Source organism: Muntiacus reevesi, chromosome 10 (assembly GCF_963930625.1).
Source record: "Muntiacus reevesi chromosome 10, mMunRee1.1, whole genome shotgun sequence".
NCBI classification, from domain to species: Eukaryota; Metazoa; Chordata; class Mammalia; order Artiodactyla; family Cervidae; genus Muntiacus; species Muntiacus reevesi.
Window position 1 is genome coordinate 3,206,675 of NC_089258.1, and position 276,691 is coordinate 3,483,365.

Here is a 276,691-nt window from a genome sequence, read left to right on the forward strand (position 1 = left end):
TCGAGGGGGCGCGACGCTCACCTACCCGCCGCGCACGCGCGATGTCCTTCTTTCCGCACAAAGGCTGCGGGAGGAGGGGTCGGCGCAAGCGCTCTGAGCTTCTTAGAAAATAGGGTCATTATCTCGCCTCCTGGCGCAGGCCAGGTAGAGAAACGCATGCGCCATGAGGACGTGCGAGACTTATTTCACGCGGTGATGACGTAATGACAGGAGGAGGTGGCCCAGGAACGGAAGCCGGGAGGGAACCAGGGCGGAAGGGGACTAGGGCCAGGCTTGTGTTCGGTTCCTTGGCGGGGCTGGGGTTCCGATGTGGTCCCCGGAACGGGAGGCCGAGGCCCCGGCTGGGGGAGACCCGGCGGGCCTACTGCCCCCCGAGTGGGAGGAGGATGAGGAGCGCATGTCCTTCCTGTTCTCCGCCTTCAAGAGGAGTCGCGAGGTGAACAGCACCGACTGGGACAGCAAGATGGGCTTCTGGGCGCCGTTGGTGCTGAGCCACAGCCGCCGCCAGGGGGTGGTGCGCCTGCGTCTGCGGGACTTGCAGGAGGCCTTTCAACGCAAGGGCAGCGTCCCGCTGGGGCTGGCCACCGTGCTGCAGGACCTGCTGCGGTGAGGGCGGGCCCGGCCGGGGGGCGGGGCGGCTCCCCGCGGGCAGCGACCCAGGCCGTTCTCCCGGGCGCACCGCGCCCAGTCTGGCTTCCAGGAGCCGTGTGTGTTTGCTCAGTGGGCGCAGGAGGCCAGGTTAGGGGTGTTTGGAGGGAATGGGAGGTGGGGTGTGAAGGAAATTGAGGGGCCAGGATAGCCTGATTAGATGCGATCCAGACGGTAGGAGGAGAAGCCAGCCTGGCGGAGGTGACAGTGATCTGGACTGGAATCTCGTTATGTAGGGGCTTCCAAATTTGAATAACCCCACAGCAGAAGGTCTGCGAGACAGGATTTATCGAACTAAGGAAGGGCGGAGCTAAGAAGAAAGTAGTGGTGGGGGAGAGGTGTGTAGGGGCCTTACCAACAGCCCCCCGGCACAGGTATTGTGTCTGGCCTGTCTTGGCTTGTCCTTGGCACAGGCTGTTTAGAGCGGAGGTCATGACTGAGTATCTTGGTGATCCGAGAAGGTCCTGTAGGTGCTACGTGTGCGACAGGTGCAGGGTTTTACTAGGTTCCTGAGGCTGGTAGCGTGAACATCTAACAGATGTACAGCACTTTGCTGTGTGCAGGTATTTTTGCGTACATCATTTCATCTGGCTCCTCAGCAGTCCCGCGGTGACAGAATTACCTCTCGGACAGAAGAAGCTGAGTCTGAGAGAGGTGGAGCAACTTACAGATGGTTACACAGATGGTTAGATGGCAGGCTGGACCTGGGGTCTTCTGAGTCTTAAGCATTTGCACTCATGTTGTATATGTCATATCCTGAGTGGCCTCTAGCACAGTGACTTCGTGGGAGACTGAAGAAAGTCAACTTTGATGTGTTGCTTTTAGCTCAACCCTCTTGCCAATTAAGAGATCTTCCTCCCTCCCAGTCCCCTTCCCTTGACTGACATTGATGGGGCAAGCCGTTTCTGGAGCTTCTTTCTAGGACAGTTTCCATTCATGCACCACATGGGGCACAGAGTAGACAGTAGCTGAAAAAGTCAGTGAGGGACAGAAAGACTCTGAGCTTCCTTATTACAACAGGACCATCCTCTCCCACTTCCTACCCAGAGACCTGTAGTACCTCTATTTCTCCTCTCCTGACTGCTGGTACCCCATTGATGCCTCCTAATGTTTGACAGGATCTGGGACCTGAAGAATTTCGGAGGGAGACATATTTCCATAGAAGCAGCATAGCAGAGTAGTTAACAGCTTTGATTGAAGGCCACATGGCCTGGGTGCAAATCCTGGCTCTACCATATGCTAAATTATATGACCGAGGGAAAAATATGTACCTCTCCATAAGCCTCAGTTTGACCAGTTATAAAACGTGATTGTACTTAGATTTATTTTGTGTATTTGAAGAAATACTCCTTAGCACCCCTTAGCATAGTGACTGGCCCATGGGAAGCATTCAGTAAATTTAGCTACTTATTACTAGGACTGTGAAATGCTTCTCCACCCAAGCTTAGGACTAGCAGAAAACCCTTTCTCTGAACTGCTTTGTCTTCATCCTCGTATCTTGCCCTTGACACTAATCTATTATTATTTTGAGCTCCGTTCGTCGAGAGAAGTCTCAACACAGGCCCTATGGCCTCCTGTGTCTCTGGAGCCTTATCAGAGAGCTTGCATTTTGGAACCAAATTATAGCTTAGCTTTGGCCTCTGTCATCTTCTCAGTCCCTCAATTTTCTCTTGCCAAAAATTGCTGTGAGGCTTGGAGCTGAAGTGTAAACAGCGTTGCTCACAGTAGCTGACATGAATGTGCCTGGTAAATGGTGCTTATGAAGATGACGATCACATTCCTCTTTGGGCTGAGGAGGGAGGTGGGGCCATTGCAGTAAAGCCTACCACCTGCCCTTTTCTTTCTTCACCGGCAGTCGAGGGGAGCTGCAGCGGGAGTCCGACTTCATGGCCAGTGTAGACAGCAGCTGGATCTCCTGGGGGGTCGGAGTCTTCCTGCTGAAGCCCCTCAAGTGGACTCTTTCCAACATGCTAGGGGATCATAAGGTTCCTGCCGAGGAGGTGCTCGTGGCTGTGGAGCTTCTTAAGGTGGGTGATTAGGAGTGAGAGGTCTGGGTGTCATCTGGGGTGATGACTGGACCCTCCACGTTTCTTGGGTGGCTTGGGTGAATCATTAGAAAAAGAACGGAGATCGGGTTGACAGAGCTGATAACTGAGTTTATCTGACCTTCCTTTTGCTCTACTTTGTAGCAAGAAGTTTTTGGTTGGACTTGTACATTTCAAGGCTGAGCCTCTACTTAGAAATTGTCAGTTACACACAGCTGAGTAATTTCTATATTTGTAGGGATTAATGATAAACTAAAGTTGAGAAAACTTGGTTGCCATTTCCTCTTTCAGCTTTGCCCTCCTCTAAATCAGTAGACTGGGCTTCCCTGGTGGCTTGGTGGTAAAGAACTCGCCTGCCAGTGCAGGAGATACGGGTTCGATCCCAGGATGGGGAAGATCCCCTGGAGACAGAGAGGGCAAACCACTCCAGTATTCTTGCCTGGGAAATCCCATGGACAGAGGAGCCTGGGTCAAAAAAAAGTCCATGGGTTCCTACAGCCCATGGGTTAAAAAAGAGTTGGACACTACTGAGTGACTAAACAGCAACAACAGATCAGCAGACTCGGCCCAGATGTCCTTCCTTGTCACTCACTCACCACTATCAAAGAAACCACCAGGCTCCTTTCCGTTTGTGCTCTTCTGGTCATTCAGCTTCCTCCTGGCCTACCTTCTTTCCGAAGCCCAGAGCATGCAGCTGATGCTTGACTGCTTCTCTCATCTACACCCTCGGCTCCTGTGCATCTCTCTCGGGCCATACCGGGAACATCAGCAAATCAGTCAGCCCTTAGATCAGCCCCATGGTCCTTCATTTCCAACAGAAAAAATTGCTCTATCACCAGGAGTGGGGCCCTTTCAAGGTCCCCAGCTTTAGGAGGGCCCTCGGAGCCACTCTGCTGCCTCGTGTTCTTGTCACCCCCACCCCACGCGCTTCATGTTCGCTGCAGACACTGCACTGAGAACAGAATCCCCTTAGTTGCGCCTTCAGCTGTCTGTCTTCCCGCTCCCAATTTGACCTCCTCTCTGCCCTGCTTCCTCCCCTTCCTCAGAGGGGGAAGTGTCCTTCCTCTGTCCCCTGTGTGCTCAAGTCTGTCCCTGCCCTTCATGGCATCAGTGACCCTCCCGATCTGTGTATTCCTTCCCCCTCTGTCATGCTGTCCTTCTTCAGCCTGTAAACCCACCCCAGCCTTCCCATCTCAGGATGACTCCTTGTGGGACCTGGGGCCCTGACTAGTCACTGCTCTATCTCCTTCTCAGACACGCTTTGCTGTCCCCACATCTTTACTTCCCCACACACTTCTTTTAAGATTATTTTTGTTTTATTTTTGACTGTGCTGGATCTTCGTGGCTACGAGAGGGCTCTATCTAGTTGCAGGCAGCAGGGGCTCTTCTCTAGTTCTGGTGCACGGGCTTTGAGTTGTGGTGGCTTCTCCTGCTGTGGAGCACAGACCCCATGCACGTGGGCTCAGTAGTGGTGGCACGGGCATGGTTGTTCCATGGCGTGTGAGACCTTCTCTGATGAGGGATGGAAGCCATGTCCCCTGCGGTGCAAGGCAGATTCTCAATCCCTGAACGCCCAGGGAAGCCCTCCACCTACTCTTTAACCCAGGGCAGACCTGTGTCACCCCCACCGCTCCCCCTGACTGTGGTGGGCAAGGTTACAGTAACCTTAAGTGTGTATATGTGAGTGTGTGTGTGTGTGTTTATAAAGTTGACTGAACACAGTGTCTATAAAGTAGACTTGCAGACTGTGGTTATTTTTAAAACTCATCAAGCCCAACCTTCTCTGGTGGCTCAGTGGTAAAGAATCTACTTGCAATGCAGGAGACCCGGGTTCGTTCCCTGGGTTGAGAAGACCCCCTGGAGAAGAGAATGGCTACCCACTCCAGTATTCTTGCCTGGATAACCCCATGGACAGAGGAGCCTAGTGGATTGCAGTCCATGGGTTGCAAAGAATCGGACACAACTGAGTGACTACCATTTGAATGACATAATCACTTGAAGTCCGGCCTCAGAGCCCAGGAGGCTTCCACATAGCTGGGGCCAGGTCACAGCCCCCAACCCCCAGCCCATGAGAAGCTCCAGTTTTTCCTAACCTCGATAGACAGCCCTCCTCCTTGCCACCTCAGCCTGGGGATCAAGTCTCCAAAACCTTCCTGCTCTCCGTGTCCCTGGCGATTTTTGACTAAGCAGCATGATTTCCTTCAGGAAAACACCTCTTCCCCCTCTGCACTGCACTCCCTCCCAGCCTCCAGGGCTCAGCCAGGGACAGACAGAAACTGCTTGGTGGTTGGAGTTGTTCTGGGCCAGCTCTGTCCCTCCCTGTGGCCTTTTACCTCAGGTGTGCTCCATCCTGGAGCAAAGGGATGTCCATCCATTTATCCTCACAGATGTGGTTTTGGACTCAGTGTTTTGAGAGCGAAGGCAGAGATGTGGGTAGATGGGAGTGGAATCACCGAAATCTAAGAACCAACAATTTTTGACAGCAAAGTAGTTTAATCCTCTTTAGGTAGATAAATAAATCTGGCTCTTCAGGGGCATGGACTGTTAAGTTAAATCTATACTCAGCTTACATCACTGCACAGAACACTTTGACTCTTAATCTCATTCGATGACATCTGCTATCAAATATATGGTGACTTCAGATACAGGGTTTTCTCCTGGGAAGGAGACTTGTTTTCATGTGTAAAAATAAAGGGTCTTATCTGGATATTTTTATAAAACAAAGAAAGCCTGTTTCTGAGGTAAATTGACTTTCCCAAGTCTAAACGCAGAAAGCAGTCAGCAAGTTTTAATCTTATTTGAAAAAAATACAAAACGGTAAAAATTGCCCATAGATTTTGTGATTTGAAGAAATTGTACAAATAAAGTTTCCTTTCTGTTCATCCCATCTCCACCTCTTTGGGTACATTCCCTTCCCAGTTCTGTTTGCAGAAGCACACATCCCTTCTTATTGTCCTTATTATGTTACTTTCCATTTTATCTTCTTGTTAGCATTTAGTACTTCCTGAAAATCTTATTTACTTGTATTTTATCTTTCTCCCCCACCAGAAGGGAGAAGTTTCATGGGCCCTGGGAACAGTGCCTGGTACATAGTAGAGAGTCAGTAAATATTTCAATATGCACATACGTAATTTGTTGTTGTTCGGTCACTCCATCATGTCTGACTCTTGGTGACCCCGTAGACTGTGGCCCACCAGGCTCCTCTGTCTGTGGGATTCTCCAGGCAAAAATACTGGAGTGGGTGGCCATTTCCAGGGGATCTTCCCAACACAGGGATGGAACCTGTGTCTTCTGCATTGGCAGGTGGATTCTTCTCCACTGAACCACCAGGGAAGCCCATATACATACATATGTATATACATTTTTTCTAGAAATGTTACCTTATTTTACCTATTAGTCTACAATCAGCTTTTTTCCCCCCACCTTAATATATCATGAGCACCCTTCTAGGTCCCTACATGATACAGATCTAGTTCATTCTTTTGGATGGCTGCATAATAATCTATGGACACGCCACAATTTATCCAATAGTTACTACACAAATGGATATTTATGTCATTCCAGTTTCTCTCTGTTACAAAGAAATACTTCTTCGACAGCCTTGTGCCTACATGTATGCTTTTCACTTTTCTTTTCTAGAAGTGTATATGCACATTTTAAGTTTTAACAGAAATTACCAAACTACTTTTCAAAAGTTTGTACTAATTTATACTTTCATGAAGATTATATTAACATACCCAGTCTCCTCACATCCTTGCTGGCACTGGATAACATCAGTCTTTTAAATTTTGTCAGTTTGATGAATAAAAATACTTCCTTTTTGGAATTTGAGCATCTTTTCCCCTATCCACTGGCTATTTACATATTCTCTTCCGTGAATTGCCTCTTTATAGCCTTTACCTGTTTTTATTTTGGATTCTTTGTCTTTTATTATTGGTAGGAGTTTTCTATCTATTAAGGATAATAAATGTGTGTGTGTGTGTATATGCTTAGTCACTCAGTCACGTTCAACTCTTTGCAACCCCATGGACTGTAGTCTGCATGGGAGACCCAGGTTTGAACCCTGGGTTGGGAAGATCCCCTGCAGGAAGGCATGGCAACTCACTCCACTTTCTTGCCTAGAGAATCCCACGGACAGAGGAGCCTGGCTGACTACAGTCCATCCATGGGATTGCAAAGAACTGGACATGACAGAGCAAATACACTTTCATATATATATATATATATATATATATATATATATATATATATATGTACATACATATACATACATATATAAGATATATTTAGTGTTAAGAATTTAATGTTGTCTCTCAGCTTCTTTACTTTGGATGTCTTTTACCATGTAAAAGTTTTTATATTTCTATAGATGTTTCAATTTTCCTTTTCAGCTACTGAATTTTTTCTCTTGCTTAGAAAGACATAACCCTCTACTTCAAAGGTTAATAAGATTTTTTTAAAGCATTTTCTTCAAGTATTTTATGCTTTCATTTCCTCAATTTAAATGTTAATAATGTAGTAGGTATTTTTGTATAGGTGGTAAGGAAGACTTAGACCTTCATGCTGCTGCTCGTGACTGTTCCTCTTCCTGAGATGACCTTCCCACCATTACCTAATGACTTACCTATGGGATTCTGCTCAACAACCATTTTTTTCTGAGCAATTGCTGAATTCCTGGGTAGTCCTTCTCCGTATTTTCATAGCATCCTGTGCATACTTCAGTACATATTTCTTATTTGCAGAAGACCAAAGAGTAATTTCCACGAAGGAGGAAGACAGTGGCATTGTTTCTTAGAACCTGTATTTCGTAGACTTCTCATCTAAGTCTAAAAATGCCTAAGTTTTCACAAAAATCCCATCCCATTCTTCCGTCTTGAGGCTCTTTCTAGACTCAGTACTATTCTGGTTTGCAGGATTGCCATTTGCCACAAAAGTGGAGAGACCAGGACTGGGAGGGAGTTAGGACATCATCTCCGTTCACCTTCTACAGCTTGCTAAGGGCCAGTGAGGCTGACTGGTCCAGGATCACACAGGCTGGCCTGACCACCAGCCTTGGCTCTTCATCCGTGGCCAGGCCACCACACCACACTGCCTCATTCTCCCCTTGGGGGACCATAGGCAAGGGAGATGCAGGAACATGGAGTCCCAAATGGAAGGGCAAGCCCGGAATTGGCTCCCAACATATCATGTACCTCACTTCACCCATGTTCACCAGACATTCCTCTGAGGTTTAAAAAAGGAATCCTTTTTCCCTTTCCGAAGCTGAGGACAGGTTGGGTGCGCCCCTGCCCTTACCTCGCGTGATCATGGATGTGAAGCACGGGCTCCAGGCGCTCAGGCTTCTGGGGGCAGCGATCCTCCCCACAGGCACTTTGCACTTCCCCTGCAGGAGAAGGCTGAGGAGGTGTACCGTCTGTATCAGAGCTCCCCGCTCTCCTCACACCCCGTGGTGGCCCTGTCGGAGCTCAGCACCCTGTGTGCCGGCTCCTGCCCGGATGAGAGGACCTTCTACTTGGTGTTGCTGCAGCTGCAGAAGGAGAAGCGGGTCACGGTCCTGGAGCAGAATGGGGAGAAGGTACGGGAACGCGTCCCTCTCCCCTCACCCCCCGAGACCTTGTCCCCTGTGTGCTGACATCGCCGCCAGCACCCCTGCCCAGCGCTTTCTCAGCAGGTGGGGTCAGAGCAGCAGTAATCTGTCCCTGTCCCTTCAGATCGTGAAGTTTGCCCGAGGCCCCCACGCCAAGGTCTCGCCTGTCAATGACGTGGATGTGGGGGTCTACCAGCTGATGCAGAGTGAACAGCTGCTGTCCCGCAAGGTGGAGTCCTTGTCCCAGGAAGCCGAGAGGTAACTCCCCCTAAGCTGAGTGCCCCCGACCCCACCCTGGCCGACCCTCAGAGCCGGCAAAGCACTGGCGACCATGGGCTCTTTAAAAAGAAGAATTAAGGGTATGTTTTGCTGATTAGAAAAGTACTAACAGTGCAACAGTTACAGAAAGCACCAATTATCACAAAGGAGCACAAAATGAATTCTTCCCCCTACAAGTGCAGCTGTTAGCACTGTGTTTATGTTCTTCCAAGCCATCATCCATTTAACCAGTGTTTACTGAGCCAAGCCTTGTCTTGGGGATACGTTGAGTTGGCCGAAGAGTTCATTCGGGTTTTTTTGTAAGACCTTACAGAAAAACCCGAATGAACTCTTTAGCCAGCCCAGTAGTAGTGAATGTGCCAGGTATATACATCCTCTGGGGGTCTTGGTGAGGGACCTCTGCCCTTCCCCTCCAATGACCATGCAAGATATCTCTGCTGAAGACGCATAAGCACTTCCCCGAAAAGTAGGATATATAGACGCGGAATCAGAATGTGCTTGTTCACACCCTGTTACAGCGGGAGAATCCCCACCTTGTGGGAATGCCAAGGTCATTGGAGGTGTTAGGAAGTCACTCCCTGCCTGCTGGCTTTCCAGGTGGTGCTAGTGGTAAAGAATCTGCCTACCAATGCAGGAGACATAAGAGACTCGGGTTTGATCCCTGGGTCGGGAAGATCCCCTGACGGGGGAGCGTGGCAACCCATTCCAGTGTTCTTGCCTGGGAAAATCCCATGGACAGAGGAGCCGGGCGGGTTATAGTCTGTGCGGTCACAAAGAATCAGACACGACTGAAGCAACTTAGCACACCCTACCTGCTGGCCCCCAGGATGGCAGTCTCTTTAAGGCACCTTGTCGACCTGTTTCCCCTCTCTATGAATTGAAATAACTTTTCCTTGGTCGTTTGCCTTCCCCACATGCAGACCCCCCCCTCCCAGCTCATAACCTGCTGCAGGGGGTTGGCCGTGGGCAGTTGGGCATCGTTTTTCTGGCCACTGGATGAAATGAATTTGCTCTTCAGATTTGAAAAGTACCTTCACCAAAAGTGCTACTTGTGGGGACACTTGAGGATCCTGCCACCCCCCTCCTATGGCCTCATCATCTTCAGCTGTCCCTTTGTTTATAGGTATAAAGAAGAAGCCCGCCGGGCATGCCGAGCAGGGAAGAAGCAGCTGGTGAGTTTTCTCTCCCCACTCCCCACCCCCAGCTGTGAGGAGCCCAGTTCAGAGAGCAGCCTTCTTGAGGCTAGAGCAGAACGTCTGGGTGGCCCAGGCATCATGATGGCTTGCTTTACAAACCTGGGGTGGGCCTTACCTTCTGGGAAGGGGTCTCTTCCTTGGGCCCTTTGACCTACCTGGTTTGGCCTTGACCATGTCTCCATGCCCCACCAGGCCCTGAGGTCTCTCAAGGCCAAGCAGCGGACAGAGAAGCGCATCGAGGCCCTGCATGCCAAGCTGGACACAGTTCAAGGCATCCTGGACCGGATCTATGCCTCGCAGACAGATCAGATGGTAGCCACCACCCCTCCGCCCCAGTGCTTGGCCAGTTCTGTGCAGTGTCCGCCCCTCCTCCCTTCCACTGAGGCTTTGCTGTTTGGAGAAGGCTGGGGTTCTTTCAGGACATGGTTGGGACTGCCTTTGCCCTTCCTGTTGGGAAGTTTTGGGCTCAGTTGACATGGGGTGAATTGTGCATGGGTAAGGAGAAAAAAACTCAAAGCTGTCTTCTGGAGACGGAACAGTGTGGTCTGTATTTTGCCCAGTGCTCTTCATCTGCACTGACCACTGCCTTCTCTTTAGGTTTTCAATGCCTATCAGGCCGGGGTGGGAGCACTGAAACTCTCCATGAAGGATGTCACAGTGGAGAAGGCGGAGAGCCTTGTGGATCAGATCCAGGAGGTATGTGGATTGGGCAGGGCACGTCCCTACACTGGACACTTCTGAGGACAGAAATGACTTTGTTGTATTGATACTTATTTCTTTCCCCAACTGCTGGCCTTGTGAGCTTGAGGAAGCTTTCCCTGATTCCCAGATGGGGCAGCAGTACTTTGTAACCCTAAGCATTGAAACCCAGAGACGGAGATCCCCAGAGACGCATTCAGAGTTCACGGCCTGGCGCTTTTCTCTTGCAGCTCTGTGACACCCAGGATGAAGTTTCCCAGACACTGGCTGGCGGGGTAACCAATGGCCTAGGTGAGTTGACAAGATGACTCTGTCGTCTTTCCTCTCTAAGCAGACTTCGCCTCCCTGTGCGGGGATAGATAGGTCTGGCCAGGATCTGTTCTCCTAGAGCAGGCAGAGCCTCTCCGCCGTCTCCAGGGCTGCTTCGCAGGAGTAATGGGAAGGAATTGGCCTTTCCTCCTTGACAGGCTGTTGACCAGCCCCTCGGCACTCCAGGGCCCCTTACTCCCTGGGTGTCTTCCAAGGGCAAGGAGAAGCAGTGTCAGTTCCTTGGTGTAAACAAAACACACCTCCTCAATGACTTAGCTCTGTGTGTGGACAAAGAGTAACTGCTCGAAGGTACCTCCTACCTCCCAGCTCACACGACTGATTTACTGATTGACTGGCTGTGCTGAGTCTTTGTTGCTGCACGCGGGCTCTGTCTAGTTGCAGGGTTCGGGCTCCTCCTGTGGGGCGTCTCCTGTCCCGGAGCACGGGCTCTCTGCAATGCGGGCTCAGTAGTTGAGGCGCGTGGGCTTCGTTGCCCACGGCCTGTGGGATCTTCCTGGACGAGGGATTGAACCTGTGTTCCCTACATTGGTAGGCAGACTCTTAACCACTTGACCACCAGGGAAGCCCAGCACACAGTTTCTTTTAATAATCCTTCAAGAAGACCTGGGCATCTTCTGTAAAGCTGAGCTGGGTTTGCTGTCCACAGTCCTTGATCATTAATGCATTTCCTCCCTGGACTGCTGTCTGTCCTTACTTCGTCTTTTCTCTCCAGACTTTGACAGTGAGGAACTGGAGAAGGAGTTGGACATCCTGCTTCAGGACACCACCAAAGAACCTTCGAATCTGCCTGACAACCCCCAGGAGACGTTTTATATCAACAGTGTGCCTAACACTAGGATCTCAGATGCCGAACTTGAAGCTGAACTTGAGAAATTATCCTTATCGGAGGGAGGTAGGGAGCTGTGTTTCCAGGGTGGCTGGTGGGCTTGTGACCCTCAGGCTCAAGGTTAATGAGTCCCAGCACTCTTGCTGCATCTGCCAGGGTAAAATGGGGGAAGGGGGTCCTGGGCTCCTTATTTATATTAAGACTCAGTCCTTTAAACACTGAGGTGCTTTCATCTCAGAGATCTGCCATAGAGTTCAGCCATTTCTTCTCCCTGCAGATTTGGTCCCAAGCAGGAAATCTCCAAAAAGACAATTGGAACCGACTCTCTAAAGCCATTGTAGGACCCTCAAGTGAAGAACCCTCACGTCAGAGAGAGACCAGGCTTGCGTGTATGTGTGTGTGTGTACATAGTTATTTAAACGAGAAACTCGGAATGTGTTGGGAAGAGGAGGAAGGACAACCGCTGCTGCATCTGGATGCCACCACTTACCATGGGACAGATAGAGTTTCTGGAAGCGTGCACCCAAGGTGTGCTGCCAGCCGGGGTCACGGCCCTGCCTTCTCAGCTTTCTAGTGCCACAGTTTATACGGTTCTGTGTGTGCCCTGTCGTCTCTCATAGCCTGCAGTCCTGCCACGGGCTCAGTTAGGTTTGTCTTCCCCCACCAGCTTCATTCTGGCCAGTGAAGGCGAAAGATTTTGTGCAGCTTTGCCAAATCAGAGTCTGTCCTCATGGCCCCTCCCCACCCCCCACCGTGTTTAGAGGAGTTTATTCTGTCTGTTGGTCCGTTACACAGCTCTCAGCCCCTCTCTGTTCCCTCTGGTAATGAGAAGGAGGAGAATCAAACAGCTGCCACTTAAAGGAGAAATGCACAGTGTAAAACAAGGGGGGAAACGCCAATTCCTTCCCATTACTCCTGTGGAGAAGCCTGGGAGAGAGGGGAGTGGGGAAGAGCCCTGCCTGCACTGGGGCTCCCTGGGGTCCGTTGTCAGATTCTCCAGGTGTTCAGAAAGAGAGGTCACCCCCAAGTGGCTCAGAGTCGTGACAGTTGGAGGGGGGTATCCTGGGGTTGATGGACACAGCTGCCTCTTCCATCTTATGCAAAAGAACATCTGCTAACTGGAGAAAGGGTTACTCTGGGTCTTTTGAACTTGAGAGAAGCCCAGGTGACTATAGGGCCCCAGGAATCTGAACCCCATCTGCTTTCTTAAAAAGGTATCTTTGCCTTGCCCCCATGGTGAATAACTTAAATATAACTTTAACACAAATCAGAAGATTCCACACAACAACTCACCTCCCCTTTGTGAGCCTGGCAGAGAAACACAGTTTCTTTGTTTGAATTTCAGAAGCATCTTATGTTGTGGCCCAATGCTCAGGGCAGGGCATCTGAGCCAGGATGTGCAATAGAAGCAGAAGACAGTGGCCTTGGCCACGTCAGCCCTGTGCTTCCCCGGTCCTGCTCTGCACCCAGCCCCGCCTCCTGGAGGCCCATCTTCCTACTTCCTTTGACAAATAGGGGAGGATGGTGGGGGGACAGGCAGGAGAGGGTCTGCATGTGCTGGCAGCAGGGAGAAGACAGAACACCAGCCACACCGCTGCCCTGCACGCAGTCCCAGACGCCTGCCTGGCCCCTGGCCCTGCCGCTCCCGCTGGGGTGGCGGAGAGCAAGGGGAGGCATCTGCTCCAGGCCAGGAGCACGATCACTGTTCCATAAATTCCTCTCCCACTCGGCCTTGGGAAACTGATATGTTGGGGGTAAAAAGAAACAATCACTATTTTTTCTTTTTTTATCTGGTAAATAATTAAAAGAAAAAGCCCAAGCGCTTTGTCTTCCTCTCTTATTTTTTTCTCCTTTGAACTATGTATTTTGTATTGGGGTATATGGGCTTCCTTGGTGGCTCAGTTGGTAACAAATTTGCCTACAATGTAGGAGACCCAGGTCTCCTCCCTGGGTGGGGAAGTTCTGGAGAAGGGAATGGCTACCCACTCCAGTATTCTTGACTGGAGAATCGCATGGACAGAGGAGCCTGGCAGCCTCCAGTCCTTGGGGGCACAAGAGTCAGACACAGCTTAGCAACTCCACCACCACCACCATACTGGATTAACAGTGTGATAGTTTCAGCTGAACGGCAAAGGGACTCAGCCTTAGACATACAAGTATCCCTTCTCCCCCAAACTCCCCTCTGATCCAGGCTGCCGCATAACATTTAGCAGTGTTCCATGTGCTATACAGAAGGTAGGTCTTTGTTGGTTATGCACTTTAAATATAGCAGTATGTACCTGTCCATCCCAAACTCCCTGGCTATCCCTTCCACCCCTCACTCCCAAGCCCCGGCAACCATAAATTCACGATGTCTGTCCTTTAGGTTGTCCAAGTGCCTTGTTCTGCTCCCCATCCTCCCCTCCAGCATACACACACTGGCGCCACAGGAGGTGACTGGCTCCCTAGCAGGTTTCCTGTGTTGCTGTGAAAGTGGTCAGCCTACCCTGTCGCTCTCTCAGGCCGACACTATTATTCAACGACCTCCTTTATTGAAGAGTGTGCCATCATTTTCCATACGCTCTTCTTTTCCCAGCTCACTCCTCTGCCTGTGTGACCATATTTTAGCCTGGCACCAGTGTTTATTGAGCACAGGTTACAACTATGGGGTTTGCCATCCTTGCGGGGAGACAGGCTTTGAACCTGAGAGCAGAGCTGGAACAGATGGAAGTTCTGCCGCAGCAGCAGGTACGTCGGCAGATGAGCCAGACAGGAAAAGGAGTAGAGACCTGGAGCAGCCTGGAGCAGAGACCGCTGGAACAAAATAGAGTGAAGATTGCTGGGTGGAAAAGATCCCCAGGAGGAGGAGAGTGGCGACCCACTCCAGTATTCTCGTCTGAGAAATCTTGGACAGAGGAGCCTGGTGGGCTACCGTCCACAGGCCCGCAGAGTAGGACACAGCTGATACACTGCACACACACTGAAGATGGGCCAGGTTCTCTGGCGTGGAGGTGGAGTAGGGAACCCACTCCACCTCCCCAAAAAGTTAAGTGCCCAGACTATGAACCTCTTATCCATTCTCCTGTTACTTTCTCCTGTTGACCTGAGCTGCTGAGGCGTCCTGGTTTCAATGTTTCAGCCTGGTTCTTCACTATGGGACAGGAAATTAAAAGAAGAGGTTTGAGTCTGGGCTGGATCAGACTGAAGACAGAAAGCCACCCTCTGGTGGTGACTGCATTTTCAGCATGGGATCCCCATGGGGGGTCTGGGTCTGGCCTCAGGATTCTCCTCTTGGAGCTGACTCAGTTTACTAAGGGGATTGGTGAGTTTCCCTCTGTGTGGAGATTCATCTCTGGAGATGAATCAGGTTCAGACACTGCCCTGTGGGGTCCAGACACACAGCACTGACTTAAGGGCTCAGGGAGGCTTCATTTAAAGAGACTACAGCCAGGTTCTCATTTCCCTTGACTACTTCCTGGGGCTTTTAGAATCTCGTCAAGTAATCTACAAGTTTTGGAATATCATCTATCCGTGATTCCACTGAGATCACGTTGAGAAAATGTAATGAATCAGGTGGGAACTGGTCCTGCCTGGGCATCAGGAAATCTGTTTCCAGTTCTCACCTTGTTTGTGAGCGCTCAGTCATTCAGTCGTGTCTGACTCTTTTGCGACCCTATGGATTGTAGCCCACCCGGCACCTCTGTCCATGGGATTCTGCCCCCAGGCAAGAATACTGGAGTGGGTTGTCATTTCCACCTTAGCCACTGACTAGTAGCTTTGGAAACCGGCCTCTCACTTCTTATCTGTAAAGAGGAGCAGACAAGGTGACTCTGGAAATTCTGACTCTCTTAAGGTCTCTTTGGGTGGTCTGCTTCTCCCTTCTCTTGAATCCTTGCTGTCTTGTGGTGGGCACTGGGGAAGTGCCACAGAAAATGCCTGGGAAAGTGGCTAGGGAGTCCCTGGTCCCTGCCAGCTGGGGACATTGATGTGTGTAGAGGGCGTTGGGTGGGGGTGGGGGGGGTTGCTGGGAAGAAAGGGGCGGGGTGCAGCCTCAGAACCTTCTGGGCCTCCCAGAAAGCAGCTCTTGGCCAGAGGCCTGCGGCTGGGTGGGCTCTGAGGTTGGTCACCCAGTCGTGGGAGGGCCCAGGAAGAGTGAAGCTTATGTGATAGTAACTGTTGCCTGAAGGGTGGAGAGAGGATCCAAGGTTGAGTAGACCCCAAGAAAGTGATCAGGATGTTCTGGTTCAATCTGCTGGAAAGTCATCAAGGCCATTGGAAAAGAGCCATTTAGAAGGATGTGGCCACTGGCAGAGCTGCTGACGCAAAAGGAATCCAAACGCAACTTGGCCTTGGGGTTGATGGGGGAGTTTGGCAACCCTCTTTTCTTTTGAAGTATTTTACTGTTTTCTCTACCAGCGTCTCATTTTGACTCAAGTTGCAGCTACTCTTTGGGAGAAGTGGGGTTCCTTTTATCCTCCTACATAGAAACAATAGGCACCCGATACCCAAGGATGAGACTCTGAAGGAGCCTCAGCAATTGGAGGCGAAATCATGTTTTCATAGACAAGGACATGGAAGCTTAGGCGACTGGCCCAAAGCATAGAGTTCACAGGGGAATTCAGGACTGCTAACTTCCAGGCTATTCTCTGTGTTACACTAGGCTCTTTCTAAGGCCGACTGTCCAAACCACATCACTCCAAAGTACTTTCTGTGGTTGGTGCTGGGTACATGGGTGGTTGGTGGTCAGTTGTGTCCGTGCTTTGAGCTGGCAGATCAGCTTCTTCTGGCTGTCAGCACTGTGATTACACAGACTTCTGCGGGTAGAAAACCGCCTCCTAACTGGCTGACTGGCTTCCAATTTTGAGGAAAACCAAGGACAGTCTTCACATGGTTCCTTTGCTGATAGGCAAACTTGAATCTTTTTTATTTGTATTTTGTAGCAAGCACATCAACGGTGCAGAAAAATTACAGCTCTGGGCTACACACCAGTTCCTGAAGGAGCCAGACTCAGGGCCCTCATGAGATAACCAGGGGGTGATTAGATGACACCAACCATTCCCCAAGGGACCCCCAAAGCATGTCATGAACTCCTGCTGCTCTTTAGTCACTCAGTCATATCCAACTCTTTTGCGACACTGTGGTCTATAGCCCGCCAGGCTCCTCTGTCCATGGGATTTTCTAGGCAAGAATACTGGAGTGGGTTGCCATTTCCTCTTCCAAGGGATCTTCCCAAGCCAGGGATTGAACCCATGATTCCTGCGACTCCTGCATTGGCAGGCAGATTCTTTACCACCTCATACTGCAGCATGGATCACACCTCAGCTAGTAGATTCCCACTGCTCTGCATGTGTGATGAATGTCGGCTGGCTTACTGGGTGATCACATGACAGGCTAACCTAGAATAATAGAAACATATTTAGATTATACATGTTGGAAGAGAACTCAGGCAGGCAAAATATTGTGCTACAGTTCTAAACCCAGGAAAGTTAAAAATGAACAAATCCAGGTTTGTGTGCCTGTGATATATGAACTAACAAAGCAGGAAAGAAGAAAATTTAATTTTATGTATTTATTGATGGCTGTGCTGGGTCTTCATTGCTGCATGCGGGTTTTCTCTGGTTGCAGCGGTTGAGGGCTCCTCTGTAGTTGCAGTGTGTGGGCTTCTCGTGTTGGTTCTCTTGTTGCAGAGCACAGCTCTTAAGCAAAGGCTCTGTAGTTGTGGGGCATGAGCTTAGCTGCTCCATAGCATGTGGGATTTTCCTGGACAAGGGATCGAACCCATGTCCCTGCATTGGCAGGTTGATTCTTAACCATTGGACCACCCGGACAGTCCAACAAGGAAGTTTTAGACTGGGCCCCTGCTTTCCAGGAACTTAGAGTCAGAGGAAGTGTGTCTTAGTTTAGGCTGCTATAACAAACGCCACAGATTGAGTGACTACACACAGTGGCAATTTATTTCTTATAGTTCTGGAGTCTGGAAGTTGGATATCAGAGTACCAGCGTGGTCTGGTTCTGGTGAGGATCATCTCTCTTCTCGGTTGCAAATGGCCCCATCTCACATACTTACATGGTGGATGACAAGGGCGATCAATGTCTGGCATCTCCTTATAAAGGTACTAATTCCATTCACGAGGGCTCCACATTTAGGGCCTGATTACAGCTCCCAAAAGTCTTACCTCCTAATGCCATTACATTGGGGGTTAGGATTTCAACATATGAACTTTGGGGAGACACAAATGTTCAGCCTATGGTAAAGGGTAATTCCAAGATATTAGAATTCCAAGATATTAGAATGAAGGATTAGTACAGCACTAGGCATCTGCAGGGCAGTGGGTGGCTGAGTCAGTAAGAAAATCCCCAATCTTGGACTCTGGCTTTATAATGCAATCACAGTCATTTTTTTCTGTTCTAGTCCCAACAAGGGCAAGAATTGTGATTCTGATCACCCTACCAGATTTATGAAGCGCACATACATGACATGACATGCTGTTTCTAGTAAATTGCAGTTTTTCTGCAAGTTTTCTATGAAGAATTCTCTTTGATTATAGGAGAGGACTGGAAAAAAAAACTTCCAGAAACCCGAACCGAATTTGTTTTTGTTTAACAGGAGAATCAGAGCTTCTGGAAGTGGGGCCCTTTCTAGAATGGGCCCAAATCTCAGCTGTCTTTACCAATTTCCAGGATTAGAAGCGAGCTGTAGGCACTGTCCTGGTCACTAATGAGAGGATGACGGGGGAAGAGGTGAGCTTCCTTGGCACCCTGTTCTAATGCTCGGTCACTGATTCTGCCTGCCGACAGGGTTCTCTGCCGTCAGGCTTTCCCAGACCCCTCCCTCGTCCCAAAGATAATATTTCTTCTGGTCCTCCCGGGCCATGGTGGGAAGAGGTAATCTTTCCAGATGAAAAAAAAAAGAAGGCTTAAAAGTCGGGGTTCTTGCTCAGAGTCGCACTTGTCCAGTCTCAACTCGGTTGGCTACTGCTGAGGCTGGGAAGGGGCTGGGACTTGGGAAGACCGGGAGAGGCGCGGAGGGGCGGGACTGGGGGGGCACTCGGAGAGGGGGTCACAGAGGGACAGGAACTCCGGGAGGCGGCACCGAGGGGTAGGGACTCGGGGAGGGGGCGGGGACTCGGGGAGGGGGCGCGGAGGGGCGGGGACTCGGGGAGGGGGCCGGAGGGGCGGGGACTGCGCGCAGTTCGCTCTCGGCTACAGCAGCTCTAGCGCCTCCGGCACTTCTGGGACTCAGGCGGGACAGACCGCCTTCAGCTCGGGGTCCCGGGGCCGCCGGGGAAGAAGGTGAGAGCGGCTCCTGCGCCCTGTGCTTCGGGGGAAGTGGGCGGGTGGGTGCCGGGCTGCAGGGCTCTGGAGCGGGGTGGGCATCTTTACCAACGCTGGATACCAGGCGCGGGGAATCCTCGCCAGTCAGGAGTCTCCGGAGTCGGATCTCGGGCGTAGGGTCCCGGGGGGAAGGCGACCGAGGAGAACGGAAAGTCAAATAAGATTGGATCCCTGCTCCCCCTGTCGGCTCCCTGCCTGTCCCAGATATCGCTTCCCTCTCCAACCGTTTCTTGCGCCCGCATCTTTGATGCGCCCGCATCTTTGATGCTCCCACATTGTTCCGCGGCGCAGTCTGGGCCCTTACTTACTGGCGCCTACCGCCCTCCACGTTGGGAGGAGACCTAGAGTCACGCACCATGACTTCCCCGCTCCCTTCTCCGTGTAAATTCCGGGATGCCTTGTTCTTTTCGCTGTGCAGGGACCTTCTCCCACAGCAGGATTCTGCCTGGGGCACCTCTTCTGCGCGGGGAGAAGGACCCCGCAGGAAGCCGGGCGGGGTGGGGGAAGGACCTGGCTGATATTAGGGAGGGGGCTGGTGCATCTCAGAAGATGAGATGGCTGGCTGGCATCACCGAAGCAGTGGACAAAAACTTGGCAAACTTCGGGAGATGGTGAGGGACAGGGAGGCCTGGCGTGCTGCAGTCCATGGGGTCACAAAGTGTCGGAAATGATTGAGAGACTGAACACATCCTGGTTCCTCCATCCTGACCTCACGACCTGACCCTTGTCCCTCATCTCAGCCCTGCGGAAACCTCTAGAACTCCTAGCCAGGAGGCCTTCATGGAGGTACCAGAGGTGACAGATGCCCTGGTCCAGAGGGCAGACGCAGGGGTGAGGCAGGCCGGCTATGCGGCATTGGCATTAGTGCAGAGCTCCTCTGACTTCTCCCCTGTTCGCTGCTGGGAGCCGTCGTGGTGTGCACTGGTATCTCGCATTTGTACCACCTCCATGCACTCCAGGGTCACCAGTGTCCTCCATTTCTCCTGGTGGCTCTGCTGGTGACGCCTTGGAAAGTGGCAACCCAGCAGCCAGCAGCTAGCCCTTTGGGGACTTACGTGACATCTCAGTGGCCTTTGGCATCATGTGCGTCACCTCCTCCACCTTGCACTTGGGCCTCAGCAAGTCAGCCCCTTCCACTATCAGCAGCATGGGGCCTCCCAGGGTTGTTCTAGTGGCCACTGCGGGGACCTGGCTGTCTTCAGTTTTCCTGTCCTTTATCCCTCTCTGACATCAGGCAAATGGGGCAGGTGACACAGGACAGAGTCCAGCCCAGCGGTGCAGAGCTCCCTATCTGGGTTCAAAGACGCACCACTCAGCCTTAGCTGCATCTCTGCAGTGGCCTGCCTGACGGTGGTTGTAGTGGCAGCAATGACGGTGGTGATGGAGAAAGGATGATGAGGAGAGTGAATGTAAAGGTGGAACCCTCTCAGGCTAGGCATGATAGTCAGAATTTTGGAGGGAATCAACCTCAGAGACCAGAGTTCCAGGATGAGGCTTAGAAGGGGAGTCACTTTCGTAAGATCACCCTGTTAGTGAGGGACAGAGAAGAAACCAGGAATCTAGCGCCACGATTCATATTCCTGTTGGCAGTCATTTAGACTAAAGGCAGCCCCAGCGTCCCAAGGTCTATCCCTGGTCAGTGGCACCCTGTCCACATAGGTAGGGGCTGCAGAAACCAGTCTTGAAGCCTACTTGGTTAAGCCATAAATTTTGTTGGTTTTTTTTGGCCACACTATGCAGCACACAAGATCTTAGTTCCCTGATCACAGACCAGGGATGGAACCCACGCCTCCTGCATTGGGAGCAGAGTCTTAACCACTGGACTGCCAGGGAAGTCCCAAGCTATTATTTTTAACTTGTTTGTTGGCACATAATTTAGTTGGCAGATTAACCAGTTTGTCTTCTGGGGGACTTGTGGAAATGAATCAAATAGCAGATAAGTTTTGAGGTGGTGAGATAAGAGGACCATAGCACATGTGGATGCTAAGGCAGTAGGCTTGGAGTGGGCACTGGTGGGCTTAGGAGACCTGAGAGGTGGGTGGAAGTTACATTTTGGAGGCATGCTCTGCATAGGGAGTAACTCCTTAATGCCAAGTGGGGAATAGGCTGAGGGCCCTCAGAGCCAGGCTCTGTGTGGATAGCAGGGGCCCAAGCTCAGCCAGGACCCAAGGTCACTAGGTTAACATTGTAACATCCTTCCTCTCCTTCATAGAGTGGAGGTTGAACAAGCAGAATGGAGTAGCCTTTTCTGATTTTTGGTCTACAGATTGTAATTGGGTGGTAGAGCGATGTCACCATCTAAGGTTGGCAGCTGGATCTGTGATTCTGTGGCCCTGGCCCCTGGTCTGTGGCTAGAGGAGATCAGGAGAACCTGTGATCTGGTTCTTTTGGAACTAGAGCACCCGGAATGCCTCACCTATATGCAGGGGGCCCCATCTCCACCAGTCTTATATCATTTAAGTGTTTTACATGGGTTATCTCATTATGGATTAATTCATCATCGATTAACTCAGTGAGGCCAGCACTCTTAGCCCCATTTCACAGATGAAGAAGCTAAGATGGCAGTAATACTGCAGTGGGTTGCCATGCCCTCCCCAAGGGATCTTCCTGACCCAGGGATCTTCCTGATCAAACCTGTGTCTTCTGCGTCTCCTGCATTGCAGGGGGATTCTTTACCACTGAGTCACCAGAGAAGCCCGGGCTTAGTACAGCATAAGCCAATTCAACATGTGTTAGCTCTCAGACTTACAAGGGCATTGTTGCCCTCCAGACTGGTCCATCCAGGGACCCTCTGAGTTCACTGTGGAACCCTCCTCTCTTGCTAGTGGGCGACTGTGTGGGACGTTCTAAGATATGGGTAAAGCAGGGTTTGCATTTTGTTTTAGATAGTGTCTGTATCTGGATGAACCATCACATGCTTTTCTATACCTCTCTGAGTCTGTGCCCTCTGCAGTGTGCTACTGAGAGACATTAGATTAAAAATAAACATTAAGATCCTCATAGTCAAATATTGACTAATAAATAATGTAAAGACATTTTAAAGGATTAAGCAAATAAGAGTCTAAATTTTCATTAGAAATTCTTCATTTCACCGAATTCTCTTAGGACAGAACATCTATAGTCTTGCAAATTCACTTCTAAGTGTTGGCTAGGGTAGATCATGTGATCATCCTTTAAAAGATATTATACATTTTTCCTGTTTTCTCTTTCTATATATATACATATATATTTGGCTGCACCACACAGTATATGGGATCTTCATTCCTGACCAGGGATCCAACCCACATCCCCTGCATTGGAAGCATGAAGTCTTAACTGCTGGAAATCAGGGAAGTCTCTTTTCCTGTCTTTTTTTCCTTTTTTTAGTCTTCATATCTTTGTTAGGGCAAAAGAGATGCAGTTTTTCTTTTGGTAACTTTTCAGTTCAGTTCAGTCGCTCAGTTGTGTCTGACTCTTTGCAACCCCATGGACTGCAGCATGCCAGGCTTCCTTGGCCATCACCAACTCCTGGAGCTTGCTCAAACTCATGTCCATCGAGTCAGTGATGCCATCCAACCATCTCATCCTCTGTCGTTTTCTTCTCTTCCTGCCCCCAGTCCCTCCCAGCATCAGGGTCTTTTCAGTGAGTCAGTTCTTCTCGTCAGGTGGTCAGAGTATTGGAGTTTCAGCTTCAGCATCAGTCCTTCCAGTGAACACCCAGGACTGATCTCCTTGCAGTCCAAGGGACTCTCAAGAGTCTTCTCCAACACCACAGTTCAAAAGCATCAATTATTCAGTGCTCAGCCTTCTTCACAGTTCAACTCTCACATCCATACATGACCACTGGAAAAACCATAGCCTTGACTAGATGGACCTTTGTTAGCAAAGTAATGTCTCTGCTTTTTAATATGCTATCTAGGTTGGTTATAACTTTCCTTCCAAGGAGTAAGCGTCTTTTAATTTCATGGCTGCAATCACCATCTGCAGTGATTTTTGAGCCCAAAAAAATAAAGTCTGACACTATTTCCACTGTTTCCCCATCTATTTCCCATGAAGTGATGGACCAGATGCCATGATCTTAGTTTTCTGAATGTTGAGCTTTAAGCCAACTTTTTCACTCTCCTCTTTCACTTTCATCAAGAGGTTTTTTTAGTTTCCCTTCACTTTCTGCCACAAGGGTGGTGTCGTCTGCATATCTGAGGTTATTGATATTTCTCCCAGCAATCTTGATTCCAGCTTGTGCTTCTTCCAGCCCAGCATTCACATGATGTACTCTGCATATAAGTTAAATAAGCAGGGTGACAACGTACAGTCTTGACGTACTCCTTTTCCTATTTGGAACCAGTCTGTTGCTCCATGTCCAGTTCTAACTGTTGCTTCCTGACCTGCATACAGGTTTCTCAGGAGGCAGGTCAGGTGTCGCCTCTATCTCCTCCCTCCCCCTTCTCTTCTCTCCCCAACTCTGTGAATCTCTCTGTGTGTTCTGGGCTGTGGAGAACACTTAGGGAACTGATTACTGGCTGGATCTGTCTCTCTCCTTTTGATTCCCACTTTTATCCTCCTGACCACCTCTGTCTCCTTCCTCCCTCTTCTCTTCTCTGTGTAACACTGTGAACATCTCTGAGGGGTCCAGACTGTGGAGAGCACATAGGGAAGTGATTACTGGCTATCTTGCTCTCTCCTCTTTTGATTCCCCCTCTTCTCCTCCTGGTCACCTCCATCTCCATCCTCCCTCTTCTCTTCTCCATGTAACTCTGTGTACCTCTCCAGGTGTACCTCTCACTGTGGAGAAACTTTTCATCTTTAACCTAGATGTTTTATCATTGGTGCTGTATAGATGGAGAAGTCTTGAGGCTACTGTAAGAATAAGACTGAAAACCAGAGGCAGGAGGCTTAAGTCCAAATCCTGAGAACACCAGAGAACTCCTGACTCCAGGGAACATTAATCAATAAGAGCTCATCAAACGCCTCCATACCTACACTGAAACCAAGCACCACCCAAGGGCCAACAAGTTCCAGAGTAAGACATACCACGCAAATTCTCCAGCAACATAACCCTGAGCCTCAATATACAGGCTGCCCAAAGTCACACCAAACCCACTGACATCTCAAAACTCATTACTGGACACTTCATTGCACTCCAGAGAGAAGACATCCAGCTCCACCCACCAGAACACCAACACAAGCTTCCCTAACCAGAAAACCTTGACAAGTCACCCGTCCAACCCCACCCACAGTGAGGAACCTCCACAATAAAGAGGAACCACAAATGGCCAGAATATGGAAAGGCCACCGCAAACACAGCAATATAAACAAGATGAAAGGGCAGAGAAATACCAAGCAGGTAAAGGAACAGAATAAATGCCAACCAAACCAAACAAAAGAGAAAGAGATAGGGAATCTACCTGATAAAGAATTCCAAATAATGATAGGGAAAATGATCCAAAATCTTGAAAACAAATTGGAGTTACAGATAAATAGCCTGGAGACAAGGATTGAGAAGATGCAAGAAAGGTTTAACAAGGACCTAGAAGAAATAAAAAAAGAGTCAATATATAATGAATAATGCAATAAATGAGATCAAAAACACTCTGGAGGGAATCAACAGTAGAATAATGGGGGCAGAAGATAGGATAAGTGAGGTAGAAGGTAGAATGGTAGAAATAAATGAAACAGAGAGGAGAAAAGAAAAATGAATTAAAAGAAATGAGGACAACCTCAGAGACCTCTGGGACAATGTTAAACACTCCAACATTCAAATCATAGGAGTCCCAGAAGAAAAAGACAAAGAGAAAGACCATGAGAAAATACCTGAGGAGATAATAGTTGAAAACTTCCCAAAAATGGGGGAGGAAATAATCACCCAAGTCCAAGAAACCCAGAGTCCCAAACAGGATAAACTCAAGGCAAAACACCCCAAGACACATATTAATCAAATTAACAAAGATCAAACACAAAGAACAAATATTAAAAGCAGCAAGGGAAAAACAACAAATAACCCACAAGAGGATTCCCATAAGGATAACAGCTGATCTTTCAATAGAAACTCTTCAGGCCAGGAGGGAATGGCAGGACATACTTAACGTGATGAAAGAAAATAACCTACAGCTCAGATTACTGTACCCAGGAAGGATCTCATTCAAATATGAAGGAGAAATCAAAAGCTTTACAGACAAGCAAAAGCTGAGAGAATTCAGCACCGCCAAACCAGCTCTTCAACAAATGCTAAAGGATCTTCTCTAGACAGGAAACACAGAAAGGGTGTATAAACTCGAACCCAAAACAATAAAGTAAATGGCAATGGGATCATACTTATCAATAATTACTTAAATGTCAATGGGTTGAATGCCCCAACCAAAAGACAAAGACTGGCGGAATGGATAAAAAAAAGACCCCTATATATGTTGTCTACAAGAGACCCACCTTGAAACAAGGGACACATACAGACTGAAAGTGAAGGGCTGGAAAAAGATATTCCATGCAAATAGAGACCAAAAGAAAGCAGGAGTAACAATACTCATATCAGATAAAATATGATTTTATTTATATATGTTTTATATGTATAAAACATATATAAATATATATTTATATATATATAAAAACATATATAAAATGTTTTTTATTATCAAATAAAAAACAAAGGCTGTGAAAAGAGACAAAGAAGGACACTACATAATGATCAAAGGATCAATCCAAGAAGAATATATAACAGTCATAAACATATATGCACCCAACATAGGAGCACCGCAATATGTAAGACAAATGCTAACAAGTATGAAAGGGGAAATTAACAATAACACAGTAATAGTGGGAGATTTTAATAACCTACTCACACCTGTGGATAGATCAACTAAACAGAAAATTAACAAGGAAATACAAACTTTAAAAGATATAATATACCAGTTAGACCTAATTGATATCTATAGGACATTTCACCCTAAAACAATGAATTTCACCTTTTTCTCAAGTGCACATGGAAACTTCTCCAGGATAGATCACATCCTGGGCCATAAATCTAGCCTTGGTAAATTAAAGAAAAAAATTGAAATCATTCCAAGCATCTTTTCTAACCACAACACAGTAAGATTAGATCTCAATTACAGGAGAAAAACTATTAAAAATTCCAATATATGGAGGCTGAACAACACGCTGCTGAATAACCAACAAATCACAGAAGAAATAAAAAAAGAAATCAAAATATGCATAGAAATGAATGAAAATAAAAACACAACAACCCAAAACCGTGGGACACTATAAAAGCAGTGCTAAGGGTAAGGTTCATAACAGTACAGGCATACCTCAAAAAACAAGAAAAAAGTCAAATAAATAACCTAACTCTACACCTAAAGCAACTAGAAAAGGAAGAAATGAAGAACCCCAGGGTTAATAGAAGAAAAGAAATCTTTAAAATTAGGGCAGAAATAAATGCAAAAGAAACAAAAGGGACCATAACAAAAATCAACAAAGCCAAAAGCTGGTTCTTTGAGAAGATAAATAAAATTGACAAACCATTAGCCAGACTCATTAAGAAACAAAGGGAGAAAAATCAAATCAATAAAATTAGAAATGAAAATGGAGAGATCACAACAGACAACCCAGAAATACAAAGGATCATAAGAGACTACTATCAGCAACTATATGCCAATAAAATGGACAACTGGGAAGCAATGGACAAATTCTTAGAAAAGTAAAACTTTCCAAAACTGAACTAGGAAGAAATAGAAAATCTTAACAAACCCATCACAAGCATGGAAATTGAAACTGTAAGCAGAAATCTTCCAGCAAACAAAAGCCCAGGACCAGATGGCTTCACAGCTGAATTCTACAAAAAATTTAGAGAAGAGTTAACACCTATCCTACTCAAACTCTTCCAGAAAATTGCAGAAGAAGGTAAACTTCCAAACTCATTCTATGAGGCCACCATCATCCTAATACCAAAACCTGACTAAGATGCCACAAAAAAAGAAAACTACAGGCCAGTATCATGGATGGACATAGATGCAAAAATCCTTAACAAAACTCTAGCAAACAGAATCCAGCAACATATTAAAAAGATCATACATCATGGCCAAGTGGGCTTTATCCCAGGGATGCAAGGGTTCTTCAATATCCACAAATCAATCAATGTAATACACCATATTAACAAATTGAAAAATAAAAACCATATGATTATCTCAATAGATGCAGAGAAAGCCTGTGATAAAATTCAACATTCATTTATAAATGGATAAAAACCTTTTCTGGATAAAAACCCTCCAGAAAGAAGGAATATAAGGAAAATACCTCAACACAATAAAAGCTATATTTGACAAACCCACAGCAAACATTATCCTCAATGGTGAAAAACTGAAAGCATTTCCTCTAAAGTCAGGAACAAGAGAAGGGTGCCCACTCTCACCACTACTATTCAACATAGTTTTGGAAGTTTTGGCCACAGCAATCGGAGTAGAAAAAGAAATAAAAGGAATCCAGATGGGAAAAGAAGTAAAACTCTTTCTGTTTGCAGATGACATGATCCTCTACATAGAAAACCCTAAAGACTCTACCAGAAAATTACTAGAGCTGATCAATGAATATAGTAAAGTTGCAGGATATAAAATCAACACACAGAAATCCCTTGCATTCCTATGCACTAACAATGAGAAAATAGAAAGAGAAATTAAGGAAACAATTCCATTCACCATTGCAACGAAAAGAATAAAATACTTAGGAATATATCTACCTAAGGAAACAAAAGACCTATATATAGAAAACTATAAAACACTGGTGAAAAAATCAAAGAGGACACAAATAGCTGGAGATATATACCGTGTTCATGGATCAGAAGAATCAATATAGTGAAAATGAGTATATTACCCCAAAGCAATCTATAGATTCAAAGCAATCCTCTCAAGCTACCAATGGTATTTTTCACAGAACTAGAACAAATAATTTCATAATTTGTATGGAAATACAAAAAACCTCAAGTAGCCAAAGCAATCTTGAGAAAGAAGAATGGAACTGGAGGAATCAATCTGCCTGACTTCAGGCTCTACTACAAAGCCACAGCCTTCAAGACAGTATGGTACTGGCACAAAGACAGAAATATAGATCAATGGAACAAAATAGAAAGCCCAGAGATAAATCCACGCACCTATGGACAACTTATCTTTGACAAAGGAGGCAAGAATATAGAATGGAGAAAAGACAATCTTTTTAACTAGTGGTGCTGGGAAAACTGGTCAACCACTTGTAAAAGAATGAAACTAGAACACTTTCTAACACCATACACAAAAATAAACTCAAAATGGATTAAAGATCTAAACATAAGACCAGAAACTATAAAACTCCTAGAGGAGAACATAGGCAAAACACTCTCCAACATATATCACAGCAGGATCCTCTATGACCCACCTCCCAGAATATTGGAAATAAAAGCAAAAATAAACAAATGGGACCTAATTAAAATTAAAAGCTTCTGCACGACAAAGGAAACTATAAGCAAGGTGAAAAGACAGCCTTCATAATGGGAAAAAAATAATAGCAAACAAGGCAACTGACAAAGAATTAATCTCAAAAATATACAAGTAACTCCTGCATCTCAATTCCAGAAAAATAAACGACATAATAAAAAAATGGGCCAAAGAACTAAACAGACATTTCTCCAAAGAAGACATACAAATGGCTAACAAACACATGAAAAGATGTTCAACATCACTCATTCTCAGAGAAATGCAAATCAAAACCTCAATGAGGTACCATTTCATGCCAGTCAGAATGGCTGCTATCCAAAAGTCTACAAGCAATAAATGCTGGAGAGGGTGTAGAGAAAAGGGAACCCTCTTACACTGTTGGTGGGAATGCAAACTAGTATAGCCACTATGGAGGACAGTGTGGAGATTACTTAAAAAACTGAAAATAGAACTGCCATATGACCCAGCAATCCCACTACTGGGCATACACACTGAGGAAACCATATCTGAAAGAGTCACGTGCACCGCACTGTTTATAATAGCCAGGACATGGAAGCAACCTAGATGCCCATCAGCAGACAAGTGGATAAGGAAGCTGTGGTACATGTACACCATGGAATATTACTCAGCCATTAAAAAGAATTCATTTGAATCAGTTCTAATGAGGTGGATGAAACTGGAGCCCATTATACAGAGTGAGGTAAGCCAGAAAGATAAACACCAATATAGTATACTAATGCATGTATATGGAATTTAAAAAGATGGTAATGATAACCCTATATGCAAAACAGAAAAAGAGACAGATGTATAGAACCGACTTTTGGACTCTGTGGGAGAAGGCGAGGGTGGGATGATATGGGAGAATGGCATTGAAACATGTATATTATCATATGTGAAATGAATCGCCAGTCCAGGTTCGATGCATGAAACAGGGTGCTCGGGGCTGGTGCACTGGGATGATCCAGAGGGATGGGATGGGGAGGGAGGTGAGAGGGGGGTTCAGGATGGGGAGCACATGTACACCCGTGGTGGATTTATGTCAATGTATGGCAAAACCAATACAATATACTAAAGTAATTAGCCTCCAATTAAAATAAATTTATATTAAAAAAATAAATAAAGATATTCTAGCTGTGCATTGAACATCACCCCCTGCCCATCATTATTATTGTTGGCTTTAGTTTGGCTTGAAAAAATAAATGTTTTATTATGGAAAATGTCTACCACACACAATAGGAAGGAGAATAGTGTACCCATTGCCAGTTTCAATAACGATCAGCATTTTGCCAATCTTGTCTCACTTATAATTCCTCAGTTCTCCCCCACCCCAATGTATTTTACAGCAAATCTGAGACATCATGCCATTTTATTCATGAACACTTTAGTATGAAGAAACATATTAAAAAGCATAACTTCACTAGCAATAAACACACTGGAAAAGCAAGAACAATCCTTCATATCATCTAGTACCCAAACTGTATTCTGATTTCTCTGACTTTATCAAACATGTCCAATAGTTATTTGGTTTGTTTCAATCTGATGTACAAAGGCCAATCTCTTGAATTTTGTTGGCATGTCTTTTCTTACCTATAGTAGTTTTTTTTTGTTTGTTTGTGTTTGTTTTTCATGTTTTAGAGTTGGACACGATTTAGTGACTAAAAAACAACAATTTATAATGTAATTGTCCTAAATATTTTTCTCTACATACATTTAGAACATATTGGAAAGTGCTTCAACTGTCAAACATAATGTAGAAGATACAGAGAAGAAAAGTCTATCCTGTTACTTACATGTTTGCTTAGTATTCTTTCTTCCTTCCTGGTATTCCAAAATTCTTCCTTTCATTGTTACCTTTTTGTGCAGAGAACTTCTTTTAGCCATTCTTTCAGGCTTGGTCTCCTGGCAACAAATTCTCTTAATCTTCCTTCATCTGAGAGTGTGTTGATATCTTCTTTATTCCTGAAGTATGTTTTCATTAGATATATGACTCTGGATTCACTGTTTTTTCTTTCAGCATTTGAAAAAAAGATCTTCTTTATATTTTCTGGTTTCTGGCAAGAAATCCACCGCCATTCAAATAATTTTCTCCCTTAGGTAAGATAAGGTTATTTTTCTGGCTGTTTTTTAAAAAGTCCTTTGTTTTTAGTTTTCAAGTATTTAATAATGATGTGTCTTGGCTTGGATTTCTGTGGTTTTGTTCTGTTTTTTACTTTTTGAATCTGTTGGTTTACGTCTCTTTTCAAATCTGGGAAGTTTTCAGTTGTCATTTCTCCAAGTACTTTTTCAGCCTTACCCATTCCTCCTACGTTTCTTGGACTCTGACGACACAAGTGTTAATCTTCTTCCTATAGTTCCAAACCCCGTGGTCTCTGTTCATTTTTGTGTTCAGTCTCTTTTCTCGCGTGTTGTTCAGCTTAGGCCTATCGTCTTATCTTCTGGTTCACAGAGTCTTTCCTTTTCTTCTATTCTGCTACCGAGCTTTTTCTTTTGGTTACTGTAGCTTTCAGTTCTAAACTTTCCTTTTGGTTCTTCTTGATGTCTTCTGTGTCTTTGCTGAGACTATTTTTTCCCCCTTTGTTTTTCAAATGTGTTCCTAGTTGTGTGTTGAAGCATTTCTGTCATGGTTGCTCCAAAATCTCAGATAGTTTAACATTTCTGACATCTCAATGCAAATTTGAGTCTATTGACTGCCTTTTTTTCATTGAGTTTGAGATCTTCTTAATTCTTGGTACCACAAGTTATTTTTTAATTGAATCCTGGGCATCTTGGGTATTATGAGATTCTGAATCTTTTTTTTTTAATATCTTAACTAATTAATTTTTGGCTGTGCTAGATCTTTGTTGCTGCACCTGGGCTTTATCTAGCTGCATTGAGTGGGGGCGACTACTCTTCACTGCGATTGTATGGGTTTCTAGTTGCAGTGGCTTCTCCTGTTGCAGAGCGTGGGCTCTAGGTGCGAGCACCTCAGTAGTTATGGCACACAGGCTTAGTTGCCCTGCCACATGTAGGATGTTCCCCGACTAGGGGTTAAACCCGTGTCCCTTGCATTTTCAGACACCCTTAACCACTGAACCACCAGGGAAGTCCCCTGGGTCTTTTTAACTTCTGTTTTACCTTTCTTTGCCAGCACTCCAGAATGGGGATGAGGGGCATTGCATTGTTACTGCCAGGTGAGGGTTAAAGTCCAGGTCTCCCATTTAGCCTCCTTTGATACTAAGGTGTGTGCTCCTCATCACTGATGGCTGAAGGTGGGCGTTTGACTTCCCATGAGGCCTCCATGGATGCTTTCCTGGCTGGAATGGGTGGATGCGCTGCTGTTCCCCACACGGCCTCCGCTGACACCATGGGGAGTGCGGTTGCCTCTTGATCTCTGGGTGGCAGGGAAAGTCCTACCGCTCACTAGGTGTCCTCTGACAGTGCTCCGGGGGAGGGTGCCTTTTTACTGCTGGGTGGGGGTGGGAGTCGTGTTCTCTGGTGGTCTCTATTGACACTGCAGGCAGGGCCCAGGGCTCCTTACTGCCTGGAGGTCATGAAAGTCCCAGCTCCCTACTTGACTTTCTTTGACATCCTCTTGGTGGGAAGGTCGTGACACTTTATTACAACCTGGTGAGGCTGACAATCTAGGCTCCAACGTGGCCTTAGCTGGTGTGAGTGGGGCTGGTGTTTGGCTGAGGTTGAGAACTTATTATCTCAGAGTGCTCTGTCTGACTTGCCTGCACATTTGGCTAGAGAGAAAACACCCCCTTCCGTAGGGTGAGTTTTGTTGTTGTTTTTGTGTGCCTGTTTCGTTCTGTGTCCATTGGTACGCCCAGGCTGCTGGCTTCTTCAAGCTCCAAGTCTAAAAATTTGAGATGTAAAGAAACCCAGGAAATGTAGCTCTTTGTTGTTCCTTGGAACCAGAGGTCTGTAGCTGGTCTTCTTTCTTTTCTCCCCCTTTTATGTTTGTTTTATATATAATGTCTAGGGATTTTAATTATATTTAGTGGAAGGAATTGGCAAAGTGTGTTTACTCCATCTTCCTGGAAGTCCTGATTTTCTTCTTATATACATCAAATGGATGCTCCAACAGGCTATGTATAAAGCCAAACATTCTTATGTGCTGTCTCTAAACAACTCTTATTGATCCTCAAATACTGTGACTCCATTCTCGTTAATATTATAATACTGTTTACTAACTTAGTCAAATGCTCCTATATCTGCCCACTAAAAATTTTAAGTTTCACTACCTAATGTATTAGATTCTCTAATACACATGTTAAAACTATGTAAACAATACAAAGACTTTCAATAACAAGCATAAACTGGATATTCTTAAACTTCATCTTAAACAGGGAGAGAACCGTTTGTTAGTTCATTCTAAAGGAGGTTAATATTGTCTCAGTTTGCTTAGAGTAAGGAGATGGGAAATTGGGATGTAGATTCCAGTGCTGCAGGTGACCCCAGTGGCAAGGGAAGGGGTGCTGGATTATAATTTAAGGTTACTATGGTAGTAGGGAACTCTAGATTCATCCCTTCAGGTGGGACTGCTTGCAACTCCATATCCCCTGCATGCAATCCTTTCATCATCATCCAATCATACCTCTTGTTTCAGGTAAAGCTCAGGTACACACCTAACATGCCTCTCTGATTGATTGGATTCATCTAGTTTATTTAATGCCTGACTTCTGTGTCTAGTTATTGACCACAGCATCAATTCTAATGACATTCTAAAGATGGAAAATCTTAACCAGGTGATGTTCAGGAAAATGGATGTGACAGGCTAGATCTGGATTAGAGCAAGTTCCAACTCTGCCTGTGGTAGCTGGTTCCTTGGCTAAACCTCAGGTTGAAAGTGAAAATGTTAAGTTGCTCAGTCATGTCTGGCTCTGCGACTGCATGGACTGTAGCCCACCAGACTCCTCTCTGCATGGAATTTTCCAGGCAAGAATACTGCAATGGGTTGGCATTCCCTTCTCCAGGGGATCTTCCCAATCCAGGGATCGAACCCAGGTCTCCTGCACTGCAGGTGGATTCTTTACCATCTGAGCCACCAGGTTATTCCTCTGAACAATCTCCAACTGAATGGGCCACTGTCAAGATTCAGCTTATGCCGTGTATGTGGCAGACTTTGTGTAAACAGTGGTTGTCTTCATTTTCACGTCTTTATTCTGCGTCACAGGTTGTTTTCAGCTCTCTCGACTCCACTGCTTGCTACTTGTGTGATGAACGTGATCGCCTCTTTTCTATCTTTCCGGGCCTCTGACTGTTCACACTCCTGCCACTCTGCTGGTTTTTCCATTGTGACATGAAAATCAGACTTTCTTTGATTTCCTTGAGAACGTGCAGTAGTTACTAACTGAAATGTCTTCTCTTTTTTTCCAAGAGAACTTTCCAAAATACCCTTAATCCACTTTTTCTTATGAAGCTTTTTTAACCGTTTGTTTTTGCTGTAGAAAATTTGCATACCCTGCTGCTTTTTGTTCTGTTTGTCTCTGACTGGGAACCATTCAGCGCTCACCTGGTATTTTTACCCCAATCCTGTAGGTAGATGCACTTTGATTCCCTTTCCCATTTATTTTGGCATCTCTTGGTAACCTCCACTCACAAGTGGAGGCCTTTGTGCTAATTCTTTTTTTTCTTTTCAGCCTCCAACTTATCTGAAGAGTGTGTAGTGGAAACTGCATTCACGGGCAGCCTCCTCTGAGAGCCTTGTTTGAGTCTCTCTGAATGTGTTGAAATCCTCTGTCACGGACCAACTCTAAAGAGGTAGGGGTGTAGCGTGTATCATGGGGTTTTGGTTGGTTCCTTCATTGTGGGGGAGAGATGCCCACTTTATTGAGAAGGTTAGTCCTTTTTTTCTTTCTTTTTTTTATTTTTGGCTGTGCTGGGTCTTTGTTGCTGTGTGGGTTTTTCTGTAATTGTGGAGAGAGGTGCTACTCTCTAATTATGGCATCAAGACAAAAGCAAGTGCAAAGAGAACTCAAGGAAGTGAGTCATGGGCTTCTTACTCAGGAGCACAGGCTCTGGAGCACAGGCTGGCAGTTGTGGTGCATGGGCATGGCTGCCCCACGGTATGTGGGATCTTCCAGGATCAGGGATAGAACCCAGGTGTCTGGCATTACAGGCGGGTTCTTTACGACTGAGCCACCAGGAAACACTGAGCCTTTCTTTTCTAAGTTAGCATGCATATTCCTTCTGGGTCATGTGTGCAAAGTGGGCGTGCCTCCCAGCCTCACACTTTCCATCACGGACGCCTGGTCGGATAAATGGGACCGTTGTTGTCCCCTCAGTGTTCTCTCAGGCCGGCCTGATTCCGCTTCAGTTAAGCCAGTGTGGAGTGTGGCTGGGGCTGGTGGAGTCAGAGTTCAAATGGGTGTCCCTGTTCCTCCTGCTGCATTTTTGCCCTCCACGCCCCAGGCACTGAATGCCCCTCCAGGTCTAAGACTGGGGCAGGGGACCTGTCAGGCCTTCAGCATCTCCTCTTAACAACCAGGCCCCCAAAGGATACTCATGACTCACCTTTTTGAGTTCTCTTTGCACTTCGTGGTGTCTTTATTTTATATCCTTTTTATTCTTTTAAAAAATTTTTATTTATTTTTAGTTACACTGGGTCTTCATTGCTGCGCACTGGTTTTTCTGCAGTTGTGTCAAGTGGGGCTACTGTTTGTTGTGGTCTGGGGGCTTTTTGTTGCAGTGGCTGTTTTATTGTGGAGCAGAGGTTCTAGGCCACAGGTTTGAGAGTTGTGGCCCACTGGCTTAGTCACCCCAAGGCATGTGAATCTTCCTGGACCTGAGATCAAAACCGCATCCCCTGCATTGGCAGGCAAATTCTTAACCACTGGACAACCAGGGAAGTCCTGATCCTTTTTATTCTTGAAAAACTATCTGGAAAGATAGTTTTTGTAAATATAATATATCCCAATAGTTTTTGTAAATGTAATATATAAAAAGGTATAATCCCACCATCTTTTTAAAGAAATACTTGGGGAAAAACTGCATGAGAGCAAAATGCATCTTTGTTTTTCTTCATTGTCCTGGTCCCAACTTCTCCCAGCCGACCTTTTAAGAGTCAGCCTCCCTGTGACCTTTCTTGTATCCTACTGCAGGGCCCGCTCAGACTGTCCCATCCCTGTACTAAAACCTGGGTTTTCAATAACTCAGGGTCCTGCTTGTTTCAGGATGATCAAAGGCTTACATTTCAGCACCTTCCAGGGAAGATGAGAATTTCAGCCCTGGTCTCCTTGATTATAATAAGCCCATCTCATGGCTGTCTGATGACAAGAATTTCAAGCCCTATTTAAGGCGAGTGCTGGAGTTACTTTTAGATGTAGCAAGTTCTGCAAATCACCATTCTAGTGGTTACCCCGCCCTGTTATCCACAGGCTAGTACACCTTGTCAGTGATGCTGTGCTGTGAATTGGACCTCTTTGCAGCTCCCATCGATAAGGGCCAAAGGGCGATGAAATTCTTGGTGTCCAGAAACTTCCTATTTATCCCTCTTTTACGTCCCTAGGGAGGGGATCAATGAACTGGAAAACCTGGTATCCCCATGACCTGGCATGTAGGAACCACTCCAAAGGATTTCCAGAATTTCATTGATCCTAGAAGACAGTGTAGGGTTTCCCAGGTGACTCAGTGCTAAAGAATCCGCCTGCCAATGCAGGAAACTCAGGACACACGGGTTCGATCCCTGGGTGGGGAACATCCCAGCTCAGGTGACCTGTGGTCTCAGGGGCAAAAAGAGTCAAGAAAGAACTCGCCTCTGCTGTTGAGGTGATGCCTCCGCCGGGCCGCGCGGTGGCGCTGCAGCTCCGCGAGGCCCGGGTGGTTCTGGGGTTCAGGGGCGCGCAGGCTTCTGGGGACGCTAGAGCTGCGGCGGCGACGCGCGGGGCTGCCGCGGTGAGTGCGGCGGGCGGACCTGGGGGCAGGTCTCCCCGATCGCTCACGGTCAGACTCGTGCTCCTTCCGGGCCTCTTGCTTCCGGCCGGGAAGGATCAATAGCCCCCGCGGATCCGGCCCGAGGCAGCAGGGCGCGGACCTGGAGACGGCGAGAGCGACCCCATCGGGGGCCAGGCGACCCCTCCCTGCCCCACCAAGGCCCTGCCGGGGACCCTGGGCACGACCCTTACCCTCCTCGGAGCCCGGCCGGTCTCCGATCAGAGGAGAGACCGTGTCCTCGGTCGTGGGAGGGCCCGGGTTCTGCGCTCTGATCCCGGCGGTGTCGGTTGCTCCGTAGGCTCTCCCACCTGTCACCCTGGCCCTTCTCTGCTTGGACGGCGTCTTCCTCTCCGCAGCCGAGAATGACTTTGTGCAGCGCATCCAGGAGGAGCTGGACCGCTTCCTGCTACAGAAGCAACTGTCAAAGTAAGCCGGAGTGAGGGTGGCGCCCGCTCTGCCGCTGGGAAGGGCAGTGTTCGCCCCTAGCCTCCTTGCTCCTTTCTGTCCAGTGGTGCATCTAAAGTAACTGGGCTCGCAGCTGGCTCTGATCCTGGCCTTTAGGTTTATTAATCTGCGGTCAGGCCTCTCCCCACTGCATCTTTCCGGGTAACAGCTAGCATCACCTGAGATGGAACAGCCCGCCCCTGGAAGGAGGATGGTGCCAGTAGGTCCCCGTCATACCCTCTATGGGCAGGTCCACTGCGGTCAGCCTGGGACCCCAGGGGGCAGAGCGAGCCTAGGTTCAAGCCACCATTAAACCAGGAGTGGACTCCCTGGGGGTCAGGCCTGGGGGCTGCTCCTGGAGCTCCTGCTCTGCTCTCCTTCCCATCCCTCCCCAGGGTCCTCCTCTTTCCCCCACTCTCCAGTCGGCTCCGGTACCTGATCCACAGGACAGCAGAGAATTTTGACCTTTTGAGCAGCTTCTCTGTTGGAGAGGGCTGGAGGAGGAGGACAGTCATCTGTCACCTGGACATCAGGTGTGTATCTGCTGCTTGGGAGGCCCCTCGTTGGTTCTCCCCAGGGGTGGTCTGGTGAGCTGGTCAGCCTCTGGGAGGGAACCAGGGCTGGGCGACCTCCTCTCTCTCCAGCCTCAGTTGCTTACAGGCAGTGCTGCCTTCTGCTCAGCAGGGGAGCAGAGGTGCATTGTTGGTGGAGGTCCTTTAGCAAATTCAGTTTCTGCACGTTGGGCCAAAAGAGAGAGAGCTGTTTAAACAGTGGGGATGTACACTCAGCATTGCCCTCAGGGAGCTTGGGCCCTGCAGAGGCCATGGAACGTGAGAGCTCATCTAGCAGTTCGCTCACCTGTCTCCCTGTACATCTCGAAGGATCTTATCATAATGTCTATAATCCTAGCCTTTAAAGTTACATATTTTTCTCTCTTTTTTTTAATCTGTTTTAAACTTTTTGTGTTTGGGTGCAGCCAATTAACAATGTTGTGGTAGTTTCAGGTGGACAGCAAAGGGACTCAAACCACACATGTACATGTATCCATTCTCCCCTAAACTCCCCTCCCATCCAGGCTAACACATAACCGTGAGTAAAGTGTCGCATGCTATACAGTAGGTCCTTGTTGGTTACCCATTTCAAATACAGCAGTGTGTACATGTCCATTCCAAGCTTCCTAACTATCCCTTCCCCTCATCCCATTGTGTGTGTGTGTGTGCTAAGTCCCTTCAGTCATCTCGGACCCCATCCGATTATCAGTCATTCAAAAGAATGAAATAATGCCACGTGCAGCGACATGGATGGACCTAGAGATTATCATCCCTGTTACTGCAAATGGCACTGTTTCATTGTTTTGAATGGGTGATAATGGGAGGGGGTCGCAAAGAGTGGGACATGATCTGTCTGTAATATAGGAGAATTGCCTTGAGTCAGGAAGATCCCCTGGAGTAGGAAACAGTAACCCACTCCAGTATTCTTGCCTGGAAAATCCCATTGACAGAGGAGCCTGGTGGGCCACAGTCCATGGGGTCGTAAAGAGTCAGTCACAGCTGAGCTACTAACACACACACAGATTGCCCTACAGAGTGAAGTAAGTCAGAGAAGGAGAAATATCATATGATATCCCTTATATGTGGAATCTAAAAAGAAATGATACAAATGAACTTACTTACAAAACAGACTCACAGACTTAAAGTCACACACTTTTCTAATAACACAGTTTCTGAATGCTAGCTGCTCACCACACCCTGTAGCAAGTGGACTCAGCTGTCTCATAGTAGGTTTGTAACACTGGAGGAAGAGTTGACAGCTTTGTGCTCGTTCAGGGCATCCAGCCTCCCCTCTGATGGCCTCATTAAGTTGTTTTCCAGGGTCACTGTGGCTTTGGTTTTTGCCTGAGACTGACTCAAGAGCCTCAGGCCTGAATGGCAGAAAACTCCAATAAATCATTCTCCTCGGGGCTCAAGCACCCCTCTGATCAGTGCCTGCTCCTGCTCCAGGTTACCCAGTTCAGACGGATTCTCTGGCTCCTGCCGCCCTCCTGCCTCACACCCTAGCAAGTACCGAGGTCCTCGGCCCACCGCAAGCCAGGGAGCAGCTGCTGGTCCCCGAGGGGCGAGGGCCGGCCGGTGGCATCGTGGACGCAAGCCGGACCAGGCCTTGTATGTGCCCCGGGTGCTGCGCCGGCAGGAAGAAGGAGCGCCGCCCCCTCCTGCAGAACTTCAGGGAGATGCTCCAGCTGGCAGGCTCTCAGAAGAACCAGGAGATACTGGTGCTGGGAAGCCCACTGCCGATCAGGAACTTCCCGTCTCGGTGACTCAGGCAACAGAGGACCAAAAAGGCCCTGGTCAAGGCTGTGAAAAAGAGTCACTGCCGGACCCATTGGCTGCTGAACCCTCAGGGCCTGAGAGCCACGCAGGGACGGGAGACAGGCCGGAGTCAGTCGCACAGCCGGAGGCCGGGCTGCAGCTGGACTTGGAGGAGGGAAATGGGACTGAGCTGGAGCGGAGCCTGGCAGCGGAGGAGGAAGTGAAAGAGGAAGAGGCGGAAGAGGAGGGGCCAGGCAGCTGCTCCGAGGCTGACTTCAGTGAACTGCTGCAGGAGGTGATGAGGCTCTGAAGCCCAGAAAAGGGAGGGTGGAAGTGAGGTGGGTGTGGTCAAGGGTGGATGGGGCGGAGGGTCAAGGTGTATCGGGGTGCTGCGGGTGTTGCGTGATAGCGGTCCCTTAGGAGACCAGTACTCAGAGGGGAGGAGGCTCAGGATCTGAGGTTGGGGTGTGGATTGGATCCCCCCTCAACCAGGTTATTTGGCTTTTCTAAGTTTCAGTTTCTTCCTCTGAAAACTTAGCAGGTGCTAATACACACTTCCCTAGGGAACACAGTGCTTCAGAATGCACTGCAGACGCTGGTCATGAAAATTACTCTTCTGCCTGAAACTTTGTCTTACAAATCTCTTGTCCTTGGAACCGAGTGTCTGCACCTGAGCATGGCTGCAGTGTCAGTCCGGAGGGCAGGCAGCTTGTATCACTATTTTACAGATGAAGGACAGACACCAGAAAGCCTTGCTCATCATCACATCATTAATGAGAAAAGGAAAGATCCTGGGCCTGCCTAGCTCCACCTCTTACTGACAGCAACTTGGGGCAGAATTACTTAATTTTTTGGCTTAGTTTGCCCATCTGTAAAGTGGGCCTACAGAATAGAGTTCTGGGGATTCTGTGAAACACAATGTGTGTTAGTGTCAGTCACCCAGCGGGGACTTCCCTAAAACTCACGCTTCTCCATCTCGTGGCCCAGTCTGTCATTCTGCTATCTTTCCAGGATTCCTGTCTGGGCTGCTCACCTCTGTGTCAACAGAACAGAAGCCTATGGGACTCTTGGTGTGGGGTTTTGAGAGCATTCACTCAGAGCCCGGTGTATCTGAGCTCCCCTCACTAAAGGATCTGATCTCTCCCAGATAACGAACAACCTGACCGAGAAGGAGATTCAGGTAGAGAAGATCCACGTGGACACATCATCCTTTGTAGACGAGCTGCCTGGAGAGAAGGATTTTGCACACGTGGTGGAGATCTATGACTTTGAGCCGGTGCTCAAGACTGAGGACCTGCTGGCTACCTTCTCTGAGTTCCAGTGAGTGCCGGAGAGGCTTCGGGTCGGGGAGGGAGTGGAGAGAGTGCTTGCTTTCTGGAGAGGAGCTAGGACGCTGCTTTGTGTGGAGGATGCTTGCCTGCCCCTCCTTCAGTGCCTCGAAAGAAAGGCGGAAAGTAGGTGTGGTTGCTCTGGATGCCATGTTCCTGGGCAATTCAGCTTGCTGGCCGTGACTGTGTAGAGGAGGGAGAGAGCTGACTTTTCGGTTGTGGATGCTTTTTGGAGGCCCAAGACCTGGTCCTGTTGGCACAGGCAGCGGACCTCCAGCCTGGCCTCTGCACGCCCACATGCCAGCCACGACCCTGTGGGGCTACTGCCTCCCCCTGCTTCACGGCCAGCCACCCAGTTGGAGAGTTAACAGATGGAGGGCCACCTCCACAAAGGAGCTCTTTGGGGGATGAACGGGGCTTGAGCAGCTCTGGGGCAGAGTCTGGTGGAGAGGGGAGAAAAAGTGAAAAAAAGACTTCTCCCATCTCCCCAGATTCCTTGGATCCAAATCCAGTCTTTTCTCCTTTCTTTTTTTATTCTCCATGCTCCGGTCCCTGTTCTCTTTTCCTGCTTAGACCTTAAACACATCCCTTTCATCAGGATCCCTGTCCGACTGCTTCCTGAAGAGCCTCCCTTGCCTTCCCTGAGCCCGACCTGGTGGACAGTACAAGGGGCTCGTCTGCTGTCCAGCCCTGAGGGCTGGGCCAGACGGGGCCACTAGAGGCTTCCTCGTCCACAGAGGAACTGCTCCCACAGGCCCCAGACTCAGGAGTGCTTTCCCAAGAGGCAGGAAGAAAGTCAGGGCAGTTTCACTGACATGCTCGTATCAAGCCCTGTCCCCACCATGAAGCCCTTTGTCTCCAGCCTCGAACCCTATGCCCTTGGCCTGGGGTGACCGCGTCTGTGAGGGACCCTCTTCACCCTTGGCCTTGTGCTCTACAAGCTTTGAGTCCTGACTTCCTCAGTTGTAGGAGTTGGGGGCCCACCAGATCACAGAGGCGGGGGCCTGTCTGTCTGAAGTTGTCGTATGGTCTTCCGGGCAAGTGTTCCCTGGATGGTTGTCTCCTTCTTAGAGGTGATGAACTTGTCTTGGGCTTGGAGTGTTTGAGGCCTGGAGGGGGGAGGGCTTCCTGCAGCAGGAGGGGTGTTCCGCATCTGCTCTCCTCGGCATTCTGTCTCGTCCCCGGCACAGAGAGAAGGGGTTCAAGATCCAGTGGGTGGACGACACGCATGCGCTTGGCATCTTCCCCTGCCCAGCTTCAGGTAAGGCGGTGCACAGTGGCCCGGCCCCTCCTCTGACTGCTGTTGGGAAGGGAGGGAGCCTCATTTCCTGGGGTGAGGATGCCCCAGATCAGGGTGCAAGCTGCTCTAAGCTGATGGACTGGCAGGGTGGCTCCCAGCCACCTAATCAGGAAGTCCATGGGGGCAGAATTGGTGCTGGGCCAGGAAACTCACACCTGTTCATCCTTACGTCTTGAGTTCAGAGGTTTCAGATTTGGGTGACCTCCACATCCTAAATGAAAGCACGTGATGGTGCCATTTTTACAGATCATAAACATTCAAATACTGGTGGGACTTCCCTGGTAGTCGAGTGGTTAAGACTCCAGGCTTTAATGCACAGGGCATGGGTTCAATCCCTGGTCAGGGAACTAAGATCCCACATGCCATGTGGCACAGCCAGGAAAGAAAAAAAGCATTCAAGTACTGGCAGGTTCTTATGGTTTGAGCAGATGTGTTCTCATTCCGTTTAGATTAGAGCCTCGGGAGATAGGTGAGATGACTCCATCTTACAGATGGGGAGACTGAGTTCCCCGATGTCAGTGTCCGATCAAGGGTATGAAGCCTCTCGTCCGTCGTCAAGGCTGGGGAGGCCAGCTAGTCTCCCGGCCGTCATTCCGGCGCTGCACCTCCCTCTCAGCGCTTTCCTGCCCTGCCCCTGCCACACTGCTGCACAGTTTGTGTATATTTATAAGGAGTCAGTCCCTGGCCCCCATTTGACCGGGCTTCTCACAACCATGGGCTCTGAACACAGATGGGGAGTGCCCATGGCTGGTGTGGGCCCGGTCTTCAGGAGAGTCTGAGCTTTTAGGGACGGGGGCAGTGTCTGGGCAGTAAGAGGACTGGGGCCAGGTGGGGGCTTCAGCCCCAGAGAGGGAGCCACTGAAAGGTGGGGGCTGGCGGAGGCCCTCCCGGTCCATGGACGGGATTAGCAGTGGGCTCGGCATGGCCATGGCTGCCTTCTGGGCTTTGCCAAGCTGGCCAGGCGCCAGGGGCAGGCCTGCTCAGTCCTCATGTCCTGGCCTCATCTGTGTGGTGGTTTGGGTCTGAGGTCCCTCCCAGCTGTGAGGTGACCGTGTCTGTAAGTGGCCCGAGTGCCCCAGGGCCCAGCACAGCCTGAGGCAGCGAGAGCATGCACCCTGGGAGGGTCTTGAGTGGGGGCGGGCTGGTGATGGTGGTGGTGGTGTTTGTTTTAAGCTCCTGGGCTTTGAAAGGCCTGGGCCTGCCTCTCCTGATGTCAGAACCACAGGCTCACCGTGTGGCTCCCGACCCCCCAGGGCAGGAGGGTAGAAGTTGGGGCGTGGGCCCTCCATCTGAGAGCATGGCAGCCCCGTGCAGGCCTGTGAGCTCTGGGGTGGGGGAGGGGGCGGGTGGTGAGCTGTTGGGGCAGTCCTGTCCCTGAGGTTTGGATGGGTGTCAGAAGTGGCTGCCTGGGCTTTGGGGTGACACGTGTGTTCCTGGGTCCTGAGGAGGCCTCAGCAGGAAACGCGGATGGCTCCAGACCTGCTTTCTTTCCTTAGCTGCCGAGGCCCTGACCAGGGATTTCTCCACACTGAAGATCCGGCCCCTGACTCAGGGAGCCAGGCAGTCCAAGCTGAAGGCCCTGCAGAGGCCAAGTAAGGGAGCCGGTGGTCTGGGTGGGAGGGCTGCTCGAGTGTGGGTCTGCCGTCTGATTCACTTCCCTCTAAAGTGCTCTGCTTTCTCGCCCCTGGGCTGCAAGGACCCATGAGGTTGTCCTCTCCCATCCCAGGGGCCCCATCAGGAGAGCTGTCTGCCAGCTGCCCTGTCCCAGGCTTGCCCTCCATTCACACCTCTTGGGAGTCTGGTTCGGGTGCAGAGGGGTAGCCTGGTCTTTGTGTCCGGCCGAGGAAGCCATGCTTCGCTGTGAGGTGTACAGGGCGTGGGCTTTGCTGTGACCCTGGCACTGGCGCACCCTTAAACTAGCCTTGAGCAAGTCACTGGATGTATGTGAGTCGGCCCCTTTCTCTGTGAGATAAGCGTTGGAGTGAGTGAGAGCCTGGCGGCCGTGCCCCCACAGTGGTGAGAGGCACCCAGAAGGTGCCACGTAAGTGCTGGCTCCTCCCCTTTCCTCTCCTCCTGCCAGGGAGCACGAGCGGGCTTTTAGGGGCCAGTTTCCCCTGCCTGCAGAGCAGTGGCTGGCTGGCAGAACTGGCCTAGAGAAGCCTGCTGAGGCCATCCACATTCTTGTGGATCACACGGTCTTTGTCCCAGACTTCTTTTTTGTTTCTTTTTTTTTTGCTCTGTATTTATTTATTTTTTATTTATTTATTTTTCATATATTAGTTGGAGGCTAATTACTTTACAGTATTATAGTGGTTTTTGCCATACATTGACATGAATCAGCCATGGATTTACATGTGTTCCCCATCCTGATCCCCCCTCCCACCTCCCTGCCCATCCCATCGCTCTGGGTCTTCCCAGTGCACCAGCCCTGAGCACTTGTCTCATGCATCAAACCTGGACTGGCGATCTGTTTCACAATTGATAATCAATTGTCCCAGACTTCTTAGGGACGATAAACATCCTGTCTATTGATCCAAGAGCTCCAGGTGTCCCTTCCTGGCCTGCTTGCCCTCTCAGAGGGCCCCTGCAAGGCAGGGAGGTGGACAGGATTAACACCACTCTCCGCCCCCAACAGAAGGAGAAACAGGGAGGGCGCGGGGAGGTGGCAGGGTGAGTCAGGACCCCACGAGGGGCCAGGAGCCCTCGGTGGCCCCTCTCACCAGCACCAGGCCACTGGGGGGTGCAGCTGGGCCTCAGGGGTGGGCTCTAACTGCCTCCAAGGCTGCTGTGTCGCTGGGAGGAGAGGCCACAGCCTTGAATTCAAGTCCCCACCCCGTGGGGCTTTCCTTTCAGAGCTCCTGCATCTGGCGAAGGAGAGACCACAGACAAATACAGCCGTGGCCCGGAGGCTGGTGGCCCGGGCCCTGGGGCTCCAACACAGAAAGAAGGAGCGGCCTGCAGTGGAGCCTCCTGTCGCTCTGAGGCCCTGAGAGGCCCAGCCCGCCTGGATCGAGCTCCCCAACCCAGCTCGGGCCCCAACACCACAAGCCTTTACACACACCGGAGCCGCCCTGAGCCATCCTTGGGGCATCCCCATGAGGCGTGGTGGGCTTTAGTTTGGTCTAGTTTCTGAAGCTGAGAAAAAAATAAAAATGGAAGAATTTTAATATGATTGTTTCAAAATGTAATGGTCTGCAGTGGACACTAGGGGGCGCTGTTCGCCTCCCATTGGAGACCTAGGGCTGCTGAAGAAGCGGGTCGCTTTAGGTGACTGACCTCAAACCAGCTGGACCTCCAAGGCATTTTTGAGCAGGGCCTGCCCAGTTTGTGGGGGTGGGTTGCACCTGTTGTGTGATATGTGCCCAGTCTCCCCGAGAGCAACTCTGGGCTATTGGCCATGCTGAGACCCCCCCTGCCTCTGCCGTGTACTGGCCCTAGTGTTACCAGTGGTGTGGGTTACACAGAGGTCCCTGCAGAAATAAACATGCACTCGCCTCGAGGTGAAATCTGAAATGCCTTCTGAGTTCCCTCCCCTCACAGGAATGGGTGGGAGGGCAGCTTTGTACTTCTGTCCCAGTACACTGGTCTTTCTGGTTTGAGTGGAGCTGGTGACGATCCTGGCCCCCTGAGGTCATCATGGACCCGTCGGTTTGCTGGGCCTCAGTCCACTGTGACGCAGAGGGAGTCCCAGGCCTGGCTGGATTGGGGTTCACTCACTGTGCCGTGGGGACTCGGGGTCCACCCTCACTGCACCTCAGGGAAGAGCATGGGGCCCTGATCTGCTTCATCATCCCTCCCCTAGAGAGCAGCCCAGGTGCTGCCCTTTGGGGAAATTTCCTGAGACTGAAGGTTGGATGTCCCATCTGACCCTCACACAACCATGGTACCCCTGACACATTTCCCTAATAGACAAGAGCCAAAGAAAGGCTGAGTTTCTGTGGATTCTCCTGATCCCCTTAGAGTACTGCTCTCGCCGGCAGCGGCTCCTCCTCTGTGGTGTGAACAGAAGGAGGCCCCTGTGATGGTTCAGTGGTAAACAGCTTGTCTGCAGTGCAGGTTTGATCCCTGGGTTGGGAAGATCCCCTGGCAAGAGGCAGTGACAACCCACCCCAGTGTTCTTGCCTGGGAATCCCATGGACGGAGGAGCCTGGTGGGCTACAGTCCATGGGGTCGCGAAGAGTCGGACACGACTGAGCGCCTAAACGCCAACCTGTAGCCAGTGCCGGACAGGAGGTGTCTGGAGCCCACGTCCCGACGAGAGAACCTGCAAGGGTGTGCAGCTCCCTGGCTGCGACTGGGGAAAGGGGTCTGTGGCTTAGGGACTGCGCGCAGAGGCCCAAATGAAACACACCTGCAGGTCATAAATCTTTTATTTGGAGTTTCAAGTATGTGTAAGTGTCCATGATGACACATGGCGATCGGTGAGTGTTGTCCTCACCCAGAACCCTGGTTCTAGCACCGTTGAATCAATTACCCACAGAATCGGAAGGACAGACAGAGGAGTCACTTACACAGGTGGGCTGGTTTTTCTTTTGACCTCTGCGTTCAAAGGCCCAGATGCCCGATATGGAATGCCACTAAATTACTTTGTGTTTTAAAGTCTGTGAAAATAGAATACAATTATAGTATCTTGAAAAATAGGATGACACAGGGGTGTAGGTGTCTGGGGGCAAGAGAAGCACCGTCTCTGAGCTCACTGGCTCAGAAGGTGGGTGGCAGCATCACTTATACGTGAGAACAGAATGAAGGGAGTAGAGGCGGTTCATTTAACTGGAAGGGAAGCCTAGATACTCAAGTTGACTGGAAACAGGCTAAGAGGAGGAGAAGTGGGATTCAGCCTGACCTCCTTGGGTTGCTAACCCACGCTACCAACACGTAACTTGAGAAGAAAACGGCCCCGTGTTATCTGTGGTGAGCCGGGCAGGCGGTGAGGCTCGGAATGGACCACGCCTCGGATGGGACGAGCAGCCGACCACCTGTGCGCCCGTGGTCCTGGCCAGGATGGCTCTTGGTTGGCGCTGCTCCCCGCCGCCCCGTGGACGAGCCCCAGCCCTGGAGGCTGTCCCAGGCTGCGGGTGTCAGGAACACGCCTTCCTCGCTTTCCTCCTGAGCTTGGCAGAGGGCTGCAGGTGGTCGAGACGGGCGGGGCCGGGCTGGATGAGGGGGAGCAGGGCGATATCCGGTCAGACTGCAGTTGTTGGGGGAGATGCCCGTGGCCCGAAGGCAGGAGGTGACCACGTCGCCACTTTACCGCCTGGAGATCTGGTTATTTATGAGTCCACTGAAGTGCTCAAACTTTTTTTCCGTCTCTTCACTGAAGGAACCACCTGGGGGAGCAGGCATCAGAGAGAGAGTGCTGGACAAACCGGATGCACAGGTCTCCCCGCAGGGCTGGAGCCACCCCGCCCTCCCCAGGCGGCCTGCGGGGACCACCTGTGTGTGATGCCAGCAGGGCAGTGCCAGGTGCCGGCCATCTGTAGGGCCAGGCTCAAGTCAGCTGCCCGGCAGAGTCAGCTCAAGGAGTGACTTAATCCAGCGCCGTTAGTTTTCGCCTCCATCGAGAGCGAGGCCAGCACCTTGCCAGTGGAGGAGAAAGCCCAGCCTCCCCTTTTGGAACCCAGGTTGTATAATGCAGGGGAAAGCTTCTCCATTGGTGGCCAGAAGCCACCGTGGTTCACCAGCTTCTAGAGCTCGACAGGAACGAGACACACAGAGCCCCCAGATTGCCAACGCCCACATTTTTGCGGTCTCACGCATAATGAGGTGGTGGCCTCAGCTCCACCAGCCCTTAAATAGCTTTGGGGTCTGTGTTGGGCCAGCCCATTTCTGTCCCATTCTCTCGCCTCAGCCAGAGCTGGCCGTGAAAACCCCATCTTCATGCAGGCCTGTGTGTTCACCATGTCCTTCCCGTGTGTGGAAACGTGAGCTGGCCCCACTCCCCACGGTCTTTAGCCAACTAAGGAAGGCGCTCTGTTTCCTGGAGAAAGTGGGGCAGCTCCCGCCCGTCTCCTGGAGGTGGGCTGAGTAGGGGCGCGGTGCTCCCCAGCAGGGCCCCGGGGCCTCACCTATGTGGCAGTTGTACATCCAGATGCGGTGGCCATCATACCGGGTCCTGCACTTCATGACGTTGTTGGTGTAGTCAGACTCCGCCACCTCGTAGTTGGGATTGATGACCACCTGGGGGAGAGTCAGGTCAGAGTGGGTCCTGCCTCGGCCACCCTCCATCCTAGGCCCGGCTGTGATGCTGAGACCCGGCCTGCCTCCAGAACCGGGCTGAGCTCACGAGACAGAGCAGGCGTGGCTGGTGCTGTCTTCTCAGAGCAGGAGGGAGGGTGCAGGACTGGCTAGGGGGAGGCCAGGGAGGCAGAGGGGAGACCCGGAGGAGACCTCCATGCACCTCACACAAACACACACACCCTACCAAGAGGAAGCCTTCAGATGGGGCCAGGGATAGTTACCGAGTTTGGGATGGACATGTACATACTTAAAATGGATAACCAGCAAGGACCTACTGTCCAGCACAGGAAACTCTGCTCAATGGTACGTGGCAGCCTGGCTGGGAGTGGGGTTTGGGGGTGAATGGATACATGTATATGTTTGGTTGAGTCCCTTCGCTGTTCAGCTGAAATTATCAACACTGTTTGTTAATCAGCTATACTCCAGTAAGAGGAGGGCATGACAACCCACTCTAGTATTCTTGCCTAGAGAATCCCCGTGGCCACAGGAGTCTGGTGGGCTACAGTCCATGGGGTCACAAAGAGTCAGACACGACCGAGCAACTAACCACAGCATAGCACATCCCCCAATACAGAATAAAAAGTTGGTTTTTTTTTTTTAAAGATTGTTAATCACTCAGTCATGTCCGACTCTTTGTAACCCCATGGACTGTAGCCCATCAGGCTCCTCTGTCCATGGGATTCTCCAGGCAAAAATACTAGAGTAGGGAGCCATTACCTTTTCCTGGGGATTTTCCCAACCCAGGCGTGCCTTCAAAAAGGGTTTACCCTCTCGGGGAGTCAGAGAGGTTTGAGGTTAGTAGAGAAGCAGAAGTTGAAGCCTGGGGAGGCCACAAAACAGCTGCTGAAAGAGCCAGAAGGGAGCCGGGGAGCAGGACTTGCTGGAGGGCATGGGGACCAGGACTGGGTGCTGTGGGGAGCCCGAGGGGGGCTGCCCTGGGCACTGGAGATGACGCTGCTCCTGGCAGCGTGACATCAGACACAACCCTTCCATTCTCTGGGTCCGGGTTTGCTCTAGGGGGCCCCCAAGCCCTTTCTGCTCACCAGGGCAGGTTTCTTCCTTGTACCCCCTTCCTCTGAGTCATCCCAGGTAAGAGGGCAGCACCCAGAGAAGCAGGAGCAGGAGGGACCATTCTTTTGAGGGGGCTTCTGGGATTGGTCAGTCCTAAAGGAGATTAATCAATCAGTCCTAAAGGAGATCAGTCAGTCAGTCCTAAAGGAGATCAAACCAGTTAGTCCTAAAGGAGATCAACCCTGAATATTCATTGGAAGGATTGATGCTGAAGTTGAAGCTCCAATACTTTGGCCACCTGACTCAAAGGGCTGACTCACTAGAAAAGACCCTAAAGGTGGGAGGAGAAGGGGATGACAGAGGATGAGATGGTTGGATGGAATTACCGAATCAACAGACATGAACTTGGGCAAACTCTAGGAGATAGTGAGGAACTGGGAGGCCTGGCGTGCTACCGTTCATTGGGTCGCAAACAGTTGGTCACGACTTGGGAACTGAACAACAAAAGCAACTGGGAGCAGACAGAAAAGGGATATTCAGTGGTGAGGAGCCCAGAGGAGGAACTGAAGGAATGGGAAGGTGAGGAGACAGGAGCTGGGCCTGGGGCTGTGGGCAAAAGTGTGGAGGGCACAGATGAGGCTTTCCCCGAGGGTCCTGCCACATCTGGAAGGGCTGAGACCCCAAGGAGGCAAGGGGGCCAGGGCCGTCCATGGTCAGTATGATGGGAGAGGGACAGCCTGCTCGTTAAGGTGCATTCTATAGGCTTGGGGGCCTCAGGACCTCTCCCTCCAGGACTGAGAGTCAGACCATAAAGAAGGTTGAGGGCTGAAGAATTTATGCTTTTGAACTGTGGTGCTGGAGAAGACTCTTGAGAGTCCCTTGGACAGCAAGGGGACAAAACCAGTCAGTTCTAAAGGAAATCAACCCTGAATAATCATTGGAAGGACTGATGCTGAAGCTGAAGCTCCAATACCTTGGCCACCAGTTGCAAAGAACCAACTCACTGGAAAAGCCCCTGATGCTGGGAAAGATTGAGGGCAGGAGAAGGGTATGACAGAGGATGAGATGGTTGGATGGCATCACCAACTCAATGGACATGAGTTTGAGCAAACTCTGGGAGATGGTGAAGGACAGGGAAGCCTGGTGTGCTGCAGTCCATGGGGTCACAAAGAGTTGGACATGACTTAGTGGCTAAACAGTAACAACAGTGGCCCTTTAGCAAGCTGGCTGGGCCTTCCAGAGCTGCTGCGGGAAACGGGTCAGTGGGGGTCTCCAGCCCTGAGTCCTGGCCGGTGCAGCCCATTCTGGGGGCTCTAGGCTATGTCCCATGGTGACTCTGTCTCTCTAGGTAAGGCTGGAAAATGTCCTGCTCTGGGGTGGCCTTACTTTGATCTGTTTTCTGCCTGACAACCTTAGTTGTGCCATGTCCCAGCCCATGCGTGGCTCATAGCCCAGGACAGACAAACCCCCTGCACCAAGACCCAGGCAGCCCTTTGCTCACAGATAGTCATGCCCCAGCATGGGTCCCTGCAGGGTGACCGTGAGGGCAGTGGGGACTATGAGGGCCCATGTGACCCACTTGGGTGCAAGGGTGAGAGCTGAAATTAATGGTCTCCACAATTCCATCAGACTCATATGGAGGGTCCTCAGTCTCTTGGGGATCTGTGGGCAGTGGCTTTAGTTCCTTAGACAGGAGATCTGCTGTGGTTTACAACAGCCAACATGAGGAAGCAACCTAAGAGTCCATCAATAGATGAATGGGTAAAGATGTGATGTGTATGTACGTATACACACAACAGAATACTCAGAAAAAAATGAAATTTTGCCATTTGCAATACCATGGATGGACTTGAGGGTATTATGCTTAGTGGAATAAGTCAGAGAAAGAAAAATACTGCATATTATCACGTATATATGCAATCTAAAAAACACAACAAACCAGTGAATGTAACAAAAAAGAAGCAAACTCACAGATACAGAGAATAAGCTAGTGGTCACCAGTGGGGAGAGGGAAATGGAGAGAGGCAAGATAGGGGTACAAACTACTATGTATGAAATAAACTATAAGGATATACTGCACTTCTCTAATAACTATAAATGGGGTATAATCTAGAAACATTTTGAATTGCTATGTTGGACACCTGAAACTAACACTGTAAATCAATTATACCTCAATTTTTAAAAACTTAAAAAAAAAACCACAAACAAAATAAAAAGGCAGTGGCAGCTTTGTGTTGAAAAACAAAAAAGATCTGCTGTGGATCCAGGCAATGGCGGGAATTAGGGATCTAATTGCTCTGGGAACCCTGCCTCTGAGCCTCTGTGCGCTGGCCTCCTGGGCTGGAATGTCACCTCCTCCTCAACCCAGCTTTCTCCCGCTTCTGCAGCACTGCTGGGGCCTGCAGCTGGGTCCACACGGGAATGGAGAGGGCCAGTACCCCCAGGCCAGGACTCTCCAAGTCTAAAGCTCCACGTCCGTCCCAGGGGAAGATGACCTGGCCTTGCTGGCTGTGAAGGGCGGGTAATGATAACACCCATCCCTGGGGGAGTACATGAGATGCTGGGTTCACAGGGTGTGGGCAGGGTCTGGCCCAGTACTGGTCTTCAGTGTACAAGTACGTGCATGCTCAGTCGTGTCCGTCTCTTTGTGACCTCCCAGACTGTACTCCACCAGGCTCCTCTTGTCTGTGGAATCTTTCCAGGCAAGAATACGGGAGTAGGTTGCCATTTCCTATTCCAGGGCATCTTCCCAACCCAGGAATCGAACCCATATCTCTTGCATCTCTTGCACTGGTAGGCAGATTCTTTACCACTGGGCCATCTGGGAAGCCCTTTAATGAGTCACAGTTATTAAACAGACATTATCAAAATACATGACGCTACACATTCCCCTTGCAAAGGGGTAGCAGACCTCAAACATAAACTGGAGTCGTGTACAGAGACATGGGTATTCGATTCTTTAAATAAAGAGCACTCTGCTCTTTGCTTGGGCCTCTCCAAGTCTGCGGTTCTGGGCTTGTGGGTGGAAAAGTGCTTGGCTGTCTGATTACCAGTCTCTGAAACTGACCAGGGAAACTTTCAGAGCCCCTCTGTGGTAATTCCCTGCAGGTGTCGGTTCCTCCCTGGACTGTCTATAAGGTGGGGACTGTGGCCAGGCCCGGGGCTGGCTGAATGCCCTCCTAGGAAAGCTTTCAAGACAAAATGACACATTTCTGGTCACCCAAGAATCAAGCTTGAAAGCAAGATGGGTGGGGATGTGGGGAAAATAAGGTGAAACAAAGTCTCCGTGGGCAGGAGTGCGCCTGTCTACCTGCAGGGGAGACGTTGGGGATTTGGTGACCCCGGGTCCCCCACCAGTCTGGGCCCTGGCTGGGGCCGGCAGCTATTTGCAGGAAGGTGGGAGGCCAGTGTGTCTTAGATCCTGTCTCAGGGTGGCGCTTCCCCTGGACAAAGCATGTAGAAGCCCTGGGAAGTCGCTGCACAAATAGTCACTGGACAGGCTGTGTCTAGTACCTAACAATTTACCATTAGAGGTTTATTTCTTTGCACTGAACATTGCCCCCTCTGCAGATCCGCTGCTGAGGCAAACATTTCTGGGAGAGGCAAGTCACAGGCATTTGTGAGTGAATGGCTCTTTGTGCGATTGCTTTTAGCCCTGACAGGACAGACCAAGACAGCCTGAGGGAGGGTGCCGGGAGAAACCAGGGTGGAGGTGCAAGTACAGCTCCAAAGACACAAGAAGTGTAGGCTGCCTTAGAGTCTGCACAGATTCCCAGCCTGAGGACCAAATCTGGCCTGCAGATGCCCTTTGATTCGCAAGCACCAGGTGCAGGAGTCTGCCCTTTGCACAGTCCAGCCTCCATGCCTGTATTTTCTGCCTGGGCACCATCCGAAGGAGGCTGCCTACCCATTTGCTCAGGCAGAGACCCCTCCTCCCATCAGCGGGGGGCCTGGAGCCCCTTATGTGCCTCACCTGGAACAGGTACTCTCCAGGAGGCACGTCGGTGATGTCGACCCACTGGCAGTCGATGTCATGACGGTACATGTCCCAGCAGCCCATGGTGATGCCCTGCTCACCAAAGTTGGCGCACTCGTAACTCTTCTGGATGTCTGCATGTGGGGACAGAGGGAAGCCCAGTCACCAGGCATCATGGCCCCTCCGCCGCCCTCCCCACAAAGGCCCCCAAGCAGCCTGCTAAGTGGGAGGCATCCCCAGATCCCACCTTCAGCATCTCTCCCTTCTCCAGGCCCACAGCCTTGGCTGCCTCTGGACTCAGCCCATTCCCGCTCTGCTCTGCTTTTGGTGGAATCCTCCCTCAATTCCCTATCCACATCCCACCACGTCCTCCTCCACGAAGCCTTCCGGGGCCACTCTGGCCCACCCCGGCCGTTCTGAGGGGTATCAGCCTGGGAATGGAGGGCGTGCTATTCTGGGTAAGTTATGGTGTCTATTGTGGAGCCTGAGGTGGGGTCATCTGGTCTCCCCGAGGGCATCCGCTCTTGGATGTGGTCTCGGTCTGACCCTGTCTCTGACCCGTCCTGGGTCACCCCTTGTGTGGCACATAGTAGGTGCTCGAAACCCATGTGCTGGGTGATTTCATGACATGCCAGGGGCCACGTCAACCACCGACAAGCAGCACCCATTTACACGAGCCTGCCGAGTCTGGGCGCTACTCTAAGCCCCAGCTGCCCTGCAAAGAGTTGCGTGTCTCCTCTTAAGAGAGCTTGGTCAGGCCAGGATGGCAGGTGCGCCCACAGTGGTCATCGTGCAGGTATGGAAGCGACCGGGGACGTGGGTGGGATGCTGTCTCTGCCTGGGGCAGTCAAGAGAGTCTGGGACCCTCAAAGTGGAGCTTTGAGCTTGAACTGGAAGGTAAGAACCTGTGGGGCTTGCGTATCTGTGTTGGACACAGAGAGAAAGTGTGGCAGCCAGAGTGGAAGGGGACCGCGTGTCAGGTTCAAGGGCCTGAGCCTCACCGGGGAGACCCACCCGTGGACCCACTGGATCCACCAGTGCCCATCAGCATGACTCTGGGGACCCAGGTGCCTTCACAGCCAGGCCTCGTCCGCCCCACCTCTCCAGCCCCAGACGGTAGTCACGAGGTCCCCAGTGAGGAAGGTCCTGGGCGGGTCAGCAGGGGCCAGGGTGACAGAGCCCCGAGCCAGGCCTGCGATCCTGGCCAAATGAGCACAGGCGGGAGCATCTGAGTCCCTCGGAATCTCCCCAGCCCGCCCTGGCCCCCGAATACCTCCTTCACACTCTGTGTCCTCCAAGCAGAAGCTAGCTTTGTGGCCCTCTGCCACCTTGGTGCCATTGAGGTTCAGCAGGTCGTAGTGGGTGAACACCTCCATGCTGTGGTAATGCCTGTGGGTGAGAGGGGGGCCTGGATGTCAGCTTCCGGAGGGAGTGCCACTTGCAAGCGATGGCCCAGCTGGCCATTCCCCTCCGGGGACATCTCGAGCAGAGCAGCGTGGTCCAAAGCGGTGGTGGAGGGAGAAACATGGGCAGTGGACAGGGCATTATGAGATGGGGGGTGGGACAGAAGCCAGGAATCGTGGCGCTTCCATGGGCTCTAGAGGGGGACAACCCGCTACCTTCCCGAGCCTCAGTTTTTTCATCTGCTCAATGGGAATAATAATGTAATGTACGGGGTGCTATGGGAATTAATCAGATAAACTGATGAACCGGGGGCTCAGCATCAATAAGCTAAATAAATTAGGATATATTTAGTAAAAGGATGTAGCACCCTCCAGAGCCCTAAAGTGGCTGTCACAGCTCATTCCTACTTGAGCACTTTCTGCAGATGAATGCAAGTCACTCTTCGATGTCTTTAGAAAACAGTTAAAGTGGGAGTATGGTCAGGAGGGAGACCGAATGAAGAGGGGAAGAAGGGCTGGGAAGAGCAGGCGCTGATGAGCAGGGAACACATGTGTCCCAGACTAGGTGATGGAGGCAGAAACCTGTGCTCCTGGGATCAAGAAAATCTTTTAAAAAAAGAGGGAAAAGGGGGCTTTGAGACCCCGTGGGAGGGAGGGGTGACCAGCATGGCCTGTAGAAGGGAACAGAGAGGGAAGAGAGATTGCGCACCCCCGTGGCTCTTGCCCGGATGAGCATTTACCTAACGGGGGCCCATCTCGTCACTCGGGAAGAACTGAGAACAGACGCAGGTTCTGGGAAAGGCCTGTGTTTAACACGGGAAACATGGCTTCTGAGGGGCCTTCCTGAGGGGCTGGGTGCCAAGCCCATCCTCAGCTGCTACACATCTTATCACAAGTGGCTGCAAGTATTCGCGCTCGCTTGTCTGTCATTCCAGGAACATTTGGGAAACGGGGGAAGCACAAGGTACCAAGGCTTGGGGAACAGAATCATGTGTCTTGTTTGCCTGTGACCTGAGTTCCCTCCGCAGGAACGAGGGAATGATAGCATGACCCCCTGTCAGGGCTTCTGTAAAGATGAACTAGGAGACGGACTTCCCTGGTTGGGTCCAGAGGCTAAGACTCCGCCTTCCAATGCAGGGGTGCAGGTTCAACCCCTGGGCAAGAAGCTAAGATCCCGCAGGCCTTGTGGCCAAAAAACCAAAATGTAAAACAGAAGCAATATGGTAACAAATTCAATAAAGACTTTAAAAAAATAAATAAAAGTAAACTATTAATGAGGGGGAAAAAACCATGTATTAGGAAAGTCACAGAAATGCCTAAAACGAGGCTTGAGACAGAGGAACACTCAGTACCTACCCCCGTACCTTAGCGGTACTACTCCCAGGAGTGATGGAGTTGCGTTTTATTACTATCAACACCGCTACCATTGCTATGATTGTGTGTACCATTGACATGACTGAGTGACTGATTCTTTGTGACCCTATGGACTGTAGCCTGCCAGGGCTCTGTCCATGGGATTCTCCAGGCCAGAATACTGGAGAGGGTTGCCATTCCCTTCTCCAGGGGACCCATCAATGTGATTATTTCCTGGCCGACAGCAGCTTCCTCGCCACGCCCCCCATCCCACCCCCAGCCTTAGGTGTTTGCCTTCAGGCTCTCTCGGCTGGATGGGAACAGAAGAGGACAGAGAGAAGAGGAAAACTAAAAGGATAACTTTTCAGAGAGGAAATGAGAGGCTCTTTTCCCTTCTTCCTGCATTGGGCTGGCGCTATAAATAATGTCAGAAGTTCCTAACTTGGGCTTTTCCCAGGTCACTCGGGTTCCTGGGTAAAAGGATGCTGAGCCAGGGGCCCACGGGGAACAGTCACAAGGATGCATTCTGTGGCAGTTGAAGGAATGACTCTGAAAGAGTCTATTTTGGCTTCTTGAAGGAGCAAGATGAGACATGAGGTCTGACTCACTGCCTAAAACATGTCTGCCTCTTTCAGAGAGGGGTTTATGTTGCTATGTTTACTGGCTGGAAAGGCTGAAGAGGAGTAGGTTTATGTTCCGCTGTCTAAACAACATGCAGACGGAGCCCACAGACAGACTCTTGTAAGGCTGACCTTCTCCTGCTGTCCCTGCTTTCTGCAGACTTGATTTAAGAGTCTTCCCCGGCTCTTCATTTTTTCCCCTGTGGACACGGGGAGGGAAGCAGCTGGCTGGAGATTCATGATGCTAGCTAGCTGTGGTCCGGAAGCCTCTGAGCTTTACTGCTGGGGCGTGTGTGGGCATCACCTCCAGGGCCACCTCTCCGTCCCAGCAGGCTAGTTGGAGAGCCCAGGGGCACCCACCCTTCACCACCCACACTCACACCCCAGGAGACTCAGATTGAGGCTGCTGGGAAGGAGGGAGGAAGCATCTGGTGATCCAGGGACATTTACTCATTTCAGGCTGAGCGTCCTGATCTTCAGAGGTCTAAGAGGTAGCCTGATCCATGGGATAAAGACAGGGAAACGCTGGTCTGCAGAGAGATTCAGGCAGTCTAGGCAGGAGAGAATACCAGATGCTGGGTCACTGGAGGCTGGGGGAGGTCACTGGAACTTGGAGGAGAGGAAGGGTGATCTTCACCGTGAGTCTAGAGAGCGAGGCACACTAGGCCATGGCAGCGGCCAAGGCACAGGGCTCTGGGTGAACACGTGGATGACAGACACAGCTAGTCCAGAACAAGAAGGGAGGTTTGGGTACATTCTTCGTTACCCTAGGTCATCTCGGGCCCAGTAAGACTTTCCATCTGAGCGTCAGTGCATATTACAGAGATGCTTCACTCTTCTTCCTCTCCCACACACTTCCTTTCTCATGTGTCCCCGGTGCCTCCAGGATGGGTAGTACTGGCTGGCACTCAGTTGCGGATAGGAAGATGCTCCCATTCCCATTTCAGAGAACGTGGGGGCTGTTCCAACCTCAGGAGGTGCTTCCACAAAGGGCAGGAGCCCTTCTGTCTGCTCAACCTTGCCCTTCCCCACCTGCGAGGCAGTCCTCGGGTGGAACAAAGCTCCCCGGACAGGACGAAGGCCTCGATTAGGCTCACCGAGGCTGCACTGAATCTGCAGGGCTTTGACCCAAAACACAGGCTGCTCTGCACATGGTCGGGGAGGGGCAGAATGAACGAAAGTCCCGCCTTTTGTAGCCGGGCCACTCCTGATCAGAGGGGCTGACACCTGTGTTGGCTATCCATCTCCCTGCATCTCCAGCTCCCAGCTCCCCTCCAGGGCTTGCCTGAGGTAGGGGGCAAGGCAGGATGCTGCACCCTAGGACATAGCAGGGAGTGAGAACCAGGAGCGGCAAGGCTGCCCTGTGACATCATGTGCCATCAGGTGCCCCCGACACCTGGGGCGCAAGAGGCAGGCAGGGGACCCCTATCAGGATCATCAGTCGAGGCCCATGTTGATGGGAGAGAATGGCTCGGGGCATTGCCCTTTAGGCTGGCACGTGAGGAGGCTCAGAGGGCTCAGCCTCTGTGCTTCACCTTGTGTGTGCGCATCCTGAGTGGCTACGTTTTGTCCAACTCTTTGTGACCCTATGAACTGCAGCCCGCCTGGCTCCTCTGTCCATGGGATCTCCAGGCAAGAACACTGGAGTGGGTTGCCATTTCCTTCTGCAGGGGATCTTCCTGACCCAGGGATCAAGCCCACATCTCCTGCATTTCCTGCACTGGCAGGCGGGTTCTTTACGGCTTTGCCACCACTGGAAGCCCCCGTGGTGTTTCATCTTAGCACTTTCAAAGACTATACCTCTGTTCCTCATCATAGCATCAGCTAAATTGGGAGTGACCACTTTGCAGATTCAGGCTAACTTGGGCCAGAGTTCTCAATCCTGACTTCACAGATGGGCTTCAGCATCTGTAAATCTGCTGAAACTGGGTGAAAATCCAGAAATAATTTTTTTGAGTGGAGGATGGGTCAGCTCTCATCATGCTCCCAAAGGGACTCAACAGAGAGGTTCAGGGCCAGGAGTCCTGTTGAAGGTCCTCCCACAGGGCCTGGAGAAGCTCCCCCGCAGCTCTGGAGGCCAGCGGTGGGGAATTTCTTACACTCCCTGAGGTCTTGTGGTCAGAGGTTCTCAGCCACAGTCCAGGAGGGCAAAGCTGAAGGGACATATGCTTAGCCAGTATGATCTTTCCCACCCATTCCTTCCAAACCACTGATTGCAACATCTGTAAACAGAGAAAGGAAATAGAACACAGGAAAAGCAGGGTTTGGGGCGGGGAGGTCAGGGTGGCTTGGAGCTCCAGATCAGAAGAAACACTTCCATGAGGTCACCATGTGTATTCTTAGAGACGAAACCATTCCTTGGAGAGCAAGCCTATGTCACAGGGAGAGCCCTACCGTGTGATATCTGGGTGGAGCAGCATATATGCGGTAGAGACACAATTACCTTCTACTTATAGACCCAAAGGGCAGTGCTTCCGCCATGTATTCTCGGAAGGAAATCAGGCACCCATATGTCAGGGCTTTAATTTTACTCTCTGACTCCCTCCCTGCAGAAGTCCTCATGCTTCTATATAAAGACCCAAACTTCTTTGGCTAATGAGGACTTTCAGGACATACCAAAAGTAATTGCAGTTGACCTTTGAACCACGCAGAGGTTAGGGGCACTGACCTCCGCACAGTTGAAAATCCAAGAACTGCTATCTCAGCCTCAGAAACAAAAGAGCTCAGAAATGACTCACCCGAGGGCAGGAAACTGAAACTGCTTGGATAGAATCGGGACACAAGCAGCCCTAATTCTCTTGATTCCACGTATTGTGATCTCTAATCGAACACAAACTTTTCCCCACACTGAGTCAATTTAAAAGCTATAAGATGAAAATATGTAGAGGTACTATGTTAACTGGAAAAAAAAATCCATGTATAAATGGACCCATGCATTTCAAATCCGTGTTGTTCAAGGGTCAACTACATAAAGGAATATTAGCATCCCTGAGTTCTATCATAGTCCTTTTTTTTTTGATATGGACCATTTTTGACCAGATTATTAAATCTGTTACAATAATACTTCTGTTTTATGTTTTGGTTTTCTGGCCATGAAGCATGTAGGGTCTTAGCTCCCTGACCGGGGATTGAACCTGCAACCCCCTGCAATGGAAGGTGAAGTCTTCACCACTGGGCTACCAGGGAAGTTCAAGTTGTCTTTTCTTTTGAAATGGATTGAACAACTCTTTCCCTAAACAGTTTCAAATGTGACTAGGCCATAAATCACGACATGAAAAAGCAGCCCAACAGATTTGTGATAGACTAGGGGAAAGACAGAAAAGGGTCAGTCTCTCAGTCGTGTCCGACTCTTTGCGACCCCATGGGCTGTAGCCAACCAGGCTCCTCTGTGCATGGGACTCTTCAGACAAGGACACAGGAGTAGGTTGCCATTCCCGTCTCCAGGGGCCCTTCCCGACCCAGGAATGGAACCCAGGTCTCCTGCATCACAGGCGGATTTTTTTTTACTGTCTAAGCCACCAGGGGAGCCCTTCTGAAGACTGCGGGAGGTACCAGGAAGGGCACATACTGGGGGTAAGGCAGCCCCAGTCAGCACCCCCTTCCCCCAACTTCATCCTGGACAAGTCATGTGAATGCAGAGCCTCGGCTTCCTGACTCAGAAGAAGGAGGGCACCCTGCCTGGTACCTTTTTCTACCAACTTTAGCTCTTGTGTCCCTAAGAGTGATCATCACACTTCAGAGCTGGAAGGACACCTAGAGGTCAGCCAGACTGGGGCCTCTCAGGCTGATGGCACACAATCCCTTGGGGACCTGTTAACACGCAGATTCTTACACAGTCGTCAATCTCCCATGGGCCCTGGATTTGGCACTGACAGGAGATGCTGCCAGCCCTCTAGGGGATGTGGTGCAAAACTCTTGTAGGGATGGGATTCTGAGCACAGACACCCTGCACTCCCACCAGGCCCAAGTCTGTGGTCCCTTGGGGGAGGGGTGGGGAGGTGGCTGCCGTGTTGAATGGCAGGGGCCTCCCTCTCTTCATTTTCAAAACTGCTCACTCTGTTCCCTCTACCCGCCCAGCTCAGGTCTGAGCAGGAAAATGAGAGCTAGCAGCAGCAGACAGAGGGTTCTGGGTTAGGGTGGGAATCAAGCAAAGGAACAAAAAGGAGGAGGCTGGCAAGCACAGGGGGATGAACAGCAAGGCTTCTGCTGGTTCCGGCGTGGGCCGGCTCTGGGGCTATGCCCTGCTCTGGTGCAGGAATTTATACGGCACTGGGGACAGAGCCACAGACTGAGGGCGGGAAGGGACAGTGGAGGCCCCGGCTCACGCGGCCCAGATGGCCTGACATCACGCAGCTGTTTAGAGGCATGGCTGGGTCTAGAGACCAGGTCTCATGACTCCTGGGCCAAGAACTTGTGTCTCCACACTCACCATCTTCCTAGAGATGTTCAGCATGTATAGCATGCTGGTACATACCCACATGCCACAAGCAGAGAGACTGCATGCCACCACTAGAGATGCCTGGGCGCCATGGCAGACCCAGCGCAGCCCAAAATAAAGTAGAATGGACTAGAAGAAAATATATTTCTACATGAACTCAGCTCCCAACACCTGCAGCACCCCAAGCTCCCTGCAGAGCACAAAATGTGCTGAGAACACACCTGAAACCATCGACTGAAGGTCAATGGCGGGGCACTGGTTCCCAAAATGAAGTTTGTTTCTGAATGCTCGAGGTGTCAGGGGCCAGAGAGCAGGCTTGGAGAGGGTGAGGTGGGCCAGGGCCTCTGGGAGGGGAGAACGCTGTCTGCAAACGTAAAGGAGCCCTTCAGCTAGGGGGAGCCCTATCCCCAGGACCACGTGGCCGCTCGGCTGTGTCTAAGTGGCCCTGTGAGTCTGGGTCCCATCTGGACCCCCATGGGTTGGCGGGCTGGGGCAGGGAGGGACGGCTCACCTGTGGCAGTCATGCCAGATCCAGGCATGGCGCCCGTTCTTGGGTCGGAAGTCGGACTGGCCATTGTTGTGGATCTGGGAGGAGAAGCGCAGGAGCCGCCGGTAGCCCGTGGTGGGGTTGGTCTGGGCGGCTGAGGCCGAGAGGCAGTTCTCCTCCATGGCGCACTGCAGCATGAACATGGGCCGGTCCTCCAGGTAGGTGCTCTGCTGCACAATCTCTGCGTTGAGGACCAGGTCAGGGGCAGCTGGGAGCAGGGCAGACACAGGGTTCAGACAAGGCTGGAGACCCCACGCCCCTTCCCACCTAGGTTTCCTCTGATTCCCGAGCAGTGACCGATCTGGGTCCCTGCCGAGCGTCTGGAACTAGCTCTCGTGGTCTCCCCTGTCCGGGTCCGGGATGACTGCCCCCAACCCCGTCCCCCTTCTCTGAGAGCCCTCTGCACACCTCTGCGGACCTCGGTGTGTGCGGGCAGGCTTGGCGGCTCAGTCATGTGCGACTCTGTCATGTCTGCAAAATACTGCCAGCAGTGCAATCTGGGTAATGCGTCCATGAGGCTTCATCATATTAAAATTATTCTATCTCCTTTAGAATAATCTCCTGGAGTAACAGGCAAATTTGGCCTTGGAGTACAGAATGAAGCAGGGCAAAGTCCAAAAGAGTTTTGCCAAGGGAATGTACTGGTCATAGCAAACACCCTCTTCCAACAACACAAGAGAAGACTCTATACATGGACATCACCAGATGGTCGACACCGAAATCAGATTGATTATATTCTTTGCAGTCAAAGATGGAGAAGTTCTATATAGTCAGCAAAAACAAGACCAGGAGCTGACTGTGGCTCAGATCATGAACTCCTTATTGCCAAATTCAGACGTAAATTGAAGAAAGTAGGGAAAACCACTAGACCATTCAGGTATGACCTAAATCAAATCCCTAATGATTATACAGTGGAAGTGAGATATAGATTTAAGGGACTAGATCTGATAGAGTGCCTGATGAACTATGGACGGAAGTTCATGATATTGTACAGGAGACAGAGAGCAAGACCATCCCCAAGAAAAAGAAATGCAAAAAAGAAAACTGGCTGTCTGAGGAGGCCTTACAAATAGCTGTGAAAAGAAGAGAAGCCAAAAGCAAAGGAAAAAAGGAAAGATATACCCATTTGAATGCAGAGTTCCAAAGAATAGCAAGGAGAGAAAAGAAAGCCTTCTTCAGTGATCAGTGCAAAGAAATAGAGGAAAACAACAGAAAGGGAAAGACTAGAGATCTCTTCGAGAAAATTAGAGATAGCAAGGGAACATTTCATGCAAAGATGGGCTCAATAAAGGACAGAAATGGTAGGGACCTAATAGAAGCAGAAGATATTAAGAAGAGATGGCAAGAATAGTACAGAAGAACTGTACAAAAGATCTTCATGACCCAGATAAAGATAATAGTGTGATCACTCACCTAGAGCCAGACATCCTGGAATGTGAAGTCAAGTGGGCCTTAGGAAGCATCACTACGAACAAAGCTAGTGGAGGTGATGGAATTCCAGTTAAGCTATTTCAAATCCTAAAAGATGATGCTGTGAAAGTGCTGCACTCAATATGCCAGCAAATTTGGAAAACTCAGCAGTGGCCACAGGACTGGAAAAGGTCAGTTTTCACTCTAATCCCAAAGAAAGGCAATCACAAAGAATGTTCAAACTACCGCACGATTGCACTCATCTTACATGCTAGTAAAGTAATGCTCAAAATTCTCCAAGCCAGGCTTCAACAATATGTGAACCAAGAACTTCCAGATGTTCAAGCTGGTTTTAGAAAAGGCAGAGGAACCAAAGATCAAATTGCCAACGTCCGCCGGATCATCGAAAAAGCAAGAGAGTTCCAGAAAAACATCTATTTCTGCTTTATTGACTCTGCCAAAGCCTTTGACTGTGTGGATCACAATAAACTGGAAAATTCTGAAAGAGATGGGAATACCAGACCACCTGACCTGCCTCTTAAGAGATCTATATGCAGGTCAGGAAGCAACAGTTAGAACTGGACAGGGAACAGACTGGTTCCAAATCAGGAAAGGAGTCTGTCAAGGAGTCTGAAAGGAGTCTTGTCACCCTGCTTGTTTAACTTATATGCAGAGTACATCATGAGAAATGTTGGGCTGGATGAAGCACAAGCTGGAATCAAGATTGCCAGGAGAATAACCTCAGATATGTAGATGATACCACCCTTATGGCAGAAAGTGAAGAGGAACTAAAGAGCTTCTTAATGAAAGTAAAAGAGGAGAGTGAAAAAGTTGGCTTAAAGCTCAACGTTCAGAAAACTAAGATCATGGCATCCGGTCCCATCACTTCATGGCAAATAAATGGGGAAACAATGGAAATAATGACAGACTTTATTTTGGGGGGCTCCAAAATCACTGCAGATGGTGACTGCAGTCATGAAATTAAAAGACGCTTGCTCCTTGGAAGAAAAGCTATGACCAACCTAGACAGCATATTAAAAAGCAGAGACATTATTTTGCCAACAAACGTCTGTCTAGTCAAGGCTATGGTTATTCCAGTAGTCATGTATGGATGTGAGAGTTGGACTGTGAAGAAAGTTGATCGCCAAAGAATTGATGCTTTTGAACTGTGATGTTGGAGAAGACTCTTGAGAGTCCCTTGGACTGCAAGGTGATCCAACCAGTCCATCCTAAAGGAGATCAGTCCTGAATATTCACTGGAAGGACCGATGTTGAAGCTGAAACCCCAATATTTTGACCACCTGATGTGAAGAGCTGACTCACTTGAAAAGACCCTGATGCTGGGAAAGATTGAGGGCAGGAGGAGAAGGGGACGACAGAGGATGAGATGGCATGACTGACTCGATGGACATGAATTTGAGTAAACTCTGGGAGTTGGTGATGGACAGGGAGGCCTGGCATGCTGCAGTCCATGGGGTCACAAAGAGTCAGACACCAAGGGATTGCACTGAACTGAACTGAATCTTTAGAGTGGCTTGAGATTTTCCATAATAAAAAGTAGACAATAACAATGAATAGGGGCTTCCCTGGTAGCTCATATGGTAAAGAATCTGCCTGCAATGCAGGAGACCAGGGTTCAATCCTTGGGTTGTGAAGATCCCCTGGAGAAGGGAGTGGCAACCCACCGCATTATTGTTGCCTGCAGAATGCCACAGGCAGAGGAGCCTGGCAGGCTACAGTCCATGAGGTCACAAAGAGTCGGACACGACAGTGACTAACACTTCCAACTTCTAACAATGAAATCATGCTACCCAGAGAGAGAACACTCTTAATACTTTGGTGTGATTCTTTTGGGAATTACAAATGTTTTTCCTACCATGTGTAATACTGTATGAAGATTTGTATTACATACAATGCTACTTATATTGTATTAGTCTGTTAATGCTGCCTCTCTTAAAACATATCTTGACATATTCACTTGTTAATAAATATCCATTATAATACTTAGTTCATAACCCTAACCTATACTTTATTTATTTTTAAACTAATTAATTAATATTACTTCTTAATTTTTGACTGCATGTGTCCTTGTTGCCGTGTGGGGCTTTCTCTAGCTGCAAAGAACAGGGTCTGCTCTCTAGGTGCGGGTCTCAGGCTGCTCACTAAAGCGGCTTCTCCAGTTGCAGAGAACGGGCTCTGGCGAGAGGGCTTAGTGCTCTGGCGGCATGTGGGGTCTTTCTGGAGCAGGAACTGAACCCATGTCCCCTGCACTGGCAGGCGGATTCTTAACCACTGGACCACCAGGGAAGTCCTAACCCTTACTTTTATTTATTTACTTATTTTTTCTAACCCTTACTTTTAGATACATGGGTTGCTTGGAACTTTTCACAGTTAAAGATAAAGCGGTGATAAACATTCTGTAGTAAATCTCTGTGTGTAACTTTAATAATTTCTTTAGAATATATTTCTATAAATTGCTGGGGGGCAGGTGGCATACTTTCAAGGCTCTGATTATACCCAGTTCTACCAGTTTCCCATTGCACTGTTGCTCCCCGTGAGAGTTTTCACTCAGGTACCTCTTTTAAAACTAGCTTGACTTATTCAATTAGCACAATGTACATAGCAGGTGTTAAAAAAAAATCACCAGTGGTTACAATCTATGTTTAGTAAACAGTTATATTAGAAGGATTAACTTCTTTACCAAAGGATTAACTGTGTCTCTCTTTAAAAGTGAGATTCTACTAAACATTTCTAGCGTACCTAAATTCACAGGAATGTAGTATACGAATCATTTATGACGAGACCCAGAGAATTCCCTGGTGGTCCAGTGGCTAAGACCTTGCCTTCCGATGCAGGGGATGTGGGTTCGATCCTTGGCTGAGAAACAAAGACCCAAAGACCCCACATGCCTTGCAGCCAAAAACAAAAACAAAAACTAAAAAACACAAAACAAAAGCAATATTGTAACAAAATTAATAAAGGCTTATAAAAAATGATCCACATCAAAAAAAAAATCTCAAAACAAGCAAACAAATCTTCAAACCTAAGACCCATCCATCTTTTATTTTCTGATGCTTGCAAATTTCTGAGGTGAGTATCCTCTATGAACTTTGCTTCTCTCATGTTCACCACTGCCTGGAGCAATTCTGCCTAGTCTGGGTCCCCTCCCAGACTGTGTGTGGAGCCCAGTAGGTTTTCAGGATGCACAACTGCTGATGCTGAGTGTTGAGTGCACAGTTTAATGAGGGTGTTGTGGCCTCTTTTCATGATCTGTACACTGGTCAGTACTCAATGGACAATCCCTTTGCCTCCCTCTGCGCTAGTCAGTGGGGTCTCCATCAGGCTCTCTTCTTTCTGGGAGGAGGCCAGCCCTATATTCATCTCAGGAGTCTCAAGGTAACATGGTCTGACTTAGCTGGTAGCCCATTCTCAACACCTGCCATGGAACGAGATCTTGACGTCCCTAATACCCAAAGCATCCCCCACTCTGTGCAACCCTATGGCCTGTAACTCACCAGGCTTCTCTGTCCATGGGATTCTCCAGGCAAGAATACTGGAGTGGATTGCCATTTCCTTCTCCAGAGGATCTTCCCAACGCAGGGATCAAACCTGGGTCTCCTGCATTGCAGGCAGATTCTTTACTGTCTGAGCCACTAGGCAAGCAGAAGGTTGCTAGAAGAATATATTTTCTCTTTCTGAATAAAGTATGAAGCCAGGTCAGCATTCCTGGCCCCAGTGGCTCTTCCTCCCCCTGCAGACTCTGACTGATGCCTTCAGCCCAACAGAGGGGTTCTTTGAGCAACAGCCCCATGAAGGTAATTTTTGGTCTGCCGTGAGCATGTGGAGGGCCCTGTTGGTCTCATAATTCTTGGTCCTCATAATGAAAAATTCCCCTTTGACCTCAGTATCTAGGACAGTGGGCTTCTCTTGACTCCTGGGTTTGTTTCTACCTCATGCATGGTGGTGGTGGTGGTTTAGTTGCTAAGTCGTGTCCGACTCTCGCGATCCTGTGGACTGAAGCCTGTCAGGCTCCTCTGTCCATGGGATTCTCCAGGCAAGAATACTGGAGTGGGTTGCCATTTCCTTCTCCAGGGGATCTTCCCAACCCAGGGATTGAACCTGGGTCTCCTGCATTGCAGGCAGATGATTTACCAACTGAGTTATGAGGGAAGCCCAGGCATACTGTGAATTATATTAAAGACCATGTTTCTCTCTTTCCTTTGGCTGGTAGGAAGCTCGCTGCACAATGATGATGTATATGACTCTATGACAGTAAATGTATGTGCTGTGCTAGGTAAGTTGCTTTGGTGTGTCCAGTTCTGCGTGACCCCACGGACTGCAGCCCGCCAGGCTCCTCTGTCCATGGGATTCTCCCAGCAAGAATACTGGAGTGAATTGCTGTGCCCTCCTCCATGGAATCTTCCCAGTCCAGGAATCGAACACGTCTTTTACATGTCCTGCATTGAAAGGCAGGTTTTGTTTTTTTCTTTTTTTTATCACTAGCACCACCAGGGAAGCCCAGTAAATGTGTAGGTCTCTATAATATACAAATTTTTATTAATCTCTATCAGTTCCAGTTTGAGCCACTCTCATTTTGCCAATACCTACTTTTTTAAAAATTATATATATATATATATAATTTTAAATATTTATTTATTTGGCTGTACCAGGTCTTAGTTGCAGTATGCAGAATCTTCAGTTGCAGTATGTAGGATCTAGTTTCCTGACCAGGGATCAAACGCAGGACACTAGCATTGGGAGCATGGAGTCTTAGCCACTGGACCATCAGAGAAGTCTCCCTACTTTTTTTAAAATCTGCTTTTATCTTATGCTACCTTGAATTTTATTTGTTTATATTATCTTAGTTTCTTTTTTGATAAATGGTATATTAAAAATATAAATAAATTATTAAGCTGAGAAAAGACTCCTGATGAAGATGAGACCACATCTCTCTGCCTGGGGGTCTGGTAAGGGTGGTACTCTCACTTTTTCCTCTCAGAAAGGATGCAACAATTTATAATGTCTCCCTAGAGAAGCTCACGCTGGGGTTGAGAGTCCTGCTTTACAAGGGTTATGAAACGCTGAATGGGTCTAAAAGGGGAGAAGTGACTGAGTTCAAGTTTAATCTCCCTAGTTCTCCATGATGGTAAACGACAGGGCATCGCTGTTTCTTAAGTGCTTGCATGTGTCATTGTCACATGTAATTTCTAGTCTCTAGGAAAAACAACAAAGACTGTGGATCATAGCAGTGAACTAACTTTGCCAAGATCAGCTAGTAAACGGCAGGCAATACCTAGTCTGGAGTCCTTTGGCCAGGCTCAGGGCCTCTCCCACCTCCCTGATCCACAAGGAAATTCTTTGATAAGGCAAGGAGGGTGGGATCCAGAGAATAACACACCCACAAGGCTGTCAGCCGGTCCTTTCAGCTTGGAAGGGAAGCTACTGAGATGGCCATTCTGAATTCTGGCCAGGGTGGGGATGGAGGTGGGGGTGGGGGTTCCCTTCTATATTGTCAAGCTCTCTAGGATTCCCAGGGAGTCACTAGGAGGTTAAATCACCCTGTGTGTGTGTGACAACAAAAAATGATCTATGTCCTTTTTTTTTTTTTTTGACCATGCCACACAGCATGTGGGATCTTAGTTTCCTGACCAGGGATTGAACCTATATCCCCTGCATTGGAAGCGCAGAGTCTTAACCATTGGATCCCCAGGGAAGTCCCAGGAAATGATCTGTGGGGCAGGGCAGAAGGAAGGAAGCTGACCCACCAAGCAGTGTGTGTTTCACTGCTAACCCAGAAGCCAGCTCCCAGGAGAACAAGTTCTCAGTCACTTAATTCTCCTAAGGCCACTTAAATAATCTACAGTGACCCTGCCTTTGAACCCAAGGCTCCCAGACTCCCAACTCCTCCTTCTAGCCTTCTCCACTATTATCAGGCAAGATTTCAGGGTTGCCTATGGGGGTAGTTCTTCTTGCCCCTGACACTTCTCACTTAACAAGAATCTATCCCTGCTTTCCATTTTGCTCGGCTCATAGCAGAGACCCCAAGAAGAGCCTTGCAGGGATTAACCAGTGAGACTCTGTGCCCCTCCTGGAGCCTGGCAGGGCAGTGACTTTTGATAAATGTTACATTAAAAATATAAATAAATTATTAAGCTGAGAAAAGGAGCTCTCACTTTCCGAGCAGGCGACTCCAGCCCCGTACCGCGCTCCTCCCTCGGGGCAGGCCACGTCCTCCCCGTCGTGCCGGCAGTGTGCCAGGGACAGCTCCGTTCCCGAGCACTTCACACCACTCATGACCACCTTGTTGGCGTTGATATTTCCATGCCAGTACCAGGTCTCCTGCGTGAACCAACAACAACAAATAGCCAGCACATCACCTTGAACTGTCACTTTCCCACATTCTATCAAATTTCAGCCTCACCAAAACCCCCAATGCTTTACGATCCCATTTTTCAGATGGAGACAGTCAAGACACAGTCACCCAAGTCATGCAGTTTGTTGGTGGCAGCGCAGATGGGGCCCACCCCCCGCACTTGGATTCTGCCCCTCGCCCCTTTTGGAAAGCAGAGCTGAGTGTGTGAGGGGTACTGCCTGCCCCCTCCTCCTGAGCCCTGGGCAGACATTACTAATCTATCACAGCACTCTCCTCTAAGCCTGACTGTGCTCCCAGAATCCTTCTCAACACTGTGCTCCAGGGAGACACCACCAACTGATCAGGATTGGCAGGAGAGAAGAAATCTAGTCACATTTGTCAACAGTTCCATCTTCATACATCTCATTGGTTCTGTTTTCCTAGAGAACCTACACACCCCTCATCCTCTAGAGAGAAAACTGGGGCCTTGGGAAGGGATAAGGCTTCCAATCAGGACACTGAGGTCAAAGGTAGGCCCATTTCACAGCCTCCGCTGTGAGAATCAGGTGTCCTAGGAAAGAGCTGACAGGGAACAAAAATAGCTGGATGGCCACTCTGTTGCAATGAGCACTGTTCTTCTACACTCCATGGAGAACCAGTGAGTGCCTTGGCTGGTCATAAGCAGCATCAGCAGAAACATGAGTGGCTGTGCAAAGTCAGGCTTCCAGAGGGCCCTGGGTACCAGAGGCCTGCCCCTTCCTTCTGGATGGTTTGGGGAGTTGCCACAAGGCTGCCTGGCTGAGTTCTCCCATGTCGCTACTAAGAATCCCCTTCCTCAAGCAACCACCCAGGGCACAGGGGCTGAAGTCGGGGTGAGCAAAGTGAGATGGGGGTGCTGTGGACATTTTCCTGTTCTGGGAGAACCTTAAGAAAGGTGTTTATAGAGCCTGGATACTGAGGACCTGGGACTATTTTTCCCATGTTCACAGAGGCTGGGAAAGGTGGCAGGTCATTATGTAGCCAGCTGGTGGGGGTCCAATTGGGAAGTGACCTCCAGCCTCTTGGTTCCCACTTCTCTTGCCCCTGGCCTCTTTCCGACAATGTTCCATCCCAGGAGGGGGTCCAGAGGGCAATGGTTTTTTAATCCAAAGCACTGCTGTCTTTCTTCTGTTCCTTTCTGATGGAGTGGGAGCCTAGCTGCCCTTGGCTGAGTCCCTCCTGAGCTGGCGGCAGGAGGAGGTGCAGCGGCTCTGAAAGGGTCCTGAAACAAGGCCTGGGGACCCGCCAGCCAACCAAGGAGAGGATGCATGGATGTGGACACAGCAAGGAAGCATGTTGTGGGAAGAGGGGCCGGCAAGGGAGCGAGCTAAGACAGGGGTCCCCAGCCCCCTGGTACTGGCCCGAGACCTCTTAGGAACTGGGCCACTCAGCAGGAGGTGAGTGATGGGTGAGTAAGCGAAGCTTCATCTGCCTCTCCCCATTGCTCTGTATCACTCACATTACTGCCTGAAGCACCCACCCCGCCCCGTCCCTGTCTGTGGAAAAGCTGTCTTCCACAAAACCATTCTCTGATGCCAGAAAGGCTGAGGACCACCGAGCTAAGGCGTCTGGGGTGTTGGGTTGGGTGGTCTCCACATGCCTCCCCATAGGACTGAGTGGCTTCCCCCTGCAAAAGGCAAGTCGGGACACATCCCTGGCATGGCCAAGCCCAGTGCACAGAGCTGAGACCTGAAACCAGAGTGCAGAGAGCGCGTGACCCACGCAAGGACTCGGGGCTGCAGGGGGCAGAGCACTGGAGGACAGGATGAGGTCTTTCCTCCAAGTCCACGGCTCTCTACCTCCTCTGGATGTAGGCAGAGTCACAGAAGGTAGGGGCTGACGAGAGACGGGCAGGATTGGACTGGATGCAGGGTTCAAGGCCCTGCCCGGCGGGGTGAGGGTGGGGGCTTCTCACCTGGAAGGCATTGCTGGCAAACCCCAGGCCTAGCTGCCGGCAGACGACCATGGCCTCCACAATGCCCCAGTTCTCGCCGCACACCATGCCCCACACGAGGGACCCGTTCCTCTCCACCAGCACCTCCACTCGGCCCTCGTAGGGGTTTCGGCCCCCGTTCAGGCGCAGCTGTGGAGGGAAAGGAAGGCATGGTCACTGGGAGGGGAAGGCAGGTTGATGCCCCACTATGGAACTGCCTTCAGTCTCAATCTCTCCAAGACAGGGGGTCCTGCCTGCGACACAGAACCCTGGCATCACTGAGCACCTACTGTGTGCTGGGCATCGTGCCCAGCAGGGTCTTCCGCGTTAGGTGCCCCTCCCCTGCCCTCCCGCAGCCATCCTAGGACCCTAGATGCCAATGCAGCTGGGGAGACCCACTGACCCCACTATAGACCCACTGACCTCTCAGTAGAATCTGCTTCTGCTGCCCATGAGCCCACCAGGGGGGTGGGTCTCAGATCAGATACTTGGAAAGATGCAATAAGGAGCCTTAAAATGGTAGAATCCCCCAACTCTTTCTGGGACCATTTCCTCCTCCCCACACTCTCTGCTGTACCCGGGTTCCAGCTCCTGATTGCATCTCTTCCCACAACACCCTTGCTGTCCTTTCTAGAAGAACTCTTACTTGACAGTCCCACCTGGCACCTCAGAGACCCCAAATCTAACTGGTCCTCTTTTTCTCTCTACACCTAAGCCTGTGCTCGACCTCCCCCTCATTCTCTGTTTCAATGGAAGGCCCTGCCCCCTCCCCGGGGGCAGCAAACCATGTAGAGTGAATGCAGGGACCACAGTGTGTACATAAGGGGGCACAGCTGTGTGCCCAAGAAGCCACATTTACAAATACAGGCTGAGGGATGGATTTAGACTGCAAGCAATAGTTTGCTGATCCTGAATCTATTCTGTTACACAAGCCAGAAATCTAGGAGCGAGCGTCAACATCGCCCTCTTTCTTATCCCTTACATCAGGAGCTCCCAACCGACCCCCTCCACCCCTGCCTGTTAGGAACTGGACTGCACAGCAGGAGATGAGCAGCGGGAGAGAGGCGAAGCTTCACATCTATATTTGCTCCCCATCGCTCTCCCATCACCCCCAGATGGACTGTCTGGTTGCAGGAAAACAAGTTTAGGGCTCCCACCGATTCTGCATTATGGTGAGGTACATAATGACTTCATTATATATCACAAGGTAATAATAATGAAATGAAGTGCACAATAGAGGTAATGCACTTGAATCATCCAGAAACCATCCCTCCCCCACCAACCCATCCTGGTTGGTGGAAAACCTGTCTTCCATGAAACTGGTCCCTGGTGTCAAAAAGGTTGGGAACTGATGCCCTACATCCCATCAGAATATCCCTCCATGAATGTTATCTCCCAAGTCCCTCCCACTCACACTCGTCCCTCCAGCTCCATCTTACCCCTCTTCCCAGGCACCGTCGCCTCTCGCCTGAAACAGCCCTCCTCACCCTCCTCCCCCTGCCTCTACTCTTGCCTTCACTGACCTGTTCTCCCTGCAGAAGCCAGAGTCACTTCTGAAAAACACCCGATCACGTTCCTCCCCTAGAACACATCCGTGGTTTGCTTCACTTCTTCCCTCCTCACCCTCATCACATGTCTCTCTGCTCCCTGTTCTCCTACCTCCAGGCACACGGCTTCCTTTCAGTTTCCATGGCGACCTAACTCTCCTGCCCAAGGTACACAGACAGTCTCATTTCACACTGAAGTCTGTTACACACAGAGGCCCCTTTGCTTTTGGCTGGTCCCACTCATCTTCCCAACTCTATAGCTGACGTGGCACTTCTCTCCAATGGGGGTCAGTGCCAACTTACAGTCTCTCTCGACATCTCCTTCTTAGCATTCTTGACAATTATAATTAAGCTAGTTTATAATTTTACAAATTAACGGCTGCCTCTCTGATGATATGTAAGAGCCAAACAGCAGAGCTGTGTTGGTCGGTTCACTGGGGGATCAATAACTAAGACGGTATCTCTCAGATGTTAAGTACACACCACAGCTCCTTTTGGAATGGATGAATACAACACGAGGCTTACAGAATGAAAGCATATGGACCAACACATGAGCCCAAGCACACAAAGGGAAGCAGGATAAGGTATTCGGATTAAGGACTGGAATTTGGGGGAGGGGCTCTGAAAATGCAGTCCTTAATCCAAATACCTTATCCTGCTTCCCTTTATGGTTCTAACAATTCGTCCCTTTGAGATAAGACTTAATACTCCAGGAATCTTCAGCTGTTTGTTTGCCAGCCCTTAGCAACAGCACAACCCTTAAGTCATAGGTCTTAATTCTTATGGACTTGGGGGCTGGGAGGGTCACGGAGGTCAGCCAGCAAACAGACAAGCCGAGGGCAGTCCTGACCTTAGATCTATCTACCAGGGCTGAGCCGATGCATAAATGGCATATATGGTTCCTGTAAAATGCTCAAACAGGGCCTGGCACTCAGGGAGTGCGGAGAAACCTCAGACATCATCACAGCAATGATCATCATTAGGGTGGGAGTCCCAGCAGAAAGCAACCTTTCTTCAGAGGACCTAGAAGAGGTCAGAGCAGGTAGGAAGAGGGCTGGCCCTCAGAAGACTGACATTTGTCTTCCTGAGTGCCTCTGGGCTGGAGGAAACCCCAGTCCAGGCGGTGGACATTGGCTATGGATTGCACATCACCTGTGACTAACATATCTTTGTTGTTTAGTCACTCTTGTGACCCCACGGACTGTAGCCCACCAGGCTCCTTTGTCCATGGGGTTTCCCAGGCAAGAAAACCAGAGTGGGTTGTCATTTCCTTCTCCAAGAGATCTTCCCAACCCAGGGGTTAAACCCGCATCTTCTGCATTGGCAGGCAGATTCTTTATTGCTGAACCACCAGGGAAGCTGGATCTATGTAAAAACAAACAAGGAGGCAGAGCCATGGAGAAAGTCCTAGAAAGACCTGAGCCTCAATGGGAGGCAAGCCAACCAGCTCCAACATCCACAGGAAGGCCAGCAGCCCTTGGGGAGGAGTACCTTCAACCCACTGGGATGTCTCCAAGTAACTTCAAGCCATCCCCTCTGCTCTTTTGAGATCTATTGAATACCTGTACTTCATCCTTTATGTGCTTACTGAACTCTGCCGGTAATGTTGGCATCTCCTCAGAAATGAATTGTGTGTAATTCACCAGATCCATTCATTCATCCAGTATTTATTTGACTTTTACTGTGTGACAGGAACGGGCTTCCCAGGTGGCTCAGTGGTAAAGTATCCGCCTGCAATGCAGGAGGCTCAGGCGACGCGGGTTTGATCCCTGGGTTGGGAAGATCCCTTGGGGGAAAGAATGGCAACCCACTCCAGTATTCTTGCCTGGAGAATCCCATTGACAGAGGAGCCTGGCAGTTTACAGCTATGAGGTTGCAAAGAATCAGACAGGACTGAACTGACTTAGCAGGCACGCATGAGACAGGAGGAGTGCTGGGAAATTCACAGGCAAACTCTCAGAGTGCTTACCATGTCCCCCGCCCTATGCAAGCCCTTTATGGACATTTGGTCCTCACAGCATCCCTAGGAGGCAGTGGTACCCTGTTATCCCCATTTCATAGATGAAGGGAGTCTCAGATGGAGTAAGCATCTCTTCACTACCATACTAGACCACCTCCAAACCATCCACCTAAGCCCGCTTCTTCAAGGGTGCTTTTGTCCCAAAGTAGGAATCACTGAGTCAGAACAGAGGATCAAATTGGTGCCTTACAGTCAGGATAGAGAACTCCTCCTGCTGGGAGGTTGGGGTCCTGAAACTTGGGCCCCATGTTCTGAGGCCTTTATAGTAAATCCCCTACATAGGAAGTAAATCCCCTTCAAGTTGCAGATTTTCAAGGATGCGAATGTGCCCATGCATGCAAGCTGCTATACTGTACTACTGTATTTTCAAGGTACTTTACAAGAGTAAAAATGTTTTATTTTTTTGTTTGTTTTTTATGTATTATTTGTGTGAAAAGTATCATAAACCAATTATACTACAGTACTAATAAATAGCCAATTGCGCTAGCCTGGGTACCCAGGCTAACTTTGTTGGACTTACAAACAAATTGAACTTACAAACCCACTCTGGGAACAGAACTGGTTTGTATGTAGGGGACTTACTGTATTGTCCATTGAAGTCAGACTGGGTCCTGAGGCTTAGGATACTAAAGCTTTAATCACTAAAGTGTTAATCACTCAGTTGTGTCCGACTGTTTGTGACCTCATGGACTATAGCCTGCCAGGCTCCTCTGCCTGTGGAATTCTCCAGGCAAGAATACTGGAGTGGGTTGCCATTCCCTTCTCCATGAATCACTAAAGCACTTAATTCTGTGCCTTGTGGAAACCATCTCTGGTTGCCTCCAAGCATCTATAGCCTTGGCAAGGAGTGGTATGCCAGCCCCTCACACACACACACACACCCTCCCCACCTGCCTGGTCTCCTGTGTCTCGGGCCTCCTGGACTGATTTGGTCTGGAGGGCACTGTGTCCAGGACAAACGACAGTAGGGACTGTGATGGTGACCACAGGACTGAGCTCTAGGCCACAGGCTGAGCCTCTAATGGGCTCAGGATGAGCTTGCATCCTGATTTAGGGAGTCTGGAGCCTTCCCTCTCTTTGGGAAGTCCAGATCCTCTCCCCTTCCCTTCCGCGTGGTTTCTGAGTCCCAGCACCAAGGCTGGTGGAGCCGCAGGCCTGCATAGAGGTGCACCCTGGGGCACCAGAAGCCATGGGCAGGGGCCCCTGCTGGGGGCTAGGTTAGCACTGAAGTTCAGAATGTCCCTGATAGCTTAGGTGGTAAAGAATCCACCTGCAATGCAGGAGACCTGGGTTCGATCCCTGGGCTGGGAAGATCCCCTGGAGAAGGGAAGGGCTACCCACTCTAGTGTTCTGGCCTGGAGAATTCCATGGACTGTATAGTCCTTGGGGTCACAAAGAGTCGGACACAACTGAGCAACTTTCACTTCACTCAGAATGCCAGTGGGTGGTGCTGATGGATAATTGGGTTTATTATTATTTTTTATTTCGCTAGGGACTGTGCCCTGCCTTATTGATATGCACTGGGGTCAGCTAGCTCCCTCTGCTGCCCCTCTCCCAGCACCTCCCCCCCAAAAAAACAGACTTCATTTTGTTACCCTAAAGTCTGCAAAAATTCGGATTGGGGAGCCTGAAGAATTCTGAGTCCAAACTTTTTCCTGCTACCAGCGGGCAGCGGGGCTCCCAAGTTTGAGTCTCAAAATGAAGACTTGAGTCTTATATGAAACTCACTTATGCTGAGTCTCAATATGAAGGCTCCTGTCTCTAGGGCTCTCTTTGGGAGGGCCCCTGTCCTCTGTCCCCCACTGTCTGTGCAGCCCAGGTTGCTTGGCCAGGTGCTCCTGTCCTAGGTTCTAGAGCCAATGGGAGTCTGAGAGGCTCTGGCTGAAGAACGTGTCTGTACACTGAATCTATGGCAAGGAAAACATAAGGCCTTCAGTGGGAGCTGGGGCGTCTCCTTGAGACACTTCCTAAAGCTCCACGCTGCGGCCGTGCCGCCAAGGCTGAGCAGGCCTGGAGCAACCTCTGTAACAGGGGGCAGGGTTTCATCGCCCCTGGAAGAATCCAGGCACCTCAAGATGTTTTGGGGGCCTTTTCTCATTTCCTAGAGGAGACTGGGGGTTGCAAGAGAGGCTGGCCATGAAGTTCAAACTCAGCCCAATACATAGCTCTCCATTCCCAGGGCTCCCCTCCTGGGCACCCCATTTCAGAAGTGGCCTGGCTCGAAGTTCCAGTATCCATGGAACCCCAAGAGGTCTTGGGGTCAGCCAGGAGCCTCTGGCCCACACCCTCTTCACCTCATTACCCCTCAAGGATGCCAGGGGAGGTTCATCCTTCTCCAGATTTCTTAAAACAATCCCAGGCATTTCTTTTTTCCTGTTCCTGTGGTTCTTGGTGGCAGCAGTATGCGGTTTGAAAGAAGGGAGTGACGTGCAGGAAGCATGAATAGAGAAAACAAAACACCTACCTCCAGCCAGTGGGGCATGGCGAGGCAGCCCTGTGTTTTGATAAGGCTGCGGTTCACCAGTCCCTCACCTGTTTTTGGAGGTGGCAGGTAGGAAACGAGGTAACAAGACCCAGGTGTTAACAGGCAAGCAAGAATGGGCACTCTCCAACTCACATTCCACACGTGGGCGTGATCCTGCCACCCAGACGGGGCCAGGCCCACAGTTCAGAGGAGAATCGGAGGTCAGTAAGGCCGCCAGGGGACCCAGTGTGGACTAGCTCACTGGGAAACCCACCTGCCACCCTCCGAGCCTCTCCACCTTGGCATGTCTCCCCAGCAATGAAAGAAACACAGCTTGGCTGTGGCTGGCTGGATGACACCTCCCAGTTTCATGTCTGTGAGTTTTATTTATTAGTCATTCAATAAAAAGCTAATTTCTTAAAGAACTGGGGGTTGGAAGGGAAGCTAGGAGTCTCCTCGCTCACCTCCTTATTTTCCAAGGAGAAAACAGAAACCTGAGAGATTAATTAAGGAATCAGCCAGTGAATGACAGGAATGAACTGACTTCCCAGTCTTTTCGAACCCATGGACTGTAGCCCACCAGGCTCCTCTGTCCCTGGGATTCTCCAGGCAAGAATACTGGAGTGGGTTGCCATTTCTTCCTCCAGGGAATCTTCTTACCCTGGGATCGAATCTATGTCTCCTGCATTGGCAGGCAGATTCTTTACCACTGTGGATCTTTTACTACCGGTGAAGGAAGCCGTCCCAGGGGATAGAAATGGCCAGATTCAGACACAAAGCTTTCCCACACCCCAAACTTGAGCACAGGTCTCATCTTCTAGAGCCTGCAGGGCCCCTGAAAGGATGAGGGTGCTTTGTGCTAGGAGTGTGGTGCCCCCACTGGCATGACTGGGCACACAGCCTGGTTCAGCTCCACCCACCATAAAGCCCTTGTGGAAAACCTCATTTTCTTTGGCCTAGGTCTTTCATTTGGGTTGAAAACCCCATTCCACCCAAGTCCAATCTGTCTGAAGTGAATGGTACCCCAGTGCACGGGGACTCCTGGCACGCCAGCTTTTAGAGCTCTATTATGGCTTTTTTGGAATGCTGCTCAGCAATTAGAGATGGCAAGCCTTTCCCACAGCTGTGGGGCTGTGGCCCACACCCCTGCTCACTTACAAGCAAATGTTTGGCTCAGCGGAGAGCTGTCGAGTTCACGTTTTTAGCCCCATGGGGCAGTAAGCTGCTGTGGCTGACCAGTTCAGTAGTGCCTTTGACATGATGATGCCAAGGTCAAGAAGAAGTGTCAGAGCCTGGCTAGAGAGCCATCCTGTACCCCAACATGTCTGCATTTGCTTATTTTAAAAAATAAGCCCTCAAGAAGCTCCTCCAATATGCCAGCCTGGTGACCAAATTCATGGTTTAGCACAGAGCATTAGATAGGATGTACTGGGGCTTTTTGGAGGATGGGCTAAATCTCCTAGCAAAAGACTGTTGGTTATCCCTGTGGGAAAAGTCACCCATATGAGGGTACATGATGCAGGTTTTTAGAGACCCTGTCTCAGAAAGGGAGGGGTGTGTATCAGATATAACGCTGTTAAGGTTTCCTTTTCTTTCCCTCTGGAAACCAAAGTACGGTCTTCGATCCCCAAGTACTGTCTACATCATGCTTACATCTGTGTGCTTTACAGACCAGCTGTGGCTCCTCTGGGTCCTTGGAAAGGGCCGTTGCCAAGGGGACCACAGGTGCTGCAGTCCTTGAATCCTTCGCAGGAAGCACTGAGTTGCAATCACACTGTATGTCCGGCCACAGAGTACGGCGGGGCACACAGAGGATCCCGAACATCTGAGGACAGTGGAGCTTATCCACGTGTCTTTTCGTTTGGCACCTCCACTAAAGCCAGGCGACAGCCACCGAAGGTGACAGCAGTGTAGCCCAACAGCTTTCTGAGCTCATCATCAGAGTACCTGTCGGCAAGCTTCAGCCTGAGACCATCTGGTCTACCCTTTCTGCGGATTCAACGACCAAAACATAAGAGTCCCCTCTGGGCATCCAGGCTCCTCACCTTTTTCTGGAAGCCCATGGCAGGGATGTTACATCTCACAGCAGCATCTTCCTCATGATTGCAGCCCTGAGACTCAGCATTGAACTTGCAGTCTATGAGGGACTTCTCATTCCCCGTGCACTCGATTTCATTGAGGTGGATGGGTCCTATCCCTGGGAATGAAAAATGAACATGCACTATGAAAGCTTCCACAAGAAAGTTTCTACAATGGGAAAGGAAGTCCCAGACAGTAAGAACATGCCTCTCCCATCCTCAGAATGCTCCCAACTGCCTCCCACAATAGCTCAATGACCCAGGCCTCTCCTACCTGGAGAGAATGTTGTCTTGGGAGTCACTTCTCCCACAAGAACAAAGGTTATTACTAATTTATGTGACCTTGACCAACGCACTCAGCCTTTCTGAATGTTGGTTTTCTCACTGAAATAGAGGAGCTGGTCTAGACAGCATCTAAGTTCCCTTCTCAACTTGTACACTCTGTGTATTGATGAATCTTAAAGGGGCAACTCTCACAGGGTAGTCGGACTCCCTGCAGGAAAGAGATGGCATTCTCAGATTGGATGACCTGAGTTACAGAAAGGAATTTTAAAAATAAAGATATAAACAAAGCATGAGGAAATCACACAATTGCAATGGATAGTCCATTGTGTGGGCAAATACCACCCCCAGGCCTGCAGGAAAGAAAAGTGTCAGTCACTCAGCCATGTCTGACTCTTTGTGACCCCATGGACTGTAGCCCACCAGGTTCCTCTGTCCATGGAATACTCCAGGCAAGAATACTGGAGTGTGTGGCTGCTCCCTTCTCCAGGGATCTTCCCAAATCAGGGATCGAACCCAGGTCTCCCGCATTGCAGGCAGATTCTTTTCCATCTGAGCCACCAGGGATGAGGGAAGGATGTTAATATCTGGTCCAGGAGAACAAAAGAGCCTTGTGGGGAGGTCACCTGTTAAGAGCTGTTACCCTCAGTGAAGGGACACAGTGACCCGCAGGGAGAATAAAGACCCAGCTCCTCCCCACCTCCAGTCTCCCCCAGTGTTCCCTGCTGGCCACACCCAAACCTGCCTCCCAGGGCCCTGAACCACATGGGCAAGGAAGAGCGTGGAGCTGCAGGGGCAGACAGAAGACACCCCACAGGGACCCCTAATGCGCACGTGGGAGGCTTTCCGTGCAGGCACTGGGATGGCAAGGGGGAAGTCCCCACTGCTGGGGAGAGGGAATTCCCAGCTTGTCAGCATTCAACTCAACTCACCTCACAAAACCATGTCTCCCCTGTCTAGCCCAACAAGCTGGACCCAGGCCTAGCTCTTTCTGGGAGCTCCACGCTGCTCCGACCCCACCTTGGAACCTGCCCTGCTCCATGATCTCCTCTCTCTCTTGATCTTCACCATCATCCTCTGGTTTGGGTCCATCCCTCAGCACTCATCTGATCCCATAAAACCTCCCATCTTTATGATGACCCTCCCCTGACCCCACACCTCCTTCTGGTCTGTCACTTTCCTCCCCTTCAGGGAGAACTTGAAAGAGTCATTTGCTTTTGTTCTTTCTGCTTTCAGCAGGAGGACCTTTCCTAATCTGCTTCTCCACAGCATCTCCCTAACTCAGGAAGCAGCACCTCCATCCTCCTGGCCTCTTGCCAGAACCCAGAGGCATCACCTCCTCCACTTTTATCCACAGACAAGCAATCCATCATCATGTCCTATTCACTCCCCCCAAATCTCAGTGCTTTTCATTTCTGCCACCACCACACTCATCTAACTCTGTCACCTCCCATTTGGACAAATGACATCGCTTCGAGTCTTCCTCCTACTTGCTTATTCCAAAATATTCCCTACGCACAACCCAAGAGACTTTTAAATGCATGTTTAATCATGTCACTCCCCTGTCTTAATCCCTGTAATAGTATCTCACTGCAGTTCAGGGTACAATTAGTTCCCAAATGGTCCAAAGAGGGACCAGCCTCCACAAAGCATCCCAGCTATGCTTGCTCCTCCCCAGGAGTCTCTCCTTTGGTTACTCCCTCTGCCTGGACCCTCTTCCTCCTTCTCCTCAGCAGTCAACTCCTGCTCAACCTTCAGGGCTCAGGTCTGACGTCACTTCAATGGCACAACCTTTCTAAGCCTCATCTAAGCTGGGTCCCCTCAGGTCACCTCCACTGAGCACTCCACTTAACGCTTTATTCTGCTGGCTCTCTGTTCAATGTCTGTCTGATCCTCCACTGGGCTGGAAGTCCCACAAGGGCAGGCATTACATCTATGTTCCTTGGGGATTACCAACCAGAGACTAGCAAATAGGAGGTGCTGCAAACAGTGTCTGAATGGACACCCTTGACTTCAGTAAGTGTCTGTTGATTGTCAGCCTCTGTCGGGACTCACAGAGGAATACAACAGTCCCTGTCATGACAAGCTCACAGTTCATGCCTGGGGGATATAGACACTTAAGACAGACTTGTAACATAATGTGGTACATGATAAAGATGGAGGTGACTCTCTGCACTTTGGAGCCCCAAGGAGGGACCCTTGGCTCTGGGTTTCTGGAGACACCTAGGATCTAGACTCTGAGGTCAAAAATTAACTTCTAGGAGCAACCCACTGTAATGGGTAAGAGCCAAGTTTCCATTTCCTTGGAAATTCATAAATGAAGAAGCTTCCAATTCCTTGGAATTTTATAAAATTTATAAAAACACATCAGTCAGGACTTTCCTGATGTTCCAGGGGTTGAGAGTCTGTGCTTCCATTGCAGGAGGCACAGGTTCGATCTCTTGTTGGGAAACTAAGATTCCATACAGCACATAGTGCAGTTCCCCCGCCAAAAAAAACCCCAACAAATACATCAGTCACTAGGGCTAGAAACACCCAAGGACTCAGAGCAGAAATACTATGCAAAATACAGATTCCAAACAGAGACTCTGAAGCAAGCAGGGACATGGCTCATTAAGATGGGCTCAGAAACAGGCGGCAACCTAGGACTTGGATGTGCAGTTAGAGCAGAGGCTTGTTAGATGATTATGAGGATGATGGTGATGGTGGTGGTGATAATGGTGGTGATGGTGATGACAATGGAGGCGATAGTGGTGATGATGATGGTGCTGGTGGTGATAGTGATGATGGTAGTGGTGATGGTGATGATGATGGTGGTGGTGGTGATGATGGTGGTGGTGGTGATGATGATTGGTGGTGGTGGTGATGAGGATGGTGGTAGTAGTGGTGATGGTGATGGTGGTGATGATGGTGATGAGCATGGTGGTGATAATGGTGGTGATGACAATGATGGTGGTGGTGATGATGATGATGGTGGTGATGAGAATGGTGGCAGTGGTGGTATCATGATGGTGGTGGTGATGGTGATCGTGATGGTGGTGATGAGAATGGTGGCAGTGGTGGTATCATGATGGTGATGGTGGTGGTGATGATAATGATGGTGGTGGTGATGATGATGATGGTGGTGATGAGAATGGTGGCAGTGGTGGTATCATGATGGTGATGGTGGTGGTGATGATAATGATGGTGGTGGTGGTGATGGTGATGGTGATGGTGGTGATAATGGTGGTGATGACAATAATGGTGGTGGTGATGATGATGATAGTGGTGGTGGTGATGATGATGGTGGTGATGATGATGATGGTGGTGGTGATGATGGTGGTGGTGGTGATGGTGGTGGTGATGATGATGGTGGTGGTGATGATGATGGTGGTGGTGATGATGATGATGGTGGTGGTGATGATGATGGTGATGGTGGTTGTGGTGATGATGATGATGGTGGTGGTGGTGGTGATGATGATGGTGGTGGTGATGATGATGGTGGTGGTGGTGAGAATGGTGGCAATGGTGGTAATCATGATGGTGATGGTGGTGGTGGTGATGATGATGGTGGTGGTAATGAGGATGGTGGTGATGGCAGTGGTGATGGTGGTGGTGATGAGGATGGTGGTGATAATGGTGGTGATGACAATGATGGTGGTGGTGGTGATGATGGTGGTGATGAGAATGGTGGCAGTTGTGGTATCATGATGGTGATGGTTGTAGTGATGGTGGTGGTGATGATAATGATGGTGGTGGTGATGGCGCTGGTGAAGGTGGTGGTGATGAGGATGGTGGTGATAATGGTGGTAATGACAATGATGGTGGTGGTGGTGATGATGGTGGTGATGAGAATGGTGGCAGTTGTGGTATCATGATGGTGATGGTTGTAGTGATGGTGGTGGTGATGATAATGATGGTGGTGTTGATGGCGCTGGTGAAGGTGGTGGCGATGAGGATGGTAGTGATAATGGTGGTGACGACAATGATGGTGGTGGTGATGGCGGTGGTGATGAGGATGGTGGTGGTAGTGGTGATGGTGATGCTGGTGGTAGATGGTACTAATATTTACTGAGCACTCACTATGTTTTGGATTCTGTCCTAAACACATTGTTTATATTAATTCATTTCATCACCCCAACAACTCAACAGAGTGGACCCCACTGGGGACCAAGGATAAAGTAACGGCCCCACAGAGGAACCAGGACTCACACCAGGCAGTCTGACTCACAGCATGATTTTGCTGAGCTTCTGAAGTTCTTTCAGGAGAGTCAGGGGAGGAAGCCCTTTGCTGGAAAGAGCGGCAGATTGCTCTGGGAGAGAGCTGAGCGGCTGAAGTGCCTATGTTCTCCATTGTCTAGGGGTGCTCCCTCTGCCTCCTCCCTCCTGGAACACCTCCTCCTTTCTGCCCATCTAAGTAGAGGTCTGCCTTCAGGGAGCACTGTGAGTCCTTTCTCCTTGTGGCTCAGCCTGAACAGCCTCACTCTCATCTGCAGCATTTACTTTTTACATCTCTCTCTCTCTCGCTTACAAGGCAATGAGCTGCAGCTTCAGCCTTAGAGCAGATTCAGCCTGCGTCCCCTTGGGAAGTGGCGGGACCTTTCTGAACTCCACTTCCCCATCTGTAAAAGGCGATAGCAATGTCTCTCTTGAAGGACTGGGCTTTTGAAGACTGAATGAGACCAACTGTGTCAAGTTACCAGGGACTCAATAAATGATGAGAATTACTGGGTTGGTCAAAAAGTTCATTCGAGGTTTTCCTAATATTATCAGGATAATTTCTTATATATTATCACCTATTTGTTAGTGTAAAATGCCTTTGGTGCTATTTCTTATTTCGTCCACTTGAGGTAACTTCCTGGAGAGCAGAAACCATTACTAGAAATGTCTGCAGAAGAAATGAATTCTCTGTTCCAAGCTCCAGCCCAAACAGTACTCAACAAATGTGTATGAACTGCTAAACTCTGAGACTGGACAGGAGAGAAGAGATTAACGCAAAAGCCTTAACACTTCAGACTCCAACTGACAACTGCTTGGGGCTTCCCAAGTGGCTCAGTGGTAAAGAATCCGCCTGCAATGCAGGAGACCCGGGTTCGATCCCTGGATCAGGAAGATCCCCTGGAGAAGGAAATGAAACCCACTCTAGTATTCTTGCCTGGGAAATCCCATGGACAGAGGAGCCTGGTGGGCTGCAGTCCACGGGGTCACAAAGAGTCGGACACGGCTTAGAGATTAAACAACTGCTCAGTCTCCTACTGGCCTAACTGATGTAAACTGATGTGGCTACCTCTAGACCTCTGGGGACCAGGCCTGGGAGGGCGGTGCCCACTTTCCTGAAGCCTGCACATTCATGGCACACCAGGGCAGAGTGCAGAGATGGAAGAGCCAGGATTTCTTACATTCTTCCCTATACCACCCAGTTTTGCTGTGAGTCGAGCAAGGTGTGAGGTGTTACTGAAGAATACCAGCCTGGATGTCCAGCCGAGCTCACCCAGGAGTGTCTGTGAGCTCCTAGCTCCTTTTGTTGATCTGGGTTTGACCCGCTGCATCGTGAACCCCAGCTTTCCCCTCATCCTGGGCTCTGGACTGTCCATCTACTCACTATGCCTCCCCCAGCTCCACCTTGGCCTTGCTCTTCCCCAACCTGAACCCTGTGACCACAGGCCCGGGGCAGGAGAAGGATGTGAGACAGAAGCCATGGCCAACCTCTCAGAACAATGTTATGACTTTGGACCCACCATCAACTGCAGGTTGCCATTAGTTTTTGAAGATCACAGTAGAACAGACTCGGACAGTGCAATCTGTTCTGCGTGTTAGCACTGTTTCTGGAGGCTTTTGCTTAGGTTTTACATGCATGGCATACAATGTCGGTATTTCTGACCAGAGATTTCAGGCCAAAGGGTCTGAAAGGGACTGATCTCGAGGGGCTCCATCCAGCACAGTGGCCGCTGCCTCATGGAGCCTCTGGAATGTGGCCAGTCCAGACTGAGATGGGCTGCAAGTGCAAAACGCATCCTGCATTTCAGAGAGTCAGTACCCCACCTGGGAACTATCTCATTAAGAGCATTTATATTGATCAAATGTTGAAATCAAAATATTTTAGAAATATTATATATATTATTAAAGAAAATAAATTACTTAAAAGAATTTCACCTGTTCCTTTTTATTTGTTCTTTACATGGCTACTAGAAAATAACATTATATATGTGGCTTCAAATACTTGGACATGACCAAGCGACTAACACTTTCCATTTTATGTCTATGGGATAGCATGGGTCTGGAGTGTTAGAATTTTCTTTTGGCTGCACTGCTTGGCATGCAGGATCTTAGGTCCCCAGCTAGGGATTGAACCTGGGCCCCCTGCAGTGGAAGCACAAAGTCTTAACCACTGGATCACTAGGGATATCTGGGAGAGTTGGAAATTCTTGACCAAGTGGTTGTTCAACTGATTCTGCTTGTGCAACTGGAACTCATTCATTTATTCTTGATAAAATGAATATCCCCAGAGCACTATAGGGCTTCCCAGGCAGCACTAGTGGTAAAGAACCTGCCTGCCAATGTGGGAGACAGAAGAAACATGGGTTTGACTCCTGGGTGGGGATAATCCCCTGGAGGAGGGCATGGCAACCCACTCTAGTATTCTTGCCTGGAGAATCCCATGGACAGAGGAGCCTGGCGGGCTACAGTCCATAGGGTTGCAAAGAGTTGAACACGGCTGAAGCAACTTAGCACACACACACACAGCACACACAGAGTGCTATAAGCTGGGCATGGGGGGCGGCGGGTGTGTGAACAGGTAACTGGAATCCAGATGTGTTCAGGGGATCTCAGAACACAAAGTGCAGTGCCTGACTCTGACCTAACATCCACGCTGGTGAGAGCAGGAGGCTGGAGCCAGACAGAACCTCAGACACTGTGAACCCAGTGAAGAATCTGAGGCCCAGAAGGTTGCTCAAGGTCACCAGGCATGTAGGTGGCAGGGCTGGGACCAGGACTCAGATTGCCTAACCCTCAGCCCTTGCCCTTTCGCCACCGTCGCTGTAGGTGTGGTCACTTGGTCCACAAGCCACAGCCTGAGCTGAGGACAGACCCTGTCTGCTCCTCTGTGACTTGACATCGAAAGTGGACTTTTCCCTTCCTGCCTACCGGAGGTGGTGATCCGTCCAGTGTGGCAGCAGGTGATAAATCATCCAATGGTTCTTTCAAGGACAGCACTGACAATGCCAGCTGTCTCTTTCTCCAAGAGTTCTGTGGGCCCTTGGAAACGCTTGGCTGCTCTGGGCAGTGAAATAATTAGGTCAGACAGCACACACCCATGAAAAGCGGAATGTTTATGTCATCCAGTGCTTGCTCACTCCTCGGAGTGAGTGGTCTCTGTCCTGGGGGCCTTGGCAGACCACAAACCAATGCACTAGCCAATAAGTACAATGGATTCCGGGGCTATTTGAGGCCTAAGGGAGCCACAAGGAGCTCACCACAACAGGGAAGGAGGAGGAGTGTCATGTGGGGTCACTACCAGCTGGAACTCAAAGTTCAAGTCCATCCAAGACCCTCAAACTTCAGTGGAAACACCCGGGAAGCTTGCGGGGGTTGGAGAACGGAGGTAAGAGATGCTCTGAAGGCAAGCAGGATGAGACAAGGTGGGAACAAGGGAGAAGCCTACATCTGAGAGTTAGAAGATGTAGGTTTCCACGCTTCTCTGCCACTAACCATGGGTGTGGCCTCAGACTTGCTCTCTGGAGCCTCAGATTTCTCATCTCTTGGACCAGATGACCTCTGAGCTCTTCTGCAGCAATGCCATCTATGATTCTAAGACTCTCTCGGGTCCACTGGCTATTATTTCCTTCAGGCTGTGATCAATGACCTAACCACATTCCTTTCTACAGGGCGACGGCCCTATGTCTGACAGCGTGGAAACATCCTCTCCCCACAGGACAGGACAGCCCACCCTCGCCTGCAGCCCGCTCTCCTTCCTCCCCACCCTCTACAAACCACAGCAATCCCTGGGCTGCAGCAGCCTCCCTGGGGGTCAGTGGCGAGAAGATTCCAGAAGACTGTTCTCCTCTGCTCAACACAGTTCTCTGGGTGGAAGGCTGGACACTCTCTGGGCTGCAGAGTATGGAGCGAAGATTCCATTCTCTGCAGGACAGAGGCTGACACCGAGCGATGGTCTTCACAGGGCTCGGAAGAGAGAGTTACCTACTGAACTGTCATGTCATATTTACAACATTCCTCTCGATAGGGTGACGGGCTTGAAAGCCTCCTATACTTTCGCTCCTTGCTCAGAAGAAAGATTTGTTTAGGACACTTAACAAAAACCAGGCCCCTTTTTTTCTTAGCAGCTCAAGACACTGGGAGAAGGGCAAACTGTTCCCAACCTCTGGTGGCAGGGAGAGAATGTTCATAGCGCTAACCTAGGGGGGGAAAGTAAGATTTGGGATTCTGTGCCTGGGGTAGTCCACAGCCTCATGAATTCTGAGTTCTTCTCCTGGAGAAAGGGCCTGGAAATTCCAGCTTTCTCAGTGGGTCCGTGGGGAGCACTGGGTTAGGAGTTGGGAAACCTCTGTTAGAATATCCAATGGTTGCTAACATGTTGTCTTATCTTGGTTGTTTACTTCCTTCTCGGGGCCTCAGCTTCCAAATCCATAAAATTGGGACAATGTTCTCTAATGCCCTTCCACCTTGAGCTACCTGGAGAGAGGTGTAGGACTGTCTGACAGAGCAGAGGTACTGGATATGTGGGTGTGCACTCTGTCGTGTCCGACTCTCTGTGACCCCATGGACTGTAGCCCGCCAGGGTCCTCTGTCCATGGAATTCTCCAGGCAAGAAAACTGGAGTGGGTTGCCATTTCCTACACCAGGGGATCTTCTCAACTCAGGGATAGAACTCGCGTCTCTTGAATGTCTCCTGCATTGGCAGAAGGGTTCTTTACCACTAGCACCACCTGGGAAGCAGGTGCTGGAGGGAGGAGGCAAAGCCGGAGGGACTGGAAAGGACAAAACCAGCCCAGGCTGGGCTCCCCCATGTGATGCTTTCTGTGAAGAGAGGCCAAGGAACAGCCTCCCCACGCCTTACCTTGCCCCAGCCGGGAGCCCGTGATGGCCTCTTTGGCACTCCCGAAGCCCAGCTCTCTGCAGACCACGCTGGCAGACACCAGGTCCCACTTGTCGTCGCAGATGGTACCCCATTCTCCATTCTTGAGCACCTCCACGCGGCCCTCCCCGACGTTGGCGCCGCCTCTCAACCGCACCAGGGGTTGCTGAAGAGATACACCGTCTTGCTGAGCATAGCCTACTGTCCTCTCTTCACGATGCCCCCCGACTCCCCACTCCAAACCCAAGCACCAGACTAGAAGCTGACTGCGCGCCGTCTGAGCGAGCGTCTGCGGAGGGGACGGGAAGCGGGCATGCTCACTGTGTGTCCAGCGCTGCTGCAGGCTCCCCTTGCAGTCTTTGTCCTGGACCACGGGCCGCCCCTCAGGGACTCTCAACCCCTCGTCCCTGTCCATCCTTGTTCTAGGGCCTAACTACTAGGCCCTTCCCTCCACACCCTCACTCCAGAACCTGAAGCTTCAGCACTATTGAAAGACGCTCCTACCCACAAAGTCTGCAGATTCCAAACGATCCTAATTGTATCAGACGGGTACCAGAGTGCTTGTCCAGCCCTAGGGGAGATTCCGGGGCACTAAGGTGATCACACCGCAAGAATCCTGCCCTGCAGGCCCATGAGAGGCAGGAGAAGGAAGACAGAGGGTGAGAGGGCGGGGCCTGACAAGGCAGCCAAGACTTGGAGTTCTGCCCAGACAAGGGGATGGGGCGCCTCCCACTGGTTAAGACCCACATCTGTCCTGCACCTGGACTTTGGCCTGGTCACCACTCCTGCTTCTGCCATCCCCGACTCTACTCCAAGCCCAGACCAGGCCAGCCCTTCGGGAGACACAGCCCCACCAGATATTCAGAGAGAGCAGGTGGTTACAGTTTGTTGTTCAGTCACTAAGTCGCGTCCCGCTATTTTGTGATCCCACGGGCTGCAGCGTGCCGGGCTCCTCTGTCCATGGGATTTCCCAGCAAGAATACTGGAGTGGGCTGCCACTTCCTTCTCTAGGGGATCTTCCCAACCCAGGGATTGAACCCCCATCTCCTGTGTCCTGCATTAGCAGGTGGATTCTTTACCACTGTGCCACCTGGGAAGCCCAGTTATAACTTAATTGCCCCTAATTGCTCACCATTGGCCTTGAAGCCTTAACAGTCTTAGGGGGTTTATTTATAATTGCGCAGGAGTAAGACCCACTCTTCACAAGCATCTTAATCCCACTGGATCATACCTTACAAGATAGGAGACGGGTCATTTGACTCCCATCTGCCCACATACCCTGCTTTGCATCCGTTTTTGTGCGTGTGTGTGCATGCGCACATGTGGGGATGGGTAACTCAGAAGGCTGTGAGGCTGTGAATGATTGCTTCTACTTGATTCAATACAAAGGGAGTGTGGAGTAACTGCAGCCCTTCTGTGTGTGTGGGATCAGACCAGAGTCACTGTCCTACTTTGGCCTCTGCAATTCACAGCCCCGGACTCCATCCCACTCACTGATGGAGGCATCCCACTTCCATCCCACCCTGGAATGAGGCAGGCCTGGTTGGTGGTGGCGTCTTTCAAACATTAACATATACCAGTCACCTTGAGCTTCCCTCGTGGCTCAGTCGGTAAAGAATCTACCTGCAATGCAGGAGACTGCAATGCACGAGATGCGGGTTTGATCCTTGGGTTGGTAAGATCCCCTGGAGAAGGGAATGGTAATCCCCTGGAGAAGGAAATGGTAACCCCGTTCAGTATTCTTGCTTGGAGAATCCCATGGACAGAGGAGCCTGGTGGGCTACAGTCTACAGGGTTGAAAGTGTCGGACATGACTGAGCAACTAAAACCACCACCACCTCTAAGAAAACCACCACCGGTCACCTTGAAAGCCAAGACATCGAACAAGAGGCTGTGTCTCCATCTTCCAGTCAAGGCCTGCACCCCAGTTTACTGACCTGGGGTGACGACCCTGGCATAGAGGGAGAAGAAAAGAGGGACAGGAAGGGGCTGCAAAACCCCTCACTGGCTTCAGGAATCTTCATTCTAACTTTAGCAGAACACGACAAATACAACTGCTGCATCCAGCCAGACGGCTATAGAATCATGACCTTTCCCATCCCCCACTTCCCTTCCCAAGCTGCCTAGCCAGATTCCAGGGTCCCCTTCCCATGGAGCGGACTGTCCGTGACTCAAGCTTGTGGGAGGCAGAGTTCCAAGTAACCTCACCCCATCTAGCAGTGGCCAGGCAGAGTCAGCTGGCCCTGGAGGAAAAGAAAGAAGGGAAAATGTGATGTAAGCCTCACTTGATCTTTTTTTTTTTTAAATTGGTTTGGTAAAACTTGATTCCTCTGCTTTCAACCACACAGTAAGAGGAAATCCAAAACAGTAGGACCTGGTATTCTGGATGACACATGAGGCAAGCTCAGAGGCTCAGGCTGAGGCTGTGGAAAGGATGTGGCCATCAAATCATGTGGCTGGGGGAGACGCGAGGGGCCGTGGGGGCTGGCACTGTCCAGGTGTGCCTGTGTGGCCTGCCTGCACACGTGAGATGTGTGGTCAGGTCCGTGCAGTTTGGAGGCCCCTGTGGGGCAGGCTGAGGGTGCGGGAGGGCTGGTTGCTGGCCAGAAGTGTCTGGAAGACACCCCAAAGAGTTCCCACATCCTCTGGTCGATGCCTGGACTTGCTGCATTCTCCTCACGCCTTTTATTTAAGGCTTATTCTTTTGTCCAAATATACCACCCCAGCCTTTCCAAATATAGCACCCAAAGCTGTTTATCTGGTTTCTGCATGAGTTTTCCATTTCTATTGGATAAGTACATAGGGGATCACTCCCTATCCACGAGCAGGTTGATAGATGTTGATGGAGAGGAGAGATTGGAGAGGGAGATGTGGTGGGGGGCTTCCCAGGTGGTAAAGAACCTGCCTACCAATGCAGGAGACACAAGAGACGTGGGTTCGATCCTCGGGTCGGGAAGATCCCCTGGAGGAGGGTATGGCAACCCACTCTAGTATTCTTGCCTGGAGAATCCCATGAACAGAGGAGCCTGGCAGGCTACAGTCCATAAGGTGGTACAGAGTCAGACACAACTAAAGTGACTTAGCACAAACACAAGCATGGGGGCAGAGATGGGGGAGGGGACAACAGATGCAGAGTGAGGCTGCCTCGGCTTGGGGAGGGGCTGTTACTATCCCCACCCCACCCCACCCCCGCCAATACCAATTCCCAAGTTTTGTCTGGCACAGGGCATCATTCGTTAATAAATGATTAGCTCTCTTTCCTACACTGTCCCTCTACTGTTCCCACCCACTGGCCCGGATTAGTAGTTTCCAGAACATGCATGTCACAGAGAACCTTTAGGGATATGTGCGAAAAGGAGAGTGGGAAAAAAGATGAGCCAACTGGTGATTTCCGAGGGAAGAGAGGATAGTGCACTTGCTCTTCTTCAGGGGGGCTTCCTGAGTAGCTCAAATGGTGGTAAAGAATCCCCCTGCAATGCGGGAGACCTGGGTTCGATGCCTGGGTTGGGAATCCCCTGGAGGAGAGCATGGCAACCCACTCCAGTATCTTGCCTGGAGAATTCCCACAGACAGAGGAGCCTGGTGGGCTACAGTCCATGGGGTCACAAAGAGTCAGGCAATACTGAGTGACTAACATTTTCACTTTTCTTCAGAGGAGTCATCAAGCCTGCCTTGGCCGGGACAACTCACCGGTCCTGAGGAATCAGTCCGTTGAGATGGGTATAAAAATTCAGATGTGCATCCGCACCTCTTTAATACACCTCCCCCCAGATGCAGGTACTGATTCACAAACATACAGTGTGATAACAGGCACAGATAACATAGATGTGGTGATGACATCTTTCCATTTACAGGAAGTCCCCTATGTACGAACTTTCAAGTTGTGAACTTTCAAAGATGTGAACTTGTGTTTGCATGTACAGTCACGTAAGTGAGTTAGTGTCCAGCGTCCACTGTCACATGGCTGCATCCTCTACAAGTGTCATGCTTTTCTGTAGTTTACTATACAGTACTATACATTGTAGTGTATATACACATATCTATGTAGGTGGTATAGTATGTAGTTGTTGTTCAGTCACTAAGTCGTATCCGACTCTTGGCGACCCCATAGACTGTAGTCCACCAGGCTCCTCTGTCCATGACATTTCCCAGGCGAGAATATTGGAGTGGGTTGCCATTTCCTTCTCCAGGGGATCTTCCTGACCCAGGGATCGAACCCTTGTCTCCTGCAATGGCAGGTGGATTCTTTATCACTGAGCCACCAGGAAAGCCCATAGAATATAGCAGTACCACATTTTTATTTCAAGCCTAGGATGTCCAGAAGCAAATGTAAAAGCAGTGGTACATAACTGAGTGTGTTAGTTGGGTACCTAGGCTAATTTTGCTGGACTTAGGTACAAACTAGATTTTTAACATGCTCTTGGAACAAAAGTCATCCATATGTAGGGACTTACTGTACTAACTCTGTGAAAGTTTTTAAAAGTTGCTATTCTTTCTGATGCAGAATAAGTAAAACCTGTTTGAAAACCATTGTAGCTAATTTCTTATGCTTTTGAGAGATGGATCATGTTTCCAGCAGCTCTGAAAGTGAGTGTTAGTCCCTCAGTCATGTCTGACTCTTTGCGACCCCATGGACTGTAGCCCGCCAGGCTCCTCTGTCCATGGAATTCTCCAGGCAAGAATACTGGAGTGGGTGGCCATTCCCTTCTCCAGGGGATCTTCCTGACCTAGGGATCGAACTCATGTCTCTTGCCTCGCAGGCAAATTGTTTTCCCATCTGAGCCACCGGGGCAGCCTGCCGAGGGCTCTAGGATGCTTGATTTCTCAGGGAATTTCCCAGAAGCCCCTAGTTCTCACCGCCACCCCGACCCTTCGTGCTGGTCCACAGACAGCACGCAGAACCTGTGGTGGTCAGTAGTGAGGCACAGCCCTCTCGCCGTGTTTGTCCACCCTGGGGGCACACTAGTCTCGGAGGTGAACAGCAGTGTCAGAAGGACAGGTAGGGGTGCTCATGACTGGGGACAGGCTCCTAGCTGCTGGTCACACAGATGCAGCAGCATCTGTTAGTGAGGCCGGCCCTGACAAGTGTCCTGCATCTTCCTGCCCTCTAGAAAAGTGGTCTGAGTTGCTGCCGGTTCTCTTGGTGGGGGGAGTGGGCGGGGGTCCCTGTCTGATCCTTTAACCACCAGCCCACCCCTCCAGGTACCAAATCTGCCACTCCATCCTCACCTCTGGCTTGTAGGCTTTCCGGAATCTTGACGGTCCATCAGGACTGAAGACCTGGCCAGGCACACAGCTCACCACAGCTGGAAGCCCATTCTCACACGTGACGTTCTTGACGGGGTCCAGCGACACCTGAGGGCCCAACTTGCAGCTGGAGATGTGGGCCTCCGTGCCTGTGCAGTCCATGGAGTATGGCCAGTAGCGCTGCTTCTTGCGGGCGGCAAACATTCTGCGGAAGGAGAGACAGGGCAGGTGACCAAGACATCACGCTGCCCACCCCTCCCTTCTTCCACAGCTGGGCAACTGACCCCTGCCCGGGGCCGGTCACTGAGGTAGTGGAACCAGATAGACATGGTCCTCACTCCCGCAGTTCAGTCTTGCTCCAGACAGAGCTCTGCAGGGCGTGTCTGCCAGCACTCACTGGTCATGCTGGGCACTGGGGAGCCAGACCTGGAAGGGCAGTCATGGCTTCCTGCTTCCAGGGAGCTCATGTTCTAGGAGACAAGGGTCTAACTCAGTGTGTGTGCATGCTAAATCGCTTCAGTCACGTCTGACTCTTTGTGACCCCATGGACCATGGCCCACCAGGCTTGTCTGTCCATAGGATTCTCCAGGAAAGAACACTGCAGTGGATTGCCATGCCCTCCTCCAGGGAATCTTCCCAACCCAGGGACTGAACCCAAGTCTCTTACATCTCCTGCATTGGCAGGCAGGTTCTCTATCAATAGCGCCACCTGGGAAGCCCCTAACTCAGTGTAGTGACATATGATACTGATGCCTATAGATGCAAAGTGTAAAAAGGGATCTTGGAGAGACAAATACAATGTGATATCCCTCAGCCAAAAAAAGAATGAAATAACATTTGCAGCAACATGGACGGACCTCGAGATGATTATACTAAGTGAAGTAAGTCAGACAGAAGAAGACAAATATCATAGGATATCACTTACGTGTGGAATCTAAAACAAATATTACAAAATATTTACAAAACAGAAACAGACTCAACAGACATAGGAAACAGACTTGTGGTTACCAAAGCGGCGAAGGGGGGAAGCTACCCTTCCTCTCTCCTGTCCTGGGTCTTTGAAGTCTGTGGGCTCATCGGTGATTGGCAGAATCCAGTGAGACACACTGCTGCCGGACTGCCCAGAGGAGGGGCTGCCCAGGGCAAGTTGGCCCCAGATGAACAGAAGCGGAGTCCTGTCCCTACTGGTCTAGCAGGCCTGGAAGTTTCTGCTTTGCCTCAGAGTGAATGGGATGTGAACAGAGAGGAAGGATAAACCTGACAGATGCCACTGATATCTCTCCTTACCAAAAACTGCGACTGGTAGTTATTCTAGTCTATGCATGCAATGACACAGAATCCTTGAAAGAAAAAGGACTATCTTGGAAAGCTCAGGGTTTGTGCTCAACATAGCTACAGCCAGAGCACAGAACGACACAGGAAGACTGTTAATGATCCCAAGAGCCAGGCTTCCCTGGTGGCACAGTTGATGGGAGTCTGCCTGCCAATGCAGGGACACAAGCTCGACCCCTGGTCCAGGAGGATCTACATGCTGCGGAGCACCTAAGCCCACACATCACAGCTACTTAGCCTGTGCTCTAGAGCCTGGGAGCTGCAGCTTCGGAGCCCATGCACCCTAGAGCCTGTACTTTACAACAAGAGAAGCCACTGCAACAAGAAACGTTCGCACCGCAACGAAGAGTAGATCCCGCTCGCCGCAACAAGAGACAGCCTGTGCAAAGCAATGAAGACCCAGCGTAGCCAAAATAAATGAATAAAGAAGTGAAAAAGAATTCCAAGAGTCACCACCCCTCCCCATTCCCTGGAAAGCCCTGCTCTTGGAAACACAACCTCCAGTTTGTTTCCCATGACACTCGTACCTGGGACAGCAGAACACACTTGTTGGTGGGTAGGATATTATAGCTTGCTATGACACAAGTCAGGCGAGCAAACACACCCAGGGGATGTCAGGGGCACGGGGAGTGGTCAGATCTCACTGCATTGGAACATCTTCTAGCTCCCAGCTTTCAGTGACCACCAGCCTCTCCCAGGAACAGATGTGCTGAGCTCTCAACACAGAGGCTCCCTCAGCAGACAGAGCTGCTCTTCCTTCCCCAGAGAGCCCCTCTGTCCTCTGACATCAGATCACAGGAATGCAATCCTCCACAGGCCTCCGCCAGGGCAGCCCACCCCGCCCCCATGAGTCACTCTCACAGGCCACCCCTCCCCCACCCCGGGATGCAGCCGTGGGGATGCAGATAGGAGGCACTGGGGAGGATGGAGGGGCTTCCCAGGGGGCTCTAGTGGTAAAGAACCTGCCTGCCAATGCAGGAGACATTAGAGACGTGGGTTCTGTCCCTGGGTCTGGACGATCCCCTGGAGAAGAGCATGGCAACCCACTCCAGTATTCTTGCCTGGAGAATCCCATGGACAGAGGAGCCTGGTAGGCTGCAGTCCATGGGGTCACAAAGAGTCGGACTCAACTGAAGTGACTTAGCACGCACATGCACACATGGACAACACACTCTAGGCCTGATGGTGGGTGACTAGAGTTACAGGACAGCCACTGGCCAAGCGGGAAGCTTGCTTGAGAAAGGCATCTAGGCTGATGGCTGAGTAAGATTGAGCTGAACTGATTCAACTGAAAATGAGAAGCCCTCCTTGCTTTCCTCCAGCCAAGGAGCACACCAGGCGTGGTAGGGATTCTGCCAGCTCTGTGAGACTGTCTACCTCAATTATGCATTCTGAACCAGGGAAATAACCACAGCGTGGGTTCGGGGACCCATCGAGCCCACTGTGATACAGACCTGCACCAAACCTCCACTGATCACCTGACATCCATACTGGGCCGCAGGGATGTTTGGGTCCCTGGAACCAGGGTCTGTTCAGAGCCTGTTTCCAGTGGTTCCTGACAGTTCTGATCATTTTCTTTTCTCCAGTGTACAATACAGTGACCTTGGTAAAAGGTCATAGGTCCCATTGGGTAAATGACTAAGAGGGTACACTTCTGGCCGTGTGCCACAGTCCTTCTTTAAAGAGACCTGGCCTCCTCTTCATTCAAGGGCTTATAGGTCTGTAAACTTTCTCAAGTCTGGACATTGAGGGGCTGGACCTGTTTTTATGATTCAGATCAGATTTTTGTTCTCTTAACCTAGAACTTTTCTGCTTTTACAGATTGAATAAGAATCAAATAGGCTTCCTATTTCATTTCTGAGAACACCATGAGACAGCCAACTGGATCAACTAGTCAACCCCACAAGTCTGCAGGGGCCAGTCTATCCTGATTGCTGCTTCGACTTTGCTGGCCGTAGCCAAGCCCATCTTGCCTTTGGCCTTGAGTGCTGTCACCGGGTCCCTGCCACCCACGATCTAATTACCCCCACTGCCTTTAGGTTTCCTGACCTGCAGGGACTGCAGCCCCCACCCTGAGGTCTGGCTTAGAGAAGGGCCCTCAGGGAGCTCTTAAGAACCAGGGAGGAGGGGCTTCCTTGGAGGTCTAGTGGTTAAGAATCCTCCTTGCAATGCAGGGGACACAGTTCGATCCCTGGTCAGGGAACCTAACACCCCCCCCCCCCCCAAGCTGCGGAGCAACTGAGCCTTCAAGCACTGGAGAGCATGTGCCACAACTAGAGAGCTTGTGCATGGTAATGAAAGATCTCGCATGCCACAGCCAAGACTGACGCAGACAAATAAACAAATAAATAAAAGAACCAGAGAGGGAGTCAGGACTTCCCTTACAAATTTATTCCTCTCTGTCATGGTGAAACATCTGTCTTCTGGACCCATTTGTCTTAGATGACAAATCCATGGCAACATTCTAGTCTCCCCAGGCTTCTGAACCCCTTTCTCTACATGAAACCAAGGGGACTCAGCATTTCTAATTTGGTCTGGTGGGCCTCCTTTTGGTCCCTGTTTCAGCCAGCTCACCAAAGCCTTAGAGTCCTAACTCCTGAGATGCAATATGAATGCAGTCTCTGTTCAGTAATCATGTATCAATAAATCAATACCAATAATGGGATCTTGCTTTAAGAAAAAGAAAATGACTACCCAATATTCCTGGTCTGGGAGATGGGGCCCTGTGGCTTCAGTCTGATCAATTTCCAGGTACATGTACCACTTCCCAGTCTGTGAGAGGATCATCTGCAGCCCAGCTGCCAAACGGACCTGAGGTCAGTGATCCGCCTCAACAGCCAGAAGATGATTCTGGTCCACCCGCAGTTGAGGAGGAGGTTTTCAGAAGCCCTCTGAACAAGCCACGTGTTGCCTGGCCTCGGGCACCCTGTCCTGCTGCAGAGCAGGGCTGATGGCAGCCTTCCTGCTCCCAGGACTGGGCGAAGACCTGTGCCAGGCTGGGGGCTCCAGTGGGGCCAGCAGGTAGGAAGCCTGTCAGAGGACGAGATCTACTTTTCTTGGCTCCAATTGGAAGGAAAGGCTGAGAAGGTGTTTCCAGGGAAGGAGCCAGCCAGCTGGCAGGAATTCTCCAAACTATTTAGAGAACGGGACCACCCTGCCTGCCCCCATCCCACCCTGTGCAAACAGGAAGATCTGGGCCATGTCTGGGGCGGCTGGGGCAGGAATCACCACCAGGCAGCTCGGCAGCCAGCACTCACCCTCATGGTGGACCAGAGGCTCTGACCTAAGGAGCCAGGCTGAGCCCAGGAAGGAACGAAGCCTGCACTGACCCCAGGGACTGGGGGACAGAGTTGGGGCAGGGACCCTGCTTCCTGGCTGGAAGCCACCTCTCTCCTTGGCTTGAAAGGGAAGAGGTAGTAAGTCTGCACTCTTGAGGAGGGTGGACCCTGTTGCCGGAGACCCGGGGTAGATCCTGAGTCTGCCACTTCCTAGTTTTATCGCCTTTCTCTGACTTCATTCCTTTAGCTGTAACATAGACCCCTTCCTAGAACTGTGACGCTTAAGTGGCTAAGAGGGCTTCCTTGGTGGCTCAGATCATAAAGAATCCACCTGCAATGCAGGAGACCCAGGTTCGATTCCTGAGTCAGGAAGATCCCCTAGAGAAAGGAACAGCTACCCACTCCAGTATTTTTGCCATTGGGTCACAAAGAGTTGGGCACAACTGAACAACTAACACATAAGAGATTAAAAATCAGGGCAGAAATAAATGCAAAAGAAACTAAAGAGACAATAGCAAAAATAAACAAAGCTAAAAGCTGGTTTTTTGAAAAAATAAACAAAATTGACAAACCATTAGCAAGACTCATTAAGAAACAAAGGGAGAAGAACCAAATTAACAAAATTAGAAATGAAAATGGAGAGATCACAACAGACAACACTGAAATACAAAGGATTATAAGAGACTACTACCAGCAGCTCTATGCCAATAAAATGGACAACTTGGAAGAAATGGACAAATTCTTAGAAAAGTATAACTTTCCAAAACTGAACCAGGAAGAAATAGAAGATCTTAACAGACCCATCACAAGCAAGGAAATCGAAACTGTAATCAAAAATCTTCCAGCAAACAAAAGCCCAGGACCAGATGGCTTCACAGCTGAATTCTACCAAAAATTTAGAGAAGAGCTAACACCTATCTTACTCAAACTCTTCCAGAAAATTGCAGAAGGTAAACTTCCAAATTCATTCTATGAGGCCAACATCACCCTAATTCCAAAACCAGACAAAGATGCCACAAAAAAAGAAAACTACAGACCAATATCACTGATGAACATAGATGCAAAAATCCTTAACAAAATTCTAGCAAACAGAATCCAACAACATATTTAAAAAATCATACACCATGACCAAGTGGGCTTTATCCCAGGAATGCAAGGATTCTTTAATATCCACAAATCAATCAATGTAATACACCACATTAACAAATTGAAAGATAAAAACCATATGATTATCTCAATAGATGCAAGGAAAGCCTTTGACAAAATTCAACACTCATTTATGATTAAAGCTCTCCAGAAAGCAGGAATAGAAGGAACATACCTCAACATAATAAAAGCTATATATGACAAACCCACAGCAAGCATCACCCTCAATGGTGAAAAATTGAAAGCATTTCCCCCAAATCAGGAACAAGACAAGGGTGCCCACTCTCACCACTACTATTCAACATAGTGTTGGAAGTTTTGGCCACAGCAATCAGAGCAGAAAAAGAAGTAAAAGGAATCCAGATAGGAAAAGAAGAAGTGAAACTCTCGCTGTTTGCAGATGACATGATCCTCTACATGGAAAACCCTAAAGACTCTTCCAGAAAATTACTAGAGCTAGTCAATGAATATAGTAAATTTGCAGGATATAAAATTAACACACAGAAATCCCTTGCATTCCTATATACTAACAATGAAAAAACAGAAAGAGAAATTAAGGAAACAATACCATTCACCACTGCAACAAAAAGAATAAAATACTTAGGAGTATATCTACCTAAAGAAACAAAAGACCTATATATAGAAAACTATAAAGCACTGATGAAAGAAATCAAAGAGGACACAATCAGATGGATAAACATACCGTGTTCATGGATTGGAAGAATCAATATTGTCAAAATGGCTATTCTACCCAAAGCAATCTATAGATTCAATGCAATCCCTATCAAGCTACCAACGGTATTTTTCACAGAACTAGAACAAATAATTTCACAATTTGTATGGAAATACAAAAAACCTCGAATAGCCAAAGTAATCTTGAGAAAGAAGAATGGAACTGGAGGAATCAATCTGCCTGACTTCAGACTCTACTACAAAGCCACAGCCATCAAGACAGTATGGTACTGGCACAAAGACAGAAATATAGATCAATGGAACAGAATAGAAAGCCCAGAGATAAATCCACAAACCTATGGACACCTTATCTTCGACAAAGGAGGCAAGGATATACAATGGAAAAAAGACAACCTCTTTAACAAGTGGTTCTGGGAAAACTGGTGAACCACTTGGAAAAGAATGAAACTAGAACACCTCCTAACACCATACACAAAAATAAACTCAAAATGGATTAAAGATCTAAATGTAAGACCAGAAACTATAAAACTCCTAGAGGAGAACATAGGCAAAACACTCTCCGACATAAATCACAGCAAGATCCTCTATGACCCACCTCTCAGAATATTGGAAATAAAAGCAAAAATAAACAAATGGGACCTAATGAAACTTAAAAGCTTTTGCACAACAAAGGAAATTATAAGTAAGGTGAAAAGACAGCCCTCAGATTGGGAGAAAATAATAGCAAATGAAGCAACAGACAAAGGATTAATCTCAAAAACATACAAGCAACTCCTGCAGCTCAATTCCAGAAAAATAAATGACCCAATCAAAAAATAGGCCAAAGAACTAAACAGACATTTCTCCAAAGAAGACATACAGATGGCTAACAAACACATGAAAAGATGCTCCACATCACTCATCATCAGAGAAATGCAAATCAAAACCACAATGAGGTACCATTACACGCCAGTCAGGATGGCTGCTATCCAAAAGTCTACAAGCAACAAATACTGGAGAGGGTGTGGAGAAAAGGGAACCCTCTTACACTGTTGGTGGGAATGCAAACTAGTACAGCCACTATGGAGAACAGTGTGGAGATTTCTTAAAAAACTGGAAATAGAACTGCCATATGACCCAGCAATACCACTTCTGGGCATACACACCGAGGAATCCAGATCTGAAAGAGACACGTGCACCCCAATGTTCATCACGGCACTGTTTATAATAGCCAGGACATGGAAGCAACCTAGATGCCCCTCAGCAGATGAGTGGATAAGGAAGCTGTGGTACATATACACCATGGAATATTACTCAGCCGTTAAAAAGAATTCATTTGAATCAGTTCTAATGAGATGGACGAAACTGGAGCCCATTATACAGAGTGAAGTAAGCCAGAAAGATAAAGAACGTTACAGTATACTAACACATATATATGGAATTTAGAAAGATGGTAACGATGGCCCTATATGCAGGGCAGAAGAAGAGACGCAGAAGTACAGAACAGACTTTTGAACTCTGTGGGAGAAGGTGAGGGTGGGATGTTTTGAAAGAACAGCATGTATATTATCTGTGGTGAAACAGACCACCAGCCCAGGTGGGATGCATGAGACAAGTGCTCAGGCCTGGTGGGCTGGGAAGACCCAGAGGAGTCGGGTGGAGAGGGAGGTGGGATGGGGGACCGGGATGGGGAATACGTGTAACTCTCTGGCTGATTCATGTCAATGTATGACAAAACCCACTGAAATGTTGTGAAGTAATTAGCCTCCAACTAATAAAAAAAAAAAAAAAGACCAAAGCAAAAAAAAAAAAAAAAACAAAAACATAGACTAAGAACAGAGCCACCTGGCATGTAGTCAGTGCTCAGTAAAGCAGATTATTATCCTTACTAGAGGAGATAAGAAGACCCCATGACTAGTCAATACACCAGCCTGTCATGGACTGAAAACCCTTCACTGGACACCCGTCCGCAAATTACTCTAAGTCCCCTGTCCCTGCCTGGAGAGATATTAACTGTGGAAACCATAACAGCATCGCAAGATTTACTCAGGATGAATGTAACTAAATCCACGAGATCTGTTTCTCATTTTCCTAACAGTTGCAGATTTCTCATAATAATCACTTCGAGGGGGCAGAGGACAGAGGTGGCCCCGGCCACTGCATTCTATGTCTGCATCTCCATTGCTGTGCCGCAGATAGGTTTGTCAGCACCGCCTTTCTAGATTGCACATATATGGGTGAATATCCGATACGAGGTCAATGCAGGGCTCCCCAGGGGCTCAGTGGTAAAGACTCTGCCCGCAATGCGGGAGACACAGGAGGCGCAGGTTGGATCCCTGGGTCAGGAAGATCCCCTGGAGGAGGGCGTGGCAACCCACGCCAGTATTCTTGCCTGGAGAATCCCACAGACAGAGGAGCCTGGCGGGCTATAGCCTGTAGGGTCGCAAGAGTCTACTGAGCACGCACACATGCACACTGAGCCACCGCAGAGCTGACTGAGGACAAGCTGGGGCCAGAGTCCCGCTGCGCAGAGTCCCCGCCCAGACTCCTTACTTGTACACTTTGGTGTTGTAGGTCTTCTCCCCAGGGAAGCCGAACATGCCGCAGACCACGCGGGAGTTCTTAGCCGTCCAGTGCTTGTCACAGATCTGCTTCCACGTTTTGCCCTCCTTTACCTCCACGTAGCCCTCTGTCACCGGGGTGCGCTTGCGGAAGGCGGAGAGGATGGCTCGGATCCGGATGTCCTCCACTTGGATGTTCATGTTCTGGGAGGGGAGGGGGTGGAAGGAAATGGGTGACTTTCCTGGTCTGGCCCTGGGGAGGTGATGGCAGACTGGGCTTATCCTGAGAGTCTGTCCACCTTTCCCCTCGGGCTCTTGGGGGGCTGTGGGTGCTCCCCAAGAGCACACAGCACATGCAGTGGGGCTGCAGGAACCAGTAGAGAAAGAGCAGGGTGACCCAGGCAATCAGAGACTTAGGGGAGCCCAGCGCTCCTCCTCTATCCTATCAAAAACACCAAGGGGCAGCAGCCTCCTCACGCAGGGGTCTCAAAGAGCAGAGGAGAGAATCGCATTCCTTGAATGCTGTATTCTAGAGGCAAAATCATTCGGATTGCTGTATTTTACTCCAAAGCATCTGCGTGTAGGCCTGGGAGTGAGTGTGTGTGTGTGCCTTCCCAGTAATCTGCCTGTAAAACTGAAATTTTGGGCAGATGAGCCCTAGATACCCTGAGCTGGTGGGGCCATGTTGCACACCGCCTCATGTGCTCCCCTCGTGTCAGCAGTCTTCAGGGTGAAAAGCCAGAAGAGAAAGGGGAAGGTTTGGAGAGAAGTGGGAGGAAAGGAGGTGTGTGCCTGGACCCAGGCCAGCCAAGTAGGAGGGGCAAGTCTGGGGCCCAGGAGGTAGGGATGCACACAGTCATGCAACTATGCCAAAGAAAGGAAAGGAAAGATTCTGAATATCTTGAGGCCCTTGTCTTGAAAGCCCCTGTTCACCCCTCTCCTCCCCATTTCTGTGGCAGTGAGTGAAAAGACAGGAGCCTGCTAGGAGGATGTGGAGAAGGCTGGGGTTGAAGGTGGGCTCCTCTCCCAGCCCCTGACACTGGGCTGCTCTGTCCCTGCCCCTAGCCCACACCCTCAACAGGCCAAGCTGGATGGAGGAACAGGGGCCTACCTGGAATTTTCCAGGATGATATCTTTTATGTTTCTCCAAGGTTCTCACAAATCTGCCCCAAACACTAAGGACGCTCCAGAATCTCTCACTTTCAGCCCATCTTCTTTCTGCCCCTGCCCAAGGGTCCACCACCAGCTCTCACAAGGCTCCCCAGCTGAGTCCCTGCCTCCCTGCTCTCCTCCATCCATCTGACAAAGGGCCAGCCCCCAGAGGACTCCTTCTAAACCACAACTAACCTTGTCCCTTGGCTGTCTGCACCTATACCTCAGTCCCAAATCTACAGCCAGCTAGGATGATGCTGGGAAAGATTGAAGGTGGAGAAGAAGGGGACAATAGAGGATGAGATGGTTGGATGGTTATCATTGACTCAATAAACATGAGTTTGAACAAGATCCATGAGACAGTGAAGGACAGGGGAGCCTGGCATGCTGCAGCCTGGTCACAAAGAGTCAGACACGACTGAGTGACTGCTCAACAACAATAACAGGACGATAACAAGTACCACTACTTTCTGGGCATTTTCTCACTTAATCCTCAAACAATAGAGGTCTTTATAGTTAGTGTCATCTCCATTGTCCAGATAAGAATATTGGGTGACTCCAGTGATCTCCCAGGACCACAGAGAGGCAGAGAGCACCTGAGGTTTGGTGTGTGATGCTCTCTGAACCACGCCACATGGGACTGGGCAGGGACGCTGGCAAAGAGGAACCCAACGATTTGGGTGCCCACACCCCAGTCCAGCCAGGATGCAAATGAACTGGGAGTTTGAACAGAACCATTATTTGGGTGCCCAGGGATTCAGGTCTCCTTGCCACTGGCTTCAGGGTGCAAAGCCAGGCCCCATTTCCCCAGTCCTGCGAGGCGGTGGAAAGTATGTTGGCTGGGGTGGTGGGGCGGGGGGTGGCATCTAGCCCTGGTTCCTTTCCATGCAGAGCGGAAGGAAAGTCGCCAGTGGCAGGATTATGTTTGCCAGCCTGGATCCTTGGATCCATTACAGCTCTCAGTCAGGCCACAGGGCTCGCGCCACCAAGACACATGGACAGGAGTGAGCAAGAAAGGGCTGGAGGTCTAGACCGGCTCGTGGGCTGGCCCCCTCCTCCGACTTACCACCTCGGGAGGCAAGGCTGGAATTCCAGCATGTAAGGAATGTGTGATGCCCAGAAGGAAGTTACCCACTGTGGCGTTGGCCCTGAGAGCTGCATGGGGCAGGCAGGCTGGGTAGACTTGATTAAATTCACAGATCCTCCCCCTCCCCCCGTCCCCCTGCCCCCTTCCCCTCATCTCAGCCCATGGAGCATCAGCTCATCTGGGATACAGAATGTGAATCCAGAGGGAGGAAGGCCAGGGTGGGGGAGCTCAACTGACCCTTGTCTTAAGGCTGGGCAGTGTCCCCTCAGCAGAATAACGACCGGTGGGCAAGCCAGCTAGGGTCCCAGATGCAGGAAATGAGGCTCAGAGGAGAGAAAGTGCTAGAACTGATGTCACTGTTCTTGTATTCCCACTGACTCACTGCATGTGTATGTGTGGGCACTAGTGTGTATGTTTGGTGTCACGAATGTCTCTCTGGATGTGTGTCTCTGCACGCGTTTGTGCGTCCACGTATGTGTCTCTAGGGGAGCTCACTGTTCCTGTGTGTCCGTGTGCAGGAGGATGTGCACATGTCTGTGTGCTGTGTGGAGTGTGTGTCTGTGCACGCAGTACGAAGATGCAGAGGGTTTCCTTGCAAAGCCCTGGGAGAGCAGTCAGGCAAGTTCCTTCTCCTCTTCTCTCTCCACAGAACTAATTCCTTCCCACCATCTTGGGCTCAAATCCACCTCAGTCATTCATTCATTCATCCCATAAAATACAGTCGCTCCCTCCGAGGACCCTGCCAGCCTCCTCCCTACTGCCCAACCCTGGGGCCCTGGCTCTTCTCTGAATCATAACGATTATGTGAGCGCTCATTCATCAAATGCCAGCCAATTCATTACGTGTCAGGCTCTGCACTCAGAACTTTACATCTATCCCCTTCCTCAGTTCCCATAACAACCAGTGAGAGGGCTAATGGTATACCCTGGCTACAGGTGAAAAGCAAGAAAACTTAGTGAGGTTTGGCATCTTCTCCAAATTCACACAGCCAGTAAGTAGATAAACAAGGGTGAAAACCGAGTTCAGACTCTAAGTCCATGCCCCAGGCTCACCACAGTGGGCCTCTGCCCTTCTGCCTTCATCCCATCCCTTGCCAGCTACTGAGATGACACGCCTGGGCCTGGGACTCGGCCTTCTGAGGCATCCTTTGGGGGTCCACCCGATAAAAGCCACATTTGAAGTCCTCCATGCGCCCTGCCCAGAGAAGGTATGAGTCAGGCCGTAGTGTACGTGAGATGAGAGGGCTGCCTCCCAGCTGCCCTTGGACTCAGGCCAGGGGGCAGCAGGGAAACCCTCAGTGGCATGCAGTCAGGGCTCGCTGCTGGCTCACGAGCTCACAGGGGCTGTTCAGAGAGCTCTGCGTAGGAAAACACGTACACACAGAGCGGCCCTCCTGACCTCACTGCCTTGGAATCCTTTCCATAACCACAAGCATTAGAAATTTTTTTCCCCCAGAAGTTCAACTTCAAAAGAGCAGTGAAGATTTGAAACACTAGAACCTATACACATTTTTCTTTCCTAACAGAAGTCTCTTTAGACTTGCCTGTTTCACGTTTAGCCCAAGAGCCCAGAAGCCGTCAATATATCTGGCCCCTTTTAAAACTCGAAAGTCTGAAGGCTGGCCCTCCGGCCAGAGACTGTAGTTCACCAAACTCTCCAAAAGGCTTCCCACCAAGGAATTCACAGAACCTTCTGCACTTGTCCTACTCAAAACTCAGCACATCTCCAGGGAGGGTCTGAGCCCTGGGAGTAACTATCACTGGCTTCCAAAGGGGAAAATCAGGGTGCCTTGAGGCCATAACCTGCCTTGCTGTACCTAGTGGGGTGGTGGAAAAAAGGACGAGTGAAAGATCACCAGGGCTGATCTCCCAGTCTTGTGCTTGAATGACATTTCACATTTGCAGCATCTGTGAATGACTTGCAGATTCCACAATGTGACAGTCTGGGGCTATTGCCAAGGAGGAAAAATCACCAGTTTTGAAAGTCTAGTTGGGGATTGCATCAGGGAAAGATTCAGGGGGAGACAAGGCAAGCAACCCTCTAAGGACGCACTTCACTGCTGAAAGTTGGCACTCGGCTCATCGCCTCCTGTGGAGGGCATGTTTCCAAGAGCCAGATCTTAGTCCAATTCTTCCCCTTCCTCCCTCTAGAAGTTATCATTTAATCATGCAATTAATTACTTAATGTATCAGACCAAGCCTTCCCACCTGAGAAGTCATCCATGGAGTGGTGTCAGGTGGGAGGATGGAGAGGTAGTGGTCCCCCATCATCCCACCAGAACAAACGACTGGTTCGTTCTGCACAACTGCTGCTCACTTAGTAAGCCCCTTCCCTCTACAGCTAACGAGTTCCTGCATCTTGCTCTCAAAGCCCTTTATTTATTTTGCTATTTTCTAAATTATCTATTTATTTAATTTTTGGCTGTACTGGTTTTCACTGCTGCTTGGACATTTCTCTAGTTGCCGTGAGCGGGGCGACTCTGTCGTTAGGGTGTTCAGGCTTCTCACTGCAGTGGCATCTCTTGTTAAGGAGCATGGGCTCTAGAGAGTGGGGCCTCAGCAGCTGCAGCAGGAGGGCTCAGAAGCTGTGGCTCCCGGGCTCGAGAACACAGGCTCACAGATGTGGTGCATGGGCTTAGTTGCTCTGCGGCATGTGGGATCTTCCCAGACCAGGGATCTGTCTCCTGCACTGGCAGGCAGATTCTTACCACTGAGCCTCCAGGGAAGCCCCTGTGCAGCTATTGTTAAAAAATGGGCTTCCAGATAGAGATCCATTTTCCCAGGAGCCACCTTAGCAACTTACGTCAGCACCTCCCACGAAACGCACCCAGGATGCCCTTGGTTTCCCTCTTCTCACTGAGCGAGCCAACGCCCCCCCAGTTTGCAGCCCACAAGCCTCTTGCTCCCTCTCTCTTCCTTGCTCTTATGGCTCATTCTGCCCCAGCCATGCTTTTCCTACCCTTCCATCTCCTTCCCACGTGTATGGTCCAGGCAGGTGTGCAGTGAGAATTGCGGACGTACGAGAAGAACATCACAATTCTGTTTCTTCAGGGCAGATGAATGACTGACCCAGTTCTCCTCAAACGTGGCTGACATATCCATTCAGCTGACCACTGTGTGCTCATGTGTTTGGCTCAAAATCTTCCCGTGGCTCCCCGAGGTCTTATATTTCAGGTCAAGAACCTTCCTGATCAGACCCGCCTGTCCCCACTCTGTCCTTTCTCCAGCCTTGAGCATCCCTTCTTGCCAGGCTGGCATCACTCTTTTAACGCCAGCATCAAGCTGCTTCCCGCAATCCTTTTTTGCTTTCTCTCTACCACTGAGCATCCTCCTGACCCTTAGAAACAATCTCACTCATTCAATCATTTGAAGAATACCAGCTGAAGGATACCAGTCCCAGGAACTGTGTGAGGTTGACACTAGTCAACCAGATCAGCAAGTCTCTTGTAGTCACTCATGGCAGATGGGGAAAGACAGTATCCTCTCTTCCATGAAGCCCCTCCTGACTCAAATATCTCATCCACACAGATTTGACGTCTTTATTCTCTAGCATTTGCTTTCTGAGTCCCTCAGTTTATCCTTGGCTTATATTGACTATCTTGTAGTATTGATCTTTCCACAAGTTCTGTCACCTCATCAGACTGTGAGTCTCTCGAGGATGGACCTGTTTTTTATTCATTCCTGTATTCCTCACAGCAACTCACACCAGACACAACATACAGTGGGTCCTCACATATTTCTGTAATAAACTACTAATAATAATCATTTTTAAAAATCCAATTACAGGAAAGCAGTTTAACTAGAAATGCTGAGTTCTCAAGCCAGAAATGTAACAAAGACTCTCTTTATTCTTTGCTTAATGCAAAACAAACATCGAGGCTTGCCTCTCTTCACAGCATAAGCACTTCTTGTGTGACTTACCGATGGACAAGAAGATAGCTGCACTTTATCCATTTGATCTCCTGCCATCTGAGCTATTTAACACCCTCCCCTCTTCCCCCTAGAAATCTGAGACTAATAAATAGCTATTGAATGGAATTAAAAGCTGATCTGACCATCAGCACGTGTTCAGTCAGTTTATCCAAATGGGTAACATCTGTAAACAGCATGAGACATGCTGTACTGGAAGAGGCTGGCTACACTGTAATTATCCCCTTTTGATGATCAAATCTGAAATTCACAGCCTCAGAAGTTCCTGGGAACATTCTCGAGCCAGTGATTCCGACTGGGCCAGATGGACGAGAGGGAAGAGAGAAGGCAGTGCGGTGATTTCTGTTGCTCAGCATTGTGTGATGGAGACCTGCCTGGGTGGAGGGGGTCGGGATGGGAGTAGCACCAGAGCTGAGGTCGTGCCGAACCACTGAAGGAGAAAGCTGGCAGTCTGAGCCCTTTTATAAATCAAGAGCTTTGCAACGATGCAGGAGAATCAAATGCTCTGTTTCATTTTCCAACCTGAAAGCAGTGGAGCAGGTAACAGAGGCTGCTTCCTTGGAGACCAGGCAAGAGCTGCTGACCGCAGGAAGCTGGCACGACACCTGCGCCTGCAATTGGTCCCTCTAAGCCAGCGGGAGTGCCGAGGCCACAGACCAAGCAAGTCTGTGGACCTGGCCAAACCGCCTGGCTCGCTCCCAGGTGGGGCGCCTGATGCCTCTCCTCCTAGCAACCATCACCATGGTGGCAAAGTAATGACTACACTGTGTGTGTGTCAGTCACGCAGCAGTGTCTGACTCTGGACCCCGTGGACTGTAGCCCGCCAGGCTCCTCGGTCCATGGGATTCTCCAGGCAAGAATACTGGAGTGGGTAGCCATTCCCTTCTCCAGGGGATCTTCCTAACCCAGGGATCGAACTCTGGTCTTCTGCATTGCAGAAGATTCTTTACCAGATTCTTTACCATCTGAGCCACCAGGGAAGCCCCTTTCTCCACTACTGGACAGCAAACTTCAGGACGGTGAGACTGTCCTTGAATATCATCAGTGATCCCCAGTACCCAGCACAGAATCTGGTGCTCAATTAAACTGTACTGAATGAATGAATGAACAGACAGCCTCCAGCTGCCTTAGCAACAGCCACATGGAGATGGGGCGGGGGCATTCATTGTCACTGACCTCTCTGGCATGGCCAACTCTAATGTGTCACCTGGTCCCTCTGTCACCACCCTCTACCCTAGTCATATCAGAAGCCCCACCCTACAGAAAAGACCTTCTCAACCAGGGCAGACAGAAGCTTTCTCCAGCCCAGCTCAAGGCCCTACTTCTTCCATAGAGAATCCCTCCCATGAATCTCTCCCCACGAACCTCTCCCTTTTGAAACTGCCGCACAATTTACCATCCCATCCACACTGTTCAAAGTCAGAGAACAGGACTTCCCTGGTGGTCCAATGGTTAAGAGCCCAGGGACACCAGTTCAATTCCTGGTCCAGGAGGATCTCACATGCCATGGGGCCACTAAGCCCCTGTGCCACAAGGGCTGAACCTGAGCTCTAGGGCCTCAATTACTGAAGCCCCGGCCCCTAGAGCCCGCGCTCTACAACAAGAAAAACCACTGCAATGAGAAGCCTGTGCACCACAAACCAGAGAATAGGCCCCTCCTTGCCGCAACTAGAAAAAGCCTGCTCAGAGCAACAAAGACTCAGAACAGCCAAAAATTAATTAATTTTTAAAAATTTTACAGTTGGAGTACATATTACCATTCATCTATTTCATCTAAAACAAATTATAAGGCTACTTAGTCACTGATTTCATCTAACAAGTAAGTAAAACATTACCTATTTTTTTCAACTTACAAGCAATTATAATGGTGTTTATGATTTTCAAAGGGTTGTGCGTACAGCACACTGGTCAGGAGTCGGGCTCCCAAGTTTGCCAGGATGCGCCCAGTTTCGAATATTCTGTTCTGTTAGCTACATAAATGCCCTCTTGCTTCCTGGATGTGGTGAAAAATAGGTCACCCTCGAACTCCTTCTCTTGTGCCCCTGTGGTGGCTGGTGAGCCCAGACCATGTCAAGGCTCTCGATAAACAGAATCATGAAATGTTAGCACCAGACAGGGTATATATAATACCTCTTCTTGCCCAAGCTCCCTGTAGGCAGGGAGAGAAAACCCAGGAGAGTGATATGTGATGGTCCAGCTTGACAGTTGGGCAGATGCTGTGGGCTCCCACCATGGTCCTCTACCCACTTACTGAAGGGTCCAACACAAACTGCCCACTTGCTGCCATTCCTTCTGCCGCAGAGGGAAGCCGGCCAGCTACGCAGCAGCCATCCGGGGAAATAGGGCTATATTTAGCTTGGAGGGACCACCACCCTCTAAACTGCACAGAGATGAAAACAGACCCACCTTTCTTTCTTAAACCGCCCAATGCAATCTGCTGCGCCTCCTCTCTGATGGGGAGTAGGGGGTTAAATTTCTGGCTGGGAAGTGTTTGGACCTTTCTAGTTAATTATGGGCTTCCCTAGTGGTTCTGATGGTAAAGAATCTGCCTTTAATTGAACCTGGGTTCAATCCCTGAGTTGAGAAGATCCCCTGGAGTAAGAAATAGCAACCCACTCCAGTATTCCTGCCTGGAGAATCCCATGGGCAGAGGAGCCAGGCAGGCTACAGGCCATGGGGTCGCACAGAGTCGAACATGACTGAAGTGACTTAGCATAAAGAGTTAATTACCCCTTTCCTGGCTTCAGGCTTCCACCCTCAAAAGCCCCCAGATGCTGGGCAGATAAGGTTGCTGCTGGGGGGAAAGCCCTGAAGCATTTGGCAGTTAACTGTGACTAATAAAAACCTGGACTCCTGGAATTTAAAAAATGCACAACAGCCTCCGTCCCTGTGGTTAAGAGCAGAAGAAAGAGGTTTTTCAGGTCTCCAGGTCCCTCCAGTAGTAGGTGAGAGTGTGGAGGGGGTGGGTACCGGATACCCCCACCATTGGAAGTGAATACGCTCCTCCCAGCTCCATCCTCATCCTCCTCCTGGCCCCTCCAGACCTCCTGGGCTGCCTGCTGTCACAAAGAAGAAACTGGGGCTCTGAGGCCACTCAGAGGATGTGTGCGTTAGTCGCTAAGTCATGTGAACTCTTTGCAACCCCATGGACTGTAGCCCACCACGCTTCTCTGTCCATGGAATTTTCCAGGCAAGAATACTGGAATGTGTGGCTGCTCCCTTCTCCAGGGGATCTTCCTGACCCAGGAATCGAACCCAGATCTCTAGCACTGGAGGCAGATTCTTTACCATCTGAGCCACCAGAAAAGCCCATAGGTCACCCTTAAATCTCACAGCTGGAAGATTTCTAATCAGTTCTGGGGACCTAACTGCTTTGGCAGAAGAGCCTTTCAAAAATGGTAGAGGCTTCCCTGGTGGTCCAGGGGTTGGGAATTCGCCTGCCAATGCAGAACACTCGGGTTTGATCACTGGTTTGGGAAGATCCCACATGTCGCAGGGCAACCAAACTCATGCGCCACAACTACTGAAGCCGGTGCACCCTAGAACCTGTGCTCTGCCATAGGAGAAGCCACCACAAGGGGAAGCCCCCCTACCACAACTAGAGAGAGCCCACATGCAGCAACAAAGACCCAGAGCAGCCAAAAATAAAAATAAGTTTTAAAAAATGAGTAGAGAAGAAAGTGAGGTGGGGAGGCTGAAGAAAAGGAAAAGACCCGTTATGTTCCCTGACCTAACAGCACCCGGCCCCAGCCACGAGCCTCTCTATGAGCACATGACTTAGCAATGTGCAGACGGGCCAGAGCAGAGACGGCTGCTCACAAGGGCATCTGGATTTGTAATCTCCCCTTATCTAATGCTTTTTCCAACTTGTCCACAGCCACAGACAGGAAACAAAGCCTCTCAGTTTAAGAGCCTCTGAACTCCTGGGAGGTTTGCTTGGAGCTCTGTTTTATAGGTTTAGAAAAGATTTATGCACTTGAAACCAACAGTATTGAACATTTATTATTTGCTCCTGCTTTCCTCTTTTGAAGAAGGTTTTGAGAATTGGCCCAGGACTCATTTTATTTCCCCCTGTGTAAAATTCTGTTTTACAGTGAGGTGTCCAGGGACCCAAGAAAGGTCAGTCCCTCTGGACATATAGTTGCAAGTCTCAGGCTCCAAAGGGGCCAGAACTCAGGGGTCCTGCCTCCCACTCTGGGGTCTAAAACTTAGACCACAGAAAAGGGGAGAATGGAGATCCTGCTCGGTTAGTTTTCTGGAAGAAATGAACCCAGGCTGGTGAATCAGCAGTAAGGCAAATCTCTTATAACGTTTTATAGTCTGCATGCACTTTTCCAGAAATTATCTGATTTCCCCTCTACAGATTGTTTAAACCCCCTTGTAAACGATGAGTGCGTGCTGTGCCATTCTGAAGGAGAAACCACTGCCACTCCGGATTACAGACTGTCATAGCTGGAAGGGATCAAAATCAACCAACTCATCTTAAAGAAGGGAGTGGACTTGCTCTGTGCTCTGGCCAAACTCTCCCTGGGCGGGGTCATCCCTCCGAAGAAGAAGCACTTTTCCCCTCCTCTAGAAGGGAATTTATGAAGTGTCGGGGGCCCCTGAGGATGCCCCAGGCAGATGTAGGAGTCCACGGAAGCACAGTTAGCTCATGGAGTGAAATTCCATCCTCCAGGCCCCAGGGCTTAGTGACTCACGCCTCTGGCATCCCAGAGTGGGATGAGCTTGATCTAGACGGATGCCGTTTTCTTCCACTCGCTGCTTGGGGAAATTTCAATGTGCTCTGGAGAAGGCACAAGCCTGTGAGGGTCATCTCTAATGGTCTGTGATCTGTCTTCAACCTCCAGGCATCTACGAGGGTGGATATGCTAGAACCTGGTCACGCCCATTCAAAATAAGAGTGAGAAGATATGGGGGTGTCTCTGTGATCTTCATTAGACTGATCATTTGTGCCTGGGGTCACAAGACACAGAGAAGTCATTAACTTACTTGACTCTTCACGCTTGGCCACTTTTGAATTTATGAGCCCCATCTGGGGGACTTCAAGGGGAGGTGGGGCTTTAATTTTCACTGTGATGCAGAACAGTGAGGGTGGAAAGTGTGTGCTTTCAAGGCCAAAGTCATGATGTGCCAGAGGTCGAGAGAAAACATGAGAACACACACTAGCAGACATCCCTTCTCTGCGTGTGTGTGTGTGTGTGTGTGTGTGTGCGCGCGCTCAGTTGAGTCCAACTCTTTGCAACCCTATGGACTGTAGCCCCCAGGCCCCTCTGTCCATTGGATTTCCCAGGCAAGAATACTGGAGTAGGTTGCCATTTCCTCCTCCAGGAGATCTTCCTGACCCAGGGATCGAAGCCACATCTCCCAGCTCTCCTGCACTGCAAGCAGATTCTTTACCATTGAGCCATAGGGTGAGTTTGACATACAATGGCAGTCACTGCCAGTAGTCAGCTAGTGTGCACCCCTGTGTGGGCTGGCTGGGTGCACTTTCAGAGATACAGATAAACATGGGGTCTTAGAACTTGGTAATCACCTCATCCCATGTCCTTCCCATGTAGGGATTTGTCATATTCCTTGCAGGAGCTCATCCAGTTCCTGCTTAAACTACACTGGGGACAAGGAGCTCACCACTCACAGGGCAGCCTGTCTCCTGTGTTACAGAGTCCTCAGACGGTGTTGAAATGTGTAGCCCCATCACTCAGCCTTAAAGAGTTTTCACATTCATCTGAAATCTACACCCCAATCCCTCCCCATTCATCTTAGTTCTGGGAGTTAGAACAAATTACAAACATTCTTCCCTTGGTAGCACTTCAATATTTGAAGAGAACCGACATCTCTCTCATCTTATCTCTTTTCTTAACACAATGTCTTCATTTCCTCATGAGATGTAGTTTCCAGACCTGTCTCCACCTGGCTGGCCCTTACTCTGGATGACTTAGTTAAGAGATGGCCCTGGAACTTCACTCACTTCTTGGTCCAAAAAGCAAAGAGTTTAGGAAAAATGTCCCCCTCCCCTCAGGCAAGTGTATCAGCTTACACGCACTTTTCTAGCAGCCATACTATACCGTTGGCTTACACTGAGCTTTCACGCAACCAATCACTTTCAGGGATCTTTTAAACACAATCAACACTTTCAGTCTCTTTCCCTGGCTTTTGCTCTATAGCAGTTTTTTTCTCTTTTTTCCTCATGAACTTTGAGATAGAACCTTATATTTATCCCAAACACATTCCAAGACTTCCCTGATGGTTCAGCGTCTAAGACTCCATGCTCTCAATCCACCCTGTTTATTTAACTTATGTGCAGAGTACATCATATAAAATGTCTGACTGGATCCAGATTCATAAGCTGGAATCAAGATTGCCGGGAGAAATACGAACAACCTCAGATATGCAGATGACACCACTCTAATAGCAGAAAGCAAATAGGAACTAAAGAGTCTCTTGATGAGGGTGATAGAGGAGAGTGAAAAGCTGGCTTAAAACTCAACATTCAAAAAGCTAAGATATGGCACCTCGTCCCATCACTTCATGGCAAATAGAAAGGGAAAAAGTGGAAACAGTGACAAATTTCATTCTCTTGGGCTGCAAAATCACTGCAGATGGTGATTGAAGCCATGAAATTAAAAGACACTTGCTCCTTGGAAGAAAAGCTATGACAAACCTAGACAGTGTATTAAAAAGCAGAGACATCCCTTTGCTGACAAAGGTTCGTCTAGTCAAAGCTATGATTTTTCCAGTAGTCATGTATGGATGTGAGAGTTGGACCATAAAGAAGGCTGAGTGCCAAAGAATTGATGCTTTCGAATTGTGGCATTGGGGAATACTCTTGAGAGTCCCTTGGTCAGCAAGGAGATCAAGCCAGTCAATCCTAAAGGAAATCAGTCCTGAATATTCATGAGAAGGACTGATGCTGAAGCTGAAGCTCCAGTACTTTGGCCACGTGATATGAAGAGCCGACTCAGTGGAAAAGACCTTGATGCTGGGAAAGATTGAAAGCAAAAGGAGAAGAGGGAAGCAGGGGATGAGATGATTAGACAGCATCACCAACTCAATAGAAATGAACTTAGGCAAGCTCCAGGAGATAGTCAAGGTCAGGGCGGGCTGACATGCTGTAGTCCACAGGATCACAAAGAGTCAGAAACAACTTAGCAACTGAACAACAACAACAAAACTCCCCTGGTCCACACACATCTAACAGGGGACATTTCTCTAGCCAAGAGGAATGATTCCATGACTTCAGCTACTGACACAGCTATTATAGGAGGTATTTCGGAGAAACTTGTCACATCCCACAAATATCCCTTGTAGGTAGTCTGGGTGGCTCGCTACCCATCAGGCCAACCCACCCATAAGCTTAAGCTTAGCCACAAAGTCCTGGATCGAAGAATCTTCTGGCAACTCTCTGAAGTTCTGGTCAGACACCCTGAGATCTAGGCCCATTCACGACATACTTTAAGCAGATACCAAAGGGAAGAGGTTACAGGGGACTGCTCACCAACTGAAAATTCTCACAGCATCACCGGCTAGACAGGAAAGCTCCTAGTCTGGTCCCTGGTAACCAATCTGATTTGTATGACAGCAAGGTCTTCTAGGAAAATGCAAAGTTTAGAGGCTGTGGAAGTCATCTAGCCCTTGAAACCAGACTCCTCCCAGCTAACCCTCTCTGGATTACTGTAAACTCACTTAGGATATAGGTTACTTGCCCTGGAATGATCTTCCAACTTTCCCCAAGGCATTCATCTTGTCTTCTAGGGTTAGAAGGGCTTGAGAGCAAGGGTCACATTTACTTACCCCAGTGGTGTCCCAGACTGTGATGTGTGCACAGCAGACCCCCAACAAATAAACGTCCAAAATAGAGATAGGTGCTAAGCTTTCCTATCATGGACTCTCAGCCCTTCCACAGTAAGAAAGTTCTCTCTAATAAATTTTCCCCCTGGTCATTTCTCTGCCTTTTCCAGGCAACGAAGGTTTTAATTTCTCTGTGACCCATCTTATTTCCCCTTTATTAAAAAATTATTTATTTATTTATTTATTTGGCTGAGTCTATCTCTGATCTTTGTTGCACCATGCAGGATCCTTAGTTGTGGCATGTGAACTCTTAGTTGTGGCATATGGGATGTAGTTCCCTGACCAAGGGTTGAACCCAGGCCTTCTGCATTGGGAGCATGGAGTCTTAGCCACTGGACCACCAGGGAAATCCCTTATTTCCCCTTTAAATGCTAAGCATTAGAATTGGACCCTAGAGGTAATTTCATAAAAACTTCTCTGTTGAAGTGCCCGTCACAGAGTTCTTTTTCAGAACTTCTTTTTTTTTCCTAGTGGCAGATGGGTTTTCTCATTTTTCCAGTCCAACCCACTGGCATTTTGTCCTATCCACTTTTGATTCATGCTAGCAGTGACTTTCTCATGTCTGGAAGCCTAGATCTTCGCTTGACAATCCAAGTGGATTATCCCAAGGTTGTAGGATGAACAAAAGCCCATTAAAGATGTCACACATTTGACCTTGAATCAAGGCCAGCAGTTTGCTGAAGTGATTGTTTCAAGCAGAAGGCTGAAGAAGTCTCTATCTATGATCTGTTGGCCACTTCAGAACTTTCATAATGGAATGGTCAACTCATTAGAAAGAAACATTTCAGTCATTGATGATAGATATGGGCTAATACTTATTTGTAGTTGATTAATATTGGGATTCCAAGATTCAGAGAACCCTGATTTAACTTGCTCATTAGAATTATAACACTGCTAAATCCAATTACTACCAAAAAAAAAAAAAAAATGCTGTGGATCCAAAAAAAAATAAAAAAGGCACACATAAATTCATAGTCCTATTAGGCAAGGCAATACTATGAAGGAATGATTTGCTTCTGTGCATTTCTCATTGCTATTTAGTTTGATATTTTATCCTAGGATCTTCTTCACCTGCCTTCCCAGGAGGCTCAGTGGTAAAGAATCTGCCTACCAAGTAGGAGACAGTTTCAATCCCCTGGAGAAGGAAATGGCAACTCACTCCAGTATCCATACCTGGGAAATTCCATGGACAGAGGAGCCTGGTGGTCCATGAGGTTGCAAAAGAGTCAGACACAACTCAGTCACTAAACAACATGACGAATTCTTCACTAAAGTGGAATGTTGGTTTTCGTTCCTGAGAAGAAAATCCTAGGTACCTAGCATTATTTTTATTGGATACAATGGTAAACCAGATGGAACCCCTGCCTCTGGGAGCTTCCAATCTCATTGGAAAGAGGAGATGCATCATATGAGGGGGTGGCTAATTACTTCATATGAAGTTATGTAAAGAGTGGCAATGAAAAGTATGAAACTGGATTGGATAAGCCCACTTTCCAAATTATAACCTTCATGATAAAGCAAGATTATCATCAGGAACCATCTTTTCTGGTTATCCCAAATAAAACAGCAGAATTTGAAGACTGTCAGCCAGAAGTGGTCTCAGCGCTGCCGGCTGAGAGAGGCTGGAGACCCTTTTCCGCACCGTCAGCAGGTCTGGACCAGCTCCCAGCCTCTCAGTGCATTCTCAGAGCATATGAGAAAGAGCGGGGCAGAGTGAGTCATGGGAGGAAAATGTAAGGACCACAGTCTGGGGAGAGCTTCCTCTGAAGCCCAAATAGGGAAATTTCAAGAATCAACTCTCTTCTGCATTAGCCTGAGGCCAGCTGGAAACTACAGCACAGAAAAGGCTCCTATTCCTGGATTCATGGAAGATCCCTTAGTGCCATGGGGGTGACATCCAGCACGTTCCTTGAGGAAGGAGTCTTGGCTGCCTCCTCTGCCTGCTCTAAGCCCCACATAGAGGAGAGCATTAAATGTTTGTTCATTCTATTCTTTGGCTGGAGCACTTGTTAAAAAGATAAATCTGAAATTTAGCCATAAATATAGAAGAAGGGTCACAAGCCCTTTTGCCATTCCCAAATGTTGACTTGGGCTGGCAGCATCAGAATCATCTGAGAGAGTTAAAAAAATAAGCTGTTCTCATAGTGGGAGACCCTCACTCAGGAGGTCTGAAGTGAGGTTCCAGTGCATTTTAAAAGGGATTCTGATCCCCCGCTAGTTAGGGGACAATTGTCCTATGACAGCCAGCCTGCAATATGATCCCCAAAGACCACTACTTTCTGGAGTCATATCTTTGGGTAATATCCACCTACAAGGCATACTGTTGGTATGAGTGACCAATAAAATACAGCAGAAATGATGGACCATCACTTCTGAGATGAGGTTATGAAAGACATGGCTTCCATGTTTCGTTCCCGCTCTCTCTTTCTCTTTTGAGTCATTCACTCTAAAGAAAGACAACCACCATATCTTAAGTATGTTCTAGCAGCCTATAGGGCGATTGTATGGAGAAGACCAGAGGGCTCCAGCTGACGGCCAGGAGGGAGCTAAGGCCCGCCAGCAACCACGGGAGTCAATCTGGGAGAGGAGTCCCCAGTCCTAGTTGACAACATGACTGCAAACTCATGAGATGTTCTGAGAAAAATCAACTGGCTGACCACGCCTGGATTCCCAACACTTAGAAACTATTAGAGATAATCCATGTTTGTTGTCTGAAGCTGCAAAATGTAAGGAGCAGGGAGGTAATTTGTTACACTGCAGTTGCTAGCTGATACATTTTCCTAGCCCAAAGGGCAAGCTCCTGAACATAGCAGTCTTCTCATGGCCACCTTTCTACCTTCATTTCACACTATTTCCAGATTCAGGATCTACACTCTTGAGTGGTATTGACCTGCTTATGCCCAGTTCACAGAGAACTCTTATGCCTCTGTGTCTTTGTCTAAGCTGTTCTCTGCTTCTGATGGCATCCCCGTCTTCAGAAATGCTTCCTCAACTGCCCTGGCACCAAATGATGAGTTTAGGTCCCTCCCCTCCAAGTGATCACACATACTTCTTAGAATCATAGGTGAGTTAAAAGGAAGAAGGGAAACACTCACATGAAAGAGTTGTCAAGAGCACATGGATTTATCAGAAAGAGAAACACCATACATATCACCTAAATGTGGAATGTAAAATATGACACAAAAACAAATCTATGTCTGAAACAGAAACAGACTCAAGATTTGTGGCTGCCAAGGCGGGGGAGGGTGGGGAAGGGATGGAATGGGAGGCTGGGATTAGCAAACGCAAACCAGTACACTAGGGATGGATAAACAACAAGGCCACACTGCGTAACATGGAGCCCAGCTTGGTGCTCTGTGATGACCTAGAGGGGTGGGGTGTGGGGAGGGGAGGGAGGCTCAGAGGGAAGGAGTATATGTACTTAATTGTAACTGATTCACACTGTTGTACGGCAGAAGTCAACACAAAATTGTGAAGCAATTTAAATTAAATTGCTTTTAATTTAATTAAAAAATAAATAAAAAATTTAAAAAGATTCTATTCCATAGACAGGGAATTATAGTCAACATCCTGTGACAAACTATAATGGAAAAAAGTATGAAAAAGAATATATATATGTGTGTGTGTGTGTTTTATATATGTATATAAAACACTTTGCCATACAGCAGAAACACAACACAGTAAGTCAACAATGCTTCAATTGAAAAAAAAAAACAAGCACATGACTTGCCTCTATGTTGTTGACCAGTGAATTGTCAAACTTGAACCCAGGAATCCTCTTCTCGCTGCACACCACGCCCACATCTTCCGAGTGTTTGCAGTCGGTGACCCCCCAGCCATTGGAGGAGCATGCTGCAAGGGTGGCCTCCCCGCCGGTGCAGTAGACGTTGTCCAACCAGATGGGCCCTGAAGGAAGCAGAGAAGACAGAAGCCAAGACCCACGTCAGAGTGGCTCTGAGTCTTTGGGCTCAGTCTTTGGCTCATTTGAGCACCCATGATGTACACAAAAACAGGAATTTTCCCTAATTTTGGCAGGTGTGTGGGGTCATCAATTGGTTTTCGGTGTGCTGAAATACTTCATACAGTTCAAGACCCTCCTGGATTCCCCCCGGCAGAGGGATGTGATATAGGGATGTGGCGGATTGAAAGTGATTGGAGTAGAAATCAGATTTAAACCCGAAGTAACGTAGTATAATGCAAAAAACAGGGACTTTGGACCCTAAGCTGTTTGATACTAATTCTGGCTCAGCCACTTAGCTCCATAACCCTGGTCAAAGCTTCCTTTTCTCATTGGTAAAGTGGGGATAATAATGACATTTCAATGGCAGGGCCATGTGCAGATTAGAGATAATATATGACACATGCCTCGTTTATTGTTAGTCCAGAGTTACTAAAACAATGGTAATGATAAACTTCTCTGGTGGTCCAGTGGTTGAGAATCCATCTGCCAATGCAGGGACACCAGTTCAGTTCCTGGTCTGGGAAGATCCCACAGGCCACGGGGCGACTAAGCCTGTGTGCCGCAACTACCGAGCTAGCAAGCCACATCTAGAGAAAGTCCATGGGCACCAAGGAAGACCCAGAGCAGCCAAAAATAAATACTTTTTAAAATGGTGATGATGATGGTGATGGTATTAGTTATGCTCACAGAAGGCAACTCACAATGTGAGGTCATCTCTCTGAACCCGAAACCCTGGTGCTTCCAGTGCTCTTCCTACTTCCTGATGTTTCCCATCCCCTGATTCAGAGACGGTCCAGCAAGATGAACCACAGAGCCTCCTTCTCACATTTCAGAAGTCAGGCGAAGGCAGGGCTGGTTTGTAGCCAGGCAATCTGTCTGGGAGTCCCTGGTGGGTGTCTGCTCACCTCCTGTGCATACTCACCTGACTTATAGTAAGTAGGGAATTCCAAGTGCAAAATGCTAGAGGGTTAACCACAATGAGACACAAGCTCACACCCACTAGGATGGCTATTACCAAAGCAAAAGCTAAAACAGAAAATAACAAGTGTTGGCAAGGATGTGGGGAAATCAGAACCCTTGTGAACTGTTGGCAGAAATGTAACACTGAAACAGAGGAGCTCAGGCTCTTCACATCGTGGTGCAGAAAGGATTCAGTGAGAGGTAAAGTGATAGGTAAGAGATGGATTTAATAATATAGGATGTTGGAACTTCTTTGGTGATCCAGTGGTTAAGACTCCACCTCCCACTGCAGGGGGCACAGGTTTGATCCCTGGGTGGGGAACCAAGATCCAGCATGCTGGACTGTGTGCCTGCCCCCCTCAAAAAAAAAAACCAAAAACCTAATATCAGAAGCTTGTGAGAGATACAAGCAGGCAGGCAAATGCCCCAAGAGCTGGATAGGCTACATTCTTATAGTCAAAGGAAAAACGAGGAGGGGAGAAGACCACCTTCTTTCTCATTCTTGAGTAGATGTCAGGCTTCTTCCATCAGCTCCTCCTCCACAGCAGGTGGGGGAGATTTTTGTCTTGTTGTGGCCCAACCAGCCCAACCTGTCATGGTACTATGTTAATTAGCAAAAAGGTAGTAGCATTAGCTAAAACATGGTAAGCCATGTCAGGTTTCAGGATAACTCGGGTCTTCTACTTCGGAATGTCTTCTTTCTCTTATATTTTTGTTTTTAATGTGCACAGAGGAGCATGACCTAGGGATCATTAACTTATTGACCCCAATGGCAGGATGCAGGTGTCATTTTTCTGCCATTGTTTTATCGTCTTGAGGGCTGGCTCATGCTTCTATTGCACGGTTTTCTTGCTAAGTAAATCTGCTTTCTTGAGTGATCATTAACTTACAGGGGTCTTCCAAAGTTCCTTCTCTGTCTATGAGCTCTTAGTGGGATTTTTAAACTATTTGTTTATCTTTATCCCTATCAGAATAATGCAGCACCTATAGGAACACAGGGTGGTTCCTTGAATTGAAAATAGAATTACCATATATCTAACAATTCCCACTTCTGGGAATATACATATTCAAAAGAATTGAAAGCAAGATGGCAAAGAGATATCTGCACACCCATGTACATCACAGCATCTTTCACAGTAGCCCAAAGGTAGAAGCAAACTAAGTGTCCGCTGACAAACTGTAGTCTACACATCCACTGGAATATTACTCAGCCTTAAAATGGAAAGACATTTTGTCACTTGCGACAACATGGATGAACCTTGAATTCCTTATATTAGGTGAAGTAAATCAGTTGGAAAAGGCAAATACTGTATGATTCCATATACATAAGGTACTGAGAGAGGTCAAAATCACAAAGAGTAGAATGGTGTTTACCACGGGCTGGGTTAGGAAGGTTGAGGAGTGGTTATTTAATGGGTAAAGAGTTTTAATTCTGCAAGATGAAAAGTGGGTTCATAACACTGTGAATGTACTTAACAGTACTGAACTGTATCCTGAAAAATCATTAAGATAGTACATTTTATGTTATATGTATTTTACCACCATTAAAATTTTACAAAAATTTTAAGTGCTAGAGTGGTTTCAAGTAGTGATTTTTATAAGTATCACTACACAATGAAAGAAAACAGAGTCAAAACTCTCCTTTTTCTCATGACTCTAGGAAGACTCTACAGTAGAGTGGAGTCAGAAAACCTAGGTTCAAATTCTCTCTGCATCAGGACTCCCCTAGTAGTTCAAAGGTTAAGACTCTGTACTTCCAGTGAGGAAGTGCACTTCCTGGTCAGGAAATAAACACCCCACATGCCATGTGGTACAGTCACAAAAACAAAACAAAAAACAAATTCTCTCTGCCTCTGGCATGGTCAGCATGTGACTAGGTCAACTACTTCACCAAGCCCACTTCTCAAGTGAAGTGGAGTGTACTAACAAACAGGTTGCCATGGAGATTCAATTAGATTTTGAATGTGGCTATTATGTTCATCCATCCTAAGGCAGATCAATCCTGGGTGTTCATTGGAAGGACTGATGCTGAAGCTGAAACTCCAATACTTGGGCCACCTCATGCAAAGAGTTGACTCATTGGAAAGACCCTAATGCTGGGAGGGATTGGGGGCAGGAGGAGAAGGGGATGACAGAGGATGAGACGGCTAGATGGCATTACCGACTCGATGGGCATGAATTTGAGTAAACTCCGGGAGTTGGTGATGGACAGGGAGGCCTGGCGTGCTGCGATTCATGGGGTTGCAAAGAGTTGGAAACAACTGAGCGACTGAACTGAACTGAACTGATTATGTGTTCACCTTCCCTTTCTCCTTCTTCCTCCCAGTAAGTCAGAAAAAAAGGAATACTGCTGCTTCCATGTTGCAATAAAAAAGCAGATTAAAAACACTCCCATTGTAAAGATGAGAAAACCAAGGAAAATCTGAGGTTCTTCAAGGTCAGAGGGAACCTCGGGTCAACCTCTGGACTTCGAGGCCCCAGATGAAATGCGTCTGCTATGACAGATGGCAGCTCAGGGCTCAAACGAGAGAACCTCAGATGCATTGAGGGGAAACAAAAGGCTTATTGAAAACATCTGGGCTGAGGTTTTCCAACTGGTTTCTCAATTTGGCTTCGTTTCCAAGCCATCAAGCTCCACTGAAACACATGCTCCCTAATCGATTGCTGTTTCAACAACAAACCAATGTTTGTCTTGCTAAGTACTAGCAACAGAAAAGACCCTCCACGTTTGAAGCAGGGCCTCGTCTATGGAACAGTCTTCAGAAAAGCTGCTGAATGGAGAGAGATGGAGAAAAGAAACAGAGCCCTTATTCCATCTGCAGAGAGAGAAACCACCCTGGCTAAAGGGATGGGAAATAGGACAACACTTAGCTAAAAGTACCAGCAGGAGCTGCAGAACAGATGCCCCAGGGCGTGTTTTATTTTTTGATAAGGAGCATTTGAAATTAGCACCCTGTTGGCTCAGAAGGTAAAGAATCTGCCTGCAATGCAGGAGACCCAGGTTCGATCCCTGGGTCCAGGAGATCTCCTGGAGAAGGAAATGGCAACCCATTCCAGGATTCTTGCCTGGAGAATTCCATGGACAGAGGAGCCTGGCGGACTACAGTCCATGGGGTTGCAAAGAATCTGACACAACTGAGTGACTTTATCACTTTCATTTGAAATTAGCACCCTGGAGCACTAATGCTAACTATTACCTCAAAGAGCTGCTTTCTTAAGAAGCTTCAACTCATCCCCAGTAAGTCTACCTTCTACACAATCCCACCAGTTACCTTCTTAGATAGTGGGAATGTTCATTTCTACTTGGCCCAAGATGACATCACCATGCCAGGTAAACTAATTTGGCCTAATTTCATGACATTTTTTCCCCACTGCGTGCTTAATGCCTAACAACTAAATTGTTCTGATTCCAAAGCAACCAACTTCCAGGTCTGCTGCTGGAGTGCACGGTGGTTTGGGAACAGTTCAGTGCATGCCATCTGAGAGCTGCTAGGGAAGTGTCATAGGGACACAGATGGGGCCCACACTTTGGACATAAAATGCCAGTCAGGGACTTCCCTGGTGCTCCAGGGGTTAGGAATCTGCCTGGTAATGCAGGGGATGTGGGTTCGATCCCTGGTAGGGGAACTAAGATCTCACACGCCACAGGGCAACGGAGCCCATGGGTCTCAACTACTGAGCCCACATACCAAAACTAGAGAGTCTGTGTGCCGCAACAAAAGACCCCTCATGATGCAACGAAGATCCTGTGTGTTGCAACTAAGACCCAATGCAGTCTAATTAATTAATAATTAATTTTTTAAATGCCAGATACTCAGAAGCAAAACTTCATTTTACTCCTCCCACTCATTTATCCTAAGAAGATGTTTCTCCTGATGAAAGGAGAAGAGATGTACCAACAAGTTAACAGATCATTTGGAGAGAAAAGATCATAAATATAATTCTATTTGAAGTGCAGCATTCCCATGGCTGTCAGGGCAATGGAGACACTTCAAACTAGGAGCTTCGGGGCCCCACTGAGTCATCTGCTGGCTTCATCACTCTGATCTGAAGAATGACTCGGTGAGGGGGGATTACATCAAACCTCAGATCTGAAGACACGCAAAGGAGAGCAAATATCTGAGGTTCAGGAGGCAGTGATTCCATCCAGAGAGTGAGAAATGGGGCAGATGTCCCCTCCAGAATTCTCTAAAGGCCCATGAGGTCTCTGAGCTCAGAGATGCTTTGGGAGAAAAGATCTACTGACAGGCTGGGCTGGAAACCTGGAATATCCATGGTGCTCTCCCTGGCTTCATTACTACATTGCTGAACTTGAGAAGTTCACCTACAGTGTTTCTGATTCATCCAAAGAGCCATCTAAATGCCATCAGAGCACATCCCAGGGCATGGGTCACTATGCCAAGTACTACTTGCCAACTATTTTCTGTTTTGGCCACATTGCACAGCATGTGGGATCTCAGTTCTCCAACTAGAGATCAAATCTGCACCCCTGGCATTGGGAGCACAAAGTTCCAACCACGGGACTGCCACAGAAGTCCCTTGCCAACTGTTTTTAATATTTTTCAAAATCAAACTGAATCAGCATTGGTGTTATAGTGATGAGCAAAGCTGACTTCCAAATCAAACTGAATCATGATTAATTAATATTGACTGAATGTTCCCCATGCACCCAATGTTAAAAATCCTAAACTGATGCTGATGAGATTCAAATATATTTTACATCTAAAGGGTCTCTTGGGATAAACCAACTACCACTTTACATAGACAACACAATGCTTAAAGTCCTAGAGACAGGACAGTTAAAAATTTTTTTAGCATCTCTTTCTCCCTTCTTCTCTTTGATACCTATTCTTTCCTAAATCTTGATGGTCTCAATATCCCCAGAGAGGATCCTTCAGTCCTCTTAGTTTGACACCTCCTCTCTCCAATGACTCTCCTTATCTACATCAGCTAGTATCCCATGGTCATAGCTTAGACCTTGAATTACAAACTATCTCACCCCTTCCCCTAATCTCCATTTCAATGCTCTAGTATGTATCTGCATCCATGAGGCCACCTTTCTAACACACTCCTTCTACTACTGCAATCTCGGCTCACAATCCGTCGATCCTACCCAGTTTTCCCCAGTCCTTCAATGGCTTCCTGGAGTACCTTGTTACCTACCAACCTGTACTTCATGGACCTTGATTTTAATCATTCCCTTGAAAATCCCCTCTACTCCTGTGAACTTTTCTCCATTCATCATCCTTGGATGGCAAAGTCTGAGCCATGCTAACTCACTTCTCTAGCTACCTCATACCTGCTCCTGAGCAGTTGAGTGGGCGATGGGGGAAAAATCATGTCCATCTTACCTGGTGACAGGTAAATTTTAGGTTTAGGTAGAAAGAAAATAAAGATGTCACTAGAAAAACCCCAAAGTCATTGAAAAATATTTGTTATAAAATAATCAGGCTTAGAGAGCCTGGAATAGAAAACATAAATCTGATGTTACCTCTAGATCACTCAGCAAGCAGAAAAAAAAGAGAAACGTGAAAGGATGGAGAAGTTATCCAGAGTTTTTGTAAAGAAGACAGGAAATGGGTTTCAAAAGCCTAGAATGACAGTCCATGGGGTCAAAAAAGAGTCAGACATGACTAAGCAACTAAACAGCAACAACAAAAAGGTGTGAATACATCTTTGCTGCTTTTACTCAAATCACAGTAAGGAATGCAGAGTCAGCTTCAGAGAACAGTTTACACTAACTGCAGTCTCTTGATCCCCAAAGGACATATTTAATGACACAGAAGTGAAACATGTATGAGAAAAGATTTCCTCTCTCCTAGAATTTCTAGAATAAGTGAAAGCAAGGGTTAGGAGGGACTAGAGCAGTGATCAATTTCAGGGACTCCCAAACCTGGCTACATGTACAAGCACATTCAAAAGTTACAGAGTCAAAAAAAAAAAAAAAGTTACAGAGTCCTAGACTCCATCCTTACTCCTTGGAAGGAAAGTTATGACTAACCTAGATAGCATATTAAAAAGCAGAGACATTACTTTGCCAACAAAGGTCCGTCTAGTCAAGGCTACGGTTTTTCCAGTGGTCATGTATGGATGTGAGAGTTGAGACTGTGAAGAAAGCTGAGCACCGAAAAATTGATGCTTTTGAACTGTGGTGTTGGAGAAGACTCTTGAGAGTCCCTTGAACTGCAAGGAGATCCAACCAGTCCATCCTAAAGGAGATCAGTCCTGGGTGTTCATTGGAAGGACTGATGCTCAACCTGAAACTCCAATACTTTGGCCACCTCATGCAAAGAGTTGACTCATTGGAAAAGACCCTGATGCTGGGAGGGACTGGGGGCAGGAGGAGAAGGGGACGACAGAGGATGAGATGGCTGGATAGTATCACCAACTCGATGGACATGAGTTTGAGTATACTCCGGGAGTTGGTGATAGACAGGGAGGCCTGACGTGCTACAATTCATGGGGTCACAAAGAGTCAGACACGACTGAGCGACTGAACTGAGACTCCATCCTAGACCTTAACCCAGAATACAGGGGGTTAGCTCCCTGGAAGATTCTAATGTCATAAGCATGGCTGGTGGCTCAGAAGATAAAGAATCTTCCTGCAAAGCAGGAGACCCAGGTTTGATCCCTGGGTCTGGAAGATCCCCTGGAGTAGAAAATGTTAACCCATTTCAGTATTCTTGCCTGGAGAATTCCATAGACAGAGGAACCTGGCGGGCCACAGTCCACAGAGTTGCAAAAAAAAAAAAAAAAAAAAAAAAAAATCAATCAATTTACCCAACAAGAGTTTGGGGACCTCTGCTTGAGTCCAGCAGCCACGCTAACACCTGGGCAGCCACTCAGCCAAGTGGACAAGGTGCTTTTGCTTTACTAACCTCCAGCTAGGAGGGCTCCCCTAGCTGGAGATTTTATTTTATTTTATTTTATTTTATGTTTTGGCTGCACCATGCAGCATGCAGGATATTAGTTCCCTGACCAGAGATGGAACCCATGCCCCCTGCATTGGAGCATGAAGTCCTAACCACTGCACCACCAGGGAAGTCCCTGGAGATCTTATTTTATCTTTAATATTTATTTATTTACTTGGTAGCACTGGGTCTTAGTTGAGGCACTTGGAATCTTCATTGCATTGTGTGAGATCTTTCATTGTGATGTGTGGGCTCAGTAGATATAGGGCATCGGCTTAGTTGCTCAGTGACATGTAGGATCTTAGTTCCCCAACCAGGGATCGAACCTGCATCCCTTGCATTGCATGGCATATTCTTAACCACTGGACCACCAGGGAAATCCCGAGATTTTATTTTTAAATAATGCCCTTAGTCCTTATCTACTTTCCCACTTAGGACCCCAGACTATGACAGTTTCAAGAGTTCTTAGAGAGCCTAACTTCCTAGTTATCCAAGGAGCATAAGCATCTTCCTTAAAGCATACAGTTAGTTAGGTCAATACAGGATGGAGCCCCAGGTTCTGGGCTCCACCATCTGCCCTCCCTCAAAATTATCTCCCTCTGTTTTTTTCAGTGTATTGACTGAGCTTATCATGAGCGGAAAGATGAAGCCAATCAAAGTGAAAATCTTGACGCTTCCCCGGTGGTCCAGTGGCTGAGTAAGACTTCTGGCTCAGTGCAGGGGGGGCTGAGTTCAATCCCTGGTCAGGGAACTAGATCCCACAAGCTACAACCAAGAGTTCGAATGCAGCCCACCAAAGATCCTGCACGCTGCTACCAAGACCCGGCACAGGCAAATACATAAATAAATATTAAGGAAAAAAAGTCCAAGATGGAAAACAGAAGGCAACTCTGTTCTTATCCTGGCCAAGCCCAGAATGCTAATATTAAAAGCCCGAACTCCACCCTTCAGGAGGGCTAGAGTCAGGGACGCTAGCCTATGGGCAGCCCTCGTGACTAAGAGCAACAGGCTCTTTTGCGGGGACGGTTAGGAGAAGGCAGCGTCTCCTCCTGACTGATGCAGCCCCAGGCAGTGCACAAGGCTTGAGATGACCACAGAAGGACCTTGGTCACAGCCTAGGGTCACTTCCCAGCCTAGCTGGCTCAGGACCAGGCTGCCAGACCTCTGTGTCCTTAAACCAGGAAAGTAAAAGTGGAAGTCACTCAGTCGTGTCCCTCTCTTCGCCACCCCATGGACTGTGGCCCACCAGGCTCCTCTGTCCATGGAATTTCCGAGGTGAGAATACTGGCGTGGGTTGCCATTTCCTTCTCCAGGGGATCTTTCTGATCCAGGAATGGAATCTGGGTCTCCTACCTCTCAGGCAGATTCTTTACCATCTGAGCCACCAGGGAAGCCCTGAACCAGGAAAGCCATGGGCAAAGCAGGCCTGGAGGCGGGTGGGTCACTGTCCCCCTCCCCCACACCCCTGCATTCCCGCCTTCCAGCATAGACAGGCAGGCTGCCCAGACGGAGTATTATCAGGGATTCCTACTTGACAGTAACCGCCGCTTCGTTTACGAGGCTAACCCCCTGGAAGCCTGTTGCCGCTCTCTCCAGGGGACCCCAGAACTCAGCTCCCAGCGCAGAGCGGTGTACCTTCCCCTTTGCCGTAGGAGGAACTGGCAGTCCAGGACTTGGCCTCCACGTAGCCCAGCTCCCGGCAGACAACGTGCGCGGCGTGGATGGTGAAGTCGTCGTCGCACACGGTCCCCCACTGGCCGTCGTAGTACACCTCCACCCGGCCTTCGCTGTGCTTCCGCTTCTGGCCCGCCAGGCGCAGCTGGATCTTGGCCACGTCGGAGGGCACCTGAGGCCGGTGGTACTCGGGGGCAGGCTCCTGGAAGTACTCGGGGTAGCGGGGCCAGCTCTCGTACTGCGCCAGGCTTAGCGCGGGCAGGAGGGCGAGCATGGCCAGACAGCGGCAGAGGTAGGAGCCCCCGCGCCGCTCCATCCCTGTCCTCGGCTGGGGCACCGGAGGCAGGCGGGCACTTGGCGCTCAGGACCGACGGGCAGGAGTTTCCTGGAAGAGGGGAGAGGTTCGGTTACAGACGTCTAGGAAACGGCCAGTGATTTCATACTCCTTCGCTTAGGACAGAAAGCTTATTCTAGATTCCAACTTCTTCTCTCCTCCCATCATGCGATTCAGCCAGAGAGGTCTAGAAGTCCTACCTCTTTGCTCTCCACCCTCCCAGATATCTGAAATGCCTTTTATCAGCGCAGCTTCTGGCAGGAAACACAGCACACTCAGACTTCATTTGAGGTGAGTTTTTAAAAGACTATAGGAATGGATAAAAAAGAGGTGGTATATATATACACACACACACACACACATACATATATACATATATATACATATATACACATACACATACATATATATATACACATATACACACACACACACATATATATACACATACACACACACAATGGACTATTACTCAGTCATTAAAAAGAATACATTTGAATCAGTTCTAATGAGATGAATGAAACTGGAGCCCATTATACAGAGTGAAGTAAGCCAGAAAGACAGAGGACTTTTCTTATTAGACTTCACCAGAGTTGCTCAGTTCGTGCAGGCAAAGCCAGAAGTAATCAACCCCAAGTACCAAAACATCAACAATCCATGATCACATATAACAACTGTCCAAATTCCGCCTGAGACACAGATGCCTTTCAGTCAGTCAGTCAGTTCAGTCGCTCAGTCGTGTCCGACTCTTTGCGATCCCATGAACCGCAGCCCGCCAGGCCTCCCTGTCCATCACCAACTCCCGGAGTTTATCCAAACTCATGTCCATTGAGTCGGTGATGCCATCCAACCATCTCATCCTCTGTTGTCCCCTTCTCCTCCTGCCCTCAATCTTTCCCAGCATCAAGATCTTTTCCAGTGAGTCAGCTCTTCGCATGAGGTGGCCAAAGTATTGGAGTTTCAGCTTTAGCATCAGTCCTTCCAATGAACACCCAGGACTGATCTCCTTTAGGATGGACTGGTTGGATCTTTTTGCAGTCCAAGGGACTCAAGAGTCTTCTCCAACACCACAGTTCAAAAGCATCCGGCACTCAGCTTTCTTCACAGTCCAACTCTCACATCCATACATGACCACTGGAAAAACCATAGCCTTGACCAGACGGACCTTTGTTGGCAAAGTAATGTCTCTGCTTTTTAATATGCTGTCTAGGTTGGTCATAACTTTCCTTCCAAGGAGTAAGCGTCTTTTAATTTCATGGCTGCAATCACTATCCAAAATCACTATTTTGGAGCCCCCAAAAATGAAGTCAGCCACTGTTTCCACTGATTCCCCATCTACTTGCCATGAAGTGATGGGACCAGATGCCATGATCATACCAACACTCCTGACTTCAGTATTCCAACGATGCTTCTCTCCTTGCCCTCACTCCAGCCCTTCACATGTCACCCATCTGATCATACCAGCCTAGACTGGCTTAAGTTTTTCCACCTCAGTCAATGTGCTCCATCCACTCCCACCCTTCCCTCTAAAAAGTGTATGTCACAATCCTTCCTGTTCTTCAACATCCTTCCCAGATGTTCCTAATCAGAATGAGTGTCTTCTCTGACTCCCTTTAAAATAGCATCCTGCTTCTGCTTTACCACATTGTCATGTCAGACTTCTACCGTCCCAGGGGTAGAAGACATCTCTTGTCATTTCCACACAGTACCCTGTGTTTCTGGCTACAGCAGACTAGCTTGTAACAGATAAAGTTTCCTGCCAAGGACAACTGGGAAAGGTAGATAAAATGCAAAAAGCATGTATTTGAGGTCACTGGAGAGCTATCAAGGCAGCAAGGACTCAAGAAGCCAAGGATCCGAGAGATGAAAAGCACAGCAAGGTGAACCTGACACTTGTGTCTGCTTTTCCCCTTAAGCTACTTGCCAATTACAAGGTAAACAGGCTGGGAAGTTAACTAAAACTTCGGGCATCCACCCATGACTAAGGGCACAGACCCTGGGGTTCAGAGCCTGCCAAGGAAGACCAGTCCTGTGAAACAGGCCCAGACTGTCAGATAGGGGTTCTTAAAGAGCTAAACTCTAGAAGTTAGGACAGGGTTATGTTCTCCATGTTAGAAAGATCTAACATCCGTATAATTGGAATTTCAAAAGAGGAGACAAAGAAGGTCTGGAAGATAATTGTCAAGAATTATATGAAGCTGATGAAAGATATCACCCAGGAAGTATAGTTTACAAAGAAAACCATCCTGGGGCACATCAAAATCAGACCATGGAAAATCCAAGACAAAGAGAAAAGCGTATAAGCAGCTGGAGTATAAAAGTGTTATCTACAAAGGAGCAACAATAAGGTTAACGGCTGGACTCTCACCAATAAACAAGAAAACAAAGAAGATAATCACATGACATTTTTAGAGGGTTGAAAAAATAAGTCAACCTAGAATCCTGTACTGCTTGGAGACGATAAAGGTTTTCACAGAAGTGGTGAGACTGTGTCTTCAGAGAATCCACAAGATGGAAATACTAAAGGGAGTTCTTCAGAGCATAGGACAGATCATCCTAGATGTAGAATGAAGGAAATGGAAGGGGAGGCTGTGTAGGTAAATCTGAATGAAGATCAACTGTGTAAAATAATAACATCTAATAGGGTTTAAAATGTACATATCATTGGGAATTCCCTGGTGGTCCAGTGGTTAGGACTCTGTGCTTCCATTGCAGGGTACCCTGGTTTGATCCCTGGTCAGGGAACTAAGATACTCCATGCTGAATAAAAATGTTGAGTTTTAAGCCAACTTTTCCACTTTCTTCTTTCACCCTCATCAAGAGTTTCTTTAGTTTCTCTTAGCTTTCTGCCATTAGAGTGGTATCATCTGCCTATCTGAGGTTTACACAAAATTAAATGTTTATACGCATGCCTCTCAACATTCTGCTGTATTAATTCACCTAATGGAGTGAACACCATTATTATCAAGGCACAGAGAGTTCTGGCTAGTTGCCTCAGTTTGCACTGTTGGTTAAGTGGCAAGGCAGGCTCTGAACAAGGGCCAGCAGGCTGACCTGCGTGCTTCAACTTCATCCCTGTGCTCCATGGCCCCAGTCCATACTTGCACCACCCCCCGAGCTTCCCCCCGCACAACAGCGACAGAGGCTGCAGCTTGTCTATTCATATCTCAAAAAGAAATGGAAAAAATTTGCGGTCTGCAATTTTTTTTTTAAAGAAATTGTAATCTTCGGATTTGCCTATCTATTAACTGGTCCACCCATCTTCATGGAGTCTCCAATCTGTGGGAATGGCCAGGGTTCAACTCCTAAATCTTTCTTTGAAAAGTGCTCCTGAATTTGTTTCTTCTTTTTTTTTGGGCCTTCTCCTACTCCCTACTCTGGGGGATTGTGAAAAATTAGACGCAGATGCTTTTCTTTTAAAAATAACTTTAATTTTTCTTTCTTTTTTTTACTTCCTTATTGCGAAAGTTATACAAGCTGGTAATAAAAATCTGGAGAAGGCAAACAAGTAAAAAGTGGAAAAGAATTTGCAATAATACTCCACTGGAGAGAATGATTGTCAACATGGTTGTGTCCACCCCTTCCAGCCTTTTTTCTCTATATCTATGTTCTGTGTGTGCTCAGTTGCTGAGTTGTGTCTGACTCTTTGCAACTCCATGGACTGTAGCCCTCAGGCTCCTCTGTCCATGGAATTTCCCAGGCAAGAATACTGGAGTGGGTTGCCATTTCCTTCTCCATCTGCAGATATATATTTCCCTTTAAAACTTGGAAGAATTTTCTGCATACTGCTTTGTAAACTGCTTTTCACATTTACCAGTCTACTGCAAACATTATGCCTCATTGACTTTTACAAGATTTACAATGCCTTTTACATTCAGTATTATGGATGTGGCATAAGATTGAATAATCTTCCCAGTTAATTTTATACTGCTATTCACATCATTGAAATCAATATCCTTGTAGCTAAAACTTCCCACAATCTTGGGATAAATTCCTAAAAGCAAAATTGCTGGGTCAAAGTGCTGGTAAAAAGGGAACTCTTCTACAAAACAATATTAACTGCCTCTAGAAAGACTGCTAGGGACACTCAGCCTGCAGTATGTATGTTTCCCCACAATCTCAAAATTCTAGCTATGACCGTGCTTTCAAAACTTTCTCCATCTACTAAGCAGGGAGAGAAAAGGTATTCTGTTTTAACCAGCATTTCTTTTACTAGTGAGCCTGACTTTTTTTTTTCTTCAGGTTCTATTGACCACTTGTATTTCTTTTTTTCCCTGGAAATTATCTCTACATGTCTTTTTAAAATCCCCTTTTCTGTTGTATGTCTTTCCCTTACTGCTTTGCAAAATTCATTTTTCACGTTGGCATCCATCCAACCCACAGGAGGAAAAATCAGCCAAAGTCCAAAGAAGAGCTTGGGAGGATGGAGAGCAAAATGCCGCAAGGCTACCCCCACAGCCCTCCCTCTGCCCTGTGGTGGGCTCCATTCTACCACCCCCTGCAGACCAGAGGCCTTACCTGCTGCTCCGAGGTGCCACTTTCCGTTCTGCACTTGAACTGGGGTTCAGCCCCTTCTTGGGGGAGTCCCCAGCTACTGGGGGCAAGGGTGGCCCTTAAGGGAATCTGTTCAGGGTGGCCCCCCTGCTTGTGGTCCCGGCTGCAGTGTGAATCCAGTGACAAGGTTGTTGGCAGCCCAATGACCCAGTTTAGAACCGGGTCCCACCGGGCGTCCCCAGGTGCGGGATGGAACCGGAGCCTCGGAGCAGACACGTGGCCCGGCCTGGTAGCCCTTCATTCTCCAGCCGCCGCGCTCTGCGCCCCGGGCCCCCTCCCCTCCTAGCGCCTGGGGCCCCTGCGGCCGGGGAGTCCTCGAGTCCAGGAGGTGACAGCACGTAGTCCAGGGTGACCGGCACACGTGAGCCCATGGGGGCGTTTCAGGTGACCAGGGTCCCGAGCGGGGACCACAGGCTGACTCTGTGGCTTAGCTTCCGGCCCTGCTGCAGCAGTACCGGGGGCTCTGCAGCCTGCGCCGGCGAGCTAGCACTGGTGAGTGTGCAGTTGGCCAGGCTGTGCCAGGAGCCCTGCGCACGGATGTCCCCCTCTCTGCTCAGATCGCTCAAGCGGAGGGAGTGCTGTTGGTGATGGGTGGGGGCCCACCATGGTGCCTGGCATCTGTTGGGTGCTTATTAAAAACCGACTGGACAATAACAGCGTACGGATAGCTCAAAGTAGACCCATTCTCATGATGCTTTTAAAATCAGGTCTAATTCTTCATCATAGGTTAAAGGGCTATTGAATGTGAAGTGGAGACATCCTTCGTGGTCCAGTGGTTAAGAATCTGCCTTCCAATTCATGGGAGGAGGGTGGGTTCCATCCCTAGTCTGGGAACTAATATCCTACATGCCATGGCAGCAGCTAAGCCCACCCACCTCTGCTACTGAGCCCCTGGCCCACAATGAGACAGAAGGCTAGGTGCCCCAGCAAAGATCCCCTGAACTGCTGCTAAGATCCAATAGCAGCTGAATAAATAAATATTTTTTTTAAAGTGAAGTGAATGGAGGGGGCCCTAGACTCCCTCATCTTCCATTGTAAGGGTCCTCTTACCTCTTGGCAACCCTTCCTACTGGTATTTGTTGGCACCATTGGTTCCCTGGAGAGAGGATGTCGGGCATCTTGGAATCAGAAGATAAGGGTCTGAATCCTGACTTTACCACTTCCAGGCTCTACAGATTTAGGGGTACTTTTGGAGCCTTGATTTCATGTTTTGATCACGGAAACAGCCTTCCTTTCAGGTGTGTGTGTGATGATTAAACAAGATAACAAGTGGAAATGACTAGCACAGAGCGTAACTTCATTTACATGCAGTTTCTTCCTTCCTGCCTGCCACCTCTGAACCCCTGAGCCTTGTTCTCAGTAGGCACCCAAAACTAATTGAATGAATAAATATAAATTTCTATTTAAATCATCATGCCTTATCAAAACTGTCTTTTCCTTCTGACCTAACTGCATAGGAAAGCAAATTGATAAGTCCATTCCTTATGAATTTATTGAATTAAGACATTTAACACATTAAGGAATGAATTCATAATTTTATGAACAGGGATCTTTTATGTTTTAATAAGGAACTCCTAAATATGAATTTTATGGGTTTTTCTCTCTGTTTTTTGGGTTTTTCTGGGGGGGTGGGGGGTTGTTTGATTTTTGGCCCCAGTATATGGCATATGGATTTTAGTTCCCTGACCAAGGATTGAACCCACACCCACAACACTGGAACCACTTAACCACTGGACTGCTGGGGAAGTCCCTATGAATTTTAATAGCTAAATTTTACATATTGTGTAATGTTGGAAATAAAGGCAATAGGGTTATTCATGAGTAGGTGGACCTTCCCCATGCCCTTCAAATCTGCTGATGCAATTTGAAGTGCCTCTGAAATTTATTTTGTGTGGGAAAGGGGGTAAACAGACACTGGGGTCATTTATGGGAAGTGAAGATCCCCTGGGCTCATAACATCTTACCCCAGCATATAGTCAAGGCTTGTGTCTAGACAAGAGTCATGGGGTACAAGGTTGGAGAGAAGAGGCAGAGTGAGGCATGATCTCACCCCAGCCCAACACAGATGATTTCCAGGGAAATGAGCCATCTTGAGACACACACCGGTTTGCCCCCAAAAGGATGAGCCCCTAAACCTGTGCTGGACACTGAGGCCCTAAGGGCCTGTGAAAGCAGGAGGCAGTGAGCGCTGCTGCTGCTGCTCGGAGGGGAGAACAAGCCGACCCTCAGGGAGCAGGGATTCCTCAGGTCCCACTTCCTCTGAGAAGCTTGATCCAGCGACTTCTGCCCTCTCTGCTCCCCTCCAACAACACCCACAGCTGTGCTCAGAGCCTACAGGGTCTGGGCGTCTCCTTCTCCTGCAAGGGTACCAGGCAGCCCCAGCTTGCTTCACGGTCCCCTGAGACCATTTCCAAATAGACACTGGCCACAGCAGGGCAGAAGGAAGGCTTTCAGGGCAACTCAAGAGGCTCCATCTTTTAGCAGGACAGTGTCTGAGATGGTGTTGAGAGGCAAATGTGCTTGACGTTTTGAGCGGGGGGGTGGGGGGGGGGTGGGGGGGGGTGGTTTGGTCCTTTTGGACATTTGCAGACATTTGGACTGATGGAAGTCACACTTCTCCTCTTCACACCTGTTCTATCAGTCCTCAGTCAGAAATTTTTATTTCACTAAAGAAATCAAAAAGCTGCATGGAGACATATCTTATACCACAGTTCAGAGAGCTTTTAGACAAAGGAAAGGTCTATTCTCAGCTTCACCTATGAACACCTCCAAGGTCATCAACCACCCAAGAGTCTATGCCAGTGAGGTTGCATCACCATCCATCACGGAAACTCTAGGAATATCCTCTACCCTGAATGCAAGCCAACTGGGTCAGCGGGACATTCCTGTAGCTGGTTCACACGTACCAAACAAGGCCCAGGTTTCACCAACCCTCTCCAGGTATGCAGAGGAAAATTTCACAAAAGGAAGAGCCACTTTGCAGAGTCTTCTGTGAAAACCTCATCTGAGTGAAGTCCAGGAACTACTGCAGCAGACGGACTTAATTCTTCACACAGTTTGGCTCAGGAGAAGGTCATCGTCAGGGGGTCAGGGCAAGATGCCCGGGATTCCCTGGTGGTCCAGTGGATAAGAATCCACCTACCAATGCAGGGGACACAGTCCTGGAAAATTTCACATGCCGCAGGGGAACTAAGCCCCAGCACCACAACTGCTGGGCCAGAGCTCCGGAGCCCACGAGCCACAACTACTGAGCCTGTGCTCTGCAACAAGAGGAGCCTGCGCACCGCAGGGAGCCCACACAGCCTTCGCGAGGCAACGAAGACACAGGACAACCACAAATAAAAATAAATTAAAACTTTAAACAAAGGCAAGGTGCTCAAGGACCTCAGTATGTGGCTAAGATAAATAAGAGCCAGCCAGAAATTGACTGTGACTGTGCCTTATCAGAAAGTAGTAAGTTATCTCTCCCTCGGTTGTTGGCTAAGCAGTTGAGGACATTCTTCCATTCAGTTCAATCCATTTAAGGATACAAGTTCACATAGTTGGTGCTTTAAGCATGGCAGACAAGAAGCCCTGTAGCCCCCAGGGGGTGTCTGGGAGAGATGGGGAAAGAATTCCTTGACAGACCCAGGACTTAAATCCCAGACATTCCTGATAAACACCAGCCAGAATCAGCTCACCTTCCCCAAGAGCCTAGAGTACCCCCTACATGCAGCCACCTCTTCAGGTGGGGATTCATCCTCTGTGGGGAATGGGCTGCATAGAACGCCACTTCCCTATCGCCACTAAGCATCACAGCCCAGTGGTTTAGAGTCACACAGAGCTGGGTTCAAATCCCACTTCTATCACGTTAGCTCTGAGACCTCAGGCACACTCAGATTTTCCAAGTCTCAGAATTTCATCTATAAAATGGAAATGATATGCATGTGTGTGCTCAGTCACTCAGTCCTGTCCGACTCTATGCAACCCCATGGACGATAGCCCACCAGGCTTTTCTGTCCATGGGATTCTCCAGGCAAGAATACTGGAGTGAGTTGCCATTTCCTATTGCAGGGGATCTTCTTAAACTAGGGATGGAACCCACATCTCTTATATCACTTGTATTGGCAGGTGGATTCTTTACCACTATGCCTCCTGGGAAGCCACAGGAACAATATGTACTTAAAAGCAACTTTTTGAAGGAAAAAACAAGTAACATCGTCATTTCAGGACTCTCACAAAAGACAAAGATCATGTTTCTTAAGTTCCTGACCCATGGTAGGTGGTCCCCCAAAATCAGGTAAAATATTTGAGTTCCAACAGGTGTTGCCTGATAGATTTTTTTAACCATTTCTTTTCTTTCTTTCTTTCTTTCTTTTTTACATTTATTTGGCTGCATCAGGTCTTCGTTGCATCATCAGGGATCTTTGTTGTGGTGCACGGACTCCCTAGTTGTGGTGCACAGGCTCCAGAGTGTGTGGGTTTAGTTGCTCCAAGGCAAATGGGATCTTAGTTTCCCAAACAGAGACTGAACCTGGATCTCAGGTCCCCTGCATTGCAAGGTGAATTCTTAACCACTGGACCACCAGGGAAGATCCCTTCCTGCTAGAGTTGACTCAAGTTGTTCAAGCGCCAACTACCGTTTTGGTTGATGCTAAATGGCTTTCCCTGATGGCTCAGTCGGTAAAGAATTAACCTGTAATGCAAGAGACTGCCTGCAATGCAGGAGACCACTTGCAATGCAAGAGACCTGGGTTTGATTCCTGGGTTGGGAAGATCCCCTGGAGAAGGACATGGCAACCCACTCCAGTATTCTTGCCTGGAGAATCCCATGGACAGAGGAGCCTGGCGGGCTACAGTTCATGCAATCACAAAAAGTCAGACACGACTTGGGGACTAAACCACCACCACCAAACTGTATGATGTAGGTGGTTGTATTTAATTTTGTGCTTCAGATTTCCCCAAGTGTTATTAATATTTGAGAACCCTCAAAGATGAGCTTAGGTAGTTCCCCCTGGATTCAGCTCATGCAAGAACTTACTTGAAAACTAGAGACAGACATTTTTCCAAAGAATACACAATATTAGAGAAAAGCTTAGGCACCAAAACAAAAGGTTTGTTCACACGTGCTCTGTAAACTATGTAGGCACTACACTGTGCCTAATTCCATGGGAAGGGCGGGCTCCAAGGAGTCTTCAGTGCCTACAAATAAGACATATAAGTCAAACAGGTCTGAAGTCAACCAATGCTTCCTGGTCTTGCTGGGAGTTAGGGCTCAGGATGTGGTCAGAGGGAGAGAAAAAAGTTCTAAGCCTGAATCTTGCTGAGATTTATCAGTTCATTGGGAAGAGTGCTCCTTTAATTGATTCACATCATTTGTTGGAGCTCCAAAACATATACCACCCCTGGAACTTTCCAGTACATTCTAGAAATGCTCGTTTTTATATTTTATTGAAGCTTAGTGAATTTACAATGTTGTGTTAACTTCTGCTGTGCAGAAAAGTGACTCAGTTATATACACATTCTTTTAAATATTCTTTTCCATTATGGTTTATCCCAGATATTGAGCATAGTTCCCTGCGCTGTACAGTAGGCCTGTCCTGTTTATCCATTCTATATGTGATCGTTTGTATCCGCTGACCTCAAACTCCCACTCCGTCACTCCTCCATATGCCCCTCCATTGGCAACCGCGAGTCTAGAAACACTGATTTCTATGATTCCAGGCATGGCACTGTACTGATAATGGATGACTATTTGAAAATCCTTTACTTAATTTGGACCCAAAGGGGCTTCAAGAGGAAAAGAAGATGTAAAACTGGAATTTCCAGGGTGCTTTTCTTAGGCTGTTCTTTTGTTAGCTGAATTTTTCCACTTAGGAAGAAATATCAAAGGCATACTCCAAAAACAAACAAACAAAACAAAACAGAAAAAAAACCTCTGATTCTCAAGATTTCCTTGGGATTACTCAAATATTTGTTTCTCTTCTCCTAAAAGCAAACCTGTCTGAATGACATCATCATCTACCTGAGAAAAGGCATTCTATATCGTAGAACTTGCTGCAGCAACAGTATTGTCTGAAAAGCTGAGTGGCTTTGGACTTCCCCAATGCAGTCTTAAATGATACAACAGACCTCAGCCTGTTACCACTGACACCTGAGTATCAAAAGATAGCCAATATACCCAATATAACCAAGAATCCACCTGCCAATGAAGGAGATGTGAGTTTGATCCCTGGGTTAGCAAGATTCCCTGGAGTAGGAAAAGGCAACCCACTCCAGTATTCTTGACTAGAGAGTCCCATGGACAGAGGAGCCTGATGGACTACAGCCCATGGGGTTGTTGATTTAGTGGCTAAACAACAAAACAAAGATGTGCATAGATAAGGAGGGAAAACACACTGTAAAAATTCTACACTACTTGTGGGATTTCCCTGACTGTCTAGTGGCTAAGACTCTGAGGTTCCCCTGCAGGGGGCGTGGGTTCCACCCCTGGTCAGGGAACTAAGATCCCACACTGCACAGTGTGGCCAAACAAGAAAACATCATTATACACTACTTGTGGATAGTGCATTTAGCAAAAAAACGACCGTTCTTAACAAACTGATCTTCTTAACTCCTTCTACCTACCAACATGACCATCCGGGGCCAGAACCTTTTACAATAGGCCTCCCTTGGGTTCCAGTTTTGCGTGATTGGCCTCACCTTCTCTGAGGGCCATAGTAGGTAAATGACTCCTTGCTCCCAGCACTTGCTCTGCATCTTGTGTTCCGGGGCCCCCAGTAATGGGCCCGCTGTCCCCATTGGGAAACATTGCATCAGCAAGCATGGGCCTCCCCAGCCGGGAGCAGTGGCCCTTGATGCAAAGGCCACTTGCTTAGTGTCTCTGAACAATAGACCAAGGAGCTCAGCTGGTTTTTTTCACCCAGACATAATTCTCTGCTTGATGTCTCTGCCAGATGTCGGCACTCAGATCTGGGGTCAGAGGTGGGGTGAGGGCCGTCTCCTCCATCAGACCCTCCCCCTGCCACCCGGATCCCTGATCTAGCAGCAGAAGTGATGAATGGTCCTCTTTCATGGCCCAGAGTGCACTGGAGAGGCTACCCCAGCTGTGGTCGCCTGCCACTTCTGGCCCCACACGGAACACATTCCTCTGTGAAGGAGGGCTGACTTGGGTGGACAGAGAGCGATCAGAGAGTGAGGGAAGCGGGCGGGGACAAGGGGGCCCTTCTGAACCACCTCAGACAAGAATGCAGACTCTGACACCAGGCTTGGCCAGGGCTGGTCCATCTGGCCCCTGGCCAAAGAGTCCACCTCCGTCCTGTCTATTTCTGGCCACAGGGTGGGAATGTTCAGGGCCCAGTGAAATGGCCAGAAGGTAGGCATCCAGAGCTGAACTTCTGTCCACTTTCAGAAAGAGGCCTTTGTCTGGCACAATTTGTCGTGACCGATTGGGGTGCCCCACAGTCCATCTCAGGCCCTGGGTGGAATCTCATTCTGACCAGGCTGTTTCCTGGGGGGGGATGAAGGTACAATTTCAAACACTTTAAAATGAACCACTGGAGACTGTCGGATGGAATCAGAAAAGGAAAGCCAAATATACAGTGTCTGTAAGAGACACATCTTTTAATTAATTAATTTATTTTTGGCTGTGCTGGGTCTTCATGGCTGGCTTTCTTTAGTTACAGCCAGTGGGCTTTTCCTTGCATGGCTTCTATCATTGCAGAGCACAGGCTCCAGAGTACTGGTTCGGTAGTTCTGGCATGTAGGCTTAGTTGCCCTGAGGTATGTGGGATCTTCCTGGACGAGGGATCGAACCCATGTCCCCTGCATTGGCAGGCAGATCCTTAACCACTGGACACCAGGGAAGCCCTAAGAGACACACCTTATCTCTACAGACTGTAGCCCATAAAGAAGGGGCATTGGCTGTTGTTCAGTTGCTCAGTCGTGTCCGACTCTGCGACCCCATGGACTGCAGCACGCCAGGCTTCCTTGTCTTTTACCATCTCCTGGAGTTTGCTCAAACTTGTCCATTGAGTTGGTGATGCCATTCAAACACTTATCCTCTGTCATCCCCTTCTCCTCCTGCCTTCAATCTGCCCCATCATCAGTGTCTTTTCTAAAGAGTTGGTTCTTCGCATCAGGTGATCAAAGTATCAGGGCTTCAGCTTCAGTATCGGTCCTTCCAAAGAATATTCAGGACTTATTTCCTTTAATATTGACTGGTTTGATCTCCTTGCAGTCCAAGGGACTCTCAAGAGTCTTCTCCAACACCACAGTTCAAAAGCATCAATTCTTCGGCACTCAGCCTTCTTTATGGTCCAGCTCTCACATCCGTACATGACTACTAGAAAAACCATAGCTTTGACTATATGGAACTTTGTTGGCAAAGTAATGTCTCTGCTTTTCAATATGCTGTCTAGGTTTGTCATAGCTTTACTTAGGAGGCGCAAGCATCTTTTAATTTCATGGCTGCAGTCACCATCTGCAGTGATTTTTGAGCCCAAGAAAATAAAGTCTGTCACTGTTTCCACTGTTTCCCTCCCGCTATGAAGGGGCAGAGGAGATCCAAAATCAGTGCTGCTGCTTGGAGAGGAAGCGGGGTGAGGCAGGGATGACCATCAAGTTCAAGTTAGCCACCCCCATCAGCCCCTAGAAATACGGAGATATGGTTCTGCTGCTGCTGCTGCTGCTACGTCACTTCAGTCGTGTCCGACTCTGTGTGAACCCATGGACAGCAGCGGCCAGGCTCCTCTGTCCACAGGATTCTCTAGGCAAGAGTACTGGAGTGGGTTGCCATTTGACTACAGGATAATATATATATGTTTTTTGGCATGTGTGTTCAGTCATGTCTGACTCTTTGTGAACCTATGGACTATAGCCTGCCTGGCTCATCTGTCCATGGGATTCTTCAGGCAAGAATACTGGAGTGGGTTGCCAGTTCTTATTCCAGGGGATCTTCCCAACCCAGGGATCAAACCCACATCTCTGGTGTTTCTTACATTGGCAAGTGCATTCTTTACCACTAGCACCACCTGGGAAGCCCACTGTATAACATATAGTGATACAAAGAGCATGGTGCTGGCACCTGAGAGTGATCCCAGACTCACATCTGGCTTCTGCAAATACAGAAGGGGCTCAGGGTGTTAGTGGGTTCCATAAGAAGTACCAAGTGCCCAGGACAGTCAGTGATAGGCTCAGAGCCAGTGCTAAATGAGCGGTGACTATTACAAAAACTGACTATTACAGTTACAAAATCAGTGACAACCTGGAAAAATTCTAGGAGGGATGTCACTTCACCCATCGACCACTCTTTTTTCTATTTCTTATTTTGGTCACACCATGAGGTTTGGGCTTGCAGGCCCTTAGTTCCCCAACTAGGGATCGAACCCAGACCAGGGAATTCCCACCCTCTGAACACTCTTAACCCAGCACTTGGGTAACAGGTTGTAACCATCTTCCCACCTCCTCCCGACTCCCAACACAGACACACTCTCAGACACCCTTTCTCAGAGCTAGCAGTCAAGTAGCCAAAGTGGTCTGAATTTCTGTGCCACTTTGATGGACGTATTAAGATCCATAAAAGGTAGGGAAGAGAGGAGAACAGACGTCAGGCCAGGATGGGGTGCAAATTGGGCAAGTGATCCAATCACTGCAAATAAGTATCGTTTCCAGGGGAGGAAGTGTCGTGGGGGATGGGGTGACTGCATGCCCCATCCAGTTCTGGAGAACTGGTCTGGGCACAGACACTACGGTAGAGAGGGGCTCACTGGGGCGACGAGGGGGTGGGGGGGGGGTGGGTAGGTGAGTAGGGGGAGTCCTGGCATGGAGGGAGTGTACAAACCAGCTTTTCTTTAAATCTTTTTTTTTTTGGGGGGGGGGGGCACACTGATCAGCTTGTGGGATCTTCGATCCCCAACCAAGGATGGAACCCAGGCCCCCAGCAGTGGAAGCACAGAGTTCTAACCACTGGACAACCAGGGAAGTCCTCAAACTAGTTTTTCTAAGAGATGGACTCTTAAAATGGCTAAGTAGGGACTTCTCTGGTGGTCCAGTGGTGAAGAATCTACCTGCTAATGCAGGGCATTTGAGTTCGACCCCTGCTCCGGGAAGACTCCGCATGCTACAGAGCTAGTAAGGCCATGAGACACAGCTACTGGACCCTAGTGCCCTAGAGCCGAGCTCCGCAACGAGAGAAGCCACCGCAAGAAGCCCGCACGCCAGAACTGGAGCAGCCCCCACTCGCCGCAACTAGAGAAGGCCCTCACACGGCAACAAAGCCTCAGTGCAGTCAAAAATAAATAATTTTTAAAAAACAGCCAAGGAGCTCAGGTCTTAAGTGACATACTCCCCAAGCCTTCTCTATTTAGCCCATGCCTTGGGGGGCTTCCCAGATGGCGTTAATGGTAAAGAACCCGCCTGCCAATGCAGGAGACATAAGAGATGCAGGTTCGATCCCTGGGCGGGGAAGATCCCCTGGAGGAGGACAAGGCCACCTACTCCAGTATTCTTGCCTGGAGAAGCCCATGGACAGAGGAGCCTGGCGGGCTACAGTCCACGGGTTTGCACAGAGTCAGATACAAGTGAAGCTATGCCTCCCACACACATGCTTCAGGGAGTGACAGTCACAGCAGGACTCAACTGTGGCTTTAGACACCTTCTGTGTCTCCAGAAGCTTCCAGGTCAAGCTCCCTTCCAAGCAATGCAACCTGATCCAACAGTCACTTCGTCACGCCTGAGTCCCTCAGATGAGAAATAGAACCCAGGCCCCAGGGGAGGAAGGAGCAGCTGGCATAGAGGCCAGGGCCACATCTTTGGCCTGTCTAGAAATGTCTGGTGGCTCAGGGGAGGGCGCAGGAGTGCTGTCCTCAGTTTGTGAAGAGCCCATAATCTGGGATCCTCCTGTCCATAGAAACACTGGCTCCCTTCCAGAAGTCCAGTGAGTAATAGCAGCAGGTACCAAATGCCACCTCACCAAAACCAGCCAGGCCCAGCTCACAGCGCCAGCTGGCACTGTGTCAGGAAACGGACATCCCCAGAGCGCTTACACAGAGAGCAACATGTTCTTGCTCTTACTACGGGAGGCTGACTTTCTCAGCTACTTTTAGAACTGATCGGTTACTAATGTTGGTGCATCAAAAGACACTATCAAGGGGACTTTCCTGGTGGTCCAGTTAAGAATTTACCTGCCAATCTCTGGTCCGGGGACTGAGACCCCATAGGCCGTGGGGCAACTAAGCCTCTGCGTCACAACTACTGAAGCCCACACACCCGGTGCTCTGCACCAGGAGAAGCCGCTGCGATGAGAAGCCTGTGCACTACAGCTAGAGAGAAGCCACACTCGGCGCAACTAGAAAAAACCCGCACGCAGCACCGAGGAGTCTGTATGCCACAACAAAGACCCAGTGCAGCCGTAAATAAATACATGAATATTTTTAAAAAAACACACTATCGTGATGCTTCGTGAACCAGAGCAGCAGCAGTGGGGGTAGAAAAAAGGGTGTGCGTGTGTGCTGAGTCACATCTCTTTGCAACCTTATGGACCATAGTCCTCCAGGCTCCTCTGTCCATGGGATTCTCCAGACAAGAATACTGTATTGGTTTGCTGTGCCCTCCTCCAGGGGATCTTCCCGACCCAGGGATCAAACCCGCATCTTTTATGTCCCCTGTATTGGCAGGCAGGTTCTTTACCACTAGTGACACCTGGGAAGGCCAGAAAAAAGGGTGTACTAATCGATTATTTATTGTACTGTTTACATATCTGTTTCCCTCCTAAGACTGTGAACCCCTTGGAGGGTAGATACATCCCCAGGTCCTCCATGTCCAGCACAGAATAAATACTGAGTAAATGTGATGTGAATTGAGAAAAAGAAATATCAACAAAGTGAAAAGACAATCCACAAATAAGAAAATGTTTGTAAATCATGTATCTGAGAAAGATCTAGTATCCAGGATATATAAAAACTCTTAAAATTCAATAACAAAAAGACAAGCAATCTGATTTAAAAATGGACCGAGGACTGACTAGGCATTTCCCTGAAGAGACATACAAATAACCAACAAGCACATGGAAAGATGCTCAATATCATTAGTCATTAGGGAAATGCAAACAAAAACCTCAATGTAGTACCACTTCACACCCACTAGGATGGCTATAATTTATAATTTTTTTTAAGCGGAGAAAAGTAGGTGTTGGTGAAGATGTGGAGAAACCGGCAGCCTCACTGCTGCATGGATATAAAATGGTGCAGCCACTGCGGAAAATAGATTGAGAATTCCTTAGAAAGTTTAACAAAGTATTACGATATGACCCAGCAATTCCACTCCTACTTATATACCCAAGAGAATTGAAAACAGATGCTAACACAGAAATTTGCACACAAATATTTGAAACAGTGCTATTCATTATCACCAAAAGGTGGAAACTACGCAAGTGTCTATCAACAGTGAATGGATAAACAAAATGGGGGTATATCCTCACAGTGGAATGTTATTATTGGATCAGAAAAAGGAATGGAGTATGGCTACATGCCATTACATGGATGAAGCTTCAAAACATCATATGAACTAAAAGAAGCTAGACAATATCATATATCATATGAATCCTTTATATGAAATATCCAGAATTGGTAATAGAGAGAAAATAGATTAGTTGCTATTCAGGGGTGGGTGTAAGGGGATGGGAGGAAGAGGAGATGGCTAATACATACAGTTTTCTCTTTATGATGGTTGCATGCATCTGTGAATATGCCAAACTCCATTGACTTGACCACTTTAAACAGGTGAAATTTATAGCCTGTGGATTATATTTCAATTAAGCTTTCTAAAAAGGAATCTACTTAACTGACACTTCAGTTTAGTAATATCTATCTACCAAGCCTCTGTTACCTGGCAGGCATTGTATTAGACACTGGGATTCAAAGATGAATCTTGATGTGGGTTCTGTTTTCAAGGAGTTCACAGTGTATTTAGAGAAACAAACACAGAAATAGAACTGAAAAGACAGTGATTACAGTTGGAGATGAGGAACGGGCAAAGACTTTGACAGCTGACATCCAGGCAGGTTTTGAAGGGAAGAGGGAGTTTGACAGGTTGACGGTGGGGAAGGGAGACCATTCCAGACAGGTGTGAAATAACACATGGGGTTCTGAGAGCCGTGTGGGGCTCAGAATTGCAAGATAAACAGTGGAACAGCTGGGATAGTGGGTAGAGTGAGGGGATGTGGAAGAGGTGAGCTTGGAGAAGCAAGCAGAGGACCATGAGGAAAGTTGCATGTCATACCAACAAGCTGAGTTTTCCTTTGGGTGATCAGAAGCCAATAAAATGTAAGCAGGAGGGTGAGGGAGGGTAGATCTGTGATTAAAAGCAGAGTCAGCAAACAACAGCGCGTGGGCCAAATCTGTGACTTTTTGGAAACAAAAGTCTTGGAACACAGCCATGCTCTCATTTCTTGTTGTTTATGGCTGCTTTCCCATGAAAACAGCCAAGTTGACCAGTTGCGACGAAGATCGAATGGACCTGTTAAGTCTGAAATATCTGGTATCTGACTCTTAGAGAAGAAGTTTTCCCACCTCTGCTCTAGAAAGATCACTGTGCCTACTGCATAAAGAATGACTTCCCATGGGTTAACAGCAAGGGAAAAGAGGCCAGTTGGGAAACTAGCAACGCTCCAGGCAAAGAAGAAGCTAGGGGCTTCTCAGGCAGAGCTAGTGGTAAAGAGCCCCCTGCCAGTGCAGGAGATCTAAGAGATGAGGGTTTGATCCCTGGATGGGGAAGGTCCCCTAGAGGCGGGCATGGCAACCCACCAACATTCTTGCCAAGAGAATCCCATGGACAGAGGAGCCTGGTGGTCTATGGTCCATAGGGTCGCAGAGTCAGACACAACTAAAGCGACTTAATATGCACGCACAGGATACCATCATGCTGCAACATCATGATGATGGGGTAACAGATTATATAGCAGGTTGATAGTGGGGTGGGGAGGTGGGTGTGGCTTTGAGAGCCTGGAGAACATCAATTTGAGAATATTAACAGCGCCCCTGGAAAGGATTAGAGACCTCATGGGGTTCACTGATGTTCGAATTTTTGTTTTTTCTTTTTAAATCACTAAAATGGTCCCTAAACCTCAAGGTTAGCAGAGTGCTCTTGGACATTCAATGCATCTGAATTCAAGGCCGCTCAAAAGTTTGCTCTTCAAATTATTCTTACACTTTGGTTCCGGGCATGCTAGAGCAATTCCAGGTCACCTGACAGGTAATCTTACCCCCTTTGTGAGATGCAACAAGCCCAAGCTCCACATTTTCTCTGGCACTGCTCTGAGGCTGCTGTCGGCACCATGTGAGCACATGGAGTCAGCTGCCAGGCTTCAGCATATCATTCTTGACTGATGACTTATTTTTAAATGCACATGTCGAATATCATGTCTTACTCATATTTGTCTCTTACAGAGACGGGCTGAGTCTCTGGCAACTAGGATGTCACTCATAAATCATTTTAGTTAATAACAGAGGGGACCAGAGACTTCCCTGGTGGTCCAGGGGTGAAGAATCTGTCTTCCAACACAGGGGATGAGGATTCGATCCCTGGTTGAGGAACTAAGATCCCACATCCTCGGGGCAACCAAGCTTGAGTGCCACAACCAGAGAAGCCTGTGCACTGCAGAGAAGATCTGGCACAGCCAGAAATATAGAAAGAAATCAAGAGGGGACCAGGTGGGAATGGAAGGAGGAAGGAAGGCAGGAATTTTTCACTTGAGAATTTTTTTCACTCAAGGCTTAAAACTCATGATCTAATAGAAGGTGACAAAAAAGCAGTTCTCTGTCATGTCCAACTCTGTGATCCCATGGACTGTAGCCCACAAGTTTCTCTGTCCATGGGATTCTCCAGGCAAGAGTACTGGAGTGGGCTGCCAGTTCCTTCTCCAGGGGATCATCCCGACCCAGGAATTGAAACTGGGTCTGCCACATTGCTGAAGAAGGAACTGGCAACCCACTCCAGTATTCTTGCCTGGAGAATCCCATGGACAGAGGACCCTGGTGGGCTACAGTCCCATTGGGTTGCCAAGAGTCGGACTGAGCGACTAACCACAGCACACTGCCACATTGCAGGCAGATTCTTTACTGCCTGAGCCACCAGAGAAGCCCCAGAAGAATACTGGAGTGTGTTGCCATTCCCTTCTTTACGGGATCTTCACACCCCAGGGATCGAACCCAGGTCTCTTGCACTGCAGGCAGACTCTTCACTGCCTGAGCCACCAGGGAAGCCCCAGGAGTTTTCCAGGTGAATGCAAACCCCTGTGGCCCAGGGAGAGCCTGGAAGAATGATGTTTGCTGGTGATGCCCCAATACAGTTGTAACTGCAAACCCCAAATATGTTGTATCATCTTCTGCAGACATTTAAAGGAAAGAAGTTGCTTAAATCTCACAACTAATCTTGCTGCCTCTCAGATTATAAACTGTGTTTCAAACATCTCTTCTTAACAGTCTCATGGTAGACAAAATGTGGCATAAATATAGTGAAACCTCCTACTTTATCTTTAAATCCATACACTCTGAGTAATGTCCTATTCTTGATCTAGATGGTCATTACAAGGGTATGTTCATCTTGTAAAATTCATCCAGGACAGGTATTTGTACACCTACATTCATAGCAGCATGCATGTATTAGCATGCATGCATGTATCACTTCAGTTGGGTCCAACTTTTGACGCCCCTATGGACTGTAGCCTACCAGGCGTCTCTGTCCATAGGATTCTTCAGGCAAGAATACTGGAGTGGTGGGGGATCGGGATGGGGAATACGTGTAACTCTATGGCGGATTCATATCAATGTATGACAAAACCCACTGAAAAATAAAAAAAATTAAAAAAAAAAAAGAATACTGGAGTGGGTTGCCATGCCTTCCTCCAGGGGATCTTCCTGACCCAGGGATCGAACCCACATCTCTTAGGTCTCCTCCACTGGCAGGCGGGGTTCTTTACCACTAGCACACCTGGGAAACTCCTATAGCAGCATATTTGCAATAACCAAAAGTGGAAGCCACCCAAGCAGACAAGTGACTGGATAAACCCAATGTAGCACATATACACAATGGAATTTCATTCAGTCTTAACAAGCAAGGAAATTTGGGCACATGTTACAACACAGACAAAAGTTGAAGACAATATGTTAAGTAAGGGGTCCACCATCCCAACCCCCTCACCCCTGCTCTCCAGGCCACAGAGCAGGAGAGGAGTCGTGGAGGAGCAAGCAAAGCTTCATCTGCACTTACAGCCGCTCCCACTGCTCACGTTACCACCTGAGCTCCGCCTGCTGTCAGAGCAGTGGCGCCATTAGATTCGCATAGGAGCCTGCATCCTACTGTGAACTGAGCATGCGAGGGGTCTAGGCTAACAGCTCCTTACGAGAAGCTAATGTCTGATGATCTGAGGTGGAGCTGAAGTGGTGACACAGGCGCTGCTGGGGAGTGGCTCCCACCGTCTCCCATTACCCCAGACAGGACCATCCAGTTGCAGGAAAACTAGCTCAGGGCTCCCACTGATTCCACATTATGGGGAATTGTATAATGACTTCATTATGTATCACAAGGTAATAATAATGAAATAAATTGCCCAGTAAATGTAATGTGCTTGAGTCATCCCAAAACCATCCCTCCCCTCCACTGGGCCTTGGGAAAAATGGTCTTCCATGAAACTGGTCCCTCATGCCAAAAAGGTTGGGGACCACAGCTGTGTTAAGTGAAATAAGCAAGTCACAAAAAGACAAACAGTGTATGATTCCATTTATATGAGGTATTTAGAGTAATTAATTAATTAATCCAATGGACATGAATTTCCACAAACTCCAAGAGATAATGAAGGACAGAGGAGCCTAGCATGCCGCAGTCCATGGAGTTGCAAAGAGTTGGACACGACTTAGCGAACAACAACAAAGAGTAATTAAAACCATAGAGACAGAAAGTAGAATGGTGCTTGCCAGGGTGATGAGAGAAGGAGGGAGTCAGTGTTTAATGCATACAGAGTTTCATTTTTGGGAGATGAAAAAAATTCTGGAACAGATGGTGGTGATGGTTGTACAACAATGTGAATGTATGCAATACCACTGAAAGGTATACTTAAAAATGGTTACAATGGTGAGTTTTATGTTTTGTATATTTTATCAGAATAAAAATGAAAATGAATGCATTTCCATTTGTATCCTTAGGCTTGGTGCCATGTCACTTACATTGGCTATTCTTCTGGAAGAGGTACTTTTAAAAGGTACTTTACTCAAATTTATATTCGTGTTTGTTTCGGAAGAGCTGAAACATCTTTATATTTAGAGAAACATCTTTCTCACTAGGTCGTGAGTCATGCAGGCATCTGGAAAGCTGTGCTGTGTTTATCCCAGGACATGCAAGTCCGGGGACAGGGCTGGGGATGGGGGAAGTTCATGGATCCAAGTTCAAGAAGACAGTATAAAGAAACTGTCTGAGCAAAAGTGAGCTGTTTGCAAGTCATCAACAGAAGTTATCTTCTCATAAAGCACAAGTTTTATAGGCAAGCGGCAGTATTTTCTCAGAAGATGCCCTCGGCATCGCGTTGGCAATGCGTCAAGGAAGACATCTGGGAGCCCCTGACTCGGGGCAGCCCCAGGCCAGCTGTGTCTGCTTGTCTGACAGATTCCAACAGGAAAAAACTAAAAAGAAAATGCATCATCACTCATGTATGATATTATAACCTAATGGTGGTTTAGTTGCTAAGTCTTGTCTGACTCTTTTCCACTCCATGGACTCCATGGGCTCCACTCCAGAGCCCACCAGGTTCCTCTGTCCATGGCATTTCCCAGGCAAAAATACTTGAGTGGGTTGCTATTTTCTTCATCAGAGGATCTTCCCAACCTGGAGATCGAACCCAGGTCTCCTGCATTGCAGGCATATTCTTTATTGACTGAGTCACCAGGGAAGCCATTATAATATAATATAAAAGGTATTTCAAGTGAAGGGATGAAAAAGACTTGGGCAAGGAGAACTTATTAACTGTGATCCTAATTATGTCCTCACCTCCACTGAGTTCATTCTCTACACCCTTATTTGCTGTACACACTTATCTGGGTATATTGTTTTTGTCAAGAAAAGTGATAAAGAGATTTTAAAACTCTGGATAGAGTTTTTTTTTGTTAAACAGACTTTATTCATGTTATTTTTCTCACATAAATCTATGTGGTGGCTACAGCTGGAGTCTGGGTCCTATGCAAGGAACCTCTGGTATGTTAATGCATTAATATACAAAGCATGAGTGCCAAGTTGCTTTAGTCACGTCCAAGTCTTTGCGACCCTATGGACTCCTCTGTCCATGGGATACTCCAGGTCAGAATAATGGAATGCATTGCCATTACCTTCTCCAGGGGATCTTCCCAACCCAGGGATTGAATCTGTGTCTCTTATATCTCGAGCACTGACAAGCAGGCTCCTTATCACTAGCGCCACTTGGGAAGCCCTAAAATATACAATAGAGGTGTATTCATAGGTGTGTTTCCTGCCTTACTTCACTCTACGTCACAGGTTCTAGGTTCATTCAGCTCACTAGAACTAACAGACTTTTTATGGGTAAAAAGTTCCTTTTTAAAGGAAATTTTCATTCCTTTTTATGGGTATGTAATATTCCATTGTGTATATGTGCCACTTCTTTATCCATTCATCTCTGATAGACATCGTATCCAAACTGTCACCATGATGCTTTATCACCCTGGAACAAGTACCTGTTCTGAAAGGCTGGTTCTGATGCCTAAAGATGTCTCTGATACAGGTGGCTGGGGAAGACTGGCCAGCACAGCTAGCTGGACTATGCTCCCTGCCCATCACACGCACCTCCTGCAAAAGGACAGCTGAAATGACTGGGATGAGAAGATCTGAAGACTCACTTCAACTGAGACAGGGCAGAGACTCAGAAGATGAGTAGGGCATTGCTGCGGATCTGTGGCTCTGGGATCCACTTGGCTCTCCCTTTGCTGGCTCATGATTGTTAGTCTTGTTGGCTGGCTGTGTCTGAAGCAGGACAGGCTGCAGCTACCTCATCCAAGGCCTCAGGACCCCTGGGGTCCAGATGGGTCTGTGTGACACTCCTAGGCAGACTGATCATAATGCCCTTCTCCAGAGGGAGATGAACGATAGTCATTACAAGCTGTCCTCCTAAACTCAAGCAGCCCCAGGAGAGGACATCTCTACCTCCTAAAGCTCCCAAAACTACAAAAGGAAGAAAGCTACAGCAGCTGCTGACAAGGAGATCACCTAGAAATTTTACTGTCCCTAAAGAGACAGTCTATTAGCTGCCAGAAGACAGCATGGTTAAAAGGTAATGCTCTGTCCCTTTGGAGTTCCTATGTTGAATAACGGGACTGGAGCAACCAGTTCCTCGGTCCCTAATGGGCTGTGGAAGGTCTATTGTGTAGACCTTGGAATGTACTGTGGAAGGTCTATTCATTTGATGTCTATTTCAGGGCAAAGAATATGACAGCAGAAAATCTAGGCATCAAGAAATAAGAGATTCCATTTTCCCCCACAGCCAGCCAAGGAGGGAGAATTACAACTCATGAATCTCATTAATAAGATGTAAAAATGACTTCGTTATTACCCCTTTCCAAAGCAAATAAACACAAGTAGTGAAAATGCTAAAAGTAGAAAGTTCTGGTGTCTTCTAGCCTCATCAGACAATGGCAGGATAAACAAAAGTTGTCCATAAATGAAGAACTTCAGAGAGGAGCCTCTTTGTTGCCATAGAATTTAGCCATCTCCAGCTAAAGACACCAGCGGCCAAAATACTCGGGCAAAGAAGAGTGAGGGGTGATTGTTCTCAATGAAATTTCTTCGTGGGCTGTTTATCTCTTCCAGGAATTGCGGCTCCAGTCATTTCACTCATCCTACTTTCAGAACTAGGAACCTGAGAAGGGGAAGGATGATGGCTCTTAATTCAGAGGGGGCCGCCCCGAGTTCTCCAGAGGTGAGTTGCTTTCCCATAAGCTGGAAAATAAGCCCAGGCTTCCTGACTTTGCCGCTGATTTATCTCCAACACCAAATGGCTGATTACTAAATATTTACACTGGGGTTTCTGATACCAGGTGAATAGGAAGTGATAAGCCCAGGATGAAGCGAGAGCCAGGATGAATGAGTCAGAGAACAGCTGATATTCCATGAACAGCACAGAGAAACAGAACCGCCGCTGCCCCGGAAGGAGGACGCTGGGCCAGGTCTGGGCTCTGCCAGTTACCAGCTGTGCCATCGGGACCGCTTCTCTGCTGACCAGCTCCCTCAACTGTAAAATAAATTCAACAAAACCCACCTCGCTCTTTAGTGGGAAGTTGTGTGAATCAAATAACACAAGAGGTAGAAAAGTGGTTTGAAAGGAATAATATACAATTTGAACAAAAATCATATAAATCAACAGAACATAGATCAACTGTAAAAAGACATTTGGGTGGAAATTAGGGGAAAAATTGAACATGGGTGTTAGATGATACCAAAGAATTACTCTTACCTATCTTGGTTATTTAATGTTTTTAGAGGTCACACTGAACTGCATAGGGATGAAAGGATTGTATGTCTGAGATTTGCTTTAAAATACTTCCACTATGGACTTCCCTGGAGGTCCAGTGGCTAAGACTCCATGTTCCCAAAGTAGGGGGCCTGGGTTCGGTCCCTGGTCAGGGAATTATATCCTACATGCCTCAATTATGCGTTCAGGAGTGCGTGTTAAATTGCTTTAGTCATGTCTATTTGTGACCCCGTGGACTGTAGCCGGCCAGGCTCCTCTTTCCATTGGATTCTCCAGGCAAGAATACTGGAGCGGATTGCTGTGCCCTCCACAAGGGGATCTTCCTGACCCAGGAATTGACCCATGTCTCTTACATCGCCTCCGTTGGCAGGCAGGTTCTTTACCACTAGGGCTACTTGAGAAGCCCCAATTAAGAGCTTCTACACTGCAACTAAGACCTGGAGCAGCCAAACAAATAAAAACAAATGTTTAAAAAATACTTCTGTGAAATAGAAATTGGAAAGGGATAGACAAGTAAGTATGGCGAAATGTGGATAACTGTCGAAGCTGAGTGGGAAGTATATGGGGGCCTTTCCCCTATTATTGTCTATATTTGGAATTTTTCAGAATAAAAACATGATTTTTAAATAAACAGTGTAGAATTTTCTAGGATACTAGACAGCTTCACTAATGATCACCTCCCAAAGCACAGAAAATCTGTCTCATGTACAAGGCCCTTGTACACTGGGCATACAGCTGTCAGAGGGAAAACCTTAGGAAAAGGCCAGGAGAGGCCAGGTGAAGAGGCCAGTGGTAAAGGAGACATGTGAAAACATCTCCGCAGAATTTCCCATCTGCCATGCACCAAAATGTCAGCCGACTGTAACGTCAAGGGGATGCTTCCTCTTCAGACCTCAGTTTCCTATTCAACTCTGCCGCTTAAAGACTAAACGGCCTTGGACCAAATCACTTTTTTAATACAAAATCAGAGACAGAGAAATACTGGCGCGCATGCGCACACATGCACCGTGGGATTCACCAGGCAAGAGTACTGGAGTGGGTTGCCATGCCCTTCTCCAGGGGATCGTTCCAACCGAGGGATCAAACTCACTTCTGCCACTCCTGCATTGCAGGAAAATTCTTTACCGCTGAGCCACCGGGGAAGCCCAATTTACCGTGGATTTGATGGCCAGTCCAGAGATGGATTCTAGGCACCAGGAAGGGGAACAGAACAAAAGACAGAGGGAAAGGAACAACTGAGCCAAGGAAGAGTCCAGGGAGTCCGTCGTTCATCTGGAAGCTGAGCAGGGAAGCGAGCACTTCGTCTGCGTCCTAAGCCCCAGCCCTGACCATTGAGTACATAATGCACCATAAATAACCAAGTAACTCCACCAAGGGTGACAAATGGTCTTTTAGGGTCCGGGACAGACCGGCTAGCCGTGAGGTAGGTGAGGAGCCTGGGGTGGGGGTTTGGATTCAAGTCTCCACACCCGCTAACCCCGCGTGTAGCCTTGAGCTTCAGCACTTTTCTCTCGCACAGAAAAGAATCCACTGGACCGATTTGAGGATCTCCGCAGTTCCAAGATTTCAGTGGACGAAATTAACGTGGGGCGTGTTTCTGACTCTGATTCTCACCTCTCTTCTCACTCGGACTTGAGGCTTCCCAGCCTGGAGAAGTTCAGTCCCCTCCCGGGTGGTGTTCCGCCGCCTCCCCTCACCCCACCCCCGCTGCGTTTCGGGGGTCTTTCCTGGGGCCGGTGAGAGACGACTAGGAGGAAGGAATTCCTCCGATTTTTCCAATCGTCTATCCCGGCGCTGATTTACAGCGACTGCTCTTGCAGGCAGCTACTCCAGAGCGCTCCAGATGGGGGGTTGGCGGGTCGGGTCGGGAGAGCGCGGGGGGCGGGTGGGGGTGGGGAGTTGGGGGAGTAGAGGGGAGGAAGGTGTGCAAAGCGCCTGCGTATAAGTTGCAGGCACTGAAGACGGATGGAGTTTCAGCATAAAACCAGAATTAGCCCCAAGGCGATCCTGCGTGTACCATCCATGGATTCGTCTGTGCTGGCGCTTTTCTGCTCCAGAGCCTCCGTGCGATAACGGCGGGAGGGGTTTCCTGGTACCCAGACAGGCCAGGAACTGCTACCTGGGGCGCGGAGCGGACCTCTCTGCCCAAAGGACTCAGCGCGCACTCCAGCGCTCAGCCTAGCCTTTCCGGCCCGCTGACGAGAAAACCAATTCCAGGCATTTGACGCTAGGGCTCTCCGGCTGCGCCCTAGCCCCGACCTTCGCACACCCCATCCCAACCCAGTGTGTTCCACATACCCAAAGCCACAGCTCAGGGGACGCCCCAGTGCGCCCCCAGCCCCCCGCGCGCTCCACATCCTCAAAAGCCAGAATTCCAGGCACCAGCGCAGCCCTCAGTGTCTGTGGCCCTATGCGGCGCCCTCCTAGGCACCTAGCCCGCACCGGGTCTGGACTGGCTCTGTCCTGCCTGGTTGCAGGCGCCCCTGGCGAGCCACGGACCTAGCGGCCAGCTCCCGGGGGCGCGCCTGCTGCGTGGGCTAACCGGCGAGGTTAGCGGGGTTCAGGCGAGGTGGGACTGGGTGGGTCCCGTTAGCCTGCAAGTCCTCGCATCTCCGAGCAACAAGCTTTCTCTCTGTGTGCCCGCCTCGTAGGTCCCGGGAGCCCCACGCACCGCTGAGAGGCGGCGCGTGGGGAGCGGATCCTGAAGACCCCACCCAGACCTCCGCTTTCGCGCGAACCGCCCTGGCAGCGCTCTTACTTGGCAGAAGTGGTGCGCACTGCTTGGCTGGGCCCGGCTCTCCACTGGGGGCTCCTCTCTGCGCGCGTCGCCGCGGAGCCCCTTTCCCGAGCGGATGGGGAGGAGCCGACGACTTCTCCGGTGGTTGAAAAAGTGAACTCCCAAGTTTAGGAAGCCGTGGGCTGGAGTGGCTCCTGAGCTCTTTTCCCGGCACTTTTAACCAGCGTCGGACGGCAAATCCCTCCCCGGACCCACCCCCTTCCCTGAAGGCGGCCGCCGCTGCAGGCCCGGCCTCCGGCCCCTTTTGTTGTAATTCGAGAGCGACCGCTCCCGGGGCCAGAGGGGCTGTGCGGAGGAGGCTGCGCGCCAACGGGGCAGCCCTTCCTAGACTGTTCTCGCCCAGGTTTCCGGAGCCTGAGAAGCTGGGGGGCGGCCTTCTCCTCTGGGAGACTCCTCTGCACTCCCCCCTGCCGCCCCCGCCCCACGCGGAACTCCCGGAATTTAACCCTTCGGTGTCTTTATCCATCCCCAGGAGAGCCCGCGCCTAATCCCTCCCCGTCTGCAGACAGCCTAGCGCTGCCTGGTACCTAATAGATGCTCAATGAAAACTGGTGATTGAAAGAGTTCAGAAACAGTCATCTACCTCTTCTGGGATTTTCCTGATGGGCAAAGAAGTTTCTGGAGGTGACTACGCACAGCCGCCTTTCTTCCGGCTGATCGTCTCTCTCCTCTGAGAATCCCTTCTCTCTTTTGTAAATTAAAGGCTTTAGATTCAGTTATCGTTAAGGTCCTTCCTACAGCGCAGGGCCGGGTTTAGCAATGCGATCAGAAGCCTGAACCCGACGCAGCTAAGGACGTCTATGGCGCAGGACATTCCTTGCCTGGCTCGAGGCTCACACTGAAGACAAAGGGAGGGGGTCACGTGGGCTTGGGGAGCCCTGAGGGGATTCCCCGGGGCTTCCTATGCAACAGCCAGATTTGGCCCTGGGGAGGTAGGGGCTGGAAAACAAGGTACCCAGTCTGTGGGCCTTTGGCAGTGGGCAGAAACCCAAACAAGTGATTTACATTAGGGATGGGGCTCCTCTTCTTGGTTCTTCCTGTGTTCCCTCTTCCCACTCCTCTGCCTCCCCAGTAAACTCAAAGCTTCACCCAGGATAGGTGGAGACTCCAAATCAGCCTCCAGCTCAGACTTGTCTCCTCATCCCTGGGTTTGTAAGCCCATTGTTCTCTAGGACATTCCATCCGCCACAGCTAACCTGTTGTTTGGTAGCTCAGTCCTGTCCACCTCTTTGCAACCCCATGGACTGCAGCACGCCAGGCTTCCCTGTCCTTCACTATCTCCCGGAGTTCGCTCAAACTCATGTCCATTGAGTCGGGGATGTCATGCAAGCACCTCATCCCCTGTTGCCCTCTTCTCCTCTTGCCCTCAATCTTTCCCAGCATCAGAGTCTTTCCCAATGAGTCGGCTCTTTGCATCAGGTGACCAAAGTATTGGAGCTTCAGCTTTAGTATCAGTCCCATGAACATTCAGGGTTGATTTCCTTTAGGATTGACTGGTTTGATCTCCTTGCTGACCAAGAGATTCTCAAGAATCTTCTCTAGCACCACAATTTGAAAGCATCAATTCTTCAGCTTTCAGCCTTCTTTATGGTCCAACTACCACATCCGTACGTGAAAAACCATACACTGGAAAAACCATAGCTTTGACTACATGTATGCAGCAAGCCCCAAACTTGGCACCCTGACTCATAGCCCATCCCAAGCCCTGTGAGCTTTTTTCACAGTCCTCCTCCTCACCCTGAACAGTGAAACGATCCTCAGGTCTGGTGGATGATACAGGAAAAGGCCAGGAGGGAGGTGGGTGTGTTTCTAAAAAGGCAGCATGAAGGATCCCTGGGATGTTGGAAACGTTCAGAGTCCTGACTGTGGTGGTGGATACCAGAAGCTACACAGGTGATAAAATTGTGTATAATTTACTATACACAAGCACATACACATACTGCATACCACAAATACACAAAGTATGAGTGAGGAAATCTAAATATCAGTGGATTGCATCAACATCTGATTGTGATATTATTGTATAGTTTTGCAAAATGTCACCACTGGGGAAAACTGAGCAAAGTGAGTGAGGGCTGTCTCTGTATTGCTTCTTACAACTGCATGCGAATCTACAATTATCTCAAGAAAATTTTCAACTGAAACAAAAAGCCCACAGTAACTCCAGGGCCCCCAGGATGCAGCCTGAACCCCTTGATACAGCTGAAAGGGACCTCTCAAGGGCATTTTCAGCCTGCCCATCTCCCAACCATGCTCTCTCCTCCCTCTCAAAGCCCTCACTAGCTGCTCTCCATGCCTATTTCATACCCCAGGGCCTTTGCACATGCCATTTCCTTGCCTATCTGCCCAGCAACACCTTGTTCTTTGAGATCTCACTCAGCTATCACGATCCACACCCTACACAGTACCTGCACACAGCAGATGCTCAATAATTGCCAACAGGAACTGAGCTCTCTCTTCTCCTTTCACCTTTTTCTCTGATATCCCCCTCTTCTAACCCTACTCTTCCTGTTAAAGAATTCACCAATAAGGTATAAAATGAAACACATTTATAAACACTGTTTTGTCTGATTGTGAAAACAATGAAAACTCCTTGTGGAACATTCAGAAAATATAAGAAAGTATAATGAAAAAAACATTCATCCTGGTGTCCTATCACCTGTAGACAAACATTTAACATTTTGGACTATTTCCTTCATGATACCTTTAAAATCAAATTATCAATAGAGTTTTTGTATCTAGATTTTTTTTTAAACTTTTAAACAGCTTTAGACTGTTCTAAAATGACCATGGTCCATAGTGTCATTGGTCTTAGACATCAAGGTGCTTACAACTGTTACTAATGTAAATCACACCAAGACAGTATTGAGCAGCTATTACGTGGCTCCTGATGATTGTTATGAATGAGACAGCTGATGCTCAGAGAGGCTAGGTGATTTCCTCAGAGTTGGCAGAGGTGATAAGCGATCAGGTTGGGATCTCTACAGGGCACCTGATCCCTCCTGCAAGTTCTGATGGCCCCACACTGGAGGCTTTGGGGCATCTTCTTGGGCTTCACTCACCAGCCCCCATTCTCAGGAGCAAATGAGTGTCAGAAGCTTGCAGAGTGGTCCACTGATGCACTTCTGTTGAATTGAACAAGGACTTGGGAGGCCACTTCAGGAAAACCGTACACCCTTGTTCTAGGTGAAACGGTGTGATGGCCATGTTTCTAGGGTGGTCGCCAATACGGTGGCTGTGTGTCTCTAAGGCCCTGTGTCACTGCTGTCCCAGGCTCTGCGCTGCCCCAGAGGCACACCCACACCACGGGTTCTGAGCGCGTTTCTGCCGTCAGAGGACCTGGGTTCCCGTCCTGGCTCGGCTACTTACCCTCCTAGACAGGTGACTTCTTTGCTTCACTTGTCCCATCTGTAGGAAACAAGCTCGTTCAGAAACCTCCCAGAGGAATAAAGGGCTAGATCTACGGAGGATGCAGCACGGTCCCTGCCCTGTGAGAGGGCTCCGCAAGTTCTCTAACATGAGCTCCGGCCAGGCTGCAAGGCCGCAGGGAGTAGAGGGCCCTGAACTGCGCAGGCTCTCCGTGTGAGCCGAGCTGTGGGCCCCACACAGGGCTTCCGAAGGGGAGGCAGCGCCCTCCCGCCCCGCCCCACCTCCAGGGCCACAGCAGTCCCACTCCCAGGGCGTGAGGACCAGTTCAAGGGCGTGGACTGCACTCTCTTTTCCCCGGCTCTTGAGTTCTGTTGCCAAAATCACTGTCCTAAGGGTCTGGGCACGTCCCATCCTGACAGCACAGCCTGAGACTCAGTGAATTCCGTCTAATATGGTGGCCACTGTGGGGAGGTTGGTAGGACACACACCGACACACAGAAACAGAAGTGGAGGGGGTGGTCAGGCTAGTGCTAGGGGAAAACCAAAGCTGAGTAAGGAGGAGAGAAGGTGAGGGAAGCATGGATGCTCTTTCAACCCAGGCTCGGGGGAGAAGGCGAGGGGTCTGGGAAGACCCTAACCTCCAAGGGGGCACGGGCAGAAATTCAGAGCAATCGGCGTTAAGTGGAAAATCCGCATTCCTCCAGGCTCCACAGCTCTTGCATCATTCCTTTGCTATGCATCACTTCCTATTTATGTTAGCAGTTCTCTGTACATTCCAGTTATCTCTCTTGGGGCCTCTAATGAGCTCCTTGAGCACAGAAACCATGGGTCCATGTGCTGTTAGACTGTGGTCAGCGGCACATGCCACTGATCAGTGTTGAAGTGAAGCAGATTGAACCGAAACCACTGGAAAGCCTGTAAGGCGTGATTAAAATAGAAATACTTCAGTGGATGTTCTTTGTGATCATTCATACTAGTAAGAATGGAGAAACCAGGAGATTAAATCTATGGAACTGAAATAGCTCCAACTTGCCTGTTAAAAGGGAACCAACAACCAATCAGGCAAACATTGGTCCAGCCAGTTGCAAAAGTGATTTGAAATGTGGGTGAAGGGGCCAGGGTATGGGTCTGGAGGGGATTATGGTTACAGGAGGCAGGCTGGTCAAATATTTCATATATTCCAGTGGTCCTATGTTGGCCAGATATCTATTAGGCCCTTGAATCTGGCTTTCTCAGATTCATTATTGCAAGCACTTTTATTTTTTTAAATTAAGGTATGGTTGATTTACAAGATTTTATAAGTCTCGTGTACAGCATACTGATTTACAGTTTTTAGATACACTCCACTTACAGTTTCTATGCTGTGCTTAGTCCCTCAGGCGTGTCCGACTCTTTGTGACCCGATGGACTGCAGCCCACTGGGTTCCTCTGTCCATGGGGATTCTCCAGGCAGGAATACCGGAGTGGGTTGCCATGCCTTTCTCCAAGGAATCGTCCCAACCCAGTGATTGAACCCAGGTCTCCTGCATTGCAGGTGGATTCTTTAGAATGCATGTGTGTGTGTGTATATGTGTATCTCACATCTTTTTTATCTATTCATCTGCTGACGGGCCCTTAGCTTTCCTCCGTATCTTGGCTGTTGTAAGCAGTGCTGCTGTGAACATTAGGGTGCATAGGGATCTTGATTTTTTTTTTTTTTTTTTTGGCCGCGCTTCATGGGTTTTGGGATCTTTGTTCCTCAGCCAGGGATCAAACCTGTGCCCCCTGCAATGGAAGCATGGGAGTCCTAACCCCTGGACCGCCAGGGAATTCCATACGTATATTGGACTGGCCTAAAAGTTCGTTCAGGTTTCTGTAACATCTTACGGGAAAATCCAAACGAACATTTTGGTCAACCCAATATCTTCTCAAATTAATGTTTTTGTTTTCTTCAGATACTCAGGAATGGAATTGCTGGGTCATATGGTAGTTCTACTCTTAGTTTTTTACAAAAACTTCATACCGTTTTCTACAGTGACTGAACCAATTTATATTCTCTTCCACAGCGTACAAGGGCTCCCTTTTCTCCACATCCTCGCCAACATTTGTAATTTGTGTTCTCTTTGACGATAGCCATTCTGACTTTCTCGTTGTGGTTTTGATTTGTATTTTCCTGGTGAATAGGGATGCTGAGCATCTTTTCATGTGCCTACTGGCCATCTGTATGCATGTCTTCTCTGGGAGAATATCTCTTCAAATCTTCTGACCATTTTTTATTTGGCTTGTTTCTCTTTTTTTGATGTTGAGTTGTATGAGCTTTGTATACATTTTGGATATCAATTCCTTATCAGTCTTATTATTTGCAAATATTTTGTCCCACTCAATAGGCTGTCTTTCAGTTTGTCAATGGTTTCCTTTGCTATGAAAAAGTTTTTAAGCTTAATCGGGTCCCATTTGTTTATTCATTTATTTTTTTGCCTTTTTCCTTTGTTTTAGGAGACAAATCCATAAAAGATTGCACTGATTTATGTCAAAGACTGTTCCACCTATGTTTTCTTCTAGGGATTTAAAAGTTTCCAGTCTTACTTTCAGATCTTTTTAAAAAGAGATATTTATTTTATTTAGTTGGCTGGGCCAGGTCTTAGTTGTAGCATGTGGGATCTAGTTCCCTGACCAGGGATCAAACCCAGGCTCCCTGGGGTCTTAGCCACTAGACCACCAGGGAAGTCCTACATTCAGGTCTTTAATCCATTTTGAGTTTACTTTTGTATATGGTGTGAGAAAATGTACCAATTTCATTCTTTCACATGTAGCTGTCCAATTTTCCCAGCATCATTTATTGAAAAAACTGTATTTTATCCGTTGTATATTCTAGCTTCCTTTGTCATAGACTAGTTGACCATAAATGGGTGGATTTATTTCTGGGCTCTCTATTCTGTTCCATTGATCTATGATATATCACAACTGCTTTTAGTGAATGTGTTCACGACAGGCAAGATGTTAGGGAACTCCTGCTTCCTCCTAGGAGGCAGCGCCCCCTAGTGGCCTGTGTCTTGCACAGCACTGAGCCCTTGGGCTCGGCAGTACCACCTTATAAACCAAGGGGTTTTAGAAAACATCTGGGCCAATCATCTGATTTCCCACATGGAACTAGAAACCCATAGAGCTGTTGACAGGATCACTGTCCCTTGGCAGGTTAGCAGCGGCTCTGAAAACGGATCCAGACTGAGGTCTTCAAAACCCTGGAGAGTCACAAATCTGCTCAGAAAGCACAGTTGTCCCAACTGGTTGGGGTGCCTCTGTCTTTTCCCCAGGCAGAGGGTTCCCCAGGCAGGATATTCACACATTCCGGTGGTCCTGTGTTGGCTGAATATCTATCAGGCCCTTAGATCTGGCTTTCTTAGATCCAGACATCTGCAGTGTTCTATCCATATACTGGTTTTATATTTTAAAAATATAATTTCATTCATACAGTATATCTTCTAGGATGACTATTCATTCTCTGCCCCCCACTATGAGTTAGTCACTCCCCATGCTCCCTCCTGGAAACCCCTGATCCTGTTACTGTCTCCATGGTTTTGCCTTCTTCAGTGAGTCATACTGAAACACAGCAGGTCACTGCAGTACTTCCCCCCACCATGTCCTCTGCTTGCCTTTTGTCTGTGGAAAACTTCAGTCAAAGGATTAGTGTAACCAGAGAGATGAGAAAATGCAGAAACAAAGGAAAACATTCAAAGGAGATCAAATAATAATAATAATGTAGTCATTAAGCATAGTCAAAGACCTTTAGTTCCTTCTCAAGGGCAATGGATAATATTTTCAACCACTGCCTGTGAGCTGTCTTATGGATACTGAAGCCCCCACGGGTGGAAGAAGTTAACTGCACGATGACCAGACTGGAGCCATGACATGAGTGGCCACAATTCCAAGAACTGGCCTCAAGGAATCGGAAAGAAACTGACCCTGGAATTGAAGATTTACTGAACCTGAAACAATCAAGATGACGCTTGTCAGACCAGCACATGACCGACTTCAGGATGGCTGTCAGAGCTGACTGCCGTTTCTGCAGGTAGCCCCTCTCTCAGCCTGTAATGGTTCTTACCCCCTGCTTGTTGGTGGTGGGCAGTCAGCCTTCGGACAGACGTCCGCCCTTCCTCCCTAGCTGCCAGCGTCTGAAGCAAAGCAAACTTCCCACCAGCAGTGCCTGTTCACTGGCTTTTGAGCACCAAACAGCCGGACCCTACACCTTTCAGTAACAATATAGTTGGAATCAGACAGTATGTAACTTCTTAAGATCAGCTTCTTCCATGTAGTAGTACGCAATGAATGTTTCTCCATGTCTTTTCATGACAGCTCATTCCTTTTTATTGCTGAATAATATTCCATTGTCTGGATATATCACAGTTTATTTATCCATTCACCTATTGGAGGACATCTTGCCTGCTTCCAAGTTTTGACAATTCTGCACAAAGCTGCCATAAACATGTGTGTGCAGGTTTTTGTGTGGACATAAGTTTTCAACTCATTTGGATAAATACCAAGGAGTACAATTGCTGAATCACGCGGTAATAGTTTAGTTTAAATGGCTTATACTTTGGATGGAATATTATGCTGCCTTCAAAAGAATTCTCACATATGCTACAACTTAGATGAATCTTGAGGACATTATGCTAAATGAGTGTCAGTCACAAAAAGACAAATATATATGATTCTACTTTTATGAGAAACTTAGGGGGTTAAAATCATAGAAAGAGAATGTAGAATGAGGGTTGACAAGGGCTACGGGGAGGGGAATCAGAAAGTCATTAATAAAGCGTATGGAGTTTCAGTTTTATAAGATGAAGGAGGTGGAGTTATGAGATGGTATAAGGGGGTTATGAAGATGGATAATGGTGATGCTTGGACAACATTGTCAATGTATTTAGTATCACTGGACTGTACGTCCAGGAGATCCCCTGGAGAAGGGCATGGCAACTCACTCCAGTATTCTTGGCTGGAGAATTCCAAGGACGGAGGATTCTGGAGGGCTACAGTCCATAGCGTCGCAGAGAGTCAGACACAACTGAAGCAACTTAGCACACACACATGTGCACATAAATGTTTGAGATAGCGCATTTTGTAAGATGTGTATTTTACCACGGTAAAAACAATTGGAGGGAAAAGTCACTGAAAACAGAGTTATTGTGGGGGAAAGTGAATGCATTTAGTTTTACAAGAAACTGCCAAACTGTCTTCCAAGGTGGCCATGCCATTTCACACCCCATCAGGCAGTGATGAAGGAGTTCCTGTTGCTTCAGTCTCACCGGTATTTGCTGTTGTCAGTGTTCCAGATTTTGGCCATTTTATTAAGTACACAGTGGCGTCTCATTGTCATTTTAATTTTTATTTCTCTAGTGACATGATGTGGAGCATCTTTTCATTTGGTTATTTGCCATTTGCCCACCTTTTTTGGGCCATCCTTTGAGTCATCTTTTCAAGTATTTCCTCCACTTTTTAACTGGGTTGTTTGTCTTCTTATTGTTGAGTTTTGAGGGTTTTGTGTATTCTGGAAACAATCCTTTATCAGATATGTATTTTGAAAAGATTTTTCTCCCAGTCTACAGCTTGTCTTTTTATTTTCTGAACAGTTTCCATAAAGTAACTAGAGTTCTATCATACCTTCTTGTCTCCGTGTATGTGTGTGTGTGTGTGTGTGTGTGTGTGTGTAATGGCCAGGATTTGGAAGAGGGATAGGTACAAGGAATAAATAAAATTTGATGCAGTTCTTTTACTAGGCTTGTGTTGTGCCCTAGGGCTTATATTGTGATTTGGGAGAGAAAACCACATAGACATTAAATAACCAGACAAGGCAGTGTGAGATTCAGGTCAAAATGCCTGGCACCAGGCAATGAGCAGAGATCAGAGGGATTGGAGAGTCCTGGGGAATGAGGGGAGCACGTGGAGTCTGGGGTGGGGGGTTGCATGATGGGGGGAAGAGGGAGAGAGGAGGGTAAGGATACCGGGAGGGAAGAAATGGGAGGGTGGTCCAGGCTGGGCCAGGTGGTGGTGCTGAGAGAAAGACACAGACCTGGGAAACCAGCTTAATACTGGTTCAAGGAGTTGCCCTGGGACGTCTGGGAACAGGCAGAGTGGGGTTGGACACAGAGTGGACCCTGGAAATTTGGCAAAGCCATAGAGCATGGGAGAGCAGGTTCCAAAGACCAACTTCGCCCCCTTTATAATTTTGCTGTTCCCCTGACACCCGACATGCCACATCCACCGGAAAGTCTCCCATTGAGAGAAGATGGAGCCTTTCACCTGGCACAGTCATTTAGAGGGAAAAAAAGTTAAAAAAAAAATCAGTCTAAATCTCATTCCCAGACACCTGGCTTCTGCCAACTCTGACCACCTTGTCTCAAAGATGCAGCTAGGGCAGGGAGAGAGCGCGCCAGACAAAACTGGGAGCTTTTCTGCCGAGCGATGGGCTGGCATCTGGCAGGGCCCCACTCTGGCCACAGCCCAGCAAAGCCCTGCGGGTTCCCGGGGCTCTGTAATGCCTGCCCAGGTTGCTCAGGGTTGGCTGAGGACACAGCCTGACTCTGGTCCATCCCAACCACTGGCATTTATGAGGTTCCTATGTGCCCAGAGCCAGTTCAGCACTCTGGGGGAGAGAGAGGAAGCAAGAATCCAGCTGTCACCAGCCTCCCATTCCCAAGGAGAAGACCCCCAAGAGCTCACAAAGGCAGTTGGCTTATCTTAAATATCTGGGAGGGTGGGAGTTTCTAAGGAAGTCATGGTTCTGCAAAAATGCCCAAACCCCAAAGGCAGGAGCGCTGCTGTGGACTGAATTGCGTCCCACTAAACTCGTTTGTTGAAGTCCTAACCCTCAGTGTCTTGGTGTTTGGGGATGGGCACCCAGAGCATTGGCCAATTAACCCAGTCCCCTCTCTTGATTGATTCCAGTAACTTCTACATTGGAAGCCATTCACATATGTCCCATTCCAAGGACAGAAGCACAACCATTCTCAAGTGATTCACCTGCCACAGAGTGAAGGCCTCAGCCCCATCTGCGGCCAACCTACCTCCTTCCACCCACACCCACCCCTTTGAGAGAGGAGGGCAGGAGGGAAATTGCACATCCTTCTTTTCTCTGGTCGTTCTGCAGAATGTGGAAGAAGGAGGTAGGCATGGAAGCTCTAAGGCTTCCTTCTCCTTTTTTTTTAAAAGATTTTTGATGTGGACCATTTAAAAGTCTTTGTTGAATTTGTTACAATGTTGCTTCTGTTCTATGTTTTGGTTTTGTGGTCAGGAGGTGCAAAAAAAAAAAAAAAAAGGATCTTAGCTCCCTGACCAGGGATTGAACCCACACCCTCTGCATTGGAAAGCAAAGTCTTAACCACTAGGCCACCAAGGAGGCTCCTAAAGCCCCCTCCTTCTGACACTCACCAAGCCCTCTGGGGCCAGGTGGACTGCCCGCTGTTGGGGGGTGGAGTTCCCACTGGAGATTCAGGCTGTCACGTGATATCTGCTGGTGTGTGTTTTTATGTGTTGATTGGTGACATGTGTCTTGAAATTTAGAAGGATCACTTTGCACAGAATCTTCACTTTATTGGTCTTAGGTTTCTGACCCTATTACCATTTACAAGGGCTTCCCTGGTGGCTCAGATGGTAAAGAATCCACCTACAATGCAGGAGACCCCGATTTGATTCCTGGGTCAGGAAGATCCCCTGGTAGAAGGGATAAGCTATACACTCCAGTGTTCTTGGGCTTCCATGGTGGCTCAGTCAGTAAAGAATCCTCCTGCAATGCGGGAGACCTGAGTGTGATCCCTGGGTTGAGAAGATCCCCTGGAGAAGGGAACGGCTACCCAATCCAGTATTCTTGCCTGGAGAACTCCACGGGCAGAGGAACCTGGCAGGCTACAGTCCATAGGGTCACAAAGAGTTGGACATGACTGAGCAACATTCACTCACTCACCATTTAAAACTGACATTTAATTTTCCAAATCACTGTTGCTGCCTAATCACTTGTTATTAGTTCTGCTTTGTTTAAAAAAAATTTGTAATGTGTATTTATCCTGTGAGTAGATCTGGGTAGGGGGGCTTCCCAGGTGGTAAAGAACCTGCTTACAAATGCAGGAGACGTAAGACACCAGTTTGATCCCTGGGTTGGGAAGATTCCCTGGAAGAGGGCATGGCAATCCACTCCAGTATTCTTGCCTGGAGAATCCCATGGACAGAGGAACCTGGTATACTATATAGTCCATGGGGTCGAAAAGAGTGGGACACGGCTGAGGGAAATTAGCACGCAAGCACACAGGTCTGGGGTAGGGTGGGAACGGGGGCGCAGGGGCCTGTTTTTGTTGTGGTAACATGGAACTTGCAGGTCCTTTTTTACTGTGGTGTTGGAACTGGACAACAATAAACAAACAGCAAAAGTAGACTTTGTTCCAGTGCCATCTTCTCTGGGAGGACTTTCTTAACTGTAATATTTTCCCTCCCCCCTCCCCACTTCTCTGGCATTTCCTATTCACCTTGTCCACTATGCTACTCACTCTCCATTTAGCCTTTAAGCCTTGGAGCATACAGTGTACATTATTCATTTGTTTTCTTCTCTGCTGGAATGCAAGCTCCACAGCGGCAGGGCTTGCTTTATTTTCCTTATTTTTTCCACTGCTATTTCAAGTACCGTTGTTTAATAAATACCTGTGGAATGAGTGGCTGGATTTCTCGGAGGCCGGGAAGTCCTGAGGGGCAGGCACAAAGCTGGCCTTGCTGTCTGCATGGCTTCCCTACCCAGCCTCTCACTCGCCGTCACCTCCTGACTTCTCTCCTTTCGGAAAATCAGAAGTTCATACCTCTCCCAGTGTTTGTGTTTTTACAGACACATTCACCGGTGCCATGCAAAGTCAGGACAAGGCAAGTTCTGTCGGTTTGGTTGAGGAGCAGAGAGAGTACGGACGCTTTTCAGTGATTAGCTGCATTGTGGTAACTGCAGATTTTTTCAGTGTGTGTGCACGTGTGTCTTGGGGATTGTTTAATAAAGAATTAGTCTCGGGACTTTTCTGGGGGTCTAGAGTCATCAATTCTTTTAATTGCAAGTGGAAATTGCAGACTCACCAGTTTGAGCTCTCTTAAGTGCAAAAGGAATGTTCCCTGGACCAGCATGACGCTTCCCTCCACACTCTCAGTGCAGGGGGCCTGAGTTCGATTCCTGGTCAGGGAACTAAGATTCCCATGGCTCAACTAAGCAGGCGCACTGCAACTAGTATGCCTGCAGGCTGTGCAGCTTGCGTACTGCGGCTGGAGAAGCATTCCGCCACACCGAAGATCCAGTGCAGCCAACATAAAGTAAAAAAAAAAGCTACTCACTTTACAAAAAAGAATTTGCCTGGTTTTCACCCCTGAGCCTGGACAGAGTGCTTCTAAACCCTTGGCATTTCCCCAGTGACGGGGGGGTGTCTTTGTTTTTCATGGTGGGTCCCTCGAGCCACGCCTGAGTTTATGCTAATGAAGTGACTCATGGTGGCCCCTGGATAGTTTCAGGATGGGGGCTTGCCACTCCAGAAAGACCAATTATGTGATTAAAGGGTTGGAGTTTTAGGCTATGGGACATCAATCTGACTTCCCAACCTCCGGAGAAGGCCTAGAGATTGAATCGTTATGTAGCCAAGGACTCAATCAATCATGCTTGTATAATGAAACCCCAATAAAAACTCTGGACACCCAGGCTTGGTGCCTGGAGGGTGATGGGTCCTGAAGACATGAACACTGCTCACTTTGGACCCTCGCAGACCTTCCTTGTCTCTTATGTTTCTTCATTGGGATGGTCCTGATTTGTATCCTTTATAGTGAAACTGTAACTGCTAACTAAGGAGTTCTGTGAGTCATTCTATAGAATTCTCAAACCTGAGGGTATCACGAGAACCCTCAAGTTTGTACCCAGTTGGTCAGAAATGTAGAGGCCTGGGGACCCTGGAACCTGGAGCTAGTGTCTGAAGTGAGGCGAGTCTTGGGGGAGGACCGTGCCCTCAGCCTGTGAAACGTGGCCTAGCATAGGGAAGCTCCTACGGTCATCAGTGGTCTTTCAATTGCAAGTGGAAATTGCAGGCTTATGAACTTGAGCTTCCTTAGTCACAGAAGGAAGCATACGGGCTCAATAAACAGGGGAAGCAGGGGCAGGGAGGAGATTCAAGAATAGACTGGTTGGAAGGCTGGATGGATCCAGGTACTCAGATGGTCAGGCAGGGAGGCTCCCCACTCAGGCTCTTCTCTAGTGGGGAACCTGGCCCTACTGCCTCCTTTGGACTCCTGGGCTCCCAAACACTGAGAGCATACATTTCTGTTGTTTAAGCCACCCAAATGTGTGGTACTTTGCTATGGTAGCTATAGGAGAGATCTTGGAAAGCTGGAAACCCTATGGACTATAGCCCATCAGGTTCCCCTGTCCATGGGATTCTCCAGGCAAGAAGACTCGGAAGGTGTTGCCATTTCCTTCTCCAGGAGAATCTTCCTTTCCCAGGGACTGAACCCGAGTCTCCTCTGTCTCTCACATTGACAGGCAGACTCTTACTGCTGAGCCGTCGGGGGAACCGTATGGCAGCCACAGGAAACTACCTGCTATTCTAACGTGTTGATCTGAAGTGAGTGTTTCCCTATCTGCCACTCACTTCTCACCACCCCTGTTAGGACCCAGGTATGAGAGTGAGGAGTGAGTCTGTCCTTCTTTCCAGGACTGACCTCGGCTCTATAAGCTCAGGACACCCTCTGCTCTAATGAGCAAGCAGTGGAAACACCCAGAGGAGGGGCCAGGGAGACACAGGGAGCCAGTTACCCAGGGAGCCAGCTGGCGGCATGATCACACCTCTGGTTTCCCACTAACGGTGGACTTAGATCTCTCTCACTTAGATCTCTCTCACTTTGTACGCTTCACGGGACATTTCCAGGCTTACAGTGATAAAATGTTCTTTTAGTTTGTGATTCTGTTGCAAAGGATACACTGCTTCTTCAGAAGGGCAGGCTGTTCAGGTCCTCAAAGAAAAAGACAAGGGTCAGAGCAGCCACTAGGTGGCGAAATCTCTTTCTGCCGCTGGGGTTCTCACAGGATGCTACCCAGATAGGCAGGCCGAGGCTGCACCTAGAAGCTGACATCCAAGAAGATGGTGACTCTGACACTTGACTGTTGATTATTACATGCAGAGGGACTGCCCTGGTGGCTCAAATGGTAAAGAGTCTGCCTGCAAAGCAGGAGACCAAAGTCTGATCCCTGGGTGGGGGAAGATCCCCTGGAGAAGGAAATGGCAATCCACTCCAGTATTCTTGCCTGGAGAATTTCAAGGACAGAGGAGCCTGGTGGGTTATAATCCATAGGGTTGCTAAGAGTCAGACATGACTGATGACTAACACTTCCACTTTCACACATGCAGAAAAGGGGTGATAAGAAAGAACTCTAGAATGACATGCAGGTTTCTGGTCTGAGTTAGCAGAAAGTGCTCAGAGGAAAAAGGTATGGGGGAGGAGGTATGTTCTGTGGGACATCTAAGTAACAGTTGGTAGGAAGCAGAAATAAGGGTAATTCTCAAGTGGAAGGAAATTAAAGGCAGAGGATGATATGTAGAGGTGGGATGACCTCTAATATTATGCCCAGCAGAGTGCAGTGTCTAGAGGAGGGGCTGGCAAATACTGTCCCTGGTTGGAATTGGCCTGCCATCCACCTTCTGTAAAGATACAAAGCTCATTTACCTGTTGCCTATGACTCATTTCACACTACAAAAGCACAGGGAAGTAAGTTTTGGATAGAATTCATATGGGCTATGAACCGAAAATATTTCCTATCTGGCCCTTTGGAGAACAATTCTGCTGACTCCTGGTCTAGTTTCTCCCTTCTTGTTAGTCATTCAGCTCCCCCTTCTGTGGGTCACTCATAGCCTGTTTTTCCTTTTTCCTTTTTTGGCCATGCCGCGTGGCTTGGGAGACCTTAGTTCCCTGACCAGGGGTTGAGCCCAGGGCCACAGCAGTGAAAGCAGCGAGTCCTAACCACCAGACACCAGGAAACTCTTCCCATAGCCCAGTTTTCTTTGGGATTTCCTTTTTCTTGCTGATTTCCAAAAAAAACTTTTATAATATATATTAATCCCTTTCCAGTTTTAGTCACTGCAAATACCCTCTGGGTTTGCCACCTGTTAGTTTTGACTGTGATGGCTGTTGAACAGAAATTCTTATCTTTGATAGAGCTAAATCCATCCTTACCCTCCCCTTGCATTTGGTGCTTGGGGGTGGGGTTTAAAAGATGATCAACTTTAGGACAATTTTAAAAGGAAAAAAATTCTGAAGCTATGCTTAGAATACGATCACATACAGAATTTATTTTCTCCAAGCTGCAATTTGTAAAACACCCATCTTAATTTACCTCTACTTTTCAATACCCAATTTAGGGATTCTTTTTCCTTTTTTTCCAAGACTACATGGTAAAGAAGGAAGGAGACACTTGAATTTATTTCTCTTAAGTTTTTCTACATAAAGCTTTAAAATTTAAAACTGTACATAGCTTTAAATTTGCATAAAACTCTGTCATCCAGAAAGAGACTGAATAAAAGATTTATATGTATACTGCAAATCCTAGGAACCTAAAGAGTTACTACTGCCTTGACAAAGAAACCAGATTTTTTTCTTATACTACAAATATTTAGGAAACAGTAGGTGCTGTGTGGGGTTTTCTTTGTTGGATTAGACATAAACATAGAAATACAGAAAGTAAACACAAGACCCCTCATGACCCACGTTCAAGGAGATTTAGGAACGGAGCAAATAGACCGATGGACAACAAGGCCACAGAAGGCTAAAGAGGATAGTGTCATTTGAACATTATGGACAACGGCCAGGAACTTCCAAAAAATTCTGTTTTGCTGCCATGACCTAAATAACAAACTTTACAAGGTTGGGTAGAGCCCATTAAAAGTTTAAGTGTTTGTCTTTTTGAATCTAAAATCTAGGTAATGAATTAAGCTTGTGCCAGGAGGAGATGGACTCTTAGAAGAAAGTGCTATGTCTGGTCCCTGCAGTTTAAGTCACATGTTATCACAGGCACGAGGAGGATTAATCCTTCCGGAGTTGCCTCCTTCAAAAACTGACTATCACGAAAAGGGTGGAAGATGGTATCAAAATTATCAATTATAAACCCAGGAGGACAGTGAGAGGAGCCAGTCTGGGACTTTCTAGAAATAGTACAGTGAAAGAGTTTGTCCCACACTGGGAATTAGGGGGGTGCTCAGTCTTCGGGTGAACCTGGCCACAGACCAACTTTTCCCTCTTCTCCTTTTCTCAGACAAATATAGTCCTTTTCTCTCCCTTGAGTGTCTGTGTTTAAACAAGAAGTCCATCTTCTGTCCCCATCCCCACCTTTGTTCTGTGAGGGGGTTTCAGCAGTTTTCCTCAGGGTGCAAGTCTTAAAGCTGGGCCTTCTTGTCTGGCTCTCAGACACACAATGGGGCCCTTGACAGAAATGTTTAAGTGGCCGTGAAGTCTGGAGCCCGGATGCAATCCACCTGCCCGACAGGATCAAAGATGATGGGCGCAGATAGAAGGCCAAGAAGTTGGACCTCCAGCCAGGTTCTTGTCAGCCTTAATGGATTCGCTAACAGAAAGCAGGAGGGAGAGTTGAGCTTGCAGAGAACAAAGGAAAACGTGACCACTCAATCAACCCTTCTTTTGTTAACAGCCTGGGGCCAGCAGGCTCCCAGACAGGATGGGGCTAGAGAGGACCCTTGGGGTGTAGGATTCCCTCCGGGTGGGAGGCTCAGCTCCAGGCAAAGCCCCAATCTATACACACTGAGCTTTGGGAGAATGGGTGCTCCTAAGCTCCTGTGTCTTTGATGACTTTGAAGACCCTCTGTCTCAGATGACATGACATTCCCAGCTCCCAGGACAGTGACAGCACCACAAACCCCTCTGTGCAATCTATTGGCATTTTGGGATCTCGGGGGGTGGGGGGCGGCGGGAGGATCTACTTGTGCATTCCAGACTCGATGGGGGAACGGAAACAGATGAAAAACCAAAACCCAATGTTGCCTTGCAGGTCTGTTAACAAGGGCAGTCTGCTGGAAACAGGCGCTTATTTCTCTTCCAAGAAGTGGAATAAAATGTAGACATCTCTAGAAGGCTTTGATATAATTTAATGTGCTTATCCTCAGGCATAGAGGCCTGTATTCACTGCGTTGTCTCAAGAATTATTTAAGCAGGTTTCAATGTTACTGTTCCTTCCTGTGGTCAGTGGCTGGGGTTCCCTGCCCTGCACTCACTGCCCTCCACACATTCCCACTTGGTTCTGCCTCCCCCGAACCTGCCCTGCTTTTATTTTTGTTATTCTTAACAGCCGGTCCCCTTCCTTCCCATCTGTCTTTATCATCTATTTTCAGGTTATGGCTCAGGCCCTTCCTCCTAGAGCCCTATTTAGACATTCTCAGACAGCTGAAAAAGAAGGGCAGCTTCTAATAGTTGCTGGCAGCATTAATAATGGGATTCATGCTTCTCTGGAAATAAGCCAATGGCTTAAACTTAGACCTAATTGCAAAATGGTGTCATATAAGGTCAGCAATTATTTTACTGCTTATAAGACAAAAATACATAAAGTTTGATCATTTATTTTCCTTTTATGTATATATATATAGTTAATATGTGTTTTAGTTGCTCAGTCGTGTCTGACTCTTTGTGACCCATGGACTGTAGCACACCAGGCTCCTCTGTCCATGGGATTCTCCAGGCAAGAGTACTGGAGTGGGTTGCCTTTCCCTACTCCAGGGGATCTTCCCGGCCCAGGGATGGAACCCAGGTCTCCTGCATTGCAGATTCTTTACTGTCTGAGCCACCAGAGATATAGTTAGTGGGTGCTTTAAAATGACAATGTTATAAACAGCAGCTTTTCAATGGCCTTTATTGTTGATGAATGGCTTACACGGTATTACACTGTGGTGAATGTTTCTCCTCATGAAATATTTGGGTTTCCAGCTGAAGGACAGCGGGACCCCTCCCTCCACCACACACAGCAGAGCCTCACTATATGTGCATCAAATACAGCAAACGCATGGAGTGTGTAGTCAGACTCAGACAATTTATTTTTACTGAATTGAGATTCAAGTTCAACTAAGCATTCTAACGGGTAACAAGATTCAAACATCAGAGGAAAATCTCTCTAAAAAATCACAAGCAAGCAAGCTCACACATCTATGGACCGCAAGATGAACTTCCATTTTATTCTCAACACCCATCCGTGTGGAGTGTCGCAAGGTGAGGTTGCCAAACACAGAAAATGATACAACAGCACAATTCCCCGAGGGTAATTATTCTTTGAGTGGAAAACATCATTTAAATAAAAAACATTTAGAGATGCTCCTTTAGTTTATTAATTCCTAACCTCGAAATAAAATCTTAGTAAGAGAACACAGAATTCTCCTTGGTTGGTCACCTCATTCACTATGGAAGAGGACAATCAATAAAAATCATAAAAAAACAAAACCCTGAAAGAGAAATAAATAACTAAATAATTTACTTATAGGTAGTTCTGCTGCACTCATTGCACGTAACCACACAAAATTCTAAAGCTGATTTATTTTTTTTTTAAAGTTTGGAAAATGCAGTTGCCTGTCTGAGTTTCTTGCTGAGTGGTGCATGCTTCTTAGAAGGAGAAGTATCCTATGAAGGCCTGAGCTTCAGATTCAAACACCGGGTACTCTAGACCTGCCTGGGTGCACAGATGCGGTGACAGCACAGCAAGGGGTCTCCCCGGCTTCCAGGGTCGGGAGCCGCAGAGCCAGTGGTTTAGGGTGAGAATGTGCAAAAACCACTGAGACCAATCAGTCTGTCTGTACTTTTACTGTGATGTCCTTGCAGGGACTATAAAATCTTCAACAGCATTCTCTGGAGGTTTAAAAAGGAGCAGTACAGGTAGGACGATGAATGTTTACTTGAGGAATCTTTCCACCAGACAGAGAGCTAACACAGAACACTGCTCTTTGCGAGGCTTTCAGCAAGCTCCCTCCCACCCATCCGATTTCTCCTGCTTTCTGTCACTAAAAGCGTTCACACTTTACTGCCTTCTTGGCCAGCCCTTAACTGACATTTCTTTGCTTCCTGAATTAGGGCCCTCCCGTGCCTGCAGATGTCACAACAGGGCAGAATGAGTGCCTTCCCCCCGCACCCCCTCAACAGCATGTTTTAAATTGGGTGGGGGGAGGGGGGAGTATGTTACCTGGTTTATTAGAAAACCAATCTTGAAAAGAACCAAGAGAAAAAGATAAGTGGGATTCTGGTGCACCCACAACGGTTTTCAGACTGCAGTTGGTCATGTCTCTGGCCCTTCTCTCTGTGCTCACGCTGCTCACAGGTACCTCCCTGAATAGAGAGAAGGCGCTGGATGTCCGTTCTTGAATGGACTGTCTGTGGAGGCTCCGCAGCGTCCTCTGTAAAGGGACACTGAGGAAGTGTCTGAGGCTCTACCGGCCACATGTGGTCTCTAGTGTGTACTGGTTACTTTTTTTTCCTTTAATGACCTTAAAAAAATTGAAAACACATTCTAAGCTCAAGAGTCTCCCAGATTTTCCCTGTGGGTGATGGCTTGCCAAGCCTCTGCTGGGAGTTCTTTGATGGGTATACAGCTCCGAACTGTGCAAAGGACAAGGCCACTGTGCCTTGGGACCCTAACCTGGGGGACTTCTTCTGGAGACTGAGATAGGTCCTGGCAGACAGATGTCAAGCTTGGATCTTCCATGCTGGTCTCCGCTGCACTCCCCAACATACAGAGCTGGACCACATTAGCATTCTTTATCTAAAAAGTGGCTGTTTACCGTAGGTCTTAATTTACACCCATTTAAACCTGTACCTGTGCTAGCTTATCCTTGCCGTGATCTGAAAGGCAAAATCACGTGTTCCAGGTGCTGGGAAATTTTCATCCTGCAGGTTAGGGCCTTACTACTCCACATGGCTGGTGGTAGAAAAGCTAACGTGTAAACTTACTTCTTGTTCATCACTAATGCCACCTACAGTCCACAGGGCAACCCCTCTAAGAAGTCAAGGAGAAGCATGCATGCCAGCTCTCTACCCCAGGGTACTCATAACAGCTCATGTATGGCTGCGTCTTGAAAAAGAACACTGTTTACCAGGAACCAAGGAATTAAAACAGCTGGAGATCAGCATTTCAGAGGCTGGATTTTTTTGAGAGATACCTGTCTCCATCCTCTCCGAAAGAAGTCTCTCTTCTTAGCATCATGAGATGCTATGACACCATCTAGCTCCTCCAACCTTCTTGATATCTGAGAGGCAAACTTTCTACCAACAATTTTTCTATCATTAGAATATTCACTTTGAAGAGCAGAATCAGAGATTTGCATTTCTTTCATAAATCTGTAAACTTTTAAGTTATCAACATATAGTATGTCAGGTTTTTAAGTAATTACTAGACAAGATGAATATCCAAACTTTCCTCTAAATTAAGGGCTTAAGAACCTGAATTCTTTCTCTCATCAGTGATTCTTTTAAAAAGCCGCTGATGACTCTCAAAATATAAATCTGTTACCAACTAGATGGATTTAGCTGCTCTGGAGTTAAGAAACAGTCTAGGGGCGTGCATGCATGTGTATGCACACGCACGCGCACACACACAGCCATCATCTAAAAAACTATGCATGAGAATGTCCAAAGTTTCTGAACTAAATGAATAGGTGAAAAACCACCCATCTCACAGACACCAATCCAGCTGTCCTTTTTATGTTTTTGTTTGAAATGTCAAACTTGTTTTCCTCAAAATGTGAGTTGATTCTTCTTTCTCTTAGTCCTGTGGCTTTACAGTGGCCCTGCCAGCACCACCTCGACCACAATAGTCAAGCCAAGTCTCTGAAATACGAGGGCAGGAGGGATACCAACTTGAAAGTGGAAGAAACCAGAGCACAATCAAATAACCACAAATGAATGAGAAATACGGACATGTCAGCTGGCAGACACCAGCTCCAGTTCTAACAACGTTAAAACCAGTGAAACTATGAATTTTCCAACTCAATCAAAAACATAGTGTTCCAAGGGCACTGAAAGATGGGATAAAGGAAGTAATTGCCCGTGGTTGGTATCGGGGACTGATTTTTCTCCTGAATGAAATGAAATGCAACAGTAGACGCTGAAGCATGTGCTTTTAAAAGTGACGGCACTGCACCCCCTCACTCTCTCCCACTGGTGTTTCACACACACACAGCACTCTGGTCGTTTTCACATTTTTTCAGGTCTCTTCCTGTCAATTTTAAAAACTGTTACCTCTTGGTGCGTATACCTATCTACTGTGGATATAAATGGTTCTGGCTTTTTAAACCTGCAAAGCAAAGAAACAGTAAAAGCCCTGAACAATAAATAAAACTAAGCATCTCCCTCTTTAGGTGAGAGCTTTCAAGACAGAAACAGGGATGATCGGTCCAGTGAGAACGTGTTCTGGTTCTGTGAAAGAGTCACCCCTTGGTTCTACCTCCCCTGACAGAGGACAGCCTGCTGTTTTCCTCCAGTATCAAAGTGCATCTGTTTAAAATCGAATATGCCTTAGAGAACAACCAAAAATCATTGCAATTTTTGGCAGATATTGTACGCAGCAAAAATGAAGTGATGCTCCCTTTTCCTGACTCCTCCATTTAAAGCTGTACATAGAAGAGCTGGACGCAGTACTTCCAGGACAGTGGAATCTGCGAACAGTGGGGTTTGGTTTTGTTTCCAGGAACAAAGAGGGAAAAGAAAAACAAAACTAAGTGAGAATGAAGAGGAGAAACCCTGAGGCGAAAATGGCTTTTCCTGTAGTTTCCGGGGGCTCGGAGCCCGGCTCATAAGGTACCAGCGATCTTCTGGGACGGAAGGCCCTCCTCCAGCCAGACGGCGGCGGCTGAGCCGCTGCGCGGGGCCCGCCGGTGGATGCGCCGCAGCCGCAGCAGGTAGAGGAGGATGGCGAGCAGGACCACCAGGAAGCAGCCGGAGAACAGGTAGTGGTTGTACACAAACGAGAAGCCGCGCCAGTGCGCGTGGCTGGCCCGGAACGCCTCCTGCTGGATGTCTCTGCCCCGGGAGCAAGAACAGACAGGACGCGAGATGCAAGGTGACCGCGCCCAGGGACATGACGGGGGCCTGGTTTAGGACTCGGCTCTGCAGACAGAAACCGTCCCCTGTCTCCCAGACCCGGTTCCCTCACCTCTAAAACGCAGGATAATGTGGCCCAGCAGAGGGTGGTTCTGAGTATGAACATGGAAACACACGAAAGTGTATTCATGAGTCTGTAGCTGTAACTAACACTCGGGTTTGGGTAACAAAAATCAGAGAAAGTTAGAACTGTGCTTCACTAATACACAGAAGCCAGTGTGGAATCAAAGCACATGTTTGTGATCACAACACCTAATTCTCAGTTTCTGCTGTTAACCCAGCTAATGTGCTGCTGGGAGAGGCTTGATTAAATGAAGGGAAAAACAAAACCAAAATCAGTGAATCCCTCACTTATTTGTGAACCAGGGTTCTGATGTGGGGTCAACTGAGAGCTAGGTCTGAGTGTGACGGGGAAGGAGACACATCTATATTTATGGCTCTGGCTGCAATGCAGCATTTCCACGGAATGTGAATGTAGACAAAAACCACTACAGTGTCAGCAGGACGTGTGAGTCTGTTCCTAGTGCGACTCACAGATCTTTTACATCACACTAGGGTGTTCTGCAGATGCCTCAGAATACTACCAACAGCTATCACTACACTGAGATTCCAGAAAGTATGAATTCTGCTGCCAGGTCTTACTATCTAAGGTGCTAATGAGGAAGAACATACACTACAAACCACAAGTTTGTCTTCTGTAATGTTAGGTAAATATATTGCAATATAACAGTTTCCTCTATAAACTTATGCATTCATATTAAGCACTAAAAGCAAGATTTCAGGAAGGGGTCCAAGGCCATAAGGGTTAAGGACCCTGAAATGGACCCCTCTGTGTTGGGGCTAGGGAACAGACAGCTGATGACAATGGGAGGGGAGGATGCACCCGTGCGGAAGACCAAGTCAGACGCCCCCCTTCCCACCCCCTCAACCCCGCCATGCTCCCAGTCTGCCCACAGCCAGCATTAACAACACCCCAAATACCCACACCCACGGCTACCAGGATCCCTCAGGTGCAGAGAAGCACCTTCGGCTGGATTTGTTACCAAACTCCCAGCCCTACCTCAAAGGTAAGAAGCGGGTCCTGTAGAGGATTGCTCCAAGGGTCCACTGAACCTCCTTGTCATAAACTTGCAAGGCCGTCTTTAAACTTCTGTAGTTGACGGGAAACGAGAAGCCACTGTGGAACACCTCGAACATCCAGGCGGACTTGAAGCACTGATACCTACAAGTGGCACAGACGTGAAGGGGACTGAGTCGCTGGTCCAGATGCCCCCGTGTGGCCGGTCTCGCCCTCTGTGACCGACGCGGGCGCTGGGGCTGCATGTGGCTGGTGCTCTGAGGGCTGGATCAGCATCTCCAGCTGATTCGCTTGGTTTACACCCCTTGTCCCACATCTTTCACATGTCAAATCGATTTGCCCATGAAACCTGATCTCTACATAATACGTGGTGGCCATGAGAGGTTTTTCCCCTTGGGCTTTCCATCATTTAACGCCTCTCTGAATAAATACTGAACAAGAGTGACCTTCTTTGAACTTCAGTTTCTTTTTTATATAATGAGAACATGGGAGGGTCCTTTCTGGCTCTGATAGTCTATAATGTTAAATATTTATCAGAGGCTTGCTTTTTGCAAAGTGCTGGGCTAAGCAAGTAATATGATATCATTATAAATAATAACACAGCCACTGTGGTTAAGCAAAGGATTTTTAAAAAGCAACAAATACCTATAAAACAAAACAGAATATGATAAAAATGTGCCAGAGACACAATGAGGGCTCTGGAGATTCGGAGAGAGGGACCGAGCCTGGCTGAGTGGACAGAGGAAAACAGCTCTGACCTCTGGGCAGTGCATCAATGGCAAAAGATGCACAGGAGAATCCCAGCTGGAAGGAAGACCAAAACGGAGCCCAAGACTGCGAGACATGTTTGGGTGAGTCTTTGCCATCCATCTGAAAGGACCCCGGGCAGATGCGGAAGAGCAGGGACCAGTGAGGATGCAAAGGCAGAGTGGGGCCAAGACCGGACACAGAGTTTCTTCAACGTACCCTGGGCTCTCTGTCCATGACTTACTTGAGCCTGTGGAGGTCGGCGTGAGAGGCATACAGTCCTCGGTCAAAGCGTTCCCGCAGGATCGACCACTTCGTGGCACAATAATCCTGAAAGAAATTTCATCCCAAGTATATCCATAGGAAAAGTTTATTAAATTTTTTCATTAAAAAAAAGTGTTGACCAAATTCATATTCATAACGAACATATCCTTCCAATTTGGAAACACAAGCTTAATATATGTCTGTATCCCACGAGGACAGGACACACACACTCCATGAATCTTCACTGCTGAGAGGGACAATGCTTGTTTTTCATCTTACATTTTGGTCAAGATCATTGTTAGAGAGAGTTTCCCTGCCCACAACCAACCTCTTCCAAAGCTGCGGAGTTTCTCCCCCCGTGACTGCACATGACTGGCAAAGATTTCTGGAAGAGTGAAGTTGTACCTCCGCTGGTTCAGACTGAACACCTAGGTCCATGGCTACATGGTACTCTGGGAACTCGGTGTGTGGGTTCAGCTGCCCAGTCATGTCCGAGTCCTTGTGACCCCACGGACCACAGGCTCCTCTGTCCATGGATGCTCTAGGCAAGAATACTGGAGTGGGCAATCATTTCCTACTCCAGAGGGTCTTCCTGCCCCAGGGGTCAAACCTGGGTCTCCTGAGTCTCCTGCATTGGCAGGCGGATTCTTCCCATGCGAGCCACTAGGAAAGCGCCTGGGCACAAAGGGGTGATTCCAAGAGACGGCAAGAGGCGCCCCCTTTTCCTGAAGTCACTTGTACAGAGGTATGTATCAAGAGCTAAGACTTGCTGAACACTGAGTCAGCATCTTCTCTGAATGTAATGCTTAAAACAGCTCCTTGACATGGCTGCTACTCTAACCTCTGTTTAAAGGGTGAAGGACCTGAGGCTCAGAGAGGCAGTGACACTCAAGGACAGCGGACACAGGAAATGCGGTGCTCAGACCGGGTGAGGCGTGAGGACACCTGTCACCAGTGGAGACACCACGGCCGAAGACAGGATGGGAGGGAGCGCTGACGGGAGGGAGACAAACACATCTCTGACATGATCAGAGCATAAAGTGCTGGGGGGGAGATGAGGCTACAGGGTGGGGGGGGGCACGGGGGGACACACTAAGGTATTTGAAATTCATCCTGGAGGCAAGAGGAAACGCTGAAGACTCTGAAAAGGAGACCAGGTGGCTGCACTTGGGTTTCAGAAGGTGGGGAGCGGCGTGGAGAATGAATGATGGGAAGGAGACCAGGGCAGGATGACCAGAGGGAGGCTCCTGCAATGGGGCAAGTGAGAGTCCAGGACTGGGACAGAGAGCGTGGGACGGAAAGGAGGGAGAGCAGCGGCTGCAGAGGTATTTCTGACGTATAATGATATGCCTAATGACTGCTATTACGGGGTGTGCGGGAAGGGATGGATGAGTGACGGGGGAGGGGAGGGGCGCTGGAGGGCTGGTGATGCCATGACCGAGACAACACAGCAGAGAATGGGGAGACAGGAGGGGCTGTCTGGAGCTGTGAGAGCTCACAGGCACTGGGCGGGGCCACATGTGGAGCCTCCTTCTGGGAGGCAGCAGCAAACCATGAATTCAGATGAGACCAGCCAAGGGAGGAGACTGCCCAGGCTTGGAGCCTAGGGGGCTGTCAGGGAGGCAGGGAGAACGAGAAGAAGGGTGCTGGCAGCAAAGCGCAGGAAGCTGTGAGGAGCTATCGGACCAGAATTACACTATTACGTGTGGGAGCCATGATGGCGGTGCAGTCCATGCCATGGGGCAGAAACTGGCTCACGGGGGCTGCTGTGGCTTCTGCTGTGACTGTTCCTCTCCCTAAGCAAGGCCCAGCCAAGGCTGTAAAGGCGCTGCCCACTGGCCTTCTGCCATCTCCCGGGTCCTGCTCCTGTCTGGGCCTGGCGCTGCCTACACCAGCTCCCCAGACAGTTACCTTGGCGGCTCTAGTAAATGCTGCGGCGTCGTAGTCCCCGCCCATCCGTAACACATCTTCCGTGCAGTAGTAGAATTCGGAGAAGCCGTAGAACTCGCTGTTCTGGAAGTGAATCGGAGGCTGGTAGACCCCATTGAGGGAGGTTTGCGTCTCGTTTGTTTTGTTCATGAAAGGCTGGATGGTCTCCCGGCATAGGTCAAAGTCCCCTGTCCCCCGCAGGTACAGCGTCTGTCCGTTTTGCTGGATTTCGTCTTTGATGTCCAGGGGTAGGCAGGGGTCCAGGTACGGAGTGTCAGGAGACAGGCCAGTCTGTTTCCCCAGGAGTCTACAGGACCAAGAGAAACTTCATCACAAGACAGAAGACTGTGTGAAGAAGAAAGTGACTGCAAGTCAGTGTTTCCCAAACTCTGTCCCGCGGAACACAAAAGGGTTTCAGGAAAAATCAAGTTAGAAAAACACAGACTTGAGCCCCTCCTAGAGGTTCATAACACACGCCTGAGTACAGCAGACGCCTAAACCAGGGCCAGTGACAGTACGACCTGGTCAGATCTCGGATGCTTTCTGTGCCCTGTGACAGGCTGACGTCCTCGGCCGTTGAGGGCACACAGTTAGTAAGCTCTTCCGTGTCTCCTATTCACTGCGGTCCAACGCCCACTCACTGTGTTATTCCCAGCCCCATTTTGGCCACAAATGCGGGTCATTTTAATTATATATAGATGAAATGTGACTGTAAAAAGAAGGCGCTGGTCCTGTGAAAGCTGGATCAGATGCCTTAGAAAAATATGATAAAGGCAAACTGCTAGAAAACTGGTGTCAAATTAGGTGTTAGCAAGATTATTTTAAAAAGCTTGGAAAAATCAGTAAAAATCTAGACAGAAAATAGTATCAAACTGCTTCACAGATGTCTTTAAGGCCTTGGTATTCTTGAAAGATAGCCAAAACGGTATCAAGAGTGGGTGCTGTGCCTGCCAGAGAGATGACAGATGCAGCCTAAGAAAAGCTTTTAGTCCAGAGCGAAAGACTGGCAACTGAATACACAAGTTAGAACAAAATGCTTGAGGTTGATTCTATTTTTACGATTCTCTGCCCTAACTGAATTTTTTAAGTTAACCAACTGTTGATCCCAACTGCGGCAGTAACAATTTTACTGTACTATGGGCTCTGAGAAGTCCTGTAGAAATCTTAGCATTGCTTACTGAAGCGCTCTACACTTACTGCCTCCCAGTGAAATGTCCAGATCTGTCATCCTACCGTGTGTCTTCACCGCTAAAGAAAAGTTCAAGTTATGTTACTGGTTGACACCAGGAAATCCCATGGGCCTAAAAGGTGTTTAAGTATTAGGAGGGCACCTGAATTTGACATTCAGTCACTGAAATTAAGCCAAGTTTTTACCTGACACTCAACTGACCTAAGATCAGGGCAACTCAAAATGGACGTGCATGTAACAAATTAAGGTCTTTGCCATTAATTTAAAATATTTGAGTAATTTAAAAAATCAATCATCATTACTAATGGCAGAGATAAATATGCACTTGAAGGCTCAATTCATGACATATGTAGTAAGTGATGAGTAATATTTATAATGATTATATAAATCTAGGATGAGCTAAATGTGTATTTCATGCTACAGGTTTTACTCGCTCTATATCTAAATTAGGAAGTACCACTCCACGGCCCACTATACAACCTTCTTGACATTAAAACCAATTAGTAAAAATTAGGGCTGCAGAAGAAGGTATTTTCCCAAGTTCTAAATTAAATGTCACTTATAAAATATTTCTATTTTAAGACTATTATTAAAAATAATTTTACCAAAGTATGCTATGACATTTTTAAAAAGAAACTGGGACTACTTACTATCTCTTACCTAACACTATTCAACTAACACCTAGAACAGACAAAGAATAAGTTTTTACTGCTTTTCCTATTCACACATGTGAGTTTCTGGAAAATGAGGAGCTAAATGGCTATGATTTGGACTTTCTTAAAAGTTTAGGTCTCCACAGGATTATTAAGATTAAATTGTAGTCAATATTTTATAATAACTATAAGTGGAGTATAAACTTTAAAAACTGTGAATCACTATGTTGTACATTTGAAACTTATATAATATTGTACATCAACTACACCTCAACAACAACAAAAAGGTCAAATTGATCAAAGAAATACCCTATCATTTAGCTCTATAAATCAGGACTTTTCCCCTCAAAATTGTTACATCAAAACAAACAAAACAGAGCATAGTAATTAATAACTCTTTACATAAAAGCCCAGATTTCAGAGTTTTTTTAATTCATCCAAAAGGCTTTTCTGTTCTAATGGACTAATTTTAAATAAATATTTGGTATATACTTAAACATAAAATAAACTTAAATTGATAAGGTGTTTTTGATATTTTCTATACTAGAAATCCTCATAAACTCATTTTTAAAAGTTTTACTGCTAAAGATGCTTAAAATGACAAACCTTGACTTCTGGATCATTTCTTTCTCATGAACAACTTCCTTCCTATGGTCGTATTTACCACATAACCGCCCAAGCTGCTTCCCACGACATCAGGCCATCTCATAACTCAACGCCACCACGGCATCCTGTGGGCCGCCAGGAAATCCGAGTGGCCCCGGTGCTGAGTTTCCCCAGGACTTGGCAGTCTGGAATAGCACCACCCAGGGCTTAGAAGTATTTAATGTCCTGAGAGTGAGACCTCTGACCCAGCAGTGCAGCCCTGGGTCTGACAGCGAGAGCCCCCTTCGGAGCCTGGCAGGCTGGGGCTGGAGGCAGGACCCTGCTGCCCTTGCATTTCTTCCCCAGCTCAGCAGGCTCGGCGGCAAACAGCTAACAGCACTGACATTCTTCTGCTGACTGAGGGCTCCCAGCTTCGCCTGGGTATGTCTTCTATGAAGACAGACCTAGATTTCAAAGTCATGGCTGAGCAGTGGAAGGTGCTTTACCTGTTCTTCTGAACTGTGCTGGCAAATATTCTGTCTTCATACCTCTGTCGAGCGGCATTGCCACCAAACCCAAGAAACGTGGCCACGTAGACACGGTACACATGCTCCGTTTGGTGAATGTCACACCCCAAGTTAAACTCGGCCAGCAGGTTCTTAGCTACTTCTTCCTGCAGACGTAAGGGCCACAAGCTTAAGTATTTTAAGCAAAAAAAGTTACTTCCTTCTAAAAACAGGGATCCTGAAAGAGTCTCATCTAAAAGGGGCAAACATTTTGCTCCTGCATTTCCCAAGGATCCTTCCAAGCATCTTTCCTACTTCAACATGACAACCCTGACTTAAAAAATTTCAGGTGGGCTGCACATCTGTGATACCGAAATGACTTTGTAAAAAGGACGTTAACAGTGTGATCTAGTAAATCTACTTAGGAAATTCTACACTGTGAAAATAATCTTCAACATTGAAGAGTCTCTACACACAACCATGTCCCCTGCAATTCTGTGACAGAAAAGACTGGATGCCACTTAAATACACAATTCCAGGGAGGGGTGAGTTATTATGGCAGCAGTTTATGGAGGAACATGCTTATGCACTGTTCAATAAAGGACAAAACCCTGGACAAACAGTATGATTATAACACCCATATTTTTAAAAACTATGAAGAAGTAGAAAAAGAATGAAAATAAATACACCAAAACACTTTTTTTTTTTGGATGATGTATCCATGGGAAATTTTTATTCCTGATTTTTCAGTATTTTTTTCCAATCTTGCTTTTCTGAGTTTCTTGCTTTGAGGGGAAAACGTGACTTTTTACCAAGAGTATAATGGTTTCTAGAGGCATGCCTGGATGGGAAGTAGGAAACATAAATTCTAATACTTGAATTTACAGAGCATTTTTCTAAGGTGCTTAATAAACACATCAATAATGTTTGCTGAGCTGACACAAGGTGTCTGGCGGGGTGTTGAATATACTGTATGCACTACCTCAGTTTTGCAGTAACCCTCCGTCAGAGACACTTGCGTCACATTTGGAGAAGGCACTCGCATGAGGCCCCACGATCAGAGGCCAGGGTGACAATGTGGCCCAAGCTCGTCCAGCTCCACTCTTCTCCAACCACTCACTCTGCCCGTCCTAATCCCCAGCTGCATGGAGCAGGGGCAGACACAGAGCAACTCAGGAACCCAGCCGGGCCCCTCCACTCTACACAAGGCTGCCCAGCCTGCTGGGAAGCTGGAGGCAGAGGCAGGGAGCAGATAAATGACAGAGTGAGCCACGAGCTGAGAAACCCAGAGCAGTGATCCAAACCTCAGTCTCTACCAGAAAAGTGGGAAACTGCCTGACCACACATCCTTGCCACCCCCACATAAAAGTAATTTTTCCCAATTACAACTTAAGAAATCTGATGCTATCATATTAAGTTTTAGGATACCTGCTGAGAAAAAAAGTGACTGGAAACAGAAATAAAAACTCAAGTGTGTGGCTGACATATACACCAAAGGAAAATTCTACGTAAGTTCAGAAAACAAACCAGCTGACTTCAATGAACAAACACAAACAGCTTAGTGGAGGTTTGCCTTGGCTTCCTCCCGTCTCCTGTCGCCTGGGTTGAGAAGGCGGGACCCTCGGCAAGCACAGTAAAGATGTGTTCAGACTCAGAAAACAAAACAAAAATGGATGGAGACATGTTAAATGAAAACCAAACCAAAAGGAAGGAAATTTGTACAGATAATAACCTGCTGTGAGGAGGCAAAGCTTACAGTTTTGGGTACTTCGTACGCTATCTGGGTTGACACGCCTCCCATGTCTAGAATACCAGCTGTTCTTTTACGAAGAATGGCTTCGCTGCTCTCGCTACCAGGGATGTTAACTTCCACGACCGCCTCGTCATCTGGAAAGAACAAGAAACATCCAGTGGAACGGAGCAAATGCAGGGAGGCACGATCTTGCAAATAGTCATCCTGCTTTCATGGTGGGATCCAGGGTGTCTAGGAGCCCCAACCTGCTCCTCCCCACTAAGACCAAGCTCCCTCAGTGCCAGCACTGCCTCCCACACTGCTCCTCCGCACCAGCTGTGTCACAAGACTCAGCTCCTTTTCTACACTTTGCACGAAACAGAAGAAGACAGAAGGTTCAGTCAGACACACTCACCGGAAACACAACACTTACCGTCTTCAATATGCTCAAAGCGTCCGAGGACAAAGTTAATGCCAATCCAAGCATAGACACCTAAAGACAGTGTAAGAAGAGTGAAGTCTAAAAGCAGTTTATGTAATTCTGACCACAGCAATCTGGGCAGACATTTATTTTACCCCGACAAGCTGTGAAAACATTATCTGAAGAAATACACTTTTACCGGTGTATTTTATCTTTTCCCAGTGGTTTTCCAAGAACTCTCAACTTTTAATTTTGTAGTTTCAAACCATTTGCATGTGTTGAAAATACAATTCCCTAGGCCCTAGTGTTCCTTTGAAATTTGAAGATTGTTTTGAAATAACAGAGTTTTCACTTTGAGGCTAAATCTATCAAGTGCAAGGTTCAAAAAACCAGTGAACTCGGATTCTTCCACTCCTTTCTCCCAAGTTCTCACTCAGCTCCCAGGTCTCACTCTCTTTTTAAAACATTTTCTACATCCGATCCTCACCTGTTTTCATTATTGCCCTTATTTAATCTGGTAGAGAGATCTAATTGACCTTCTTGTTCCTACTCTCCCATTCCAACTGACATTATTCTCTACTGGACTGATCCACAGAACAAAGTCCAAACTCCAGAGTCCACCAATTCAAGACCCGTCCAACTTTTCAAAACTGAATAAATTTGACATGTAACACTGTGTAAATTTAAGTGATACAGTGTTACTTTGATACATTTATATATGATTGCCTGTGTAGCAATATTATCATCACTCATTACAGTATTACTGTCTCTATTCACTATACCATGCACTAACCCTCTATGGCTTATTTATCCAGTGTTAGAAGTTTCTACCCTTAAACATCACTAATCTTATCTCCTACCCCCATCCCCTGGTAACCAACATTTTACTCTGGTTTCTGACTTCTTCAGATTCTACAAATAAGTGGTATCACACAGCATTTGTCTTTCTCTGACTTACCTCGCTTAGTATAATGTGCCCAATCCAACCGTGTCAAAAATAACAGGCTACCCTTTCTCCTCTCTCATGGTCACATAAGATCTCACTATGTCTATGCACCACATCTTTAATGTGTCTGTTGATGAACACCTGAGTTGTTGCTGTATCTTGGCTATTGTGAATAACACTTCAATAAACATGGGAGTACATGTATCTTGTCAGAATTCTATTTTCATTTCCTTTGGGCATATACCCAGAAATATAAATGCTGTGTCACATGGTACCCCTAATTTCACTGAAAGTGAAGTGAAAGTGAAGAGTCAGTCGTCTCCGACTTTTTGGGACCCCATGGACTGTAGTCCACCAGGCTCCTCCATCCATGGAATCTTCTAGGTAAGAGTACTGGAGTGGGCTGCCATTTCCTTCTACAGGGGATCTACCTGACTCAGCCGGTAAAGCGTCTGCCTGCAATGCGGGAGACCCGGGTTCGATCCCCAGGTCAAGAAGATTTTGCCTTAACTAACTGCTCTAGCTGGGACTTTCAATATTGTATTGAATAGGAGTAAGAAGAGTGGGCATCCTTGTCTTACTCTTGATCTTTGAGGAAATGCTTTCAGTTTTTCTCCATTGAGTATAATGCTAGCTCTGAGTCTGTCATATATGGCCTTTATTATGCTGAGGTCTGTTCCTTCTATACCCAATTTATTAAGGGTCTTTTTTTTTTAATCATGAAAGGATATACTTTGTCAAATGCTTTTTCTGCATCTATTGAGATGAAGTGATTTTCATCTTTCACTTTACTGATGTACTATATTTATTGATCTGCATATTTTCCATCATACTTGTATCCCAGGGATAAATCCTACTTGGTCATACTGTGTAATCCTTCTAAGGGGTTCTTTTTCAAAAACGTAATTTTATTCATGTATTTATTTAGGCTGTGCTGGACCCTCACTGCTTCTCTCTAGTTGCTTCTCTCTAGTTGCAGTGAGCCGGGAACGCTCTCTAGCTGAGGTTCATGGGCTTCTCACTGTGGTGGCCTCTCCTGCAGGAGGCACAGGCTCCAGGGCGTGCGGGCTTTGGTAGTTGCGGCTTCCAGGCTCCAGAGCACAGGCTCAGCAGTTGTGGTACACAGACGTGTGGGATCTGACATGTGGGATCTTCCCGGACAAGGGATGGAACCCGTTGTCTCCTGCACTGGCAGGTCCATTCTTTACCACTGAACCACCAGGGAAGCCCTGAGGTGCTCCTGAATGTATCTGGAAAAGCCTTTCCTTCTCTTCATATCTGAAGGAGAATTTTACTGGATAGAGCATTTTTGTCTGGCAGGCTTATCTTTCAATACTTTGAGTATGTCATTCCACTCCTTGGCCTCTGTAGAGTTTTCCTAGAAAAATCTGGTGACAGTCTAAAGTAGGTTTCTTTGTAGATTACTGTCTTTTTTCCCTGGCTGCCTTTAAAACTTTTTTCATCACACTTTTGACAGTTTTAATATGTGTCTTGAAGGTCTTTTGTGTTGAAATAACAGTGTTTCCATTAGCTCTGTGGACTGTATATCCAGCTTCTTCCTCAGGTTTCGGAAATTCTCAGCTCTTATTTCTCTGAATGCTCTCTGCTCCCTTCTCTCTCTCTTCTCCTTCTAGGATATCCATGAGTCTTATGGTGGCTTTCCTAATGAAGTCTGATAGTTAAGGGGTTCTTCACTTTTAAAAAAATCTTAGTTTTCTCCTCTTCCACCTGAAACATTTCTATATTCTTACCCATGAGTTCATTTACTCTCTGTTCCATCTGATGTGCCTGACTTCCAATGCTTTCTAATGCATTCATCTCACTGACTGAGTGCTTCAGCTCCAGAATTTGTTTGGTTCTTTCTCAGAATTTTAACCTCTTTGGTAAATTATTTTGTTAATTTTATTCCTGAGACCATTGTACGGTCTTTCTGAGTTTTCTTGTAGCTCGATGAATTTCTTCCTAGCAGCTATTTTGAATTCTTTCATCAGCCAGACTGCAATAGTCCATGTCTCTAAATTTAGTTGCTGGAAAACTGTTTTTTTTTCTTCTTGTGATATCACATTACTTGATTTTCACAGTGTTTGATGCAAAGTATCTCCGTCACAGCATTTGAAGTAGTGAATGACTTTCTTATATAAGTAAAGCTTTGTTTACGTTCATTCTAACAATTCAACACATTGGTAATTTGAAGCCTTTGTTTTCTACAAGGTGGCGCTACAGCACAGCTTTTGGTTTCTCTTACCTTAGTTGCCTCATCACTAAGGCTGGGAGCATGAACATAAAAAACAGCCAGTGGAGAGGGAAAAAAAATGGATGGTGACACAGCTGGGGAGATGTATGCTTCACACATGGGGCTTTGGGTGTGTTAAAGAGAACAGGGTTCTTGAGTGGGGAAGGACACCCCCAGAGGTCCGTGGGCTGTCTTCTTGCAAGAATCCCACAGCAGACAGCAAGAAACTGGTCCCTTCAGTTCTTTCTGTCTTCTTCTCCTTTCTTTCTCTGCTCACAGTAGCTGTGGTCTCTCCAGCTGTACTACTCTCAGTCAGGTTAATTCACCACATCCCAACTCATCACCTTCACCCTCCACCTCTGCCAGAAAGGTCGTGCTGGCCCAGGGCCACTCCTGCTGCTGCTGCCTCTGCAGACCCCTCTGGGGTCCAATCCACCCACTTTCTTGGGCACAGATGAACTGATCTCTGGAGTGTCCTGGTGTGCTATGCACAGGCACTTTTTTCCGGCTATGGATGTCCGATTAGTTGCAAATCAAAGGGGAGAGAGAAAAGGAACCACGTACGCCACCATGATGCTGATATCACCAAGACCTGTCTAATCTATAACATTACCATGACCTTTCAAAAGGGCCACCATCCCATCAGATTAAAGTATTTTTATTCCTCTGTCCAGGGTGCAGCTTTTCTGACCTGCATTGACTTAAATCATTTTTTCTGCCTAGAATGAGCTTCCTATCCCTCTCTCAGAGCCCTAGCCTTACCGGGCTTTGGCACGCTGTGTTTATAATTATCCCTTGATGCTCAGTTCAAATGTCACTTTCTCCATGATGCTTTTAGCTAGGAAAAAAAAAAGTCTCCTTCCTTTCAATTCCCATGGTAGTATTTCCTTACTTCTGTACGGCATATAAAACTGCCTTACATAAGTAGCTGTTTACCTCACTTGTCTATAAACAGTTCAATGGCAGTATGTGAATTTCACCTAATTTTTGGCGAAATGATAGATGATTTTGAAATAAATGCTTTTTGGTCCCCATCTCTAACAAGCTATTCCCCCATATAATTACACTGACTTGCCATTTCATTTTCAAGTAGAATTATTTCTTTGAAAACAGAAGATTTTCTCAGTGTATCAAAGTGAAGAATAATTTCCCTTTTCTAGCAAGTAAATCAGTAGAAGGTTCCAACAGCTCGATAATTATCACAATTTCAGAAAGCTGTATAACTTAGGCAAGGAACACAAACCTTTTCTAGCAAAATGAATCCAAAATGTTTCCTAAATGTGAAGACAAACTTAAGTTATTTTTTAATGGCTTAACGTTTGGATTATAAAGACTAGTCATGTAAAAAACTAATATTACCATTTAGAAATTATATTTGAAGGCTATAGTTTCCCAAATTTTAATATGTCAAGGATAATTTAATAAAGTGTACAAAGCGGAAGACTGGGAGGACTTACAGGAATAGCTTCCCAAATTTCAAGCTGAAGACTAATATACTAACCTTCTTGTTTCCCTGAAATTACTTCTGCGTGAGAGTCAGAAAACAGGAAGTCAAAGTGCACGGGGATGTCAGTCAGAAGGTCTTCCAGAATGGCTTTCTGCTGGCTGTAACACAATCCAAAAATTTACATTCGATATATTAAATCCTAAATTTTTCTGTTTTAAAAGAAAAAACTAAAACCCAAACCCTATGGCTCTGGTATATCCTGTGTGAAAAAAGTAAAATTTAAAACCAAAACAACTGGACTGAAAAGACTGTTTAAGAAGGAATTTTCAGAAGTTGTGTAAATTGTGTGATTCCTAGATGTAGAATTATAACTGCAAACAATCCTTAAACTAAGAAAATAAAAAGTCAGGTTTTTTTTAATGACAACCTTACAGTTTACTCTTCATAGTCACATATAAATACATTAAAAGGTGTTTTGTGAGTTCTGACTATAGGTCTGGCACTGCTCCTAATTTGAACAGAGAATTTTTAATGTCTTCCTTTTGATGACGATGATGATGGAAAAGGAAGACAAGGAGGAGGGAGAGAAGGGGTGAGAAGGGAGAAAACCCACCACAGCCAACACCACCACTGGCCTGGCAGGCCCCACCCTCATGGGAGGATCACCTTTCGGGGAGGATTCTCATTCCAGCCGTGCAGAGAATGTAGAGAGGGGTCTCTTTGTGTTTTGCCCGTGGAACATGCTCTGCAGCAAAGTTCAAGAGTGGAGAAATGTAATCACTGACTTTCTCTGGAGAAGTCGCAAACTCTGAAATGCCTACAGAAAAAGGAGAAGTCCTTTAAATTAATATCCAACATATATTGGGTTGGCTTAAATGACGGGGATACTACAAGTTCAGTCCCATGCTCTCTTCTCAGTCATCAAATACAGACTTAACTGAGCAATTGCTATGTGTCCATTACTTGGGATCAACTGCATGTGAGCTCATTTCTGACCCTAAGAAATATACCCACACTGGCCTCAGGCAAGTTCACTCTCTCTCACAGCTGCCATCACCATCTCTGTCTCAGATCTCTGAATCTTTTTTTTTTTAATTGTTCATACCATTCCTTTATTATGCTTTTAATGTTCATGAAAACAACAGTGATGACCACTTTCATTTCTAACAGATCTCCAAATCTTAATCGCAGCCATCCAGATCTCTTCCCTGACCTCTGATCACACTGACTTTATACTGATCATACTGAAAGTTACTGATCATACCCGTAACTTCCCATGGGACACAGCCATGTCCTTGACCTCACAGCAACATATGCAAATCCAAACTCAACTTCCACTACAATCCTGCTCTTGCCGCCTGCTACTCACCTTAGCGGCCCCAGCTGAGGGCCCTCATCCCCAACAGATGTTCTGGGTCATCACCTATCCTTAGTTCTGCTCACATTATTTCACTTCTCACCATCTCTTCTGGGTACCACGAGCCTTAGCCAGCCTGCTGCAGCACAGCCTAATCTCCAGTCCTGGCCATCCCTAACCACTCTCTATGCAGAAGGTGTCTCCTGCTTTGAGATCCTCCGGTGGCTCAATGCCCTCTGAATAAAGCTCAGCTCTAGAACAGCATAATACACCCTGTGCACTCACCCATGTCATCGCCTGCCACATTCCTTCCGTTTGGCTCCAACTACACTGCATGACATTTCTGTAATGCTTCGTATTCCAGTCTGAGGGCCCCTGCACCTCCCCCAGGAAGAACCTGCTCTTTGACTACCCCTCCCTTCTCCTTCCTCACTGGCGGACTCCAGCTCACCCACTGAGTTACATCCTCCCTGGAAGTCCTCCCTACCAGAACCTTCCCTGATGTGAGCTCTCCTCTCATTATATTCCATGCTCACCCTCCCCTCTCAGTGTATACTCATTCCACCTCACTGAAACGCCCTATTTCCTTGTCTGTCACATTTCAACTGGAAGTATCTCGAGAGCAGAAACTGTTTTGTTCAAAGTTAGTCTCAGCCCCTGACACAGTCCCTGGTAAATAGGAGGTGCTCAGCAAATATTTGCTGAATGAGTACGTAAGTGTTCCAGCTGTCATTTAGCCTATAACATTAAAGCTGAGGGGGATTTTAGAAATCCAAAATTTATTTCACAAATTAGGAAACTGTGGACTCAAATTAAGTGATCTGTCAGAGCAATGAGCAGCAAGCAAGCTGAAAGCCAGATTTTTTTGGACTCCACATACAAGATCATTTCAATGGACACCAAGCCCGAAACTGTCCAGAAGCTGTTCAGTACAGTCGCTCAGTCGTGTCTGACTTTTTGTGACCTCATGAACGGTAGCACACCAGGCTTCCGTGTCCATCACCAACTCCTGGAGCTTGCTCAAACTCATGTCCATCAAGTCAGCGATGCCATCCAACCATCTCATCCTCTGTCATCCCCTTCTCCTGCCTTCAATCTTTCCCAGCATCAGGGTCTTTTCCAATGAGTGAGTTCTTCCTATCAGGTGTCCAAATTATTGGAGTTTCATCTTCAGTATCAGTCCTTCCAATGAATATTCAGGACTGATATCCTTTAAGATTGACTGGCTTGATCTCCTTGCAGTCCAAGGGACTCTCAAGAGTCTTTTCCAACACCACAGTTCAAAAGCATCAATTCTTTGGCACTCAGCTTTCTTTATGGTCCATTCTCACATCCATACATGACTACTGGAAAAAAACCACAGCTTTGATTACACAGACTTTTGTTGGCAAAGTAATCTCTGCTTTTTAATATGCTGTCTAGGTTGGTCATAGCTTTTCTTCCAAGGAGCAAGAGTCTCTTAATTTCATGGCTGTAGTCAACATCTGCAGTGATTTTGGAGCCCCCCCCAAAATAAAGCCTGTTACTGTTTCCATTGTTTCCCCATCTATTTACCATGAAGTGATGGGACCAGAGGTCATGATGTTAATTTTCTGAATGTTGAGTTTTAAGCTAACTTTTTCAGTCTCCTCTTTCAATTTCATCAAGAGGCTTTTTAGTTCTTCTTCGCTTTCTGGCATAAGGGTGGTGTCATCTGCATATCTGAGGTTATTAATATTTCTCCCAGCAATCTTGATTCCAGATTGTGCTTCATCCAGCCCGTTTCTCATGATGTACTCTGCATATAAGTTAAACAAGCAGGGTGACAATACACAGTCTTGACAGACTCCTTTCACGATTTAAAACCAGTCTATTGTCCCATGTCCAGTTCTAACTGTTGTTTCTTGACCTGCATACAGATTTCTCAGGAGGCAGGTCAGGTGGTCTGGTATTCCCATCTCTTTCAGAATTTTCCATAGTTTCTTATGATCCACACAGTCAAAGGCTTTGGCATAGTCAATAAAGCACATATAGATGTTTTTCTGGAACACTCTTGCTTTTTCGATGATCCAGCAGATGTTGGCAATTTGATCTCTGGTTCCTCTGCCTTTTCTAAATCCACCCTGAACATGTGGAAGTTCACGGTTCACGTACTCTTGAAGGCTGACTTGGAGAATTTTGAGCATTACTTTGCTAGCGTGTAAGATGAGTTCAACTGTGCGGTAGTTTGAGCATTCTTTGGGATTGCCTTTCTTGGGGATTGCAATGAAAATTGACCTTTTCCAGTCCTGTGGCCACTGCTGAGTTTTCCAAATTTGCTGGCATATTGAGTGCAGCACTTTCACAGCATCATCTTTCAGGATTTGAAACAGCTCAACTGGAATTCCATCACCTCCACTAGCTTTGTTCGTAGTGATACTTCCTAAGGCCCACTTGACTTCACATTCCAGGATGTCTGGCTCTAGGTGAGTGATCACACAATCGTAGTTATCTGGGTCATGAAGATCTTTTTTGTATAGTTCTTCTGTGTATCCTTGCCACCTCTTCTTAATATTTTCTGCTTCTGTTAGGTCCATACCATTTCTGTCCTTTATTTTGCTCATCTTTGCATGAAATGTTCCCTTGGTATCTCTGATTTTCTTGAAGAGATCTCTAGTCTTTCCCATTCTGTTGTTTTCCTCTATTTCTTTACATTGATCTCTGAGGAAGGCTTTATCCTTGCTATTCTTTGGAACTCTGCATTCAAATGGGTGTATCTTTTCTCCTCTGCCTTTAGCTTCTCTTCTTTTCTCAGCTATTTGTAAGGCAGAGGAATAGGACGGGGAGACCATTTCCCCCCCACAAATTTATGAAAAGATTATTTGAATGCTGAGCAACTTCCACAAAACAACTTCTGAACACTGTTGGAGGACACCAGGCACCCAGAAATGCAGCCCTTTCTCTATGAAAGAAGGCAGGACAAATATAAAAGAGAAAGAGAGACAAAAGAGTTATGGATGGAGACCTGTCCTGGGGAGGGCATCGTGAAGGAGGAGAAGTTTCCATGCAGTAGGGAACTCTCTCACAGCTGGGTCTGCGGGGAGTTCTGGAATCTCAGAAAGCAACATAACCGGGAGGAAAAAACCCCACAGAATACACACCTAACCTCAACTGCAGAAAGGACTTTCCTGCGAAAGGCTCTAACATAACAACCTAATAGGCACCTGGCCTGCTCACAGAACAAAAGAGAGGGAATACCAAAGGAGAGCTAGCAGGCTGCCTACCAGCCCCTCCCAGCCCAGAGGCAGAGAGGCAGGCTTGTAACAGCCAGAGCTGGAAGGCAAGGGGCTGCGACAATCTCAGCCCCAGGGATGGCATCTTCCACCAAACTGTGAGCAGGCTCCTAGCTGCTAACCAGGTCTTCCTGAGATCCCGGATGGTTGACATTCGCCAGGAGGGTCGTAGCCTGAGATCAGCTGTCCAGAGGAGACATACGGCACACCTGAGACAGCACTCATGCGGCACACTCGGGGCAGCCGAGCGGCCGGGACTGGGGAGGTGATGAAGACGCATGGCCCTCCTGGGACCATGCTCGCCAAGCACCTGTCGCCTGAGCTGCTGAGGCCTGGCAAGGGCACAAAACGCATGCCCAGCCCACAGAGGCCGAGCCAGAACCGTGTCTGAGTGTCTCCTGTGGAGGGACGGGTCAGCAGTGGCCGGCTGCAGGGGCTATGGGTATGGCAGACCTAGTATGGCATAAGCCCTCTTGGAGGAGGTCACCATTAACCCCACCACAGAGCCACCAGAACACACAGGACTGGGGAAACAGACTCTTGGAAGGCACGAATAAAACCTTGTATGCACAAGGACCCAGGAGAAAGGAGCAATGACCCCACAGAAAACTGACCCCGACATGCCCATGAGCACCCAGGAGTCTCCGGTGGAGGTGTGGGTCGGCAGTGGCCTGTTTCAGGGTCGGAGGCACTGAATGCAGCAGAGAGTGCATGGAACCTTTTGAAGGAGGTTGCCATAATCTTCATTACCTCCATAGTTTGGTCTCAGGTCAAGCAACAGGGAGGGAACACAGTCCTTCCCATCAACAGAAAATTGGATTAAAGATTTACTGAACACAGCTCAGCCCACTAGAACAAGATCCAGTTTCCCCCTCAGTCAGTCTCTCCCATCAGGAAGCTTCCATAAGCCTCTTCTCTATCAGAGGGCAGACAGAATTAAAATCACAATCACAGAAAACTAACCAATCTGATCACATGGACCACAGCCTTGTGTAGCTCAAAGAAACTATGAGCCATGCCATGTACGGCCACATAAGACAGACAGGTCATGGCGGAGATTTCTGACAAAACATGGTCCACTGGAGAAGGAAATGGCAAACCACTTCAGCATTCTTGCCTTGAGAACACCATGAACGGTGAAAAGGCAAAAAGGTATGATACTTAAAAATTAACTAAACTCCCCAGGTTGGTAGGTGCCCAATATGCTACTGGAGAAGAGTGGAGAAATAACTCCAGAAAGAATGAAGAGACGGGGCCAAAGCAAAAAGAACACCCAGCTGTGGACGTGACTGGTGATGGAAGTAAAGTCCGATGCTGAACAGAGCACTGCATAGGAACCTGCAACGTCAGGTCCATGAATCAAGGCAAATTGGAAGTGGTCAAACAGAAGGCAAGAGTGAACAGAGGCATTTTAGGCATCAGTGAACTGAAATGGACTGGAATGTGTGAATTTAACTCAGATGACCATTATATCTACTACTCTGGGCAGGAATCCCTTAGAAGAAATGTAGTAGCCATCATGGTCAACAAAAGAGTCCAAAATGCAGTACTTGGATGCAATCTCAAAAACAACAGAATGATCTCTGTTTGTTTCCAAGGCAAACTATTCAATATCATGGTAATCCAAGTCTATGCCCTGGCCAGTAATGCTGAATAAGCTGAAGTTGAACAGTTCTTTGAAGACCTCCAAGACCTTCTAGAACTAACACCCAAAAAAAGATGTCCTCTTCATTATAGAGGACTGGAATGCGAAAGCAGGAAGTCAAGAGCTACCTGGCTGCTACCACTAAGTCACTTCAGTCATGTCCAACTCTGTGAGACTCCATGGACTGCAGCCTACCAGGCTCCCCCGTCCCTGGGATTCTTCAGGCAAGAACACTGGAGTGGGCTGCCATTTCCTTCTCCAGTGCGTGAGAGTGAAAAATGAAAGTGAAGTCGCTCAGTCGTGTCCGACTCTTAGCGACCCCATGGACTGCAGCCTACCAGGCTCCTCCGTCCATGGGATTCTCCAGGCAAGAGTACTGGAGTGGGGTGCCATTGCCTTCTCCGAGAGCTACCTGGAGAAACAGGCAAATTTGGCCTTGGAGAACAAAATGAAGCAGGGCAAAAGCTAACAGAGTTTTGCCAAGAGAACACACTGGTCGTAGGAAACACCCTCTTTCAACAACACAAGAGAAGACACTACACATGGACATTACCAGATGGTCAATAGCAAAATCAGATTGTTTATATTCTTTGCAGCCAAAGATGGAGAAGCTCTGTACAGTCAGCAAAAACAAGACTGGGAGCTGACTGTGGGTCAAATCATGAACTCCTTATTGCCAAATTCAGACTTAAGAAAGTAGGGAAAACCACTAGACTATTCAGGTATGACCTAAATCAAATCCCTTACGATTATACAGTGGAAGTGACAAATAGATTCAAGGGATTAAATCTGATAGAGGACCTGAAGAACTATGGATGGAGGTTCATGACATTGTACAGGAGGCAGGGATCAAGACCATCCCCAAAAAAAAGAACCTGGTTACCAAGCAGATATTTATTGTTTACATACCGGGTTTTATTTTCATGACCACAGGCTTTCGGTTTTTATCTCTCATTTGCCTGATATCCAACAGATCGTGAGGATTGCCATTGTGCCGTGGCCAGCAATAGACAAATATCCGAGACCCGCTGCTCCCACAGTCCACCACGATGCCATAGTTCACGTTGGGGTTATTGGTGTCTGTAGCTTCAACGTCAGTAACTCGTGCCAAGTACCTTGTTTAGAGAAACAAACATACTCTTACTGAGACAGAGACTATCCATAATGCGATACACAAATACCAAGTCAGTGATTTCTAGGCTATGTGGCCCTGCCACCAGAACATTTTTACAACTGTCAAACGATCAAAAAAAATCAAAAGAAAACAAAAAAGGGATCATGGTAAAAGTAACCTAAGCCAGATACACACTCATTATTGTTTTAAATAAGTTCAAACGAGCTCTGAAAAGCAAAACTCTATTTTCTAACTATCAACAGTAACTGAAAAATCAGTTTTAAATGATATCACAGGAGAAGCTTATGCTCAAATCCTCTTATGATGTGGATTTGGTGGTTAATAATTAAACAGTTTCAAACAGTTTAGTTTTTCATGCCATGCTGTATTGGGTACAAAATCCGTTTCCTCCAGCCACATGCTCCTTAAATTCCAACCTAATCCCCAAAGTTTTGAAGTCACAGGATGAAAGTATGGCATACCATCTAGAAAACACATTTTTTTTTCTCCTACCTTTGAAACTTCTTGTCTTTGGAGAGCCGTCCATACTTATTTCGGATTATGACAACAGAAAAGTATAAAAGTGAGACAGCAGCAGCCAGAAGGCTGATGACGATAATTTGGCGTAAGTTGGTGTTCAGAATTCGGGGACACCCCACTGGAGAGATGCTGAAATGCCAGGAAGCAGGAAAAAGACAGGAGATGCCAATCCTGAAATACCCAAAGACAGGTTTAGCTAAAGCAGTTTGCTCCACAGAGGCCTCCCCTCACCTCCACTGATCCAAATACAAGACCTTCAGCAGGACCTGCCCCTGGTTCCTGCTGCCCCTATGTTCCCAGAAGGCCTTCTGAAGACCAGCCTCTTGCACATTGCTATTGTGTTACGTAAAAGAGCAAAAATTATAAAATCAGATGGATGAGGATTAAGCCCTGATGATTATGACTTTTCTGTGTTCCCTCCCTTTCTGGGGAATATTAGGTAGCTTTTATTTTTACCCTGCCTCATTCCAAAAATAGAATTAGAGATAGTTTATAAGAATTAAGTTCAATAAAGTAAATAAATAAATGTATAATAAAGCCAGGCTTAAGAATGATGAATTTAGAGCACAAAAAAGCATGTAATAAGGAAAGCCTTGCAAAGGTGGTTGAGCATGCTGGTGGCCAAAACTGCCCATTACAGTGGAAACATAAGCAGTCCAGGCGGAAGCAGATTCTCTAACACTGAATTCCAAAGCCAATCTCTCCCTGGTGACTGCATGAGAAGATGGGAAATAAAACAGTATCTTTAACAACATCCCTGCAACAGTCAATAAATACGTTTTGTGTACTCTGTGTTTTTAGAAATATTCCTGAGACATTTCTCCAAATAAACTTTCTTCTCAGTTTACATCAGGAACAGGCTTTAAAATTTTTTTTTTTTGCTGCCTTTGGGATAAATCCTATTGCTTTACGGTTAATCGACACTCTTCCCTTTAAAGAGTGTTTCATGGACTAACATGTCTCACAGAAGGGGAGGCAGCCTGCTAACCCAGTGGGATTTTCTATTTGCAGTTTCTGGTGACCATGTGGGTTCCCGGCCACTCCATGGAGTTTACCACCCTGTCCCACATCTCTGAGGCTTATCAGCTCCTCCCGGATCCCAGCATGCGAGCCCTTTATGATAACTTACACTAAGCCCTGTCAAATCCACCTGGCATGACCACTTTCCTTCTGTGACAGGCACCCCACTAGGGCCCTGGAAGAACAAAGGTGTTCAACAGAAGCATAACACAATTGAACACGTTTCACTTGAAGTTTACATTTTCCTCCCCATGGAGACCTGTTTCTGGGGCACTGAAATCTCGGGTTTTACAGTGCCAGTGATTTGGCACCACCACTCACCTCCCCATGCTGATGGGTCAGAGGTCAGGCAAGGCTCTGGGAATCAGTCCTCACACCATCACCGCAGTCCTCCTGGCGTTAGAGCCCTCCTATTCTAGGAAGTGGGAAAAATCACAAAGATAGCACACTCCAAGTAAATGTCGACGTTACTTATCAAAGGAGTGCTTTTTTATCAAATTTTGTTTTTTAAACTATGAAAGTATGATAACACATTTACAGGAGACTTGGAAAACACAGAACAAAGTTACATATAGTTCCACTATATATTACAATTATTAAAAAATAAATTGTAGATAAAATGAAAAGTAGATAAATTAAGATTTTCAGTTGGAATTTCAATATCAAACTCCCAAAAATTAATAGAATGAATATACAGAAAAGTAGAAGGAAACAGGAGACCTGAAAAGCACCATGGACCAATTCAACATAATTAAGATTCATATAGTTTTTGCATAACAGTAGGATACAAATTCTGTTCAAGCTCTCAAAAGGGTGTTTAAATCCAAGCATACATAAACTGGTTCATGATCCCAGCATTGGAACTCTTAGCAGGGTTTATTCCAAGCAACACACTTCTAAGTTAATTTCATGCTGTCAGAGATACAGGCCTAAATCGATAGAGATAATAACAGTCTGGCACTAGTTAATGCTTCCTACTGAAAAGCGAGTCAGTGACCCCAAAACAGGTCACCAAACAGTCTAAACTACCTAACGGTGCTGCGTGTCAAGGGAGATGAGGGGTGAGAGCAGGAGGTGGGCAGAATGACTGACTGAATGGGAATCTGAACTATCCATGCATCTGGTTAATCCAGTAGATCCCTCTTTCATGCACAAAGTTCCAGGTAAGGCAACTCACTCCGAGTGAGTTCTGTCACCTTGACAGTGGCTGCCGCTCCTCCACCCGAGACTCACATCACAGACGGAACACGGGTCTAAGCAAGGGCTTCCCTCTGACTCGCTGGATCCAAACGACAAGAGACAGTGGGTCTCTTTCTTGGTCTTGTGGCCCTGCTTCACTGCTAGGCTTTCAGGACAGCTGTCTCCCCTAGTCTGCTTCTTAGCTCTTGATCAGTTCCTTCTCAGGACTCTCCACGTCTCGGTGACTCTGCACATCCCATCTGTTCTGTTCCCCCTAGGTTTTCTGTCTTGGCTCCAATCTCCCCTAACCCTATCTCTGTTACTTGTCATCTTCACTTATTGCTTCAATGATCTGATAGCAGAGAACTAACTTTCTCCACCCCAAGCCTCTTCTCTAAGTCAGAGATACGTATCTTCCAGCACCTACTGATAACCCCATCTGAACATCATGTGGGCCTGTGAGAAACACTTCTGAAACTGAACCCTTCCACTGTGGCCCCATCCTGCTCCTCCCATGCTCCTCCTTGCTATCTCAATCCCCTAAACACTCAAAGCAGGAAACTAGGGAGCTGGGTCTGACCCCTCCCTTTCCTTCATCCTCCAGAGCCAATTTCTTACAAAGTCCTTCCATTTCTTTCTTTCTTTTGGAGGCAAGGAATACAACTTTATTAGGAAAGCCAGCTGACCAAGAAGATGGCAGACTAACGTCTCAAAGTCTTCGAGTCCTTCCATTTCTTTAACCTCAGTTTCTCTAAAGTCTGTCCCTTTTCTTGTCACTTTTGCCTGAGGTCTCTTTCTTATCTCTTATTTTTACCTGGCCTATCCGGACAGCAGCCTAACTAGTCTGTCTCCCACCTGCTGTCTCAACCCAGCAGCTATCCGATCCCTTGCTAATAGCTTCAGGCAGATTCTTTATCCTAAACTGACAGCCACGTCCCTGCCCAGGTCCAGGTCCAGGGCTGGCAATCCTCCAACGGCTCCCCTCCCATGTAAATAAAGGCCAAATGCTGTACCCTGACTCCGGGTCCGATGGGACCCTCCCCCCTTTCTCACTCCACCCCGGCCACACTGGCGTCCTCACTGTCTTTCACCCACGCCAGGTGCTGTCTGGTCTCAGGGTCTCTGCTGCTCCTTCTGCTTATAAATAATCCATAAGGCTTATTTTTTTCCCTTCAGACTTTTACTCAATGGCACCTTCTCAAGGAGGCCTGCCCTGGCCACCCAACCTATAACTGCAAGCTCTCCATCCAGCTCCCATCCCTGAGTTATTTTTTCTCCTCAGCGTTTATGTATTTACTAACTTCTTATACAGTGCCAGGCCCTGTTCAAATGCTTTGCAAATACTCATCTATTCCTCCTATCAATCACCAAGGTAGGTACTATTTGCATAATATTTTATAGATGAAGCAGAGAGGCTAAGTAATGTGCCTGAGGTCACATTGCTAATAAAAGTGATTATAAACAAGAGAGCTGAGATTCAGGCATGTGAATCCATACGCCTATCCACACAGCCTTCTAACAAACTGGGTGTGTGTGTGTTTGCATTTCTCTTGCCCACGTGTCTCCTCCTCCAGAATGCAAGCCTCACAAGGCGCCAGATTTAGGTCTGCTTGGCTGGTGGCTGCATTCCCAGCAGGGCAACCCCTAGGAAAGACCCTGGCAAGAAGTCAAGCTGCAGAGTTCTGGGATTCAAAAAGGTTACGAACTTACATGTAATCTTCCCCAAATAAGCAGCAATTATGATAACCTCCCAACTGTTCTCTCTCACTCAGGAAAATGTCCTGTCTTTAAGATGTTAAAGGTGGTCCCACTTGATCTAGCCTTATGCTGTTCCATACAGCAGCCCCTGCCCTGTGTGGATGAAGTAATTAAAATTAAAAATTCAATTTCTCCAGGCTCCAGATACAGAAAACAAACTAAGTAGTTACTAGTGCGGAGGGAAAAGGAGGGAGAGGCAAGAGAAGGGTAGGGAATTAAGAGGTACAAATTACTATGTACAAAACAGACAAGCTACAAGGATATATTGTCCAGCACAGGGAATACAACCAATATTTTATAATTACTATAAATTGAGCATAATCTTTAAGAATTGTGAATCACTGTGTTGCACACCTGAAACTTACATAACAATGTACGTCAACTCTATTTCAATTTAAGAATTATATACTGGGTAAGTAATAACTGTTGTCAGTAACAATCTTTATGTGTATAGATGCTTTTTTAATGAATGAAGTAAAATGTATTTAAAAGGGAGGGAAACAGTTCAGTCTGTCAGCTGCATGAGCCCATGTCAAGTGCTGCAGAGCCACATGCAGCCTCTGCATTAGAAGGCTTGATCTGGCCCTGTCTATTCTTCTAGTCGTATCCCGACTGGCAGACTAGCCAGACCCGTTCCCTGTGCTCCAGCCGTCTTAAACAGCCAAAGGTCACTGGAGCACTCCCATCCCTCTGCATCTGTAGAACGGCTCTCTGGCTCCGGTCCGTCTGTCGGTGCTCCCAGGTGCTCCTCATGCTGCTGGTTCAGCATGATCCCTCTGGGAGGACCTCCCTAGTCCTCGTGTCCTCAGAGTACTGGCTCTGTACAGCAGTCAGCTACAATGCTACGCCTATGCTTCACTTTCTCATTACACGGTAAGCTCCTCAACGGCAGAAACAGCCTCTTATCTGTTTCCCCAGCGACCAGTGCCTGTCACACAAGTGACGACAACTATTGCTTATCTCGTGGGCCGCTGGGAACACGAGACACAAAGATGAATCAGATATGGACCCAGCCCTTGAAGAATTTACAGTGAAGTAGAGGAAACAAAACATACACACAGAGATGTTATAAAATAAAAAGGATTAATAATGCCTACCTGACCAAAGGGTAAAATCACTGTAATTATTAGTTTGGGTTTTGATATGGTGTCTATATTGTACAATGCACCCTAAACTTAGGACAAATGGTATTTGTGATTTAAGAGTTCACACAAAAAGGGAAAAAAATGCCAATATAAATATGTTTTATGTAATTTTATATCTACTTTTAGTATTTGAATAAGGTGAGATTACTACAGCATACCTTTTATTAGAATACCAATGGCTCAAAGATTTAAATATCAAATAACCCACAAAAATGTAAGATGAAAATGTAGTATTTATCTAATTCCAGAATAGGTTAAGACATTTCTTCAAGTGATATCAATGTCTCAAACTATAAATAAAAGACATCTACTCATGAGTTTAAGACTTCTGAGAGTTAAAAATAAGCCCTTCTGAAACACACAAAGCTTGGGGAAATTACATGCAATGTACATGACACAAAGTAAATATCCCTTACATGTAAAAAAGTTCCTATAAACAAAAAAGAGAAACACTGGAACAGAAAAATGAGCAAGGACAATTGGAGATGAACAGAGTAAGAAATCTGAATGGTTGACAGAATCTAACTTCACTGGTATTTCAAGAAATATAAATAAAAACAAGGTTTTATCACTATCAGTTGGCAAAGATTAAAGTCTGATGATACTGTGCTAACCAGTGGGAGGGGGAAAGGTTGTGAGCGCCTCTGGAGAGAATCTAAACATGTACTCACCTTCGGGGGGTGGACAGGTGACACACGTGAAAATCTTAAACATGCTTACCCTCTGCTCTACCCATCACAGCAATTTGTCTTCAGGAAATAATAAGATAAATTCACTAAAACACATATAAAGATGTTCATCATAGTATTATTTAGAATAGCAAAACACTGTTACTGAGTGCCAAAAGTGCCTTCTGGGGGTGGGCTGCATTAAACACGGTTCATGTATGCAATGGACTATGATGTGACTATTAAACACGCTCACACACAGAGGGAAGGAGAAAAGAGAGGCCATTTCAAAGGAGAAATGCACTGTAAGGATGCACCACAGCAAATGCAGGAAATGTTATTTAATCTGGTGTTTGTCTTAGGACTTTTTTTCCCCAAATATGTGATAACCATGAGGATAAAAAGATATCTTTGTAAATCACAACATTTGTGTTTAAAGAGAGAGAGAAAATAGGACAGCTTATAAGTTGCTGAAATAATTACGGTTATTTAGGACGATATTTATTTAGTGTTAGCCAGGAGGCAACAATATGGTAATGTGATCTTCAAATGTAAACTCTAGTTGTATTTGCAGCTAAGAGTCTTGGCACCACAGTTTAGGAAGGCAAACTCAGCAATATTACATAAAACTGCCATGTTTTTCAAAGGCCTAAGCTGTGTGAGACCTATCACCAAAGAGATGCATTAACTCGCATGATTTCAACTGATGGGGTCCCGCTCAGTTGAACATTTTTTAACAGAATGAGGTACACTAGGTCCTGAGTCAAAGTCTTTCTCAGTCAGTCTCTCTCTGACAGTCCTGAAGGAAACAGTGAAACCAACACCAGTCAACTGCAAAGTGAAATGGCTCCCATGGTGAAAAATGCAGGATGCAGTGATACAGTTATCAGCAAATACTGAAATCACAGGCAAACAAAACTGCAGACAAATGAGACTCCGGAAGAGCTAGACCTCTGAGTAAGAGGCTAAGATGACACGAGAGGGCTGCAAAAAAGAATGATATGAGTAGCAAAGGATTACAAAAGGGCTTGGAAAAATCAGAAGATCATCAACAGGCAGAATTCTGTAAGGAAAGACCGTGTCAGTGAGAGTGAGAGGCCGAAGTGAAGGATGCGGTGTGGCACTCAGTTGTGGGAAAAATACATCAAAACAACTTGATTTGTTAAGAAGAATGTATGGTAACAAGTGTTGGCAAGAATGTAGAAAAAGAGAAACTGTGAGCACTGTTGGCAGAATGTGTTGGTGCAGCCACTAAGGAAAACAGTATGGAGGTTCCTCAAAAAATACTGGAACTACCACACAATCCAGCAATCCCATTTCTGGGTATTTTCCCGTAGAGAACAAAAACACTAATTTGAAGAGATATATGCACACCTATGTTCATAGCTGGATTATCAGCAATAGCCACGATATGGAAGCAGTCAAAGTGCCCAACAGATGGATAAAACACCTATGGTGTATGTACATACAGTGAAATATTACTTGGTCACAAAAAAGAATGAAATCTTGTCATTTGTGACAACATGGATGGACATGGAGGGCATTCAACTTACATGTGAAATCTAAAACACAAATGAACAAACATAACAAAATACAGAGACAAACAGAGAGAGAGCAAACTGGTGGTGGCCAGAGGGGTAGGGAGTGGCAGGAGAAGAGAAATAAGTGAGGAAGATTAAGAGGTAAAAATTCCAGTTACGAAATAAATGAGTCACAGGGATGAAATTTACATATGCAATTCAGCCAATGATATTGTAACAAATTTGTATGGTGACAGAGGGTAACTAGATTTATGTTTTTTATGCATTTTTTGTAATGTACAGGGTTATCGAACATACATACACAGGATTCTCTATGCTGTGCATCTGGAACTAACACAGTGTTGTAGGGCCATTATACTCTAATTTTTTTTTTTAAATAAGTGGGGTGGCGGAGAATGTACATAGTTGCATTTATGATCTACATTTCCTTCATATTTATTTTACATTTTTAATCTTATTTTTCAATAGCAAGTCCTAACCAACCTCTTCCTTACCTCTCACCATTCACTTGCAAACTTCTGGTCCCCATTTTAAACGATCTCTTTTCTGGTCACACTTTTCCCTGCATCACCTCTGTAGTTTCCTGGATCTGCAACTCTGACTTCCTTCTCGTTTCAGTTCCACATCTGGGGCTTTCCCTATTATCGCAAACTCGTTTAGTCTAAGTTTGGGCTCACAAACCTTTGACACAAACTAATACCCCTTTCCAAATTCCCCAGGTCTAAGAGGAGTATCACCATGAATTGGGGTTACCCGGTTCTCAACTTTGATCCCCAACTATCTGTACGTTCTAAGTTTATGTCGGTCATCAAGTCCTGCCAATTCTTCCTCAAATAGTCCACACATCCAAAATGACCACAGCAGACACTCAAGACAGATCTCTACGTGGAATACCTTTTTTTGGAAACACTTCTTTGTAAAACACTACCTTCACCGTATGACCAGCTCAAGACTCTCCCAGAGCTTATGGGTCAACAACTTCCCTGTGTCGCATCCCTGAGACCTTTCATCATCAAAGTCTCATCTTTAAAAAAAAAAAAACAAAAAACTTTTTTATATTGGAGTAGAGCTATTGACAATGTTATGTTAGTTTCAGGTGTAAAACAAAGTAATTTATACATATACATTATCTATTCTTTTTTCAAATTCTTTTCCCAATTAGGGTGGTATAGAATATTGAGCAGAGTTCCCTCATCTTATTTCAACCTGTTCTCTGCTTGCTCCAGATAACATCTCTCTACTCCAGTGATGCGGGTTGCTCCTCTCCCACATAAGCTATTCTCATTCTTGCCTTGGGCCTTAAGTCACTTCCTACTAACTCATATGTCCTGCTCACAATATTACACTTTTCTCAAAGCTCAGGTCAATATTTTTCTTTGCCAAGATTTGACTCGTAATACTTCTGTTTTCCCACACTCAATCTTCTTTGTATTTGTATGTAGTCTATTTTAAATAAACACGCTGAATAAAAATGTAAAAAATATAAATACCTAGATCAACTTTTGTTTCTTCTTTCCAGGCTACATACACAAAGGTTGAGATCATGTAGTCCTATGAGGCTTGGAAGAATGTAAACCATAGATTCAAAATGCAACAAATACAAGTGATAAATCAATATTAAGGTGGGCAATGAAATCAACAAGCTACTTAGACAAATTAATGCTCCATTTAATAATTCTGCTAATGTGTCAAACAGAATGAACAGACCTGATACCAAGACATGATAACATTAAATGTAAGATAACACAAAGAATATGATTCTCTTCAGCCTCTCCAAGCCTAGAAATTATTTTCATTACACAAAACAGAACCCACTAAAGACTTCAATATGACATTAAACTAGGGATTTGAGTCTCTCATTTAGAGTTCTTTAATAACCTAGTGTATCATGGAAGTTCCTAAATTGTAAGGCATCTCTTTACTACTAGTGACAAATGTTCTCTGAAGATGCTTCACACTGTTGTTACTCTAACTGGGGTCTGAGGAACCCTGCGGGTTCTGAGACAAACTCCAGAGAATAAGCGAACTGTCCCTTTTAAAGGTGTTCACGCATTACTCAAGTTTGAGAAACAAAGGTCTTACCATCACTTTATCGCCCAATAGCTCTATTTTCTCAATGAAGCTACTTAGATTTAGATTTTAGAGAAATCTAAAGCATGAATCGTGGTAAAAGCAGAGCAAAGCAAAAACGATGCTGACTTGTAAATGTCAGGACCAGGTGGCAGGTAAGACCCGCAGGGTCCTCAGTGCAGCATCCTTCTCCCCAGCCAGGTACCCTCCCCAGTGCGGGCCAACCCGCGCCCAATACGTGTCAGAGGGGAAATCAGCGCGGTCACTGGAGCGGGCGCAACAGCACGCTTGCCAGCTTTCTCCCGCCAGGGGCTGGCGGGGGAGCACCTGCAGCCCAGGGTCACGGGTGCTGACGGCGGGCGCCCGGAGGCGGCCGAGCAGTGCGGAGCCACTGGCGCGGGGAAGGCCCCCGGGGCAGAGCGGCTGGTCCGCGGCCTCGCCGCCCCGTCGGGCCGCGCTCCAACCGTCCCCACTTCGGCCGCCCACCCTCCCCCTCATCCGCGCCAGAAAGGCCGCCTCACCTGCTCGGCTACGTCCGACTCGACGGCCGGGGCTCCCAGGAGTGGGGACTCGCGGGTGGAGCGCATCACGGCCACCGCGGCGAGGCGGTGCCGGCAACGCCGACACGACTTCCCGGGGGCGGGATAGCTTCCCAGGAGCTCCGCTCCTTTCCGGTAGCGGGCCCGCCACTCCTCCGCCACCCGAGTCACGTCACCGGGAGCGCGCACGCCGAGGGGCGGGGCTTGCGCCTGGAGGCGGGGCCTGTACGCGGTGACTGGCATCCGCGGAACCACGCGGAGTCTGCTGCGAGCCCAGAATGTCAAAAGTGAAAGTGGCAACACGAAAAGTAACACGTACGGTGGCTTGGATACCGCAGATCGCAGCCCTTCGGTTTTCAGCAAGTATCAGTGTGCTGATGACACATTCATCTTTCCTTTGCGCTCTTTATTATTATGGACAACAGCACTTGAGAACTTAACTGGGCACTTCTGCTCCTCTGTTGACATTTTATTTTACAATTTTGCCAGTAACTATCTTTGTTTTACAGGCGGAGAAACGAAGCACAAACTCATTCAGTGACTCTCTTAATTAAGGTCCACGTAATTAGTAAGCACCAAGATTTCATTGTTGCCAGGCGTTTCATATACCAGAGCATATTCTAGGTTAAACAGAGCGCCCTCGACACGCTTAATGGTTTTGAGAAGAAATAGTGAAGTGAACAACACTAGTTCCTGACATTGACCCCAAGACCTGGTACTTAGTTCAAGGACACACTATTTAGCTTTCTAGCTTGAGCCCCAACCCCCTCCACCTCCGCCCCCCCCCCCCCCCCCGCCCCGTCCAAACCCAATGCCTTGAAATCACAGAGCTGGAGACAACCTTGAGAATCGCGGCTTAAAAAAAAAAAAGTGGTTTCCCTGTTGCACAGAGATAGGAAGCGACCAGACAGCCTAGCCACTTTAATTTGTTATTATTGTTATTGTTCAGTCGCTCAGTCGCATCCGACTTTTTGTGACCCCATAGACTGCAGCACTCCAGGCTTCCCTATTCTTCGCCATCTCCTGAAACTTGCTCAAACTCAAGCCCATTGAGTCGGTGTTGTCATCCAATCATCTCATCCTCTGTCAGCCCCTTCTCTTTCTGCCTTCAATCTTTCCCAGCATCAGGGCCTTTTCTAATGAGTCGGCTCTTTGCATCAGGTGGCCAAAGTATTGGAGCTTCAGCCGCTTTAATATATTTTTTTAAAATGAGAGTCCTAGAATTAATGAGAGTCCTCATTAATTGTGTCAAGTAAAAGAAGCTTAAACAAAACTAGTAGCTGTATATTTTAAGCAGAATCCTTGGTCCAGCACCTGCTTAGGTTAAATGTTGTGGTAACGTTTCATTCCTGGATTCGGATACTGTTCATGGAAGAAGGCTAGCAGTGATCAAGGAGGCTCGTGCTTTAGAAGTAATACTATCTTTTAATTGTTACTCCATACTAGAATCATAAAGCCACAGAATGTTCCAAGAAAGGGGCCATAGTTACAGTCTAGACGAAACCTCCTCCTTTTTCTGTTAGGAACGTGGAACCCTGAGAGATTGGAAGTCCTGCCCAAAGGCCCTGAGGCAGAGGGGGAAACAAGACCAGTTGTTCTGACTCCTCCTTCAGTGCCCTTTTATGGCAATTGGTTGTTATTTTAAAAAATGACCAGTTTGGACAGATTACACATTAGAAACCTCTGTGACTTCTACCCAAGATTTGTTTTAAGAAGCTGAGGTAGTTGGTCACGAAGATGCTGTGATTTTAGGGCCAGGCCCCCTCAAAATTATGTGCCTTTCAAAGTCCTTACAGTTTGAGATACTGGTTCTTATTACAGTAGTCTCTCTCTTAAGAAGGCCTCTACTAAAAGCCAGAATAGTATTATCACATCGTCAATACTTATTGATGGGGCTTCCCTGGTGGTTCAGGGGTTGGACTTCCAATGCAGGGGACTCGGGTTTGATCCCTGGTCAGGGAACTAAGATCCCATGTGCTGGGGGACAACCAAGACCTCATGCTGCAATTAGAGAGAAGCCCATGTGCCGCAGCAAAGATTCTACAGGCTGCAACTAAAGCCCAACGCAGCCAAACAAGTAAATAAAATAAAATAAAAAAAAATTTTAAACTAGTTCTTGATAATTCATAAACAACAATAATCTGATAAGAGCTAGGAAGGAGAAGTGTAAAAGATGAAACATAGAACATGGTTCACTAGTTTCCTAGAACTATCATAACAAGTTACCCCACCTGGGTGGCTTAAAATGATAGAAATGTATTCTTTCACAGTTTTGGAGGCTCACAGTCTGAAGTCAAGGTGTTGGCAGGACCATGCTCTCTGTGAAGAGAATAGGAGATGATCCGTCCTTGCGCTTTCTTAGCTTCTGGTTATTGCTCACGGTCTTCGGCATTTGTGGAAGCATCACTCCCATCTCTGTCTTTGTTGTGACATGAAGTTCTCCTGTGTGTCTCCCCAAACTCCGCTCTTCTTAAAAAGACAGCAGTCATATTGGGTTTAGCCCCTCTCTCCCCTCCCCCACCCCAACCAATCCAATGGAGTCTCTTCATTTGTTTTCTTCTTAAGTCTTTATTGGATTTGTTACCACATAGCTTCTGTTTTACCTTTTGGCTTTTTGGCCACAAAGCAGTGTGGGATCTCAGCTCCCTGACCAGGAATGGAACCCATACCCCCTGCATTGGAAGGCAAAGTCTTGACCCCTGGACCCCCAGGGAAGCCCCTAAATCTCTTCTCAACGTGATTATATCTGCAAAGATCCTATTTCCAAATAAGGTCATGTTCATAAGTTCCAGGTTGACATGAACTTTTGGGGGACACTATTCAACCCAGTACATGAGAGGACCAGCCCTGTTTTGGTCATCTGGGACAGTTTCTTTGAGGAAATGATGTTTGAGGTCACACCTTCAAGATGAGTAGGAATTAATGATAAGAGGGATGAAGTCTGGGCCTATATGATGTAGTAGTGCTTCATGCAGTGGATACAGCAAAGAAGCTCTGAAGAAGGGAGAAACACAATTGTCAGGTGAGCCATGGACTTATTCTCGCTTATTAACAGGAGAAACAAAAAACTAAGTTAATAGGAGCCAACTCTTACTGAGTACTTTATGCCTGCCACAGTTCTCAGGGCATTAGAAAACATTTCAGAGATTTCCCTGGTGGTCCAGTGGTTAAGAATCCACCTTGCAATGCAGAGGGCTTGGGTTTCATCCTTGATAGGGGAACTAAGATCTCACATGCTGTGAGGCACAGCCAAAAAAAGATTTAAGGAAAAAAAAAATGAGTGACTTAAAAAAACTTCAAATAGAATGGAAATGGAAATACAATACATCAAAATTCATGTAATGCAGCTAAAGCAGTACTCACTGAGATATTTATAGTTTTAAACGCTTATTTTAGTAAAGGGAAAAAGTTTGAAATCAATTATCTAAGTTTCATCTTAAGAATTTAGGATAAGAAAAGAAAATTAAAACCACAGCAAGTAGAAGAAGTTTTTTAAAATAGGTTAAACAAAATTAGCAAAGCCACAATTTGGTTCTTTGGAAATATTAATAAACTCCTAGTGAGACTGATTGGGGAAAAAAAAAAGAAAACCCAAATAATCAAAATGGAGAATAGAAGAACTTCCTTACAGAATCTACAAAAATTTTTTTTTAATAATAAGAAAACATTATGAACAACTTCATGCTATTAATTTCAATAATTTAGATGGGATGGTAAAACTTAGAAAAACACAGTTTCTCAAAATTGATGTGAGAAAAAAATCATCTGAATAGCCCTATATCTTTTTTGGTTCCTGGATGGTTTCACTAGTAAATTTTATCAACTATTTTAGAAAGAAATCATACCAATCTTATATAAACTTTTTCAAAAAATTTAAAGAAGGGAATACTTCTTAATTCACAATATAAGTTCAGAGTAATCCTCACTCCAGGAGATTAAAAAAGAACAAAAATTACAGGAACATCAATATCCTTTATTCTAACAAAATATTGGCAGTTCAAGCCCAGCAATATTTTTAAAAAGTAAGATAGCTTAACCAAATGAGATTTTTTTCCCCCAGAAATGCAAGGCTGGTTCAACATTTAAAATTGATCCCTGTTATTGACTACATAAACTCACTAAGAGAAATAATTCATATGAGTCATGTGATCTCAATCAATGTAGAATAAAACCTTTGGCAGAGTTTCACACTCATTCATATTTTAAACAAAAAAACTTTAATCAACTCTGAAGGGAATGATTTTCCTCAATTTGATACTCTGTCTACAAAAGAACCACAGGTAACATGGTCACAAAGTCAAAGTACCTCATCACATGTTTGTATTTTGTATTTTGAAAGGATGAAGTGAAAGTATGAAAAGTGATGTGATGTCTGGATTGCAGAAGCCATCTAGCAACCATGAGGCAACATTGATGCAGCTAAGAAGCCAAAACTACACATGAGGAACTAGAGAGAGAGAGTTGCCTAGGTCCATCACAGCATCATTAAATCACTAAACTAATACCAGCCGCTAGATGTACCTCTGACTTCTTGCTATGAGAGGATAATAAAGTCTTTTTGTTTACTTTACTTCTGGCTAGATACTTCATTACTTGCCATTAGGTCTTTAAAAATATTTGTTGACTGGTTGATTAAAAACTGGAAGTTACCACAAGAAATCATATTTCCTAGCCATCTTTAGTCAGATTAGGTTCCATGTGCATTCTATAGATCAGACAGCTAAGATCTTAGAGGCAACATGACATATTCAAGTTCCTAAAACTGGAAACAGGATGATTAAATATAAAGAGTACTAAACTGGGAGGTAGAAACCTGGACCCCAGTCCCTGCTATCCTACTAAATGAACACATAAGCTTAGAAAAATTTAGTTTACTTCCTTGGTCTTCACCATCCATATGTAACTAAACAAAGTGGAGAGGCAGCTAGTTTGACCTCTAAGGTCTGAAATCCATGGTTTCAAAGAAGGCCAGAAACAAAGTCTTCCCTTCCTCTTTTCCCTTTCTCCATCCTCTACCTCCTCTTCCTCCTTCTTATGAAATCTAACATAAGATAGAAGAACTCTTTCCTTTTTAAACTGAACTCCAGAGATTTCCCTGGCAGCCCAGTGGTTAAGACTCTGGGCTGCCAATGCAGGGAGCAGAGTTCGATCCCTGGCCTAAGAACTAAGATCCTGCATGTTGGTCAAAAAAATAAAAATTAAAACAAATTGAACTCCAGATTTTTTTAAAAAACTGTGCATGTGGGAATCTTGATGAATGGATTCAGTTCAGTTCAGTCACTCAGTCAGTGTAAGCTGAGGCAGGAGGCAGATGGACCCCCCGCCCAGGGTAAAGCAGTTAGAGAATCCTTCTCTATTGATTGAAACTCTAAGAATAGCAGGGCAATTAAGGGAGGCGACTGGGCCCTTCTCAGACAACATATTTCTCCTTCCGGAAGTCAGGAGACCTCCCCTACTACACATGTGCAGAAAGGCTCCTTGGAGGCCAAAGGGAAGTCATGTCAAGGGATGTTCTACTCAGATGCCTTTTCAGTAAAATTCAACTTGGCTAAGAGACTCATGAGCACACATGGGAAGACCCTGAGATATACCAAATATGGACTGTGAACCAGGCAATCGTAATAATTGGCCAAAGGAAACCTAGAGGAAACACCCCATAAAAGTAATTCAAACCACCATGAGGCTTCCGCTCAGGGACTCTCCCTCTGAGTCCGCCAATGTGTCTATCCACACATAACTGTACTTTGTTCTCTCCTAATAAATACTTTACTTGCTTCACCACTTTCTGTCTTTGTGGAAATCCTTTTCTGCAAAACCAAAGGTTTAGGGCCCTTGTCACTGACCACTGGTCTAGTGGCTAGGATCTAATGCTTTCACTGCTGTGACCCAGCCGCAATCTCTGGCTGGGAATCCAAGCCTTGCTCCAAGCCATTGCAGGCTGAGGCCACTGGAGATCAAAAACCGTCAGTATTTAGAACCCAAACAGGATTCCCTTTTAGTTATCTTTCAAAAAAAACTCCAACATGGCCATAGCTTGGCATTTTATCGGCTTTGCTCTCCAAATGTTTTAACCCATCATTCCTGGGCTTCCCCAGTGGCTCAGCAGTAAAGAATCTGCCTGCAATGCAGAAGACACAGCTTTAGTCCCTGGGTGGGGAAGATCCCCTGGAGGAGGGCATGAAAACCCACTCCAGTATTCTTGCCTGGAGAATCCCATGGACAGAGCAGCCTGGCAGCCTACAGGCCATACAGTCACGAAGAGTTGGATATAACTGAAGCGACTAAGGAAGCATGCATGCCAGGGAGTCTAAATTGGCAAACTGGCCCTCTTGGTAGTCTGTGGGTGTTGGGAGGAAGTTAATTGTGAGACACTGGATATCATAGAAACAAAAGAATCAAATGGTCCTTGAAAACAATGAGTTCTATTGTTACTGAAAGGTGGGGTCTGGTTGCTCAGCTCTCAAAAGCCAGTGAACATGCTATGTTGGTAGAAAGAAAAGTTTGCTTTATTTCAGATGCTGGCAACTGCGGGGGAGGTCAGACATTTGTCCAAAGGCCAACTCCCCGCCCCAACACACACACACCAACAAACAGGGGATAAGAAATTTTATAGACAGAGAGAGGGGGCTACATTCAGAAGCGGCACAGTCAGCTCTGACAGTCATCTGGAAGTTGGTCATGTGCTGGTCTGACAAGCGTCATCTTGGTTGTTTTAGGTACAGTTAATCTTCAGTTCCAGGGTTGCTTTGTTTCCATTTCCTTGAGGCCAGTTCTCGGAACTGTGGCCGCTCATGTCATGGCTACAGTCTGGTCATCATGCAGTTAACTTCTTCCACCAGTGAGGCTTCAGTATCTATAAGATGGCTCATAGGATATGACTCAGAATATTATCTGTGGCCCTTGAAAAGGAACTAAAGGTCCTTGACTATGCTTAATGCGTATACTATTACTATTTGATCTCCTTTGACTGCTTTCCTTTGTTACTGCATTTATCCTTTCTCTGATTAAACTTATTCTTTGAGTAAAGTTTTCCGCAGACAAAGGCAGGCAGAGGACATGGGGGCGAGTACTGTAGTGTCTTGCTGTTTCACTATTGCCCTCCCCCGGTCCTATTTGCCTTTCAATGCACTCATGCATAGACTTGTTTGTGAGCAATTTGGCTAATAACCCTATTTATTTATATAGCATTTGTCTTCAAGAAGATCATAGAGCTTTACAGACATGATCTCATTTATGAGCCCAGCATTCCTGAGGCAGGGAATGGGCCAGGAGGTCTTATTTTATAGTGCTTTGTTATGGAGAGAAAGCACTTGAGATTCAGAAAGAGAAAGGGATTTGGTCAAAGCGGCATCAAAATTCAGGGTTTCTTTCAACCTTTTCTCATCGCAGCTTATGCACCTTTAAACAAACACACACACAAAGTATAGAACAAATGTGATTGTTTTGCTGCCTACAATCCATCCTTCTCTTTTTTGGTAACAGTACGTCGAATTTCCGAAGGAGAATGCCTATCTCTTGGGGCTTTCCAGGTGGTGCTGGGGTAAAGAACTCGCCTGCCAAGGCAGGAGATATGAGATGTGGGATCGATCCCTAGGTTGGGAAGATCCCCTGGAGGAGGGCATGGCAACACATTCTAGTATTCTTGCCCGGAAAATCTCATGGACAGAAGAACCTGGTGGGCTACAGTCCACAGGATCACAAAGGATCAGACACGACTGAAGACACTCACGTGCAGGCCTATCTCTCTTTCAGTCCAATTGGGCCAGGACCTTGGCCTTGTTAAAAAGAGTAATTTCATCCCCTGGCCATTATGACTGGCACATGAATCAAGCTGTCCTGATTAGATATAAGCTACATTCTTTTTAAAAAATTTATTCATTTGGCTGTGCTAGGTCTTAGTTGCAGCATGCAGAATCTTCCATCTTCATTGCAGCATGTGGGATCTTTAGCTGTGGTATGCAAACGCCTAGTTGTGGCATGTGGGATCTGGTTCCGTGGCCAGGGTTCTAACCCAGGTCCCCTGCATTGGGAGTGCAGAGTCTTAGCCATTGGACCACCAGAAGTCCCAAAGCTACATTCTTCAATATCAGATTCATCTGCAAAAAAGATGGTATTTTGATTTTTGTGCAGATTTTGTTTCATTTCTCAAACCATTCAGACTTAGGCAGGAAGCAGCAGGTTATTTATTGAATTCCTTGCATCTCAACGTTTCTGTGTTCCTTCCTCACGCCAGCTACCATGTCATTCTTCGTCTCAGCATCCTTTGTTAGTTCCTCTTCCCTTCTAGGTCAGAGTTGAAATTGCTAGCAAATCAACTCTGGGAATCAGTAGGCTGATTAGATTTTTATCAACAGATTGACCTCATACCCATCTCCTTAGCATGACACCCCAAGGCCATAATTTTAAAAATCCCTTCCAGTTTTTTAAACCTCTTGTCCTAACACTTCTTCATATATTCCCTGTGTTCTAACATGCTTATCTACTTGCCTTCTCATAGACTGTTTCTTATTTTCATGTCTCTGTGTCTTTACACACATTTCCGATGGCTGGAATACGTCCCTCTTTCTTGACTGCCTGGAAAAAAACCTTCCTACTCATCCTTCAGTTTGCGCCTTGCAATTGAGTGTGGTCATTTGGTTGCTAACCTCCCCTGGTTAGAAAGTCTCTCTCCTTTATGGCTCAGCACCACCGTTTGGTGTAACCACTGCTGGTCTTTGCTGCCGTCTTATTCCTCCATGTATTTCTGCGCCTTTTGTTCAGTTGTGGTTGGCTGTTTGCGACCCCATGGACTGTAACCTGCCAGGCTCCTCTGTCTATGGGAGTTGCCATTTCCTTCTCTGGCGTGAGTTGCCATTTCCTTCTCCAGGGAATCTTCCTCACCCAGGATCGAACCTGCATCGTGTGTCTCCTGCACTGCAGGCGGATTCCTTACCTGCTAAGCCTTTGGGGAAGTCCTCTGTGTAATCCTAGCCTGGAACAAACATGAATTCAATGAAAAAAACACAAGCTATCTGCCCATACCTATTCCTTCTATCCCAGCAGAACTGAAAATGTTGTAGCTACCTTGCCTTCCACAGAAAGAAATATTGGGGGTTGGCCTCAAATTTCATTTGAGTTTTTCCATACCATCTTACAGAAAAACTCGTGTGAAATTTTGGGCCAGCCCAGTATATTTCACCCCCCTTCTACCATGATGGACTTCTGCCCTAGCTCCAAATCCATCCCTGTTTGAAATCCATGGTTGGCTTTTTTAGCATAGCTTCTCAGTAATGTCTACTAGAACTGAATTGAAGAGTTCATCTTGTTCAAGTCAAGCTGAGTTTCATCTGCCAGAATCTCTGGAATTCATATTCTGCTATCCAGTTCTCTTGCTGTCCATCTTAGTTTTTTTTTTAACTTTCATTCCCAACACCTCCCTAGGGAGTGGTTGTTTTTTTTTTTTTAATTCATTTTATTTATTTATTTTTTGAGTGCTTGCCACTTGCCACATGACTTGTGGGATCTAACTTTGCTACCAGGGGTCGAACTCTGGCCCCCTGCAGTGGAAGTGTGGAGTCCTAACCACTGCATCACCATGGAATGCCCTGTCCTTCTTAGCTTTGAATAATACTTACTTGCATAGACATATCTTATCCCTCTTATCCTCTCCTGTTAGATTGTAATTACTTTGAAGACAGAGACTGTGTCTTCTACATCATACCCTCCAGAGTGCTCAGTATGGGGTAAGGCACATAGGAGGTGCTCAAAACATGCTTTCTAAGTGATTAATGAGTGAATGAATGAGATGACTTTTCTTCTTGAGCAAAGAGAAACATTGATGAAGATTAACAGATTTTGGCAAGAGAGGTCTCTTCCCTGTTTACCACTCTTCCAGTTCCCTGAAGAGAAGGGACAGAAAAGGGAGAGAAAGCAGTGGGTGATCCAGAGATGAGCTGTCTCTGTCTTTACAAGATGCTGAATCCACCTGCCTTGTGAGCCTAACAGGAAATTTGGGAGTGTTTCTGGACTTGGATGGTGAATTTTTCATTTGTGTGACGCAGTGTGAACCCTATTTTTACATTTCCTCTTCATTTCAGCTGGAATTGGACATGAGGAGCCAAATGTATGTTTTCAGCCTGACATCCTTCTCTGGGATGCCTTCTCTGACCCCCGTTTTTTAGACTGGCAAGAAAGTTCATTAAGATTTTCCATCACATCTTAAAGAAAAACCAAAATGAACTTTTTGGCCAACCCAATGCAGTGGCAAGCTGTCCTCCTTGGACCTCACACCCACTCCGTGTATCCTCTGCTTTCTTTCTTCTCTGTTGAACACAGATTTTCTTGTTTTGTTAGTTTACTCTTCATCTCCTTATATCAGTCAGGAGACAGAAAGCATTTAGGTTATTGAAACAGGAAAAATGTAACATAAAGAGCTGTTGACTAGTAGAAGGTGATTAATTACTACAAGAGGTAAAAGATGAGGCTTCACGAAGGGGTGCAGAAGAAACAGATGAGAAAAGCCGCTAGTACCTACCCCAGGGTGGGGAGTAGACAGGAAGGAGCTGAGGACCCAGGGGGACAGCGCCCAGCCCACTCTCTGTTCTTATCCCCAGGCTGTGGTTCAGGCCTCTTTCAGAAGTGTGTGACTACCCCAGACTGGCTACATAACACGCAGTGCACGCATGCTAAGTTACTTCAGTCGTGTTCGACTCTTCACGACCCTATTGGCTGTGGTCGGCCAGTTTCCTCTGTCCATGGGACTCTCCAGGCAAAAGTACCAGAGTAGGCTGCTGTGCCCTCCTCCAGGGGATCTTCCCGACCCAGGGATCGAACCCACACCTCTTGTGTCTCCTGCCCTTGGCAGGCAGGGTTCTTTACCATTAGCGCTGCCTGGGAAGCCCTCACATAATACACAGACTTAGTGGAAAACAAAAGTGCAAGGCTTCTTGTTCCACAGTTATTAAGCATTTCAAGATAGTGGCAGCAGAACGTGACATCAGTCAATGCGGGGCTTGCCTGAGTGTTAGGTCCCATGGTTGATGGTGTAATTGTGTAGTTCTCTGGTGACGGCAGGCTTGAGTAGCCTGCTGGTGGCACAGAAATTTGGCAGAGGGGGCAGGCTGGCCGGGATCCCTGGAAGCTGCTGTTAAGAGTGTCGACTGGCCTCGCCCTCTCTGCTGTGCAGAAACAGGCTGCTGGAGTGGGGACTGTGATGGTTTTTTAAAATTTATTTTTGGTTGCGCTCGGTTTTCTTTGCTGCACACTGGCTTTCTCTACTTGGGGGTGCGCAGGCTTCTCTTGATTGTGGAGGCTTCTCCTGATGAGGAGCACAGGCTCTAGGCACTCAGACTCAGTAGCTGTGGCACATGAGCTTCGTTGCGCAGTGGCAAGAGGAATCTTCCCAGACCAGAGACTGAACTCGTGTCTCCTGGATTGGCAGGCAGATTCTCATCCACTGTGCCACCAGGGAAGTCTGGGAGAGTGTGGTTTAAGGAAAGAGCCACGCCTTGACAGTTTACCAACCTTCAGGATTCCAGAAACTGTAGCTTCATACCCTTTGCCATTTTGTTGTCACAAAGATAAATTTCCAAGTAAGAACGCATTCTAGTCACTCATATGTTATCTGGATTTATAATCTTGAACAGGCCTAAACAATGCACATAGTCTTACCCCCAGTCTTACAGATGTTTGTGACAGTTCTTAAGGGAAGAGAAGATCCAGTCCAACAGAAAGGGTGACACAAGATAGGATCACAGATGCGAAAAGAAAAGTTAATGTGAGGTGGGGCAGCAAAGACTTTTTTTTATTGTGGCAAAATAGACACAATATAAAATTTACCAACTCGACCATTTTATTTATTTTATTTTTACAGTCTATGGGGTCAGACATGCCTTAGTGATGAAAAACATTTTATTTTAAAAATACCTCTTTCTTTATTTGGCGGCAGTGGGTCTTAGTTGCAGCATGTGGGATCTAGTTCCTTGACCAGGGATCAAACCCTGATCCCCTGTGTTGGGAGCATGGAGTCTTAGCCACTGGGCCACCAGAGAAGTCCTTCAGCTTCACCATTTCTAAGTGTATAGTTCAATAGTATTAAATATCTTCCTATTGTTGTGTAATCAATCTCCAGAATTTTCCTTCTGAAAAAGCTCAAGACTGAAACTCAACCCATTAAACAACTCTCATTTCCCTTCTCCCCTGCTTCTGGCAACCACACTTGTACTTCCTGTTTCTATGAATGTGGCCACTCTAAAAACCTCCGCTAAGTGGAATCATGCAGTATTTTACCTTTTGTGACCAGCTTTTATCACTTAGCATAATGTCCTCAAGTTTCATCCATATTGTAGTGTGTGTCAGAATTTCCTTCCTTTTTAAGGTTGAACAATATTCCATTGTTTGCACATACCACATTTTATTTATGCATTCATCTGGTGATGGATGGATACTTGGGTTGCTTCCACAGTTTAGCCACTGCAATGAAGAGCAGTGTACAAATATCTCTTTGAAACTCTGCTTTCAGCTCTTTTGGGTGTATACTCAGAAGCTGGATTGTTGGATTGTACAGTAGTTCTATTTTTAATTGATTTGAGGAGCCATCACACTGGTTTTTGTAAGGTTGGCACCGTTTTACATTCCCATCAACAGTGCACAAAGGTTCATTGTCTCCAAATCTTCACCAACACTTGTGATTTTTCAAAAAATAGTCATCTTGATGGATGTGAAGGGGAATCTCACGGTGGTTTTGAAAACTCCTTTTGAAATAGGAGGGAAAGAGGGTAGGGTGAATGAAAAGGAAGAGATATTTTGAAGTAAACTAGGGGGACACCGAGGTAACTTATAGCTGATCTCCATTCTTAACCACTGGACCCACCAGGGAAGTCCCTGGTAATTCTTTTTAAAGCAACTTCTAGTTTGGTAGGAGAAGGTAAATAGAGAAAGAGATGAGATCTCTATAAATGCCTTTCCCAACCACACCCTACCCTATGCATACATGTTGGACAATCAATATTCATTGCTCCTGAGTTTCTCCTGTCATGTGCTCTGTAGTTGTTGGGTGGTTGTAATTTTCTTCATATTGATACCATCACAAAAGTGTCTTCAGATAGGAAGCTAGTGGTCAGGGGCTGTGCCTTCTTAGGACTCAGCTCACTAAGACTAGAGCCCAGCACCGCTCCCATGTCTGCAGCTTTTAGGAGGCACTTTAGAAATTAACAAGCCCTGACTTTCCTTAGGTGGAGCTAGTGGTAAAGAACCCCTGTGCCAATGCAAGAGACATAAGAGATGCAGGTTCGATCTCTAGGTTGACAAGATCCCCAGGAGGAGGGCATGGCGACCCATTCCAGTGTTCTTGCCTGGAGAATCCCATGGACAGAGGAGCCTGTCGGGCTACAGTCCATAGCATTGCACAGAGTTGGACACAACTGAAGCGACTCAGCACACACACACAACGTTCCTTGTTCACACAGGGAAACCACGGCAGACCCAGGGGAAGTGGCTTACCTGACAGACAGCAGCATAAAAACCGTGAGTAATGGATACAGCATCTGCTGGTCCAGTTAACCTGTCAGTGTCTGGGAGACAGAGAGCGACAGGTGTTGCCAACCCTCAGGATACAGTCCAGTGCAGTAAAACTCCCAGATACACAGAGGGGGTCAGGTAGGCTCAATGGTGGCCCCCTGGAACCGACCTCACTGGAAAGGACTTGTGTGTACAGCTGGATTCCTGCTGGGGAAGACCATGGCCCTCTGACCTGCCAGGCTGTTGTTTGTTACATTTCTAAACAGCATACCCTGACCCTGCTTCCCCGGTCAGGAGCCTGCTGCAATTCCTACCCTGCATCAGGACTTTGGTCCAGAGGTTTATGCTTCTTCCTGCTCTATCCCTTAATATAATGATTATACCTGAAAAGATAATTTAAGGAGGTTAAGGAGAATATTTACCATGCCTTACCATTGCTTTGCTTCCCTCACAGCTCAGTAGGTAAAGAATCCGCCTGCAATGCAGGAGACCCCAGTTCGATTCCTGGGTTGGGGAGATCCCCTGGAGAAGGGATAGGCTACCCACCCCAGGATTCTTGGGCTTCCTTTGTGGCTCAGTTGGTAAAGAATCCTCCTGCAATGCGGGATACCTGGGTTCGATCCTTGGGTTGGGAATATCCCCTGGAGAAGGGAAAGGCTACCCACTCTAGTAATCTGGCCTGGAGAATTTCATGGATTGTATACTCCATGGGGTTGCAGAGTCAGTCACAACTGAATGACTTTCACTTCACTCCACCCTTGCTTTGTTTTGGGTATATCTCCTTCCATACGTACAGACCATTCTGCATCTTTGTAATCATGGCACACCTCAGTATATAAGAGCAGTATTATCTGCTTTGTGCCATGTACGTGTCTGCTTAGTCATGTCCTTCTCTTTGCGACCCCATGGGCTGTAGCCTGCCAGATTCCTCTGTCCGTGGAATTCTCTCCAAGCAAGAATACTGGAGTGGGTAACCATTTCCTCCCCCAGAGGTTCTTCCTGGCCCAGGGCCGAACCCACTTTTCTTTCGTCTCCTGCATCAGCAGGCCAATTCTTTACCACTGTGCTACCTGGGAAACCCATATCTACTTTGGCTCCCCTTAATGACTTGGTTCTTGGTACAATCCCTAGCATATAGCATGTGATCAATAAAGGATCATTGAATGAACACCATTCTATCATATACTTCTTTCATTTCACACGATAAGACTATCTCCCTATTTGTCATAGCAAGAGTAGTTGTAATTTTTAATGGTTTGTCTAATGGCATGGAATAATTTCAACTTTTGTCATTTTTATTCTTTTTTTTTTTTTGTAAAAAATTTCATGTACATTTTATTTGGCTTCTTGGGAATTAGCGTCAAGTAAAAGATTCCAATAGAATGATTGTATTAAAGAGGTTTGGACAACTTGATGATTCAGTGAGTATTTCTTTTTTAAGATATTTATTTTTGGCAGCACTGGGTCTTTGTTGCTGGGCATGGGCTTTCTCTAGTTGCAGTGCTCCAGCTCCTCACTGTGGTGGCTTCTCTTGTGGATCAGGGCTCTAGAGTGCACAGGCTCAGTATTCGTGGCTCACAGGCTTAGCTGCCCCGAGGCATGTGGAATCTTCTCAGACCAGGGATGGAACCCATGTCCCCTGCATTGACTAGAGGATTCTTAACCAGTGGACCACCAGGGAAGTCTCAGTGAATATTCTTAAGGAGATAATGCTTCCCGGTAGAGACAATCCATTTCTGCTTTCTGTATGGTATATACTCTTATTTCTATTCCTAGACTGTGTCCTAGTCAATTATGAGGGCCACAGAAACCATCCCCAAGAGCCCCTTAATTCAGAACTCCTTGAAGAGTCTAACAACACTCATCAGAAGCTCACTTGGTGCGATAGAGTAGATCTTATGGTTTCTGAGTAACAAAATAGTCTATTGACAGAAATGGCACCTTTCCCCTAGGTCCTGAAACAAAACTCAAAAAAAATATGGCTCTGATCAGAGCAACATCTTTACAAGCGACATCAAAGGAAGGCAGTCCTTGCTTTGATGCTGAATGAGACTTTGAGATCGCAAAACCTAAAAAAGTTTGTATGAGTTTTATTGCTCCTCTAACAAGTCCCCACAAAGTTAGTGGCTTAAAACCACGCAAATTATCTTACAGTTCTGCAGAAGTCTGACATGGTCCTCGCTGGGCTAAAATCCACAGACTGCATTCTTGTCTGCAGACTCTAGGGAAAATTCTTCTCCTGGCCTTTCTCAGCTTCCAGAAAGTGAAAGTGTTTGACAGAAAAGTCACGTCTGTCTCTTTGGGACCCCATAGATTATAGCCTGCCAGGTTCTGCTGTCTGTGGGATTTCCCAGGCAACAATACTGCAGTGGGTTGTCATTTCCTTCTCCAGAGGATATTCCTGACCCAGGGATTCCACTTGGGTTTCCTGCATTGCAGACAGTTTCTTTACTGTCAGAGCCACCAGGCAAACCAGGCAGCTTCTAGAGGTTGCCCACATTCCGTGGTTTGGGTATTGACCCCTTTCTCCATGTTCAAAGCCAGTAATATCACATTTCTCCCAGACCCTTGTCCTTTGTCATCTCTCTCTCTCTCTGCTCATAGCCTGGAAAGGTTCTCTGTTTTTAAAGAATTAATGTGTTTAGATAGGGCTCACCTGGATAATCCAAGACACTCTTGCCATCTCAATGTCCTTAACTTTAATCACATCTGTAAAGTCTCTTTGGTTTGGAAAGGTAATATAGTCACAGGTTTTGAGGATAAAAGATGTAGGCATTTTTGGAGGGAGGGATTATTGTGCCAACCACAAGATCTAACCTGGACATATATTTTAAAATTAAAACTATATACAGGACTTTCCTGGTGGTTCAGTGGTTAAAGACTTCACCTTACAATGCAGGGGATGTGAGTTTGATCACTGATCAAGGAGCTAAGATCCCACATGCCGCTCAGTCAAAAAAACAGAACATAAGCAACAGAAGCAACATCGTAACAAATTCAATAAATATGTTAAAACAGTCCACATCAAAAAAATCTTAAAAGAACAATATGCATTGACAGAACATGTATGGTTATTCATTCACTTATATAAGGAATGACTAAACAGGGTGAATCAAGTACAAAATTCAGCATGAGCTTGGAGAACTCTTCATCAGTCAGTGATACTCAGAGAAAATCTTCTGGGATGCCTCTCCATCACCTCTGACACCAAGGTTAAGCCTGCATCTCTGGACCATTGAAACTGCCAGTCTCCCTTCCTGTCCACATCCAGGCTCTGCACAACCACCTACACTGCTGGAAGGGGGACTGGGGCTGAGGAGCAGGGTATCAGGCAAGAGGAAGGGGCAGAGGAGCAGAAGGGAGGCTCTGAAGGGAGCCTGGTGACTTGAGTGTCTTTTGAGGATGCCCCTGTTCCCAGGGCTCTGTTGATGGGGGTTCCTTTTCAAGAACGGCACTTTCTTCCCCAGTTCAGTTCAGTTTCTCAGTCATGTTCGACTCTTTTTGACCCCATGGAATGCAGCACACCAGGCTTCCCTGTCCGTCACCAACTCCCGGAGCTTGCTCAAACTCATGTCCCATCAAGTCAGTGATGCCATCCAACCATCTCATCCTCTGTCATTCCCTTCTCCTGCCTTCAATCTTTCCCAGCATCAGGGTCTTTTCCAAGGAGTCAGTTCTTCACATCAGGTGGCCAAAGTATTGGAGTTTCAGCTTCAGCATCAGTCCTTCCAATGAATATTCAGGACTGATCTCCTTTAGGATGGACTGGTTGGATCTCCTTGCAGTCCAAGGGACTCTCAATAGTCCTCTCCAACAGTAGAGTTCAAAAGCATCACTTCTTTGGCACTCACCTTTCTTTATAGTCCAACTCTCACATCCATATATGACCACTGGAAAAACCAAAGCATTGAATACATGGACCTTTGTTGGCAAAGTAATGTCTCTGTTTCTTAATATGCTGCCTAGTTTGGTCATAGCTTTTCTTCAAAGGAGCAAGCGTCTTTTAATTTCATGGCTGCATTCACCATCTGCAGTGATTTTGGAGTCCCCTTCTCCCCCAAAATAAAGTCTGTCACTGTATCCATTGTTTCCCCATCTATTTGCCATGAAGGGATGGGACCAGATGCCAGGATCTTAGTGTTCTGAATGTTGAGTTTTAAGCCCACTTTTTCTTCCTTGGTGATCCTCATTCTTTTGCCTCCCCAAGCTGCTGGATTCCCCCCACCTGGATCTTGTGTTTGGGAAGAGTTCCCATGAGAGGCTCTCTGATTGGTGGCTCTGCCAATAAGTGGTGGTGGGGTGTGTGTGGGGCTGAGGAACTAGATTAACTGAGGTGGGTTGTTTTTTTCCCCTCTCTGTGTGACAAACATAGCGGAAATACAAGGGAGAGAGTAGCAGGGAATGCAGATTGCTTTCCAGAAAGACTGAAAGTGAAGGTGAGAGTTGAGAGAGGCCACTGCGTTCTGGAACACACGTCTGATGGCAAATGAGCAGCAGATGAATTGCTCTGGGGGCGCTGGGATGAGCTCTGGATCCACCTGTTACAGGGAACTCTGAATCTGAGGTCTTCGAGGATCGCGAAGGCATGTTGACCCCAGATCCTTCTTTTCTGAGCCCTACAGAGAAGCTTCCGACTCACCACTAGATGGCGGGCGAGCTGCGGCTCTCCGCAAGCGGGGCCAGAACGCGCTTGATCCCAGGCTTTTCGGAGGCGCTGGGCGGCGCGCGGCAGCTCGCGGAGCTCCACCTGGTAAGACACCAGCGCCTCTGTCCGTGGATTGCTGAATTCCGTCTTAGTGTCCCCAGGACTAACCTAAGCAGTTTTTGCTCTATTCTTTGGCCCCAGCCACAGGTTTGGAAAAAATGATCCTTTCATTCCTGGGGTTCCGGAAAGCAAAAAAAAAAATAATGTGTCCTTCTCACTGAAAACCGATTTGCTTAATAATCATGTTTTGTTTCTTTGTGGACAACGTGGAGCCAGGGGGACTTGGGTTTGAGCTTTGGCCCTCATTCTCTGGGTGATCTTTTCTGGGCTCCAGTTTGTTTGTTTGTTTGTTTTCCGACTAAAAGGAAATGAACCATCCCTGCCTGATGGGGTTGTCCCAGCACCAAGTGTTACAAGGATGGAGCATGTCAAGCACAGCGCCCAGCACTGAGTAGGCATTTCCCATCCCACTTCTTTTCAGGGAGCAGGGGCCCTATCCGCCTCCCCTTCATTGTTCTTGTTGTTTAGTTGCTAAGTCGTGTCTGACTCTTTTGTGACCTCATGGACTCTGACCCACCCGGCTCCTGTGTCCATGGGATTTCCCAGGCCAGAATACTGGAGTTGGTTGCCATTTCCTCTCCAGGGGATCTTCCCAGCCCAGGGATCAAACCTGTGTCTCCTGCATTGGCAGGCGGATTCTTTACTGCAGAGCCACCTGGGAAGCCCCTTCACCATACTCCCTAGCTGTATCAGTGCCTGCGGTGTGGACGGCAGGCATTGTGAACAAGTGGACAAGCTAGTTCATGAATAGAACTTACCTTGATTTTAATCCAATAGCCTCCGATTACTGAAATAGGAGGTGGTTGTGCAGGATTCAGAAGATTACATCATAACACTCCTGCCTGCAGATGCTAAAAAAAGGAGACCAAATTAACCAAAACACATTTAAGAGTGAAGACCGAAGCTAATAAATGAAAAATGATTCAGGATGTATGATACAGACTGGTTATAAATGAGTTTATAGTTCCTCCAATAGGGCTCCGTTTCTCAAACCCAGTTCATGGTGTCGGTTTACATTTTCCCTGTTTGTCAACAGGAGGCTGTTTGTCAGAGCCTGAACATTTTGATGGGGAAGAAGAGGACTTACTTTGCAGCAGGGACATTATATCTAGAAAGCAGACCCAGCTGAGAATCCAGTGGGTGTCATGACAGCAGCGTGGGGATGGGATGGAAGTTCCTGGAGACGGATAAAGGGAGTCAGAAAAGGGAAGTGAGAGGGTGTCAGAGGCAACAGTTAGCCATTATACTATTTGGCTGATAATTTCTTCCGAGTATGAATTAAGTCACAGAGTTTAAATCTGGAAGTTACCTTAAAACTGTCTGGCTTGATTTCCAAAATGATGTTTGTTGTTCAGTGGCTAAGGCTTTGCGACCTCATGGACTGTAGCATGCCAAGCTCCTCTGTCCTCCACTGTGTCCCAGAGTGAGTGTTGGGGCTTCCCCATGGCTCAGATGGTAAAGAATCTGCCTGCAATGTGGAGACCTGGGTTTGATCCCTGGGTTGGGAAGATCACATGGAGAAGGGAATGGCCACCCATTCTAGTATTCTTGCCTAGAGAATCCCATGGACAGAGGAGCCGGGGGGCTATAGTCCATGGGATTGTGTCCCACTCTGTGACTTCATGGACTATAGTACACCAGGCTGCCCTGTCCTTCACTATCTCCCAGAGTTAGCTCAGATTCAATAGGAGCCTTTATATGATATCTCTGACTCAGTTCAGTTCAGTTTAGTTGCTCAGTCCTGTCCAACTCTTTGAGACCCCACGGACTGCAGCACTCCAGGCCTTCCTGTCAATCACCAACTCCCGGAGTTGAACACCAAACTCATGTTCATGGAGTCAGTGGTGCCATCCAACCATCTCATCCTCTGTCGTCCCCTTCTCCTCCTGCCCTCAATCTTTCCCAACATCAGGGCCTTTTCAAATGAGTCAATTCTTTGCATCAGGTGGCCAAAGTATTGGAGTTTCAGCTTCAACATCAGTCCTTCCAATGAACACCCAGGACTCCTTTAGGATGGACTGGGACTCTCAAGAGTCTTCTCCAACACCACAGTTCAAAAACATCAATTCTTTGGTGCTCAGTTTTCTTTATGGTCCAACTTTCACATCCATACCCAACCACTGAAAAAACAATAGCTTTGACTAGATGGACCTTTGTTGGCAAAGTAATGTCTCTGCTTTTTAGTATGCTGTCTAGGTTGGTCATAACTTTCCTTCCAAGGATTAAACGTCTTTTAATTTCATGGCTGCATTCACTATCTGCAGTGATTTTGGATCCTCTCCCCCCCCCCCCCGCCCCCCCGCCAAATAAAGTCTGTCACTGTATCCATTGTTTCCCCAACTATTTGCCATGAAGTGATGGGACCAGATGCAATGACCTTAGTTTTCTGAATGTTCAACTTTAAGCCAACTTTTTCACTCTCCTCTTTCACTTTCATCAAGAGGCTCTTTAGTTCTTCTTCACTTTCTGCCATAAAGGTGGTGTCATCTGCATATCTGAGGTTATTGATATTTCTCCTGGCAATCTTGATTCCAGTTTGTGCTTCATCCAGCCCAGTGTTTCTCATGATGTACTCTGCATGTAATTTAAATAAGCAGGGTGACAATACACAGCCTTGACGTACTCCTTTTCCTATTTGGAACCAGTGTATTGTTCCATGTCCAGTTCTAATTGTTGCTTCCTGACCTGCATAGAGATTTCTCAAGAGGCAAGTCAGGTGGTCTGGTATTCCCATCTGTTTCAGAATTTTCCACAGTTTCTTGTGATCCACACAGTTAAAGGCTTTGGCATAGGCAATGAAGCTGAAATAGATGTTTTTCTGGAACTCTCTTGCTTTTTTGATGATCCAGCAGATGTTGGCAATTTGATCTCTGGTTCCTCTGCCTTTTCTAATACCAGCTTGAACATCTGGAAGTTCTTGGTTCAGGTATTGTTGAAGTCTGGCTTGGAGAATTTTGAGCATTACTTTACTAGCGTGTGAGATGAGTGCAATTGTGCGGTAGTTTGAGCATTCTTTGGGATTGCCTTTCTTTGGGATTGGAATGAAAACTGACCTTTTCCAGTCCTGTGGCCACTGCTGAATTTTCCAAATTTTCTGGCATATTGAGTGCAGCACTTTCACAGCATCATCTTTTAGGATTTGAAATAGCTCAACTGGAACTCCATCACCTCCACTAGCTTTGTTCATAGTGATGCTTCCTAAGGCCCACCTGACTTCACATTTCCGGATGTCTGGCTCTAGGTGAGTGATCATACCATCGTGATTATCTGGATCGTGAAGATCTTTTTTCTACAGTTCTTCTGTGTATCCTTGCCACCTCTTCTTAATATCTTCTGCTTCTGTTAGGTCCCTACCATTTCTGTCCTTTATTGTGCCCTCTTTGCAGGAAATGTTCCCTTGGTATCTAGATCTCTACTGTTTCCATTCTATTGTTTCCCTCCATTTCTTTGCATTGATCACTGAGGAAGGCTTTCTTATCTCTCCTTGCTATTCTTTGGAACTCTGCATTGAAATGAGTATATCTTTCCTTTTCTCCTTTGCTTTCGGCTTCTCTTCTTTTCACAGCTATTTGTAAGGCCTCCTCAGACAGCCATTTTGCTTTTTTGCATTTCTTTTTCTTGGGGATGGTCTTGATCCTGGTCTCCTGTACAATGTCATGAACTTCCATCCATAGTTCATTAGGCACTGTCTATAAGATCTAGTCCTTTAAATCGATTTCTCACTTCCACTGTATATTGTAAGGGATTTGATTTAGGTCATACTTGAATGGTGTAGTGGTTTTCCCTACTTTCTTCAATTTAAGTCTGATTTTGGCAATAAGGAGTTCATGATCTGAGCCACAGTCAGCTCCCAGTCTTTTTTTTGCTGACTGTACAGGGCTTCTTCATCTTTGGCCACAAAGAATATAATCAATCCGATTTCTGTGTTGAGCATCTGGTGATATCCATGTGTAGAGACTTCTCTTGTGTTCTTGTGTGAGTGGCCGAGAGGAGATACCCCATGTCCAAGGTCAGAAAAACCCCAGTAAAACGGTAGGCGCTGAGAGATGGCATTAGAGGGCAGAGAGACTGAAACCACAATCACAGAAAACTATCTCTGATTAGAAGCATTCAAATCACTACTTAAACAGTTCTAGGCACAGGGAACTCGCTGCCTTGGAAGAAAGCCACTTCTTCCTTAGACAGTTCTGCTTGTAATTATTAGCTCAAAACCTTCCTCCCGCTCTCGCACACAGCTGCTGATTTTGCTCTGGAGTCACGCAGATTACCTTGCCTCCTCTTTCAAAGGTGAGTTCTGCAACTTGCCAAGAGCCGCTGTCAATCCCATGACCCTTAACTTTTTCTCGCCACTGCTTTCAGACATTTGCAAATGACTCCCTCCGTCTCCTAGACCACGAACTCCCTGGAGTCCAAGGGGCAGGCCACTGCGGGGAGGCCATTTTGTGCCTTGGTTTCCCCTGCTATGCCTTGACGCGGCGCTAGGTGGCGCCATGCCCCAGTTCCCATTCCAGTGCTCTGGGTATTCAGGCTGACATGAAGCCTGCCCACTTCCCCTTGGACCTTATCAGTGCCAGCCCCATCATGCCTCATATCCTTGTTTTGCTCAGGGGTCACAAGAAGTCCAAATCCCAGCCTCTGCAGTGATTCAGCATCCGCCTGACCCTAGCTGCATCCTGCTATCTAGGCACCCACGTGGACAGCCTGGTGAGTTCCCGGGCGGCTCAGTGGTGAAAATCCGCCTGCCAATGCAGGAGACACGGGTTCCATCACTGGGTCAGAAAGATCCCCTGGAGGAGGAAATGGCAACCCACTCCAGCATTGTGGCCTGAGTCATCCCATGGGCAGAGGAGCCTGGTGGAATAGAGTCTGTGGGGTCACAAAGAGTCAGACACAGCTGAGTGACTAAACGACAACTTGTGAAGAGCCCATGGTTTGCCATCCAGTACCCTCTCATTCTCCTCTTGACGACAGCATCGCACTCTTCCTATGAAGAACCTTTCCATTACTCACCAACGTGAGGTTCTGGTGGGTCCTGTCTACCAGGGGTGGGCAGTGGACCCAGGACCACGGCCACTTAGAGACATTCCCACGTTAACCATCATGTATGGCTCAGGTTGGGATTTCACTGGTGTGGCAGGGGAGAAGCCGGCAGTGAGGACCACATCCACCTGGAGATGTTGGGCAGCCCTCTGCTCACTGGCTGGGGAGAAGCTGCCTGAGAACAGAGCCAACACAGAGGATGGAGAAGCTGAGAGGCTGAAGGGATGTGCCAGACTCACAGCAGACCGTGAACTTAGCCAGTAAAGGCTGCGTGTGAGTGTTCAGTTGCTCAGTCAGGTCCGACTCTTGGCGACCCCATGGACCGCCAGGCTCCTCTGTCTATGACATTCCCCAGGCAAGAATACTGGAATGGGTTGCCATTTCCTTTTCTAGGAGATCATCCCGATACAGGGATTGAACCCACGTCTCCTGCATTGCAAGTGGATTCTTTACTGCCAAGCTAGCAAAGGTAAAGGTTGAGTATGGTATAATTGCTCCACCGACTGGCTGTTCCCCCATATCTCTCTCTCTCTCTCCTTTTCTTTTTTTTTCCTTCTTCTTCTCTATCCACCCCCCCGTCTGTCTCTCCCCCCTCTTGCTCACCCCACCCTCTTCAAGTCTCCCTATTCCCTGAAACATAACTATATTGAAATTAGGCCAGTCAGTAACCCTACAATGGCCTCTAAGCATTCAAGGGATAAGGATTTCATGTGTCTTTAAATGAAGAGCTAGAAATGATTAAGCTTAGTGAGGAAGGTATAGTGAAAGCCAAGATAGAATGAAAACCAGACCTCTCGGCCAAACACTTAGGCAAGCTGTGAATGCAAAGGAAACGTTCTTGAAGGAAATTAAAACTGGTATTCCACTGAGTATATGAATGATAAGAGAGCAAAACAGTCTGACTGCTGATATGGCGAGAGTTTCAGTAGTCTGGAGAGATGGTCAAACTAGCCACAACATTCCCTTAACCAGGGCCTAATCCACAGCATGAGTTGGAGCAAACTCCGGGAGATGGTGAAGGACAGGGAAGCCTGGTGAGCTGCAGTTCATGGGGTCACGGAGAGTCAGACATGACCTAGCTACTGAACAACAACGGCAGTCCAGAGCAAGGCCCCAGTTCTCTTCAGTTCTATGAAGGCTGAGAGGTAAGGAGGCTGCAGAGGAAAAGCTCGAAGCTAGCAGAGGTTGGCTTATGAGGTTTAAGAAAAGAAGCTGTTTTTATAACACAAAAGTACAAGGTGATGCAGCTGGGCTGGTGTAGAAGCTACAGCGAGTTATCCAGAAGATCTAGCTAAGTTGACTAATGAAGGTGGCTCCACTAAACAACAGATTATCCATGTAGACAAAACAGGCCCATATTGGAAGATGTCATCTAGGATTTTCAAGGCTAGAGAGGAGAAGTCAGTGCCTGGTTCCTAAGCTTCAAAGGACAAGCTGACTCTCTTGTTAGGGGCTAATGCAGCTGGTGAGAGTAAGTTGAAGCCAGTGCTCATTGACCATTCCAAAAAAGTGCTGAGCTGACTCTGCTTGTGCTCTATAAATGGAACAACAAAGCCAGGAGGACAGCACATCTGTTTACAACATGGTTTACCAAAAATTTTAAGCCCACCGTGGAGACCTACTGCTCAGGAAAATGTTACTGCTTATTGTCAATGCACTTGGTCACTCACGAGCTGTGATGGAGGTGGACAATGAGATTAGTGTTACTTTCAATCCTGTTAATACAGCATTCATTCTGTAGCCCAAGAATCAAGGATGCATTTTGACTTTCAAGTCTTATTATTTAAGAAATAGATGTTGAAAAGCTATCGCTGCTGTAGAGAGTGATTCCTCCGATGGATCTGGGCAAAGGTAACTGAAGATCTGCTAGAGAGGATATCCCATTCTAGACACCATTCAGAACATTAGCGGGGCTTCCCTTGCTGTCCAGCGGTTCAGACTTCACCTTCAAAAACGCAGGGCATGTAGGTCCAATCTGTGGTTGGGAGGCTGAGATCCCACATGCATGGTGACCAAAAACCAAAACATAAGGCAAAGCAATATTATAACAAGTTCGATGAAGATGTTTAAAATGGTCCACATAAGAAAGAAAGAAAGGAAGAAAGAAAAGAACATAATGATTCATAAGACAAGGTCAAAATACCAATATTAACAAGGGTTTGGAATAAGCTGATTCCAAACCTCATGAATGACTTTGAGGGGCTCAAGACTTCAGTAGCAAAGTAACTGCCAAGGTGGTGGAAATAGCAGGAGAAGGAGAAATGAAACCTGAAGATGGGACTAAATTGCTGCAATCTCATGATAAAACTTTAATGGACAATGAGTTGCTTATTGATGTGTGAAGAAAGTAGTTTCTTGAGATGGAATCTACCCCTGGGGAAGGTGCCATGATTTTTGAAATGATAACAAAGGACTGAGAACATTACTTAAGCTTAGTTGATAAAGCAGCAGCTGGGTTTGAGAGGATTGACTCCAATTTTGAAAGAATTGTGGGAAAAAATTATCAAACAGCATTGCATGCTACAGAAAAATCATTTGTGAAAGAAAGAGTCAGTCGATGTGGCACACTTCATTGTGGTCTTATTCTTAAAGAAATAGTCACAATTAGCCCCCACTCTCTCCCCCAGAAACCACCACCCTGATCGGTCAACAGCCATTAACAACAGGGCCTCTACCAGCAAAATGACAACTCAGATGGTTAGTATTTTCTAGCAATAAAATATTTTAAATTAGGGTTTCTTAGTGGTAAAGAATCGACCTCCAATTCAGGAGATTCAGGAGACACAGATTCAGTCCCTGGGTCTGGAAGATCCCCTTGAGAAGGGCATGGCAACTGACCCCAGTATTGTTGCCTGGAGAACTCCATGGACAGAGGAGCCTGGCGGTCTGCAGTCCATGAGGTTGCAGAGTTGGACACAACTGAAGCCACGGAGCACCCATGCACATTTTCAGAGTGTGCACTCTGTTTCTTTGACTGATATTATTGCACACTTAATAGACTACAATGTAGTGTATAGATATTGTATACTATACAACCTGTATATTGTAAAAACACAGCTTTTATACCTGGAAACCAAAAAAGTTCATGCCACTTACTTTATTGCAATATTCAGTTTATTGCAGTGGTCTGAAATTAAACCCGCAATATCTCTGAGGTCTGCCTGTATATTAGCAAATAAATTATCTTCATTCATTAATTAAATTATTAATCTGGTTTGAGTTGGATCTCTGACACTTGCAACTGAAAAGTTGTAATATAATTACGACTACCCTGACTCACCCATCCCCTCTGGGGATGCATTTCATCATGCCCTCTTAGAGCACATGTTCAGTGCTCCGCACGGTCCCCTGTATCCTCACCTCTTCCCCGAATGCCTCTTCCGCCTCCTTTTGTTGGGTGAAAGGTGGCTCTCGCTCCTGCCCCTGGCCCCCACCCTCCATCCCGCACAGTGCTCTCAGAAGACAGTGCATTCCACCCCACCTCGTCTTCAAGGACCTCAGGGCATGAACTGAGCAGGAGCCCTCCTTGCTTTCTGTCACCATTTTAAAACCTTTTCTCCTTTTTCCTACTTGAAACTCTCAGTTCTTTCAAGCTCGATCTCCGTCAGTCCTACTGCTGTCCGTGACAGCTTGCCCGTTGCCACGCACTCACAGGGACTTCAGCTCCAGGCTCACTCAGGGACTTTCTCTTTGGTCCCCTCCTGGCCCCCATTTTCAGCGACCTCAACATCCACATGAATGATTCTTCCGACTCTCTGGTCTCCATCACCTCAGTCACCTTAGACCTCCCTATCATCAGTAATCAGAACACACCCCAGACCTCAAATTCATAACCCACTATCATTTTTCATCCTTACAACTAGCATACTCTAGCACCTCTAATGCAATAATTCTTTGAGCTTCTCACTGCCAATTCATGTGGTCCCCATATTCTGGATTCTATGGTCCATTATGATAGTATCTCCGCTGAAAATACACTAAACCTTTTGTCTCTCTTGTTTTCTACTATCCTTACCATGATGTATTTTTATATGGGTTTTTATATTATTTTTATTATTATAAAATCATTTTGTTTAAATTATTTTTATTAATATAATGTTGATTATATATTATTTAATTACATTATAATATTATTCATTAATAATAATATTTTATAATATTCGTATTATTTTATGTGTGTTTTTGCATTATTTACACTGGAAACCATGTTTCCCAGAATCCCTTTGAACAGTTCGGGGTTAGAGCCGACCAAAAGCAAAGCTGTGTAAGAACTGGGAGGCAAAGTGAAAGAGCAGTTGTCGCAGCCTGAAGGCAGTTGCGGGTTAGAGGCAGACACGAGAGTGCCGGAGGTTCGCTCTGGGTCTCTTCTTCCCAACTGCTGGCCCTGCTGGCCAACAGTGATGCCAGGACCCCCGGGACACATTGGTGTGAACGCCAAAGCTGTCGCCACAGAGAACCAACGATTGTGTGTGGACGTCTCTCTCGGCCCCCTTTGTAATCTGACTACAGCTGCTGGATGTGGCTAGCTTACAGAAAGCCTGCCAATGTCTACATGTCGCCAGAGCCAGAGCTGGTTGCTGGCTTTTCTCTCATCCTTCAGCTCCAAATTTGGACATTTCTTCCCCAGCTCCTCCTACGGTTGTGTAAGGTCTAATTACTGTAATAGCTCCTATTCCACAGTGTTTACTTAGCTCAGGCCCAATGACACACTTTCTCTGAGCTCGCCCCAAAGATGCTGAGTGGAGAGAACACACAGTCTCACTGACTGGTTTCACGTGAATTCATGACCACATAGTAGTTACCTGGCTTTTGTCTGTCCGGCATCCTCTCCCTCTTCTTTGTGTAATCACATCACAGATTTCCTGGACAAAGTAGCTGTCCCTCCCTGAGCAGTCTTGATGAGGCTTTTAATTAAATCATTGTTCTTGGCTTCCATCCGGCCAATCAGATGCTCTCTCCATGGGATTTCGATGTGGGGAGGATGGAACTCATCTATCCCAGGGGTTGCATTCTACAATTGCCACCCATGTGTTCTTGCTCGTGAGATCCCCCAGTGCTAAGCTAGTCCCTGGTGCTCTAGCCCTTCTTTTTCTAGGAACACATGAACCCTCTCATTCTTCCAATAGATTTTTTACTTAACTTAGTAACAGCCAACGTTTGAGGCTTGCACAGACCTCAGATGGGCACCCCACTCTGCCCAACAATCCTGCTAAGTTTCCCCAGTCAACATATGTTCTCATATTCCAAGGAATTTATTCCATATCATTTCATCTCTTCTCAAACCTGTGTTCTGTTCTGCTCAACTTCAGTCTCATACTTCACTAGGGAAAGGGAAGCATTTGACATCTTCCTGTCACTAAATCTACAGACCTATTGGGAGCTAAACTCGTATTGTCTGTTTTTTTTCCAGTTACAATGCTGTCCTTATAAGTATTTTAAATCTCTATGTTCAAATCAAAGGCCAAGTCCTCTACCTGTGCTCTGGACCCATCTCCACTTACCATCTCACAGATTATATGCCTGAGTTTATCAACCTTCCCTCACTCCCGATCATTGCTTCCTCTTCCTCTATTGGATATTTCCCATCAGCACACAATTGTGTCCTCCCATCTTTTAAAATATAGTTGATCCTTGAACAACATGGAGGCTAAGGGTGTGGACCATCTTTGCATTCAAAAATCTGAGTATAATTTACAATCAGTGCTTGGTATCCATATTTCCTTCGTATCTATGTTTCTACGTTCTTGGATTCAGCCAACTGGGGATTGTGTAATATTTACTATTGAAAAGTACCGCATGTAATTGGACCCACACAGGTCAAACCCATGTTGTTCAAGGGTCAACTGTATATCCTTCCTTGACTCTATGCATATCATTCCATTCTCTGTTCCCTGTTCATGGCCAAACTTTGGGAGAAAGGTGTTTCTGCTGTATCACATCTCCTTCTCTCTGAAACCTTCTCCTAGCTGGGTTTCCATTTTGAGCATGCCAGTGAAAGCTGCTCTTGTGTTCTGGTCACAAACGACATCCATCATGCCGAATTCTGCAGTTGCTTCCCTGTTCTCAGCTTCCTTTTTACAGGTGATACAATCCAGTTGTATCACATGTGGAAGCAGCATCAAGGCCTTTAGATTTTTACATCTTCATTCTTATCTCTGGTACCTACTAGGTCTATGAACTTGCACTAGACACTGAGATTCTCTCGAGTGTACTGTATCTCACCCGTAAAATGGCGATGTGACTCCCAGCTGCACTCAACACAACCAGTCTTTCCCTCATTTCCTAAGTTTTCTCTCTTTCTGTGATACAGCACACTCTTTTTTTGGAGGTGGGTACACTGTGTGGCATGTGGAGCCTTAGTTCCCTGATCAGGGATCAAACATTTGCCCCCTGAATTGTTTTCACACAATCTTCACCAAAGAACTGCCAGGGAAGGCCCCCCAAACTCTTGATTTTCCTCTACCTCATAGATTGCTCTAGCGATTATATGCAGCACTCCACATTCCCCCTATATTTCAGTGTTTGTCATACTGTAATTATCTTGCTAATTTTTTTCATATGCTATCTTATTTTCAGTCTTTCTCTATATTGACACCAGAATATAAAGCTCTTTGGAACAGAAATTTAATTCTTATTGTCTGTACTATTCAATTGGCACATAGTAGGGACTAAATAAATGTTTTTTTAAAGAAATCATGTCATGTTTCCCAGACCTTTTATCATCCAGGTTACCCTTCTCTCTGTGCCCTCAAGTTCCTCTAAAAATGTGGCCCAATTTGGAGGCCCACATGAGCACAATTACTTTGGTTGTTGTTTTTTTTTAAGATTTTTTAAAAATGTGGACTATTTTTAAAGCCTTTATTGAATTTATTACAATGTCGCTTCTGTTTCATGCTTTGATTTTTTGGCCACAAGACATGTAGGATCTTAGCTCCCCGACCAGGAATCAAACCAGCATCCCCTGCATTGAGAAGCAAAGTCTTAACCACTGGACCACCAGGCAAGTCCCAAGCATAACTGCTTTGGACCCTGACAAAGATTTGCCCCTTGATCTAATTCTAGTCTGGTTCCCGTGAACCCTCTTCTCAAACAGGTCCTGATTTTTGGACTTCCGTGTCCACCTCTGCTTAGCAAGAATTCTGCTGTGTCAGTTTAGTGAAAATCACACTTCCTTGATTTCTGAGCAAATTCCTTATCCCCCACACTCAGTATCTTACAACCCTGGCCTGCCTTTAGCAAAAATCCTGTCGAGTTGGTTTAGGCAGAGTCCCCCTTGCCCTGAAGTTTCTTCTTAGTAATTTTCCATCTGACGACCCCATTCCTTGGCTGTAAATCTCCACTGGGCCCTGTTGTATCTGAAGTTGAGCCCAATCTCACTCCCCTACTATAAAGCCCCACTGTAGTATTTCCCTTGAATAAAGTCTGCCTTATCATCTTCTCTTGTTTGGTTTTAATTAATTTTTATTGGAGCAGTTGCTTTACAATGTCATGTCCGTTTCTGCTGCATAGCAAAATAAATCAGCTGTGTATACTTTGTTGTTGCTGATTTCCGGTCATGTCTGACTCTTTGCGACCCTATGGACTGTAGCCCGTGTGTCTTATGCACACCTAGTTTTTAAATAACACAAAAAATAAGAATGTTTTCAGAAGGTAAACAATCCAGTTGTATCACATGTGGAAGCAGCATCAAGGCTTTTAGATTTTTACATCTTCATCCTTATCTCTGATACCTACTAGGTCTATGAACTTGCACTAGACACTGAGATTCTCTCAAGTGTACTGTATCTCACCTGTAAAATGGGGATGTGAGTGATTCTGGATCCAGTTACAGGGTGCTGGAGACGTGAACCCCTTGAGGTACAGTAGATCTGTCCAGTTTATTGTTCTGTGACTCCCACTGGGATGGGGTCTTCCTCATGAAAGTGTGGCCTTTTGGCACCGCTCTAGTGCCATTTATAATAGTGAAGCTTTGGGGGGGCAGGCGGAATCCCAATAACCACCAATAAGATATAAAATATGAAAAAAAAAGATATAGAATATGATACAGACATGATGGGCCATTGTGAAAAACGGGCCACTTTGCAGTAACTAAAAATTAGGTTTTAGAAGGCTTTTTATTTGAATTATTTGTTTTCATTTTTAAATCTTTTGGCTGCACTGTGTAGCAGGTGGGATCCTAGTTCCCTAACCAGGGACTGAACCCACACCCCCTGCACTGGAAGCGAAGAGCCTTAACGCTGAACCACCAGGAAAATCCCCCAGACTCATTTTTAAAGATGTGAAGAAATAAGTGAAAGTAAATGAAAAATATGATTTATGTGTACAAAATTATCCCAGAACAATGTGGAGGGAAGTATATGGAAATGTCAAAAGAGGCTATTTAGGGTGTTAAGGTTATTATTTTTCCCATTCATTTTACTTAGCTCTACATTTTAACATCTTTATATGTGTATATATTATATATTCTGGAAGAATAAAACCAGAAAACATTTTGATAGGCCTAATATATGTATAAAAGTCATAACCATTTATGCATTTTAACTATACTAATTCCATTTTGGGGATTCAGTCTAAGGAAATAATTTAAATTACAGGATATACTGTATTCAAACATGTTAATGTGACTTTTTTCATAATAGTGTAAAATTGGAAACAGCCTAAAAGTGGAGGAATGATAAGCTACATTAGATGAGAACTCATCATCTAACAGAAATCAAAGGCAGACTTTTTTTTCCCACAGCACTTTTTAAAAATTGGAGTATAGTTGATTGACAATGTGATATTAACTTTCAGATGTCCAGCAAAGTGATTCAGATATATATATATATATTCTTTTTCAGATTATTTTCCCTTATAGGTTATTACAAAATATTGAGTATAGTTCTCTTGCTATAGAGTAGCTCTTTGTTGATTATCTATTTTATAATATAGTAGTGTGTGTGTTAATCCCAAACTAACTGCTAATTTCATAATGGCCCCAAATGAAACAACTTTCAATGGAGAAGTTTAATACATGTGGTCAAAGGCAGACTTTTAAATTGTGTATATAAAGTCTACCATCACAAAAGATTATAAAGTAATATTCAGTGAGAAAGTAGAATAAAATTATATTCTTATTACAATGAGATAATTTTTTACAAAGCAAGAAATAAGGCACTAAAAATCTAGAATATAGGAGATGGTCATTTCGGGTGGTGAGACTGTAACTGTGAATGTTATCTTGACTTTTATATGCTTTCCAAATAAAAGCATGTATTACGTGTGCAGATATTTTAAACATTAAAAAACACAACTATTTTTGAACGAATAGTATCTGCTCTAGGGGAGGGAGACTAACAACTGAGCATATCTCTTTCTGGGAGGCTGCAGGAGTTGGGTGGAGACAAAAGTAGCAATCTGCTGTCCTTATTCCAAGAGCCGGAGGCCCCACCCCCAGAGCGGGGCCCCTTGGCCCCAGTCTCTGATGGCCAGGTGGTACACACTCTCTCCCAGCCACACACAGCCTGGGCCATGAAGGTCTGGCCCAGGATGCGGGTCTCTCCCGCGACTACCTGAAATCCTCAGAGATGGGGAGGGTGCCTTCTATCACTCATTCCCCAGCCTGCTCCAACCAGAAAATCCCCCTTCCATCACTGTCACCCTCTCCTGCTCTTCCTCCTTCCTCTAGGGCACTTTCAGTAACCATGTTGATGCTAATGGATGGTGTATCTCACCGAGCTCCTTCGACACAACAGTCACATCACGTAGAACGTTTTAGTGAATCCACAGCGAGGTCTGTACCCACTTTGAGAGATGTGGACAGTTACCCTCATTTTGGGCTTCCCTGATGGCTCAGTAGTAAGGAATCTGCCTGCCAAGCAGGAGACATGATTTCCAACTCTGTCAGGAAGATGCCCTGGAGGAGGAAATGGCAGCCCACTCCAGCATTCTTGCCTGGGAAATCCCATGCACAGAGGGGCCTGGCGGGCTACAGTCCATGGGGGTCACAAAGAGTCGAACACAACTTAGTGTCTAAACAACAACAACAAATCCTCACTCCTGGTCTCAGGAGATCAGAGAGAGGAAGCCATCTCCTTAAGGTCACACAGCTCCCAAGGGCAGATCCCTTTGGTTGTTATTACTACTCCCAGTCCGTGCCCTTAACCCACATCTCTATGCAGGCTGAACATCCAGCTGGTGCTCTCAGCTATACTGTCTTTCCTCCTCCTGCAAGGGCTGCCCCGCTATTTTCACTGGCGATGGCTTTCTTTTCTTATGTCCGTCTCCAGTCATCCTTCCTCCTCCAGCTTCCTGAGATCAGAGGCAGCAATTTCTGTAGCCTGTGTGTGTATGTGTGTGTGTGTATCATAGTTTCTTTTCTATTACAGCCCCCACAATGGCACTGACATGATGCAACTGAAGCTTCATAATAAAAGTTCATAAAGCTCCAGTGAACAACTTTAAACTTAAAAATACTCACAACCTGAAAGTTGAGGGTTATGCTTATTCAGTGGGAATTTTTGTGACTTAAGTCCAGGAGACAGCATCTCAAGTAACCCTGAGCGAACTGCTTAAGGAGATGAGTTGGAGGGGGGAAGGAGGGGGGAGCCAAGTTATATAGAAGTTTTGCAACAAAGGGCAGGTAATCTGAACATCAGAAGATTATTGCTAGTTAAAGGAAACCAGATAACCCAAGTTAAGGAATTGCTTTTCTATGTGTGGGAAGATGCAAGAGTCTGGGTTCACTGAAATCACTCTTTTGATATGTGCCTTAGTCATCTGGAGCCAGAGTCCCGAGTTTCCTCGGGGCTCGCTGTGGCTGCAGTCTGATGATTGCTAGATGGCAGGTATTCCTTCCTTTCTGGGTTCCCTCTGGGCTCACCAACTCACCATCCACGGTGGCTGCAATTGCTGATGACCGTGACATACTTCATGTACTGATTTGGCAGGAATTATTCCATTTCTCCGCTTGCCTGGTGGCTCCACGATAAAGAATCTGCCTGCCGTTGCAGGAGACACAGGTTCGCTCCTTGGGTCAGGAAGATCCCCTGGAGGTGGAAATGGCAACCCACTCCAGAATTCTGGCCTGGAGAATCCCATGGACAGAGGAGCCTGGCAAACTACAGTCCACTGGGTCACAGAGAGTCAACATAGCTTAGCGATGCATGCATGCTAAGTCTTTTCAGTCACTTTGTGACCCCCCTGTAGCCTGCCAGGTTCCTCTCTCCATGGGATTCTCCAGGCTAGAATACTGTAGTGGGTCACCATTTTCTTCTCCAGGGCATCTTCCTGACCCAGGTATCAAACCTACATCTCCTACATCTCCTGCATTGGCAGGCAGGTTCTTTACCACTAGCATCACCTTGGAAGCCCCTGGCTTAGCAATAAACCACAACAATGGAGTGTGACTAAATAAGAGCAATTGAGTGTATCAGGCTTATTAAATCTTATTAACTCTTCCAACCACGTGGAGTAAGAACTATCATCTGCATTTCATAGTTGAAAAAATGGAGGCTTAGAAAAGTCAAGAAACGTGTCCACCATCACCTAGATGGTGAGCGGCTCCCTGGAGCCCCCACCACACTTACCTACATGGGCCAGCTTCAGTCTGGCTCACTCTTGACAACTTTTCTCCAACTAGTCTGGTGTTCCATCCATCAGTCCTCCCAAATCAGCCAGTGTCTACAAACCCTACCCTGGATCTGGGTCCCTGAAGGGACTCAGAAAGCAGGCAAAACATAGCCCCTGCCATTGAGTTACTGAGGAGACAGGACAGACACACAGAGACTGGATTTCCCTGGGGTCCAGGGGCTAGTCCGGCAACTAGATCCCACGCGCCACAACCAAGACGCAGTGCAACCAAGAAATAAAGAATTTTTTTTAAAAGAAGAAAATAATAAAAGACACACAGAAACTTAACACACAACCCCTGGGTGACCCCTGCCAAGCCACTTCCCTTCTCTGACCCTCAGTCTCCTTATCTGCACAATGAGGGAGTCACACTGCAAGGCTGCAAGTATACCATCTTCCCCATCTATGATCACCTGAGTGTAACCCATTTAATTACAAAGTGGGGATGCTGAGGCCCAGGGACTAGGGCTGTCCCAGAAAAGAGTGGAGCAAAGCCAGAAAATAAAACCCCAAGATTTGACCCTTGGAGAAACTGGCTTTGTTGCTAAGAATAGGACAAACACTCAAGAATGAACCCAGTGGGGGCCCAGCGAGGGGAGAAGGGGTGCATTTACTGCTCCATCCTTTTGTATTTGACGAAGCTGGAGAGAGCCTTCCCGGTGTGGATGTCCCCTTAGTGTCTGGGCACTCGAGGAAAAGTAAGCTGGTTGCTTCCAACCCTTTCATTTCCAGGGGACCTCAGGGTGCCCAGAGGGCAGAAAGGCTACAAAATGAGAAACTTCTAAGCCTTTCTCTTAGGAACAAGAAAGAGTGCTTGAGTGTGGAGGAGGAACGGGAGTGAGGCACCTCCAGGTTAGGAGGTGAGGAGCTGAAGCAATTTGGAGGCTGCCTTTCCTTCAGGGCATCTGGGTAGGCATACTCGCAGCTCCCGGAGTGGTTGCTCTCCGGGTCATCCTACTCCAGGTGTCGGAGTGTCATCCAAACTTTTCACTGCCGATCCAGCCCCATCTTCTGTGCCAGAGCAGGACACTCAGACTGTAATTACGGCTCCACCATCAGAGGTTTATCTTTGTCCATCTCTTTAAGAAGGTGCCTATAAATCACAGTGTAGATAAGGTTAGATCAGGATTGTTGTAGGCTGAATAATGGCTCCTTAAAGAGATCCATTGGGCTTCCCAGGGGATGCCTATCAACACAGGGGATGTGGGTTCGATCCCTGGGTTGGGAAAATCCCCTGGAGAAGATAATGGCTATCTACTCCAGTACTCCTGCCTGGAGAATCCCATGGACAGAGGAGCCTGGCAGACTATAGTCCATGGGGTCGCAAAGAGTCAGACACTAAACAACAACAATTTAAATATATCTTTTTAGATATAATTTATAGTAATTCATCGTAAGCAGGAAAAATGATTGCTTCTCTTCGCTGGTTCTTGGATATTTGGATTAAAAATTCATTTTAAAGGGACTTGCCTGGCAGTCCAGTGGTTAAGTTTCCGTGCTTCCAATGCAAACGGTGCAAGTTCCATCCTAGTCAGGAAGTTAAGATCCCACATGCAGTGTGGTGCAGCCAAATAAGTATAAAAATATTTTTTTAATAAAAATTATTTTAAGTTAGTGGTGAAAGCCAAAACTATAATGAACCAGACTTGGCAAGGCCTAATTTTATATTGGTGATACGAACCTTTTGCTTTTGTATTTGAAAATTAGTTTTAAAATCTCTATATCAGACGTCTACTAATTGACACTGCCCTCCCTTCAGTGCATCTAGGAAGGAAGTATACTTTAGTAAACCCACTCCAGTATTCTTACCTGGAAAATCCCATGGACAGAGGAGCCTGCAGGGCTACAGTCCATGGAGTTGCAAAGAATCAGACATGACTGAGCAACTGAGTGAGAACGCATGTGTCCTTTAGTATATAGGACACAAAGACTAATATATTTACTAGGCAAGGAGAAAAAATTAGCAAGTTAATTCCTCTCACCTGTGTGTTTACTTCCATCCAAGTGAAGAATTATTTGTTCCATTCTGTCCAGGATGGGGGCATCTACATAGAAATATGTATCTTTTTTGCTGCTGCTGCAGCACTAACTTATCAACTTCATATGCATCATATAAACAGCTCATAATTCTAGGTCTTCTAACAAGGCAGATACACTAACCATTAGCTTTGGAACCAGGTGTGTAAATAAAAACAAAACTCATGGTTTGTTTATCATTCTTCCCTGAGAAGGAGGTGGCATGTGGATTTCAGTTTTGCAGTATGTCTTGGATATGTTTGTGCTTTACATGTAATTATTATTCACAAACATGATGTTTATCACATGAATTATTTGATGGAAATTATCACTTACTCTACAGATCAGTATCTGGAATAATGACTGTTTTGATTGTAATTCTTCTGCTGATGAGCAAAGGTTTGAACAGTATCATATAAAAACCTAACCAGCTCAGGCTAAGGTCCAAGTTGTGCTCTCGGAGGGAAGGAACTTTGTATCCTATTGTAAGATAATCACTAAAGGAATGTTGCCTATAAACTTAAGTCATACACAAAGACGGGCAGGAACCCTTCCCCCCAGGTAATGAGCATTAAGCTAAAATACTTTTGTTTAGCTCACAGGAAACATCCTGACCAGGCCCATCTGTGAATAGCTATAGGAAGGAAGAAATTAACACATTTCCACCAAAGTCTGGCTGGAACAAGGTCTTTACTTTCTCCCCTTTTAGTATAAAAGAAGTCTGAATTCTAACAGAGAAGACGGTTTTTTGGGACGCTAGTCCATCTTCTTCAACTGCTGGCTTTCTGAATAAAGTCACTATTCCTTGCCCTAACAACTCATATCTTGATTTATTGTCCTATCTTACGGTGAGCAGTTGGAGCCTGGACTCAGCAGTAACAGTGTTGTCGTTAGGTATTAACCCACTTGCTTTCGGAAGCAGCTAGTAAATGTTGACTGGAGCTCACTGCATAATGAGTCAAGTGCAGAGCATGGACAGTCACTAGATACTCAGAATGGTCTTTACCATTATTTCCTGGTGACAGGACTGTCGGCTTCGTGGAGGTACCAAGATGGGGCTCAAAGGAGTATCATCTGTTCTACCCTGAAGAATGGCAATATAAACCTAAATATGAAACACAGAATATAAATAATTAACCAGTTGTTTTAATGAGCTAGTTAAAATCATTAACTAATTCTGACATACAATTGGAAGAGCAACCAGAGACATCACTGAAGGCATGAACTGGACCTCCGAAGAGAAAAGATGAACATATATACACTACCATGTCTAAAATAGCAGGGAAGTCTGGCGTGCTGCAGTCCATGGGGTCGCAAAGAGTCAGAGCGACTGAGCAGTTGAACTGAACTGACGTCTAACACAGATACTGATGAGAGCCTACCGTGGCGCACAGGCTCTCTCCTCAGTGCTCTGTGTGACCTCAAGGGGAAGGAAGTCCAAAAAGAGGGGATGTGTGTACACGTGCCACTGATTCACTTTGCTGTACGGCAGAAGCTAACATTGGAGAGCAACTGTACGCCAACAGAAATTAATCTAAGAAAAAGAGCAAGAAAGAGGATGCCACCCAAGAGAACATATGCCACAAGTGAGAGGTGGACATGTGCGGTGGATCTGAGGCCTGCGGTTGGATCTGGCGGCCACAAGCATCTTGCATGCTGCTGAAGTAAGTTGTTGTTGTTATTCAGAGTCTACATTGTGTCTGCTTTGCGACCCCATGGATTGCAGCACACCAGGCTTCCCTGTCCTGCTCTATCTCCCAGAGTCTGCCCAAGTTCATGTCCATTGAATCACCTCCTCTGTGCTATCTTCAGGGTAGAATATGTATAAACACTGCCAGATACTGTTTTTTGTTTTTTTTTTTCCAGATACTGTTTTTAAAGGCCCAGCTGCTGTTGCTTGTAGATGGGCGCTGATAACCTAGACTGCCCAGGCATAGTTCTGAGTGTCATCCTGGAGTTCCTTCTTTCCAAGGCACAGGATCACCCATACGGAGTGTTCTTCTATAGCCCAGGCTGGTACTCACACGCAAGGGGTGCATTTTAGGATTTGGTCCTAAATGGGGATTCTTTGGGGTCCGTGGTAATTTAGGATGAATGTCCTCAAAGACTATTTCCCATAATATGGTTCAGAACCTGTTTTCTGACCTGTCCTGGGTCAGTTTCAGCCCATGAAGTGAGTTTCTCCTGGCCTGGGTCCTCTCTGGACTGGGGAGCCCAGGACCACATCTCACTCTTCTATTAGATCCTCCTCCCTATCTTGCCCAGTGACAGGCGTAGAAGGATATACCCTAAACCTGAACCAAATTACAAAGTTAAATGGATGCCAACGGAAGGATTTCATGGGATTTGATTTTTTCTTTATTTATGGCTGCATTGGGTCTTCATCACTGCCCGTGGGCTTTCTCTAGTTGTGGTGAGTAGGGGCTAGTCTCTAGCTGCCGTGCACGGGCTTCTTATTCCGGTGGCTTCTCTCGTTGCAGAGCACTGGCTCTATGCACCTGGGCTTCAGAATTGTGGTGCATGGACTTAGCTGCTCTGTGGCAGGTGGGATCTTCCCGGACCAGGGATCAAACGCGTGTCCTCTGCTTTGGCAGGCAGATTCTTAACAACTGGACCATCAGGGAAGCCACTGGTGCAATTTTAATAGCAACCTAGGAACTTGAGAAGCTAGGGAGTAAGGGAGAATGAGTCTTCCTACTATTCACATTGTCAGAGTTGCTCTCTTTCCATAGACTTGCCTTGAAATCACTGCTAGACACATTTCTTGTCTGCTGCTGCTGCTGCTAAGTCACTTCAGTTGTGTCCAACTCTGTGCGACCTCATAGATGGAAGCCCACCAGGCTCCCCCCACCATCCCTGGGATTCTCCAGGCAAGAACACTGGAGTGGGCTGCCATTTCCTTCTCCAATGCATGAAAGTGAAAAGTGAAAGTGAAGTCGCTTTCTTGTCTAAAGATAGGTAAGTAACTACCCTCAAACAGACTGGGGGTGTCTCTAAAGCTGCCAGGACCATATCTAAAGTTTTAATGGCAATGAGCCACTGATTACTTTTTTGCCTCCATTCCACCTGGGGAAAAATCACCCAAGTTGACTTTACTCTGAGGCCAATGGACAGATATGTGAAGGGCCTCCAGGCCATGTGGGCTGCTGGACGTGGACAAGGAAATGGACAATGGAACATCTCAGATCCGAATACCTAGAAGACAGTCCAGGCTGGCTTTGTGCTCACACACAGCACAGGACAAGGCAGAGACAGCCCACCCAGCTGCAGCCTCCCTGTGTGAGGATGGCCGAGCTGGGGGCTGTTTCCTCCGCTGCAGACCTGGACGTGGCGAGTGTGATGCCATAGAAGCTGCCCTGACATTCAAGTCTGAACAGGCACAGGTGGGAAGACTAAACCACCTGCCCCTTCCTGAGGGTTTTAGGGCAGACGTGCAGCTGTAATCTCCCTTCTAGTAGCAAGGACACCTTCTTAACCCTTCGGTGGCATCTGCCTCTTGTAGATGGGCACTGGGGCTTCTCTGGTGGCTGAGTGGGTAAAGAATCCGCCTGCCAATGCAGAAGATGCATGGGTTTGATCCCTGGGTCAGGGAGATCCCTTGGAGAAGGGCATGACAACCCACTCCAGTATTCTTGCCTGGGAAATCCCATGGACAGAGGAGCCTGGCGGACTACAGTTCATGGGGTCGCAAAGAGTTGGGCATGACTGAGCGACTAAACAACAGACAGGGCACTGCCCTGGGAGGGGCCCATGCCTTGGATCGTATAGTGGGAGCCAGCGGGGGACCCTTGGCCTGTGGCTCTAACTCCCAACTTTGCCCAGAGGGCCACCCTGCCCCAACCCCACTGGCTATCCCTTGTGCCATCATCAGATCTAACTTCTCTTCTAGAAAGTACTATTCTCCCATTCTTCCTTTTTTTTTTTTTTCTGTCCTTGTGGCGATTTGTTTTTGTTTGTTCCTTGTTCATTTTGTTCCAGGCGCACTGGTTGGGGAAGTAGGCTGGGGAGGCCCAGAATCTCTGGACTGTGCGCGGGCTGCTATCTCTGGCGCACACGTCTCTCTGCAGGGCCTGCTCCTCCCTCGCAGCTGGCAGCTGCAGCGGGGAGATGCCTGCAGTCTGGAATCTGCAGTGGTCCAGCTGAGGGCTGGCTCCCTGCCCCTGCAGATGGTCAGGATGATGTCTTGGCCGTGTCAAGCATCCCCCATGTCACCCCCACGCATGTGGGGCCCCGCAGACCTTTTCTTCTGTCCTCCCGAGGCTTCTTTTTGCTGCTCTTCGGTTGAGAATGAAAGGCTCAGAGAGTGCACCCTGTTATCACGTGACAGTCGCTTACAGCCGCAAGCTTTGTCAGGGGTCAGGAATGAACCCAAAAGGAGGCATCGCTGGCAAGGACTGAGCACACTGCTCTAGCTTGGGCCAGGCAGGCAGAGGTGCACGTGGAGCCCAGGAGCCTTCCCCTTGGTCTCCTGGGCCTCAGTTTTCCCATTTGAACGAATGTCGTCAAATGACAGAGGATGAGATGGTTGGATGGCATCACCAACTCAGTGGACATGAGCAACTCCAGGAGATAGTGAAGGGCAGGGAAGCCTGGCGTGCTGCAGTTCTTGGGATCACAAAGAGTCCATGGGGTCACATGATTGAGCGACTAAACAACTACAACCTCAAACAACTTACCGCTCTCAGAGCAGAATACTTGGAAAGACCTAAAGACATAAAGAAAAAATCACCCACAGTTCTCCCATTAGTATCTTTCTGTTTCCATCTATTTTTCATAACTGAAGTTGCCTGCCTATACAATTATGTATCCTGCTTTTAAACAATGTATGTGTGTGTTCAGTCACTCAGTCGTGTCTGACTCTTTGTGACCCCATGGACTGCAGCCCTCCAGGCTCCTCTGTCCATGGGATTTCCCAGGCAGGGATGCTGGAGTGGGTTGCCATTTCCTCCTCTGGAGGATATTCCTGATCCTGGGATCCAACCTGTGTTCCTGCATAACAGGCAGATTCTTCACCACTGAGCCACCCGGGAAGCCCATTTTTAAACAGTAATCTTTCCATAATGAACAAATCATTCATGTTCATTGCACAACATTCAGAAAATTCAAACACAAAGAATAAAAATGACTTTTTGTTGCTCCTGTGAGAAATAACAAGCATTAATAATTTCATGTTGTCTTTCTGGTCTTTAAAAAAACTTTTTTTAAAGTTTATGTTTCAACTTTTTTAGCCACTATACCCGTGCTAATGCAAACACCCAATTATTCTCTCCCCCATCCCCTCCTCCTTGGCAGCCACGAGTCTGTTCTCCCTGCCTGTGAGTCTGTTTCTGTTTCGTAGATAAGTTCATTTGTGTAACAGCTCAGATTTCACACGTAAGTGGTGCTATATGGTATTTGTCTTTCTCTTTCTGACCTGCCTACCTTAGTGTGATAATCTCTGGGTCCATCCTTGTTGCTGCAGATGGCATGAGTAGTATTCCATTGCATGCATGCACCACACCTTCTTTATCTATTCATCTGTCAATGGACATTTAAGTTGTTTCCACGTCTTGACTTTTGTGAATAGTGCTATGAACATAGGGGTGCATGTATCCTTTCAAATTATGCTTTTGTCCAGACATGCCTAGGGGTGAGATATGGCAACTCCAATTTTAGCTTTTTGAGAAAACTCCATACTGTTTTCCATAGTGGCTATACCAATTTACATTCCCACCCATAATGCAGGAGAGTTCCCTTTTTCCACACACTCTCCAGCATTTGCTCTTTGTAGACTTTTTAATGATGCTGACTGGTGTGAGGTAGCACCTCACTGTAGTTTTGATTTGCATTTCTCTAATAATTAGAGATGTTGAGCATCTTTTCATGTGCCTGTTGGCCATCTCTAGGTCTTCTTTGGAGAAATGTCTATTTAGATATTCTGCCCATTTTTCAATTGGGTTGTTTTTTTCTTTGTTGTGTAGTATGGGCTTAACTGGGCTTTCCTGGTGGCTCAGCAGTAAAAGAATCCACCTGCAATGCAGGAGCTATAGGAGACATGGGTTTGATGCTTGGGTCGGGAAGATCCCCTGCAGAAGGAAATGGCAACCCACTCCAAAATTCTTGACCTGGTGAATCCCATGGACAGAGGAGCCTGGAGGGCTACAGTCCATAGGGTCACAAAAAGCTGGACATGACTGAAGCAACTTAGCAAGTATGCATATGCATGGGCTTAATTGGCTTGGTTTTTAGATGAGGAAGTTGAGGCATAGAGAGGTTAAGTGCTTTGCCTAAGATCACAGAGATAAGAAGTAGTGGAGCTGGTATTCTACGCCAGTTGGTTTCCAAGTCTCTGCATGTAATCCTGTCTCTCTTTTTACAGATTTTTTTGATGTGGATCATTTTTAAAGTCTTTATTGAATTTGTTACAATATTGCTTCTGTTTTAGGCTGTGGTCTTTTGGCTGCAAGGCATGTGGGATTTTAGCCCCCCAATCAGGGATCAAGCCTGCACCCACTGCATTGAAAGGTAAAGTGCTAACCACTGGACCACCAGGAGAGTCCCTATAACTCTCTTATGAAGCCAGTCCAGCTGAGTGTAGGCAACTGGGAAACGGAGTGTAGTGGTAGGCTAAGTATGAACCATAGTTTTAGTGCATTCATAGAGTCCACGTCATGGGTAATAGGCACCTGGACGGTGTGTATTTTGAGGGAGTTCATTAGCCTTCAGAGTCTGCACAGAAATGATTATTCAAAATGAGATGTTATCTGGGACTTGCCTGGTTGTCCAGTGATTAAGACTCCCCACTTTCAAGGCAGGGGTTGTGGGTTCAATCCCTGGAGGTGAAACTAAGATCCCATAAGCCACCCAGTGCCGCCAAGAAATTTAAAAAATAAAAACAACAAAAAATGAGATGTTACCTTTTAGAGGGACACTCTATATTTAGGAATAAAATGATGTGACGTGTTTGCTTCCAGATAATCCTGGTTGGGAGCAGGGTGGGGTTGCACAATGAACACATGGGTGTAAGTGATACAAAATCAGCTGCGAGTTGAGTTTGTTAAAGTTGAGTGGTAGATCTGTGAGGGCTCTTTCTTCTCTTGAATTTGCTGAAAATTTGCCATGCTAAAACATTTTTTAAAAATCTCAAATCAGGGACTTCCCTGGTAGTCCAGTGTTTAAGACTTCTTGCCTTTCAATGCAGGGGGTGCAGGTTTAGTCACTGGTTGGGGAGCTAAGATTCTGTATGCTTCAATTCAGTCGCTCAGTCCAACTCTTTGTGACCCCATGAATCGCAGCATGCCAGGCCTCCCTGTCCATCACCAACTCCTGGAGTTTACTCAAACTCATGTCCATTGAGTCGGTGACGCCATCCAGCCATCTCATCCTCTGTCGTCGCCTTCTCCTGCTCCCCCCAATCCCTCCCAGCATCAGGGTCTGTTTCAATGAGTCAACTCTTTGCATGAGGTGGCCAAAGTATTGGAGTTTCAGCTTCAACATCAGTCCTTCCAATGAACACCCAGGACTGATCTCATTTAGGATGGATTGGTTGGATCTCCTTGCAGTCCAAGGGACTCTCCAACACCACAGTTCAAAAGCATCAATTTTTTGGTGCTCAGCTTTCTTCACAGTCCAACTCTCACATCCATACATGACCGCTGGAAAAACCATAGCCTTGACTAGACGAACCTTTGTTGGCAAAATAATGTCTCTGCTTTTTAATATGCTATCTAGGTTTGTCATAATTTTCCTTCCAAGGAGTAAGCGTCTTTAATTTCATGGCTGCAATCACCATCTGCAGTGATTTGAGCCCCAAAAAATGAAGTCAGCCACTGTTTCCACTGTTTCCCCATCTATTTCCCATGAAGTGATGATCTTAGTTTTCTGAGTGTTGAGCTTTAAGCCAACTTTTTCACTCTCCTCTTTCACTTTCATCAAGAGGCTTTTTAGTTCCTCTTTACTTTCTGCCATAAGGGTGGTGTCATCTGCATATCTGAGGTTATTGATATTTCTGCCGGCAATCTTGATTCCAGCTTGTGCTTCTTCCAGCCCAGAGTTTCTCATGTTGTACTCTGCATATAAGTTAAATAAGCAGGGTGACAATATACAACCTTGACGTACTCCTTTTTCTATTTGGAACCAGTCCGTTGTTCCACGTCCAGTTCTAACAGTTGCTTCCTGACCTGCATATAGGTTTCTCAAGAGGCAGGTCAGGTGGTCTGGTATTCCCATCTCTTTCAGAATTTTCCACAGTTTCTTGTGACCCACACAGTCAAAGGCTTTGGCATAGTCTATATGCTTAAAGGTCAAAAAATCAAAACACTAAAAAATAGCAATACTGTAACAAAGTGCTGCAGTCCATGGGGTGGAAAAGAATGGGACAGGACTTAGGGACTGAACAATAACAACTGTAACAAATTCAATAAGAAAGACTTTAAAAATGGCCCACATCGAAAGACTCTTAAAAAAAAAAAAGAATCTCAGACCTAATAGGTAGCTCAAGAATGACCTTTGAAGGGACATTCTAACCCAGAGTATAAAGGTTCAGAGTAGAATATAAAGATCCAGTTCTTTGTTGGGTTTCTAACTTCCTAATTGAAAATAATATTATTTATTTATTTCTATTCTGATCTAAAAAGCTTCCCCAGTGTTGCTCAGTCTGCAGAAACATTCTCAAAGGGCACAGCTCCTCATTAAGAACCTGTCAAATGAGTGTTAGAGGTTTGTTCATTCAAGAACCCTTATTTTTGGAACTTCCCTGGTGGTCCAGCGGCTAAGACTCCGAGCTCCCATTGCAGGGGCCCAGGTTTGATTCCTGGTTGGGGAACTGGATCCCACATACCACAACTAAGACCCAGCACTGCCAAATAAATAAATTTTAAAAATATATATATATCTTTTTTTAAAAAAGAACTGTTATTTTCCTCTTGAGTAGAGACATGAGCTGTGAGGGATGCATTTGGAAGAAAAGATACGTGAAAGAAAAGTTAAGCACCCAAGGTAATTGTTCAGCAAATGTTGTTTCAAACCTTAGTGGAGGCCAAGGGGTAAGGGAGGAGGGCATGAGTGTGTCCCCCAACCCAGGGCTTAGCGTTCCTGAGGGAAGGAGGACCAGCCTGGAGCTTGGATCCTGGATGACTCCCGTTTTCGTCACTCACATCCTTCTCATCTGACCGTCCTGGGGCTCAGGACTGTACACAGGGCTCAAGATGGGACACTTTGCAAAGAGAGATCTCCTTTCTATCCAGCCAGACCAAAACCAGAAAGCATGGCTCAGCAGAGACACAGTCACAGAGAATAGACCTGTGGACACAGTGGAGCAGGGAGCGAGTAGGATGTAGTGAGAGAGTAGCATCAAAACATATATATACCCAGATGTGAAACAGATAGCCAGTGGGAATTTGCCGCATAGTACAGGGAGCTCAACCCCCGGTCTGTGACAACCTAGGTGGGTGGGAGGGAGATTCAAGAGCGAGGGGATCAATGTATGCTAACAGCCAGTTCACATTGTCATGCAGCAGAGACCAACACAACATTGTAGATCAATTATCCTACGATTAAATTAAAAAAAAATAAAGCATTCAACACCACCTCTTATCCTTATATGGTGGCAAATATTCAGATAAAACCGGCAGCTGTGTGTTTTTTCAGTGACTTTACTTGCCAGGAAGACTAGCAGTATATGGCATGTATGTAACATATTCCAACCTGGATTTTACCTTATAAGAGATTAGATTAATAGAAACCAGAAGTGGGATGGGCTCGGCCCACAGACAATAAACTAGTGGAAAACACGTCTATGTGCTCTTGCTCAGGGAAGAGTCTAGGTCTCTTAGGACCATATGCTCATATTCCGCCAATGGAAGCTCCGTGAGGTTCCACCGCCCCCTGCTCCCTCGGGCATCCGGCCTCCTCCCGGCCTGGAAAGCCAGTGTTTAGTTTCTGACGTCACTCACTACGCTGTATGCTAGGATTCAGGGCAACACAGACAGTTGAGATCCTAAGCACTGTAATTACACCTCTTCCTGGATTTCAAGTAGGGCCGATTTGTGAATACACCAGATTTTTCCGGGTCTGGAGGCAGCAGGCAGGGGCCCATCACACGCGGCTAGTGAGGCTGCCAGGTCCCTGCTCCGCCCCCACTGCAGTGGCCTGTGCACCCCAGGGCCAGAGCTCAACGGCAGGGTCACTGCAGCCTCCTGCCTGCCCACACCTGTGCAGCTGGCTTGGGGTGTTGATGGCACAGCTCCATGGGGGAGAGAAATGGAAAGGTGAGCCCAAGGTAGGCGTCTCTGGAGTCAGGTTCTCTGTGGATTCATGAGAAGTGGCCAGGAGGGCCTGATTGAGGCTCTGCAGGACTCCAAGGGTACCAGACTCTGAATAATTGGGGTCCCGGGTAGTAGTCTCCATTTTGTTCAGAAAGGCACACACACTGGCGTAGACAAGGCAGAGATTTAAGCTCTCCTTGCTTCCAGTCAGTCCTGAGAGGCAAGACTGAAAGGTGGCAAAAACCCAGTTTTCAAAGGCTGACTGCCTGGGCAGAGACCTGGGCCTGGAGTAAGGCACCCCCACAGGTGAGGCACCCAGGCGTTTCTTCTTTGGTGGGCAGACACCGGCTTTCCGTGGGCACTGAAGTTTTCATAGCTCCCCAAATTCCACAGCATGGACTCTTCCAGCTTTTACATGGGAAGACCATTCCCCAACCCCCTTATTCTTGGCTTTAAAGACGTCTCCCAATTTCACTAAAGTCTGTTAAGAGTTCATTTTTGAGATGCAGATGTAGAGAACAAACGTAGGGATACCAAGGAGGAAGGGGTGGTGGTGAGATGAATTGGGAGGTTGGGATCGACATATATACACTAATGTGCATAAAACTGGATAGCATAGGGAACTCTACTCAGCGCTCTGTGGTGATCTAAATGGGAAGGAAATCCAGAAAAGAGGGGATGTATGTATATGTAGAGCTGATTCCCTTTGTTGTGCAGTAGAAACTAGCACAGGCTTCCAGGTGGTGCAATGGCAAAAAATCTGCCTGCCAGTGCAGGGGATGAAAGAGATGTGGATTCGATCCTGGGGTCTGGAAGATTCCTTGGAGAAGGGAATGGCAACCCGCTCCAGTATTCTTGCCTGAGAAATCCCATGGACAGAGGAGTCTGGCGGCTCCAATCCATGGGGTATAGAAGAGTCAGACACAACTGAGCGTGTACAGACACAGAAACCAACACAGCATTGTAAGCAGCTATGCTCCAATAAAAATTAAAGGAAAGAGTTCATTTCACCTGTGAGATCTGTTCTCTTGCTTAGGTGAAAAGGACCAGGGGAAGACCTTATTTTTCCTTGGAAAGGCTGAACAACTGAAGCTTGAGTCTTGTTATCTTAAATCTGAATGTAACCTGAGGTGTATCCGGTTGAAAAAAAATGCCAGGCAAGGAATGAAGTTCTCCCAACTTACTGCACTGCTCAGGTGCAATCTGGAGAATTGTTAACTTCTGTGTTTCACCTTTAGAAGAAATGCTGTCTGTTTTATACTTCCAGACGAGGGACCAGAATGTGGAGAGATCAAGAACTCCGTTCCAAAACGACTGATCAGCAGTGACAAGTCCAAGGAAGATAAAACTGGAGGGGACAGGAGAGCCGAGTCCAAAGCAATGAAGGCCAAGTTTGGCTCAGAAAGGCAGTATCAGGGCAAAGGCTGGGGAGAGGAAAGCTGGAAGACAGATTTTTACTTTCTAGCAGCAAGAATCTTCTAATAATTAGGTTGTTTAAACATGAGATGAGTTCGATGAGTCAGGGCCTGGTCAGGCAGCAGCCAAGCAGAGGCTGGACAGCCACTCCTAGGAGAAGTGCTGCAGGGGGATTCCTGGATTGGGCAGGAAACGAACACCAAGATTCTGCTCTTCTGTAACTCTCTGAAATGTCAGTCCTATACATCATAAATTAGAGGACAGATAAAAAATTTCAGTGGCTTTTTATAAACAGAGAGCTGTTGTTTATAGAAATGAAAACTGAATGATGATCAAAAAATGAAAACCATAGATCATTTTTTCAGGCTTCCTGCAGCACTTTGATTTCCTGTGTCTTTGTGTTCTTCTTAATCTCAGACTCTGTTTTCTTTCTTTTACTTCTACACATATATCCTTATATTCTCTTTAGCTCTCCTTTTACACAGAAGGTTTTCATTTATGCCATGGGTGGTAGGTCCTTGGAACATATTAGAGGAATTTAAGGTCTGGTTACTTGGAAACGGTTAGAGAGAAAAATCTATAATATCTTACCTAATCTGGTAACTGTTATACTTTTTATCTCTTCTCCAACCACATGTTTTGGTCAGGGCCATGCTTGGGTTTCAGAAAAATCATTAATGCTCATAATATTACAAGTAAAGAAAAAAAAAAAAAAAAGGAGAATTGCCAGAATGATTCTGGAGGAATATGCACAGAGGACAACCAAACCAATCTTGACACAAAAAAAGAAAAAGAAAAAAAGAAATAATGAGAACTTTCCATAATACTAGAATTGCCTACACTGTAATTACAATAATTAACATAACGCTGGCAACAGAATACACATCAATTAAACAGTAAAGTCCATAAAGAGACTCAGTAAGTCTATAATTAAAGTTCCATTTAAAAACTGCTTAAGAAAAAGAGGTGACTTTCATGAAATGACTAACTCTTTGGAGAAAAAGAGAGTCCCCCAAAATTTCAAAAATGAACCATGGAAACGGATGTGACTTAGCGACTGAACAAGGTGTCAAAACCACAATAAACCACATGGGCAAATGGCAAAACAAAAAGGAAAGTATTAACAACATACACGAAAAAGACTTAATGTCATAACATATGAAAAGTTGTTACTAATCAATAAGAAAAAGAGGAATGTCTCAATGGAGGACAGAGTACAGCACAATAATAGTAAATCAGCTCAGAAGAAACTCAAGTGTCCAATGAACATGAGGCAGTTGAATCTTGGACTGATGGCAAATTAAAGCTATGAACTGCTATTTTTTAAATCTATCCAATGGACAACATACTTTTGTTCAATGTAAATATTTAGCATTGGCTTCAGTTTCATATGGGCTTCTTATACTGAATTGTGTGTGAATTGATGTAGATTTTTGATAGTATACTTGGCAACACATCTCAAAAGCCTTGAAAATATTCAACCTCTTTGACAAAGGCAGTTCACTTAAGAGAATTTTTTTCTAAAGAATTCTTTAGGGTTGTATGCTAGGGTTCAGTTACAGGAATGTTTGCATTGAGCAGAGACTAGAACCAATCTAAATATCTAACAATGGTGACTCAATAGTGACCATTTAATCAATTTTGACATGTCCTGTGTAGCCATTAAAAATATTATAGAAGACAATAAATGCTGGAGAGGGTGTGGAGAAAAGGAAACCCTCCTACACCATTGGTTGGAATGTATATTGGCACAGCTACTTTGGGAAACAATACAGAGGTTTCTCAAAAAACTAAAAATAGGATTGCCATATGATCCACCAATCCCACTCCTGGGCATATATCTTTACAAAACCATAATTCAAAAAAATACATGCACCCCTATGCTCATGGCAGCACTGTACACAATAGCCAAGACACAAAAACTACCTAGCTGTCCATTGACAGACGAATGTATAAAAAAGATGTGGCACATTTACACAATGGATCGTCCCAACCCTGGGATCGAACCTGGGTCTCCTGCATTGCAGGTGGGTTCTCTACTGTCTGAGCCATCAGGGAAGCCTCTATACAACAGAATACTATCCAGATATTAAAAAGAATGAAATAACGCCCATCTGAGCAACCTAGATGGACCTAGAGATCATACTAAGTGAGGTAAGTCAGAAAGAGAAAGACAAATACATATGATATCATTTATATGTGGAGTCTAAAATACAACACAGATGAACATATCTACAAAACAAAAACAGACCCACACACATAGAGACCGTGCTTGTGGTTGCCAAGGGGAGGAGGGTGTGTGGGGGTGATGGATTAGGAATTTGGGATTAGCAGTGCAAACTGTTACATGTAGGGTGGATAAACAACAAGGACCTACTGTATAGCACAAGGAACCATTAATATATTGAATATCCTGTGATAAACCACAATGGAAAAGAACATGGAAAAGAATGCATGTAAATGCATAACTGAGTCACTCTGATATACAGCAGAAGTGAATATAACATTGTTAGTCAACTACACTTGAATAAACTCTTTTTAATGTATAGAAGAATATTTCTTCATATGGAAAGTGTTCAAAGTGTATATTTCTGTTGCTGTTGTTACAATAACTCTTCTGTTCTAGTTAGTTTGTTCTTTCTTTAATGGTATACATTTTGAGTAAAAGAAGGAGATTTGGAGCTGGAGCAGAAATGTGGCTCCAGGGTGGTTTGGCGACCCAAGCCATTCTCCTGGACACAACCCGGAAGGACTCAGCCTCTGGTTGGAAGAACTCCTGGCCACGCTCTGCATTTTGTGTGCTCCGTGTTGGCGTACATGGCATCCCAGGGCTGGAGGAGTGGACTCAGGGTGAAATACAGCAGCCCAGCCCTCCTGGGAGCTTCTCCCTCTCACGTGGCTTCTGCTCCCCGTGCTCCAGGCCTGGAGCTGTGCGAGGGCCTGGACTGTGAATCGAGTTAAATCCAAGAACTGTCCCACCCTCCAGTTTACAGTAAACATGCCGTCAGGCACGAATGCCCAAGAGCTGGACAGCAGTACCAGGGCAGGCACTGGGGCGCCAGCATCTTTGGGGAGAGACGTGTCCTCCCCTGGCTTCCCCTCCCCCCCTCCTCTTCTCCCCACCCTCCTCCTTTCTCTCTTCCCTCCAATCCCCTTCCTTATCCTCCTCTAGGGACAGGCCTGAGGCTAACACACTTGGGAGAGGAGAGCCTATTTAAAAACACAAGTACAAAATGACAAAATCAAATTCAAGTACAGCACCTTGAAAAGGTTCTGTGTGAGTGAGAGGTCAGAATTTAAGCTTCATAGTCGTTGCTGTTGTTGAATCACCAAGTCGTGTCCAACTCTTTGCCACCCCACGGACTGCAGCACGCCAGGCCTCCCTGTCCCTCACCATCCCCCTGAGTTTGCAATATGGTTCTTTACAGCATCAGATTTTATTTTCATCACCAGATATATCCACAACTGGGTGTCATTTCCTCTTTGGCCCGCCAATTCATTCTTTCTGGATCTGATAGTAACTGTCCGCCACTCTTCCCCAGGAGCGTGTTGGACACCTTCTGGCCTGGGGGGCTCATCTTTTGGTGTCACATCTTTTTGCCTTTTGATACGGTTCAGGGGGTTCTCACGGCAAGGATTCTGGAGTGGTTTGCCATTCCCTCCGCCAGTGGACCATGTTTTGTCAGAATTCTCCACTATGACCTGCCAATCTTGGGTGGCCCTACACAGCGCAGCTCAGAGCTTCACTGAGTTACACAAGGCAGTGATTTCATGGTACATCCACCTTTAATTCTGAATTTGGTTTTCACCACTCGCATGTATTTCCTTTTAATGTATACTGCTTATGTGTTCCCGCTGTTGATGCTGCCTGAACTGCGTTGAATATTGTTTTTCATATTGTTGAGCTTTATATAAATGGTATTCTCCATGAAATGTTTATGCAGCTTGTTTTTCTTACTCAGTGGTACATTTGGGAAGTTTATCCATGTTGATATGAATAACTTCAGTTTCTTTTAATTGCTATATTCTATTGTGTGACTCTCAGATTGTACCTACTCTTTCCTGCTGCAGTATTTCAGTAAAAGCAGCAGGATATGTATATATATAGATGTAGATGTAGATATAGATAGAGATATAGATGCAAGTTGTAAATAAACACACAAATACACTGCAGAGCAGGTAAATCCGTGTCATTTTGTTGTAAGACTAGACTAGAACTAGGTCAAAAAAACATGATTTAAAAAAGAATTCAGAAACAATCCTAGGAAATTAGTATACAATATAGAAGTATTTCAATTCAATACAGAAAAATGGACTATTTAATAAATGGTATTGACAGAATTGGATATATATAGATAAAATAAATAAAAGCAAATCTCTACCTTACATGATACACAAAATTACAGTTTAGATGAATTAAAAACTTCAACCCTCAAAAATACAAATTATAAAATATTAGGGAAAAATGTAGAGCAAAATATCATTATGATCCCAGGGAGAGGGAAACTTAAATAAGTCACGGAAAGCAAAACTCACACAGTAAAAGACCTAACAATTTAAATCAAATTAATGAATAAATGTTATCTAAAGTATAAAAAAAAGATCTGAAAAATAAAAGATACCCCAACATAGAAAACAAACATGATTATCAAAGAGGAAACTCAGGGGGAAGGATAAATTAAGAGTTTGGGATTAAAATACACACACTATTATATATAAAATAGATAACCAACAAGGACCTACTGTATAACACAGGGAACTATATTCAATATCTTGCGATAACCTATAATGGAAGAGAAAAAAAGAATATATATATATAGTGGTTGTTTGATCACTAAGTCCTGTCTGACTTTTTTCAGACCCCGAGGATTATAGTCTGCCACTCTTCTCTGTCCATGGGATTTCCCAGGCAAGAATACTGGAGTGGGTTGTCATTTCCTATCCAGGGGATCTTCCTGACCCAGGGGTGGAACCCATGCCTCCTGCATTAGTAGACAGGTTTTTTACCACTGAGACACCAGGGAAGTGCAGTTATATATATATATAATATATATACACACACATATATGTATAGCCAAACCACTGTGCTGCATATTTGAAACTAACACAACATTGTAAATCAACTATATTTCCAAAAAAATTAAAAAAACAAAACAAAACCAGACATCCCAGCAACATGAAAGGCAAGCTGTAGACTAGGAGAAAATTTTGCAACTTATGTTTATGTAACAAAGAATGGGTATAACAGATATATGTGGGAAAACAAACAAACAAACATCCTTTAGAAAAATGAGCAAAGGATATGAATAGGCAATTCATAAAAGAGGAGAAACATGTAAGAAGATGCTCAAACACAGTTTTCATCAGGCATCTACTAATGAAAACATTGAAGAGATACCATTGTATACCTAATATACTGAGCATTTTGAAATGTCTGGTAGGTGAAGCTTTATTGAGACTGCTGAGAAGTGGGAACTTCCAGATTCTGTTTTCATACTTCAAGATGGTGGAGCCACTTGAGAGGCAATGTGGGCATAGCCTTGGATCCACAATTTCCTCTTGTAGGAATTTGGAGTCCTGAGATATAGAAAAGACACATAGGACATTTATTGCAATGTTGTTGGAGGTAGTGAAAAATTGTTAAGAATCCTAAATATCCACTAGGGCTTTTCTGGTAGTTCAGATGGTAAAGAATCTGTCTGCGATACAAGAGAGCCAGGTTCAATCCTGGGGTCAGGAAGATCCCCTGGTGAAGGGAATGGCTACCCATTCCAGAAATATTGCCTGGAAAATTCCATCGGCAGAGGAGCCTGGCAGGTTGCAGTCCATGGGATCACAAAGAATCGGACACAAGTGAGCGATTAACATTTTCATTTTCAAGTATCCACTAAAAAGAGAGAGGATAATAAATAAAATATGGTAGAGTAATACAGTGGAATACTACTCAGCAGTTAAAAGAAATTCACTTGGTCAATATAGCAACACAGTTAGGTTCCCAAAATACTGTTAAATTATAAAATCACACCTACAGTACGATGCCTCTTACGTAAACACAGCACACAAATACATCAGTATACAGGTTCTGGAGGGCCTCCCAAGTGGAGCTAGTGGTAAAGAACTTGCATGCCAGTGCAGGAAACATAGGAGACCTGGGTTTGATCCCTGGGTTGGGAAGATCCCCTGGAAGAGGTCATGGCAGCCCACTCCAGTGTTCTTGCCTGGAGGATCCCATTGACAGAAGAGCCTGGAGGGCTATAGTCCATGGGGTTAAAAGAGAGTTGGACAGGACCTAGTGACTAAACAACAACAATATATATTTTTTTTCCTAAAATTTTCACAGTATTTGCCCATCACATTTGCAATAGAAAACCAGTTATTTGTCAAAGAGTGTTGAAAGTTCAAAAACTCTTAAAAGGTTAGCTTTGGGTTACCTTTAAATACACCCTCCTTTCTTCCCCCACCAACTTAAATACATAGCATGTGTTGGGGAAGACTGGCATGTTTTATTGCAAAATTAGGTACATTCCCCAAACTGTGGAAGTATAGAAAAAGGTTCTGGGAATTATTTAGCTTAGTTTAGGGGGATCAGGGGAAATAGCTCTTATTTTTAACTCACCAATGTCCCATTAACCAGGATACTCCAGAGGCTGAAGATTTACTGACAATCAATGTTTAACCATGGTTAAACTTAGCTACTTTCTGGGGATGAAACTTCTCAGATAGCTGAGAGATTTTCATCTCTTTTACATTTTTACATTGTAATGACCTGGAGTAGAAAAATGTCTAGAATGTTTTAGGTACTTCTCTACCTTCTTCAACAGAAGAGTATCGAGTTTCAGCTTTTCCAACTTTGCTATTTCTAAAGGTTGCTATATGGTACACTGTCAGGATCTGTCTTATAGCATCACTGTCTTTCCTGCTAAGGCTTTAGAAGTCAACTTCTTGGAATTGTTTGTAAAATAATCAGTGTATGGGGTCACACGAAGAGGATTGCCTCAGACAAAAGAACACACAAACTTCATGGCATCTATTTTGGCTTTTACACAACCCCCTTTTCCCCCTCCACTTCCTTCTGGTTTTCAGGGACGTTCTGAAAGTGCTGGCTTCAAGTCTGGAAGATGATACAGGTAGAGAAGAAAGAACAGGATTAGTTCTTGTAAAACAGTGATCTCTATCAAGATCAAAGCTTTAGCTGTTGGCACAGGGTTCTTGCCACAGAACTGAGCTACCAACAGATGAAAAGGATGCATGTGCTAGGTTGCTTCAGTTGTGTCCGACTCGTTGTGACCACAGACTGTAGCCCGCCAGACTTCTCCGCCCAAGGGATTCTCCAGGCAAGAATACTGGAGTGGGTTGCCATGCCTTCCTTCAGGGGATCTTCCCAACCCAGGACTCGAATAATTCTAAATGAAGACGAAAACCATAACCTTATAGCAGTTGTACAGCATCTGCTAGATTTTGTGATCTTATACAAGAATTTCCCAAGACACAGCAGGGGCTTACTAATGAAGCCTTTGTAAGTAACAGCCTTATACACACGTACACGTCTTGTGCTCAGTTGTGTCCTATTCTTTGAGACCCATGGACTGTAGATCGCCATGCTCCTTTGTCCACAGGATTTTCCAGGCAACAATACTGGAGTGGGTTGCCATTTCCTTCTTTAGGGGCTCCTCCCAACCTAGGGATCAAACCTGCATCTCCTGAATCTCCTGCGTTGCAGGCAGATTCTTTACTCACTGAGCCACTTGGGAATAGCCTTGTACATCTGAGTAAGGTGGGGGTCCAAGAGGGTTCATACAGAGCTGGGTCTGTAATCTCAGGCCTACTCTTTGCAAAACCAGAAAGGGGGAAGGGAACAGAGGGTATGGAATGGAGCTGTGAAACTCAGGAGTCACAGATAAGATCTTTTCTTATGCATGTGTTGTGTTCTTCATTTTTCCTCCTATTGCAATAATCAGGCAGCAACACAGAGAAGTGATGATTCACAACTACATTCCAAGGCTCTGAGTCAGGAAGTTAGGGCTCATTTGGTGTTATTAGTTAGCTGGGGGTGGTAGTGACCAAATCTAATAAAAACACAATGGACAGAAGTTTCAAATTTCTTTCAGAAGGATTATGCTCACTCTAAAGAGTATAGGACCTGTGCAAATTGCTCCTGCCATATGGTCATGTGAGATAAACTCACAGAATACTGTAGCAGAGAGATGGCCTGTTCAGGTATCTCATACAGGTATCTCTGTTCATCGCTGGCAGACGCAGAGCAGATGGTGGCTCTGAGTGAGTTGATATTGTTGCTCTGAAGATCCGAAGAGGATGGAGATGAAAGCATAGGAATTAGGGACAGACGGGCTGTCTCTCCCATCTCCCTTTGCCTCTGTCCTTTTTCAGTAAACGGGAAAGCTCATCCTTTCCCAGCCTTAGAAAAGGCAAAATAAATGATGCCTGTGGAAGTGCTTAGAGTTACTTGGAAACAAATGTGACCGTGTTAGAATGAAGTATCATATTGTCTCTCCTTGGGCTTCCCTGGTGGTTCAGTAGTAAAGAATCTGCCTGGCTCAGGAAGATCCCTTGAGAAGGGAACGGCAACCCACTCCAGTATTCTTGCCTGGGAAATCCCATGTACAGAGAGGCCTGGTGGGCTAAAGTCCATGGGGTTGCAAAGAGTCAGACACAACTGAGCAATGAAACAACAATTGTCTCTTCTAAGAGACCTAATCTTCGTAAGGGAACAGGAGAAAGTTCTTTGGTTTATCAACTGTACCTCTTTAGGGTAAGCTCAGTCTGAAGGTCGGTTCCCATTCTAGGAGATTCAGATCAACCACAGCCTTGGGGGGATATTGTGAATATGCCTGAACTCCTAGAACACGTGTCCTGGAAAGGGTCTGAAGATCACTTCCCTCATTGTATAGACACAGAAATGAAGGCCCAGAGAGGTGAACAGACTTCTCTGAGGTCACACGGCTATTCCCAAATACATGGCTTCACTTGAGCCCAGGGCCCTCTTCACAGACTTTCTCAAAGTGAGGTCCTCTGAGATTGCATGTCAGAATCACCTGATGTATATGAGGGCACCAGGGAGGTATTGGTGAAGAGAGTTGATGATATGAATGCGCATTCCCTGACCTGAATCACAAGCTTTGGGAGCAGTACCTGAGAATCTGTATTTTAGGATGAAACAATTCTTTTTTTTTTTTTTCCTGTCTGCACTGAGTCTTCATTGCTTCACGTGGGCCTTCTCTAGTTGTGGCAAGCAATGGCTACTCTCTGGCTGCAGCGTGCAGGCTTCTCTTTGCGGTGGCTTCTCGTTGTGGAGCGTGTACTCTAGGCGCATGGGCTTCAGTAGTTGTGGTGCACGGATTTCATTGCTCCATGGCATGTGGACTCTTCTTGGACCAGGGATCGAACCTGTGTCCCCTGCACTGGCAAGCAGATTCTTAAGCCCTAGAGCACCAGGGAAGTCAAGGATGAGGGGAGTCTTACACAGCTCTGCTTTATTTCAACAATACCTTGAAGTGTTGCTTCTAAATCGCTTACATAAAATTCTGACCCTTAAGGAATCATCTCCTAGAGAATATGGAAAGAACACATGCTATTAATTCCCACCAGACAATGCCGTGTCCTCAATTAGCTACACTGTATGACAGTCAGCCTCCTGTAGAGCACCATCATCTCCTGGAATGTTCTGAACAATCAAAGCACATTTGGGAAACAAACACAGCTCATGTGGTCCCTTTAAGAGCCTCTCTTTGCCTGGGTTTGGGGGTGGGTGTGCTCTCCTTTGCAGGTCACTCCCAGCTTATCTTAGGGTCCCCACCACCTCTCTGAGACATCTGGTTTCATACATGTGTCTCTGGCCTGAAAGTAGATAGATTCTGATACAGGGCTGAACCCACCCTTCCCGTAATCAACCCAGAGTGACTTGTCAGGTCCATGGGAGATAAATAAAGCTGAGATCGTCCCTGTAGAAGCCTCTTGAAAGGTTAAATAGGGTATGTAAACAAGTGATGGGGCTGCCAGCAGCTTCCACGTAATGCCCACGAAGGGTTCTTTGCACAAGGACGTCAGCTGGGCTGGGCACGTCCAAGCAGAGTTCATCTGAAACGGATGAAAACCTCTGAACCCAGCTGGACCCCTGGTTACTCCATAATGGCTCACGGCTTAGGGAGGATCTGTCTCTTGGGTGCTCAAGCACTGGATTTCTCCCTTCCTGCCTCCCAGCAGGTCCTTACTGGGCTTCAGAGGGCCCAGCTGGAGTCAGAGCCTCTACTATGTTCTCCTCTGCCCAGGCAGCAACAGCAAAGATGGAGCCAGATTTCAAGAGAGGCCCCATCGTAGAGAAGCACCCATTAAAAGACAACCTTCATGTCAGCAAAACGCCAGGGTGTAACAAGAGAGAACTGCAGAACTTTCCTTTGATCTGCACCTATTTTTTTTCCATTTATTTTTATTAGTTGGAGGCTAATTACTTTACAATATTGTAGTGGTTTTTGCCATACATTGACATGAATCAGCCATGGATTTACATGTGTTCCCCATCCCGATCCCCCCTCCCACCTCCCTCCCCACCCTACCTCCCTCCCCACCCCATCCCTCCGGGTCTTCCCAGTGCACCAGCCCCGAGCACTTGTCTCCTGCATCCAACCTGGGCTGGTGATCTGTTTCACCCTTGATAATGTACATGTTTTGATGCTGTTCTCTCTAAACATCCCACCCTCTTCTCCCACAGAGTCCAAAAGTCTGTTCTGTACATCTGTGTCTCTTTTTCTGTTTTGCATATAGGGTTATCGTTACCATCTTTCTAAATTCCATATATATGTGTTAGTATACTGTATTGGTCTTTATCTTTCTGGCTTACTTCACTCTGTATAATGGGCTCCAGTTTCATCCATCTCATTAGAACTGATTCAAATGAATTCTTTTTAATGGCTGAGTAATATTCCATGGTGTACATGTACCACAGCTTCCTTATCCATTTGTCTGCTGATGGGCATCTAGGTTGCTTCCATGTCCTGGCTATTATAAACAGTGCTGCGATGAACATTGGGGTGCATGTGTCTCTTTCATGATCTGCACCTATTTTTTTAAAAAGGTAGTTTGTAGGTTTGTGGAGAGGTCAGAGAGGGCTGTTATTTGAATTTCTCTGAAATTTGCTCTAGAAAACAAAACCAGAGGCTCCAGGGAAGCAGGGGCCTGGTGTTTCCCAAAACTCAGCTCAGTGTCTAGCAGCTAAGACAGTGCTCAAAAATGTGTCAGATAATAAGCCACTATCTGGGGGTGGGACTTCGCTGGTGGCTCAGTGGTAGAGAATCCACCAGCCAATGTAGGAGACATGGGTTCTATCCCTGGGTGGAGAAGATCCCCTGGAGAAGCGAATGGCGACCCACTCCAGTATTCTTGCCTGGAAAATTGCATGGACAGAGGAGCCTGGCAGACTACAGTCCATGGGGTCACAAAAGAGTCAGATATGGCTGAGTGATTGAACAACAACAATCTGAGGGTGACCAGTGGAAGCACGGCCACTTCCTGCTAAATGGCATTCATTGACACACGATGACTGAACACATAGCCCAGCTGCAGAGTTCCAGATTCAGCAGCCCTGCTTTTGTTGGTGCCTTGAGAGTATTTTGATGATCAAGGGCTGATTTGTATTTATCAGACTCCCAAGATTGATATGTGGGACTGGAATTCCAAGTTACCCAGGAATCACAGTGAGAAATAAACGTGCTGGGGCCTCAGGTGAATTCTAGATTCAGCAGCCCTGCTTTTGTTGGTGCCTTGAGTGTATTTTGATGATCAAGGGCTGATTTGTGTTTATCAGACTCCCAAGATTGATATGTGGGACTGGAATGCCAAGTTACCCAGGAATCACAGTGAGAAATAAATGTACTGGGGCCTCACGTGTTCTCTTTCTGTGAGCTAATCCTCCTAGAAACCAAAGGATGATCAGATGGTGACCTAGTGAGCAGACAACCAGAACCAGGGAGACCAAGTGAATCAGATTTCTCAGGGCAACAAGAGAAGTAACAGGATTTTATACAACTGTCCAGCCAAAGGCAGGCTTTCCTGGTGGCTCAGAGGTAAGAATCCACCTGCCAATGCAGGAGACATGGGTTTGATCCCTCATCGGGAAGATCCCCTGGAGAAGGAAATGGTAACCCACTCCAGTATTCTTGTCTGGGAAAACCTATGGAGAGAAGAGCCTGGCAGGCTACAGTCCATGGGGATTGCAAAAGAGTCGGGCATGACTTAGCAACTAAGCGACAACAATAAAATCAGCTATAGGCACCAAAATACAGTCCTGCCATCAGCGCTCATGACGACAATGTGCCCTGGTTTCTGGGGGGCCCTCACAGGAGTGGACATTGAGGCTTTGCAGAGGGTGCCTCTTCCGACCTCTCTGCACGGACAGGTGCTGCTGAGGTTTCCATCTCTGACTCTCCTTTCACTTCCAGATTTCAAGACCATTTCTGAACAGCCCATTATTTTATTCCCCCAGTTTTACTAGATGTAATTGACACACAGTACCGAGTGAGTGTTAAGCTGTATGCTTAATGACTTGAAGTATGTATGTTGCAAAATGTTACCACAATAAGTTTAGTTAACTTCCATCACCTCATACAATTACAAAATATTTTTTACTCCTGATGAGAACATTTAGGATCTATATCTCTTACTAACTTTCATATATACCATATAGTGGTGTTAACTGTAGTCATCACATGGTACATTCATCTCCAGCACTTATTTATCTTGTAACTAGAAGTTTGTACCTTTTGAATCCATCCAATTCCCCTCTCCCCCTACCTCCCGGAAACACAAATCTGTCCCTTTTTTCTGAGTTAGGTTTTATTAGAGTCTACATCTAAATGAGATCATGTGGTATTTGTCTTTTTCTGTCTATTTACTTACAGGTGGTGCTAGTGGTAAAGAACTCGCCTGCTATGCAGATGTAAGAGACTCGGGTTCGATCCCCTGGAGAAGGGAATGGCAACCCACTCCAGTATTCTTTCCTGCAGAATCCCTTTGACAGAGGAGCCTGGTGGGCTATAGTCCACTGGGTCACAAAGAGTCAGGTTTGCAAAATGTCGGACACGACTGAATGACTTAGCACCCACACATGCAATGCATTTATTTAGCAGAATGCCTTCAAGGTCCATTCTTTTTTTTTCCCCCCTTTAATTGGAAAATTGTTACTTTCAATCCATTATCAGTCAGATTTTGGGAACCTGGGCATCCTCCCCTCTTTCAGGTGACAGCCCACCTCTGATGTGAGCAGACTGGATTTATAACACTCAGAAGGAAGTTAAAGTTCCCTCCTTGCCAAAGTGGTGAAGGGTATCTTTCTGTAGCCACCCCATGCCTCCCCACCAAGTACTGGTGTATGTGCTCAGTCGTGTCTGACTCTTTCCAACTCCATGAATTGTCGCCTGCCAGACTCCTCTGTCCAAGGAATTTTCTAGGCAAGAATACTGGAGTGGGTTGCCATTTCCTTCTCCAGGGGATCTTCCCCACCCAGGACGATAATCTGAGTCTCTTGCATTAGCAGGCGGATTCTTTACCACTGTGCCAGCTAGGAAGCCCTCAAGAACTAACTGACAACAGTTATAAATCATATTTCTAGACAGAAGATCAATTTAGGGATTTTTTTGTTTGTTTTTTTCACCTTTTTCTCCCCCTACCCTCTCAGTGCCATGGGTATATTATGAAGAGCTTAGATGGATGTTGGTCAAAACCTCTAATGTCAACTAAGGAGGACACTGCGACTGAGAAATTCACTAGCATGGACTGTCTGAGCTGGCTGAGGAGTCTCTGGTTTCTTTTGGGGACAGAAATCTTCAATCTGTGAGATGCAGCACATGGCAACAGAGAAACAACCACCCAGAAGTCACAGGGAGCAAAAAACCATAGAATCAGAAGGAAGTGATGATCAGGGAGCACCCAGGACTGTGGGCAGTGTTTCCAGGCACTTGATGTTTGTTGACTGACTGTCTGAAGGACTGAATGAATACTTGAATAACCCAACCACCTCATTACACAGAGGAGGAAACTGAAGTCACAGGGGATGTTGATTTGCTGAGTCACATAGCAAAGCAATGGCACCTGGGACTGGCTTGTAGGGGACCTGAGTCTCAGCTCTGTGCTCGTGTTATCACAATGATGGCAACTGAAAAAATTAAGGAGAGCTGGGGTGGAGTGAAGGAAATAAGGAATCATAAAAGAGTAAAATGACTTAAAATACAGGCATACCTTGCTTTATTGCACTTTGCTTTATCAGGCTTCACAGATATCGGCTTTTTTTTTTTTAATGAATTGAACGTTTGTGGCCACCCTGCAGAGTCAGATGATGGTTTGCAGTTTTGACATAATGCTATGTGTGTGTGCTCATCATGTCCAGCTCTTTGAGACCCCGTAGATTATAGCTTGTCAGACTCCTCTGACCATGGAATCCTCCAGGTGAGAATACTGGAGTGGGTTATCACTTCCTAGTCCAGGGGATCTTTCCGACCCAGGGATCACCTTCATAGTTAATAGACTACAGTATAGTGTGAACATAACTTTTAAAAATTAAAAAAAATTATATTGGAGTATAGTTGATTTACAGTGTTATATTAGTTTCAGGTGTATAGCAAAGCAAATCAGTTATGAATATACATGTATCCAGCTTTTTTTAGATTCTTCTCCCAAGCAGGCTGTTACAGAGTGTTGAGTAGACTTCCTGAAATGTGCCTGGTCTAAACTGAGATGTTGCTGTGAGTATGAAATATACACCGATTTCAAGGACAATATGAAAAAAGGGTAAAGTGAGCTTGTGGCACAGTGTTAAAGAATCTCCCTGCCAATGCAGAAGATGCAGGAGACACGGGTTCTATCGCTGGGTCGGGAAGATCCCGTGGAATAGGAAATGGCAACCCACCCCAGTATTTTTGCCTGGAAAATCTCATGGACAGAGGAGCCTGGTGGGCTATAGCAGACATGACTGAGCAACTGAGCATGCATGCTTGAAGGAAGAATGTAAAATATCTCATCATAAATGTATTGAATAAATAACATATATTATTAACATTCATTTCTCTGCTTCTTTTACTATTTTTAATGTGGCAACCAGAAAATTTAAAATTACATTCATGGCACTGTATTTCTGTTGGGCAGTGCTGGCTGACTCTGCTTCAAATCATTTAACGACCATTTCAAACACAGAGTGCAATGCTCATAAAATAAAATGGGCATTGAGAGTATGGAAGTGGTTGTGTTCTCCAGCCATTCTTGTCAATCATCTTTTAAGTAAAGAAACATAGAAGTGGTGACATGGGAAACTGATGGAAATAACAAGGTAACCTGCTTATTAATCAGAGTAATGGACCCTGGAAGACAATAATGATACAGTCAGTGCTGGTTCAGGCTTTATGCCTCTCCTAGGACATCTTGACCTTAACATCCTCAGAAGTTGTTGGGGGGGGGGGGTGACATTTGATGCCCCCAGGGAGGAGGAATAAAGAGTGGGGAGGCAGCATGGAGTTACTGGAAGACCTGGCTAGCTCAGTGTAGCCTCATACAAGTCACCAAGGCTCTAGGTTTCATCCTTGGTGCAGTCTTTGTCCTATATCACAGTGCTGTCTCTGGAGCCCCCATCCTCAGCCTTAGAACCCGGAAGGGCTTGAGCACAAGACCGGAGATCTCT

General features: G+C 47.0%; 4 protein-coding genes, 1 long non-coding RNA gene and 2 other non-coding genes across 15 annotated transcripts; 4 read left to right on the top strand and 3 right to left on the bottom strand.

The window, feature by feature from the left end:
• The first annotated feature begins 240 nt into the window (after window positions 1–240).
• CHMP7 (charged multivesicular body protein 7) lies at window positions 241–13,424 on the top strand. Of its 2 annotated transcripts, XM_065946927.1 has the most exons (10): window positions 241–606; window positions 2,504–2,675; window positions 8,083–8,268; window positions 8,405–8,538; window positions 9,683–9,731; window positions 9,948–10,067; window positions 10,353–10,451; window positions 10,685–10,745; window positions 11,497–11,676; window positions 11,888–12,085. In XM_065946927.1, the coding sequence occupies exons 1-10, from the start codon at window positions 308–310 to the stop codon at window positions 11,938–11,940; spliced, it is 1,353 nt and encodes a 450-aa protein (XP_065802999.1). In that variant the 5' UTR covers window positions 241–307; the 3' UTR covers window positions 11,941–12,085. The 2 variants fall into 2 exon arrangements, with proteins under 2 accessions (XP_065802999.1, XP_065803000.1); XM_065946928.1 differs by lacking the exon at window positions 10,685–10,745 and having other exon boundaries at window positions 11,888–13,424.
• Window positions 13,425–36,110: 22,686 nt separating this feature from the next.
• Window positions 36,111–44,820, top strand: R3HCC1 (R3H domain and coiled-coil containing 1). The gene is made up of 8 exons (XM_065947535.1): window positions 36,111–36,233; window positions 36,571–36,698; window positions 37,112–37,249; window positions 38,717–39,320; window positions 40,173–40,345; window positions 41,544–41,614; window positions 43,150–43,245; window positions 44,507–44,820. The coding sequence occupies exons 1-8, from the start codon at window positions 36,111–36,113 to the stop codon at window positions 44,641–44,643; spliced, it is 1,470 nt and encodes a 489-aa protein (XP_065803607.1). The 3' UTR covers window positions 44,644–44,820.
• A 1,185-nt stretch (window positions 44,821–46,005) lies between these two features.
• On the bottom strand, window positions 46,006–158,547 carry LOXL2 (lysyl oxidase like 2). Its single transcript, XM_065946628.1, has 14 exons — window positions 158,347–158,547; window positions 130,159–130,582; window positions 120,422–120,597; window positions 102,665–102,876; window positions 93,666–93,888; window positions 88,419–88,602; window positions 79,049–79,200; window positions 70,955–71,122; window positions 68,822–68,987; window positions 61,203–61,446; window positions 54,151–54,266; window positions 52,875–53,011; window positions 47,719–47,830; window positions 46,006–46,980 (listed from the first exon to the last, which is right to left on the bottom strand). The coding sequence occupies exons 2-14, from the start codon at window positions 130,511–130,513 to the stop codon at window positions 46,901–46,903; spliced, it is 2,325 nt and encodes a 774-aa protein (XP_065802700.1). The 5' UTR covers window positions 130,514–130,582; window positions 158,347–158,547; the 3' UTR covers window positions 46,006–46,900.
• LOC136143921 (small nucleolar RNA SNORA2/SNORA34 family) lies at window positions 117,341–117,476 on the top strand. Its single transcript, XR_010658422.1, has one exon. It is a non-coding gene; the product is annotated as a small nucleolar RNA SNORA2/SNORA34 family (small nucleolar RNA).
• On the top strand, window positions 133,204–133,276 carry TRNAG-UCC (transfer RNA glycine (anticodon UCC)). Its single transcript has one exon. It is a non-coding gene; the product is annotated as a tRNA-Gly (tRNA).
• An 18,252-nt stretch (window positions 158,548–176,799) lies between the features above and the next one.
• Window positions 176,800–212,590, bottom strand: ENTPD4 (ectonucleoside triphosphate diphosphohydrolase 4). Of its 8 annotated transcripts, none has more exons than XM_065946451.1 (15): window positions 212,407–212,590; window positions 211,306–211,366; window positions 210,310–210,453; window positions 203,846–203,939; window positions 202,478–202,675; window positions 201,760–201,965; window positions 195,264–195,414; window positions 194,652–194,755; window positions 189,984–190,043; window positions 189,551–189,705; window positions 187,819–187,985; window positions 184,868–185,192; window positions 182,937–183,022; window positions 181,928–182,089; window positions 176,800–180,786 (listed from the first exon to the last, which is right to left on the bottom strand). In XM_065946451.1, the coding sequence occupies exons 4-15, from the start codon at window positions 203,851–203,853 to the stop codon at window positions 180,558–180,560; spliced, it is 1,851 nt and encodes a 616-aa protein (XP_065802523.1). In that variant the 5' UTR covers window positions 203,854–203,939; window positions 210,310–210,453; window positions 211,306–211,366; window positions 212,407–212,590; the 3' UTR covers window positions 176,800–180,557. The 8 variants fall into 8 exon arrangements, with proteins under 8 accessions (XP_065802523.1, XP_065802521.1, XP_065802525.1 ...); XM_065946449.1 differs by having other exon boundaries at window positions 211,306–211,374; XM_065946453.1 differs by lacking the exon at window positions 210,310–210,453.
• Window positions 212,591–247,627: 35,037 nt separating this feature from the next.
• Window positions 247,628–270,198, bottom strand: LOC136176272 (uncharacterized). Its single transcript, XR_010664566.1, has 3 exons — window positions 270,163–270,198; window positions 250,359–250,457; window positions 247,628–248,429 (listed from the first exon to the last, which is right to left on the bottom strand). It is a non-coding gene; the product is annotated as an uncharacterized lncRNA (long non-coding RNA).
• Between the last annotated feature and the right edge of the window lie 6,493 nt (window positions 270,199–276,691).

Bases quoted from the DNA above. Each gene is read 5' to 3' on its own strand.
- LOXL2 (XM_065946628.1), bottom strand. From the start codon at position 130,513: ATGGAGCGGCGCGGGGGCTCCTACCTCTGCCGCTGTCTGGCCATGCTC. The intron at 53,012-54,150 runs GTATTCGGGGGC...CCCCACATGCAG, and splicing joins GGACACAGAGTGTGAAGGAG to ACATCCAGAAGAGTTACGAG. The intron at 46,981-47,718 runs GTGAGGCCCCGG...CTGCTCCCCCAG, and splicing joins GATGTACAACTGCCACATAG to GTGGTTCCTTCAGTGAAGAG.
- R3HCC1 (XM_065947535.1), top strand. From the start codon at position 36,111: ATGCCTCCGCCGGGCCGCGCGGTGGCGCTGCAGCTCCGCGAGGCCCGG. The intron at 37,250-38,716 runs GTGTGTATCTGC...CTCCTGCTCCAG, and splicing joins ATCTGTCACCTGGACATCAG to GTTACCCAGTTCAGACGGAT. The intron at 41,615-43,149 runs GTAAGGCGGTGC...TTCTTTCCTTAG, and splicing joins CTTCCCCTGCCCAGCTTCAG to CTGCCGAGGCCCTGACCAGG.
- ENTPD4 (XM_065946454.1), bottom strand. The intron at 187,986-189,550 runs GTTATTATCTGT...TTACGTCTGCAG, and splicing joins GCTTTGCCTCCTCACAGCAG to GAAGAAGTAGCTAAGAACCT. The intron at 183,023-184,867 runs GTAACTGTCTGG...AATTTCTTTCAG, and splicing joins CATTTACTAGAGCCGCCAAG to GATTATTGTGCCACGAAGTG.
- CHMP7 (XM_065946928.1), top strand. From the start codon at position 308: ATGTGGTCCCCGGAACGGGAGGCCGAGGCCCCGGCTGGGGGAGACCCG. The intron at 9,732-9,947 runs GTGAGTTTTCTC...ATGCCCCACCAG, and splicing joins GAGCAGGGAAGAAGCAGCTG to GCCCTGAGGTCTCTCAAGGC. The intron at 10,068-10,352 runs GTAGCCACCACC...CCTTCTCTTTAG, and splicing joins CCTCGCAGACAGATCAGATG to GTTTTCAATGCCTATCAGGC.